Source organism: Cydia amplana, chromosome 10 (genome assembly GCF_948474715.1).
Source record: "Cydia amplana chromosome 10, ilCydAmpl1.1, whole genome shotgun sequence".
NCBI classification, from domain to species: Eukaryota; Metazoa; Arthropoda; class Insecta; order Lepidoptera; family Tortricidae; genus Cydia; species Cydia amplana.
In genome coordinates, this window is record NC_086078.1 from 1,970,883 (window position 1) to 2,223,574 (window position 252,692).

The 252,692-nt window shown below is 41.5% G+C and overlaps 10 protein-coding genes, 1 long non-coding RNA gene and 2 other non-coding genes across 15 annotated transcripts; 7 read left to right on the forward strand and 6 right to left on the reverse strand.

The window, feature by feature from the left end:
• Positions 1 to 1,556: 1,556 nt before the first annotated feature.
• Positions 1,557 to 10,088, reverse strand: LOC134651433 (zinc finger C4H2 domain-containing protein). Of its 2 annotated transcripts, none has more exons than XM_063506540.1 (5): positions 9,921 to 10,088; positions 8,687 to 8,858; positions 6,329 to 6,507; positions 3,866 to 3,961; positions 1,557 to 1,726 (listed from the first exon to the last, which is right to left on the reverse strand). In XM_063506540.1, the coding sequence occupies exons 1-5, from the start codon at positions 9,977 to 9,979 to the stop codon at positions 1,600 to 1,602; spliced, it is 633 nt and encodes a 210-aa protein (XP_063362610.1). In that variant the 5' UTR covers positions 9,980 to 10,088; the 3' UTR covers positions 1,557 to 1,599. The 2 variants fall into 2 exon arrangements, with proteins under 2 accessions (XP_063362610.1, XP_063362609.1); XM_063506539.1 differs by having other exon boundaries at positions 3,827 to 3,961.
• Positions 10,089 to 11,371: 1,283 nt separating this feature from the next.
• Positions 11,372 to 32,267, forward strand: LOC134651662 (PHD and RING finger domain-containing protein 1-like). Its single transcript, XM_063506762.1, has 19 exons — positions 11,372 to 11,790; positions 11,866 to 12,306; positions 12,376 to 12,471; positions 12,927 to 13,105; positions 14,389 to 14,608; positions 16,087 to 16,374; positions 17,430 to 17,604; positions 17,648 to 17,761; positions 17,820 to 17,933; positions 17,992 to 18,105; positions 18,164 to 18,277; positions 18,336 to 18,469; positions 20,630 to 20,742; positions 21,707 to 21,940; positions 22,486 to 25,600; positions 26,405 to 26,825; positions 27,598 to 27,695; positions 28,535 to 28,663; positions 31,625 to 32,267. Exons 1-19 carry the CDS (start codon positions 11,647 to 11,649, stop codon positions 31,727 to 31,729), a joined length of 6,348 nt encoding a protein of 2,115 aa, XP_063362832.1. The 5' UTR covers positions 11,372 to 11,646; the 3' UTR covers positions 31,730 to 32,267.
• On the forward strand, positions 18,168 to 21,839 carry LOC134651503 (uncharacterized). The gene is made up of 3 exons (XR_010097109.1): positions 18,168 to 18,297; positions 20,630 to 20,742; positions 21,737 to 21,839. It is a non-coding gene; the product is annotated as an uncharacterized LOC134651503 (long non-coding RNA).
• A 678-nt stretch (positions 32,268 to 32,945) lies between the features above and the next one.
• LOC134651496 (lysosomal aspartic protease) lies at positions 32,946 to 48,255 on the reverse strand. Its single transcript, XM_063506612.1, has 11 exons — positions 48,130 to 48,255; positions 47,959 to 48,040; positions 44,794 to 44,917; positions 43,184 to 43,307; positions 40,536 to 40,654; positions 39,505 to 39,614; positions 38,272 to 38,358; positions 37,581 to 37,737; positions 35,494 to 35,600; positions 33,722 to 33,821; positions 32,946 to 33,134 (listed from the first exon to the last, which is right to left on the reverse strand). The coding sequence occupies exons 2-11, from the start codon at positions 48,018 to 48,020 to the stop codon at positions 32,973 to 32,975; spliced, it is 1,152 nt and encodes a 383-aa protein (XP_063362682.1). The 5' UTR covers positions 48,021 to 48,040; positions 48,130 to 48,255; the 3' UTR covers positions 32,946 to 32,972.
• A 25,589-nt stretch (positions 48,256 to 73,844) lies between these two features.
• LOC134651663 (uncharacterized) lies at positions 73,845 to 87,569 on the forward strand. Its single transcript, XM_063506763.1, has 10 exons — positions 73,845 to 74,057; positions 75,625 to 75,856; positions 77,067 to 77,212; positions 78,286 to 78,478; positions 78,646 to 78,785; positions 78,823 to 78,951; positions 80,454 to 80,582; positions 84,581 to 84,703; positions 86,863 to 87,020; positions 87,425 to 87,569. Exons 1-10 carry the CDS (start codon positions 73,992 to 73,994, stop codon positions 87,564 to 87,566), a joined length of 1,458 nt encoding a protein of 485 aa, XP_063362833.1. The 5' UTR covers positions 73,845 to 73,991; the 3' UTR covers positions 87,567 to 87,569.
• Positions 87,570 to 110,649: 23,080 nt separating this feature from the next.
• On the forward strand, positions 110,650 to 166,799 carry LOC134651425 (uncharacterized). The gene is made up of 5 exons (XM_063506530.1): positions 110,650 to 110,821; positions 162,616 to 162,831; positions 164,750 to 164,953; positions 165,972 to 166,208; positions 166,573 to 166,799. The coding sequence occupies exons 1-4, from the start codon at positions 110,756 to 110,758 to the stop codon at positions 166,203 to 166,205; spliced, it is 720 nt and encodes a 239-aa protein (XP_063362600.1). The 5' UTR covers positions 110,650 to 110,755; the 3' UTR covers positions 166,206 to 166,208; positions 166,573 to 166,799.
• A 4,536-nt stretch (positions 166,800 to 171,335) lies between these two features.
• Positions 171,336 to 175,080, forward strand: LOC134651524 (uncharacterized). 2 transcript variants are annotated; one of them, XM_063506626.1, is made up of 5 exons: positions 171,336 to 171,659; positions 172,524 to 172,724; positions 173,154 to 173,354; positions 173,916 to 174,112; positions 174,927 to 175,080. In XM_063506626.1, the coding sequence occupies exons 1-5, from the start codon at positions 171,603 to 171,605 to the stop codon at positions 175,069 to 175,071; spliced, it is 801 nt and encodes a 266-aa protein (XP_063362696.1). In that variant the 5' UTR covers positions 171,336 to 171,602; the 3' UTR covers positions 175,072 to 175,080. The 2 variants fall into 2 exon arrangements, with proteins under 2 accessions (XP_063362696.1, XP_063362697.1); XM_063506627.1 differs by having other exon boundaries at positions 174,930 to 175,080.
• Positions 175,081 to 179,800: 4,720 nt separating this feature from the next.
• Positions 179,801 to 198,494, reverse strand: LOC134651484 (major facilitator superfamily domain-containing protein 6). The gene is made up of 10 exons (XM_063506598.1): positions 198,376 to 198,494; positions 192,167 to 192,880; positions 189,889 to 190,081; positions 189,396 to 189,563; positions 187,024 to 187,173; positions 184,702 to 184,815; positions 183,912 to 184,103; positions 181,875 to 182,024; positions 181,174 to 181,329; positions 179,801 to 179,962 (listed from the first exon to the last, which is right to left on the reverse strand). The coding sequence occupies exons 1-10, from the start codon at positions 198,456 to 198,458 to the stop codon at positions 179,855 to 179,857; spliced, it is 2,028 nt and encodes a 675-aa protein (XP_063362668.1). The 5' UTR covers positions 198,459 to 198,494; the 3' UTR covers positions 179,801 to 179,854.
• A 1,309-nt stretch (positions 198,495 to 199,803) lies between these two features.
• LOC134651874 (U1 spliceosomal RNA) lies at positions 199,804 to 199,965 on the reverse strand. Its single transcript, XR_010097140.1, has one exon. It is a non-coding gene; the product is annotated as a U1 spliceosomal RNA (small nuclear RNA).
• A 437-nt stretch (positions 199,966 to 200,402) lies between these two features.
• Positions 200,403 to 205,370, reverse strand: LOC134651763 (uncharacterized). The gene is made up of 8 exons (XM_063506866.1): positions 205,225 to 205,370; positions 205,040 to 205,081; positions 204,906 to 204,953; positions 204,682 to 204,750; positions 203,567 to 203,886; positions 202,483 to 202,570; positions 201,668 to 202,018; positions 200,403 to 200,897 (listed from the first exon to the last, which is right to left on the reverse strand). Exons 1-8 carry the CDS (start codon positions 205,301 to 205,303, stop codon positions 200,413 to 200,415), a joined length of 1,482 nt encoding a protein of 493 aa, XP_063362936.1. The 5' UTR covers positions 205,304 to 205,370; the 3' UTR covers positions 200,403 to 200,412.
• LOC134651873 (U1 spliceosomal RNA) lies at positions 201,200 to 201,361 on the reverse strand. The gene has a single exon (XR_010097139.1). It is a non-coding gene; the product is annotated as a U1 spliceosomal RNA (small nuclear RNA).
• Positions 205,371 to 205,530: 160 nt separating the features above from the next.
• On the forward strand, positions 205,531 to 220,397 carry LOC134651764 (kinesin-like protein KIF20B). The gene is made up of 14 exons (XM_063506867.1): positions 205,531 to 205,989; positions 206,236 to 206,490; positions 207,122 to 207,250; positions 207,689 to 207,809; positions 208,842 to 208,988; positions 211,030 to 211,219; positions 212,591 to 212,739; positions 213,618 to 213,756; positions 214,739 to 214,895; positions 215,589 to 215,687; positions 216,025 to 216,060; positions 216,300 to 216,384; positions 216,949 to 219,421; positions 220,218 to 220,397. The coding sequence occupies exons 1-14, from the start codon at positions 205,612 to 205,614 to the stop codon at positions 220,357 to 220,359; spliced, it is 4,500 nt and encodes a 1,499-aa protein (XP_063362937.1). The 5' UTR covers positions 205,531 to 205,611; the 3' UTR covers positions 220,360 to 220,397.
• A 1,686-nt stretch (positions 220,398 to 222,083) lies between these two features.
• LOC134651664 (pre-mRNA-splicing factor Slu7-like) lies at positions 222,084 to 231,812 on the forward strand. Its single transcript, XM_063506764.1, has 6 exons — positions 222,084 to 222,357; positions 222,541 to 222,695; positions 223,143 to 223,235; positions 223,642 to 223,849; positions 225,468 to 225,535; positions 231,663 to 231,812. The coding sequence occupies exons 1-6, from the start codon at positions 222,189 to 222,191 to the stop codon at positions 231,810 to 231,812; spliced, it is 843 nt and encodes a 280-aa protein (XP_063362834.1). The 5' UTR covers positions 222,084 to 222,188.
• Positions 231,813 to 252,692: the final 20,880 nt, after the last annotated feature.

Here is a 252,692-nt window from a genome sequence, read left to right on the forward strand (position 1 = left end):
ATAAAATTAAGTTAAACGGGAGAATTGATGTCAGGGCCACATCCTTGCTTATTGGTTTATATGTAGAGACTACTTGAACTCCACAATTTAATACTAGCCTAACCTATACCTAAACTAACACTATTTACAAAATCTACATGCGTTATTGAAAACAAGGATGTTTACAATGTCTACTCAATATGATTGGCACAATTTAAATGTTTTTTGATTGGACAACGCTACTTTTGACTTTCAATGCCCTATAATATTGCAAGTAGGCAGTAAAATCAATACCTATAAATACATTTAGAACTTCAAATACTTTCATGTTTACAAATTTAACGTAATTAATTAAATACAGAATTTATCAAACAATGTCTTCCAATGGGGTTGGCAACTGTCAAAGGTTATAAATTATCATATCTTGCCCCTTTTTCTAAGAGATTTCGCTTAAAGAGCTGGCATCCAGGGCATCAAAAAAATTTACACAATTCTAGGGATTGACAGGGCAAGCTATGATGGCGCCATCTGCTAAATACTTCGACCGGCCAACCCCATTGACAAGCAGAGCTCTCTACAAATTTGTAACGAAATATATAATTATAAGTACATATATATATATATATATATATATATATATTGTTACTTTTTTTTTCTATTATTTGGCACCCATTAAAATATGTACCTAGTTGAAAAATACTATAATTTATCATAACGTTGTCTATGTATGCGTATTTATATATATTTTTTAATCTTCGTGTTTCCTTGGTATGCATATTTTTAATATAATATGAATGCATGTTTTTTTAAGGAAAGAGGTCGGATAAGAATAATACAAAAAGTAGGCCATCGCAATTAAAATTCTAATATACCGTAAGTTCAATAGTGCGTGCATGTTTTATACGAATCTAATAATTTTCCTTCAAAACTAAACAAAAAAATACCATAGTGCATTCGACTCTAAAACACACAGTAAAGTGTAATATTGGGGGATTATTTACTATCACAACAAATAGTAGCAATTTATTTAAAAATCTGACACGATGTAATAATGTGGTATATATATACTGACATGTTACATATAGTATGATTCGATAAATAAACATCAAATAGACTTCTTCCTAATGTTGTCGGATTGCATAAGATTCTTATACCTACTTCCAAAACAATAAAAGCACTTATTTACTCTCAAGTCGACTATATAAACTTGCATTTATAGACGGGTCTATCGCGAAATTTATTTACCGACGTTTTGACACAGGTGTCACTGGTCATAAAGGTAATGAATTTCGCCATAGACCCGTCTATAAATGTGAGTTAATATGTGTTCAAAACGCGAAAGTTTTAAATACGATATATTATATATAAACTTGACCGCACATGTGGCTCACTCCAGTACGGCTACCATCAGTTTGGCACTGACATAAACGCCGTCGAGAACGTAATTTACTTTCTATACATCTCGCTCGTACTCGCACATAAGTGCAAACGAGATGTATAGAAAGTAAATTACGTTCTCGATAGCGTAAATGTCAGTTTTGACACTGTCAGTGACTCATGGTACGGGCTCTGGACTATAATAAACAAAATCCGTCAATACTAACGACATGTATAGTTAGACTATTTCTTCTTAGGTTTCTTGGGGTTACGCGAGCGGGATTTGGCCTTGCAGAGCGGGCAGATGGGCGCGTTGCGGTGGATCTGCTGGTGGCAAGACAGGCAGGACTTCATCGGCGGGGGCTGTTGCCTGAATAATGGAATAAGTGGGTAATTATGGTATAGGTATGTTGTCGGTAGTTGGGATTTGTACCACCTACCCTCAGCATAGACAAGAGTGCTCACTCCATACATCAGTTCAGACTATTAATTTCAGTGTCTACATCTAGCATCGAGTAGCGGAACTATCAGTACTGCTACTTGACAATAGATGTTACACCGACCGGAAAGTCTTATCTCAACAGCACAAGACTTTCCGGTCGGTGCTACATCTATTGTCAAGTAGCAGTACTGATAGTTCCGCTACTCGATGCTAATAGTCTTTTTGGTACTAAAACTGATGTATGGAGTGAGCACTCTATGTATTTTTTTCTCTATGCCCTCAGGCAGTCTGTAATTATAGATTAAACTGTTAACGTGACCTCCGTGTTTCTATATCGATTCTCAGCCTAAATACTACAGTAATATTGTGAAATATTGGACGAAGTATGGTATTCACTGGGAAAAGGGTCAGAGATTACCAAGGCTTGGAAAAACGCTCGTCTTTTTGAAAATATAACCCTGTAGTGTCCGACCGAAACATGTTTTCTTGCCGAAACCGAAAATTCGGTTTTGGCTCTATTTTCGGCCGAACACGAAACTATTGTAAACTTCTTAAAATCGTTAAAAAAATGTCATTAAACCGCTTTTATACACATATTAAGTCGACCGTCCAGTGGCGAGCTCATTAGGGGAATTGTGTTTTCTAATAAACCATAAGTTGTTCGCAGAAATCGCGAAGCGTCTGGTTGACATAACTGGTGACCGAAGAGCTGGCGGCTACCTCGCACAACGTATCAGCATTGCGATACAGCGAGGAAATGTCGCCAGCATCCTTGGTACAATGCCTCAAGGGCCTATTTTAGATTTAAGCTAGTTTTTAATTTCTTTTAGTAATACACTGTATATATCTTGTTTGTAAATAAACCAATTAATTTCTGTATACATAAATATTGTTGTCCTACTTGCTCCCCAACTTTTGGCCTTTATCACATAGTTTAGTTTCATAGTATGAAGTACCATTTCGTAAGTTTCGGCCCGGCCGAAAGGTTCGGCCGTGTTTTGGCCGAAACCGAAACTACGGCCGATACATGATTTTATGGCCGAAAATGGCCAAAACCGAATCTTCGGTCGGACACTATAACACTATTGCGTACAACAGATTTCCTTATACCAATGTCAACGATTAAATATGCCCCAATAACGTCCGTAGACTGAACGAACATTTTCGTCTCATAAATGGGTCCTAAATTATGGTTATGTTTTCAAATTGACAGGCGTTTTTCCGACCCTTGGAAATTACGCAAATTAAATCCTATCACTTTGAAATAAAGTTCAAAATCATTGAGCACGATGGACGAAAACTGTGTTGTGGCAATTTTGGTCAAGACATGATTATGCAGGATTACATTAATTATTTTAATTAATTAATGTATGCAGGGTTATTCGTTTAGAGTGTAAGTTTAAAATTGCCTAGAATTCGAGTTTTCTATCTTGCGTGTTGCGCTTTGTTTGTGGTTTAACACAGTTAAATCAAAGATTGGATCTTTTGACAAGGCGGATAGCAATCATTGTAAAATCTGAAATGTTGGAAATGTTGAAGCAACCAAATCGAATAACTAAATGAAAACTATTTAAAAATATAATTATAATAAACAAAATTATTTAACACTTGAACAATGATTTGTATTCTGAACAGCCTCTTTTTAATTTTAATCTAAAATAATGCAATTTTGGACTACTACCCAAGTCCAAAATTGCATTATAAGTAGAGAAATGCCACTGAATGTAAATTGGAGCTTTATTTTTAAATTATTATATTATTATATGGTAAAGCAAATATACTTGGTCAACCAGATCTTGACAGTAGAAAAAGGCGGCAAATTTTAAAAATGTAGGCGCGAAGGGATATCTTCCCATAGAAAATTTGAATTTTGCGCCTTTTTTTACTGACAAGATTTGGTTGATCAGCTATATTTTACTTTTAAAATGTATCTTAAAAGAAAAAAATCAGGCTACCGTTCAGTATACAAAGAACAGGAAATCCGGGTGAAGGGAGAGAAAAAAAAAAAGAAAAAAACGCAAATCGAACCTCAGCGAGACGGTAAGGAAATCTTGGTCGAGAGCAGACCTGAACGCGGGCGGCGGCGGCGGCGGCTTGCGCACCGGCGCCGGCGCCAGGAACGGCACCGGCCGCGGCGCGGACGCGGACAGCGCGGGGAAGCGGCTGAAACAACACAATACCACAGAATAACTAATAGTACTACCGTACAGAAAATTCACTCCCTCACAAAAGTCAGATTTAGGTATAAAATTATACCTATATCGCCGCCTGCAAGCAAAATTTAAACTTAAAACCGCGCACGAACCGTGAATCTCCTTTGCGCGCCGCAGTTTTATGACCGAGCTGTGAGTGTCGGCACGGGGTTATCACTTGACAAGTTTTTATACCTAGTCTATATTCGGTAGACTAAAATTACATTTCATAGTATGAACATCATGTGTCATTTCATGATTTCATACTATGAAATGTCATTTTAGTCTACCGAATAAAAAAATAGACTTTATACCCACTGATTCATTATTTTTAAGATAAATATGTAGGAATTACAAACGTTGATTATGTAAACATACATTTTTTATCCGGAGATAGTATGTCTGATTCTCACGGAAGTAAGTTTCGAAGCCATTGTGTATTTTCAATTTTGCGCGAGCGCCACGTGACACGACTATCGTGCACGCCGAGCGGCAGCCCACTGCCATACGCCTGTCCGATGGGCGCGCCGGCCAAATGTACCTAAACTGCGGAGTGACACCCCCCTGACAATACCCTTTCAAATACCTTTTCTCAAAAATGGACGGCAAAGTCGACGTTGCCGTTTAAAAAATTGGTCGCGAAGTGCGTAGTTTATGGTCAGTCAAAAAATTAAAAAGTTAAAAACATTGCAGTCTCGATTTCGGGACTGCAATGTTGCATACAAATTCCATTATTTAACGAGTTCCAAACTTTTTAAAAGTTTAAATGGCCATATCAAATGAAGGCATAGGTCCATTAAACAGCCAAACAGATAATCAGCACTTATTATAATGTTGGTACCGCGACTATTTAGGTGTTTCAAATACGTTGGCGTATTTTTTTTTAAAGGCGGCAAGCAAATCTTTTTAATGGTTTTACCTTTTTTTGTGAAAATTAGAACGTTGCTTCTGTAAAATATTTATATTTCTTGCACCATTTTTGAGAAAAGCACTATATATGACTCGGCTAGAAGGCTACTTGCTGGCTTCGGATTCAATTAGACGGACTCCCAAGGTCGTCCGTTTAAAACGACTCCTCAGCCTGCAAGTAGCTACTTCCGAGCCTCGACAATAATGTACTATTACCTCAATGCCTTTCTTTAGTGGCCTACTATACGAGAAAAATGACGGTAGAATTTGTATCAATAGTTTTAAAAATTCAGTTTAACTATCTAATAGTTAAACTGAATTTTTAAATACATATAACATACGCCACAAACCTAGATTAAGTAGTAATTATTATTAATTAAATTAAATGAATTGCCATGTAATTAGTTTTAGAATTATAGGTATGGTTTGTTTTTATAGTAAGCACATAATCATTATTTAGCCATAATTCTAGAATGTAAACATATCAAACTGATACCTACCTAAATGAACACAAATTTAACTCATAAGTTTGCCGTTATGTAATTTATTTAAGTATTTTTAGTTTTTATTTTTTTCAACCTGAGATACAGGATTTTCCTAGTTCAGGTAGAAGTCAATAAAAAGCCTTACTTTATAAGATATTATTAACCTAATGTTAAATTTATGACTATGTTTTTTGAATAAAGTTTTTATTTTATTATTATTATTTACATAGAACGCAACAAGTGCAACTTTGTTTCAATTAAAAATATATTTTCATTTCATTGAAGTTACTTATGAACGTGCGAGGCCATCTAGAGAATAGTGAATTATATTATAACAGACTTAGACGCTTATTTTGTTACAAACTTGATATGTCAGTTATCAAGTTGGTAATAAAATAAGTCATTTAATCTTCTTAAGAAGGTCTTCGAGCTAAGAAACCATTCAAATCCTGTCCACAGAAAGAAAACTAAGAACGGTTCACAGTCCTAAAAAATAAGACAACGGCTGAGTCTTCAGCTAATGCCCGGTTCACATTACTCCAGTCCAGTAATCCAGCGGGCTAATTCAGTCCAGTGCTGGACTGGATCATATTGTTTACATTATTCCAGCACTGGACTGGATTAGCCCGCTGGATTACTGGACTGGAGTAATGTGAACCGGGCATATTCCAGTCTTTTCACCGTTCAACGTTCAATCCAATACTGGAATGCAACTGGAATGGCTGTTCACACTATTCCAGTGGTGCTGGATTGGGTGAGCTGGAATGAAAAGTTGACGGTCTCTCCAGTCACTGGACTGGAATGCTCACTGGAATGGGTACATTCCAGTGCATTCCAGTGTCGGTTCACATTATTCCAGTAGCATTCCAGCACTGGATTGGATTGCTGGACTGGAATGCTACTGGAATAATGTGAACCGGGCATAAAGTGAGACAGATACTGACTCTGGTGTGACGGGGCTACCCTCCTCTTCATGTAACTCCGGAAGTCGCTCCAGGCCTAGGCACTGCCGCCGTAGGAGATCCACTTCCGCTTTCAACGGCCGATAGTCCTCGTGGAGTCGGGACGCCGCTGACAACTTCCGGGACATTGACTCTTCTGTCTGTTTTATTACTGTTTCCATCTGGAACCAAAATGATAAAATAAATAAATGTTATATGACATTCTTACACACGCTCTTACGCTGGTGGCCTAGCGGTAAGAGCGTGCGACTTGCAATACGGAGGTCGCGGGTTCAAACCCCGGCTCGTACCAATGAGTTTTTCGGAACTTATGTACGAAGTACTTACTAAACGTCAGACGCATCTAGAGTTAGACCAAGAAAAGTCTGCAACGATTTTGATAGCACGCGCAGTGCAAGTGTTATATTAAACGTCAAACTTCTATGAAATGATGACGTACAAATAACACTTGCACTGCGTACTGTGTATGCTATCAAAATCGTTGCAGACTTTACTTGGTCTAACTCTAACTGGTCTCTAGCCCGCATTTTATTATTGAAACAAGATGGTTGCCTAATGCGTCAGATAAATATTTGGTAGTTGGTGGTGGATGAATCCTGAAGTTATGTGAGTGATGAATATGATGATAGTGACGTTAACATTAACATAATTAGTTCTTATAATTTTATCAAAAAATAAAACGAAAGAGCAAGGATAACTGTAATAATGGCAAACCAATATTGACGGAAATTTGAAAAAATGTTGTCTGGTTGGTTAAGTTGGACTACAAATGTGACTGGTGAGGTGAAGTCAACAAATTGGATAAAATTATTGCCAACCTGGAGTGTGAAATATAATTATTGCAGATGGCGGCATTGATTGTTTATTGTTGTAATAGCTTTTAGGACATATCTGGTATTCCAGTGAGCCTTTCTAATTCCCCTTTTTAATAAAACGATATATTTGTAAGCGATTCATATCCAATACCGGATCCCGGTATTGATGAAGACAGTTTCGGTATTAATACCGGTATTGTGAGAAGTCCGGTATTTGGAAGCCCTAGTCAGGCAACCTGTAGCCAAAATGTTGACGGTTCGACCTTGAAATTTGAAATGTACACTTATGAAACGTGGTATAGGTACACTAAGAAAGAAATTTACTAAATTCAACCCCTAAGGGGATGAAAATGAGGTTGAACAACCTCTACGCTTGCCAAGTCGCCGACGCAGACTGGTATACAAATAATCGAGATCATATTTGAGGGTATACGGTTTGTGTGGTAGTCCACTATTCTACACATGAAACAAAGAGTACTCAAGACTAGACAGTTGGATTAAAATAGCTCTAGTTCTCCACAATCTAAACAAACACTTTGTAACGGCACATTTCCGAACTAGACATACAAATAAACATGCCATTGTATCAATCTAAAAATATCCATGTGATTTTGATCCTTATGCTGCAAGCTTAAGGTTACAAATTGGGTTCTTTAGACCAATGGACAGGTGGTCTAGTCACAAGATAAATGATTTTTAAACAAATTATTGGTAATGCATTTACAATTATATTTCTTTTTACGAGAATGTTTACTAAAACTATAGGAAAGAAGTCGAGTCTGCCTAAGATATTTAGGACCTTGAAGGAACAGACTCAAATAGGGTGCTCTCAATACTGAATTTCCATACAAAAACAGTACAGAAACTGTGAATTAGAAAATGACTACCATTCCCTAGTCTCTTCCCTACTATTTCGAGTATTTGATACACCAAACACTGATGATTTTTACAACAGTTTGCAAACATAAGCAGTATAGATATACTCAAACTGGCAGCTTGTCACTTATTTTCAACAAATATTCCAAAACAAATGAAAAAGCTGGTGTCGTGTCGTATCAAGAGGTCAAGGATATGGAATACGAGAGGCAGAAATGGAAAATACTCCACCGACAAGAGGATACCTCTTAAATTGAAAAAAAAAACCCGGCCAAGTTCGAGTCGGACTCGCGCACGGAGGGTTCCGCACCATCAACAAAAAATAGAGCAAAATAAGCAAAAAAACGGTCACCCATCCAAGTACTGACCCCGCCCGACGTTGCTTAACTTCGGTCAAAAATCGCGTTTGTTGTATGGGAGCCCCACTTAAATTTTTATTTTATTCTGTCTTTAGTATTTGTTGTTATAATGGCAACAGAAATACATTATCTGTGAAAATTTCAACTGTCTAGCTATCACGGTTCGTGAGATACAGCCTGGTGACAGACAGACGGACGGACGAACGGACAGCGGAGTCTTAGTAATAGGGTCCCGTTTTTACCCTTTGGGTACGGAACCCTAAAAAAGATTCCAAGACTTAATATCTCACGGCATTAATGTCGGCATGGATCTGTCGTAGCTCCTCCACGTGGCTCATCTTTTCCTGCTGTAGCAGCTCCATCTCGCGCTTGTACTGCGCCAGGCAGCGGCCCTCGGCGTCCCCTGACCGCACCTCGGTGAGGATGCTCCGCTTTATGCGCTCCAGGGTGATCGTCTTATTCCTAGACAAAAGGATAAATGATACCAAAGGGTAGGCAAAATCCCATGGGTCCTTGGTCCGAAGCAGGCCCCAATTTACAAAGAGCATAGGTCCCCATTGCCTCAGTGGTATAGTTTTTTTTTTTTTTTTAATTTTTTGAATAATACAAGTTACATGCATGTTAATATTACAGGACCCATCGTGGGCAAAACCTTGAGGAGGTTTGTGTGCCGATGGGGAGTTCAAGAAAAAGAAGTCATGATACATATATCTATCTTATAATAACTAAAATTATTATTATATGTAACTAAGGTCGTTAGATTGCAACAAGTGCATTTTAATAACTTTTTTATATTTACACCATTAGATGATACATGGGACATAGATGTGAGTTTCTATAAGTGGAATATGGGGGGGTTAGCCAGTGTTTGTAAAGGGTTTGCCATAAAACCCAGCATTTATAGTTAAAGGTGACTGCAGACTTGCTTGTGTGTTAAGGAATGAATTTTGATAAAAAATGCTTGAGAAAGATTAAGAAACCCTGCATTAGAGCAGTTACTAAGTCAGCAAAAAGATTAAACAACAAGCTAATTAAGCAGGTGCTGAGCGCACTACATCTAATGGACATCAGAATCTCAGGCTCAGGAGTCAGAGAAATCTAATGGATGCCACCGGAAAGAGGGGACACTATGGCCTAGAAATGCTTAGGACTTTTGAATTTTTTGAATAAACAACGAAGGTCTCATTGTGTAGCGAGCGGAATTAGTTACTACTAATATCTCAAACTTGTAACAAAATACATCTATATTATTGTCAGAAGTAATAACTACTAACAGAAATTATGCAATTCAAAAGCAAGCCGAAGTCGATAACATAAACAATAATAACATTAGCATGATATCAGTGGAATCGGTAGCTTTTCAGGGTTGTAGGACAGGGAGTACTTGATACAGGCTACGCCGCAATGATCACAGCGATAAATTGAGGATTTAAGGATTTACGGAACTATAATCGGTGTCAAGTGTTTATTGATCGAGTCCACAGGTGCGAACTTATCTCATAAAATTGACAATAATATTCATACCTAATCTCCTTCATGGCTTCTAACTTGTGATATATTTCGCGTTCGTTTTCAGCGGTCATTTCTTATTCAAGTCGTAGTAAAAAAAACTAGCCGCAGGCTAAAATATTGTAAAAATTATAACGCACAAAGCGAAAAAGATTCGACCTCGCGCACATGAGATTAACTAGTGATGTAACTAAGCACTCATTCGCTGATATCGCATTTAATATTCGATTGATACCAATTTATGTGCGATTATCGATACTACTATTTGAACAGGCCAATAGTTTTTGGTGAATTAAATTCTTAATAATATTGCTTTCTTGATTTATTAATATTTTATCGACGCCAAAAATTTTCAAATAAAAATATAGGTGTAGAAGAATTTATTTCATCAATTCTTAAAAATTGCGGTAAAAACCGTAAAAACTTGATGTCTCAAACACACCTATAATGATACCAGCAAAGAATATCAATTTATCTGCAATATACGTAAAGACTCCATAATGCTGGCTACACACGTAATGATAAATCGTAGCGATTAAACTGTGCAGTCCGATTTGCGCAGTTTTATCTGCCGTGTGTATGACAAATCGTTGTCGATTATCGTTGATCGGTGGCAGTTGCAAATTATATTAGAAAAATCGTTGTCGATGCGTTTGCACAGTTTTATCGTTGCGTGTGTCCACACCGCCGTCCGGCGATCGGTCATTTCGGCAGTACTTCACGTAGCTTGCTTGTGTGCGCACGTTCGTTCCTCAAGTAAATAATGAAAAATATAAAAATGAATCCATATTTCTCTTGGTCACGGCATCACGCGTGAACGGCTGGACCAATTTCGCTAATTCTTTTTGTCTTAAAATTGGTCAAGCAGATCTTGTCAGTAGAAAAAGGCGGCAAATCTGAAAAATGTAGGCGCGAAGGGACTTCGTCTCATAGAAAATTTGAATTTCGCGCCTTTTTCTACTGACAAGATTTGCTTGACTGTCTATATGTTAGTTATTGTCAGGAGAAGTTTCTTATGACAGAAAAAAAAATAAGAAAGTTGCGCGGAACATTAGAAAATTTAAGAAAACTTAACTACCATAATAACTTTGATGACATTGATAACATGTTTCTTGCGTGAGCTTCTGCGGAGAACTGACGATCGACGCCGATATCGGAGGCGTGTGGAGGCACTAGGAACGTTCGATTTATCTGCACAGTCGGACTGCACAGTTTAATCGCTACGATTTATAGTTACGTGTGTAGCCGGCATAACATCTCCATAAGACTCTCTTTGCACTAATCATTTAGAAAGAAAAACTAGTCACAACCATGAACAAAATTATAAAAATAGTGAGTTATCGTTTTTATTATTTCTCTACTGTAAAATGACGAAGTGATTAGTCTGAGACTGAAATGATTCATATAGTGAAAGTATGTTTGGAATCTCAATAATCTGTCGGAAATACAAACATGGCAATTCCGTCTTTACACAAAATGAAATGAAAATGGCCGACTGAGTATAGAAGCGGCTTGCTGTCAAAATATTAAAAATAAATTATAACGCATTAGAGCAACTTTTATGTAATTAGACGATCCTAATGCCACTTTTAATCGTATTGACCGGATGAATTCAGTCATCTTCACTTCGAATGCTCCAAAATTGGACTCGCAAAGGTCATTTACACCTTTGCCAACTCGCTTCGTGTCTGCGTTCTGAGGCACCAGCGGACGGTCGGGAAGCGCTCAAGAAACCGCCGGGATGAGTGAGGACGGCAGCGAGGGCTCGGCGACACCGCCGAGGCCGCAACGGCGCATCAAGAAAGTGATGGTGCTATCATCCGCCTCAGAGTCCGACAGTGACGAGAGCGATGGCCCGACGCGGACCCGCAAGAGGCGCCTACGGGTGAGCGCTACTCCAGACCTGGATTTTGCTAGTGTGTGGAGACAGTGCAGTGTTGTGACCGTGTGTGTGTTTCAGGTGGTGAGTGAGGATGAGGGCGCCAGCAGCAGCGGGAGCTCTGTAGGCGCGCGCCGGCGCCGCGCGCTGCCTCAACTCCGCGACTCGGACGCCGACAGCGATGGCTCAGTCGGCCCGGCCCCCTCCGCCCCTCCCAAGCCCGCCTCAGGCTTCGCCTCCGACAGCTCTGAGGGCAACTCAGACAAATGCTCCATCTGTCTCATGAGATTTACAGAACAAGAAGTGGGCACACCTGCGAACTGCGAGCACATATTCTGTTTAGACTGCATCACAGAATGGTCCAAGAATGTAAACACTTGTCCAGTGGATCGTATCACGTTTGATTCTATAGTAGTGAGGACATGTGCAGGTGGACGGGTGTTGCGTTCGGACCCTGTCCAGGTCACGGACCGCCGCCCCTCGGTGGAGATGCTTGTCATTGAGGACCCAACCGTTTGTGAGGTGAGTAACCTTCTTTGAGTTCTATTTTAGTTCTTGACCAGATAGTAATTCAAGTTGTTATTTTTTTAGATCTGTGGCAGTATGGAGAATGAAGACTCAATGCTGCTGTGTGATGGCTGTGACCTGGGTTTCCACATGCACTGTCTCACACCTCCACTACTTGAAGTAAGTTTGATTTTGTTAACTAATTCAACAATTAGCAATTGCATGTGCCAATATAGCCTGTTAGTAAAATGTATTTACCCAAAATGTTTGTCAACAATCTAGAGATAGACATGCTTCTAAGTATCTTAAACTTTTTGCTTAATATAACCATAATATACTATTGAAATGGCATGTATTTATTTGACCAGAATGCTCAATAAAAACATATTTAAAGTGGATAGTAAAAATATTGTATTAGCATCTCTATTTCATTGACTAGGCATTGTTGCTTAGATGCCTGAAATTATTTAAGAGGGTCAAATAAGTATGTACCTTTGTTTAAAGCTGCAGGGCTAGAGAATAAGAATTGTAGTAGGGGTCAATCACAATTGTTTAGTAATGAGACATAGCTCCTGACAAAGAAGAATTATATACCTTTTCATTACCATATTTATATACAATATTCCTTATTTCAGATCCCTATAGACCAATGGCACTGTGCAAGCTGCATCAGCCGCGGTCTGCACAATATTGGAAGCTTGGAAGACATTATATATCTCTCGGAGGTGGATGATCTCTTCACTGGCATTGCTGATATGGAGCTCCCGCAGGGCCCGCGCGCTGTGCCTCTCAGACAGCCTAGGGAAGTTAGAAGGTCTATACAGTTTTTTTATTAATTTCAATTCAGTATTTAAGCACAATGCAATAGACCAATAGTATAAGTCATTTTAATTTTCTAAACATTACAAATTGCTAAATTATGTTTAAGCTAAGACCAACACCCAGATCCTCTATTATTTAGCTGCAATATAAATGCTTAATTAATTTATTTAATAATAATATAAACTGTGATGTAATTTAGACAAAACTTTAATTATCTTAGCTAACTTTTTATGTATGTTAATTTGTTGGCATGTATTATATTATCAAATTGTACTTTTCTTAAAATAAAAAAGTTTAAATTTAGTTTTCTTCAAACAAAGAAGCTGAAATTGTATAAACTAAGAGTAATCTGAGTGTAGTTTATACAATTGCAACTTAAACTGTAGAGTTATTTGACCATGTCATATGTAATGTAACTTAAAACAGAAATCAGTTTCATTACTGAATTTTTAAATAGTACAGCGAGTTCCCTGATATAATGTAAATCATCACTTTTCTAGTAAGTAGGTACTTAAGTTGAGATATTTACATGTTCATGTTACATGTTGATTCTTATTTAAAACTTTATACTAAGTTAGGGCTGCCATCCGTCCGGGTTTCCCAGGATTTGTCCTAGTTTGGAGGCCGTCGGGGGAGGTTTTTAAAAAACCCGGATACTTTTTAGAATGAAAAAAAAAAGCGATTGATTTTTTAAATAATCTTAACTTATAAATAACTTCGGACACGTACGCCTAATGTCCGGGTTTTTTAAGTCTATGTCCGTGTTTGGCGAATTTAGAGATGGCAGCCGTACACTATTTTATTATTATTATTGGGGTGGTATCGGGCCTTTGAGTGTCACGTCGACCACGTATTGATCTATGGTGACGGCCCTAAGTTCATTACTAATGCCCGTTGCATCCAGAAAATTACAGATGCTTTGGGCCGTAACGTTCTGTACCTCATAGGGTTGCAATACATGTCGCCCTAAGTAGGTACTTCTTTTTGACATTAGTGGTCCACAGGAACAGAGAATGTGCATAGCAGTCTCCTCTGACTCCTGGCAGAACCTGCATGTCGCATCTTGTTTCTTGCCAATTTGAGACACTAAGGGCTCATTAACCCGGGGTTAATGGATTAAACCTGGAGTTACCGTGGATACTAGTACAATTTGACACTGGGTTAACGGTTTAACCGGTGAACCCCGGGTTAGTGGGATGGTGCAAGTGGCGCTAAGCCGTACACTAAGCGGACTGCTATCATTATCGCCATTGATACATGTCTCATGTCCTGTAGGTCTTCAAGAAACCAATCGACGGACGAGCCGTCAACGTCCTCGGGGCGCCGCGGCGCGCCGTCGGACTCGGGCGGCGCGCGCCGCGCCCGCGCCCCGCCCCGGCGGCGCCGCAAGCCCGCCCGGAGAAGAACCAACACTGTCATCATCGAGTATGAGATTGAGGAGAACGGGAAATTCCCTATTACGAGACGGGTGAAGAGGACTGTTAGGAAACGAAAGGTTCGGAAATTTCCTTGCTCCAATTATTTTAAACCTCCTTGTGTTACTTAAATAGCATGAAATTTTAAAGGTCCGTTCGAATAAAAAGATCCATAATGGTATAAGAGTTTGCAAAGAGTATTGTATATACAGATTACATTTATATAAAAGTTATTAGTAGTTGTAAAAATTATGAATGTAGTGTACCTAATGCAAATGTGGGAAAACGCATTTACTGATTAATGATCAGTAATTTTGTAATGTGGTTTAGATACATAGTTACATACCTAGTAGAAGTAGTAGGTTACTAGTTTAATTACTAAACATATAATTGTCAGTTTATAACAACTGTTTCCTATTTTACTTACCTATTTCTGTTTATGCATATTTTTTCATTTCATATTAATTTATAACATAATATTATTAATATATTGAGCTTTCTTATATCATATTGTCATCAACATAATTATAATTATTGATTTTCTATTTTAATTCAAAATTTCAGTCCTTGAAATGTCAAAGACTTCGAGTTTCTTGACTCATACATTTTGTATGAAGTCGCATGTTTGTTATTGAGTCTGTAGAACTTAACACGTTCACTGTCCCGTGTCCTACATACATATGGGTCACGGCAAGCCTCTAATAAAAGGCCGTAAGGTTAACAGTTGGGACAGTAAACGTGTTAAAAGTAACTTTTCTGCCAAGGAAAACAGGGATTAAATCAAACTCTCGTTTAGATCTTTTAAGTTTCTTTTAGTTTTGAACGAAATAACTATCAAACAATATATAGGGGATTAACCTTTTGGACGCCAAGGACCGATATATCCGCACCGTAGGTTCAACGCCAAAGACCGATCGATCGGTCACAGAGCACAGAGCAACATAGACCTACGTGCATATGCATAAAGTTAAATTTCAGTTTTGACATTTCGGTGACGTGGCATCAGCGTGACAGCTTTTGTGTTTGACACGGCGTCGAAAAGGTTAAAGTTACCTAAGCACCCTAACAAATAATAGGCTACATGACTAATTTTTTTTTTATGGTATCAATCGATCGGGTTTGTTTTTAGGATCAAATGTATATATGGGACCCATTGCATTAAAGTAACACAAAAGTCAGAAATTGTAGTCAAAGGCCGACAGTCGCACTTCACTCGCGAAACGCCCTGTACAAAACGGCCAGAGGCCGTGACGTCATCGTCCATCTTGTAGTATGGACAAAACGAGAAAATTGCGTTTTTGTCGGTGAAATATTGCGTTTATGTATATAGTTGCTATGCAATATTTTTTTTGATGAAATGTAAGGAATCGAATGTTACCCTTACTTTTATCGTTTTTGGAAGTTAAAAAAAACTTTAATTTTGAAACTTTCAGGTCCTGTATTTTTGTAATTTTTTATTTTAATATCCACATTATTGTGATAAATTGCTCGGTTGCTATCTATTTTACTAGATTTTGTTATAAAATTCAACATGTGTCATCATCCCTATTCCTTGCAGATCCGCAAGCGGCGGCCGCGCACCGCCGCGCGCCGCACGCTGGTGCGACAGTCCGTGCGCGCGCAGCTGGCCGCCCTCGCCGCGCCACACCCCGCCCCCGTCACCGCCAGCGCCGGGGTCACCGACCTCCACGTCAGACGAGCCCGGGCTGGGATCCCAACCCTGAATCTGTTTGGATCCGAGAGGGATTTGGAGTATTTCTCGGATGAAGATGTCGCGTCGGAGGGTGCTTCGACAGTGGCGAGAGCTGTGCGGCCTAATGCGGCCGTCTTCAGTGCTTATAGACAGGTGAGACAAACAGAGCTCGGGCTGGGATAACGACCTGAATCTGTTTGGGTTGGAGAGGGATTTGGATTACTTTTTAGGGTTCCGTACCCAAAGGGTAAAAACGGGACCCTATTACTAAGACTCCGCTGTCCGTCCGTCCGTCCGTCCGTCTGTCACCAGGCTGTATCTCACGAACCGTGATAGCTAGACAGTTGAAATTTTCACAGATGATGTATTTCTGTTGCCGCTATAACAACAAATACTAAAAACAGAATAAAATAAAGATTTAAGTGGGGCTCCCATACAACAAACGTGATTTTTGACCGAAGTTAAGCAACGTCGGGCGAGGTCAGGACTTGGATGGGTGACCGTTTTTTTGCTTCTTTTTTTTTTTGCTTGTTTTGCTCTATTTTTTGTTGATGGTGCGGAACCCTCCGTGCGCGAGTCCGACTCGCACTTGGCCGGTTTTTTGAAAGTTCTCGTCTGCGTCTCTGACAAGTAGATGTATAGGTGTGCTTGTTTAGTTTATTTTTAAATTGGTTCACATTTTGTGCTGAAACCACATCTTCAGGGAGTTTGTTCCAAGCCCTCACTACTTGGTTGCTCAAAAAGTGTTTGTATGGGTTACTGTGGGACTTATGCCTTTCTAACTTTAAGTGACCACTAAAAGTAACTGAGTAACTGTATTTTCAACCACTTCCCATAAAATTTGGTGATCAGGTTGAATAAATTCTATAGAATTTTTTTGTCAACTTAGTTTTAGGAAATCTTGTAAAATGCCATGCGGAGCCATGGGGGTATACAGGCCACAGAGCCAGAGCCCACTGCCCACTAACCGTTTTCAACCAAAAAGGTATACTTATTGTAGATTGTGACGCTATTGCCATAAAGCTTCAATTTTAAATTAACCTTATCGACAACCGACAATGTGTTACCTTTTAGTTGAAAACGTAAAATTTTATTTATAAATTATGTTAAAAAAACGGGCCAAAATCGTTTCAAAATTATTTATGTTCTAGATGTGGTATGATTTTGATTGGCTTATATGTAATAATAAACGTCTGTATTGTCAACAGGCCCGTCGTAAGATGGTGTCGGTCCCATCCCCCCCTCACGCCGCAGCGGCACCCGACCTATTGTCCGACATATTGGAAAGCCAGACTCTACTGCACTCCAAGCGTTCTGTAGTATCCGTCACGGTGGATGGCCAGTTCAGCGTCAAACTGCGCGGCGAAGGCAGAGTGGATGTTAGCAAGGTAATTATAGTGTATATCTGTCTTTATCACTTCTATAGCGGCACCCGACCTGCTGTCCGACATATTGGAAAGCCAGACTCTACTGCACTCCAAGCGTTCTGTAGTATCCGTCACGGTGGATGGCCAGTTCAGCGTCAAACTGCGCGGCGAAGGCAGAGTGGATGTTAGCAAGGTAATTATAGTGTATATCTGTCTTTATCACTTCTATAGCGGCACCCGACCTGCTGTCCGACATATTGGAAAGCCAGACTCTACTGCACTCCAAGCGTTCTGTAGTATCCGTCACGGTGGATGGCCAGTTCAGCGTCAAACTGCGCGGCGAAGGCAGAGTGGATGTTAGCAAGGTAATTATAGTGTATATCTGTCTTTATCACTTCTATAGCGGCACCCGACCTGCTGTCCGACATATTGGAAAGCCAGACTCTACTGCACTCCAAGCGTTCTGTGGTGTCCGTCACGGTGGATGGCCAGTTCAGCGTCAAACTGCGCGGCGAAGGCAGAGTGGATGTTAGCAAGGTAATTATAGTGTATATCTGTCTGTATCACTTCTATAGCGGCACCCGACCTGCTGTCCGACATATTGGAGAGCCAGACGCTACTGCACTCCAAGCGTTCTGTGGTGTCCGTCACGGTGGATGGCCAGTTCAGCGTCAAACTGCGCGGCGAAGGCAGAGTGGATGTTAGCAAGGTAATTATAGTGTATATCTGTCTGTATCACTTCTATAGCGGCACCCGACCTGCTGTCCGACATATTGGAGAGCCAGACGCTACTGCACTCCAAGCGTTCTGTGGTGTCCGTCACGGTGGATGGCCAGTTCAGCGTCAAACTGCGCGGCGAAGGCAGAGTGGATGTTACCAAGGTAATTATAGTGTATATCTGTCTTTATCACGCACTATAGTGGTATTTAAGGTTTTATGTTATCTTACACCTTTAAACGAGCAATTCTTGTATATATATTTATTTATATATATATTTCGGGGATCTCGGAAACGGCTCTAACGATTTCGATAAAATTTGCTAAATGGGGGTTTTCGGGGGCGAAAAATCTATAAAGCTTTGGATTCCTCCGAAAGCGGTGCCGTCATATAGCGGCCGTCTCCATACTAAATAATACGGCTAAATATGGATGTTGTAGTATTTGTATGGAGACGGCCGCTATATGACGGCACCGCTATCGGAGGAAACCAAAGCTTTAGCGCATTTTTGAGTTATATGTTTTCCGAGCAAAGCTCGGTCTCCCAGATATTCGTAATTAGACGTGTAGCGCGAGAGACTAAAAATACTTGAGCTAAACGATATATGTAATTAGCTTTTTTGTTACTTATTTATTTGTTAAATTATTAGCCTATGGTCTCCCACTGCTGGGCAAATACCCTATATTTTCCTTCCACGCTGCCTGTGGCAGTATTGGGCCAATCTTTCCGGAAGACGTGAAAGTGCCGCCATCTCCTTCGTGGCACTAAGTATGTTCACTTCTAAAGTGTCATTCTGTGGAACTTGCTAACTATGTAAACAAAAATCACTAGTAAATTGACATTCAGATACTTGAGACAGGTTTGTTTAGATAGTTAGCAAGTTCCATAGAATGACACTTTAAGTAAGAGTGTCCACTTGGTAGTTTTCATAGCCCACAAGACAATTGGATCACTTTAAGTTAACAGACTTTTAAATGTATTCGTCAGAGAATATTATGTATTTCACATATTCTTCGGCATTACAGATATAATCTAAGAATATGCTAATGCATGTAAATATTTGAAATAGTGAATAAATTGTCAGAAATATAAAACATTCGCGTTTTGAACACATATTAACTCGCACAACACATATTATAAGTTAGCCGTGACCACGACCAGTGAAACCTGTGTCGAAGCGTCGGTAATTAAAGGTAATAAAATAAATTTCGCGATAGACCCGTCTATAAATGTGAGTTTGTCTGAACTTGGTCATCAAACAGTTTGAGAGCAATCACTGATTTTTATCATAGCTATCATCTCACAGAAGGAAGTGGATTTATTATTTTAGCCCACCTCAAATTGGTTGGCTGACCAAACTATGAAATAATTATGGTAATTGGTTAGGTCATTGTTGTAAAACTAGCCATTTCTATTGACCTTGAATATATGTATGTGCCTATTATTTGTATATCGGTGTAGTGTAAGCAAAAGTCAATACGTCAGTTAGTTGAAGCGTTTTTTAGACGTATAGGCCAGTGCTGACGTGATATGTATATCGTAATGCAAAAGAATGGTTGTGAAAAACAAAGTATGGTTTTTTTTTTATGATAATAAGTTTTTTGTCAAAAATGAAATTATCTTTCTTACTTTTCTTTCAACAGGCAACTAATAGTCATCCAGACAATTATATCAAACCCACACGTTTGACACGTTAATTTTTATGACCACCTCTTGTGTCTATAATCATATCAGCTCGATGGTACCATAATGTTGCATTGTCACTCAACTTATATATGTGCGTGAAGTTTAAAGATTTGACCCGAACAAACTTACAAAGTTAAATAAAAGTTTGTAAAAATAGCCTAAGCCGTATAGTACCTCCTCCTCTTAAAATGGAATTTGGTTAAAAATAATATAAATTTTAAAAGTCCGTTGTCATTACACGACATGTCGCGTGCGTGACCTTAACTCAGTCGGGCTAGCACATGACTGGCTCGACAGTATCTCGCGGCGCGCTATTATAAACACAGTAGAAAAATACGGGTAGTCCATAATTCATAATTTATTGCATAATAATCATGTGGTACGAGTACAGGACAGATATTACATCAGGGTAAGTTCACACATGAACCCTGTTAGGGCACAGCAAATGTTTCTTAAAACTAAACTATAACTAGTAGGTGCAGTGCAGGCACATGTGTAGGTACATAATTTAAAATAAACGCATTTCGCCGCGAGATACTGTCGCGCCAATCATGTGCTAGGCCCACTGGTGCCGATACAATAGTGTCAAAGGTAGATGGCGTCTAAAATGTATGATATTGTAAAGAACTATTTGACAGGCGTCCGACCCGCCGGTGCGTTCTGCGCCCGCGCACGGGCAGCGCGGCGGTTGGGGCGGCGGCTACAGCGGCAACTACCATCGCGAGCAGAGCGCTAATAACTTTGGTCGGGGGTATGTATTCCACGGGTGCAATGTGATCTTAACCCCTTTTTGTCCAGGCATCCGGCAACCCAAAGCGCTCATCTCAATAGTTTTATTTGTCCAGGAAGAAATATGAATAATGCGATTTGTATCCAGCCGGGGTTTAAGAAATATTAGTCGGACCGAATGAGCTAACCAACTTGCTGAGTGAATGGAGTTACTAATGTGTTGCAGAAAGTTTTTTGACATAAATTTGTATTGCATAATGTTACTTGGCAGAAATGTCGTTTGGCAGAATTACCTTTCGCATAGTATCATTTACCATACAATCACTTCGCAGAGTTTAATAATCCAGAACCATATTTTGGCATACTGTTGATAATTATAATAGTATTTTAATCGAATATTGATTTCGCCGATAAATGTATTGCACACTATTTTGGTGGCATAAAGCTATCAAGTTTAATTAAAGGTGATGTTTATGGCAGTTGATTTTACTTTTCTGGTAGCCGTTCGTTTTTGTAGGAGGTCGCAGCTCTAACCTAACCTAACCTATTTTTCTGACAGCCATTCGTTTTTGTAGGAGGTCGCAGCTCTAACATAACCTAACCTTCTTTTCTGGCACACGTCCAATTTTGTTGGGATCGCAGTTCTTACTTAACCCGCTTTTCTGCTAGCAGAAAAAATCATTATGCCATTATAAGAGTATGCTGCAGGATGGTTATAGTACATAAAATTATGCTAAATGAAAGTCGGCAACAGTAATCTTCTGCTTAATGATATGCTGCAAAATGTATTGTATGCGTAGTAAATAATAATGCCAAGTAATAGTTATGCAAAATTATCATTCGACTAAAAGTGTTTCTGTGATACATGTTATGCGAAATGTATTTCTGACAAACAATATTATGCCAGATGAGGGGAACCCGAGTGAATGTGCCTCAGATTTCAATGAAGATTTCTACAGTGGAATTTAAATGAAACTCCATCGCAGAATAAGCTTCGACGGGCGGTCTGTCGACAGGTACTCGTACGGCCCCAACGGCGGCGAGAGCAATTATCCAAACCGCGGGAACTACGGCGGCGCGCGGCGGGAGGAGGAGTGGGGCGGGGCCCCGCGCCGCGGCCACGCCCCCTGCCCGCCCGGCCCCGCCCCCGGCCCGCCCGGCCCCGCCCCCTGCGCCAGGCCCCGCCGCCTCGAGCCCCGCCACCACGCGCCGCCACACAGGTCACCCTCTCTTGTTTCACTTTCCAACTTAGAAATCGGTTAACTTTTAAGGCCCACTTGCACCATCCCACTAAGCGGTTAAACCCTTAACCTAATGTCAAATTGTACTGGTAACCATGGTAACTCCTGATTTAACCGGTTAACCCCGGATTGGTGAAATGGTGCAAGTGGCGCTAAGTCTTTCGGGACATACTGGCCACACTTAACACTAATTTTAGTGAAAGTCCTATTTTGGAAATCGAAAGTTTCAATCTTCATACAAAAATTAAAATAAATCCCAAAGTTTATATTTTGCAATTTTGGAAACTTTCCAGCGACACATCAATTCAGGCACCTTGGGATTTCTAACAGAGTCGAACGTTTCTTTGTTAAAATTTTTCTTTTTTCAAAATTGACTGAACTTCGTTTTTAACGTACCTATTCACCGTTTTAGGAGCTACATCAGATTAGATTCAATTTGATTCGTGGGGTGACGTTCCTGATTGACGGCACAGAATGTATTAACCCACACAAATATACTAATAAATACATATTTCCAATTGTAGATTAGACAACCGACACAGCCTCGGGCCCGCCTGGCCGCGGGCGCGGCCCGAAGCCCCGGGGCCCCATCGGCACTCGTTCGGGGGCTTCGACAACCCCCTCGACATGCGCGTGGCCCCACACCCTAACCCCGGACCCGCACAGGATCGCCCCTTCAGACCCCTGCCCGAACCCCCCGTTTTCGCCTTCGACAAACTACCTGAAGAAAAATCAGAGGACGGAAGCGACTCGAGCCTAGTAATCGACACAGAGAAATATGATCCGACCGAACCGACCCATGACGATGATGAGGAGGAGGAACCGCCTCAGACATCAGCACCAGTCTTCGGTCCCTTACCGGCCCCGCCGGTACCCCCAAAAATCGATTCACCCCCCAAATCCCCAGAAATCACACCCCCGCCTACCCCTATCACTTCAGTACCACCCCTTCCCCCCGCTCCGCCCCTCCCGGCCGGTTTACTAGATACAGCCGTCAGACAAGTCTTACAGGAGCACAGAGCGCTCATGGAACCGCCGCAGAACAACTCCGATGACGATTCCGATGGAGATTGCCCCAACTTCTCTATTTATTCCGCCACGAGCGTACATATAGCGAGTGCGGGCTCTCTGGCGCCCCCTACGATGCGAACTAAACCCGATCTCGACATGACTGATTTAGTGCAAGAAGATGACGAACCTCTTAAATCTCCTGAAGAAGAAATCAAAACTCCCGAACCGACTCCGACTAAAAAAGACGAGTACAAGGAAAAGGTTTCCAAACGCTGCCCCATAACGCCCAACACTCGGGACCCGATCAAAATTAAACTGAACACTCCCTCGCTTATAAAACGTGTTAGTCTTTATGATGATGAGGTAGCGGAACAAACTGAGGAACCCAGTACGGAGGACCCCGAAGCTCCTGAACCGACAAGTGATGAAGTTAAGACTTCAGAAGAGCCCCCGGAAGATGACAAAGATAGTGATAAAACGCCGATGGTAACTGATGAAAACAAAGAAGATGATAACGAGGAAAAAGATGATAAAGAGGACAAAGGAGAAGACAACGAGGACAAACAAGAAGAGGAAGAAAACGCCGATGAAGCTAAAGTCAGAAGTCCATCGCCAAGAGAAGATAGGACGCCAGAAAGGCCAGCGGAAGACCTAGAAGAAGGGGAAAGACAAAACGGAACCGCCACTCCTACTACGGAGCGTTCACCTACTCCACATTCTCCGCGCTCTGATGATGGAACGGAGAAGGAGTTGGCCGCTATAGCTGACGGCGAAAACACGGAAGCTCCAGAAAAAATGACCGAGTCTATTAGTGAAACGGAAGACGAACGCTCATACACGCCATGTTTAGACGAGAATCAGAGCAAGGATGACTTGAGACTAGAGGGCGAGGCGCTCGGCACAGAAATGATCTCCGAAGACGAAGCTAACGGCGTGTTCAGTGACGCCGCCGGCTCCCCGACCCCCGAGCCGGACGGCAAGAAAAAGAAACGCAAAGAAGGCAAGAAAGATGGAAAGACTAAGAGTAAAGGGAAGAAAGATATAGCGTTCAGAAAGTTGAGCAAAGCGGGCCGCGAGCGCAGCTATAGGGATAAAGACAGGCGCCGGCGCTCGGCGTCCGCGTCCCCGCGGCGGGCGGCCTCCGAGCGACGCAGGCGCGAGAAACGCAAGGATTTAGAGAGATACGATGTTCGGTCAGTCGTCACGGAGAAGAGGAAGAAACAGAAGGATCCGTTCGGAAGGGACGTGTCCCCGGCGCGTTCCGCGTCGCATTCCCCGCAGCCGGAACGCAGGTCCTTATCGCGCCCGCGGAGGTCGCTGTCGCGGCCGCGCAGGTCTTTATCGCGCGTCCGCCGATCGCTGTCACGCGTGAGGCGATCGTTATCCCGGCCGCGCCGGTCGCTGTCGCGCGCCAAACGCTCCATATCGCGGCGGTTAACACCTAGTCCGCGAATTCGCCGGGCGAGTTTACGCTCTCTCACCCCGTTGTCGCCGCGCGGGTCACCTCCGCGACGCTCTGTATCGCCACGCCGAGTTCGCAAGCGCCGCAAGTCGCCGTCACCGCGGCGAAGGGTGTCTCCTCGTAGACGGGAACCGTCGCCCGTTCGCGCTCGCAAGCGAAGACGCTCCGCCAGTCCTAAGAAGGCCGGTAAAAAGAAAAAGCGCGCCCGTTCGCCCCCGGCGGCTGCGCCCCGTCGCCGCGAAGAACTGCGACGCAAATCGCCCAAGCGTAAAAAGAAGAGACGCAGCCGTAGTCGCTCGCCGGAGCTATCGCCCGGCCCGCCGGCCGGCTGGTCGCCTCTGTCGGTCGATTCGCGACTACTGTCGCCGCGCACGCCCCCGCCGGACGCGTCGCCGGCGAAACGGCTCGGCAAACGCAAGCGCAAAGAACCGCGCCGCCGCGAACGCATCAAACACAAGCGCGGCAAAGACCAGCCCGCGCCCAGCAAGGAAGTGTTCACATCCGGGGACAATATCCTCGTCAGCGTTAGTTTCGCCGAGCAGCAGAAGACGGCCGGGCCGGCGGAGAGACGGAAGCATCGCGAGGCGCGGCGCGAGAAACGCAAGCGTCGGCGAATAGCGCCAGCCGAGGATACCGCCAAACCTGTGGCTATCATCGATTTAGAACGCTCGCCGTTCCGCGAGCTCACTCCCTCCCCTAAAAACGTGATCGTACTCAGCGATAGCGACCACGGCGAGAAGGAACCGGCGGTTCAAAAAGAGCCGGAGCCCGCTCCCGCGGCGCCTGCTTTCGTTTTAGGCGCCGTCGGGCCTAAGACGCCGCCCGAGCCGGCCGCGCAACCGGCCCCCGCCCCCGTTAAGTTCAGCCTCGCGGCTAAGCCCGGGGCGGCGCCTCGAGCAGCTAACCCGCTTCGAGAAGACGAGGAGCCGGCGCCAGCTGAAGTCGAAAACGGTCCAAACACACCTCCCGAACCCCCCGACTCGCCGGACGCCTACGATCCGTTCGAGCCGACCCGGTCGGCGTCGGCGTCGCCGGCGCGAGCGGCGTCGCCCGCGGCGGCCGAGCCGTCGCCGGAGCGGCCCAGCATGACGCTGGAGGCGGCGCAGCGGACCAACCTGTCGGCGGACGAGGTCATCGCGAGAAGGCCGCTGTCGCCTATCGAGAAGGTACGTAGTCTATCGGTGACGGCAAAACAGCTTATTTACTAAACTCGCCGTCATTAGAACTTGCGAACTATGTAAACAAACCGCCATATTGAAATTGTCTCCGAATGATGAATTTACTAGTGGGCAAGACTCTTATTTACTACTTTACTAATGTCAAACCATATCGAGTAATAAAATACCAAAATTAAAAAACAAGTAGTTACTTATTTTTAATTTGTTTAATCACGATTAGAAGACAAATTGGTACTTAAGAATGATGTATTGATGTATTTTACGACCGCGGCGGTAGGTACAGAGCGTGAGTTGGGTAGTGTGTAACGGATTTATATTACAAAGTTTAGTCACAACACTATCCATCATAGACAATTGTAGAATTTAAAAGAAACAAAAACGTCATTCCATCAGGTCCTAATAACCTAACTTATGAAACTATTTTAAACTAAATAACTACTTAAAATTAACTTTGAAAATAAATTAAATATCCAAGATACAGTTATATATTTATGTATTTTACGGAACGGACCGTTTCAATAGTGTATATGTGTATAGTTTGAATTGTGTTTGATGGGGTATGTGAAAATTCAAGGAGAAACAGTCACAAAACAAAGTTACATTGTTTGTTTACATAGTTCGCAAGTTCTAATGACGGCAACTTTAGATAGGAAACGTGTAATAAGATGCATATCTCGACCTTAAAGGGATAACGTATTGAGCTCCGAACTTTGTGAAACGATTTTTAATACCCAGGGCAGAATTATGTTAGCCGCAGTCGGAAGATGCGTTACAGTATTTATTTCATTGTAGGTGATGGCGCTCCTCCAATCGACGCGCGACGAGTCCCCGGAGCCAGTTCCAGCTTCCGGCCCCCACCTCCCCGCGCCCGCCACGCCCGCGCCCACCCCCGCGCCCGCCCCGCCCGCGCCCCGCATCCTCCTCCCCGAGCCCACGCGCGCGCAACCCAAACTCTTCCTCGCCAAACCCTCCCCCATCAAGTCCAACCCGATCAAGCCCATGCAGGCCACGAAGATATCCATGCTGCCCCTGCCGAGGCGCGACGGCGACTCGCCCTACTCGCCGGGCTCGAGCGACTTCGGGGACCTGTTCTCGCCGCCGCCGGCGGGGAGGCGCGACGCGTTCGACACGCTGTTCGGAGCGAGGCCGATTAAACGCAAGGACAAGTCGCACGCCAAGGTGCCGGTGAAATTTAACAGGAAAAAGGGGAAAGGTGATTATCGATTTTTTTTTTTATACCGCATAAGTGGCAAACAAGCATACGGGCCGCCTGATGGTAAGCGGTCACCGTAACCTATAGCAACTCCAGAGGTGTTACATGCGCGTTGCCGACCTTTTTTTTTAAAACCTGTACACTCCTTTTTTGAAGATGTGTTATTAGTTAAATCTTATTTATAATAAATAAACTTATTGCAAAGTTTGCAATCAAATTTAACTTTTCGTATTTATAGACGTCAAACCTTGGAAGCAAAGTTCAAATTTAAACTACTTTGAGGTTTGGGACCGACAGTTACCATAGGAATTGCGTGATAAAACAACGCAACCTATTCTATACTGTTTTGAATCGTTCTAAATCTTGGAGGATACAACTAAACGGAGTAGCCATTAACAGGCTTTCCCCTCTGTCGAAAATAGGCGGCCAACGGTCATACACAATGTATGGACTGACGTTTATCTGACATGGCTATTTTTACGTTACGCATACATTTGACGTTCCCCTCCCCTGCAAAAATCGGCAGACTGTTTTGTACAGAAAATTACAGACATGGCGTCTCCGTTTGATTATATCCTCCAAGTTCTAAATATTAGAATCATGATTGTTGAAACAAAAGTACTATCAGCTTGTATCAAATATATGTAAAAAAAACTTATTAATTCAATTTCAATTTATTTATTAATGTCAGTATTTTACTCCTAATAAAAAATGCTAAATACTATTTGTTCAGAGGTTAGGACTCTATTATATAACAGTGATCTGGTTTCAGGCAACAAGACGCAAGTGGGTGTCAAGATAGACGATGACAACCTGAAGATACTGGACGAGCTGCCCAGCTCGGCTGTCGAGATGCAGGTTAAGAGCAAGGTTGGTACACCATACAACTTATTTATTTATTTATTTATTTACATAAGGAGATCCAACAGCTAACTAAATGACAATGGAATCTTAAATAGATATATAGAGCCAATTACAGGAACTCACAAATAGATATGTAATACTTATGATAAATAGATATGTAACTTGCAGCATATCTTTCCGAACAGAGAAAATATCGCACATTATGGGGACTGTGGGTGTTGGAGGGTTTGCCACCTTGAGGCCTAAAACGGACACTTGACCTTGACACATGACAACAAATATCTGGGAGACCGAGCTTTGCTCGGAAAACATATAAAATCTCAAAAATTAGCGTTTTCTCAGAGATAAGACTTAGCTAGATCGATTTTTCGCCCCCGAAAACCCCCATATACCAAATTTCATCGAAATCGTTAGAGCCGTTTCCGAGATCGCCGAAATAAATATATATATGAATAAATAAATAAATATGCAAGAATTGCTCGTTTAAAGGTATTAGATAATAAAAGTGCTGCCCACCTTTCGTCAATAATATGTCACTCACAATAGGGAGTATTACTGCAATGTTCGGCCACCAGAGTGCAGCACTAGTAAACACCGTAAACCATAGACTCACACCGTATACATACTCTGCCATAAACAGTTTATTGATAAGTTTTTACAAATTATTATGACATGAATCAATATGATATTGATGCGTAAAGCCGGTGTGTTTACTGTTTATGCTAGTAGCGCCCCCTACGCAGAGTTTTACGCAATATTCCCTATTCATATCAAAATTGGTCTGTCCAAAAGTCTGGCTTAAGTTTGGTGTCCATTTTTTAATTCTCGTTATTTTAAATTTACAGTTCTTGAAGAAACTCAATCGACAAGAACGCGTAGTGGAGGAAGTTAAACTCGTGCTGAAGCCACACTACACACGCAAGCGCGTGTCCAAGGAGGAGTACAAGGACATTCTGCGCCGCGCCGTACCCAAGGTAAATGCAACCTTGTCTTACAGGAATAAGGTTCAAAACGTGTATCCAACGAGTGCAAATAATACTGCGTAGTGCTGTGCCCGAGGTAAATACAACCTTGTTGTACATCTGATAAGGTTCAATTTGGTAAAGCCACACTACACACGCAAGCGCGTGTCCAAGGAGGAGTACAAGGACATTCTGCGCCGCGCCGTTCCCAAGGTAAATGCAACCTTGTCTTACAGTAATAAGGTTCAAAACGTGTCCATGGAGTGCTAATAATACTGCGCAGCGCTGTGCCTAGGTAAATACAACCTTGTTGTACATCTGATAAGGTTCAATTTGGTAAAGTCGCACTACACACGCAAGCGCGTGTCCAAGGAGTAGTACAAGGACATTCTGCGCCGCGCCGTACCCAAGGTAAGTGCAACCTTGTCTTACAGGAATAAGGTTCAAAACGCGTATCCAAGGAGTGCAAATATTACTGCGCAGTGCTGTGCTCGAGGTAAATACAACCTTGTTGTACATCTGATAAGGTTCAATTTGGTAAAGTCGCACTACACACGCAAGCGCGTGTCCAAGGAGGAGTACAAGGACATTCTGCGCCGCGCCGTTCCCAAGGTAAATGCAACCTTGTCTTACAGTAATAAGGTTCAAAACGTGTATCCAACGAGTGCAAATAATACTGCGTAGTGCTGTGCCCAAGGTAAATGGAACCTTGTTGTACAAATGATAAGGTTCAATTTGGTGTAACCCCACTACACGCGCAAGCGCGTGTCCGAGGAGGCAAAAAAGGATATATGCTCCGCGCCGTTCCCAAGGTAAATAGAACCTTGTTGTACATCTGATAAGGTTCATTTATATGAAGCTGTTCTATAGTTCCTTTTTAGGGTTCCGTAGCCAAATGGCAAAAAACGGAACCCTTATAGATTCGTCATGTCTGTCTGTCTGTCCGTCTGTCTGTCCGTCCGTATGTCACAGCCACTTTTCTCCGAAACTATAAGAACTATACTGTTGAAACTTGGTAAGTAGATGTATTATGTGAACCGCATTAAGATTTTCACACAAAAATAGAAAAAAAACAATTAATTTTTGGGGTTCCCCATACTTCGAACTGAAACTCAAAATTTTTTTTTCATCAAACCCATATGTGTGGGGTATCTATGGATAGGTCTTCAAAAATGATATTGAGGTTCCTAATATCATTTTTTTCTAAACTGGATAGTTTGCGCGAGAGACACTTCCAAAGTGGTAAAATGTGTCCCCCCCCCCCCCCCCCCCCCCCAACTTCTAAAATAAGAGAATGATAAAACTAAAAAAAATATATGATGTACATTACCATGTAAACTTCCACCGAAAATTGATTTGAACGAGATCTAGCAAGTAGTTTTTTTTTAATACGTCATAAATCGCCTAAATACGGAACCCTTCATGGGCGAGTCCGACTCGCACTTGGCCGCTTTTTTAGCATTAGAAATAAGGTAAACAATCTGATGTGTCTTTTAATTGAAAAACACGTTTTAAAAATAAGTCACGGCAAATATGTAACAATTATGAATGCAATACGAACATTTATATTCTTTTGCTTTCATAAGTAATAGTTGCTGATTTTTAAAAAGCGTTTTTTTTCAATTAAAAGACATGTCAAGATCGCTTACCTTCTTTCTAATGCTAAAAAAACGAACTATAAAGAAGGAATACAAGGATCGTCGCGCCGTGCTTGTGTGTATTTACCCTAAATACACCTTACTGTACAGCTAATAAGGCTCATTGTACTGAAATCGTACTTCACGCGTGTCCAAGGAAATATTATCCTTCAGAGGGCATCCTGCTAGCCATGGCAGAAAAGACAACCTTGTTGTTCAACTAATAAATTTTCAAACGTAATCAATCCATCATTGTACAGGCTTTTTGGACAATTTATTTATTTAATCGTATGGCATGCATGATTAGGCAATCAGAGTACAGCTTTGAGGTTGTTAAGCCAGGCAACTACGTCGGGTGTCAGGGCATGCAGATCCTCAGCTGGGCCAGGATAGGAGTGAAGAGGGCAGCGCCGTAATATGTGCTCAGTGGCAATGGTTTGTTCTTCTTCGCCGCACTCGCAAAGGGGAGATTCCTTCCAACCCCACTTATGTTGGAAATAATTACAGCGGCCGTGACCTGTTCTCATCCTATTTAGACGGCACGCCCCTATTTCACCATGGCGACAGGTGCGACAATTCGACAACTGTCACTGTTGCTGACGTCACAGGCATCCATGAGCTACGGTTACCGCTTACCATTGGGCGGGCCGTATTCCTGTTTGCCACCATCATTGTATTATTTAAAAAAGCTTTATTACATCGGCAAAAAACAGGTATTTCTCTTTCGAAGTTTATGATGATGATGATGACAATTGTCACACGATTTAATATAACTTTCGGTAATTCTTGACAGAAAATGGGTTCTGTGTCGGAATTTCGTGACAATTGTCGTGTTTCTTGTGACAATTGTCATTAGCTTCGTAAAATAAGTACTTATTTATTGGCGATATAATGGAGTTTTTTTTAATGAATATGTTGGTGGCAAACAAGCACACCGCCCGTCCGATGGTAAGCGGTTACCGTAGTCTATGGAGGCCTGTGACGTCAGTAACAGTGATGTCGACAATTTTCGCACCTGTCACCGTGGTGAAATAGGGGCCAGATCTTACGAGGTAGGTGAAACCCTTTTGGTTTTCTCGTCGGGTCTGAAAGATAGGGTGTGTCTTTTCCAGCCGTAGCAGTAGACCAGTCAGCTTTCCACCTATCCGAGATGTTGAAGTTGCTTAGGCCTGGCGCTATAGCACAGGGTGGGTTTCGAGAAACCAAACGTTGTGGAGGAGGGTGGCAGAACTCTTGATGTACTGGTAGCCTTGGGTTGTTCAAAATCTTCTCCACTTCTCTCTTCTCTCTCTTTTGGACAATTATGCAAAGGTATAAAATTGTACGTTTGTTACAGATCTGCCACAACAAGACGGGCGAGATCAACCCCGCGAAGATCCAAGCCCTAGTTGAGGCGTACGTGAAGAAGGCGCGCAAAAAGCACAAGCTCGGCCTGGCGTAACCTCCCCCTTATAGTTAAGCTATTTATACTTAAATGAAGTATGAGTGAAGTGATCATGTACTAGATGAATTCCTTATTTAACATAGTTTGCGATAGATATATTTCTTCACCTGTCGGATAATATTGAATGATCGTTAATTTAATAATAAAATATATTTTAGTTGGATGGAGTATTACTATTTGATAGTGCGAGCTCCGTTGGCAGCGCGCGCCATATACATAATGTAAATAATATGTACATATTTAATTGGAGTGAAATGACTATTTTATTTACCGACCCGATATCGCACGCTGTAGATACCTCGTAGACATTACTAGTGTAAGCTTAGCTGTGAATGCGATGTGAGCGCCGTGGCCTGGCTCGAGTCTGGCCTGAGTTGGCCCGAGTCTGGCTCGAGTTGGCCCGAGTCTGGCTCGAGCTGGCCTGACTCGGCTCGAGCCAGCCACGGCCTCGGCGTAGCTAAATTCATGATCATGGTTTTGTGGTGTAGTTTATAATGATTTGAATAAATAAAAGATCGATTTAAAATAACCAAAATTATTTATTTCGTAGATAAAGTAAAAACACTTGAAACTGACCTAATGTATTGTCATGGTTCGTTTATATTTGGTTGGAGTAAGTCAGTCCGTAGTAATGGGCTACATATTAGAGATATTAAAAACAAACAAAATATCTTAAGAACCTATGTGGCAGGAATGCCTCAAAAACAGCTCCAACACGCTAACTTCTTGGCTAAGCATAAAAATTAGATCAGTGTACCTACCCTACCTACTCTAACTTAACGTTATTGTAGTTTTATATTAAATTCCTAAGCTGTTAATTAAGCACTGGTAGTAATTTCGCTGATGACTATCACAAGTAATTAATATATTATGATTCAATTTAAAAAATGACTTACAAATATGTACATATAGATTATTAACCACAATTTTATTATAAGTCAATATGTATAAACGTAAGTTAAACAGATTCACAAAAGGCCGAAAAAATATCAAATTTAGTACTGTTTCTATTCTCAATTTAACGAAATTCAAAATCTCATTACTGAGTAAAATCTACTGAGGCGAACATATTGTAAAACGCGAGTTATAATTGTGGTCTACATACATATATATATATATATATATATATATATATATATGATTGTAAGGCAACAATGGTGAGCAAATTTGTCATAAAAATGTCATGTTATTAGGATGCTCTTTTAAAATTTCGTTCACCAATGTCACCTCAAGACACCGTTTAGACAGCTGGTGCAAACCCGATACGGCGGTTAGCGACGTCGAACTCTGTGTAGTAGCGGCCGATAAACACGTCGCCCAAGATCCAGATGGGGCCGGCCGGTGGCGGCACGTCGAGGCCCATGAAGCCGGACAGGCAGACGGTTTTGCCGAACTGGGATACCTGTAGAGCGAGTGAATATTGAGCATCGTATGCTGTTGAGATTAACTCATACATTGAAAAAGTGATAGATACTAATAATTAATCAGTAAATTGTTTACAATCTCATTTTCCGTCCACACGCACAAAAGAGTATCACCAATCGGGTAAATACTAAAAAAAAAGATTTTGCACACTACAAGGCAGATCAAGTTTTGCACATAGCCAGTGGGGAGACACTCCTCCTTTCGGGCAAACTCGGCTCCATTCGGCTCAGCATTGCTCCAAACAATTATTAGGGTTGGCACCACTTGACACCCTTTTGCGTGCACGACCACAGATAAGATAGACTTGAATTTTGACAACCCTAGCCGAAAGGGATAGCATAATTCGGCCCAGAATCGCTGTCAAACTTCGGTTTTGCAGGAACTGTGCTTTCTCTACGGTAGGACGGTAGTACCTACTATTAATTATTCTGTGACATGGCGTGGTAATTTATCAGGATTTGTCTCAACGAATCGGACTCCTAAAGTGTCGGGGCAAGTCCAAATTCAGTAGTAGAAAATCGGGATGTCCCGAAATTTTCGGGACATCTAGTGACCTATACTTACTCGTAGAACATAATCCTGTCCGTCAAGCGGGAACTCCACGCCGTTGATCGTGAAGGTGACGCGCGGCAACTTGGGGATCAGCGAGCAGTCGAACACGTACCTTACGAAAAAAAAACGATAAGTAAATTACCTATTGGTACGTTCACATGTATGATAACTATTCTATACACATTCCACCACTGCTGGATGCCGTTTATTTTAATATTAAGTAGTAATGTATTAATTTTCCAAATTGTAATGTATTAATTCTTATTTAGACATTGACGATGCAAAAGCGATCCAACGGATCCTACTTGAATAAAGCTATTTTTATCTTTTATCTTTATTGTAATTAATAATCACTCATCATCTTCCTCGCGTTGTCCCGGCATTTTGCCACGGCTCATGGGAGCCTGGGGTCCGCTTGGCAACTAATCCCAGTAATTGGCGTGGGCACTAGTTTTTACGAAAGCGACTGCCATCTGACCTTCCAACCCTCTGGGTTGATAAACTAGGCCCGTATTGGGATTAGTCCGGTTTCCTCACGATGTTTTCCTTCACCAAAAAGCAACTGGTAAATATCAAATGATATTTCGTACATAAGTTCCGAAAAACTCATTGGTACGAGCCGGGGTTCGAACCCGCGACCTCCGGATTGCAAGTCGCACGCTCTTACCGCTAGAACACCAGCGCTTCCAGCAATAATCTCTAATCAGTCAAAATATATTGCAATTTTCTTATGTTCTACGAAATATACACATCTAAATGTTTTCTTAGCCTAGTATTTTGTGTGTCGCTCTGCTGGGTAAACGCCCCTCCCCTGGTTCTCCATGACTTCCGATTTAGCGTTTCTTCCGGCCAGTTGTTAAGGAAGGTGTCAAAGTCGTCCCGCCATCTCTGCCTGGGCCTGCACTGCCCACGCTTCGTCGGCATCCACTTGGTGGCAATGTTAACACATTCATTGCCACCCAACCAAACAAGACATCCGCGCCAGGCCACAAAAATGTCGTCATATAAAGCTGACCACGATCCCGACTATCGGGTCGTCCGGCCTGGGAACGAAATCATGATAGTCGGGTTTTCCGTTTTCGGCACTGAATGTGTTGGGTTATTCCCACTAGTTACCACCAAGTTCTTACCAGTGGTAACTACTGGGAATTTTTTTCCCACCTTTTACCACTGGTAACTACTGGGAAAAATAATTCCCAGTAGTTACCACCAACTCGGTTTGGTGGTAACTAGTGGGAATTTTTATTCCCAGTAGTTACCACCAAAATGTTGTTAGGGTTAAATACTAATAAAAACAGTACAAAAAAATTAAAAATAAATTTAGAGTGATTTAATAAATCATTATTAAGTCGATTAGTGTTTTAGTAAACTGCCTTAAAAGTGACGAAAAAATATTGAAACAGTTTAACCGGTACTAGTACAAAAACTATAATATATGCAAGGATAAATTTAATAATCCATTTAGATTATTTTTAAGTGATTTTATTCGGTAATTCAAAATCACTCTATATTTATACTATACTATTTTATACTGTTTTTATTAGTATTTAACTCTAACAAAATTTTTAGTGGTAACTACTGGGAATAAAAATTCCCAGTAGTTACCACCAAACCGAGTTGGTGGTAACTACTGGGAATAATTTTTCCCAGTAGTTACCAGTGGTAAAAGGTGGGAAAAAAATTCCCAGTAGTTACCACTGGTAACAACTTGGTGGTAACTAGTGGGAATAACCCAATGTGTTAAATTAAATTCAAGAAATTACGCATGGTAAATATATACATACTGTCCAGATACGAGAGGAGTGGCGCCGAGCGCCTTGTTCAAGGTTTCTATCTCAGCGGTGGGGCCGCCGATGAGGGAGGTGCCAGTGTCGGCGATCGCTTCGCATCCCTGCAACGAAAATAGTTATTTAAGAGCCAACAGGAGTGGTCATTTCTCCATACAAACGTACTCGACTGTTTCCTCCGTGGGTTTCGAAGCTGGAGCAATGATTTTTTCAACACAGATTGATATTGTCAATATCTGTGTCGGGCCGTTTTGCTTTTTTTGATATTTTTGTTTTTTAAGGCGCTAGTGCCCTTCAAAAATGGCCAAAATGGCCTAATTACCTATGCCGCAATGAGAGGCGCGCTATTCAAAACTTATATCAATTAGCCAAAAAAGCAAAACGGTCCGACACAGATAATGTCATAATCATTTAGATTTCCAAATTTGGTTACGATTGGTTAAGATTTGGAGGAGGAAACAGTCGAGTACGACACCTCGATTTTTGAGATTTTTACGCAGGATTTTTCGCCTTGTCCTTATCGCACTAGTTTTAGCAGCCGCTTCCGTTAGCGAGACGGGTATATTTACCTAAAATATTTAAATCTCTGCTCCTGTTGGCTCTTAACAAAAAGTTCAGCTTCAAGCTCAGTGTGACCTGCATATTCAAATCGCAGTGTAAGTAATAAACATTGAGTTTGAATAATTAACCTTTTGACCGCCACAGGCGGCTGTGGCCGTTACCGGAAAGTCTTTCCAAGAAGGTCAACGACGGCCAGAGCCGTCAGCTTCGCCAATGCGCGACTTACGCGGGAATCCGTAAAGTTCAATTTCGCTTAAATACTCGCGATCGCCTGGTTTCCGGGGCACGGCATGCATATTCCTCTCTGGCATTCAAAAGGTTAACCTGTCGAATCCCACGATATGACGTCACCATAAGCGTTCTGGCTCATATATGAGCCGTGGGAGCTGACAGATTAATGTACTCACGTTCTCACAGAACTTGTGTCCGGCGATGGCGATGCCGCCGACATGGAACTGCCAGTAGGCGGCCTTGTCGACGGACACATAAGTCATGTTGCCGCGGCAGTGGTTCGTCTCTACGTGTACTCACGTTCTCACAGAACTTGTGTCCGGCGAGTGCGATGCCGCCCACATGGAACTGCCAGTAGGCGGCCTTGTCGACGGACACATAAGTCATGTTGCCGCGGCAGTGGTTCGTCTCTACGTGTACTCACGTTCTCACAGAACTTGTGTCCGGCGAGTGCGATGCCGCCCACATGGAACTGCCAGTAGGCGGCCTTGTCGACGGACACATAAGTCATGTTGCCGCGGCAGTGGTTCGTCTCTACGTGTACTCACGTTCTCACAGAACTTGTGTCCGGCGAGTGCGATGCCGCCCACACGGAACTGCCAGTAGGCGGCCTTGTCGACGGACACATAAGTCATGTTGCCGCGGCAGTGGTTCGTCTCTACGTGTACTCACGTTCTCACAGAACTTGTGTCCGGCGAGTGCGATGCCGCCCACACGGAACTGCCAGTAGGCGGCCTTGTCGACGGACACATAAGTCATGTTGCCGCGGCAGTGGTTCGTCTCTACGTGTACTCACGTTCTCACAGAACTTGTGTCCGGCGAGTGCGATGCCGCCCACACGGAACTGCCAGTAGGCGGCCTTGTCGACGGACACATAAGTCATGTTGCCGCGGCAGTGGTTCGTCTCTACGTGTACTCACGTTCTCACAGAACTTGTGTCCGGCGAGTGCGATGCCGCCCACACGGAACTGCCAGTAGGCGGCCTTGTCGACGGACACATAAGTCATGTTGCCGCGGCAGTGGTTCGTCTCTACGTGTACTCACGTTCTCACAGAACTTGTGTCCGGCGAGTGCGATGCCGCCCACACGGAACTGCCAGTAGGCGGCCTTGTCGACGGACACATAAGTCATGTTGCCGCGGCAGTGGTTCGTCTCTACGTGTACTCACGTTCTCACAGAACTTGTGTCCGGCGAGTGCGATGCCGCCCACATGGAACTGCCAGTAGGCGGCCTTGTCGACGGACACATAAGTCATGTTGCCGCGGCAGTGGTTCGTCTCTACGTGTACTCACGTTCTCACAGAACTTGTGTCCGGCGAGTGCGATGCCGCCCACATGGAACTGCCAGTAGGCGGCCTTGTCGACGGACACATAAGTCATGTTGCCGCGGTAGTGGTTCGGGTCGGAGCCGCCGAGGATCATCTCGCCGCCGACCTTGGCTGACGGATCTCTGTAGAAATAGACGACATTAATAAACTGACAAGTTTGACAACACATGAGGAAAGATGAAACTCTAATTGTTTTGATAAAATATGTACGATAATAAATATAAACTTTGGTTACTCTTAAGCCCAGTTTTTAGGGTTGCGTACTATATGACTCCGCGCTGTCCGTCTGTCTGTCACCAGGCTGTAGCTCATGAACCGTGATAGCTAGACAGTTGACATTTTCACAGACGATGTATTTCTGTTGCCGCTATAACAACAAATACTAAAAACAAAATAAAATAAATATTACTCCCATACAACAAACGTCATTTTTTTGCCGTTTTTGCGTAATGGTACGGAACCCTTCGTGCGCGACTCCGATTCGCCCTTGGCCGGTTTTTTTTTTCATGATAGTTGTTTGGAAATCTTATTGTTACTTTGGAAAATTCAGATGGAAAAATATTTTTGTTGTTTTTTGTTTCATGATAATGACATTCGATTTCTCGCCCCAAATTCAACGAGAAATTCGTACCATGTGAAGTAGCCATAGAACTTACCTGTTCAGATAGAAAGAGAAGACTGGAGCGACGAGCTTCTGGGCCACCATGTTGTCGAATACTGGCGGCACGTGGTCCACGGAGATGCTGCAAGTTACAACACAAACACCATGAGAAATACATGTAACGAAAAAATGTATGTGAGTCAATAATTTAGATACATTCTCAATAACTTCAAACCTCAACTTTTATTCAGCAAATAGCCTACCTGTCCGATCCCGCGACCCGAAAACTAATTTTGTCGTTGTCTCCCAGTATGGCTCACATTTGAGCCACTGGGAGTTGAAGTGGGAGGTTTTGAAAATCGTGGGAAATCTGGAAAATTTATTTACGGCTCATATTTGAGCCCTTGGGATATGACAGGATAGGCCACAAGGTCACTTTTACACATCAACATTGAATTTACATACAAGCAAAAAAAAATACATTTTGCAAATGGTCTAGAAATCTTCTAAAGTGTACGATCTGAGTGCGGTGTTCATATTAAACACATAAGGGGTCATCCATTAATTACATCACACGTTTAGGGGGAGGGAGGGGGTCAAGAAAATGTGACATATTGTGACATGGGGGAGGGGGGAGACACAAACTTTGTTACGTCACTTTAACTTCATCAGTAACCGAAAATTTATTTAAATTATTTTATTCGCTGTACATGTAAATAACAAGTTTTTAAAACGATAATCGGTTTTATTCGTTTAATTTTCTTTCCTAAGCAGTTTTGGGTTATAAAATTACTAATATTTATATCGTCAAAAATATTTTGATAAAATATTAATAATACTTAGGTACTTAATTCGATTTGGCGATTTCGTAGAAAAAATGTGACGTCACACTAGGGGGGAGGGGTTTGCCAAATGTGACCAAGTGTGACAAGGAGGGGGGGAGGGGTCAAAAAACCTAGAAATTCGTGTGACGTAATTAATGGATGACCCCTAATATGCAAACGTATACACATAACACTTCGCCGTATGCCCCACCGAACGCTACGATAGAATAATAGTTTTATACATAAAATACTGAGGGCCAGTTGCACCAACCACATTTAACAGACAGATCAACGCCATGCAGCAGAAACTTTCCATAAAATAAAATTTAGCGAAGGCTTTAACGGTGACAGACGGTTTGGTGCAACCGACCCTAATATGTTTAGATGAGACAGTTACATGGAGCCTTGCGAAAGTTTTAAGTCGTATGTCAATGTGTTAAGGTCTAATGTAGTGTGACACTTACGTGCTGAAGGCCATGCCAAGGATGCCATCGAACTTGGCGGCGACGAACGCGAGGCCGGGCTCGGACAGCGCTTCAGCGAACGTCTGAGATTTCACTGTCACGCCGCCAACCTACAAACATACATTTTTAGGGTTCCGTACCCAAAGGGTAAAAACGGGACCCTATTACTAAGACTCCGCTGTCCGTCCGTCCGTCCGTCTGTCACCGGGCTGTATCTCACGAACCGTGATAGCTAGACAGTTGAAATTTTCACAGACGATGTATTTCTGTTGCCGCTATGACAACAAATACTAAAAACAGAATAAAGTAAAGATTTAAGTGGGGCTCCCATACAACAAACGTGATTTTTGACCGAAGTTAAGCAACGTCGGGCGGGGTCAGTACTTGGATGGGTGACCGTTTTTTTGCTTGTTTTGCTCTATTTTTTGTTGATGGTGCGGAACCCTCTGTGCGCGAGTCCGACTCGCACTTGGCCGGTTTTTTATTTATATGAGCCTAGAGTGTCCCACTGCTGGGCAAAGGCCTCCCTCCTCCTCGTATCCCGGTCTTGACACAAACATAAATAGTTAATATAAAACGCTGGTGGCCTAGTGGTGCGACTTTCAATCCGGAGGTCTCGGGTTCAAACACTTTAAACCCCGGGTCGTACCAATGAGTTTTTCGGAACTTATGTACTAAATATTATTTGATATTTACCAGTCGGTTTTCGGTGAAGGAAAACATCGTGAAGAAACCCGACAAGGCCTAGTTTACCGCATTCCCCTCTGGGTTGGGAGGTCAGATGGCAGTTGCTTTCGTAAAAACTAGTGTTAACGCTAATTCTCGGGCAGAAGGGACAAAATGTTAGGTAACAGATTGGGCGCTCTCGAACGAAAGAAGCGCGATGTTAGCGCGATGGATGTACGACATTCGGAAGGTTGTGTGTCAATTCCCGATAAGATTAGCTTAGGACCGGTACAAATGACGTATTTGAAGCTGCCCATGCTCAGCAGTGGGCGACGAAATTATGAAAAGCTAATGTATGTACTAACCGAGACGGTGTCAGTGGAAAGGAACCCTGAGAGCGAGCCGGAGCCGTAGTGGATGGCGAACTCCTTGCCGTTAGCCACGTACGACGAGGACTTGGTGCTGTCATATTTGTTGTGGAGCACTGCAACAAATATGCAACATAAATCATGCACAGAAATTAGGTTCCGTCTCTCCTGTGGACATAAGCAAAGTTAAGGGCTATTGGTTTCGACGACGGTGCCGCCCTTCTACACATCGATTGAAACCCCTTTTCTACCCTACCTATGCGGTCGATATCACGACAGCAGACAACATGACCTGGATGTGCCGAGGCATCGGCTTGCAAAAGCGGCCAATAGTTTGCATGTTTTGGGTCCGCAGATATTTAATAAAATCCCTGCTACCATTAAAAGCACTAAGACACGCGTAGGTTTTGCCCTAAAACTAAAATCACTGCTGTTACAGAAGGCCTACTATTCCGTCTCTGAATTTCTATCCGAAGTAAGTTAAAATAACTTCTTTAGATACCTATGTATAATTGTATGTTGTGTCCCATAATGCAGATTTTTTATGATAGTTTAAATTATAATATTAGAATTTTCAATGTCTAAATACCTATATTGATTAAAATTTATTAATTTCACTATCTGTACATATTACTGTTAAGTTATCTGTTTGACAATGTATAATCAATACTGAATAAAGGAATATGAATATGAATATGAATATGAAATATGTATTATCTACCCCTTTGCCTATGTATTATTATTGTTATAATAGCGTAAGTTTCTGATTGATTTTCTTAATCCGCAAAAATTGGTTACACCATACCTACTAATATTATAAATGCGGAAGTAGTCTTCACGCTTATACCGCTGAACTGATTTAGATGAAATTTGTTATAAAGATAGTTTGAGGCCCGATGAAAGATAAAGCATACTTTTTTATAGATAGATAGATAAAATCTTTATTCAACCACAACTTACATGTTTTGTGACACAATAAATAATAACAAGAGACAAAAAGAAGAAAGCAACATACAATTTGACACTAATAGCAGTAATAGCAATTTACATATTTATTTTACATAAGTAGAGGGTCATGTGTTGTGGTAAAGAATAGGCGCTGACTCAGCATAGATACTGCGGAGACCGCAGCGCTGATCTTCCGTCAGAACCTTAAATAAACCTACAGTAATGATCATCAATCATCATCTCACGCAGACAAACTCGAGGGCAAACGCTAGTTTCTAATAAGGTATGTGATAAAATCATTATAAACTTATCATCATACAAGCTATTAAATGTGACGTCCCATGGATAAAGGTACCTTATGGCCGTTGGCGCTTACGCTATTATTAACGCCGCTCCGCCGCCGCGCGCTATTATTATTGCGGCGTTATGCGACGTAAGCGCCAAGTGCCATAAGGTACCTTTTGCCGTGGAACGTCACAAATGTCCAGGAGTGACAATTTTTGTTTTAATTTGTGTGTATTCCAAATATTTGTCACAACTTTTTGTAGTTATATTAAAAACAGAATAGTCAATTGACGAGTTTTAAAAATATTTATAAATATGTTTTATTACAGGGTTGTAGCCATAATTTATTTTTTATGACTGCACGTCATACATCACTACCTTACGACACATGTTGTCCGTAATTTCAAAAATATGCAAGTGCGTAATGTTATCTATTAGCGATAATAATGTGGTTTATAGTTAACTTGTGTACCTTATCTGTCGATATGAAATTACACGCGCGGCACATGTTCGTTGTATAAATTTTTATTGTGATCATTGTTATCATGGGTCGGGTGAATCAACTTTTTCTTGTCACTCTTTAAAATCTGATTTTTAGGCATTTAAATTCACCAAACACGCTTTTTTGTGATACTTATAAACCCTTTCCATTGAGGGTCGTCTACCAAGCGTGTCATGAAGAAGGTGGTGTACAAACAACTTATGCTAACAACTATGCTACTATTGTCTCTTGGCTGACCGGACAGAATAACAACAAGAAATAGTTGATCCATCCGGTCATTTCACACTAAATAGGCTTTTAGGTTACTTAGCTGCTTAATTCGTGCCTCGCCGATTCTTAAAGTATTTCCCTTACGTGCCGGGTTTAGGTATGTCCTACTCTATAGTTTTTTAAGCGGTTCATATTTAGTACTATTTCCCGTTCCACAACCCTTTCAACTATAGTATTAGACACGAACCAAACTGAGGCCCAGAGACGTAAAACTTTGTAGGTAGGATGAGAGATGATCCCAGCACCCCTAGCACATGATTGGTGCGACAGTATCTCGCCGCGAGATACTGTCGCACCAATCATGTGCTAGCCTGGCGTCGTCAGTTTGGTTTGCGTCGACTACAACAGAAATGATCCTATCATATATCCTATCCTATATGTATACAGTTTATGTTTCAGAAACCATAACCCTTTAAGCGGGCATTCACTATCTATTCGATGCTGGCTGTTCTCAACATCACGCGTTGTGCAGAGGTGTGTCGAGCGAGTTTAGACTGTATTGCTATACACATAAGGTTTACTCACGGCTGACTATTTTGGCATCTTAGGTTAGACGATCCGGTGCCGAATACCCCACCAAATATTTATGTGGAGTTAAGCGAATTATGATTGTAGGTCTATACAAATAAGGTCTACTTACGGCAAGCTATGTTGGTGTAGTGGCATTTCTTAGAAGGCACCCAAAGGTTGGAGGACCCGGTGTCGAAGACCACGCGGAAAGTCTGCGGCGGGGTGCCAATAGAGATCGGGCCGTAGTATTGCGCCTAGACAAACATACAAACAAGACAGTATGATTATAATTATGCAACATACTTCACTGACGATTGGTATAACCTTACGTGTTGTTTTTAGGCTTACGCATTGTAAGATAACTATGTCACAACGGAATATGAAAATTCTTTACTGGTCTAAAATCTGATTGATTTAACTTTGATTATTTTTAACATCGCATTTTAGACAGACACATCTCCGAATCACTGGCATTCAACGTTTTAACTAGTAAAGTACAAAACTAAGGACAATTCGTCCAGTGTTAAAGAAATAAGTCACAAAGAATCAAACAGAAAATTTCCTATTTAAGGTAAAATGACCGAGTATCACATCATATACCTACAAATATGTCAGGAATGTCAGGATCGTAGCAAATGGAAATCCGTGGTCTCTGCCTACCCCTCCGCGATATAGGCGTGATTATATGTATGTATGTATACCATAGAGTCACACAAGACTTGCTTGTAACCATATGTACACTTGTTGCAATTGTCTGGGGGCCTACCGCGAACCACGTTCGACGTGTTGCTTCCCTGTCATACTTACGTACGAATTTACAAGTGCGACAGAGAGGCAACACGTCAAACGTGGTTCGCGGTAGGCCTTCTGAAATCTGAATCGTTGACAGTCGGACCAAGGGCAAACAATTCGTCACCTCGGTTCAACGCCCAGCCGGGCTAGCACATGATTGGCGCGACAGTATCTCGCGGCGAGATAAGTCTATCTCGCACTAGTAGTCACCCGTCCCTCTTTTATTAACATAGTTAGAAAAAGACGGGTAGTCTATCTCGCCGCGAGATACTGTCGCGCCAATCATGTGCTAGGCCTACTGGCCCTCACGTATTGAAATAACTCAGACAAGTCCAGAAGCGAGAGGTTATCGACCAAGTCCGTATAGTTCAGTAATTTCAATGGTTACACGCAAATTCTCACCTTATTTCCTAGCCAATAAGATTCAAGAATAACGAAATAACCAAACTATTTAAACTAGAGAGGGTTATCACAATCGGTCGTACGATATCGGTGTAATTAGTTGTGTGTAAACAGCACGTTTGAGTTGATTGCAAACATTATGCTAAAAAACATGTTATTTAAAAATAACTTTTGGAACCTGTTTTACAACTGACCTACACCTACATCATATTGTCTTCGGTTACCGCGATAGTTACTCATGACATAAAACTATTAAAACGGATTACATATATCTCGTATATTGAATTGACACCCGTTGACCACGAACGCTGTAAAGGGTTCGAAACGTCGGGATGTAGTAGCAATTCAATATACGCGATATAATCCGTTTTAATAGTTTAATTCAATTCGACCTACATCAATTTCTAATCTAGTGCAACAGATATTCGTTTTCGGCCGAATAGTAGGCAATATTCAGCCGATTACCGAATATTCGGCAGAGTGGCCGAATACCGAATAGTTGCCGAATATTCGTGGCATAGTTCTGGTCCACATAGTTATACTTACATCGAGGTAGTTGGACAGGGGCTCGGGCGAGGGTCCGGCCGGGCGCCGGAGTCGGAGCATGTTGAGCTCCGTGCCCACTGCTGCTAGCTGACCGCGCGCAGATTCCACGCGGTGCAGCGGAACTCTGAAAACATGGATAATTATGCAACTGCATAGCAGAATATGAATAGCACCACTTGGTGACATACCTACAGACCCTACATTCAAACATGCAGTTGAATAATTTTACGGTTTAGACTCACTTGTTTTAAGTCACTCGCGCGACATGTTTCGGAGAGCCTAGGTCTCCTTTCTCAAGCACGCTGCTCGCACTGTTAGTGCTTGAGAAAGGAGACCTAGGCTCTCCGAAACATGTCGCGCGAGTGACTTAAAACAAGTGAGTCTAAACCGTAAAATTATTCAATGTTAGTATGTCTCACAACAGTTTAAATTCAAACATGCAGTCTTTTTGACATGTTCAGTCAAGGAATTTAATTAACAACCCACCTAAGATTCAATATCGTACAATTCGTACACGTACAGCAACGACGTTGCTTTGAAATGTCGCGATTTTCGACCTTAATGCATTGCGAATGTGTAACAACTTTTCAAAGAAATGGGTAGGGAATTAATCCAGGGAGGGGTCGGAACCGGTTGTTTTGCTTCGAAATAACCATATTTTTCGAACTATTTTATACTCGAAATGTAGGACTCAGTTGTGTTTTTAGGTAGTTGTGTTTATTAGATTGCCCAAATAGAAATGAAATAATTAGCAAAGAACGAAAATATACCGTTTTGTTCCCATACAAAAAATACTGGTATCCAATCCCTTAATTAAACTGTACATTGTTTGTCAAAAGTCCAATACCCTACTGGAACACAAGTTTTAACAATTGTGTTTTTAAAATTGTATTTTACAAGCAAATTACTTAATGGAAATATGTTCTATATACTGGGGACCAAATAAAAACCAAATTATAAATACTACAAAATATGTATACTAACAGAAAACAGACTTGCTTATTATAAGTAGATCATTGAACATGCATGTGTTTCTGCTATCACTGTGCTTACATAACTTGGTTTATTTATTAAACATTTTCAGATAAAACACTATCTTACTACCAACAACTTGCATATTGGCAATTTATATAGGTTCAAATGCGATAGTAATGGCATTAAAAGTATTAAAACTTTACAAATCTTGCTTGCAGCAATGTGTGATTGAGATGCACAATTGCACATATAAATAATTGATGATAAAATGAGTCATAGTCATAGTATATTCTTCTATGTTTATAATAAACTTCAATATATTTTTTATGCCTTTGCCACACCTTTGTCAACAATAGGGATTGCAGAACCGGTACTGTTTAAAAGAACCGGGATTTTCGGTACCGGGCAAAAATGGAACCGGGATTTCCCGGTATTTTCGGTACTTTCGGGACTGACTTCAAAAATCAGTTTTCACATCAATTTTCAGTAAAAAAAAGCATAAAACGACCACGAATCTTTCTTAAAACAATAAAAAAGTAGCACAGTGAAGGTACACACCTCTTTTGTACTATAATATGTGTCTTTAAGTCACACAATCATTAATATAATTTGTTTTTTTTTTTCCTAAACTACATGATATTTTTACTATCTTTGTTGATTGGCAAAATTGAATTGTGGCTCAGTAATATCATCATTTTTTTTTAAATATGTAAGACGTTTTGTAAAAAAGGATAAAAAAATTGATAATTCTCGCATGCGTTCAAAATGGGCTGTGGACCTTCGAACATATAATAACAGTACTATCAATACGACAAATCAAGAAATTATTCAGCCAGAATTATTAATTCATTTAAAATATCATTATCATATGTGAGTTTCTTATATCGTGTTTGAATTTGAATTAAAAGTAGTATTTTATTAATTACAAAATTGTCTCTATTTTTGCTTCTAGTTAGTATACAAATATGAAATAACTAATTGTTCGTATAAAATGATTTATCGTACAAACATTTTTGCCCTTCTTAAAGTATCAAATTACGCAATTTTATATTGTCGGCATTGTCATTATTGTCAAACCCATTGACTTTTTTTTAAATTTATTTTAATGTAGTGGTCAGCCGTAAAAGTATTACCATCAGCCTTAGATTGATAAAATATATTTATTTTCTTTATAAAACATGATATTTCATGCTAAGTAACAGAAAGCAGTCAAATATTGTACCGGAAATTTTAGTCCCGAAAATCCCGGGAGTACCGGAATTTTAATTTTGAAATCCCGGTTCTTTGCTTGGCTCTAAATCCCGGGAATTCCCGGTACTTTCGGTACCGGTATTTCCCGGGAGCAAACCCTAGTCAACAATAAGGCAAATATGATTCATACTAAACATAGTAAAACAAGAATGCTATTCTATTAGGTCATCAGAGCATTACATTATGGACTTTGTTTAACATATACAATTTCTACAAATTATATCTCTGGCTATTCCTATAGAAATATAATTTTTAGGAGTATGTTATGTCATGTATGTTTTTTTGGTATAGGAAAACACAAATATGAAATTCCTATCTGAAAATCAGAATATGAATTGAAGAAGAAAAAGACTGCACCTTTTTAGACACTTTTTGGTAGCAACATAAACAATATTTGTACTTTTGGTTACAAAAGATTAGGTTTATCTTAATAAAGTGGGTAAACTGTTTATGACTTACAGCAGTTAAATCAATTTTACAGTTTAATTCATGAGAACAAAAGTGTGAGTTAAACCGTTAAATTAATTTAAGGTACTAAGTAAGTAGTAAAGTAATTCTTAAATCTATACATTTTGTTTCATGAATTATCAAGAAATGAAGTGAAAAAGAGTTTTATTCAACATGGAACATTAATAAAATAATGTCAAGTATGGTAAAATAATAAATCTACCATATTTGAATTATAATCTAAACTGCTAGACTTGCTAGAGTATCGTGAAAGTTTAAATCAGTGTTTTGCTAGAGTATTGTAGTTAAATTAGTATAAATTTGTAAAATTAATATTACTTGATTTCATCAAAACAAAAGTATACCATACCTACCTACATTATTCCATCGTCTTGCTTACAAACAACGTAAATACAAAGCTTGCCAAAACCACGAATAATGCAAGTCATACATGGTTACAGGTATGTTGTTAGGAAAGAAAGCATCACTTACCTAATGAAGTCAGCTGCGCAGGTTGCGGCGAAAGCCAGGAAAATAATAGCTAATTTTCCCATTGTTAAAGAATCACTGGGCACTGCGAATAAAACAATTAATTAAAAATACGTAAATATTGTTAACGCACAAACGCGTAAATCTAGTATATGGTCTAGACAAAATACTTACCGACAATTCGATGATTTTCTTCCTTCGCAAATGTCCGCACGCGATGAAAATAATTAGTTAATTAAATCAAATCGCCGGTACTCGACGTATTTCTCGCTTTTTGTTCAATTGATTTGACACTGACATTGACATAACATGACTGACAGCTGACAGCGACATTTGTCAGTGTTGCAAGCCTGCATTCACGAGAGCCAATAATGATCAGCTAATACAATGCTCGGCTCATCCGGGAACAATTTTTGAAATGGTTGAATCAGGTTGTGTCTTGTGTGAACGAAAACGCCGATTATGAATGACCGATAAAATAAAATGGAGTTGCGGGGTGCGGACGCAAGAATACCAATTTGTGACCCTAGTATTCGCGTTTGGGGGTATTTTTAGGGTTCCGTAGCCAAATGGCAAAAAACGGAACCCTTATAGATTCGTCATGTCTGTCTGTCTGTCTGTCTGTCCGTCCGTATGTCACAGCCACTTTTCTCCGAAACTATAAGAACTATACTGTTGAAACTTGGTAAGTAGATGTATTCTGTGAACCGCATTAAGATTTTCACACAAAAATAGAAAAAAAACAATACATTTTTGGGGTTCCCCATACTTCGAACTGAAACTCAAAATGTTTTTTTTTCATCAAACCCATACGTGTGGGGTATCTATGGATAGGTCTTCAAAAATGATATTGAGGTTTCTAATATCATTTTTTTCTAAACTGAATAGTTTGAGCGAGAGACACTTCCAAAGTGGTAAAATGTGTGTCCCCCCCCTGTAACTTCTAAAATAAGAGAATGATAAAACTAAAAAAATATATATGATGTACATTACCATGTAAACTTCCACCGAAAATTGGTTTGAACGAGATCTAGTAAGTAGTTTTTTTTTATACGTCATAAATCGCCTAAATACGGAACCCTTCATGGGCGAGTCCGACTCGCACTTGGCCGCTTTTTTTTTAAATTTAGAGCGCCCAAATATCACCTTAAACTGACGCCAATTTCTTTTCCGATCAAATAATTGTACCGTCTGGACTGGCCTTAATGCTCGACATGCCCGTATGCAGTTGGTATGTAGACCGTATGGCATCCTCGAGCGTTCTCTTTTCTGTAAAGCCTGGTTTATATGCGCGTGGCAAGCCTCAGGGACGCAGGTATGCGTTAGAGGGAGCAAACGATATTGCTATCTCATTCAACCGCATAGTTGCGTCCCTTGAGGCTTACAAAGCTCGCATGTAAACAGGCATAATTCTCTGTTCCATTCATTCCCTTGGTCGATAAACAACGTGCGTTGGACTCCCCGCAAGCAGTATAAGTATAACGACTAGTGAATAAAGTAAAACTCATCGCGTTATGTTATGATTTTATTCTTTGCTCCCGCACCCCGTTAGCGGATCGTATCGATCAATGAAAACGGTTCGCCAAATGCGGGCCCTATCTATTAATAAAGCCTAAATCTGTAATGCAGCATTTCCAAGTAGTTCGGCCATTAATAGGTGGGTGAATAATGTAGATTGCTACATCATTCGATCTTGGGTCCTTCAGAACATCATGAGTTTTTGTTATGTGGGCAAAGGTGGAAGACCTTACCTTGAATTGAATATCAATCAGAAGATAAGGTTATTCAATGTACATTATGTTTAAAAATGAAACTACAGCAATAGTGTACTTATGTTTATATTAATTTAATAAGTAACAACTATACGGCCCGAGCACGCGCCGCAAGCGTCCGCCACCGCCACACACATACACATCTCTCTCACACACACAAACATGTCACATGATTAGCTACCTTCACCCACAGGCGGGCTCTCGCCGACGATCGCTATTGTAAAAGTAAGCCAATTAACACACCATTAAGGTTTTAATTACAACGCTCAGGTGTAATCAATTCTCAGTGACATCATTGTAAAATATGTAGCGTCATATCGCCCAAAATAGTTTTTTGTTCATACTAGATTTGATTCGTTTTGTTTTAATTGATATAATAAAAATCAATGTTCTGTGCTTGTTTTTCAAGAAAACGATAAATATTTTTATTTATTCCATAGCTTAACCTAAATAAAAATATTTAGGGAACCTATGAACAATTTGAACATTATTTCACGCAATTTTACATCTCGATTTAGTTTAAATAATGTCCAAAAATAATGATATTTAAATATAAATCATATGGAAACACATTGTAATTAGTTACATAGTGTTTTCAAACATTACTTAGAAGCTGTCCCCAGCAATTGTTCTTATCGACTTTAAAACTTCTGGGCGTTAGGAGGTTATTACATTTTCTTGTACAAGTATCTTGAAAGTAACAATGCTACATGATTTAATTTCATGGTACCGAGAGTTGATTCTACATACAGGGTGCCATTTGAGTCGTGATCAGTAATATGATTTTCTAACTCAATAAACAACGAGCAATTTCATGCCCCTACTCTTACTAAAATCAGACAAGCTTTTTTTATTTTTTGTTTATTTTTGTCATTTATTTTACTTTCATAAGTGGATTTAGGATATTACGACGGCTTATTAAGATAATTTACATTAGTAAATTGAATCGCCTCTTTGAATCGGAACTGTCATTGACGTCAATTTTGTCATTTGTCCCCGAGGGTATGGCATGAGTGGTGGGGATAACTGACAGAACGGGATAGTCTTATGTATCTTTCACTAGGAGTAGCAGAGAAAGCGCTATTATTGTTTGTCTTTGTCAGAGTCTCATATTTTTTTATTCCCCACCGTAGTTTATGGTGGGATACAAACAATGCGTAAACGTCAAATTGGTGTGAAACATATGAACAGTGCAAAGATTATCAGGAAAAATATTGAAATCAGTGTTTCGTGTGCATGTAGTAGTACTTAACAATTCAACAAATATGGTGAATTGCTCAGTTTTGCGCTGTACAAGTGACTGCCGGCAAAAACAGGACAACGTAACATTTCACAGGTAAATACAGTATTTTATACTTCGGTCACATTATCATGCTTAGTAACAGCATCCTACAATCTATATCAATTAAAATCTGAGTAGAAAAAGCATTTACAGTAAATAATAACTCGGGTAAAAAAATTAACCTATAAATATTTCCTGATAAATTAACCGACCAAATTACGTACGCATATTGACAGTAAGCCGTCACCCTTTTAATAACGTGTATTCAATTTAGTCGCATAGCTATTATTCGAGGGATACCAGCCCGCGATGCATATCATTACCCCAAAATTCGGGTATTTTGCATTTTAATAACATTTTTATAAATAATTTTGCTGTAGAACTGGACATATACGAACAATAAAATTGAACTGTGTTTAAATTAGAATGTAAATTATATTTATTTAACACTGACTTAATATAAAAGAAATAGACACACAAAGCAGAACAAAAACGTCAAGAAATGTGGATCCCAATGACGTTTCGCACCATTTGCATTGATGATAAAAACGCTTACGTAAATTTTGAGTCAAGATAAATGATTCGTACAGAAAAGAGCTTAATGTCGTAAGCATTAAGTGTCAAATTTGCAAACATAAGTACCAACACTGTTAAAAAATTTAGTCCGATGGCACTAAACGTAACGTATTTACGTCAAACAACGTCAAACGAGACTAATGAATGAATGGAGTCACTTTGGTAAACTTTAATATGTATTACTGTACAGGAAAACCAATTGAAGTAATAAATAAAACAAATTTAATTTAATCGGGAGCTCAAATAAAATTAATTCGTGGTTCAAATTCAAACAAATTAAATTTTTAATTCGTAAGTATACGTCTTTAAATACTAATTTCCTTGAAATAAATTCTACTTATTAAATAACTGTGTATTTAAGATCTACATTTACTCATAGCACGGGTGCACGGGGAAATTTAGATACTGATTGGATTTTTTTTATAAAGTCTACCTATACTTTATAAAAAAAATCCTGTGGTTGTCACTGTGTTCCGACAGGTTTAGCATTTACAGTTAGTCGATATAAGCCCTTATTGGTGGTGTATATGTCGGAAACAGGGAAATGGGCCGAACACACAAGTGCCGTTTTGCCTTGTTTAAAACTGCATCACCCCTATCTCTTGCTATAATTAAATAGCAGTCCACTTTGCACGTCGCATAGGTTTTCTTGGAAATCTTCAATTTAAACATAATATTGTTTCTTATGAATTCCATATAAAAATAAAAAAAAATATTGACCTCACATCGACTCATTAGAATTTTGTTCCTTGACATCCCTTCTTTGGTACTAACAAATTAATTTATTCAAAACCATAAAATTACCACCAGATTACATAAATTATGTAATGCTATCCAAAGAACTAACCGAAAGAAATACATTCCATCCTTTTTCCTTGCTTTATCATTGTTATTTTTACATATTTTAACGGCACATTTCGTAATTGTTGACAACTTCACATTTGAGCGTTTCAAACAAGACTAAACGAAAAAGTAATGCATGATCTGTTTTGACATCACTTTTGTGGGGCCATTTTTGGCGGCTGATTGGGTATCCAGTTCTTTATACTATATCAATGTTATTTAAGCATTACGGATTCTTTCTAACGTTATAGGGGGTTTTGCCACGACTCAGATAATCTAATTCTATGATATGCTGCAGGCACTAATTCTTAATTTTGCAATAAGAGTCATAGATTACAAAATTAATATTTCGTTTATTACCTCCAGATTTTCACAAGATGCAGGCACGCGTGCTAAATGGATTTTAGCAACCGGAAGGAGAAACTGGGCACCGACGCAAAACTGCCGGATATGCTCAAAGCATATTACGAAAACCTACCTTTTCTATTACTTGTAATATGTATAATTAATCGCTTAATGATATAGACATTTTTGTTCATAGTTTGTCCGTTTGCAAGAACAAAGTTCGGCATATTTTGTTTACTAGTAATTGAAAAATTGTTTCAAGTAAATATTTTGCATTGTTTTTTTACTTTATTTGCGTGTTGTACTCACAACTATACCTACGGGTAATTTATAATTAAGTAACCTATTTACTTTTCATTGTAATAGTCAACTTAGTAACGTATGAAACTTTAGGTCTATTTTTAGTCATTTTTGTAAGACTTATTTGTAAAAGGCTGTTTGTTTTCTAAATAAATTAAAAAAAAAAAGAAAATTGGCCCATTGATATTTTATTTATCGCTGCGTCTTACGTAGGCGAACAACTCGTGAACGTGATTAAAATTACTCCAATATTTGATAATATTGGGGTAATTTTTACCTATATGGTATCCCCGGGTTTGTGACGTCATCTATGTCTATCCCTTACGGGGGCACGCGGTAGGCCACATCTATAGAAATACTACCATCTATGTTTGTCCCAGTTAGAAATAAAATTTACTTAATTTTTCATTTGAAATATCTTACAAAGCTGTTTAAATACCACATTGCCACTTGTAAAAGTAAAATAAATGACAAAAAATAAACAAAGAAAAAATTGCTCGTTGTTTATGGAGTTAGAAAAACATATTACTGATCACGACTCAAATGGCACCCTGTATATGCATGCAAATCTTTCTCGTTATGATAAAAATATAATCTTCTTTTTCTTATTAAAATATATGTCATTTGGCTTTGGTTTTTAAAGATCATTTTAAATTCAATGTCAAGTAAAATCGAATACATTGCATGCATTTGTTAAATTAAAAGATAAGCACCTGATAATGTAGAGTAGAGGGTGTAAATATAACATTTGACATTATCACTACGAACCTTGTTACGATCAAGTAAAATAAAATCTAATGTTATTGTTGCCTAAAGGGAAGTGAAATATTTAATAATATTTCAAAATGTCATACAATAATCATACATTTCAAAGAACTGTTCGAGTATTATCAGTTCTTTTTAAATTAGCTTGCATAAATTTTAAAGAATTTAATACAAATAATAAATTATAATGTCCCTCTATAATACAAATTACCATCTTCCGGCGTCGATGGGTCAACTTAAACAGTACAGTCAGCATCAAATAGATAGCGACGACCAAAGTGGTCAAATATATCGCAACACACTTCGGTTACCATAGAAATAAGAATGTTTTAAGATATATTTGGCTACTTTGGCCACAAGAATAGGTACCACTACACTACATTACCAGATGCTTTTCAAATAACAGTTTGCAGGGCCCATGGCGACCATGGGTGGAGTAAGGCACAGAATTTGGAGGCGACGCGGCGGTCTCAATAAACTAACACTCATTCTTACACCTAACATTTACTGTGTGACATGTTTGTCTTTATATATTACCATAGACTCTATTTACATAGGACGGTTTTTGAGGCACACTCGACATCGGTTACTATTCAGAAATCTGTCTTTAGCCTCTTATATAATTAATCTTTTGAAAGTTTAACGCCGACGACTTATAAGTAGAGATGCCCCGAATAGTGGTTTTGGCCGAATACCGAATATTCGGCCACTCTCTCGGCCGAATGCCGAATATTCGGCATAAGATGCGAACATTGTGAGTCACAATTATTATGAAAACTGTTCGCCAACAAAGCACAACGTTAACAACGTTTGCTAAGATATTATATTTTTTGTAAAACATATAACTAATGAATGTACTTAGTTAGAGTCAATCAAATTAGACCCATGATAAAAATAAAATATTTCATAATCAACAAATGCTCAGAAAAGGGTCTTCCTATTTAACAACTTTCCAATAATACATTTTAAATATTAAATATACCTAATTTTTTGTGTAATTTTTTTTTTAGGTAGGGGCAAGATATTCGCTATTCGGCCGAATAGTAGGCAACATTCGGCCGAATACCGAATATTCAGCAAAGTGGCCAAATAGGCCGAATACCGAATAGTTGCCGAATATTCGTGGCATCTCTACTTATAAGTCTTTTATAAGACATAATACATTTTGTCCAAAACGCCGACTATTACAGTAGACGATATATACATTTTAAAATAACCCGACAAGAGCTGAGATCTTTATAGAACAAATAAATATTAATAAATTATAGCTAAGAACGCTCTTAATAAAGTTACATACTTTTTGAGCAAAACTAATCGAATAATAAGACAGCATTAGCTCGTCAAATTCACAACAAAAATCTCCCATGTTCTCAAACTGGGGTTTATAACCTTTAAATCATTACACTGAAAAAAAAAAAAATGGCGTTAAGTTATTTCGGTCAAAAGATTATTACGTTCTGTTTAGTGATGAATTCGAGTGCGCGATTTCCAAATTCAGATACAGTATTAAAAGAGATCGGCAAGAGAACCGCCGCGCGGCGCCGGGCCGTATCGGAACCCCGTCCCGGATTACAACTATTGTACTTCGAAAATATCATCTTCTCATAGAACTCTATATGTACAAATATACAATACTCTGTATATACAATATATCTTAAAATATATTTACAAATCGATAATCATTCATAAACAAACCATAATTCTAAATAAAAATACAAAAACGAGGTAAGCGGGATTAAAATAGACAAAACGCACACAAAATAATTGCCTCGTCCAATAGGGAGCTCGGTCGTCGATATAGAAACGGCCACATAATTATTGTCCAAGCCGTTTTAGTACTGTGAGCTCACTTTGGTCTGAGCACATTCACTTCACTTCACAAATGTATTTGGGAGGCGGTAATCTGTCTGTACATTTACCACAAACTAAAGGTATAATAGCGTTTGAAAAAACGTCCCGTGAAAAGAGGTAACTTTCTTACCCTATGTTTTCGTTGACACTATTATACCTCTGTATTCTCACATTCTGTCCATTTAAGTTAATCAAGCTATATGTTAAAACGGGATAGCAAAACATATACTCTGTATATCTCTCGTTCTAACACACAGCAATGTTTTCCATTCCGCACCAACCCACTAAGTCACTGGTATTTAAGTCGGCGTGTCCGATATTTTTGTCGGCGTCGGCGTTTACCGCGTGAGGAAGGCGGGATCGGAGTCGGCGGCGGCGCTGTAGAGGCGCTCGTCTCGCGAAACCAGCCGCAGTGAGAACGAGTTTAGAGTTAAAGGCGGTGGTTGTACGATCTCTACGTTGCCTGCGTTTGCCTGTAATAACAAATAAAAGCATTATTATGAGTAAAGTTTTAGACTTTTATTATTAGAACACTGATTCATGGAAAGAGTACCCTAAACTGAAGAGCACGTAGTAGAAAAGTAAAAGAGGTATGACAAGATTGTAGCAAGTAGAATTTATTACGATTTTTGCATGTTATCGGATAATTTGTATATGTAGTGCACGGTTCATAGAAATCATAGTATAGGTCTCATATCAACCGCGGCCGCGGCGTCCAACACCGATGTGAACACGGCCGGCGGGTTCCTTACTATGGGAGGGGTCCCACAAGTAATGAGTTACGTACGGCGGTGTCGAGGGTACACTTGCATACATTTTTAAATCTACAGCTCTGCTTACCGCAACAGAAATTAAAGTGTCAGAAATACTAACCAAGAATAGCGTAGCCAAGAAAAGCCTCGACACATCGGCGTCATCCTTCGCCTTGGCGTCGAGCACGGTGGCGAAGGCGGCCTCCCCCCCCTCCCCCTGCCCCCCGGGCCCGGGCAGCGCGCCCAGCACGGCGGCGCCGAGCGCGCGCACGTCCAGCCCGCGCGCCTCGCCGGCCGCCGCGCGCGCCACCACGTCCGCGCGCCACGACATCCACTCGGGCTGCGCCGAGTAGTCCACCGGCTGCAAATAGCAAAACATCACTTTATAGTAGTTTATGTGACTGCTACATAATGAGAGGCATTAAAATACGAGTGTGGGTTTAAGAAACGAACGTTAGTGAGTTTCTTAAAAGGATCACACGAGTGTTTTAATGCCTAATTATGTACAGTTACATACACTACTTTATCTAAACACATACTTAAAACTAACTAAAAGATAAACTGTACGTCAAATGGCGGCGAATGAAAACTTTTTTCACGCATGTCACATGCCGTAGCTTTTTTTAATTCCTAGACAAAAGAATGAAGTCCCTATTCTCATGTCACTCGAGATCAAATATCGTGCGGTTTTAATTAAAAAAACATACTAAATTGACGTTTCGTATCGATAACTGTTTTAATAAATAATAATAAATAATAATAATAAATATTAATGGACATTTTTTTTACACAAATTGACTAAGCCCCACGGTAAGCTCAAGAAGGCTTGTGTTGTGGGTACTCAGACAACGATAGATATAATATACAAATACTTAAATACATAGAAAACAACCATGACTCAGGAACAAATATCTGTGCTCATCACACAAATATTTGCCCTTACTGGGATTCGAACCCAGGACCGCGGCTTCACAGGCAGGGTCACTACCCACTAGGCCAGACCGGTCGTCCAAGTATCTATGGTGTTTTAATATCTATGGATACTAGAATAGACACCCACTTGAGTTTTGGCTGCTGTTCCAAATTTAAACTCATAACCTTACAAAAATCTATAACGTTACCTATGTACTCGTACATTAAAGTACAAATTTTCCTACTACCACAGATAAGAAAGTTCTCATAGTAAAATTGGTTGTAATAAAGCTTATCATTTCCTACGGTTTCTGAACGCATTATAGAGCACTAATGACATGTGTGTAGATAAAAAATATTTCGAGTCATTTGAGTGAGCGTGTGGTCGCCTTCTTAAATACCTACTTATGTATTATTTACATTTTTACCTTAGTCCTCATTATGTTATGTTATGTTACTTGTTAATTAAATAGTATCTTAGTTACTTCCAAATTATCCTTATTAGATAGAATTTGTATTGGCTTTGTTCACATATGTGGTTGCGATAGTGCGTAACCTTAGTAATAAGTAGTATCTGTTAGTTTAATATTATGTTACTACCTGTAAGTTCCTTTAATTGGCTTCCTATATCTACCAAAATTTCTACGTTAATGTCATAGCTGTTGGATCTCAAAAAAAAAAAATTATTCAATTACTTTTACTCCCTAAATGAGTTAACCGTACAATAATTTAACGACTTACGATAGTTTCAAATCAAACATTTTACTGCGTCTTTTTATTCTTTATTCTCTGTTAACGACATAAGCGTTCCCTGAAAATGTTAAAAAATAGGATATTCAGATTTAAATTTTAACGTGACAATAAACTTCGCTTCTTGGCGTTCCGAGGTTAATGAAACTAAAAATCTGAAGAACCAAAATTTTACACTCTGTAGTAAAGGAATTATTTGTCAATTTCGAGACATCCAAACGACACAAGTATAAATAAAATAATAAATAAATAAATAAATATTATAGGACATTCTTACACAGATTGACTAAGTCCCACAGTAAGTAAGTAGGTTTATGTTTTCTTCCCTAATTTTCATTACTTGCACAAATACAAAGTTTGATATGTATACAATGATTTATAACTCAAGATAGGTTATAGGCGTTCCAAAATTGAAGCGCTTAACTTGTGACAATTTGTCACAAGTTGCCTTTAGAGGCGGCTGGACAAACGAGAAATGTGCACGTGCTAACGAGCTCCCGCACACCGAAAGAGCAAGAAACGACCTTATGTTTAACAACGAATGTGACAAAGATGGATGGAATGAGAAAATTAATCAAAAATAACAGATTTATTCGTAGACACAGAAATAAATATGGAAGTATTTTTTGTGCTCCTCAAGTATGAGTATTTTATTTTATTAATTCATAAAATTTACACAGCATTACAGCGGACTAATACGCTATGAAATTTATAATAGACAGTATTATACAAACAAGGTACATGATACAGTCTAGAAAGGAAAAACAGAACAAAATGTCAGAAATCAAAACTAATAAAAGACAGAAGATTCACGCTTATCCATCGCCTCACAGAACTTCATACATTCTTTACACAGATCCATCCAACTACTTGCAAATACATCACATTCCGGTGCTGATGCGAGGAGCGCGTTAATATATTGTAGGGCGCGGACAAGTGGTGATTTGCCATGGGACGTAGTGCGTGTTTTAGGCACAGCTAATAGGTGACGACTACGTGGTCGAAAATTAAATTGGGCCTTAGCCATAGATGGAACGAACAGGCGTACGAGCCGTGCAACCAGTTCAGGGCAGTCCGAGTTCCCCCGTAAGACATTACAGGCAGTAGTCAAAAGCGAGTATAATCTATCTATGGTTATACTAATGGCTCTGTGAGCTGTAGACCTCGCGAGCATAGCTTATTGGGACCGTGCACGATGACACACAGCGGTTTGATCAATCAACAATACAAAGATTTTAATTTATTAAAAAAAAATACGAAGTTTAAGTGAAAAAAAAAATACAAAAAGTTGTCTTACTGGGGATCGAACCCAGACTTTCTGTGTGTAAACAAAAAAAGCGATTGTTTACAAAATGCGCCATGATAGTTCTTAGCTAAGCTGACGAAATTCGGCTAGTCATTCTCGAGTACAAACTAAATATCTAAATACCGCCTAAACCAGCAATACAATTTTTCTGCATTTTTTGCCATTTACTATGTAAATATGTCTCAAAAAGAAAATACTCTTATTATATCGATACGACTATTTGTTTAAACGCGAGGTATCACAACTCCTCCATTTTTGAAAATTTCCAAAAACGGGATCGACAAAAAAAAATTATTTACTCATAGAATCTGGTCATAAAATTTCACAAGAATCGGTTGAGAATTGTGACCTGTAGAGGAGAACATCCGGACATACAAAAGCAAAATGCCCGAGTCAAAACGTAGACCTTCGCTACGCTTCGGTCAATAATATCATTGTATATATAGTTGTTATTACCGGTGGTGGCGCAGGCAGCGGCGGCGTGTGCGGCGGCGGCGTGAGCTCGGGCCGCGCGCCCTCGGAGCCCGAGAAGGTGCTCTGCTCGAAGAACCCGTCGTCGTCAGACTCGGCCGCCGAGGCCAGCCGCGACAGGCACAGCGAGATGTCCGTCGCTTCCGACTCCGTCGTCGCCGTGAACCCGAGGAAACCTGGTCGTGTACATGTTTTAGTTATTTGTTTTACAAGGCAAAGTTGTTTAAAAGTGGTTTATTGATACCCGAGGCGCGAAAGAATCCAAAATTTGACACTCGATTTAGACTCTCGCGCGAGCCACGAGACGAGCCGCGAGCCGCGCCACGAGACGCGAGTCCACCGCTTACACTCGCGTTCGGCTTGTCATTCAGTTATAAACCTTATGCCGTGCCGTTAGTGTTTAAATTATATTAGCTCGACGAGCTCGCGAGCCACGAGACGAGCCGCGAGCCCACCGCTTACACTCGCGTCTCGTGGCGCGGCTCGCGGCTCGTCTCGTGGCTCGCGCGAGAGTCTAATCCGCCTATAACGAGCGTAGGGAGTGGTTTTAAAAATGGAATCTTGAGCGTTGCGAGGATTTCAAAGCATGAGGGTTAAACAAAATTTGCCCCCGAGTGAAACACAAAATTTTTCACCACACCAAAACGAAGAAAATATTAACTGTAAGATATCAAACAAAATCAAATATTTATCATGCGAAATCATCATTTAAAAGTCAATTCTACCAGCAAATATAAGAAAACAACTCAAAATTTGCATTTGATTACTTTGCCTCACATGTGAACAAAATGCAACTCTGCTATCAGTTTTTAGGGTTCCGTACCCAAAGGGTAAAAATGGGACCCTATTACTAAGACTCCGCTGTCCGTCCGTCCGCCTGTCACCAGGCTGTATCTCACGAACCGTGATAGCTAGACAGTTGAAATTTTCACAGATGATGTATTTCTGTTGCCGCTATAACAACAAACACTAAAAACAGAATAAAATAAAGATTTAAGTGGGGCTCCCATACAACAAACGTGATTTTTGACCGAAGTTAAGCAACGTCGGGCGGGGTCAGTACTTGGATGGGTGACCGTTTTTTTGCTTGTTTTGCTCTATTTTTTGTTGATGGTGCGGAACCCTCCGTGCGCGAGTCCGACTCGCACTTGGCCGGTTTTTGAACAATTAAGCGAGCCTTTACCAGTTGGTGTGGTGAAAAAGAAATTGTTTGTCATTGTAAGGCCGCGGTCTGAAAGCGGGCAACAGGGCCGTTTACACGTTTTTATGAATTCAATTTATGAACGCCCTTGAAATGCCTCCACCCTCCTGCCCGCTGGTGTTCAGAACGCAGCCGAATAATGAACGCATTATGAGGTGTCAAGTCTTTGACATCGATCGGTTCGTAAATTAATAGTACATTACTGCAGACGCCGGGAAAGAAGGGCTTGCCGGGTGAGTAGGTATAGCCGGCCGACCGTAGGGAGGCCGGATAGTGATACGAAGCCGGCAAGATCTTTTCACGGCTAGGCATGTATAGTGCTTTTCTCAAACATGCAATGAAATAAAAAAATACACCACTCAAAAAAACAAATTTATAATCTTTATAATAAAAATCCAACTTCACAACAAAAGTTTTTTAATTTTTCTTCCAATCACGCCATAATTGTTTTTTTTTTACGGAAGTCGTCCGTATTTCGCGTGTGTAGTGTTCGAATAGACCTTATTAGGGCCATTATACACAATCTGATAATAAGAATCTCAATTTCTATAAATAAAATAAATGCAGAGGATTTTAAATATTGTCTATGGTCTCTGGTGACTTACGTATAGACAAAATTTTAAATTTATTCATCTACACATTGAATCATACAGATTCGTATTCTTAATATCAGTACGTTCGTGTATAACAGGCGTTAACACGGATATTTTGGTCCGATAACCATTCATTCACCAAAAATATAAAAAAAAATATATAATTCGGCTGTTTAGTCTGTTCATGGACACAGACCCCATGTTTACATTAGAATTTAAAAAAAAATTACTTCCCGGCCTAGGCCTTCAATTTCGTATGAAATTCCTTTACAGTTCTCTGGAGTTGCTCCGCCCTAAACGTGATACTTCGAAGCCTGATATAACGCCCGGAGCGACGACATTTCATTGCATGTTTGAGAAAATAATATGAATCTGTCCAATTGATCAACTTTATCAAAGATAAATTTTAATTAGCACCTAAACAAAAACCTTTTTACTATTTTTACTATTTACAAATGTTAATGTTGTTTAACGCAACTGTCACATGTTTTCTTATACCTATTTTCCGTACTCTTTAAATGAGATTGTCCTTCGAAAAATGAAACGATGTATATGTGTGTATCTGTTGCACAGTAGCTCTTAATCGGGTGAACCGATTTATTTGCATTTTCTTTCATTTGAAAGTAATTTTCTAACGGTGGTCCTTAGATGTTTTATCAAAATCGCTTAATGATATAGACATTTTTGTTCATAGTTTGTCCGTTTTCAAGAACAAAGTTCGGCATATTTTGTTTACTAGTAATTGAAAAATTGTTTACTAGTAGTGTAAATATTTAGCATTGTTTTCTTACTTTATTGCGTGTTGTACTCACAACTATACCTGCGGGTAATTTATAATTAAGTAACCTATTTACTTTTCATTGTAATAGTCAACTTAGTAACGTATGAAACTTTAGGCCTATTTTTAGTCATTTTTGTAATACTTATTTGTAAAAGGCCGTTTGTTTTCTAAATAAAAATAAAAAATCTATTCATGGCTTTGGTTTTTTTTAAATTGTTTTTTCACCAGAGATTGCTACAAATTGCGTATGATATGTAATTCTCAGTAAAATATTGTTTTTTTTTTCTTGTATGACGGGCCTTGGGAGGTTAAGTTCCTACTACTCACCTCCAATGTCCATCAAGTCGGACTTGTCCACTTCGTCGAATCCACGGAATTCTGAACAAAATTAACGTGATCAAAACGTTTTCTAACTACATACAATGATCCCTATACTTAACTTTCACCATATGTGATAGCGCATACAGCATACACCTATGGCGGTCTTCACATTGCATGTGGATCCGTGCAAGCGGGACGTCGCTATATGCGTGCATAGCGTTGTCTCGCTCACACCGGAGCGGCATCAGTGTGATGACCGCGTAAGCAAGATTCGGACATGCGGCGGGTATAGGTATTACTGGTATTAGGTAGCAAGCCGTGTTCTACCGTGCTAGGCTGAAAGGGCGTTTAGTACGGATATCTGGAGAAGGGCTGCATCGTCTGATCTTTAGACAGGTGGTTTTTAATACTTATACAATCAGAAATTTTGGATAACTTATAAGGATATTCACACACCAATCATTCGATTCACGTTGTCACTTTAAATAGAAAAATATCGCGTTGGCTTAACTCGATCCGATTTGAATAATCTGCTGTTTAAGATCAAATTCACTCAATAACATGAAAATGTCTCACATTGTTACAACAGTTCGTTTTTTTTTTAGCATTAGAAATAAGGTAAACAATCTTGATGTGTCTTTTAATTGAAAAACACATTTTAAAAATAAGTTACGGTAAATATGTAACAATTATGAATCTAATACGATCTTTTATAGTCTTCTGCTTTCATAAGTAATAGTTATTGATTTTTAAAAAGTGTTTTTCAATTAAAAGACATGTCAAAATCGCTTACCTTCTTTCAAGTTCTTTCTAATGTTAAAAAAAACGAACTATAGCGGTAGCCGTGTTTAGTAATCTTACTTCCAAGATTTAACGTAGAAAATCCCACTAAAAGAGGGCAGGACCCGTCGTGCACCTAGCGAATAACGTTACCTAATAACATTTCAAGCGAAAAGTCAATTGTGAACATGGACTTAGAAAATTTCAAATTATGTAAAACAGGAGATAAATTATTTTCTCTTCAGCATGTTAAAACGCCATGATCCTTATCCAGATACTCGTACAAATAAACATTAACAGGGCACATGCTCATAACTCCCGGCTACATACCGGTAATGTCGGGCTGGTCCGTAAGTTGCGCTCGCACGGCGAGTATGCGCGCCGCGCGCATGGCGATGACGCGCGACACCATCTCGCCGGGCGGTGAGAACTCGCGTCGCTCGGTCAGGAATGCTCGGAGTTCTGCGAGTGAAGGAAAAAATATATTGATAACCGAGCCAGATCAATATTCCAAAATTTAACCACGAGCGTACCGAGTGGTTCGATAAATGGAATCTTGAGCACTTTGTGCTGTTTTGAAACCAAGGATCGTTACTGCCATCTCCTTTAATGATACACGACAAATTTTTATGTCTAAATGGAAAGTGTGAATAGGTTCGCGTCTAAACTGTGGGCATATCTATTGGTTAAAACAATTGTATGGCTGGCGGCCTTGGCATTGAGTATGCGTTTCGTAAGTAAATCATCATCATCAACCAAGAGACGTTTGCGTTGCTTGGTGGGCGTAGTGGGTTCTGTCTTTGTCATTGTTTCTTAGCTCGGGGTTCCGTAGAAAGTGTAGTTACCTGGTGTGAGGAAGAGCTTGCCAGCACCGGTCTGCAAGACCGTGGGCTCTTCTTGCTTGCGTTTGCGTTGCTTTGCGGGTGTTGCTGGTTCTGTCTTTGTCTCTGTTGTCTCCGCTGGGGCTTCCGTAGGCGCCGCGGGCTCTTCTAAACATAATAAAACAAACAAATGATATTTTGTGAAATAAAAAATAGAAAAATCACTAGGTAAGATTAGAACTTGCTCATGGCTGTCGCGGAAAAAAGCACTGTATTTTAAGTTTTTGGTGCTTCTTTTCTTACTAAATGTCTAAAGGACTTAAGTGCTAGTGGAAATAAACGAAAAAAAGCCTTAACGGCCTAGGCCTGTACTTGCACAAAACATAATTTTTAATAATTATTGGTCATATAGTTTGACCAAGTTAGACGACTTAGTGGCATAATTTTGTATCATAAAACAATAAATGTTTGAATACGCACATCTGGTTCCGCTATCTGACCCGAGCTCAAAGAGTTTGTTCTAATAATTGTTTTAAGTGTGTTAAGTCAACAAACTCAACAAACGCTGTTACAATTTAAGTCACAGGTGGGCATTTTTCAGTTTGTTATTAAGGGCCCTTTGTTACACATAAAGTTTTAAGTCATCATGTATTGTTTGTCATATTATCATTAGTTTTAAAACGGAAACCTTAACTTTTCAAGATTTTCGTAAGGTTATCCTATAGATAGGTTAGGTTTGTTTCATGGCAATCCTGAAAAGTTCCGCGTTTCTAAACCAAACCAATTATGACTAACGAAAATGCGATCAAACAATACATTAATATGACTTAAAACTTTTTGGGAAACAATAGAGACCCGTTATTAAGGTGATGACAATAGTTATTTGTACAACAAGAGATCAAAGTTTGATATTTCTTCGAGTGCTTATTTTGAGTCCCGTGCAAGCGAAAGATTCTATAATAGATTCACGAGCGTAGCGAGTGAATCTAATTTAGAATCTTGAGCGTAGTAAGGGACTTAAAAGCGCACGAGATGTAAATAACTTTGATCTCGTGTAGTACACAACATTTTTCACCTCAGCAGTGAGAACATATTAGAGAACCCGAAAAATGTATTACTTCTTCATCACTTACCTCTATTCACTCATGTTTTCTTAAGATATACCAACAATTAAATTATCACCTCAGCAGCTCGAACAAGGGTACCTTGCTACTTAAAAACAGTGAGCAAAATCACATTTTGCTCACTGAGTGAGCAAAATCGCATTTTGCTCACTGTTTTTAAGTAGCAAAGTACCCTTGTTCGAGCTGCTGAGGTGAAAAATAAAATGGTGGATATGGACCAACCTGTGGGTATAGGGGTGGAGCAGGGGGGGTGGTGGTGCGGCTCGGGCGAGGCGGGCGGCGGCGGCGGCGAGGGCGGCGCGGCGGCGGCGATGGCGGCCTGCAGCTCCGACAGCGGGATGGTGAACATGGACCAACCTGTGGGTATAGGGGTGGAGCAGGGGGGGTGGTGGTGCGGCTCGGGCGAGGCGGGCGGCGGCGGCGGCGAGGGCGGCGCGGCGGCGGCGATGGCGGCCTGCAGCTCCGACAGCGGGATGGTGAACATGGACCAACCTGTGGGTATAGGGGTGGAGCAGGGGGGGTGGTGGTGCGGCTCGGGCGAGGCGGGCGGCGGCGGCGGCGAGGGCGGCGCGGCGGCGGCGATGGCGGCCTGCAGCTCCGACAGCGGGATGGTGAACATGGACCAACCTGTGGGTATAGGGGTGGAGCAGGGGGGGGTGGTGGTGCGGCTCGGGCGAGGCGGGCGGCGGCGGCGGCGAGGGCGGCGCGGCGGCGGCGATGGCGGCCTGCAGCTCCGACAGCGGGATGGTGAACATGGACCAACCTGTGGGTATAGGGGTGGAGCAGGGGGGGGTGGTGGTGCGGCTCGGGCGAGGCGGGCGGCGGCGGCGGCGAGGGCGGCGCGGCGGCGGCGATGGCGGCCTGCAGCTCCGACAGCGGGATGGTGAACATGGACCAACCTGTGGGTATAGGGGTGGAGCAGGGGGGGTGGTGGTGCGGCTCGGGCGAGGCGGGCGGCGGCGGCGGCGAGGGCGGCGCGGCGGCGGCGATGGCGGCCTGCAGCTCCGACAGCGGGATGGTGAACATGGACCAACCTGTGGGTATAGGGGTGGAGCAGGGGGGGGTGGTGGTGCGGCTCGGGCGAGGCGGGCGGCGGCGGCGGCGAGGGCGGCGCGGCGGCGGCGATGGCGGCCTGCAGCTCCGACAGCGGGATGGTGAACATGGACCAACCTGTGGGTATAGGGGTGGAGCAGGGGGGGGTGGTGGTGCGGCTCGGGCGAGGCGGGCGGCGGCGGCGGCGAGGGCGGCGCGGCGGCGGCGATGGCGGCCTGCAGCTCCGACAGCGGGATGGTGAACATGGACCAACCTGTGGGTATAGGGGTGGAGCAGGGGGGGTGGTGGTGCGGCTCGGGCGAGGCGGGCGGCGGCGGCGGCGAGGGCGGCGCGGCGGCGGCGATGGCGGCCTGCAGCTCCGACAGCGGGATGGTGAACATGGACCAACCTGTGGGTATAGGGGTGGAGCAGGGGGGGTGGTGGTGCGGCTCGGGCGAGGCGGGCGGCGGCGGCGGCGAGGGCGGCGCGGCGGCGGCGATGGCGGCCTGCAGCTCCGACAGCGGGATGGTGAACATGGACCAACCTGTGGGTATAGGGGTGGAGCAGGGGGGGTGGTGGTGCGGCTCGGGCGAGGCGGGCGGCGGCGGCGGCGAGGGCGGCGCGGCGGCGGCGATGGCGGCCTGCAGCTCCGACAGCGGGATGGTGAACATGGACCAACCTGTGGGTATAGGGGTGGAGCAGGGGGGGGTGGTGGTGCGGCTCGGGCGAGGCGGGCGGCGGCGGCGGCGAGGGCGGCGCGGCGGCGGCGATGGCGGCCTGCAGCTCCGACAGCGGGATGGTGAACATGGACCAACCTGTGGGTATAGGGGTGGAGCAGGGGGGGTGGTGGTGCGGCTCGGGCGAGGCGGGCGGCGGCGGCGGCGAGGGCGGCGCGGCGGCGGCGATGGCGGCCTGCAGCTCCGACAGCGGGATGGCGCGCAGCGCTAGCGACGCCGTGTCCTCTTCGCCAAATTCCAGCTCGTCCACTAGTAGACCACCCTGTTAATAGACCTATATGTCACAAATGCTATTTCTTATTGGTACGTTCTTGAGGAAATCGGCTTGTGTTGTGTATTACCACCACGTAAGACCTATAATATAGCTAAAGCTTTGGATTCCTCCGAAAACGGTGCCGTCATATAGCGGCCGCAAAAGACGGCCGTCTTTACGGTGGCGACATGTGGAAAGTACCACGGCTTCATAACACACTGTCAGCCACCAAGGTCAAAGCGGCAAATTTGAAAAATGTAGTCGCGATGGGATGACGTCCCATAGAAAATTTGAATTTCGCGCCTTTTCCTACTGACAAGATTTGCTTGATCATCTATAATTTACTTGGAGGATGAAATATCATCAGAAGAGGAAAATAATCGTAGTACGGAATCATTTATTCAAATCTCGTGTCATTTATTCAAAATGGCATCACCGCTATCTAATAAAACGTTCACGAAACTATCGACACCGTCATGACGGCCGTCATCTTACGTTACGTAAACAATCAACGTAACGTAACGCCGTCTAGGAAACCGCGCCATCTTGTTCACATAGACAACGTTCTAGTGACGTCAGTCAACGCTATATAGCGGCCGTAATATGACGGCACCGTTTCCGGAGGAATCCAAAGCTTAACGATGCTTAGTAAATATGTAGGATGTAATCTCCATGTGACATAGGCAGCAACCCCACAGATTCTTCAGCATAGTCCAAAAGTGGCACATCACATGGCGCTAAAACTTTTGGTTTCAACTCAGTACACATTCTTACTAAAGTCAGTGGGCCTTTAAATCACCCTCTGAGAGTGTAGAACTTGCAGCTAAACAAGTGGGAGTCAGGTCACAATGCCATCTCTTTCACTTTTGGTTGGTCTTAACAAGGGTAAAGGAGAAAACATTATGATCTCAGTCGCCAGTTGGTACTGCGGCAAGTTTAGTAGAGGGCCTGTATGCTGGTATATAGTACTTACATGTAATCTCCAAGTGACATTGAAGTCCTGTAGCAACCCAACGGGCTCTCCAGCATAGTCCAACAAGGGAACATCGCAAGGCGCCAAAACTCTCGGCTCCAACTCGATGTACATTCTTGGTAAAGTTGGCGGGGCCTTTAAATCGGCCTCCCGCCGAGATAGCTCGCAGGCCTCGAGGTTGATGCGGGCCCAGCCGGCGACGGAGGCGCGCCGCTTGCGGCGGCTCGTGGTCGCGGCTGAGGGGGACTCCGCTTCGGCCTCGGGGTCGGCCTCGGCGTGCGATGTGTCGTGAGTTTCACTGGTGGGAATGACAGACTTACTATATCGGTAGGCTTAGTTAATAAATCTGTTACAACAAGTTATAAGGTATCGATCCTGAATCTTAAATAGCCGATAGAAAAAAGCTTTATGTCTACGCAAAAGAGCGAAAAAGACGACTTTTTCAGTTAAAGAATTTGTAATCCATAAAATGTAGCGTATTGAGGACTGATTAATCAAAATAATTGTGCAATGTTCCATTGCAGGATCTAGACTGATAAGATCACATCATTCATAATCACCGCTTTGCAATTGTGCTGGAGTCAGATAACCGATTATATGATCCTGCCAAATCGAAAGTTTGATAAAAGGTGCGTTAAATACAACCTCACAATATTGGGAGAACATAATATTTAAAAGTTTTTCACATTCTGACACATCACAGGATCCAGGGGACACATCGCCAATCTATTAATATCAACTAAAACTAAACTGTCTACCTGTAATACCTGTATCATGCTGTAAAATTGTAAGTAAAATACCTATCTCTCTACCTTGGGTGTCTAAAAAAAGCATGTTGCCGTAAAAGGCGTGAATGAATAACTAAATCGCTTTCTGAATATCTAACACAAGACTTCAAAACTGAGTCATGAACCTCCCGGTGCATACATTAAAATGTAATATTGTCGCCATTTTCGCTAGACGCTACTGTATAGGCTGAGTGATTTTTTATCTATATGACATAAAGGCGAATAATTTTAGTTTTTTTTTTCACAAAATTATTTCATTCTATCTCAAATTTTATTACGTATTTGTGATTTTAAGCCATTGTTTGCCGAATATTTTACCAGCGGATCGAAACGCAGAATTTTTATACAATTGTCGATAAATACTAATAACTAAAAACTATGTATTTTTATGTTGTATTTCCTGTTAGAAACATAATTCATCTTTTTTTTTTCGATAATTTGCATTGTCTTCAATTTGCATATTAGTTATCTGTGTATCTTCTGATATCTTCTGGTTTTGCATTTAGAAAAAAGATAGCAAAGTTTATCCAAGATGTATGATAAAGCCGGTACAATCTATATTGATACTTATGCTAATTGTTATAAGGTAGATAATTCATGATTAAAATCGTAGATTATTATTGCATGAAACCTAGTCGAAGCGTAAGGTATTCTGTAAAATGCATGAGACTGAATGCCCAGGACAATGGTCAATGAATTCAAAATTAATGTCTACGAAAAATTATGTAAGCATGCAAATTTAATTTATAGTCCTCCTCATCGATTTCGATGATGGCGACCCCAGCAACTATGGATTACGACTGTTATTAATTTATTATGGGCTCTAATGTGGTTGGCCAGGCCCAGCTTGGTCCGACGATTTTGCAGGTGTAACAATAAAGTTGGGGGGCATGTGTCAAGATACACGGACAAAAGGTGGACTAAAATTGTGACTGGATGGACAGGACCACCAGGAAAAAGATATAAGGGTAGACCACAAAAGCGCTGGTCAGACGATATAGTTCAAATATGTAGTTGAAAAAACAGGAAAAAATTGGATGAAACTAGCTACAGACAGAAAACAATGGAAGGGACTCGAGGAGGCTTTTACCCAATAGGGATCAGTGAAATGAAATAATAAAACAACGTATAAAATAAACTAAAATTATATTAAGCTTAGAATAAATTGAAAAGTGGAAAAATTACTGCCTTGGGTGAGACTTGAACTCACGGCCTCTGGATCGATACTCCAGCGCTCTGCTATCTGAGCCACCAAGACCTCATCCATAGCCAGCAGCATAGAGGCCGTGAGTTCAAGTCTCACCCAAGACAGTAATTTTTCCACTTTTAAATTTATTCTAAGCTAATAATAGCATCGTTCGCAGACGTTTCTGCTTATTAAAAATTAAAATTATATTTTACCAAAAAAACTGGTATATTGTAAACTGTACAAATTTCGCTGAAATAAATAAAGCTGTAAAAAAAAAAACAATAAAGTTGACCAGACTGTATTAAGAGGGCTTCGGTCTCTCTTTACGTTGTTGGCGTTTGGCATCTAGATATTGAGGCGGTTCCATCTAAAGCCGCGTCTCCATTACGCGCGGCGGCCGCGCGAGCATTGTTCGACCGCGACAATCCTGTATTTTGGCTCGCGAGCCAACTTTGGCACCATCTTGAACTATAGCGCAGCGGCCGCGCGCGGCAGGCGATCCGACGATCGATCACATTATATCACAAAAATATATTATTCGGAACGAAGTATAGCCAAATAGAAAAATGATCTGTTGCGAAAATCACTACATTTATTGTTCCATAGAAACTGTTCAGTGCCGTATAATTTAATTAAAGTATGACACTTTTCATTATCCATGTATGCGGCCGCGCGAGCCAACTGAAATATATACACATCCGTCCCAACTGCGCGCGAACATTCCTTTGCCGCGCGTCGAAACACCGACAATGAATGGTTCGTCGCGCGTCGGGTTCGAGCGCGCCAATGATCGAGTTGGCTCGCGAGCCAGCCCGGTATCCATTGCGCGCAGCTGCCGCGCAAGCCAATGTTCGATAGTTTGCCGCGCGATATGGAGACGGAGCTTTAGGTATGGAAGAGTGTGATGTTTGCTTCCAAGAGTTGTGTTTGTTTGGTGGTAGCTTTTTTGTATGAGAAAACTATTAAATAGTTAACAATGTTAAGGCAAAATTGTATAAGCCAATGCAAAATGGTACCACTAGTGTTCAAGTTCAATCTTAGGTATGTGACTTACGTGTTTGTGTGTAATGACTCGCTGCACTCCAGCACATGTTGGTACAGCAGGTCCACCTTCCGTCCGTAGATGTTGGCGCTCTGTTGCAGCAGCAGCGCCAGCTCTGCAAAGTTGGGTGCCACCACTTGTGAGCCGGGTAGTTCCGCTTCGAGCGCGTGAAGACCTGCCTCGGTCAGGTATTCTTCCAACAACTGTGGAATAGATTGATTAGTTATGTTATAATTTGAGGTGTTAACCCCTCCTTAGGACTGTCATATTAAATTGCAGTATAAAAAGTGTCCTTGGTGCTATCCAGGACTTACCTATACCGCGAAAAGATATGCACTGCCTTTTGCCCTTTGTCTCGTCTTGGCGGGGACACGACCATGCCCCCCAATTTTAATTTTGAGGTTCAAAATGTATCTAAATTTGTTAAGTTTGTATTTGTGTGATGGAGGAATAAACATCTTAACATACAAATTTTCACAATACTGAAGTCAAACGCCTATCTATACATGATTTGAATTATGGAAAGGATAAATAGGTAAATGACATTATTTCAAAACTATAAAAATATCTTATGGGGAAAAAACTCCTATGTAGCAAAATAATAATAAAAATTATGGATTTATATTGCAGTATTATAATAATGCAGTTTTAGTTACCAAAGCATACATGATGACTGAATGTTTACACATGGTTTTAATATAGGAATGGCTTTGGATAGATCTCTGTATTAAGTATAACTCAGCATATTTCCCCAACAACATTCTAACCTAAAACAGATTGATATATTATTATTAGAAGCAATTGGAGATATGCACCATTTCAACTCTCAAGTTACACTTGATGCGTCATTGTTAGTATCCAAATTTGTGTATAGTCTGCAGCAAGCTCCGTTCCCCATACAAAACGACTAGCTAGATTGCTCTGAAACTTTGTACTTACAACAGAATAAGTTATATCTATGCCTGTAATTAGTTTATGTAGCTTCAGATACCATTGTTAAGATATACAGCGAATTTAAGTTTTTCATACAAAACTTGTTTTTGCTCCATTTTGTTTGTTTTATAAGCTTGAGCTGTGTGCAATGTTTCATTACAATCTAACACATAGTTTTAAAATGAGAACGAAACTCTGTTTGTACGGGAAGGTGAAATTCGGCCTAGCTTGCTGCGGACTCTTAAACATAACAATGTAAGTACCTACTTTCAAATTTGTTTCAATAAACTTGAAACAACTGGTAGGAAGATAATATATTATGTATGTCACATATGTAATGGATTATTGATTTAGAATGGCTGTCAACTTTTATGTATTACCAAAAGTAACATGTTATTGTTTTGATAGGCATAGTTTTTAGTAACAATGTTGACCTATATGAGATTTCGAAATATACACTAGATTGATGCAATATGAAAGTTTAGTATGTTACATTATTAGCATTTGTTATCAATGCAACTAGTACACATTGCATAGGTGCATGGTGCCGCTTCAGCCCGGGCGGGGCGGGCGGGACACGGTGGGCGAAAAATTCACAAAGGCTCTTTAGAAAAGCTCCTGGCGGGAGCGGGAAAACTAAAGCGGGGGGGCTCAGGCCCGGCTCGAGGGTACTCACTCACCGCGCATAGGTCCGTGTCGAAGCTGCGGCGGAGGTCGCCAATGGGGCGCATCAGCTCCGCCACGATCTGCTCTAGCCTCTGGGAATTCATACTCCACCGTTTCTCCCGCCGAGATATTAGGTCCCTGCAAAAAGCGTGCGCTCATGGATAACATATCTGACAAGCGTCGCGATCGCGGGCACAACACGACACAACTGAATGTGAATACAATACACTAAATATAACACCACACGATGGCGCGAAAGTGACAAACACTCGTTCGCGCACTAACAAATTGCACTTTTACACCTCGGGGCTTTTTTGTTTGCCGTAAATAATTACCTCTGCCGATCCTCGTTATCGGCGTCCATTTTAGAAACATGAAATCTTATGGTTATAAGGAGTCTAATAACAACGGTGGCCATTTATTTATGTTTTCGCGTGAGACAGTCCATGTTCGCTGTCAACTCGTTGCTCGGTGTTCGCTGTTCGCGATTGTGCAACCTTGGTTAGGCTTGTCTATGGATGTTCTACATTTTGCTTGTTTATTGTTCAAATAGTAATCAAATAATTATTTCACAATAATAGTATCCTAATAATTAATGATATTTATTTGAATTCTGATATTTAAAAGATAAATAATAAAATAAACGTAGTAAAATTGTTTGGTGCTGCCATACTCAAATAATTTAAGGAAGCCATATGAAAAAAACAAATGTCAAACGTCAATCAATTATAACAGCAACGACATATTTGCATCGTTATCGTTAAACAATTGCTCTAAATAAACACATTTATATCGTAATTAGTAAATGGTACGCAGTTCGCGAATTTAATCAATAAAAGAAGTGATCCGGTCGCGTTTAAAATTTCATCGAGCCAACATGGGGATGTCACGCTGCTATTCACTTATGAAATGTTTGCTGATACTGTTTAACATCGTATTCCTGGTAAGATCTCAATAAATCTTAACTTATCAATGAAAACGGTGTCAAAAGTCAAGTGTGTCGTTAGATATACTGATGTTGTAATAGTAACTATAGTTATATAGGATTAATTAGTGGATGTTATGGTCGTAGCGCGTATCGCGGAGGGCGCGTTGAAAGAATCCAGATGCATTGAGTGCCGGCGGCATGCATCGCCGACCCGCACCTCATTAAGTCTATATTAGGAAAGCTTCCTGGGCACTTCCTCCCCATTATGTAGTCCACTGCCGTCATTGTTTATTATCTATAAAAACAAACATAGCAGGTGCTACATATCTACTTTTATAGGGAAAGTTTTTATATTTCACTTCAGTATATTTATTAATCAGTTACTTTGGAATATAAGGATGTTAATTTATTACTTAGTAGATAATGAGTTTCAGTTAGATATAGTATAGTATAGTATAGTGTAATGGTATAGTATTTGGAATTTATATATATCATAAAATATTTTTCTAAGAAATCTGGCTCACAAAGTTTTTTTAATAGAGCTATTTATTGCATAAAATGCATAGCTGCAGTTGATTGATATGCCACTTTCGCCTGCTATAAATAGGTGTTGCAACCGGGGCCATTACCAAACCAGTTGTGCATGTTTGTGTGGGAGGCACCATGCTCCAACAATGCACTTTGCTGTGACAACACTGGATTACTCAAATAACTAGTTTTAGATTTATGTAAATCCTGTATGAATAAAAAAAACTATTATTTGTTTTTATTTGTAATTATTTTGAATGCAGTTTATTAAACTGTTATTTACAATTGCATGGTCCTTTTTGAGACTATCTATTTTATGTGGTTAGTTTAACATGATAGTTAGGAATAATAGTTACGAAATTAGGAAAAGAAAGTTTATTAACAAAGAAGAGATAAACAAAGTAAGCATAAATTATCAAACTTTTAAAACACTTCAGACATTTACACATTATTCTGGTTTGTTTTTTTTTCCTTTAAAAACAATTGAGTTAGATGACTTGCCTTTAAAAATAAATGAGTAGAATAATATAGCTACTATTTGGCTTTGCATTAGCTTTTTCACAAGCATTGTCTTAAAAAAAATATCGATGTATTTCAATGTAACAAAAATATGTGCTACCTATGTTTTTTTAACATACAGGTTGCACCTCTTTTAAAATATCAGCAGCTTCTTTAAAAAATATCTCTTAAATCGATATTAATTCAGAATTAGGAAGAGCAATTAGTTGTTTGTGATCAAATACTTGTTACGAATTTAAGTTATTTTTATTTATCTTCATGATTTTACCCCTTTTTAATATTTTCACAATATCAACCTTCGTGCATTCCGACAAGGTTCACGATGGCGCGCCGCACACGATAGGCGTGGCGTTCAAAGGGTACTAGAGGGACTATTGCGAAAACCGTTTTTCGCAAATTGCGGGGATCTTTCTCTTTTACTCCAATCGTAATCAATCCAAGGCGTAATTAGAGTGACAGAGTGAGAACTTCGATTTTCGCGGTTATAGCCCTGAACTCGATGTTCTCGTGTTTTGACTATGTCAATATCTTGCAGGTGATAGGCCTAGCAGCCTGCGGGCTGAGCGTCTGGGCCCTATGGGAGGGCGGAGCCTCCGCCGGCGTGGGCGGGACCGGCGCTGGCGATGCCGCCGCGGCTCGAGCCGGGCTCTGCGCCGTGGCGGCCTGGGGCGGGGCGCTGGCGCTGGGCGCTATCGCTGCGTTGTGGGGAGCGGCCCGTGATGCCCCGTCGCTGTTGGCTGCATCTTTTGCGCTGTTAGCGCTGTGTGGTGTGTATTCACTCATTGTAGGTTTAGCCCGAGCGTGTAGTCTAGCAGTGTTGGCCGAACGTTAATTGCAATTGACCATTAACCAGTACAAATTGAACCGTAAACCGTAACGGACGATCACAGTTTACGGTTCAGTTTACGGTTAATGGGCAAAAATAGTCAATTGCAATAACGTTTCGGCCAACACTGTAGTCTAGGCTCTATGGATGGTGCGGGGCTCTTTGGGACTATTGTCGCTATTTGGGATGGAGTTAGAGAATTCCCGGTTCCGGTACTGTATTTGTATAAAAAACCAGTACCGGCTGCTGCTAAAGCTGTAGTACCACGATCCCGACTATCGGGTCGTCCGGCCTGGGAACGAAATCATAAAATACCCGATAGTCGTGTTCTTGGCACTGAATGTGTTCGCGAATTTCAGTGACTGAAATACGCGAGTTAAACTATAAAATTAGCTTAATCATGTCATCATCGTTCAATTTAAGAGCTGGGCTCTTGTCGGTGCAGCGTGATGAAGTTGTCTCCACCTTGGTCGATCCGAAGCCAGCCCCTTAGTGTCCTGGTACGACACGGCCCCTATATGCTCCTTCACTTGGCTCATATAACTTTTTCATAATCATGTAAATATATTAAAATCTAATACCTTTTTAGGGTTCCGTAGCCAAATGGCAAAAAACGGAACCCTTATAGATTCGTCATGTCTGTCTGTCTGTCTGTCCGTCCGTATGTCACAGCCACTTTTCTCGGAAACTATAAGAACTATACTGTTGAAACTTGGTAAGTAGATGTATTCTGTAAACCGCATTAAGATTTTCACACAAAAATAGAAAAAAAACAATTAATTTTTGGGGTTCCCCATACTTCGAACTGAAACTCAAAAATATTTTTTTCATCAAACCCATACGTGTGGGGTATCTATGGATAGATCTTCAAAAATGATATTGAGGTTTCTAATACCATTTTTTTCTAAACTGAATAGTTTGCGCGAGAGACACTTCCAAAGTGGTAAAATGTGTGTCCCCCCCCCTGTAACTTCTAAAATAAGAGAATGATAAAACTAAAAAAAATATATGATGTACATTACCATGTAAACTTCCACCGAAAATTGGTTTGAACGAGATCTAGTAAGTAGTTTTTTTTTATACGTCATAAATCGCCTAAATACGGAACCCTTCATGGGCGAGTCCGACTTGCACTTGGCCGCTTTTTTCAGGAGTGGCGGAGGCAGCGGCGGCGTGTTGGGGCGCGGCGCACCTGCCGCAGCTCCGGCGCGCGCTGGCGCAGCGCCTGCACCACGCCGTGCGCAGCGAGTACGGCCGCGGCGCCGCCACGCAGCTGCTCGACACCATCCAGGCCGAGGTATACTTGTAAAATTGCACAATAGATGGCGCTGTCCTATCGGCTACTCCGCGGTATTAAGCCACGCCCAATTCTACGAACCAGATTTTTGTGAAATTATCGACTGACTAGCGACCCGCCCCGGTTTCGCACGGATTAACAAATTATACATAAGCCTTCCTCTTGAATCACTCTATCTATTAAAAAAAAACCGCATCAAAATCCGTTGCGTAGTTTTTTAGATTTAAGCATACATACAGACAGACAGACAGACAGTGGGAAGCGATTTTGTTTTATACTATGTAGTGATCATGTACGCATTCCACGACTCTTCTCTTTCCGAACAGGCTCTATCGTCTATATCAGCGGTCGGCAACCTTTTAGCAGTCAAGGGCCACATAGTAGTTAACGAAGTATTTATTTATTTATTTTATTTTATTCTAAACATTATACATTGTGTCGAATAGTAATACATGCATATAATTAGTACATACATTAAAAACTAGGGTCAAATATACCAAGTACATATTCAAAAACGAGGCCTTAAAATAGTTACATACAATTCCCATTAAAATATGTCATACACAATTTCATTGATACGAGTATAATAATAAAATTTAATACTTCTACAATAATAATAATAATGTCAACAATAGATCAATAGGTAGGTATGACATTTACATTTAAAAAAACCATTAAAATAAATAATAAAATTTAAGTTAACACGTTAAGTAAGTTGACACTGGCCGCACTTTGTTAATATTTATGACTTTATCAGACATTGTCATTTGTCAATATTACATACAAAATAGCCAGGGACGCTCGCGGGCCGCAAGTGACAGGTTCACGGGCCGCGGGTTGCCGACCGCTGGTCTATATAAGCTGCTTTTATGTCCCAACTGCTCAGATTCCATAAAATAATACATCGTTTGGACATTTTTGGGGCAATCAAACTGTCATTTTAGTGATCGTCATTTGCTTGCCCTTATCCGTACCTAGAATATGCAAACAAGGTTTCTAAACTATCATTTATTGTTTACCTTTTGTTATGTTATTTCTCATTAACAACTACTTATATTACACTTGTTCCCTAGCTAAAATGTTGCGGCGCAGAAAGCGTCCGCGACTGGCAGAGCTCGATGTGGTCCCGCGCCGAGGCCGGAGCCTCCGACGCGGCGCCTCCGCAGCTCGACGACGTAGCCTTAGACCTGTCTGTGACCGCCCCTAACTCTTACTACTACGTACCACCTTCGTGCTGCTTGGTGAGTTATATACTCTGTATCTTTAGTAACTAAGCAGAGCTCGGTGCGGTCTCGCGCCGAGGCCGGAGCCTCCGACGCGGCGCCTCCGCAGCTCGACGACGTAGCCTTAGACCTGTCTGTGACCGCCCCTAACTCTTACTACTACGTACCACCTTCGTGCTGCTTGGTGAGTTATATACTCTGTATCTTTAGTAACTAAGCAGAGCTCGGTGCGGTCTCGCGCCGAGGCCGGAGCCTCCGACGGGGCGCCTCCGCAGCGCGACGACGTAGCCTTAGACCTGTCTGTGACCGCCCCTAACTCTTACTACTACGTACCACCTTCGTGCTGCTTGGTGAGTTATATACTCTGTATCTTTAGTAACTAAGCAGAGCTCGGTGCGGTCTCGCGCCGAGGCCGGAGCCTCCGACGGGGCGCCTCCGCAGCGCGACGACGTAGCCTTAGACCTGTCTGTGACCGCCCCTAACTCTTACTACTACGTACCACCTTCGTGCTGCTTGGTGAGTTATATACTCTGTATCTTTAGTAACTAAGCAGAGCTCGGTGCGGTCTCGCGCCGAGGCCGGAGCCTCCGACGGGGCGCCTCCGCAGCGCGACGACGTAGCCTTAGACCTGTCTGTGACCGCCCCTAACTCTTACTACTACGAGGGGCGTTCAAAATATTCTCGGTATTGATATCTTACGACCTCTTCTAAAATTTCTTTCGTTACTGGCCGCTAAGGTTTATTCATTGACATTAAAAAAAAGTATAATTCGAACCGAGATAGTCTTTTGTTTTTCTGCAATTGCTGAACAAACATGAACATCCTGTGCGAATTGACAATGTTAACTAAATTAGAACATCGATGCGTGATAAAATTCTTGACAAAACAGGGTAAAAATCAAAAAACCATAAAAGAGGAAATGGATTGTGTTTACCGTGAGTCTGCTCCTTCTTTATCTACCATTCAAAAGTGGTCCAGCGAGTTTAAACGCGGAAGGGAGAGTATTGAAGATGACCCTAGACCTGGCCGGCCTGTAGTAGCTACTTCACAAGAAAATATTGATAAAGTGGAAAAACTTATATTGGAAGATGGTCGAGTGAAGGTAAAATCTATAGCACAAGTAACCAATCTCTCTATTGGTACCGTACATGATATTATACATGACCATCTTAATATGTCAAAAGTAAGTGCAAGATGGGTTCCGCGAATGCTGACTCGGCTTCAAAAAGACATGCGTGTAGCTTGTTGTTCCGATTTTATTGACCTGTGCGGTGAAAATCCTGATGAGGTGCTGCAAAGAATAGTTACTGGAGATGAAACCTGGGTTCATCATTATGACCCAGAGAGTAAACAAGAGTCCATGCAGTGGCACATTAAGGGTTCAGCTCATCCCAAGAAGTTCAAGGTCATCCCTTCAGCTGGCAAGGTCATGGCCACGATATTTTGGGATTGTGAAGGAGTATTACTAATCGATTATAAAGAAAAAGGTGTAAATATCACAGGACAGTACTACGCTAACATTCTACGTCAATTAAAGGATGTAATTAAAGAAAAGAGGCGAGGAAAGTTAACCAAAGGTATTCTGCTTCTGCATGACAACGCCCCCGTCCATACTGCTCATATTGCCAAGGCAGCTATTGTTGAACGTGGGTTTAAAACTGTTACTCACCCACCGTATAGTCCGGACTTAGCCCCCAGTGACTTCTTTTTGCTCCCCAATCTTAAAAAGGATCTGCGTGGAAATAAATTTTCTGACGATGAAGCATTGAAGGCGGCAGTGGAGGAGCATTTTTACACGAAAGATAAAAAATATTTTTACGAGGGATTAAAAAAAATAATTGATCGATCTTTTAAGTGTATGAACATAGGGGGGGAGTATATTGAAAAATAAAAATATCAAACTTTTCGTACTTGTTTGTTTTCATTCTCATACCGAGAATATTTTGAATACCCCTCGTACGTACCACCTTCGTGCTGCTTGGTGAGTTATATACTCTGTATCTTTAGTAACTAAGCAGAGCTCGGTGCGGTCTCGCGCCGAGGCCGGAGCCTCCGACGGGGCGCCTCCGCAGCGCGACGACGTAGCCTTAGACCTGTCTGTGACCGCCCCTAACTCTTACTACTACGTACCACCTTCGTGCTGCTTGGTGAGTTATATACTCTGTATCTTTAGTAACTAAGCAGAGCTCGGTGCGGTCTCGCGCCGAGGCCGGAGCCTCCGACGGGGCGCCTCCGCAGCGCGACGACGTAGCCTTAGACCTGTCTGTGACCGCCCCTAACTCTTACTACTACGAGGGGTGTTCAAAATATTCTCGGTATGAGAATGAAAACAAACAAGTACGAAAAGTTTGATATTTTTATTTTTCAATATACTCCTCCCCTATGTTCATACACTTAAAAGATCGATCAATTTTTTTTTTTAATCCTGCATAAAAATATTTTTTATCTTTGGTGTAAAAATGCTCCTCCACTGCCGCCTTCAATGCTTCATCATCGGAAAATTTATTTCCACGCAGATCCTTTTTAAGATTGGGGAACAAAAAGAAGTCGCTGGGGGCTAAGTCCGGACTATACGGTGGGTGAGTAACAGTTTCAAACCCACATTCAACAATAGCTGCCTTGGCAATATGAGCAGTATGGACGGGGGCGTTGTCATGCAGAAGCATAACACCTTTGGTTAACTTTCCTCGCCTCTTTTCTTTGATTGCATCCTTTAATTGACGTAGAATGTTAGCGTAGTACTGTCCTGTGATATTTACACCTTTTTCTTTATAATCGATCAGTAATACTCCTTCACAATCCCAAAATATCGTGGCCATGACCTTGCCAGCTGAAGGGATGACCTTGAACTTCTTGGGATGAGCTGAACCCTTAATGTGCCACTGCATGGACTCTTGTTTACTCTCTGGGTCATAATGATGAACCCAGGTTTCATCTCCAGTAACTATTCTTTGCAGCACCTCATCAGGATTTTCACCGCACAGGTCAATAAAATCGGAACAACAAGCTACACGCATGTCTTTTTGAAGCCGAGTCAGCATTCGCGGAACCCATCTTGCACTTACTTTTGACATATTAAGATGGTCATGGATAATATCATGTACGGTACCAATAGAGAGATTGGTTACTTGTGCTATAGATTTTACCTTCACTCGACCATCTTCCAATATAAGTTTTTCCACTTTATCAATATTTTCTTGTGAAGTAGCTACTACAGGCCGGCCAGGTCTAGGGTCGTCTTCAACACTCTCCCTTCCACGTTTAAACTCGCTTGACCACTTTTGAATGGTAGATAAAGAAGGAGCAGACTCACGGTAAACACAATCCATTTCCTCTTTTATGGTTTTTTGATTTTTACCCTGTTTTGTCAAGAATTTTATCACGCATCGATGTTCTAATTTAGTTAACATTGTCAATTCCCACATGATGTTCATGTTTGTTCAGCAATTGCAGAAAAACAAAAGAACATCTCGGTTCGAATTATACTTTTTTGTAATGTCAATGAATAAACCTTAGCGGCCAGTAACGAAAGAAATTTTAGAAGAGGTTGTAAGATATCAATACCGAGAATATTTTGAACGCCCCTCGTACGTACCACCTTCGTGCTGCTTGGTGAGTTATATATTAGATCGGCCGAAGTGGAGGCATATAGTGAGTACAAAAGTGCGAGCCTTTGAAGAACAGAGGCGAGTGGAACTCGACGCGGAGCGTGACGAGTTAAAGGCCCGACCACCTGCGGTCATAAACTACAATTTTGTCGGAGGGGTGCTGACCTGCGGTGAGTGTGGACGTACATTCGCCGCAAAAATAGGCTACGTCAGCCACCTGAGAGCTCACGATCGTCGCTCTCAATAGCCAGTGAATATCCAGTCGCCGAGGCCGGAATCGGCTAGGACAGGATGATGATGATGATGATTAGAAAAAGATTATGCGATCTTGAAGTGTCTTTTAATTGAAAAACGCCTTTTTTTATTCAGTAACTATTACTTATGGAAGCAAAAAAATGTAAAAAAATCTTATATGATTCATAATTGTTACATATTTGCCGTGACTTAAAAGTGTTTTTCAATAAAAAGACGCTTCAAGATTGTTAAACGAACTAGTACTTGTTTAAATCTTAGTGTTAAGACTCTTAAGGAGCCTCAATGCGCCTCCCCAGCTTGCAAATGTAGCCTTAGACCTGTTTGTGACTGCGCCTAACTCTTATACTACTCCATCGTGCTGTTTTTTGAACTATACGTATACTCTGCTTCTGTGGTAGTAACAGCGACAGTCGGTTTTTTACAGGAGAGGCTTGCACGGCGTCAGTGCAGTGCCATGTCGGTTACCACTAACCTAAGTAATTATACTATATGACTTCTTTGGGTTATATACTAAGGAAAAAGTACCGCAGTACAGTCATCAAGGATTCAGGTTAATCATAAATAAAGATGGCGCTATATGGATATATTATTAATTATTATATTATATGTGAATGCACAGGCAGCTTAAAGCTGATACGTGCATAATGTCACTTGTGTCATCTGGGGTTGCTACTACTCTGCGTCCGTGTCAGTTTCAGAGAGTCCTTTCAGTCTGTCATTTATGTGATTTATGTTGCTGAATAGGGATGATGACACATATTGAATTTTATAACAAAATCTAGTAAAATAGATAGCAAACAAGCAATTCATTACAAAAATCTGGATCTTAAAATAAAATTTGGAAATGTTACAAAAATACAGGACCTGAAAGTTACAAAATTAAAGTTTTTTTTTAACTTCTAAAAACGATAAAAGTAAGGCTACCATTCGATTCCTTACATTTTATCCAAAAAAATATTGTATAGCAACTATACAGGGTGGATTTTCTTTTTGGGTCAGTGAGGGCAGCTACCAGATCCCGTGCTGCTACGAGAAAACGGTCTAAGAAGACCTTCCCTCGATTTCAAATTAATGAAGATTGGCTTTTACAGATTTTGGAAAAAACATACAGGGTGCGAGAAAAAGGTCATTTTTGACAAACTTTTTTTTTGATGCCAATCGATCTCATTCCTATTAAGGATCAAAAGCTTGTATGGAACCAAAAAAAAAAATTCCGGCTAGAAAAGCCACAAATCGAGGAAAACTTTTCCCATACAATTTGTATGAAAATGAAAACTTTTATTTTTCACATGCTATTTTTGTATGCCAATCGATTCCATTCCTATCCAGTATCAATAGTTTCTTTGGGGTCAACTTACGGTAATGTACTAAAAAGCCACAAATTAAAGAAAACTTTTTCCATACATTTACTATGGAGAACATGTGAAATTTAATTCACATTTTTCTATCTGGGCAATCAGTCCTGTTACATTTAAGGACCATAATACTGTATGAAGACATTGCTGTAGGACTGATGGGCGAGATAGAAAATTGAGAATAACATTTCACATTTTCCCCATAGTAAATGTATGGAAAAAGTTTTTATTAATTTGTGGCTTTTTAGTACATTACCGTAAGTTGACCCCTAGGAAACTATTGATACTGGATAGGAATGGAATCGATTGGCATACAAAAACAGCATGTGAAAAATAAAAGTTTTCATTTTCATACAAATTGTATGGGAAAAGTTTTCCTCGATTTGTGGCTTTTCTAGCCGGAAATTTTTTTTTGGTTCCATACAAGCTTTTGATCCTTAATAGGAATGGGATCGATTGGCATCAAAAAAAAAGTTTGTCAAAAATGACCTTTTTCTCGCACCCTGTATGTTTTTTCCAAAATCTGTAAAAGCCAATCTTCATTAATTTGAAATCGAGGGAAGGTCTTCTTAGACCGTTTTCTCGTAGCAGCACGGGATCTGGTAGCTGCCCTCACTGACCCAAAAAGAAAATCCACCCTGTACATATACGCAATATTTCACCGACAAAATCGCATTTTTCTTGTTTTGTCCATACTACAAGATGGGCTCTCAGAGACCTTGACGTCACCGTTCATTTATCGTTTTGTTAAGGGCGTTTCGCGAGTGAAGTGCGACTGTCGGCCTTTGACTACAATTTCTGACTTTTGTTTTACTTTAATCCCATATAGACATTTGTTCCTAAAAACAAACCCGATCGATTGATACCATAAATGAAAATTAGTCATGTAGCCTATTGTTAACAATAACACGGAACTTTGTTGTTCAGTCGACGGAGGAGGGAGGCGACGCGGCGTCGTGTGCGGAGGCGCGGCGCGTGCCGGCCGCGTCGAGCGGCGCCGCGGGGCTGCACCAGGCCGCCTGCGCGACTAGAGTCATACACGCGCTAGAGGTCTGTTTGTTTACTGTTCAGTCGACCCTTCATGTTATCTGTAATTAAAATAGTTGAAATTTAGCATACCTTCACCACACTCCGTGACAATCTTATAGGGAATATTACCCGGAACTGCGTAGGAGTAGCTACTACCACAATTACTCACAATCTGAGGGTCTACCGCAAACGAGAGAGTCGAAAATTTGTTATCTCACCTCTCTATCACTCTTACATATTCGAGCGATAAAGAGGCAGATAGCCGAGTTTCGATTTTCGCGTTTCCCGGGAGGCCCTTTATAAACAAACCGCCTTGATGTATCAATGTTATACTTTAGTTCTGCGTTTGGAATCCACTTTACAAAATTCACAGTGATAAAATAGAGAAGGTACAGAGAAAGTTTGTCAAGGCAATTGAGTATCGCACTGGACATAAATACATAGACTATACCACCTCCATGAAAAGACAAAATACTACTTTATTGAGTTCTCGTCGCGAACGTATTGATGTCTTGATCCTCTACAAAATTATTAATAACATCATCGATGCCCCTTCGTTAATACACTCTCTTTCTTTTAGAGTACCCCGGCGTTGTGAGCGAGCTTGTAGAAAAAAACCCCTCTTTCATATCCCCCGTAGTCGTACTTCATATGCAAAACACGGTTTCATTAGGAGAGCGTGCAGGCTTTATGATGAAAAGTTTCAAAATGTAGATATTTTTCTTGAAACACTATCTAATTTCAAACGATTATCTTTACAATGTATTCAACAGGCATTATAATTGTTAACTTTCAAGTTTTCTGGCACTGTTCATTAATACACCGTTTAAGTATGTTTGATTTATATAGATAATTCATAATTCTTATGTATTTTCATATTTTAATGTTCAGGTTTATATAATCCAATTAAGGAAACTGTAAGTCTACTACATTACTAAATGCTATTGTATCCAATGTAGCAATACGAGACTGTTTGTTTCTAAATAAAAAAAAAAAAAAAAAAAAAACTTGTCAAAAAACAGGTTAAGGTACAGTACATACGTATAAGTTAGGCTAGGTTCACACGGCAACGTCCTGCACGTTTTTTCACGTGTTCGATTTTAAACGTACAAACAGTCGGGTTCGGGTTCACACGGTAGATTTTCATGCGTTCGAACCGTTTTCACGCCGAATAGCGACAGTTTTCACGCAGTTGTCGCAGTGGGCAGACGTCTGAGATGGATCCACGCTTCATCGTACTTTTATATTGGTATCGATGCCGACAAAGGTTTCGCCGCCGGCAAAACGGAAGGTTTTGGGTACATTCCATAAATAAAGAATAAAAGGTTGGATCAAATACTTTCATAATTTCCTTCCAAGCCGCTTAAATTGCGACACGATTTTTATAAATATCCCGCAAAACGGGATTTTGTTCGACTAAATTAATTAATAATTCATTAACTATCGAAGATTCGTCAATCATTTTTAAATAATCTTGAAATCGCAAACAAAATACGTGCGTTCCCGCCAAAAGTTGCTCTAGTACTATAGACGCTTGTTCGGTTGCTTTTAGATAAAAAACGTATAACGTCGTGCCGTGTGAATGAAACAGAACTATACTACTCGCCACTGCAAACCGAATACGTTAAAGTTCATTCGATTTGCTTGACAAGTCCGGTGAGTATCCGTTTAAACGTAAAAAGAATGTACGTTTTGTTGTAGTACAAACGCCGTGTGAATGGTTCTATGTCTATGCACAATGTATGTACCACTATTTATCCGTTAAGACGTATACTGCAACAAAACGTGCAGGACAATGCCGTGTGAACGAAGCCTCACTCTATGGTTTACGATGGGTGCTAGTGCTGCACTCTGGCGGCAGAACATTGCAGTAATAGGTACCCCCTATTATATTGTATCGATTGACGGCGGCCATAAGAACTCGGTCATATAACGTTGCGTTGCTACGTTTATATTAATAATAAGAAAATATATTACAATGTGTTATATATTTTCTTATTATATATAACAATGAAAATATAGAAGACCTTAGCAACGCAAGCCTCGAGGTTGGACTGAAGATGAATATGTCAAAGACCAAAGTCATGACTAACGGCATAAAACGTAGGATTGAGGTAAACGGAGAACACATTGCATATGTCCATGAATACCTTTATTTGGGCCAAATAGTCTCTTTCCAGGCGCGACAAGGAAAAGAGGTCGACAGACGGACCGAGAACGCCTGGAAGAGCTATTGGTCCATGAAACACCTCATGAAGGGAGACCTACCTCTGTCTCTCAAACGTAGACTCATGGACATGTGCATACTTCCAGTCCTCACCTATGGTGCTCAGACTTGGTCTTTGACGGAAGCTCAGAAGTCCAAACTCGGGGTTTGTCAGAGAGCTATGGAGCGCAGCATATTAGGTGTGAAACTAAGGGATCGCATCCGGAACACCACGCTGCGCTCTAAAACTCAAATAATAGATGTAGCTCGAAAAGCGGCCAAGTTAAAGTGGGACTGGGCTGGTCATGTCTGCCGCATGCCGAATGACTTATGGGCCAAGATAACCACAGAGTGGGTGCCCCGTGAGTCGAACCGGAGATCCGGCAGACCTCGTCGGCGATGGCGGGATAACTTAGACTCCTTTTTGAGCGACTGGCCAGATGTAGCTCAAAATCGGGAGGAGTGGAAGAAGAGGGGGGAGGCCTTTGCCCAGCAGTGGGACACAATAGGCTCGCAATAATAATAAATAATAATAGTAACAATGTGTTATGTTTCCAGTCGGGTGCGCGGCTGCCGCTAGCGGTGGGGGCGGCGCTGCTGGCGCTGCACGCGCTGGCGCTGCTGCTCGCGCTCGCGCTCTGTCTGCGCGCGCGCCCCGCCCCGCGCTATAAGGCCTAGGACCACCACCAGTGTAAGTATAGTTTGTAGCTTTCTAATACACCCCGAAGGCTAATCCTATTGTCTATTGTCATAGAGAAATATAATAAGACAAGAGTGCTCACTCCATACATCAGTTCAGACTATTAATTTCAGTGTCGACATCTAGCATCAAGTAGCGGAACTATCAGTAATGCTACTTGACAATAGATGTAGCACTGACCGGAAAGTCTTATGCTGTTGAGATAAGACTTTCCTGTCGGTGCTACATCTATTGTCAAGTAGCAGTACTGATAGTTCTGCTACTCGATGCTAGATGCTAATAGTCTTTTTGGTACTAAAACTGATGTATGGAGTGAGCACTGTATGTATTTTTTTCTCTATGCTATTGTTAAGAAAAACCGCTCGTGCCACGTGCCACAACCACCTGCATTAAAAATCGGTACTTCGGTTACTGAGTGCCGGCGAGTCGAACGCTACAGAACCAGTCTAAAATGTGTCATCGAGATGCGTAACAAAGGCGCGTTATCGGAGAGCGCACCTACACTGGTTTTTTGAGCGTTGGACTAGCCCGCGCTCAGGTGCCAAATAGAATAATTAGGACCCTTTTTTGTAGGTAAGTAGCACGTGCGGTTTTACTGAACAATAGACAATAGGATTAGCCTTCGGGGTCTATTAGAAAGCTACAAGCTATAAACAGTCGGCTATCCTCGTAAGACCCAGGGCAATTTTGGCGCTTTTGAATTTGGAATTCTTTAATTTCTATATGAGTTCAAAACTCGAATTTAATTTGTACTTATACAAGTACACGGGGACTTACGAGGATTGCGTACGACCATAGAGAAAAAAATACATAGAGTGCTCACTCCATACATCAGTTTTAATACCAAAAAGACTATTAGCATCTAGCATCGAGTAGCGGAACTATCAGTACTGCTACTTGACAATAGATGTAGCACCGACAGGAAAGTCTTATGCTGTTGAGATAAGACTTTCCGGTCGGTGCTACATCTATTGTCAAGTAGCATTACTGATAGTTCCGCTACTCGATGCTAGATGTAGACACTGAAATTAATAGTCTGAACTGATGTATGGAGTGAGCACTCTTGTCTTACTATATTTCTCTATGGTACGACTAAGCTGTAGTTCAACATCTTGGGCAATTTTGAACCGTACGGCGGTAACAGTAAGATCACTATTTCTACTGACGTTCCTGCTCGCGCTCTGCCTATGCGCCCGCCCCGAGATCTGCTCCAATCCGAGGCCTATAGTTGTGTCGAGTACGCGAATACGTGGTGCCATAGAGAAAAAAATACATAGAGTGCTCACTCCATACATCAGTTCAGACTATTAATTTCAGTGTCTACATCTAGCATCGAGTAGCGGAACTATCAGTACTGCTACTTGACAATAGATGTAGCACCGACCGGAAAGTCTTATCTCAACAGCATAAGACTTTCCGGTCGGTGGCTACATCTATTGTCAAGTAGCAGTACTGATAGTTCCGCTACTCGATGCTAGATGCTAATAGTCTTTTTGGTACTAAAACTGATGTATGGAGTGAGCACTCTATGTATTTTTTTTTCTCTATGGTGGTGCGCTCTCTGTCACACCCACCTGCGGGCGTCCTGTCTATTTTTTTAATTGCATCGCGTACAGCGAGTGTTTACGACAACTATTGGACCCCTACAGCTACAATAGGGTATTTGACTACTAGTCAAATCGGTTTCTTTTTACGAACTGTCAATACGATTTTGCTACTATGGAAGTTCTATGAAACACTAGCATGTGACGTCACAATCAAATAACCTACTGTTTGTAGTTTGATACGGGTTTTAAAATATAAATTGTGTCTAAAAATAACTGATGTCTACGTTTCTCTATTTAATCTTCTGGTGCCTTATTTCTTGCATTGTGTAAAATAATTCATTTTAAATACTGTCAAATACCCTATTGCAGCTAAAGGTAAACAAGTCACTACTTTGAACCTTGCTGCGATAACAATATAAATAAAATTCCAACTTGCATATAGGTTGTGATTCTGACGAGCGTGGGGTTTTAACTGGAGTCGTTTTTTAAAGGCTTAGAGCATTTAATAACTGGAGACGCCTTGTCTGTCATTTTCTGTACAAAACAGTCTGCCGATTTTTGCGGGGAAGGGGAACGTCAAATGCCGAACAGATAAACGTCAGTCCATACAAAAGTTTGCACAAATGTGCATGGTTTTCGGCAGAAGGGTACGCTCTTAAAGACGACTCCGGTTATTAAATGCTCTAAGTTTAAAGGTCTTTGGTGACATTATTCAAAGTTGTCGAATATTCTATTCATTAGACTGTATGATACATTACCAGTTGACATTTCGAGTCTGAGGGAAGAAATGTAATTGTATGAACGAAAAAATGGAGTGAAATATTCCCATAATACCCGTTGAAGTATGCTTACAAAAAACCTCGACATCGACTTTATGACATGTTAATAGGTTTGACCACGAATTACGATAATTATTCAGTAATTTCTACTTTTAATTATACACATATCTGTCATATTTTATAAAATTGAAAAAATACTCTTTTCGTAAGATTTGAATGTTACTTACTTGTTTATAATATAAATATAACTTCAATACCGCCTGAATTAAAATGGAGGCTAACAATCTCACATATTTTAAACATAACAGCTAACCCATGACACTGTTTTATTGTTTATATTTTCGTTAGGTTATTTGTTATACTTGTAAGAATATTATTTAAATTCTTACGCTACGTCATAATAATGTATAGTGCCATAACGTGTTCTTATTCACTGCCTGAATATAACATACATAATAATATATGCTGTCCACTGAATTAACATTTCAAACATAATACTCGTAATTACATTTTTGACAATTTGTTCTTACTAAAATTGTTATACTGGTTTTCATAACACGTCTTGAAGGGTCAAATACGTTCGGAAAAAAGTTTATGATTTGGATAAAATTTTCTAAGACTTTAGTTATGCAACTTTACAAAAGTAGAAGGTTTTAACATGCCTATAAAGATAAAGTAAGAAAATAAGGCTTTAAAATCCGTTATTTCATGATGTCCACAGGAGAGACGCATACACAACTCATAGTAAAAAGTTTTTGACCCAGAATAATCCTTAATGTAAAGTTGCAAAACATTCTAAAGTGGTGTTCACATGGTAAGCGAATCCGAACGCCGCTTCCGTGTGCGAGAGAGATATGTCAATACAGTACACTGTCCCGTTCACACGCGGCGTGCGAATCCGCGTCAATGGATTTCTGTGTAAAAGAAGTGTTTTATTAAACAATAAATATTGTAAATTAATATAATTGTGACGTGTGACTAACGAACCTAGCCATCTAAGTCATCGGGCCTCTAGTCATGTCACTTCACAAGCATCATTCATGTCTCGCAACTGGGGTCTGATTAACCTTTTATTAAATACATAAAGTACTGACTGTTATTTTGTTTGTGTGTGCTTTGTAGGAGCGCGCACTTTAATTAACACATTAATTGCCACCCAGCCAAACAAGACATCCTCCCCAGGCCACAGAAATTTCGTCATATAAAGCTGTAATACCACGACCCCGACTATCGGGTCGTCCGGCCTGGGAACACAATAATAAAATACCCGATAGTCGGGTTTTCGGCACTGAATGTGTTAATAGTTTATCTTTTTACAAGAATGTCATATCTTTCAGTCCGTGTACGATGTTGTGTTGCTTTCGCTCGACTTTTGGCTGCTATTTATAATAAATAAGAGGATTTCTTTGAGTTATAATATTTTTATACATATCATTAAAAACAGTTATATTAAATGGACTACAAGACGTTTTTGGTATTGTAAAAGGTAAATCAGAGCCCCGCCAAGTAAATTCACATCGCTATCATTAAAACACTGAGTACAAATGATTGGTTAGTTTAAATCGTGCCATATTAGAAGATTGATTTGCATTTACTGTTCCTGCTGTAAGACTGAGTAAAAAGACAAGCTTAGGACACCTTTTTGGTGCTACCCCAATCAACGAGGGCTTTTGGTATGAATTTTCAAAGAATAACTGACTTCGAACTACCCATATATTTGTTTTTTATTGCGTCTTGGAATGAAGTATAATATCAATAAATACGTCATCTCAATTGCGATGGAATACATACCAATGCATGTAATTAACTAAGTAGTTCAATAATTTGGAAAAACTTTGTTCAGAGAACCACTTACGGTATGTTATTGAAAGTTGTAACTGGTACGATATCAACTATCTCAATGTTATTCAGCAATATAAGGATGGTGTAATTATTGATAGGTTAGGCGGCCTCGTTGATTGGATTTTTATGTAATTGAGTTTCGTGTTATTTTTTTTGTAAATTCTTGTGTTCTATAATTTACACATTAGAATTAGCTTTCTTTAGTCTTTAGTACCTAGATGGTACATCTTGTACAGCGCGCTTATGGTTTAACTAAAGTGGTACTCAGACTGAGCATTTTATTAAAAAGATTAGTTATTATGCTGTAATTCAAACACTTTTTATGATTTAAAATTTTCTGAATAGCATTTTTTTAACTGTTGTCATTTTACGTTTATCATGTTACTTTGAATACCACTTTAAAGAAAGTTGAATCCAATTAGGTCCGAGGCAAAACAATGCATCATATGCATACCTGTTTGAAAGATTTGAAATAATTCTATTTCAACCTAATGGAATCAACTTTCGTAATCCAAACTGTAATAATGATAGCTCTATTTTTCGAAAAGAAACAAGTCAAGATAGAAGAGCTAAGCGCAAACATATTTTATATAGATTCCTATATATTACAAATTATATGAATATTTCACTAACGTAGCGTAAGATCGTAACCAAATGAGTGTTAGTTGTAAGTATGTGTTGTTAACTCTACATAGATTTATATGTAGGTACTTACTTATTGTCATGTTAGTATGTTTGTGTGTTTTCGGAATTTAATTGCGGCGCCGTATGTACTGGGGTACCCGTATTTGTACAGTCAGGGTACTTCGATGGGTGCATTTAATACATAATCTTAGTATTTACAATGAGACATGCTTGCAAACTCAATATAGAAGACCGTTTTTTGTGTCCTTTGAAGATAAGCGCCGATGTTGGCCGAAACGTTAATGCAAATTTACTATTTTTGACCATTAACCATTATAAATTGAACCGTAAACTGTCAGCGTCCGTTACATCAACATCATCAACATCAACATCAACATTTATTCAGCAAATAGGCCACAAGGGCACTTTTACACGTCAACATGGAATTTACATACAGCAAAAAAAAAAAACACATCTACAATTATAAAGTACAACTTTCTAAGCCGCAAATATAAAATCAAACTAAAGTATTACATAGAGATGTATAAAGTCTCTAAATGTCGAATTACAAAAAAAAAAACGCTATAACAATAGTATTGAAAAAAAAAGAACACAAAGATACAAAACTATAATCTAAAATTATTTAGAGATGTAAATGTCTCTAAGTGTCATCATAACTAAAAGATTACAAATATATAGTAGTTAATCAAATTATCCTTAGAGATGTATAGGGTCTCCAAGAGTCAAAATCCTGTATACCTAATTAAAACATTCATTAAGTAAGAAAATGACAATAAAAATAAAATAGCATACGAGAACCGAATGATGTGTGTCTGTGTCCATGTAATTATCCTCAAAAATAGAGTAACTAAATATAATAGCTCGTGTTAGCTTAAATAGACCAGTCTCCACAAACAGCACCCGTTCACGAATATGACGCGTATCTCAGCCATCGCCTCTCTCAACCTTCATTCGGGAAAGTGGCGACCCGATCAACAACGCCACCGTAAGCAAAGACTTTTAAGCGAGCATGACATATTCAAGCTGCCGGGCCATATTAATATTTAAATTGTAATAACGTATAACTGTGAGACACAACATTTTGTTCTTGTATGTTACATAAAAAAACGGTAAATCTTCACATAATTACCAAGCTAAATGCCCTATATTGACTTAGAGATGTATAGGTCTCTAAGTGTCGGAATCATTAAAAATATAAGTATGTACAAATAAAATAAAAATAAAATTAAAACTAAAACTTAGAGATGTATAAGGTCTCCAAGTGTCAAAAATTAAAATTAAATTAAGCAATATAAACAATATAATTAATCGAGAACATGATGGTCTCATGTGTCAATTCTACTGGACACTAGCATGATTAATTTACAATGAAAAGAAAAAAAAAAGAAAAACAATACATATTTATTTAACTCTTATTATACTATCGAAATCAAGCTGCCGGCTTAAAGGCATCTCTATCATCTATAAAATCATTTACAGTGTAGTACGCCTTACTCAACAAGGAGCGCTTAATGTGTGACTTAAATTTGTTAAGTGGTAAATTCGCTATATCAGTGGGAACTTTGTTATAAAAACGTGTACAGTTCCCGACGAAAGACGTACTAACCTTACGGAGGCGGTGGGCGGGCACAGCAAGTTTATGTTTGTTTCTAGTGTTATAGTTATGGATATCACTGTTAAGCTTGAATTCATGGACGTTTTTCCGAACATACATAATATTCTCAAGTATGTATTGAGATGCAAGGGTAAGAATGTTCACTTCTTTGAATTTCTCTCTCAGGGATGCTCGAGCGCCCAGTCCATAGATAGAACGTACAGCTCGTTTTTGCAGCACAAATATTGTCTGAATGTCTGCCGCTTTTCCCCACAACAGAATTCCATACGACATAACACTGTGGAAGTAGCTAAAGTATACCAGCCTGGCCGTCTCTACGTTTGTCAGCTGTCTGATTCGCCTCACTGCATAGGCAGCAGAACTAAGTTTGCCGGCTAGAGTGGCTATATGTGCATGCCACTGCAGTTTTGCGTCTAAAGTGACTCCAAGGAAAACCGTTCGATCTTCGAATTCCAGCGTATCACCTTTTATTTTAATATTGCTGTTGTTTACCTGCTTGACGTTCGGCAGCGTAAATTTGATGCACTTGGTTTTCTTGGCATTCAAAAGTAAGTTATTTGCCGTAAACCAGTCTACTATGGTGGATAGTGCATCGTTAATGTTATCGAAGCTGTTTTCCTTCCTGTCTACTTTAAATATAAGAGAAGTGTCATCTGCAAATAACACTATATCATGTCTATCTTGCACTACTTTTGGTAGATCATTAATGTATACCAAAAACAGAAAGGGACCAAGAATTGAACCTTGAGGCACTCCAAGAGCTACTGGGGACCCCGCCGATTGAGCTCCATTGATAACTACTCGCTGAGTTCTATCCGAAAGGTACGAAGAAACAAGATCAAGGGCAGTAGCTTTTATCCCATAGCGGCATAATTTTCTTTTTAAATTCTCGTGATCAACGTTTTACAGTTACAGTTTATGGTTCAATTTGTACTGGTTAGTGTTCAATTGCAATTAACGTTCGACCAACACTGCGCCGTTCAGACCATAATGTACCTTTTCCCGTGGAATATGACCCCCTTAAGTATGGTAGTTTTGAGTAAATACATGTAAAGTTTACGAAATATAAGGTGAGCCGATCTTGTTCAAACTTGATCGAGAGATCGGCTCAGGCTCACTTTATATTTCGTCAACCTTACCCATGCCATAGATAGAGAAAAAAATACATAGATTGCTCACTCCATACATTAGTTTTGGTACCAAAAAGACTATTCATTTCAGTGTCTACATCTAGCATCGAGTAGCGGAACTATCAGTACTGCTACTTGACAATAGATGTAGCACCGACCGGAAAGTCTTATGTTGTTGAGCATACTCTTGTCTTACTATATTTCTCTATGCCCATGCGTACCCCTAGTAGCCCTAGTACCATACAGCGTCGCGCCTAATACTCGCGGCACCGCCGCCAGCTTTACTTGAGACTGATTTTCATTTCTATTTGTTAATTAACCATTTAAGTTGCCATTCAGTACAAATTTAGGATTTATTTCGTGTTCTCTCGACTGATTCTCTCTAGGTTAGGGCCGCCCTGCCAAATGTCTTAATACTCTAATGTTTCATACGTATTTGTATTGCACACTGTACTGTAGATATTGTAGAAGTATTTTTACGGACATAGAACTCATAATTCTCAAAAAGAAGCTGGGCAAAATTATTTTTGTAGTTGATTTTTTGGATAATTTGGATTTTTCGCTCGATTATACACAAGTTCTGAATACATATTTTAACAGTTTATCCTTGAGACTGCTGGATTAACTTAATATATATCCTACAAATATTGCATTTAAGAACATTTAAACATTTTAAACCATTATAGTCAATGAGAAGTGCATAAATATACGTACAGTCACCAGCAATAATATGTTACACAACGAAGGCTGCAGAAACATCTGACACAATCTTATTTGTAGAGCCATAAGAGCGTGTCACATATTTTTGCGGGCTTCGAAGAATAACATATTATTGCAGGTGACTGTACTACTAGCGCCATCAAGTGGTACGTAGCGATACTAAACATAAACAGAATTATCATAATAGTACAAAAAGAAATACAGTCTTGATATCAATGTATAATAATTATTTTTCTACTCCAGCACTTAAATGTGTCAATTAAATGACTGACAGTGATATCTAAAGCAATGTCATTTGAATGCTTTGTCTATAGGCTCATAAGATGACTGCTAGCAGTCATCTTATGAGTATAATACAACTGCTTTATTTTTTTTAAAGATACAAGTTCCGATCATCTTGATTGAAAGAGGTATGTTTTCATTTACAATAATAACTCTTTTTTTTTTTTTAATAATAACTCAAATTTTAAATAATAACTCTTTTTTTTTAATAACTCTTTTTTTTTAATAATAACTTTTTTTTTTTTTTTTTTTTTTTGCTGCAGCTGTCATAGAAAAAGTAATGTATGCAACAGCTCATAATTGGTTCTTAAAATTCTCGGGTCTTTTTTTACAAAACTCGACTACGTCTCGTTTTGTAACTTCGACCCTTGAATTTTAAGAACCCTTATTATATCACTGTTGCATAAACTACTATTATATATCTGTGTTCGTTTTTATATTTTTATTGCAGACTGTAGATTGATAAAAAATTAGTCAGGGCGTTGTAGTCGTAAGTGAATGTGCTTTTTATTGAACCGACTAACGATCCAAACCGCGGCCCACTCGAACTGCATGTCGTCCTCTTCTAAACTATTAATATTATAATAAATTAGATAAGGACAGCATGTATGTCGAGAGATGAAAAGCCGTTGTGGTTAAGGATTTTTGTATTTGAGAGACTAATAAAATGTATGTGAAATAACCGTGTGTTTCATTCCAAACTGTTTCTTTTTGTTACATTTATCAGATACTGAACTTGCATTTATTGCAGAGATTTTTTCGTAATGGAAACCAAACCATAGTGATAAAGAGCTAGCTATAAATATCGTATTTTTACAATAAACAGCTAATTAGAAAAGTGTAGTTACTAGCGTCATCTTGGAGCTGGTTTTGCATTATTTTCGTTTTGCTACTCGCCTATAGAGGGCGTTAGCTGTACGACTTGTTGAACTTTTAGTTTTAACACAGAAACACTAGATGGCAGTACTAGTCCTTAGATTTTTGCGTTCCATTTTATTTTGTTGAAAAAATGAAAAATGCTTTATTTGGATAAAATATGGTAATAACAAGGTGTATTAGAAAGATATTCCCGGACAGAGACATATTTTGCTGGCGAGGCATGGCAAGGTGCGCAGTCGGTGGAGGGGGAAGTGGCGCTGATCGTCACAAACAGATGTAATCTTATGGAATGTCTGACATTAGTACTAGCAGCAGCCGCTTGAACTAATTTTACTCCATAGAGAAAAAAATACATAGAGTGCTCACTCCATACATCAGTTTTAGTACCAAAAAGACTATTAGCATCTAGCATCGAGTAGCGGAACTATCAGTACTGCTACTTGACAATAGATGTCGCCACCGACCGGAAAGTTTTATGCTGTTGAGATAAGACTTTCCGGTCGGTGCTACATCTATTGTCAAGTAGCAGTACTGATAGTTCCGCTACTCGATGCTAGATGTAGATACTGAAATTAATAGTCTGAACTGATGTATGGAGTGAGCACTCTATGTATTTTTTTCTCTATGTTTTACTCCATAAGATTTAACGTAAGTCTGCCAAAATGAGGGCAGCACCAGTTGTGCACCTAGCGACTCAGTCTTAATCTAACTAATATTTCTAATTAATACTATTACATTTCGAACAACTCACTTTTAAAAATAATATGTTTAAAATATAATACGTTGAAAAATAATATGCGTTTTATATAAGTACCTACTTACATGGTAAAAACAGTTTGAGATCACTGATTGTATTCATATTTGTTATATTATAATACTAAACTAAATGAAGATATGCATTGGGTCTTATCCCTGTGGAATTTGAATCTTTCTGTAATGTGACCACTGTAGTTTTGTGTAGTTTTTTCAATGCCAAGAAGTTATGTATTTTTAAGGCCTTTTACAACTTCATGGCTATGGCCATGAGATATGTCTCAGAAGGTATAAAAAGGCAATATTACATTTTTAGGTGTTTTATCCAATGCCGAATTCATTTATGATATCATAATGACACCATTCCGAAGTAAAAACACATAAAATATGAAAAAAAAAACTTTTTTTTATTCCTCTTCACGCTTAAACTGCTGAACCAATTTAGTTGAAATTTGGTATAGAGATGGTTTGAGTCTCAGGGAAGAACATAGGATACTTTTAATCTCAAAAATAATCTCTTAAGGGTGTGAAAAGGGAGGTGGAAATTTATATGGGGATTCAATAACCGCTGAACTGATGTTGATAAAATTTGGTATAAAGATTTTGATAAAGTTTGAGTCCCGGGGGAGAACATAGGATAGTTTTTATTCCAAAAAAAATCCCCTAAAAATGAAAGGTGAGGTGTTGGTTTGTATGGGGAACCTTAAACGCTGAACCAATTTGGATGAAATCTATGTCTACATCTTTGATTTAGTTGAAAATGATACTAAATTTGACTTAGAACCTAAACTTAAAGAATTATTAACCTCAGTCGTCGCAGACGCTTAAAAATCCCCCCACCCCCCACCTGCATCAAAAATCTGGGTGGCTCCACTTCTTAAATCCATCCTTGGGTCCTAAGGACCAATCCTGCCAAAGGAAATCCCTTGTTCATGCAACACCATCGTTGACTTTTTTGGTCTTTGAGCACACTCGACTAGTAGGAAATGAAGTGAACTACAAAAATTATAGAAATAACATTTATTTAAGATATAGAAAACAAAAGATATGTTTTCAACATGTTTGGCTCCTTGTAGGATACCTTAACCAAAATACAGTAATCCAGATCTAAGAATATTGTCATTACTCGGTTTTTCCTTTAATAAATTATATTTCTTCGTGGGTTCATCACCAAAGTACCAAATGTCATTCCCGAAGTCCAAACCTAACTGCCTTAACAAAGGTCTTCCCAGAAGATTTTCTGTTTCACGTGCTTTAGGGAATACAACAAACTCCATGGGGATAGTGCGGTCACCAAACTTGACATTGCAGATTACTTTTAAAAAATCCTTCTCTTCTCGGGAACACAATGTATTCACAAAGTCACGACACTTTATGAATTGGTATCCTCGTGCTTTTAGCTTAGTGTATAGTGCATGTGAGGCAACGCAGGCAGCAGCAGCAGTGCCAACGATCCCTTCGTCAAAAATGTCATCGATTTGGAATGGAATGGTCCATCTCCTCACTTTGTTCACACATGAATCAGGGGCAGCTTTCTTGCGGCACACGTCGGCTGTGTGGCCAGTGTGGCGGCAAAAGTTGCATCGTTTGCGTTTTTTCGGTTTCATCGATTCCTCGACGCGTTTCGCTGCCTCCAGGAGCTCGTCAAACGTCCGCACCGTGTCCCGTGGGACCTTCTCTAGTATTTTATCGTGAAGGCTCGAGTACATAATGTCTAATTTTTGGGATTCTAAGAGGCTCGGTGGTGGTAGGTGCGCAAATAAATCCTTTTTCTTTGCTATGAAAGTTTCAGTGAGCTCGTTGTCTTTTTGTTTAATAAGCAAATCTTGATAAATCTCGTGCGCTGGTTTTTTGCCTTTATTGGGCGGCTTATGATTCTCGGATTTGTTCACTTTAGCCATGGCTTCACTTACTCGGAACTTGTTTCCGCTAATCACACAAGTTAATTAGTTTCTTGGAATAAAATAAAGATAGTTATTGTAACTTAACCCCCGCTAACCATAGACGCTAACGCTAACTTGTTTCAGTTTCACGAAATTTGACACTGACAACTGACAGATAAATTTTCAATTTCGTTTCACGCTAGGGTTTTTGAAATCATTCAGCTTAGCTTTCAAGTTACTTTCTAAAACATGCATATAATAAGTAATACCTATTAAACTACATACATACAAACGTTCTGTTCCGATTTTCAGAAATAAACATGGAATTATTTATTTTAAATTAAAATAAATACAGACTAATCGAAGCACATCACTCTTTAAGTGAAATGGATCGCCCCAGTTTTTGACAACTAAATCGATGCGCCGTTTTGTGAAATCGATCGATTTCACATATTAAATTATCTCGTGTTGACTCGTGTATGTTGGCGCGTAATGCTTCAGTGCTTGAATAATGTCCTCTCAATATTTTGTCTCTCAAGGCGAGGTAATTAAAAATCCATTGGATTTAATATTATTTAATACAACTTTTATATGACAGATAATCTTTTTAGTTTCACTACTCCCCGCTAGAGAACGCTAGCTGTACGGTTTGTATGGTAATTATATTGGATTTGTTAATTTTATGGAGCGTAGCGTATTAGGTGTGAAATTAATGGATCGTAACCGGAACACCACGCTGCACTCCAGAACAAGAGTAGTCGACGTAGCGCGGATAGCGACACATAAATTTAAAAAAACATTGACACACAATATTGGTCGCCAAGTAGCGTGCCCAGATAGCTGGGCCGCATTTTCAAATACCTACACATATGCATGTCCATAGGGAGCACCGGACCAACCTCTAGCTAGACCTGAGCTAGACCTACCTGCTTTATTTTTTTAAATAACCTTGTAAATTACTGATTACTGATAAGTGATAACACTAGATGGCAGTAGCAGTACTAGTTCATAGAATTCTATACATATGAGTTATGACCCGTAGAATTATGGTCATAGGCATTGTAGACCGTTTATATCCCGCCTTTTTATTTGCATCGTTAAAAAACAACTTTTCTAAGCTACGCACATGCAATGTTCGTACCCACTATTAGATAATACCATAGAGAAATATAGTAAGACAAGAGTGCTCACTCCATACATCAGTTCAGACTATTAATTTCAGTATCTACATCTAGCATCGAGTAGCGGAACTATCAGTACTGCTACTTGACAATAGATGTAGCAGCGACCGGAAAGTCTTATGCTGTTGAGATAAGGCTTTCCGGTCGGTGCTACATCTATTGTCAAGTAGCAGTACTGATAGTTCCGCTACTCGATGCTAGATGCTAATAGTCTTTTTGGTACTAAAACTGATGTATGGAGTGAGCACTCTATGTATTTTTTTCTCTATGATAATACCTACCTACAGTGCAGGGCCACGCAACACAATAATAAGAAAGCCATCAGATTCACATTTGCATCGCAATCGTGATGCGACTGACCAAATGAATCCCTAGGTTTTGTAATTCACAAAACTTTCGACTGTAAGCTCTTTTCTCTGAACCCAGTATTTTGTAGCAAATTTTCGTAATCGCGGATCAATTTATGCTAGTTCATCTTTTCGGCGGTGTAATGGTCGGTAAGTATTAAGCGTTGAGAATCGGCACTACCATGAAGAAATGAAGATGCTACGATTACAGTTAAGTATGCAACTGTGATGTGATGGCTCTTTGTGTAACATGACCGATACGATTTGTAGTTCCGCTGTTTTTGTAATGCAAGCTAGTCATTTTGCGACTTGATATGTTTATTACATAGCCTATACGTATGTAACAATTGTAACATCTGCTCTTAGCTATATTCTCAATTTAAATGTAATAGTTTTATTATCTTTTTAGTTTGTAGACAAAATTAAGACTGGTATTCAAACATAATTAATTATCCTAGTGCGGTTAGTAGGTGGTAGGTTTGCGATTATTTTCGACTACTCGCTTTCGATTTGGAGCGCTCGAATTTCAAAAATTATCCCGTTACCCTTTAGATAGTTCCGCGTCTTACTTGTATCTTGGGTTGGCACAGGCCCTATGAGGGCACATGTTCCGTTAGACGTTAAAGATACTTAAGCTATGAATTGGCGATCAATTGATAAACATGTTGTCCTTGTGGCAGGATTTACAGGCACCCTAGCCTAATGAACGCATGTACTGTTGTTGAAGAAGCCTCAAGGGAAACCGCTGATTGCCGCCGAACGGCTCCTAATTGAGGTCGGGACTCTAATCGACATAATTAAAGACTCCTTGCGTCATGCAAATTGCTCGATTGGAACTGCACCTGCGTGTTTTTCATTAATCCCGAGCCTTCAGGCCGTGGGTATAATAGAGGTACCTTGCTTCATTGATACTTACTAACTCTAACTCTTGGTACTCGAATAGTGGCTCTGTGAGCTGTAAATCTCGCAAACCCCCATGACACCGCCATTTTAACCCAACCAACGCCAACCTGCTTATTGTGGTCTGAACTATTACACGTGGTGTTTCCGAACCGATACGCCCTCCCAACCTTCAAGAAAAGAGCGTACTCCCATCTTAAAGGCTGGCAACGCACTTGCAACCCCCCTTGCCTTGCAGGCGACCGTAATAGGGATGTTGACAATTTTTTGGAACTGGTTTCATTTTGTAGATAGACACGTAATAATTACAGAAAAAAATATTAAAAAAATATATTCATTAATTTTGAATAAAAAAAATATATAATAAATTTCGTGTTTAAATTTCGCGCCTAAACGCTCCAAACTGTCACGTGACCTTGATGACGTAACGGCGTTTTAAACAAACTGCTGTCAGTCATTTTTTTAAATTCTTTATATGGCAACTGACAATTTTTTTTAAAGCCTTAACACACTACCGCATCGGACAGCGACCTTCTTTCTCGCTCTAACTTATAGCTGCGTCCTTAACGCACCACCTTACACACTATCGATTCGTGCGCCGCACCGCACCAAGATCGCGTTTCGGTACGATAATCTGTAGACACTTAGGCAGGTTTTATAACTTGTCTTTGGTGATTCCACTGTGATTACGTCACGCGCTCCGATTGGCGTTTGCAGTCACGTGATACTGGGCATTATTTTTAAATACTTTTGATTATTTTTAATTAATTTATTACGCATATTTACACTTGCAAAATATGATTTTCCGCGTTCTAATATTCCCTGCTATGGTAAAAACATAACATGTTATATATTCGCGATTCATGTCAACATCCCTATTATGATTATAATTGCTTAATTCCCATCAGGAAATTCGTCTGCTCGTTTGCCACCCATTACAAAAAACGTTCCATTCGCATTGTAAACTTCACAACGTAAAGATTCCTCCTACGATCCCGTAAATATCCTGTCTGCATTCTGGACAACAATAGCGATTGAATGGGGCCAGTTACGAAACTCTGACTTCAATCGATCGCATCGATCATTGCCGGTTATTGGCCGTAATTGATCGACGTGCCGGCTGACATTAGGATCAAGTTTGGGACGTGGCAATTAGGTCAATACAAACAATAAATGTAGGTACCTACATATTACATGTTCGTTCTCTGAAACGTGCATTTGAAGTTTGTAGAAAAAGAAATTACCATCATTAGACATTCTGTAAGTTTACTTTGTAACCGTAAGTAGGTACCTATATAGCTGGTCAACCAAATCTTGTCAGTAAAAAAAGGCGCGATATTCAAATTTTCTATGGGACGATATCCCTTCGCGCCTACATTTTTCAAATTTGCCGCCTTTTTCTACTGTCAAGATCTGGTTGACCAAGTATAGTATAAATATTTTATATATTTGTTACCATGGGAAATAAAAATTGTTACCAATCAGATCCTATTATATCCCAAATTAAATTTAATGGAAATTGTATTAATTTTAATGTTTTATTGTGCTGTGACTGCTGTGAGAAATAGGAAACAAAGAAAATAGCAAACATTTTTAACATTTTTTTTATTTCACATGATTAAGTATTAGAAAACAAAATAAATGTGCCGGGCACAATATAGGGAAGTCTAGCGGGAGATCTTATCCAAATGTCAGTAAGCTAGCCCTGACAATATTATCATTCTTTGGTTTTTCCTTTGTCAAGGGATAGGTCTTAGTTGGACTGTCATTAAAGAACCAATAATCTCTACTAAAGCCTATTTTCCCCAGGAAAGGTATTCCAAGATATGTGTCATCTTCATATTTTGCTTCAGGGAAGATAACAAATTGAGTTGGGATAATGCGGCCACGCAATTTTATATTGCAAGTAACACTTAAAAAGTCCATCTCTTGGGAAAAAAACAATCTATTCACAGTATCATGACACTGTGTGAATCTGTAGCCGCGCGCTTTTAGATTAGTATACAGTTTGTACGAAGCTATGCTACAAGCGGCGGCAGAGCCGAGGACGCCTTCGTCCCAAAAGTCATCGATTTGGAATTTTATAGTACTCCTTAATGCGAATTTATGAGAGGAACCTCCAGACTCTGGAGGTTCAGAGGCACTGGCGCCATTGTTACCGTTGGCTTTCTTGCGGCATTGGTCGGTCGTGTGGCCAACGATACGACAAAAGTTGCATCGAACGCGCTTTTTCGGTTTCATCGATTCCTCGGCGAGCTTCGCTGCTTCCAAAAGCTCGTCAAAGGTCTGCACCGTGTCCCGGGGAACCTTCTCCCTTATCTTCTCGCGAAGGCTCGAGTATATCATGTCTAGTTTTTGAGATTCTAGGTGGTTCGGAGGAGGTAGTTCCGCAAACAAAGCCCTTTTCTTTGCAATAAAAGTTTCGGTGAGTTCGTTGTCGTCCTGCATTATAAACAAATCTTGGTAAATTTTGTCCACAGGTCTATTGCCTATCATGGGCGGCTTTTGATCTTCGGATATGTTCACATTTGCCATGGCTTCACTTGGTATATACCGACACAAGTAATATTTCTTCGAATTAACTCTTGTAACTAGAAACTTTGTTGTCTAGATAGGTAATAGGTAATATGTCAGATAGTAATTTTCCATTTCACGCTGACGTTGTTTCAAATACTCAGTAGTCAAGTCAGTTTCGAAAATACGTGTCTGTATTGGATTAGTCATAAATAATAAATAAAACATATTTTTGCACATTTTTATTTTGAAAATATATGCGTATGGTACAAAAATGTAATAAGAACAAAATAATAAACCTACTTTACTATGAGTAAAGTGAAACGGACCGACACGAGGCCTTTATAATGTGGTTGTTTATGTTGGTAAACATAATGGCGTCTCTAAACGTCACCGATAACGTGGTTTGAGGGGCTACCGCGAAAACCGATTTTCGCAAATGCGGGGATCTTTCTCTTTTACTCCAATGAAGGCGTAATTAGTGACAGAGAAAAATACCCGCAAATTACGAAATTCGATTTTTGCGGTGATAACCAATGTCCCAATTCAAGGTTTGGTCAGGTTATGTCATTGGTATGTTTTGATTTTGGCAACTGTCAAAGGTTTTCATAGATGTCGCCACCATGGTGACTCTATTTTCTTTAAAATTGCTTAAAAATTTATGTAATTAGGCAGGGCATCCATAAAAAACAAAAAAAAAAACAACGGGTTGCACTCAGGGAGTGCCGGCAGAAGTGAAAACTCAATGACTAATGCAAAATGCACTATGTATAATTGAGGTTAACGCCATCTAGCGTTAGCGTTAATTACTTGAAACCCCTAAGCACATCACTGTTAGTACTCTAGTTATATTAATACCAGTTAGAGCGAAACTCACTAGATGGCATTTAAATCAATAAAGAAAAACTCAATGACATTACATGTAACAGTTTTTCGATCAGGTCACGTGTCCATCTTACGCTGGCTGTCTCGAGTTTAAAATTTTTTCCCCACCTCAAAAAGTGCACAGCGCCGCTAAAGAAGTTTTCACTTTTAAAAAAAACACGTTTGTTTATTCGTGACAACTATAAACCTAGGGAAAATAAACGGTTAGAGACACCACAGGAGGTACTTAAAGATTTCAGAATGAAATTAAAGCTGGTCAACCAAATCTTGTCAGTAAAAAAAGGCGCGAAATTCAAATTTTATATGGAAAATTTCTCTTTCTTCTTTTGAAAAATTTGCCGCCTTTTTCTACTGTCAAGATCTGGTTAACCAAGTAGTGACCAAGTATAATATAAACGAATGCATAATAGTTAAAGTATGTGTTTTACAAAGGGGCAAAGTTGTTGTTTAACCGCTCGTGCTAATATTGATACCCGAGCAAGCGAAAGACACCAAAATTAAACCACGAGCGTAGCGATGGTTCGAGAAGTGAAATCTTGAGCGTTGTGAGGGTTTCAAGGGACGAGGGTTAAACAAACTTTGTCCCCGAGTGAAACAATATTTTTCACCACACTAATTGAGGCGACGAATAATATTAACGAAATACCAAAAAAATCCAAATGAACGTAACGTAATAAAAACAAGTGCGAGTCGGACTCGCGCACGGAGGGTTTCGCACCATCAACAAAAAATAGAGCAAAAAAATCGTGTTTGTTGTATGGGAGCCCCCCTTAAATATTTATTTTATTTTATCTTATTTTTAGTATTTGTTGTTATAGCGGCAACAGAGATACATCATTTGTGAAAATTTCAACTGTCTAGCTATCGCGGTTCATGAGATACAGCCTGGTGACGGACGGACGGACGGACGGACGGACAGCGAAGTCTTAGTAATAGGGTCCCGTTTTTTACCCTTTGGGTACGGAACGCTAAAAATTTTCATTAAATAATGATTTAACTTATGAACAATTGACTATGAAAAATGAAAATAAACAAACAACAACAAGACTGTTTGTTTCTGAATAAATCAAATATCAAATATCAACATTTATTCAGCAAATAGGCCACAAGAGCACTTTTACACGCGCGTCAATATGGAATTTACATACAGCAAAAAAAAACACATCAATAATTATAAAATACAACTAAGCCGTGAATATCAAATCAAACTAACATAGAGATGTATATAGCCTCTAAATGTCGAATTACAAAAAACGAATTAAAAAATAAATCTGAAATAAAATAAAGAAAGTACCTACTCTTTGTTTACTACTTAATCCGTGTAACTGAGTTTAGTTTAGTAAAATGCACATGAGTGAGTCAACATCCCTATTTGCGGCAATGCTCACGTTTCCATGTAACAATTACGTCAGCCGAAGAATCTCACTTAATATATTATTTTACTATTTTATCTACTTATGCCAGGGGGAGCCATATTATTCAATGATTGAATTTATACCTAAGCAATATAAGCATTGTTCGAATAAGGTACTTCCTACAGTTCCTACTAGTCAAATCAGTTACTCAAGAGTGCTCACTCCATACATCAGTTTTAGTACCAAAAAGACTATTAGCATAGTAGCGGAACTATCAGTACTGCTTCTTGACAATAGATGTAGCACTGACCGGAAAGTCTTATGCTGTTGAGATAAGACTTTCCGGTCGGTGCTACATCTATTGTCAAGTAGCAGTACTGATAGTTCCGCTACTCGATGCTAGATGTAGACACTGAAATTAATAGTCTGAACTGATGTATGGAGTGAGCACTCTTGTCTTACTATATTTCTCTATGCTCATACCTAGTGATTTCATTTGCAGTTACTTATTTAGAACTGTCAAAATTGTATGGGAAAAGTTATCCTCGATTTGTGGCTTTTCTAACCTAACCTAACCTGTATAATTTTAATTTGAGAACGACCCAAATAATGCAAGCTCAAAACGGCTTCATGTAACTTCTCCCCTAATAACCCCTATACTTGATTGACAGTAGCAGACCGGTCGCGGGTTTGAGTCCGACTTGAGATCAAGACCTAGGTCGTTGCCCGGCGAACCGGTTCGTCGCGTGTCCGGTCTCATCAGGATATCATTTGATTGGACCATTTCGTAACATAAAGAGGCAAGGACACTAGGAATACAAAAATGTTATCGGAGATTCTATGGAAAGAAAGGTCGATATTCGCTGAATTTTTAATAACTCGATACATTTGATTCACAATCTCGTACTCCACATACTTCAAAAGATTCATCTGAGACTGAGAGCTTTTTACAAATTTCGAGTTGATCACATTTTCTATTTACATATGTATACCTAATCAAGTTATACTATATCATAGTATATATCTTGTATTTATGGTATGTTTATGATATGATAGAAATAACTGCATCGCTAATATCGAGCTTAAACTTTACTAACCCTCATTAGCTCTTTATCTCGAGATGCATAAAGTGGGGGACTATAAATAGGGTCAAGAGGTCAGCGCGACTGGACCAATTGAATTAAATAAAATGCTTCGGCGCCAGAGAACAGTATGACATTATAAGAAAGGAATGCTTTTTGGTGAACCATTTAGTTTTCATTGGTCTTATTGGGCTTGAAAAGTAGCTACCTATAGTAGGTACATCAATCACTACATATAGTATAAAACAAAGTCGCTTTCCGCTGTCTGTCTGTCCCTATGTATGCATAGATCTTTAAGACTATACGCAACGGATTTTGATGCGATTTTTTTATTAGATAGTGATTCAAGAGGAAGGTTTATGTCATGTTTATGTATAATTAGTTAACCCGTACGAAGCCGAGGCGGGTCCCTAGTAATACAATACATTGAATATAGGAACTACAATAGAGCAATTGAATTAAGGTTCTTGTGTCGGCGGCAATAAACAGCAGTTATAGGACTCATAGGAGAGGAAAGTTCTTTGATGAACTGTATCATTGTCTGTACATAAAAGTATAAAACTTTGCCCTTTAACATAACTTTGCCCACCGCGTTACAGTTCAGTAAAAGCGAAATAACTTAAAAGTGCATTATAGCATAGAGAAATATAGTAAGACAAGAGTGCTCACTCCATACATCAGTTCAGACTATTAATTTCAGTATCTACATCTAGCATCGAGTAGCGGAACTATCAGTACTGCTACTTGACAATAGATGTAGCAGCGACCGGAAAGTCTTATGCTGTTGAGATAAGGCTTTCCGGTCGGTGCTACATCTATTGTCAAGTAGCAGTACTGATAGTTCCGCTACTCGATGCTAGATGCTAATAGTCTTTTTGGTACTAAAACTGATGTATGGAGTGAGCACTCTATGTATTTTTTTCTCTATGATTATAGTTACATAGACACTTTACGTAAGAAAGTATGTAACTGTAGTTTTACCGGCGATCTCAACTGTTTCAACTGAATGTTTTCCAGTTTAGATATACTTTTAGTCAGTTTAATTTACTCTGTTTCTTCTTTAATAAGGGTCAAGAGGTCGGCGAGAACGACCAATTGAATTAAATAAAGATGTTTGTGTCGGCACTGGCGAACAGTGCGCTGTCGTTGTCACAGATGAGGAATGCATTTTGATGACTCATTGCGTAGGTACCTACCTATGTGGGCATATTTGCTCAAATATCTTTCAGTAGGTATTGTATCAACCAATATATATTTTATGCCGACTTTACAAACGCTGTAACACATCACGTCAAAAAAAAACACTATTTTATCCACAGAGTTAACGTCCAATAAAAATGTTATATGTATAGGTATCACGAATATTTACTATTTATTTATTGCACTTTACTAAATCTATTTATTTAATATTTTATTTTTATTTTGTGTAGTTTATATTTAGTCACTCCCTCAGGCCTTGGCAGAATAAACAGCGTTGCAATTTTGCCTTATTTGCAAATTGTGACAATATGCTGAGTCAAAGCCTTTTCCTTACTGCACACATTGCTGGACTCAAGGGTAATTTATTTTTCACCTCAGCAGCTCGAACAAGGGTACTTTGCTACTTAAAAACAGTGAGCAAAATCGCATTTTGCTCACTGAGTGAGACAAAATGAGCAAAATGCGATTTTGCTCACTCAGTGAGCAAAATACGATTTTGCTCACTGTTTTTAAGTAGCAAAGTACCCTTGTTCGAGCTGCTAAGGTGAAAATTTAATTGTTGGTATATCTTAAGAAAACATGAGTGAATAGAGGTAAGTGATGAAGAAGGAATACATTTTTCGGGTTCTCTAATATGTTCTCACTGCTGAGGTGAAAAATGTTGTGTACTACACGAGATCAAAGTTATTTACATCTCGTGCGCTTTTGAGTCCCTTACTACGCTCAAGATTCTAAATTAGATTCACTCGCTACGCTCGTGAATCTATTATAGAATCTTTCGCTTGCACGGGACTCAAAATAAGCACTCGAAGAAATATCAAACTTTGATCTCTTGTTGTACAAATAACTATTTCTGTCTGTGTATATATAATTTCTCTCTGCTGTCTTTGCATTGTTATTGTTATCCTTTTCTTTTTATTTGTTTTTCATCTTTTTGTCCTGTGTATGTGTGCTTTATCGAATAAATGACTTTTTATTCTATTCTATTCTATATCGTCGGTGGTCAAAATATTTGGTAAATGGTAAATTGATGTAGGAACTAACCAGAAGCTGGAGAGTTTTTGCAGGAAGCAGAACTTTTTTTATTGTTGCTGCTGCAGATGTGTTTGGTGTTCTTCAAGAAGGGTTCATCAGGGTGTTCATAAGTGGCTCTATTAATGTTGCTTTTCCATGGGCGAAAATTGCTTCCCATCAGATCTACTAGCATGAGTTGCGTTCACGCGCGCGACTCCATACATCTTGAGCGACTTCAAGTATGCACTCACGCGCAAGAACGCAACTCATGCTAGAGAGTCAGTGCGGAAAGAGAAGAGTCGTGAAATGTATGGGATCCAATACATTCTACGATTCTTCTCTTTCCGCACAGACTCTAAACGGTCAGGAGGCTCGTCTCTGCTGTCTGCTACTATCACATCAAACAGTACAGTTTAGTTAAACAGTGGAAGCTTGATGACTTGCCGAGGCATACCTCGAGCTTTATCGGCAGGGGTGCCGGGCGGGGCGGCGCGCGTCGCTCGAACTCCGGGCGCTCCGCTCAGTGCCTTACCTGCCGCGAGGGGCTCCGCGCGCGTCCGTTGCGCCTGTGTTTACATCGCGTGTGATGGTTCGGTGACACACAGGGTACAACCATGGCGTGTGCCCGAGGGATCTGCACCGCGGACAAGGTCTTCATATTCATCAACATCGCGTTCGCGGTACGCATCCCAGAATGATCATTACCATAGATATTAAGGGTTTATTACGGGGTTGATTAATCGTATTTGCATACTTCAGGTTAAAGTGTCTCCGATGATAAATGAGTCAATTATGAGGCTGTGATGTTCAATTTATGATTTTTTTTTAATTTCTGGGGCAAGGGTTTAAGGGCTGTTAAAATTCTAAAAATACGATCTGTTTTATAAATTACTGAAGGTTCAAACATACCAACAATTCCATTTAGGAAATAGAGTATTTATGTTATCTGGCACTTTAGTTTACAAACATACGTAAATGAGTGAGAGATGCTCACGTACTTAGAGTCGATTCAGATATGCATTCAACACATCGGTTAGGAATGTTATTAGGATAGAGTTCCGTATGATTAAAAGCTGGCTTCTTTTTTTTATTTTGATGTTTTGGGAAGGACTCATACGTCTTAACGACGCGGTTAATTCTAAGTAGGTATCTATATACCCGAGGTAGATTTCTGCCGATGTTGCTGCTCAATGTAGAGTCAATATTGGTAAAAAGGCCTTCAGGCCTGTCCTGTTTGCATAAAGTAAATATTTAGATACGTTGAATATATTCCTACCTGTTTGAGCCTCTGCCTAATAAGGCATTATTTATCAGTTATTTACAAGTGCAAAATTAAATCATTAACAGAACTCCCAATAGAGTCAAAATCAGAAGACCACCCAAACATGAAAACCACATTTTATTCAATTTGGGCCTGACTTTCCTGGTTATTTATTAAACTTTATACCCCTGGGAATGACCCGACGTTAATTTTGATTAATGTCCCAACTCCACAAAGTTAAACATACGAGTATACCTACTCCCTTTTACATACAATACAACTTAAAAAAAACATTACACTGCTTTTTCGAGCAGTAGTGTAAAACAGAGGACGCTAAGGTAGGTAGGTAAGGTACGCTCCGAATTGCAACCGTTACAACATTACCTTTTGAACTATTTCGTCTGTTACATTGCCCCATTTCGTTGGGATGCGGAAAAACTTACATGCACTGGTTCTGCGTTTTCCTCCTTATAGAGTCTCCAGTCTCCACTGATTCGGCGGCACTTTATTTTGTTGTATTTATACTTAATTATAGGGATCCCTTTGGTTTCAATTTTCTTCAACACACAATATATCGAATCGAGTTTTATTTTACATGTATTGATGTGACATGTGACATTTTTTCTCTTTTTATTATCGCCTTGCCGTCTATATTGAAAACCCGACAAGGAGGTCAGAATTCATAGGTTAAGTATTTAATACGTGGCGCAAACATTCCCCCGGCCTTGAAAGGAATAGCTTTCAAAAAGTTATTTAAAATAAATCATTTACTACATAATAGCATCCTTATTGCTCAGAGAAAACTAAATTGACATAAACATATGAAGCCTCCATAACTTGAGAGAGATAACTAAATACTAATAGAAATATGAAATTATATTATTGAGAAGGCAAAGGACATAATTTGACCAAAGGTCTTTTAAGTGTGCCTGATTTTGTTTTAACCAAAGCAACTCTGGCAATACCGTCCTTGCCTGGAAAGAGTTGAGTTATAAGACCTAACGGCCAATGTAGAGGCATAACATTATCTTGAAGGATGACTACAACAGTTCCTTCCTTAATAGGCTGAGAAGGAGTATTCCATTTTTGTCTGGTTTGCAACGTGTGCAAATACTCATCGCGCCACCTCTTCCAAAATGATTGCGTTAAGCGATCTAATAATTGATATCTTTGCAAAAGATGATCAGATGTTACCTCCGCAACAGACGCAGCTGGAAGATATTTCAATGGAGTAACATTAAGAAAATGAGCTGGCGTCAATGCGGAAGGTTCAGCTGGATCAGAGCTTAACACGGATAGCGGTCTAGAATTTAATAAAGCCTCAATTTCACATAGAATTGTCATTAATTCCTGAAATGACAAGATTTGTTTACCTATCGTACGAAACAAATGTGATTTGACGCATTTAACGTTACTTTCCCAACATCCTCCAAAATGTGGAGCACTGGGGGGAATAAATCGCCAAATTATTTTATTGGCTGATAGTTCAGTTTCCCAAGCGTCTCGATACTCATTCGCAAGGAAATTATGAAGTTCTTGCAAATATGTATTGGCTCCCTGGAAGTTGGTTCCGTTATCGCTGTACATATATTTTACAGGACCACGTCTGGATAAAAACCGCTTAAATGCTGACATAAAGCTTGCTGTACTTAAGTCAGTTGCAAGTTCTAAATGAATTGCTCGCGTTGTGAGACATGTGAATAAGCACAAATAAACCTTTTGACTCTTCACGCCTCTTCGTCGAACAGGTGTACAATACAACGGACCAGCGTAATCACAGCCAGTATGTATAAAGGCTTTCTCAACTTGATTTACCCTGCATGCTGGTAAATCTGCCATCATTGGGGAGTTAGCCTTTGGCTTGGTCCGGAAGCAGTAATTGCATAAATGAATGCGATGACGAATAATACATCGAGCTGCTATGATCCAGAATCGATGTCGCATAATAGATATAAGAGTTTCAGGTCCTGCATGTAAATGGTGTCGATGATAATAATCGACCAGTAGGTTAATGATGTGATCACGACGTGGCAATAACAAAGGATGTTTATAATCGTAATCTTCATCAGAATTACTGAGACGTCCTCCGACGCGAAGGATTCCATCTTGAATAAATGGCTTCAGGCTTGCTAAAGCCTTTGTAAACCCTTTTTTCAGGGTCATATCTAAAATATGTTGACTGAAATAAACTCTTTGTAGAGCTCGTACGATTTCTAATTCGGCTGCTGTTAAGTCATCAGCACTAATAGGGCCTTTAGGTAATCGTTTTATAAATTTTAAGATATAGGCAACTGTGCGTACATATTTAACCCATGACGAGAACCGTTTAGACAAATCATAAATTAAGTTGTCGTTCGAATTGTCACAAGTCACTAAAGAAACCGTTTTTTCTTCAGGAACGTTGACTTCGTCTGGTATAAACGCCTGAATCGGCCATTCGTTTTTCGGGAGTTTCATCCATGGAGGGCCTGATAGCCATAGAGGATGGATCACCAGTTGAGCTGGAGTTAAGCCTCTAGACAGGCAGTCGCTTGGATTTTCTGTTCCCTTAATATGATAAAAATGATCGCTTGATAAGTTATCTTGGATCTTGGTAATTCGATTGGCCACAAAAGTTTGCCATCGATGAGGCGACGAATGAATCCAACAAAGTGTCACTGTTGAATCGGAGAAGGCCAACACAGAGTCGATTGGGTATCTGGTTGAGTAGGTATCAACCACCCTTTTTATAAGTTGTGACAATAGCAATGCTGCGCATAATTCCAGTCTTGCTAGGCTGACAACCTTCACGGGCGCTATCTTAGATTTAGCGCAAATTAAATTAATGACACCTCGGTCATCATTAGGAAAAGTGACGTAGGCATAAACCACTCCACCATAAGCTCTTTCACTAGCATCTGAAAAGCCGACTATAGTTAATGAACAGTTTTCAATGACACCAATATGTCTGGGAATGCTAATGTTAGATAGTAGCGGTAGTTCACCTTGGAACTGTTGCCATTGGCGTACAATATGATCAGGCGGCAATTCGTCCCAATCAATTTTCAAAAGCCATAACTCCTTTATTAGAAGCTTAGCGAACACAATTACAGGGGCAACTAGGCCCAGAACATCGAATAGTCGAGCTACCGATGAAAGAATGTTTCTTTTACTACACGGTCGATCGTCGGGACTAACCTGGAACTTGAATACATCTTCACCAGGATACCAACGCAGACCTAAAATCTTCAACGTTGTATCATCGTCGAAGGTGACACTTTGGGATAAATGTAGTCCTTTCGGTATTTCTTTCAGAACAGCTGCAGAATTTGACGACCACTTTGCCAGTTGGAATCCACCTTTCAAGAACAAATCCAGCAGTTGTTTAGTCGCTTGCACAGCTTGGTCTTCATCAATAACGGAACTGGCTACATCATCCATATAAATATCACGAGATGCAATTTCCTTTGCGAGTGGGTATTTATCACCTTCATCAGCTACTAACTGTTTAACAGTTCGCAGTGCCAGAAAAGGACTGCTACGTAGACCGAAGGCTACCCTATTATACTGAAATACCTTTATAGTTTCTTCAGGATTAAACCTATAAAGTATACGCTGATAAGGACGATCCTCCCCCCGTACGTCAATACACAGATACATTTGACGTACATCAGACGTGATAGCAATACCAAAAAATCGTAAGTTTAGGAGAATGCAGAACAAGTCAGCTTGAAGACTTGGTCCTGCGTGAAGTATGTCATTTAACGATAAACCGCTTGTGGTCTGTCCACTAGCGTCCAGCACAATTCTAACCTTTGTGGTTATTCTGTCAATTTTGACAATTGCGTGGTGGGGTATGTGATAAGCATCATTTGACTTATCATTTGGAACCTCAGATAAATATTTTTTATCAATATGTTCACGGATAACTTCATCATAAGCTGGTTTTAATTCAGGTTGCTTGACGAATTTTCTTTCAAGCGCTAAAAATCTGCGTTCAGCAGTCTTGTAAGAATCGCCTAAATTGCTTGGGTCCAATTTAAACGGAAGTGCTACTTCATAACGTCCGTCTTCCAAACGATTGATTGTATTCTTGAAAATATCTTCAGCTTTTTTCTCGTCTGGACTATGAATCACTCCTCCATCCAAATCTTCAATTTCCCAGAATTTTTGCATTAAATTTCCGACATCAACCGAAGTAAAATACCCAGCTGCTGAGTAGGAAGCGTTAACTGCGGGAGCATCGCCTAGTATGATGTACCCCAGTGTAGTTTCTAAAGCGTCAGGCAAACCAGGCTCGTTTTCAATTTTATCTGACATTAACAATTTGGTGAATAACTTAACATCAAGAAGTACGTCAATTTCACCTGGAATCGCCCAAGAGTCATCTGCTAGATGTAAATTATCAAACAGATCAGTTGCAGATTGATCAATATGACAGGTCGGTAAATCAGGCGTGATCTCATCTAAAACAAGCGCTTCGATAGTATATTGATGTTTAGGATCATATCTTGACCTAAATGTTAAGTTGACATTTCCTCGGATGGGTTGTGTTATCGTTGTTCCACCTAATCCATTTATTGACGTCACTGGGCTGCTGTGTACAGGAAGACCTAAATTCTTGCAGCACTTCAATGTAACGTAATGTTTCTGTGATCCTGGATCCAGCAGACATCTCAAAACCTTGTCCTTGCCGTTACGCCCACTAGCGAGTACCTGAGCAGTGGCGAGAATTTCCGTCAAGGGTGATGTAGTCTGTCCCGATGCCGAATGAGTACATACAGAGGCACCGTTGTCCTTTACGGATGAACTTGTGCTAGCTTCACTATCATCCTTAGATGAAGACTTGGACTCGTTGTTATTCATTGCAGGTTTTGAGTTTTCGAAGTGTAACGTTGTATGATGTTTGCCTTTACATTTACGACAAGTTTTCTTCGAGGAACATTTCGATGCAGTATGATGCGTGTTCAGACAATTAGTGCACGCGTGAGTTTCCTTAACGAAATTAAATTTTTCGTTAGGCGTGAGTTTCATGAAATTATTGCAATTATAAAGTTGCGAGTGATCATTACTCTTGCACATAGCACATGAACTTCCGTTGTCATGCCCTTGCGTGCTAACATACGCTTGGGGCGTGCGAGGGAGGGGAGCTCGCACGCTGCTAGTGTTGGCAGCGGAGCCGCTTTCAGCCTTAGTTGGCGTTCGTTGCGATGTCCGATATAAAATCTTCACTTGTTCCCTAACGAAACAAATGAATTCGTCATATGTAGGCATTGTAGAAGAATTCCGAATAGACATCTCGAAATTCTTTGTGGTATCTGAATCTAATAACTTAAGACCCAGGTGAATGAAAATAAAGTCACTTAAGTTTTCGAGCTTGAGTTGTCTTATTGCTGAAATAGTAGCAGCAAACGAATCAATTATTTTTTCTAAATTAGATGCCGAAGGACCGTTGATGTTGACAGGTTTCATCGAAAACAGCTGGTTTAAATATGACGTAGCTAATGCGCGTTTATCATCATATTTCGCGATCAATGCTTCCCAAACTGTGTTGTAATTTTCTGCGGCAGGTATAACTCCCGCACAGATCGACTTTGCCTTTCCTGTCAAATGACTAAACAAATAATGAACACGCTCAGAATCCGTAAGTTTTTTATTCTCATGTATGACACGCTTAAATGTTTCATAGAAGAATGGGAAGTATTGAATATCTCCATCGAAAGAAGGAAGTTCAATCCGAGGAATTTTAATGGAGTCGTCCTTACATGAATGGCTCGAATCCCTGGATGCCGAGAGGCTCGGAACAGGTGCATCAATTTTCGAAATTTGACATTTGATTACGCAGTAGAGATCTTCAAACGCATTCATTGCGCTGTAGTTGACGATGTACTCCGGGTCCAGCTCCAAGTTCAGAAGATTGACTTCATCCATCAACTCTATAAATTCTTTTCTCAGTTGATCGACCAATCGAGCTTGCGCGATGAACTGCGAGAAAGCCTTCTTGTCACTGCTTAACTTTGGAATCATGTCATAAATATTTTGTAAACGCATGAAACATTGAGCACGTTTTGCTTCCGCGAGCTTAAGTCGCGTTGCCATGGTTACCTAGTTATTACTATGACAGCACGAAAAAATATGAACAATTTGTGCTAAGATGCACAAATAATTATAAATTATATTCAACTTGTATAATACCTTAATGCAAGTCGAAGGAAAATGAAGTAAATACGAACGTTACGCTTGTATAATACCTTAATACAAGTGTAACCTTCGCAATAGGTTAATTACAGTTTATGAAAAACTGAGGCTTTTAGGAATAATTTACCCGTAGCTTTCAGTTTAGTAGAGTGTATTTAGTAACTTAAAATACACTGAAATTATATACTTAACGAATATGGTGTGCAAAAATGTTCCGTGAAAATTATGTCACAATATGACAGTTACAAAATACGAAATTTATTTGTAACGCATTTATAAGGTAGCGTGATGAATAATCCCACACGCTACGCGTAAATGAAATATGAAATAAAAATAACAGACAATAAGAATAAATTAATTTACTGACCGTACTTTGAAATAGAATTATGACGGGAACATTTTTTTGAAAATTAAGAAACCGAAAGGAAATCCGAAATTATATTTTGTACCTACGCGATTCAGTGAGCAACAAGGTTATTATGTAATATTTTTAAAGGTAAATTTGGAAACCGGTTCAAAGGCCAAAAAATGGGGATGCGGAAAAACTTACATGCACTGGTTCTGCGTTTTCCTCCTTATAGAGTCTCCAGTCTCCACTGATTCGGCGGCACTTTATTTTGTTGTATTTATACTTAATTATAGGGATCCCTTTGGTTTCAATTTTCTTCAACACACAATATATCGAATCGAGTTTTATTTTACATGTATTGATGTGACATGTGACATTTTTTCTCTTTTTATTATCGCCTTGCCGTCTATATTGAAAACCCGACAAGGAGGTCAGAATTCATAGGTTAAGTATTTAATACGTGGCGCAAACAGGCATACGTCAGCAAAGTTACGATCCACCGCTATTATATACAGTCAAACCATGCAGACCTTGTAAATACGCCTGAAAATAAACTTGAAGCGCAATGCGGAAAATTTAGTTCTTTAATGCTACAGTAGGTAACTCCTTTGAATTATTACTAGACGCCTAAAATACCCACGACCATTGTGTGTGTACGGCCGTAAAGTTGACAAAAAGGTTGGAATTGCTAACCGACCAAACCGCATCGTCACACAAATGTATAGGATTTTTCGTAAAGTTAGCCTCGTTAAATTTGGTAGGTTAGCCCCATCCCGGCTTCCCGGGCTACCTGCTCCCCCTCCCCCTACCCGGGCAACAGGCAGCTGGCGTGCCATTGTCGAAGATCTGTCCCTATTCCCTATTCAGCCACGGTTCCTCTCTAGTCTAAGCAAGTAAGCAGTTATTGGTCTATAGACGCTAAATGGGCAATATCGATGTTTATTGATGTATATTGGCAGCAACTGTCTTATTTTATGATTGAAATTGAGCATGTCGGAGTCATATATAACTATAAAAAGCTCAATTTTAATCATAAAATTCAATAGTTGAAATGTGTTAATTGTGTTCTTTGCTTGAGATAATGGTCTTCTTTCGCTGTTATAATTAAATCCTAATCGAACTCCGTAATTACCTAAACCAAAACAATTCCAATATTAACAATTTAATTCAATTTAATTTAATTCCAACCCCCATTTAAATATGCTTTTTAAAATATTTAGGAAACTATACATATATTAGCAAGCAAATTCTCCAGACGCTACATTTAAAGTTTTAGCGCTACATAAACTTCAATTGTAGTGACCAAATTGTTTCTATACTTATGGAATGTTATGTTGGAAATCGAATTGTTAACTTTGAGTACCTAAACTACCTAAACAAAGAGTTTGTCACAGTAATAAAACAAAACTGCGACGTGACTGTGTCAGTCTGAAGTTCGAATGTGTATAATTAGGATGAATGGTTTGCCAAAGTAGTATAGCGAAGTTTTGCAGTAAAAGCTTTTCAATAGTTGGGAAACTTTAAAATATACCTATAATTTGATAGTACTGGTGGTGTCATCACATCACTAGATATCATCAATGTTATCATGTTATCCTGTCACACGATTGACACGATGTTCTCTCTCTCTCTCTCTCTCTCTATACCCAACAGACAGTGTGGACTACCCTAAGAACAAACAAACTTACATTATACTTACCAGTAGGTACACTGAAAAACCGCTTTAGTTTGATTATCTTTAGAATACCTATACTTTTTGAGGATTTACTGGATCGAATGGTCGCATTTTTGAGGATTTACTGGATTGAATGGTCGCATTTTTGAGGATTTACTGGATTGAATGGTCGCATTTCTGAGGATTTACTGGATCGAATGGTTGCATTTTTGTGCTAGATTAGATGATTCATCATGGGCCCCAATGATGAAACGAGGAAACTCGCTAAATCGCTCACTGTAGCAATTTGGGTTTTTGTAGAGTCACCGCCATGGATTTGCTTTCATTTTGAACGAATCATTAAATGTACCTACTTAATCACCACAACTGAACTGAATTGGATAGGATCTAATGGTAGTCGATAGTAAACGGTACACGTCATTGTTTAGTTTGATGACACTGCTGGGGGGTCAAACAGATTACTGTGTTATCGTCTTTCCTGTAGACATACACAAGACTTAAGGGCTATAAAGGTTAATTTTCTTATTTAACCCTTATCCACGTGAAAAGGTCCTCCTTTTATTTAGAGAACTATGATAAAATCATTACTTACATGCCCACAAGCTGTTAACTATTGCCCACAGGAGAGAAAAATGTACAGTTCGCGCGAACACACTAGTTTTCTCTCCTGTGGGCAATAGTTAACAGCTTGTGGGCATGTAAGTAATGATTTTATCATAGTTCTCTAAATAAAAGGAGGATCTTTTCACGTGGATAAGGGTTAAATAAGAAAATCTTGTGTATGTCTACAGGAAAGACGATAACACAGTAATCTGTTTGACCCTGGGGTTTAATTTTAGCCTTTATGTCCGATTAGGTATCTAAACTAAAACTACAGAGCGCTATTTAGTATCTACATCTACATAGCTACTACATTATACTACATACTTAGTTTAGTACCACACTGTTATTAGTTAATATTACCAAAATTGACACTAGGTACTGTAATGATTTAAAATTCAGTACAAAATTCATTACCTCTTCGGGCCCTATCACACTAGCGATTTGCGAGCGAGTTGAAAGCGAGGCGAACGCGCAACGATTTCGCCGCGAGTGCGCAACGATATCGCCGCGACGCGTAACGATTTCGCCGCGAGCGCGCAACGTTATTTCAAAGAATCCCAGTGGGTCCATAGAAAACACATGAACCTAATTGGTTATGCTCCTATGGCAACAGTCGAAAGGCAATTAAATTAGAACGTACGAGTATTATTAAGGTAGGTATGGCTCAAAGACATTTAATAAAGATCCTAGTCATTCCTCGTATCGTATCGAATGCAATTATGTTCAAACGCGTCAATGTAGTTGGCACTTCGCACCGTAACTCAGTTTTTGTAAACAGCGAAGGTCAAAGGTCTTTGAGTCACGGGCGTGATAAGCGAGTTATTCCTAGTTACCAATATCAAACCAGTAGTCGGACAATCACAGTAACCAGTATACATATGTACATCTGTTACGTATGTTTGTTTAGGATATAAAGGTCACGGTTACACTGGTTTATTGTCGTTCGACCCGGCAAGTAAAAAGAACCCACGGGCGGAGTATTACGAAGGCAACCACAGTCCACAGCACGTATCGTACCATGTTATGCGGTATACAATTTTGAAATCTTATTCTATAGACATAGGTTTTAATATTGATGCGTCCTTTTGGAGACGCAGTTACTGCGTTTGGTTCCGAGTTTACAGGCTATTGTGTACTTGATACCCGAAACTAAAGTTAGCTTCTAACTTGGTAAACAGTTAAATTGACTCCGTTCCGTGTCAGAGGGTGTTATATACTTTAATGAACGAAACGAAATAAATGTTTGGGTACGTAAGCGATTATTTTGTAATGTAATGCGTTTTGCTCGAAAGTAGGTTACTGGGTATAGATATCGTCAAACATTTGACCAGTTGCTGTTATTGACATGACATCAGTAGGACTGACCTACACAAATCCTATCGTACATCAATTAAATTGTAGGAAATAATGGAATAACGTGCTACAAACCCTTTAACTATTAAATTATACCAATTTACTGTTATTCTCACAAACACTCTTCATATATTAACATTACCTAGCAGGTACGTACGAATTATGTTAGTAAGTAGAGTTCTTATCTAAAATCTTAGAGGGAACCCGCAGCGGAATCGTTTTCTGAGCTATGGCTATGAGTCTAAGCAATGTTTTTTTTTTTAATATTTTTTTTTTTTACAAACTAGATAAATTACTTTTACTTTACTTTACTTTACTTTTTAAATTACTTTTTTATAAGTGAATTAATCAACAATTTACCTTAAAAACTTTTTATAAACTTCTTCACTAAAAACTACGCTCGTGACCTTAGTCCACTGACTATGTCACGATATGACGTAACATAATACCTACCTCTGAGATAAACGGTGGTACAACACAAATGGTACACCATGCCCTATTTCCTCAGTGTTTGCGAAGATTAGAACGGATTACAAGAGCTGTGACGAATGTGTAGACTTGAGGCCTTAGCACGCCTTATAGTTAGGGAGGCGAGGTAGCTAAATGGCGTAATTCAACGGCGCCGTCGAGACCTATCAAAATCGAAAGATAAAATAATTTCGAAAAGAAAAGCTCGTATGGCAAAATTGGCAAAAACCATTTTAGCGGTGGGTTTGGCGTGTACGGTTTTTCAAAAATGTTAAAAAAAACAGTTACTTTAGTCAGTTTGTAGTGTGCAATAAAGCATTTTATTATTATTATTATTATTCATTTATTTATCTTTCCTCTTACGTTAGGTTATTTATAATATGAATATAAAAGTAAAATATAAAAACACTTACAAAACAATAAAAAATACATATAAACACATTATAAAAAACCTAACCTAGAATGCCGCCGGCAGCGGGGCAGGGCCCAAGCTACCGGTGGTCAGGGCCGCAGAGAGAGGAACCGGCGGACTATCCGCGCCGTGTCCAAGATCACCGCCTTCTGCATCTGGCCCTTGATCCAACCACCTAGCGAGAGTCTCTCAAGATGTTGGTCGAGACTCTTCGCTATTAGACCGTTCGCTGAAACAACTATCGGGACAATGATCGTCGAATCAACATCCCACATGGCGGTTATCTCGTGAGCCAAGTCTAGGTACTTACTGGACTTGTCCTTCTCGGCTTTCACGAGATTCTCATCATGGGGGATGGTGATGTCAACGAGCACGGCCCGGCGTTGCGCTCGATCTATTATCACAATATCAGGCTTATTGGCTACAATAGTCCTGTCAGTGATAATAGATCGATCCCAATAGAGCGTGGCACGACCATTCTCAAGAACTGGCACAGGTGAATACTTGTAGTACGGTACTTCGCGGTCCACAAGACCGTATAGAAGAGCAAGCTGTTGGTGAATAATCCTGGCTACGAGATTATGTCTGTGCAAGTACTCGCCGTTAGCAAGATGAGAACAACCGGAAATGATATGCCTGAGTGACTCTCCGGGACGGCGGCATGCCCGACAAATGTCGACCGTACCGTCCTTCAGGATGTATTTCCGATAGTTGTTCGTCATCATTACTTCGTCCGCAATTGCACAGGCAAAACCCTCGGTTTCTCCGAAGAGGTCCCCGAATCGTAGCCAGTTCACCGACGCGAGCAGGTCCACATCGGGTCCCGTGAGGGCCTTGTAGAACCGCCCGTGTAGCACCTTACTCTCCCATGCCGCCTTGCGATCCGCAGTACTTAGTACCACAGGTTTGCGCCAGTTCTCGTTTGCCAAGGAGAGCGGCGTGAGGTTCCTGTCTACTGCCACCACATCACGATGCATCCCACACTCGTTGTTAAGGAAATAATTCCTGAGATTGTACACCTCGCGGTTGTGGAGATCCTTGGCGTTTAGGAAGCCTCGGCCTCCACATTTCCGTGGGATGTACAATCTCATAACTGACGAGCGTGGGTGTAGCATGCGATGTGCGGTAAGCAGTGATCGGACCCTCCGATCCAGGGCGTCCAGCTCGGTCTGAGTCCACCTTAGTATGCCAAAGGAGTATGTGAGTAGGGGCATTACCCAGGCGTTGAAGGCGCGCACTTTGTTGCCTCCTGACAAAAGACTGTTAAGGACTTTTGTGAGTCGACTGAAAAAGCGCTCCTTCACCGACCGTCTAATACCTTCGTCCTCAATACCCAACGACTGTGACATACCAAGGTATTTATAGGTTTCTGATTCAGAGATAGATCTGAAAGCCATTGTCTCAGAGAGTTGTAAATTTGTTGAATTTACAACCCTCCCCCGCTCTACATGTATAACCGCACATTTATCGACACCAAACTCCATGTTGATGGCACTACTGAAGACTTCGGTAGTTTTCAGTAGGTCCAACAAGTCTTGGTTATTTGGTGCAAATAATTTGAGGTCATCCATGTACAGAAGGTGAGAAATGACTTCACCCTCTCTCCGAAGCCGGCAACCTAGTCCCAAATCTTTCAGCAGGGTGCTGAGGGGATTCAGAGCTAGGCAGAACCACAGGGGACTCAGACTGTCACCCTGAAAGATTCCTCGCTCAATCCTTATAAAATCCTGCGGACCAGAGCGGTCATTCCCGCCTCCTGGTTGACGAAGGACGGTGGTCCACCGCCCCATACACGCGCTTAGGAAGGCTCTCAAAGTTGCATCAACTTTATACAGCTCTAAGACCCTCCCCAGCCATGAATGAGGCACCGAATCATAGGCCTTCTTGTAGTCAATCCAAGCGGCTGAGAGGGCCCCCTTGTTCCGCCGGATTTGTTGGCATATGGTCATGTCTATGAGGAGGAGCTCTTTAGTACCACGGGACCCAACCCTACATCCATTTTGAGCGGAAGCCAAAATATTATTTGCGACAATGTGCGCGTTGATTTTTGCTCTCAAAATGGATGTAAGGAGCTTGTAGAGTGTAGGCAAGCATGTGATGGGTCTGTAGTTTTTTGCTTCCGTGGTACTACCGGACTTGAAGAGCAGGAAGGTGACACCAGTTGTTAAGGAAGGTGGGAGAGAACCAAGCTCGAGGGCTTGTTGAAATTGTGCTGCTAAGCAGGAGTGCGAGCATCGGAACCATTTTAGCCAGAAGTTGTGCAATCCATCCGGCCCAGGACTTTTCCAGTTCTGGGTCGTGCGGATGGCACAACTTACGTCATCGGGGGTGATAGTGACTACCCCCATAGGTTCGATGGACTCGCACTCACGCTCGACAACATTCATCCAACTCCCCTCGGTGTGTCCGACAGGCACCGACCAGATGCTACGCCAGAAGTCAGTCATGACAGTAGGATCCGGCGGCTGCGTGTCGGACTCACGAAGGTTGGTTTCCTCCCACCTTCGGTACACCTTCCTTTGGTCACTCTGGAAAAGACGATTCTGCTGGAATCGATCCACACGCTCTCTGTAGCGGCGAATACGGTTTGCCCATGCATAGACTTTCTGCTTTAGAAAGTCAATGCGCTCCGTAACGTTGGCCATGTAGTCGCGGGGCCTGATATCCGTCCCCGCGAACGCCTGGTTTACAAAGCGCATTACTCGGGGGCGGTTATTGCCCCCCCTAAAGCAGATCAGCTTTGCAATAAGAGTCCTAAAAGAGCTGATACGTCGCTCGATCCGTATTTGCCATGCGGGGGCACCTCCGTCGGTCCTAGGTGCACGTTCAGAGTCCGGAAGCTTGACTCGTGCAACACGGCACGCCGCGATGGCTCCGCAATACATGATCGCGTGCGTATCATCTAAATCTTTACTAGTCCGTAGATATGGCTCTAGTAAAGCGTTTAGGGCTCCCATTAGCGCTAGATTGCGTCTATTCATAGGCAAACGTGGTAATCGTGGCCTAGTGTTGGGAGTGGAGCGATACTGCGTAATCGCCTCATCCAGAGTCCTCCTCAATTGCTCATTGGCTGTACTACTCACACACTGCGCGATCTCCTCCTCGTCGGCGTTGAGATCCACCCGCGGTGCCCCCGGTGCCTGGTCGGGTGTCGGCACCGGATCCGGCGACGTCGCGGGCGGGTCCCGCGCCGAGGTGGAGGCCGCGCAAGCAGAGAGAGCCTCCAGGCGAAGCCGATCAAGTGTCGAGTCATCCAACCGCTTTAGCCGCTGAATGACGCGCACCTGATCCGATAATCGCTGCTCCGACACGGTGATGGTGGGTTCAAGAGCCTGAAACAGAGGCAGTATTCTTGAACGATATGCGGATAGTTGTGTTCCCCCCTCTGTAGCCCCATAATAGGCGCGCATGACATTCTCGTTCATTTGTTGAGTCCATCTCATGCGTCGCACTATACCACCGGTAGCGGGAGCCGTGGGCGGGGCAGGATGTCCCGCAGGCCCCAAGCGTGCCGGCAGCGGTGGCCGCCCTCGTCGCGCAGGTGGTCGTGGCGGCGGCGGCGGCGGCCCGCTCTCGTCACTGGACCCGTCTGTGTCAGGCGCCGTTGCGAACTCGTCGCCTGACGACGATGCGGACGAGGAAGTGGACGAGGCGGGCGGGGGTGGTGGGCGTGCGTTGTTGGTCGACTCCGCTGCACGTTTTTGACTCCTCGTAATCATCGTTTCATACTTTTTTACCGTTTTGCCGTAATATTGTGTTGACCGTTTTGTCAAACAAATGTCATGTCCGTGGCGTGTGTATAGAGTTTGAGTCACACGTATTATAGTCGATATTTTATGTTTTCACATATTTAGCCAGGTCAAAGGTTCATTTGATGGCAAAATACACAATAGTTTTAACAATAAAAACGTATAAAAATATAATTATAGCAAATAAGATTTACGAGACGTCTGTCATTGTCAGAGCGGTTTTTTTTATTATTACTTGGGCATTCTCGAGCGCGTCAGATATTCATACTACGTATGCCCCGAGTGCCTCTGATAACAACGGTATACTAATCTGCCGGTTTGCGTGGTGGGGGTAGGCATATAAAGTAGTCAAAAATGCAAAAAAAAAAAATTTACTCGAGCGCGTCAGATTTTCGGAAGGGGTGTTAAGTAGGCCCCAAGGAAGCTTCCTTTAAAAAAACTGACGATTTCGGCGTGACGATAAGTTACGATGAATTTTTGAAAATGCAAAAAAAAAAAGTTTATTTTAAATACTCGAGCGCGTCAGATTTTCATAGGGGAGGTTTATCTCGGTATCCTGAAAGCATATTTTTTTAATCTGACAAAAATGTTGGTGGGTTCTCTTAATCTGACCGGGAGTTTGAGTTTTTATGATGCTTCAAGTCAAAAAGTTTTAACTTTGGACAAAAATGTAAAGAGACCTTTTTTGTGTAAAATAAAATTACCTTTTTTGTTTATTTAAACTTTTTTTTTGTAAAATGTATCGTTCGCGACTTATATGCCGCAACGCGTTCTTAGGAAGACGAAATGGCTCCTCCACACTTCCGGTCATGCGGAAACCGGCAGATTTTGTATTTTTAGTAAGTTTTAGATTATATTCTTCAAAATAAAAAAATAATAAATCGCGCTCGAGAATGCCGAATTAACGTTTTTTTTTTACAAGTTCGCGACCCTATAACTCGGCGGCGTCAAGGACTTATCGTCAGATTAGTTAAATTTAGTCTTTAAACACTAAAATCAACCCCCAATATCTTAATCTGACGCGCTCGAGTATTTCAGACTATCCATTTTTTTTTACTAATCTGATCGTCTATCCTAGGCGCGCGTCACTACATATAGAGCTAAATACTTTACAAGGTTGTTCTATTAGGTCTAAGGTATCTCTCATATCTTAAACTGCCACGCTCGAGTATTGCCGAAAATTCCCCTATTCGCCTCCCTAACTATTAGCTGTTTAGATAAACCAGTGTACGGTGGTCTCCAATTATTGAAAGGTTGGTACGAAACTTGAGTCCAGCGTACCTCAGTGGAGCCATTTTGTGAATAGAACTTGGTTTGTTAGCGTGTTAGCGCCGTCGTCATGGCTGTCGACACCCGACATCATGGCGTACCTCACGGTAAATTTGAAGTTCTTATTTTTTCTAGGTCTTCTTTAATTTAATTTGGCAGTACTCTGGTTACGCTTCCACAGTAGGTACTTGAATCTGTATAGATGCGTTAAGTTTGCATCCACTTGGTACCTAATATGGCCGCGCCATACCATACTTGACATAGGGGCTAATATTCATAAATTACGTCATTTCAAATTAGGGGGGAGGGGGTCTAGACATCGGATTCGAAGCATGATTATTGGATGATTTTAGGAGGGGGGGGGGGTCAAAAATCGTCAAAAATAGATGACGTAATTTATGGACAGCCCCATAGCACTAGCAAGCACTAGCGCTGTGCAGATTTAGCAAAGACGTTCTCTATCGGATAGCTGGTGCGCTAAATAAACCACAACCAGAGCCTTCAAGAAACAAAAATATAAAAACTAGTTATATACCTACTTAAAAAACCAAAAAGAGTCAGGTCAGAGGGAATCATTTAGTACTAGTAGAGTAATCGCCTTATTCTCTCTGTTACTTTCAAAAAAGAATACCAGGCTGGTGCATCAGAAACACCATGGTGTTCCGATCTAGTTACGACTTTGGTATTCATCTGTGAGGGCAAAATAAGAAATTTACCTAGAATGCATAAAGCCACACTATACGCTTGGCTTTTAAGGCGTGTACGCTTGAGAATTCACGACCCTTATCACCCTCCGCATATTGCTTGCTGAATTGTAAACGGCTAGAGCTTACGGAGCTTAAGAGCCTACATATTGAATTCGCGCCATATACCGCGGCGGCGGCGGCGGCTAGGAACGCAATGAATTCCGATCCCCTAAATTCTCCAACGTATTTATCGGGGTCGCGGATTATTTAGCATTTACGTACAAATACACAAAACACACACAGTAAATACGCTCAACTACTTACCTGTTACGTTATTGATATACTCATATGGAACAGTTGTCACAGGTGATTTTAACATTGGCGCCCCTGTTTGTTTAGGGTTAGGGTACTATTGTTTAGGGTAAATACGCAAAACGAATAGCCAATGCTTGTACCCCCCCTCCTGTGGCTATCGGCGCGATTCAGGAAATGAATTAGTTATTAGACATTCATTAGATATGAAATAGTAACGATATGTGACGTTCCACGGCAAAAGGTACCTTATGGCCGCAATAATATTTGGAGCGGCGTTAATAATAGCGTACCTAAGCGCCAACCGCCATAGGGTACCTTTTGCCGTGGAACGTCACATATCGTTACTATTTCATATCTAGTGAATGTTTAATTCATTTCCCGAATCGCGCCGTATTGCTATTTGATAACTGACGCATGACAAATATAAATAATAAATTCAGTTTGCTTTAAGTCCCTACCATCAAGCATGCAAGCAAAATACCTAGCCAATGCAATGGAACCGCGACTGAAAAAAATAATACGAGACATGTATTTTGCCGCCTTAGGACTCGTAGGAGCATCTGTAGGTACCTAATACTCATGTAATTTGTCCTTACATCACATTAGGCTTCCTTTTTATCAGAGCCGGTGTAATAAATCTGACAAAGTATAAACACTTATTAGAACAGTAATTTGCTCGGTGACGAGCCCTACTTAGGGACCGCCCGTTACGGGCCCGTGATTCTTATTTTATGTTCCCAACACGGAAGATGCTGCTTCTAGGAATATAACTAAGAAAGTAATCTTGGAAACAATTCTATGAACGAAATGTGATGTTTCCTCGAGATTCCACTTTGCAACTACACACATCTATACAATATATTGCATTTTCTATCTATACGATCTCAAATGTCAGTACAAGAATGGGGGCACTGGGACTGGGACGCTAGTGCTTTCTATTCAGTTCGACATCTATAGAAAAATGTTTACAAGATAATCTAATTTAACACTAACGTCAATAACGCGTGTAAGATTTAGCTTTATAGACGAACTCGACCTATATCGATTGATCATCGTACCAAGGATATACTTAATATCGATTTAGGTGAGAATTTTCAGTACTCGTAGGTACGAGAAATATTGATCTTCCAGAACTCGAGAATTACTGAAGTCTACTTGCTCATAACACTACTTGTATTTAACATAAATTGATACGAGAGGGAGTGATATTGGATATAACTAGGTACTTAACTGCGAAGATCTTGCATTTGCATCGACCCCGAACCAGCTACAACAATGCATCTGCCAAGTTTTCAATAACGGCCATTGTCCCAAGACAGGAAAGATTAAATGGACCAAGGAACTTCGAGCACGGAATTTAAAACTAAATTACAGCACTCTTTCAATTACTCGTCGCAGTGGCGCGATCTCTGTGAGATTGAAAGTGAGATTAAAACCTTTTAAGTTAGATTAAGGTCTCGCGACACGAATTGAGGCATATTTTGGCATCGAATCAGCTGAGGCTTGCCAAGACTAAAGACGAGCGACGAAGTTAGTCTAAATAGATAGTACCTAATGTATATAGATGTGGCTTGGCGTCAAATATGTTCCAAAGACAGTCAGAATTAACTTTTCACTTTATCAGCAATCAGCAAATACGAGTAAGAATATTAGGTTTGCTCCTAGAAGATAGTGAGCACGTTGCTCATAGTTCCAAAACTTACTAGTTTTCCGAACTATCACCTACATAAGCTTAGCATTTCTGTAATCAAGTACTTAGCTAGTGCGGGGTCTAATACAAATTCAAAATCTAGGTACTTTATTGGATGTCAATCTCTCGTCTCATTTTATTAATCATCTTTCCTGGCTGCCGCGGTAAACATAAGTGTACCTATCTATATATGTGCCAAACGACACTAAAGCTTTTGCACTTGCGTTTAGATTGTATCGAAGCGTGCTGGTGATGCTTATATTTTTATTACTGAATTTGGTACTCATAGTCAGCACTCGCAGCAAAACCAACTCTCTTTATAGACTCGTAGAACAAAAATAAAACTATAATTGCCGAGTTATACGGACACCTCACCATACCATATTGATGAGTGTGTACTTTGTCGATTGACGTATGTTGCACCAAGGACTGAAATAGATGAAAAACTTGTTGTCTTAGCAAACCTGTTGATACTCTGACGTCATATACAATAAACTAGTCAAACGACTGGCTCCAATCTGGCTGGCTGGTCACAATCAGTATTAGCGCACAAGGCGAATTGTGGGCATTGTACCGACGATCTTGACCTCTAAAGGATTAAATTATATATACCAGAACCAGATTATACTCAACTCGGTTACTTAACGGTACGGGTATGCCGTTGAGCTTCGAGTTCAAGGCCCTAGTGAGCCCTTCGGTTGGATGTTGATCAACGTCATATTGAATCTGGTCTGGTTAGCGACGATCTTACGAAAGTGGTATAACTGTTCTATAAATTTGTTTCATGACATGATAATTAATGTCACGGATCTATCGCGTTTAAATTTCATTGTTTTACGTTTTTTCCATGACATGAGTCTTTGAAGAGTTTGAAGTAGGTAAACGTGTTTGTAATTAAAATTGATTTTCCTGTGCACTTAGTTAAGTATTATATCTGGGTGTAAGTAGGTATTTGTCAATATTAGTGCCTGCGAGTTAGGTTGCCATCGGATCCTAGGCACAGAATAAGTAATAGTATTATTCCTAGGCTCCCTTAGTCCACTGTGGCAAAAATGTTTTTCTCAATTCCATGGAAATAATTTCTCGGCTGGAGCCACAGAATAAATAATAGTACTAGGTACAGAAGACTCACTCTCTAACAAAGCGCGTCTGTTACGATCAGGACAGATATGGCCGCTAGGTGGCGACAGCGCCACGCGCGGCTTATGGCTAGCCACCAAAATTGGTGTGAAACGGATGTACTTTTAGCTACCTGTAGCAAAGCGACGAAATCGCGGAGTGAGCCACGACTGATGGAGGCTAAAATAATTATAAACGCTTCGGTGAAAAGCGTTAAAAATTACCACTGGATGCACTGCATTCCATCACATGTGGTTCCAAATTGAATTGGATGCCATTTCACGGGGCACTACACAGATTGCGCTGACGAATCCTTTTACGTTAGACTCGTTAGAGTTAGAGCATTAAAAGCCTGAACTGACTTGCAACTTGCAACATGCATTTGGGGTCATACACATATTTGGAGTTTTAATTTGTTATTTTTCCACAATCACATAACTACAAGCATAAAAATACACCCTTAATTGCCTCGGATATATAATTTGATTACCCCTGGAAAAAGGCAGCTGCTAGAGAGGCCTTTCATTTTTGTACTAACACTTTCTTTTGATTACTTACACTTACTTTCTTATGATAAAACATTTATTAAATGGATAACTATGTATATTGATGTACCTATATAAATTATAAGGTAATTATTCCTTTAGGTTATTCACAACTTTGACCTTTGAGCTCTTGATAACTTTATTTATCAAATAATTATGCTACAAATACTGGAGCATACCTCGCCCAACGCATTGGCGTTGCCGTTCAGCGCGGCAACGCCGCCAGCCTTCTGGGCACCCTACCGGTCGGCACAGACTTGGGGCCAATTTTTTATTTGTAGGTTTTTACTTTTTAGGTAGTTTTAGTTTAGTATATGTTTAGTTATTAGTTTATTTTATAAATTATTGTATATTGATAATAAGTATTTAACTCCATAGATAGTGACTTTTATCTCTCTGTACGTACTGATTTTCTTTTCCCCACTAATTGTAAGTTTCTGTTTGGCCCAATGGTTGACTGGTAGAGAATTCCTTATGGCATTTAGTCTGCCATTTTTACTTTCTTGTATTGTGCAATAAAGGTTAAATAAATAAAATATACGAGTATACAAGGGTATGCATGTACCTGCATATTACTTTTTTGGAATATATCCGATATATGGAATTGCGGGAAAGCATGAACTTCTAACTTCGTTCAGTCGATAAGAAATAATTTTACATGTCTATAAACGACTCCAGTCAATTACTCCGACAAGCCAGCTCCTCAGGGACTCGAAGAGGGCAATCAGGAGGATGGGATCCATAACGACGCGCCAATCTGTGACGCCTCCATTAGCTCATTTCCATGTGCGTGACCACATACATTTCTAGCTTTACGTGCTTCTAATTTCGTGAAATATGCACTACTAGCTTCTGCTTGCCAGTTTGCCTGCGTCGTTTAGAATATTTCCTTATCCCACAATACGTAATAAACTCAACCCCTCTTCGGGATTTTTTCCGCGATAAAAACTATCCTATACCCTCAGACCCGGGAATCAAATTTAATCTAAATTAATTGGTTCAGAGGTTTAAGCGCGAAGAGATAGTTCAGATAGTAATACAGACAGGTTATACTTTCGCATTTATAATGTAGTGATTAACAAACTGGCCAATTACTCCGACAAGCCAGCTCCTCAGGGAGACGAGGGCAATCAGGAGGAATGGGATCCTTAACGACGGAGCCACTGAACTGTGACGACCGCTTTGGTCCATTAGATCATTTCATATGCGTGACCTACATACATTTCAAGCTTTACGTTAAACGTTTAACGTCGATATAAGTGAAATATATATTACTAGATTCTGCCCGTGACTTCGCCTACGAGGGATAATTTCCGTGAGACCGCGGACTCACCGGTTAAAGGATGACTCACGTTAGACCGGGCTGTGTCCGGGCCGGAGCTTCCGGAGCTTCGTTTTCTATGGAAAGCATCACGTGATCACCGGTCATCTGTCATAGAAAAGTAAGCGCCGGGAGCTCCGGCCCGGACACGGTCCGGTCGGCCCGGTCTAACGTGAGTCATCCTTAACACGATTTCCCGCTTGATACACCATTCAGCATTGGTCCCTGCAACTTGTTTTCTTTTTTTTTCACATTCACTCCCTTTAGGTACAGTGGTGGTACATTAGACTCTAGAAAACGATAATAAATTTAATAAAGGACATTTGACATGGGTAAAGGCGTCAATACAGTCCGTTTGCCTGATTTATAACGGCAGCCAACAAATCCCTAGAATTACTTTGTTTTTTCTCTGGTAAATAGCATCGGTTTGTTGCCAGCAATTCACTTCTCAATTTTGTAACCCGTCGCATTTATCACTTTCGTTTGCAATATTAAGAAAAGAGATGTAACACAAATTATTTGGGAAAATACGAAAATGAGTGATGCTGACATGTGATGTAACAGCAAATATAATAGGCAGACGTCTAACTTATAAATAGAGCCATCAAAAGCTCCCCATTCCGAATGAGTGGCCTCCAAACCTCCAAGGGCCCCGACGATGGAATCCCTGAATGCCTTATTAAGGTTAGATGAATAACGGTGATTGCTTATTTATATCCACAACTTCCACAAGTTAAAGTTCTTGGAAAATAGTAGGACAGAAAAAAAAACATATCTTCGTTTTTTTTAGATATTTAATGCCATGTAGACAAGTTTCAAATTGCGGTAGGTATTATTATATCCATAACATTTAGATAAACGCGTAAGATGCGACATAAATCCCGTTTAGTTTTTTCTTTTTCGTCCATTTACGAACCCCGAATAGAAAAGGCCCTGAGAATTTAGACGTAAATTGCTTTCGTTGTTTATAGCTGAAATTGGAAGGCTGAGGAAATAAAACAATAGTTCTTTTCTTGTCTTGCTATCTAGTATTTACTAGACAGTTGTTTCGATTCTGCGATATCACAGAGAATGCAATAACCACAGAAGCCTGACATATTTACAAAGGCATCAAATTAAGGGGCCCTATTCTAACAGATTGCGAGAACAAGGAGGGAATTCCTGTGGTGCATGTAGACCGTATTAAGGCTGAGTAATTGCCATTGTTTATTTTAATGATACAAGTTGAAAGGCAGGAGGGAATAAAAGAAGTCTTATTAGGTGGTGTGAGCTAGAACTTTGACCTAATTCGGGATGTTTATATTTAAGGACAAACAAAGCAACATTCCATTACACTTCATAATAAAAAAAAACGATTTAAGGACAAAATAATAAGGTTCTCTGATGTCTGAAGATTTAGGCAATAATACTATGAAAGTTTACTACTTTTCACTACTACTTGTTGTTTATATGTGATAGACAGAAAAGATAGGTGTTAAAATTATCTACAATGTCTGCGACAGAGAGTAGGTAAAGGGTTAGTTGTTAGGTAAAGACTTCGTCGTTTACGTTATAAGCTGAATATCAGTTTCTCTTGGTATACTTAAACTAGAATTTTATAAAATAGGTGTCATACGTAAAAAATTCAACTCGACTCTCATCTCACACAGATACTTGACATACAAACATTCTTAATCCACAATCAGAAAAGGAAGAGGAAAAACTTTCAATTCCAATCCCAATTTGATCGCGGAAATCTTTCCGCAAACATCGAAAGCACGTAAATATTGTAAACAAACGTATTTCCTTTTTCCACATATGCTAATATCAACGAATACTGTGTGCCGGGCGACCCTCGTGACTCGTAATGTAATGTAAATGGGCAGTTAAGTATTCACGAGACAAATGAAATACTTAAAGCTCCATCAATTTCACTTCGTAAATTCATTTCCTAATAAAAAATAACAGTTTTAGACACTACATTGGACCCATTCTGTTTAATCAAGTTATACTCGAGAATCTGGATAAGTAATCGGAAAATAACATGGGAGTTGCCTTTCTGTATTAAACTTTTCTGCAACTATATACTTAGATTTCCATATTAAAATGAATTGTTGAACCGGGTTATCATCGGAAATCTAGAAAATGTAAACCAACATCGAGATGTTGGTTTACATTTTCTAGATTTCCACAACACATAGATATTCTAGTCTATAGATATTCATACTTCGAGAAGTATGAATATCTATAGACTATACCATTATATTGTAGGTAGTTGATAAGTTAATGGGAGTCTAGTGTCTGTATTACAATTTTCTCACTGCAGAATAATCCGTCGCTGAATAAATAGATTTCCGCCCTTCACTACTTGGATCCCTCTGATTTGTTGAACCGGGTCATGATCGGAAGTTGGGTGATCAAAACAAATACATATATCAGAACAAATTTGGCTAAGGTTTTCTCATAATATATCAGATAGTGTCAGAAGGGTGTGGGATAAGCAATAAGTAAAGGGCGTCAGAGGGAGAATTTAATTTTATAACTAGTGGTGGCAAATAAGTAAATAACAAGTAAAAAACATAATATGACACCGACTGTTAGTCAAGACAAAGAACAGCTATTATTGATTCATACTTGCTCTGTCACCATCGTTACCGATAACTTTAATTAATACCTACGTAATAAATACTAGCTAGAATAAATCACGTACGTCGCTAAATAAGGCAAAATCGTCAACGTGGGCCGAGAATGCCCACAAAGCGAAATTCCTTGCCCTTAGTTAGCTTTGTGAATGCGAGTGCTTTTGCTGAGCCATTCTACCTCCCGTAGATACCGCATTATGAAACGTTTGTGGCGAATCCTGCATTTTTGCTTGAGAAACACTTTTGCATTTCACGCATCCATCCATATTACAATGAAGACATAACAGAAGCCCATGCTTATATATTATCCGTGGAAGTCTTATTTTCGCGACGTAAAGTGGACGCAACTGTCATGTTTTCCTTTTCATCATAATGCTATGATATATATGTGGTTGCACTCTAAAGGAACCCGGAGTCCGTTTTGGTAACCATCGGGTATTCGAGGCACTGAGTAGTTTCAACAAAACTTGCACCGGAATATGCCCTGTAACCGCAAGTCGTACTTGGGCCGGTACAGACGTACTGCCACCCGACTGCAACTTGTATGAGCTGCAGTTGGGTTGGCGTGCAGTTCCCATACAAATTGCAGTCTGTCTGTATCGGCCCTTACATGAACCATCTAGTGAGTGCGACCAGTGAGTGGTTTCTGCTTAGCAATGCCTTTGCTTTGTGCGGTCGGAATGCGTGGAGTTGAGAGCACGTGAGAATGTGTGGGAGCACGCGGAAATCTCCTCGATATTGATTCTGGGATTTGAATTTGCAGTTGCCGGGTTCGTTGTCTTAGGGCTTACCGAGAACACAGAACAGAACATTTAGAAATTTCATTATCTGCCTCTCTCGTGCTTATTCGAGTAAAACGAACGATGTGAAACGTCGTAGGCATAATAACATCTGATCTGAAATAAAGGATCCTTTTTAGGATTTCGTGGTCAACCCGTGTCCCATGGCCCGAATCTTGCAAACGAGCATGAGACAAAATGGTAAAATTATGGTTTTTCTGTTTCGTGCCCAATCCCAAGTGTCTGTCTACTTAATAAACAAATCAGATTTATCAGATAGAGCCCTAATCCTATGTATGCCGAAACCTTGCAAGGGGGTTTCATGATCTATCAAGGCTTTGGCTTGGATCATAATAGTAGGTACAATCGCGGTCTGTTTTTATGACGACACAAATAGAGCAGCAGGTATAAGTTTAACTTAATTTCTTATTTATATTATATTGTCCTATCCGATATCGGATAACTAATTAAGTATTGGAGAAAGACAGCTGCTAAAGAGTGCCCCATATTTCTATGCGCTCGCGGACTCGACACCTGATATCGGAAAGAACAATGTGAAAACGCTCTAAGTAGGTACCTACTCAATAGGTACATATAGTTATAAATATATGAATAGAGAGCTATGTTAGTTTGTCGTATTTATTTATTTATGATCAATACAATCGACGCAGTTGAAGATATTTTAAGCTTTGCATTAGCTTTGATAAAAGTTATCGTTATGAATCTTCTTCTTCTAAAAAATACTCAGAGAAATAAAATGTCGTTGCCATTTGATCAACGTGTAGGAGGAAACTCAATAATTATTTATTGCAGCGGAGTTCTTAAGTTAATTTACTATTTATACTTCGAGCAAGTCATAACAATAATGTATTAGGTATTATAGGTATTTGAAATACCTATAACCTGTGAAATACCGTATTTCACAAGAAGGTGCGCAAACAAGCAAATATGAGCTCATGACCAATTGTCAATAAGAATAGGTATGTTTAACTGTAACGTAGGGCCTTCGAATTATGTATATTAACAAGTGTTTGTTTATTAGATATGTAAAAACTTGTATATAATACATTGAATTGTAGATGAAGTAACCTAGTCACTTAGCCCAACTTTGAACTTACTAAAGACTCAATCCATGGGTATTTTTAACCTTAACCGATTTAAAAGTTTCGTAATTTGGAAGGAGGTTTCCAGTTTGTCGTGATCTTTGTTTTTATTTATTTACCTACCTATACCGAATACCGATTTCTAAAATTTCTCAAATCTAAAAGGACTTCTATATCGATTGAAGGAAAACCTCCTAAGCCAACGTGACACTATCTTCATTTCTTCAGTAAGTACACCGATGAATTAGGTATGATTTACAACATACACACACACACAACTCACACACACATAACACACACAACACACACACATAACACACACACAACACACACATGGTAACATTCTTATTTTTGTTTTGTTTTTGTCCGTTTTATGTAAACCTGTTTATGTGCAATAAAGTGACATACATACATACATTTACACCTCATTAATGTTAGTTAAAGAAGAGCGAATTTAAATAAAAACTTTCCTTAAAACATTGTAAGATCTTTGATTGCCTAATTATTAATGCTGTAGGTAGTCACTAAACAACACAAATGCATTAGTTCGATTGTCAAGGCACTCAGATGCATTGCGTTTAGTGGTCAGTTTGGTGTCAAGGTGCAGAAATGACACAAATTGTTACATTTGTTGTAACGCTTCTACTTTGTCAACACTTATGTAAATTGTAATTAGCTTTAGCATACCATTTACACAGAACACCCATGTACGGGCACTATCTACGTCACTGGGAGCGTATTCTGACAGGTTAAGAATTTGATCTGGATTTGTTATAGATATGATCGTTCTGTTTTCAACCAGAAATACGAGTAAGTATCACTTTTGACACTGACAGATCATATCCATTATCCATAACAAACCCAGACCAGCCAGCCTATTATGGATAGCTTTATCCATCTTTATCCACGTGATAAAATAACTGTCACTGTTTAACACCGTGGGAAAGAAAGTGACGGACACCGTTTTATCACGCTGTCACGTAGACAAGAACGACCATCATATCCGTACAGCTATCACGGTCACATTTTTATCACCTGTCATGCCATGCGTCACTTTCGTACTTACATATTTGTTAGAACGTGACAGCCATGGTGACAAATGATAAAGAACCGGCCATCTTAGCCCTACAGATCAATTTCATAACTTGTTATATTATATATGTCACAATTCGCTTTAGGGCATCGGAGATCTGGACAAACTTGAGTAAATTTAGATACACATCTCATAAAACTAGCAACGTACTCGTACCTCTCGAGTCTCTCGACCAGTCTTTAATGTCACATCACATATACGGTCGTGTACTTACACCGTTTTAGTTGTACCTCTATTACACTACATATTTTATATTACTGCTATAGTACAAGGGGATCTAGTGTAATCAAATATGAAATTCTGATTTAAACTAACACGATTCTCACTCATACTTAAACGGGACTTAATTGCGTAAGACTTATGTTTATTTACGGCCTGACGTTTCGAACGTGACATTACGTTCGTGGTCACATGGCTGACTGGCGAGGAATTGTATCAACATCTTGCTGCGCGGGTTTTGCGAACTACCCGCACTTGATCTCAACGATCTTGAACATCGTCTTACGCGATTAAGTTATAATTGTTATAAAAGTATGAAATTCTGAATTAGAAAAAGTTCAATTTGCTCATTAATTCTCGTACGCTTTAGGTTTTACGACAAAAAGCCAAATCAAATAATAGTTATTTGTACAACAAGAGATCAAAGTTTGATATTTCTTCGAGTGCTTATTTTGAGTCCCGTGCAAGCGAAAGATTCTATAATAGATTCACGAGCGTAGCGAGTGAATCTAATTTAGAATCTTGAGCGTAGTAAGGGACTCAAAAGCGCACGAGATGTAAATAACTTTGATCTCGTGTAGTACACAACATTTTTCACCTCGGCAGTGAGAACATATTAGAGAACCCGAAAAATGTATTCCTTCTTCATCACTTACCTCTATTCACTCATGTTTTCTTAAGATATACCAACAATTAAATTTTCACCTTAGCAGCTCGAACAAGGGTACTTTGCTACTTAAAAACAGTGAGCAAAATCGTATTTTGCTCACTGAGTGAGCAAAATCGCATTTTGCTCATTTTGTCTCACTCAGTGAGCAAAATGCGATTTTGCTCACTGTTTTTAAGTAGCAAAGTACCCTTGTTCGAGCTGCTGAGGTGAAAAAAATATTATCAACACCAGTCGGTCTTTATAATAATAATAACACACTGCATTATCATATCGGTGTTGAAATGGAACGCGTTTATTATTTTCCCAAACAAATATCGAATGACATTGTACCAATTTGGGATAATTGTATCCTCGTTTGTTATGTATGTTTGCATATATGTAGTTAAAACGGCCTCGATTACCAAATGTTTGTACAGTTGAGTAAATACACACAAAGGCAGAGGACATCTGGGCGCTAACTGCTTAGGCTCACTTACACCATTCCGCTAACCCGGGGTTTACCGGTTAAACCTGGAGTTAACATGGTTACCAGTACAATTTGACACTGGGTTAACGGTTTAACCGGTTAACCCCGGGTTAATGGGTTGGAGCAAGTGACGCTTAGGCTTTGACCGTATTGTCAGCAATATTGAAGTACCTATATAGGTAAATACTCGAGTGCCTGTCTGGCAACGGAGATAAAGTGCTAGAGTGCAGTTGTGAGAGTGCCAACATCTAGTGACCTTTACAGTTTTGCGAAGCCCGGTGTCAAGATTCTGTGTCTATCTGACACCGACAAGTTGCATTTTAACTGTGGCCAGCCATTAGTTCATTTTATTTAGGTAGAGGTATTAAACTTTTGTTATAACACTTTACCGGGCAATTTACCGGTCGATATAAGTCTAGTAAACTTTTTTTGCCAATAAAACAGTACCTATTTAATACCTTTAAACGAGAACGAGACAAAAACTCGCCAATATAATATGTATTTAGTACTAACACAGAGGTAAAAGATCTCATCCGGGACATTATTTCTACGGTCCAATAAATTAATTGTTTCATTGCAACGTTTCAGTCCTCCACCATCCACGAATAAACAATTCCTGTCATGAAAATAGGTACTGAAAATTCGGCGTATTTGAATGACACATTAACATTAATATAATTTCTTCTCTGAGGTTTATTATTAACTTCTGACGGGTCTGATACCCACCCGAGCTTATACTTATCACTTTTCTTGAACAATCACGTATACTGGTATAGCTTAAGCATGGTACAGCATTTTATATCACCGTATTCCCTCTACAGCCTTAAATCCAACACCAGCCCTAATTGCCGCACGTGTGGAGCCAGCTTATCAACACGTCAGTCGCGTCGCTACGTCCAGTCACGGTAATAACGGAGCCAGGGGGTTGCTACACGTCAGTATTTTACTGGCGTGTTAGGAAATTGGAATCATTTGTTAGCAACATGTGGGACAGTAGCTTACATGTCACATATGTTATACTTTCAGTCGCTAAGCGAATACTATGAGCAGCTCAGTTATCAGACCGGTATAGGGTTGCCAGTACAGCCAGCCAGGAGTGCTAAGACTGTGAATATCTAACACTTTAAACTCTCGCGTTTTGTACACATATTTAATTACACAAACGGGTCTAACGCGATAGACGATAATTTGTACCCGTCCTCTCGATTGAAATTGAAAACACCCTAAAAATTTCAATCGAGAGGACGGGTACAAATTATCGTCTACTTGGGGACCAGTGATTCAAATGTTGAAACCACAGCGGATATATCTTCGGACCAGTGTGCGGATAGGTACTGTGAGTGTTGTGTGTCGTGCCGTGAACAATAAACATTAAACTTTGACGGGTAGCTGCAATTTCTTTGTCTACCCCGAACATTTTTATTAACTAATTTCGGGTAGTTTAGTGGTGTTTTATTAATATCTCCGTTGACATTTGTTGAGACGTCAGTCTTTCCGTGACCACAGCTGGTGCAACTCAGCTGAAACGTAGGAATTAAAGGTAAAAACAATGAAATTATATCGCGTTAGACCCGTTTGTGTAATTAAATATGTGAATATCTGATAAATTCATGATAATGATTCATGTCAGTCAGCTTCATCTTTTTCTAACCACGAGCAACGTGTTAAACGTGTATCAGCTTACTTGACTTATTCTATCTCGTAGGCAATAGGCAGCGTGATATTTCCTACAGGAAATGACATGGATTGGAATTTGAGGACATTTGCTCGAAAAAAGTTTACTAATCGTCACAAAAAATCATAAGTTGAGTCTTTTTAATACTAGCTAATTAAAAAAGATGACGTGTAGATACTGCATATTTTTACAGATGACATTAGATCAGGGATTATATCCCGAATTTATGGTAGCCCTATGTTTAATCAATTAGCTCGTTCATTTTGCGTGCATTCAAGCTCGGTCACCCGGACATGTCGAACTTTAGCTACTAAAGTTGCGGACACATTGGCAAACTATATGTATGCAATATATTATGTAAAGTTGGCTCCACATCGACGCTGTATGTAAATTGATTATCGGAGCCATTCAACGCGAAAACTACGACTCTCACAAGGTTTATTATTATACTTGAACACATTGAACTTACTAGTCTATCAACATAAGTATTTGATTTTGAGTTTAAATATTATTCCATACAATTGACGAAATACATTAATTTAATTTGATGATCGAATGAGGCACGCGATGCGTATTAGTAGGTAATAGGTATGTAATGTAGTTATTTTAAAATGCTGTTAGGCATTGAAGTTAAAATACCAAATTCAAAGTCTTACAGCCCTAGAGCACGGTCGCATTATTATCGTTTCTCACCATGCCTGTCACGTTCTAACAAGTATGTAAGTGCGAAAGTGACGGGCATAGTGATAGTCGATAAAAATGGAACCGTGCTGAGCCCGCAGATTTCGCATAATTTTGGGATATCCTCTGTACACTTGTACTATATCTACGTAAAAACGTACGTACGTGGTCATGTTTCTCTTCTCATAAATATTATAATACAAGGTACAGTATTTCTGCTTAATAAAGACGTAGGTACGCATGGAGGATACAACTAAACGGAGTAGCCATTAACAGGCTTTCCCCTCTGTCGAAAATAGGCGGCCAACGGTCATACACAATGTATGGACTGACGTTTATCTGACATGGCTATTTTTACGTTACGCATACATTTGACGTTCCCCTCCCCCGCAAAAATCGGCAGACTGTTTTGTACAGAAAATTACAGACATGGCGTCTCCGTTTGATTATATCCTCCAAGTAGGTACGGTATGAAGTCCACCTGACATTTCTCGGAAGGTTGCACAGAGAGCGTTGAAACTTTCCATGTGACCGGAAAAACTGGTGCGGTTTTCCAAACGTCATCGCTTCTGTGAAAAGCGGCTGCAGGCGACGGACCAGTTTTTAATAATAGTTTAAATAAGGACAAGCTTGCATGTTATTCATAAAGTCTGTTTATTTTTTTTGGAACCACTCAAACTCAAATTGTTGATTGCACTCTTATACCACTCTACATGACTGTACATCTATTCATCGGTTGTATACCTACACCTACCTAAGAAACCTCATTGTCGTGTGGCTAAAAAACCGGCCAAGTGCGAGTCGGACTCGCGCACGGAGGGTTCCGCACCATCAACAAAAAACAAGCAAAAAAACGGTCACCCATCCAAGTACTGACCCCGCCCGACATTGCTTAACTTCGGTCAAAAATCACGTTTGTTGTATGGGAGCCCCACTTAAATCTTTATTTTATTCTGATTTTAGTATTTGTTATTATAGCGGCAACAGAAATACATCATCTGTGAATATTTCAACGGTCTAGCTATCACGGTTTGTGAGATACAGCCTGGTGACAGACGGACGGACGGACGGACGGAGAGCGGAGTCTTAGTAATAGGGTCCCGTTTTTACCCTTTGGGTACGGAACCCTAAAAAATGAATGAATTAATGAATGAACGTTTATTCACAAGAACATATATTATGTACAGGGTACAGTGAATGTTATAAAACAATGTTGGCCCTTAATATGTTCTGCCATAAGGCATGTGAAAATTGTTTTTCCATGACATGAAAAAGCCATGTATGTGAACATTAATTGCGTGCATGCAATATCTTAAGTACTTAAGCATATTATGCTAAGCTTAAGTTTTTGTTTACTACTTATATAATTTTTGCTTTCTTTGTTTGGTCATAAATTTTACTTACCACATTCAGTCTTAGTATTTTTAACACACAGCTTCACACGAACACGTAAATAGATTGTGTAAGCAGGTTAGAAGGTCTCAACGAAAAATAATGCGTTATGGTATCCGATATCACCAATGCTGTTCTATGTTGAATTTCACAACATATTTCTCAATGGCCTGTTGTTGGACCTGGTGGGTTAGTGTACGTAGGAAGCGCAGCGCCCGTAAAACTCGATTCCTACCGGCTTCCCTATTTTCCAGTTAGTCGAGTGCTTTTATTACGGCTCAGAAAGAAACGATGTTAACAGACTAGAAATTACCTAAATGGAAAAGGATCGGATGAAAGTAAATATATCTTAGATCGATAAAGAAGTAGAAGTAAAGTAGAGTAATAACTAATAAGTATCCTCATGTAGATAACAAAGGCTCTAATATTGACGTAAGGATGTTTTTAATAGCGCAATGATAACAACTGTGGCGTAAGATGCAGGTGCAATAGTAGGTCTTAATCTTAACACAAAGCAACGTGTTTAATGGTTAAGCTATGTTGTATACGGCCTTTTGTAACGTGAGTGAGTGAGTCACTCCGATATGGATCTCGCATGTGCTTATGCTTACACAGGATTTCTTACGGCTCGTACACACTGCGAGTATGAGTGCATCATCATTCCGCTTACTTAATTAATTCTTACGTGTCCATACAAATAAGACTAGAATACAAAGCAGAGTTTGACTTCAAATTTAAAGTCTGCGTGTTTCTGTACAATTATAATTAATCTCGCAAAAACTACCGCAATACGTCAACAAACCAATCATATTCATGACATCTAATAATTTTCTTGTTATACTTCGTTAAGAAAAACAATCGCTACAATGGTTTCGTTTTCCTTTGTTTTTATAATGAAAAACAAACGTGTAATCTTGAAAATTATTGATGGTACATACATACATAATGGTTTCTATGTATAATAGCTTATCGTCGGGGTCAATCAGAATAAAATTGAAGTATTCATACCTATATCATATGTTTATAAATTTCAATGCTGAAATTGGAGTTGAACGTTTTTGACGATAAGCTATATAGGTATATATAGATAAGATGACGATGATACTATACTTAAATGAAAGAAATTCGGCAACCCTAATGAATAATTATTATCAGACGATGCCAAGCCCTCACAAAGCTGCCTATAGTTATAAAGTGATCGGGAGTGTTCCAATTCGAGCTAAACATTATTAACTGCCGAGGGTGCAGCTTTTTAATTGCAGTTTCGCACGAATATTCGAGGTCGAAAAAAACTGCACAGCATATATTTTGTTACTAAGCTTAAATTTGTTTTATTAAGAAAGAATTTGACCCTGAAAACTGATTAAAACAGAAGTCACTGGTACTAGAAGAAGGGAATCGTAGTAGGTACTAATAGCTTTGTGATTTGAACCCCCCGAATCCCCATGGCACACGCACACGCCATTTTGAAAAAAAAAATGAATCGATCAAAATATTGGTTATTATAGAATCAGGGAGCAGAATTACGAACGCTTGATTCTCAAAAATGGGCCCCAGGGGCTCACAAGATTTCACTAGTATCAGTCGAAAATTGTGACCTGAAGAGGAGAGCAGGGACATAAGTACCAAAGTATTTTCGCCCAAGCTAAAACGGAGATATACGCTCGCATTCTCACGTGTCATATTTTTGCTTCTGAGGCTCGTTATGTAGTCAGCATAGTCTATAGCACTAATGTAATCAATGAGGAAACATTATAGGCCTATATACAGGGTGCTTCCTGTAACAGGAGCAATAAATTAAACTGTAGGCTGTACTCCTCAAACTGACCAACATTTGTTCAGCAACTTTTGAAAATAACTCATGTATTGATTTTTATTACACTTTAAAGTTTATTCTAAGATGCAAAATGTACAGCAGTACGGATATGATGGTCGTTCTTGTCTACGTGACAGCGTGATAAAACGGTGTCCGTCACTTTCTTTCCCACGGTGTTAAACAGTGACAGTTATTTTATCACGTGGATAAAGATGGATAAAGCTATCCATAATAGGCTGGCAGGTTATGTTTAAACCGTGACAAGCAACGTCAAACACACTGATGTCAGCGTACATTGAAGGCAATATTTATTTTGTATGAAAAAGAGGAAGTCTAAAGGATTCATAATTTTTTAAAGTTGCTGAACAATTGTTGGTCAGTTTGAGGAGTACAGCCTTTAGTTTAATTTATTGCTCCTGTTACAGGAAGCACCCTGTATAATATCGTTACTAGTTAGTGAGAGACAGCCAGCGTGGAGCCGGCGCCCACGTGGATGTGCGCACGCGACTATTAATTGATTATATTATAACGTTTGTAACGGATCTTAGAGAATTGTGACTCTGTCACTAAATAGTCTAAATACATATATGTAAATACTAAAGCTAGAAGTCTTTTCACTTATTTGGGTTCGAGCATTCGGTGTCAATTTTTTTTTAAAGCCCCATATTGGTAGGTAATGGTTTCCACGCCCCTCTTTCCAACCGTCAACGCCGTCCTAGGAGGCTGGTGGCTGATTGAGAATACCGGCGAGTGGAACTCGCGTCGAGAATTTGGCTTAACTTAAGCACTTAAGATAATGTCATAATAGATACATACTTAAACTTCATGAAGTAAAAACCGCAACCTGTTTAATCCAAATGCAAAATTCTTCGTTTAATGTTAAGTATTATGCAATTTCAAATTTTTCCAAGATTTTTAAAATTTGGCGTTGCCCCTTGTTATTGCATTACGATAATTTTCTGTGATCGAACAGGGTTCCACGGCAACATGGTGAAATATGAGGAAATTACAATTTCCGATCAAATGAGAGCAATAATGAAACACGATCCACAGAAATTAGATTTGGAAAGATTCCTGGCCGCGATGATCCGGCGAAGCGATGCGGGTTGCGGGTAACGGCTCACCCTATAATTGGGTTCAAATAGCCGGATTTAAATATGATCCGTCAAGCAAACTTCGAATTTAAGTTCTTATTCTAATAATATCTGGCCGGAGAATAACTCTAGAGATACACTGTAATGTATTCGTTTAGTACCTACTCTTATATCTAAAAAGACAGCTAAATGAAGAGCTTTTGTGACATTTGAAGAGGAAATACAGAAGCTCCCAACACTGGACACTTTTATTGCTCTACAAATGAGATTGTCAGATATTTATGCGCGCTTTATTATGCAAATTTCAAGTGACTAAACCCATACCTACAAAATGTATTCATTAAAAAATACTCAAATTCATTGTACGAGGGGCGTTCAAAATATTCTCGGTATTGATATCTTACAACCTTTTCTAAAATTTCTTTCGTTACTGGCCGCTAAGGTTTATTCATTGACATTAAAAAAAAGTATAATTCGAACCGAGATGTTCTTTTGTTTTTCTGCAATTGCTGAACAAACATGAACATCATGTGGGAATTGACAATGTTAACTAAATTAGAACATCGATGCGTGATAAAATTCTTGACAAAACAGGGTAAAAATCAAAAAACCATAAAAGAGGAAATGGATTGTGTTTACCGTGAGTCTGCTTCTTCTTTATCTACCATTCAAAAGTGGTCAAGCGAGTTTAAACGTGGAAGGGAGAGTGTTGAAGACGACCCTAGACCTGGCCGGCCTGTAGTAGCTACTTCACAAGAAAATATTGATAAAGTGGAAAAACTTATATTGGAAGATGGTCGAGTGAAGGTAAAATCTATAGCACAAGTAACAAATCTCTCTATTGGTACCGTACATGATATTATCCATGACCATCTTAATATGTCAAAAGTAAGTGCAAGATGGGTTCCGCGAATGCTGACTCGGCTTCAAAAAGGCATGCGTGTAGCTTGTTGTTCCGATTTTATTGACCTGTGCGGTGAAAATCCTGATTAGGTGCTGCAAAGAATAGTTACTGGAGATGAAACCTGGGTTCATCATTATGACCCAGAGAGTAAACAAGAGTCCATGCAGTGGCACATTAAGGGTTCAGCTCATCCCAAGAAGTTCAAGGTCATCCCTTCAGCTGGCAAGGTCATGGCCACGATATTTTGGGATTGTGAAGGAGTATTACTGATCGATTATAAAGAAAAAGGTGTAAATATCACAGGACAGTACTACGCTAACATTCTACGTCAATTAAAGGATGCAATCAAAGAAAAGAGGCGAGGAAAGTTAACCAAAGGTGTTATGCTTCTGCATGACAACGCCCCCGTCCATACTGCTCATATTGCCAAGGCAGCTATTGTTGAATGTGGGTTTGAAACTGTTACTCACCCACCGTATAGTCCGGACTTAGCCCCCAGCGACTTCTTTTTGTTCCCCAATGTTAAAAAGGATCTGCGTGGAAATAAATTTTCCGATGATGAAGCATTGAAGGCGGCAGTGGAGGAGCATTTTTACACCAAAGATAAAAAATATTTTTATGCAGGATTAAAAAAAATAATTGATCGATCTTTTAAGTGTATGAACATAGGGGGGGAGTATATTGAAAAATAAAAATATCAAACTTTTCGTACTTGTTTGTTTTCATTCTCATACCGAGAATATTTTGAATACCCCTCGTATGTTTTCTAATGCTTAATTCTAAACTAGAACAAACCTGATGTCAAGAACAAATTGGTAATGCTCATAAATATGGAAAATTTACCTAACTTGTTACTCGTTTGTTCTTCACCTCTCTCTAATTGTATTTAGCTAAATATACAAGTACCGAGTAGGTACCGTCATTTTCAACGCAGAATGAGGACTAACGAAATCCCGATCCATTTTATTTTTCCGGATAATTCGGCCTTCTACGGCCCATTGGACGAAAACTCCTTGTTTTACGTGCTCCTGATGTACTTTTGACGAGTCCGAGCTATAAAGCCCGCTAGATTAATTTGGAGCATCTGTCATCTTTTATTGCCAAGACAATACGCAGACAATGCACTGAGGTCAGGTCAACGACCCGCGTTATCGCTGAGATTACGTGTACCGTGTACCCACGTGTGTACGGTCGATGTCAAAGATATGTTCAACCTTTTGGACCCTAATCCTTTGTAATAAGGCTAAAAATAAACAGATATCTGTGAAGACGAGCCTACAGTACACGCCTGACTCTATTATGTTTTGTGAGACTTGAGTCTGAGGGATAAGTATCAAATTTGCTTAAATTAAGGAACACCACGTTTACATGTGTTAATTTGGACGAGTCTCATTAACATCTCGTGTTTGATCTACTTCTTAGAGAATCAGGAAGCATGCGTATCCTTCAAGATATCAGCTTGCAGTAAGATCATCGATTTATCATGACATAGGATATGAGAAGCATTTAGTGTCCGTTTATTTTGTAATTCGAACGCCCGCCCACCACAGAAGTGGGAGTTGGTGGGAGCAAGTACCGAACAAAACACTTAACGACTTGAATTCGGTAAATTATGCAAAGTATACTGTTGGGATGTTTGTAAGTAGATATGTTGTTGTATAAAATCTCGTCCATGCTTCCTTGCTAAAATGTAATGTTCCAGAATGGAGGTAGAGACATGTGTCTATTTCCCTTAAACTTTTCTTTTATCAAGATATGGTTGCGCTACCTCACCTGTGACCATATTTTAATATGTAAACGAGTGAATACTTACTTCATATACTTACTTATGAAGGGTTTTTAAGTTTGTTTAATTGTGGTGTGTTAATTGTGTGTACGTACTACGTACCTACTCAAGTATACATATACTCACCAGTGGTGAAGTCATCGCTGCATATTTTGATAACGTTGTATTGAATTCCTCACATAATGTAAGTATGAAGCTTTTGACCGGACCGGTTTGCAGACGTTTCTTGATGCGCGTGCAACCGGTTCCGTGCACGTGGACCATTATTCAATTTTGTCGCTGCGACGCATACACCTATTGGGATGTTTACTATCGACGATGCCTATTATAAAACCGTTGCATTACGTCTTCTTGGTCACTAAAAAACCCAGGCTTAATACAGTTGGTCTAACCAATTTGTCAGTCAGTAAGAACCAGGAAAACTATAAGTACTCATCCTTTTCTTTTGGGTGCTAGTACTAGGTGTGTCATATATAGCAGGTGCCATCTATTGGGCATTAGAATGTCGAGCACTAGGACGTTTACGTTATATATAAGCTTATAATAACTTAGTATTCATTGACCTCATTGAAACACGTGTAGGTATTCTGAATAAGCTACAGGTAACAGGCATGTGACGTGCCCGGCTGTAGCGTGTGTACACTTGGACAGCTCTTATTATAACATCAAATAATTACGGCGTGCAAAATAATGGGGTAGGTGACATTATAATAGTTCATTATGTTCCATTATCTAATGTATGCGGCAAACACATTGGCACTTAAGTTGAAACATATCAATCGTAGTATTTTCCTGACAAACTTTTGCTGAATAAACTATCGAGGTTTTGTAGCTGGAAGCCAGTACTAATCGCTAATATTTTATTTATTTATTTAATCTGATGACTGCCTTCCTTCTTTTCGCCTTCCACTTTTCCCGTCAGACTCGTGTCAGTTTCAGAAACAAAACAGCACTCTTTTATAATTGAATACACCCTTCCACCCACACCGCTATTCTCTTTCCCCTTCTTCTGGTTTTAGGCAAGTTTTCTAATGTTTATTAAATAATAAATCTATTTCCACTAACTGTTGAAAAGCACTGAAGTGCTTGAAAGCCATCCATAACAATTTATCCTAAAAGGACCTATGTTTTTTACGTAATGTTTTGGAAATTCCGCCGCAAACATTACAATATCAGATAGAGATATATTTCTGTGTATTTTTAATTGTATGGTGCACAATAAAGAATATTTATTATTATTATTTCCTTTATTCATTTAATTTCTCAGATTAGGTTATTTATAATATGGATATAAAAATAAAATACAAAAACACTTACAAAAACAATACAAAATACTTATAAACATATTATAAAAAACCTAACCTAGGGTGCCGCCAGCAGCGGGGCAAGGCCCAAGCTGCCGGTGGTCAGGGCCGCAGAGAGATGAACCGGCGGACTATCCGCGCCGTGTCCAAGATCACCGCCTTCTGCATCTGGCTCTTGATCCAACCACCTAGCGAGAGTCTCTCAAGATGTTGGTCGAGACTCTTCGCTATTAGACCGTTCGCTGAAACAACTATTGGGACAATGATCGTCGAATCAACATCCCACATGGCGGTTATCTCGTGAGCCAAGTCTAGGTACTTACCGGACTTGTCCTTCTCGGCTTTCACGAGATTCTCATCATGGGGGATGGTGATGTCAACGAGCACGGCCCGGCGTTGCGATCGATCTATTATCACAATGTCAGGCTTATTGGCTACAATAGTCCTGTCAGTGATGATAGATTATTATTATTCCCTTTATTTATTTTTGGTCTTAAGTTAGGTTATTTTATAATATGGATATAAAAATAAAATACAAAAACACTTACAAAAACAATACAAAATACTTATAAACATATTATAAAAAACCTAACCTAGGGTGCCGCCAGCAGCGGGGCAAGGCCCAAGCTGCCGGTGGTCAGGGCTGCAGAGAGAGGAACCGGCGGACTATCCGCGCCGTGTCCAAGATCACCGCCTTCTGCATCTGACTCTTGATCCAACCACCTAGCGAGAGTCTCTCAAGATGTTGGTCGAGACTCTTCGCTATTATTATTATTATTATTATTATCACTGAAACTCCAAATAGAATTTGAATAAATTGTCCAGTAGAAATTCCAGTTACGTCCGCGGTGTTTGCATTTTCCCCGGCGGGGCAAGTTCGCAATTTCCTGCCAAAGAGCAGGATACATTCCCGGGAATGCGGACATTTCTGTTCTTTTATTAAATTTTCATTTTTTTATTTCGCGGTATCAACGAGATGAAAGAAATGGAAACTTTAATTAAAATGTACTTATTGCAGATATCATCCTACCCTACCGACTGCGCCAATTAACGTTATTATTAAAATTAAGAAACAACCATTACTTTTCTTTTCAATTTGTTCTTGCGTTCGCAAATATTAAACAAAATATAGAATCCAAAATAAAATAAAAGCGATTGAGCTTGCTCATCCACTGAAAGATGCCTGTTAGCAGACGGTTGCAGCAACTGCTTGTGGTTGTTCCATTCATCCAAAGCCTTGCCCTAGTAGCACGGTAGCATTTTTATCGTTTATCACCATGCCTGTCACGTTCTAACAAGTATGTAAGTGCGAAAGTGACGGGCATAGTGATAGTCGATAAAAATGGAACCGTGCTGCGCCCGTTGGTGTTCTTGATTAGATAGAGATATTCGTCTTAGGAAATAGGCATATTCTAATTTCTTCCAGACATTTTTAGTTTTAGTCACATCCATCTACTTTGACCCTGCTCTTGTCATCTCATTAACCCAACTCATACAATAGAACCTTTGTTTTAAGTACCGTAAAATGGGGTGAGTAGGCTCAAAACTGAAATTCAAACCTCGATAACATTTTATTTTTACATATGAGAACTGAATGGTGTATATAATAAGTGTTCCGGACATTTGTATTTTAGTTTTTATTTTATTTTGGGTAGTTCCATTTCATAACTTTGATGATAAAGAGGAAAACCCACCTCACCCCGTAGTAGATATGAGCGCCGCGCCGGCGCGCCGCCGCCGCCGACAAAATTGTCGCGCCGCCGCCGCCGACGCCGCGCTATCGGCGTGGCATCGGCGTGACCTTGGTAGTTACTACTACTTTCAGAATCAGATAATATATTTTTAATCGAGTTTAGATTATTAACGGCGCCACTTCGAATAGTTTATAGGCATTCAAAAGGTATTTTAGGCCCATATAATTCAAAAATATCGAAGGCAAATGTAAACTTATCTGTCTAGTAACCGCGCTACTAGTCTTGGGGAAACGAAATTATTTAATATCAATTTTATCATCAATATACTTGTAATAAACATACTGATTTCCTTCCATTTTTATTGTGGAACGTTCCACATTACAATTTATAGATTGTATATATACACTAGACATATGTCAATCACAATGAAAAAAATAACTGTGATGTCTGTGATCAACTCTGGGTAACGTGAGACTCGAACCCACATCTTTGGATTACCGATCCAATGCATAACTAATTTTGCCAGCTAACCATCCGTCATTTACCGCGAATTTAACCATTGCAAGCATGGTTAAACGTCTTTAAAAGGTATAAAATGTGGTTAATTTTGAGATATTAAGCGTTTCCACGTCCAAATGTCCGGCCGTGGGCGTCGCACGGAATGGCGTCGGAATCGGGTCTCGATTAAACTTGGCCACTGTTCAAATTTCAAGCTTTGCTCTCTCGCAGATGAATCTTTGGCCTTGCATCGCTCGCATGGAATTAAGCCGCTATCTGAACCTGCAAGTATGGCCCCGTTTGGAGCTCAACTTTCGGCCTGTTTTAAAACGCTTGAGCATTGGTCCTTATCCGATCTTAGCTCCATTGCAGCTCGGCCTTTGGCGTCGCACAAATGCGCCCGCAGGAAAGCTCCAGATCTTTAACACTATGGCTTCAGTCTTTATCGGCCTGCCCCCTCGCTCTGCTCTCTTGCAGCTCGGCCTCACACAGAAGCGCGCCGCAATTGGCGCTCCAGGCGTTCGGCCGTCAGCCAAGCTTACACTTGGCGTTCGATTCTTAGCTGTATGCTTACCTGCAGCTCATCCTCTGGCCTCGCATTGGGAGGCGTCGAAATCAAGTCTTCGGTGTTACATGGAGATCGGCGTTGGGCCTCACTTTTTGACATAAATCGGTTTTCTTGAATCGATATTGGTTAATGACGGAGCTCGGTTTCTTTGGACTGTCGACAAGACGTTTCCCTGATACATTCAATCCGCAATTTTTAACTTAGCACAAAAGATAAGGGCCTCGCTAAGATCTTCCGGCCAGAGCCTCGCCAAGATTAAGACCGCCTCTGATGCCGCGCGATACCGCTTATTCACAGTTTATACGATATCAATTTTTTTCGTACCATTAATCAATAAATTATCCTTGAAACTAAAAAATGCATTTATTTCATAACTTTCTTACAGCAAAAACATGTTTTTTCGGTAAAATTTTGGTTTGAATTCTTTTTTCATTAATCGAAGGTGTTTCAAGGCCACGCCGCCGATTCGCCGCCGCCGCCGACCAATTTTGACCGGCGCGCCGCCGCCGGCTATATGCCTATCGGCGCTCATATCTACCCCGTAGTGCCTCGTATTTGGGGTGAGAGGGGTTTTCATACAAAGGTGATTTTGGAAGATTGTTGGATCGATTTTTTTTTATTATGCGTATTACTATAGTTCCATTTTAAATTGGAATACATTATTTTTGTAGCAGTAGCCTTAAAATCCCTTCTCACCCCCCTCTCAAACCTTCTCACCCCATTCATAACCCACCTCTCCCCGCGAAACCTACTCACCCCGTTTTACGGTACTCTACCGTGAACCCTATTCAGGTGTTCTACTCGTAATAATTATCTGAACAAAAGCGCACGTCATCTAATACGCTCATTGGAATTTAAAGGACCATCTACTTATGATAATGGTGAAGAATTAAAACAAAAAAGTATTTAGGGAAGTATTTATTAGGTATTTCATTGTCGTCTGTCAGAATAGGTTTTATTTTAATTTATAAATTACCTAGGTACTAGGAACTTATTAGGGTAAGCTCTTTAATATGTTAAAAGTACTGGGATTTGCGTGACAAGAACGCGGGTCACGCAAGGTGTACAAGTACACGTACTAACAACAGCAACACTCCTGACCATTGGTGAACCTTACGTCTTTGCAATAAGGTATACAAATTGTCAGTTAACAGAGTGTACGGTGACATACCCATCGATCGAGCTGCAAATAGCATTTTGGCAAATTCGAGTGGTAGACAAAAGAGCATCGCCGGAGCGCTCTCAGCCTCTATACTTCAGCGTGCTTCGCTGTCGAGTGCATCCGTTTACTATTCAATGAAAAAGTAAAGCAATTCCTGTAAACGGCATTTGCCCAGGATTTTATTTATTAAATAGAAGTAGGCAGGTAACCAGAAAAAAGGATGACGTATTTTGACAAATTGTACCTCCTAGAGGTACGTATTCTATAACTACGTCAGGTTATACTTAATATGTTTTATTTTATGAGCGTATTAAAATGATATCATTATCAACACGAACATTTTGTACCTAATGTTTTTTCATCAGAAAGATTAATAAAGTATATTTTAACAAGTTGGACAGCCACTTTTAATGCAGCGAAAAGTGGTTCCGCCACAGAAAGAGGCTTTAAATATACATAGGCTGACTTAACCCTCATTCCAGGCTGTTCTAAAAGTATAATTTATACCCGGAGGAAATCAAAGGAAAGACCTACGATGTCCTTGTTAAGTACCTAAGTCTCTCTGAAACAATAATACTTTGTTAAAATTTCACAATTCGTCCACCACAGCTGAGATTCTCGGTCGTCCTGGTAATAAAATTAGATCGTATCTATTAGAAATAAAACCACTGTGGCATAAATTATAGGGAATCAAATCGTCTTTACAATCTGTGTTTTTAGGTAGGTTCTTTGTTAAAATAGTTTAAAAAATTATTAACCAGAGATGTAGGTAACTAGGTATCATTTTGGTCAAAATATTCGTAGGTACCTATCCATGGTACCTACACTAGATATGACCCACCTGATGATTTAATTATAAAGTAGTGGAGCTAAATAAATCCTTTCGCGCCTCGCATTTAAATGTATTCACTTTTTCAACCCGACCCATGAATATATTTGGTTTTATCTCTTTTCGAAGCATAAAATTGACGAGAATTGTTTTTTCCTTCGAAGTCTACAGACTTTAATAGCTTAGGGACTGTAGTTATAAAGAAGTTAGAGTCTAAATGGAGCTCAGGGAATTAGGTAAGTAGGCCCCGCCCGCCGCTCCAGTCATTTCCCAACATTCCCAACACTGCTCTTAATTACTACACCTATTTACTACTAGCTAGTCCATCACCAACTAAAGTGTCATTTAATGCTAACGATGCTGAACTTGCTAACTATGTAAACAAAAGTTACTAGTAAATTGACATTCAGTGTCAATTTTAGTATGGCGGTTTGTTTACATAGTTAGCAAGTTCTATTGAATGACACTTTACGAAAATCGGAAGTTTTGTAGTCCGATAGACGCGCCTAGAGAGAGTAGATTAAGCTAACTCTTCACCTATTTGGCAAGCGACAGAGTGTAGTGTGTTTATAATGACATAACACAACACCATATTCCTATGAAAATTTGACGTTTGTAGAGGCGATGTCACACTCTGTCTCTGGCAAAATCACTGCAGAATAAACTTAGACGGACTCTATCTGCATATTGCTAGAGTGATATGGATTTTGCTCTTCTGATATACTATATCGTATCATTCGTATCTACGATTGTCTAAGATTTTCGCATATAAACTGATACCTAACAGGACTAGTGATGTGCCGTTACCGTAAATTACGAGAACAGAGAGAATCGTCGGGTAACTTTCGCGGTAACGTTCTCCGTACGGGTAATTATCGAGAAAGTGGTCTAAGTTTAAATTTTTTTAAACTTTTTTTTACAGAATTGATTCTTATTTAGGTAATACAATCTGTATAGAAATTTTCAAAATAATCTGGCAAGAGGAACTAGTTTATTACCAAAATTACCGTAAATTACCGCCGTAAATTACGGGCAATCTTCCCCGCGAATGTTCTCGGGTAATTTTTCTAAGAGAAATTTTAACTTTTATCAATGAATTCAATGATGTAAGTAATTAGATGGTAGAGATTAAATACACAATAATATTACATTATTTTACTAATGTTTAATAAGTTTCATTTGATGTGCGAATTAAGTGTTTTTAATGAAAGTAGGTTGAATCAAACTTGCATAACGAAAAATAAAGTGAGTTCTTTATTATTTTAGCTTAAATGTATAAAATTCATCTCATAGTTATGACAGTGATTTTAAATACCTAATTCAAAATGTTGTGTAATCTAAAAAAACATATCTTATACCTTTAAACGAGCAATTCTTATATATTTATTTATATATATTTCTGGGATCTCGGAAACGGTTCTAACGATTTCGATGAAATTTGCTATATGGGGGTTTTTAGGGGCGAAAAATCGATCTAGCTAGGTCTTATTTCTGGGAAAACGCTGATTTTTGAGCTTTTATATGTTTTCCGAGCAAAGCTGCTCGGTCTCCCAGATATTATATTTCAATATCATATGTAAGCAAGCATTGATGTGTAAAGTAAAGTTTGATTTGTAATGACTTCCATTACAACAGGTGTGTTTTAAGATACAATTTTATTACGTCGCGTGTTTATTTCAAGTTAAGTAGGCTGTTATATTGTAAACAGGTAAACGCTTATCAGCTGGGTTTGCAATGTAAGTACCCAGTTACCGCAGTAAAAATAAAACACGTGGAAAGTGCATTTTTGTACTGTGTGGGTACTAACGGATCAAAATAGTTCCTGATGGCCCTCAAGATCCTGCATTTATAGCGCTCGACTTTTCTATGTCCTGTTACTTGTATCGATAGCGCAATGAGCACGTAAGAGGATCTTTCAGAGTGGTCCTTTATTTATGACAAACTAAAAGAAGGCTTAGGATGGTCCGGTCCGGCCACATGAAACGTTTGATAGTTTGCCAGTTAAATCTCTTAAACATCCCTACAAAACACGAAGTCCTCACAGTCTGCAGCCATTCATGCCCTTCAGGGCATGCTAAACCTTCCATAGCTTCACCTACACATACAGCAAGAGGCCATCCCCAAACAGTGAGTCGGACTCTGGAACCTTCTCAGAAGACCTGAACGTGTCCATTACCAATCCGCTAGGAGCCCATAACTCATATTCCAAGCTGAGTGCATGGGCATCATCAATGCGGCGGCTGCCATCACTGCAAGGAGGGTAGTAGGATCCTCCATCCACATGCTATCCGACAGTAGAGCACTCTTAATCGCCCTGAGCCATATAATTACATCAAACCGCATTAGGTGCGGAGGCGATTGGCCCGGAAACGATTCTCCCGACCACTTTAGCAAGGTACGCTCACTGCTGCTAGAACGTACAAAGAAACAGCACACTGGCTAAACCAGGCTGGAGACCGAAAGGCCATGCCTGGTATCAATGAAAGACTCACGAAGTCGCTCTTTCAGGATCCAGCAGGAGGAAGGGTGACCATTCCTCTTGAGGGGTTGGGTTGGCTGGACTAGCCCCCACCCCCCGTCATGAAAAAAAGGCGCCCGTCGTCGAGTTACGGAAATCTGCCCGTGCTACAATACAATACAATATCCTCACAACATTCCTGGGAAGACGAAGACCTCCCGGCACATGGTAGTTCAATATCAAGAGGAAGATGAAAGCCCAGAACCTAAACCCTATGGTAACATTGGTAACCCAGAATAAAGCGGTTTGTCTCCGCCGCCGTACATATAAACCCAGATAGAGGTGGGACTAATATAAGGAGAAATAAGACTAGAAATTATTATACCAATCAACCACATGTCAGATAACATAAAAATAATAATAACACAGAATAGTAATAATGTAAAAAACATTTAAATACTTTTAAACCACAAAACTTGTAAGCAAAATTCAATCCTAATTTAATATAAATCATGGGTAAGTTACCGTAAATTCTCGGTAATTTACGGTAATTTCCACTAATGAGAATTACGGTAAGTGCGTAATTTCTCGGCGGCACATCACTAAACAGGACGTTACGTAAATATGTTGAGCTATTTCAAAATTAAAACGTGACGGAGTTCTAACACCAACTCTAACTATCAGGACAGGATCACCATGCACACACGAATAGACAGGTAAGAAAAAAATATGAATCACGTTGCACCGGTTATAAAAAAACTCGCTCTCGCCAACCAATGGGATGAACTTTTTGTGAACCGAGAATTTTTTGCAGCCGGAAGGGACGCTTAATAACTCAACGTTTGACATGATTAAAACAATGACTAACTAAGTTTTGGATTTTTCCGGACTCAAAAGCTTAAACAAAAAATTTACTGTTTTATACCAGCACATGTTTACTGCGATATGGATTTTAGGGATAGAAGAGAAGAGGAAAAGTTATAAAAAGGCCTAGACTTGAAAGGAAAGAAGCTCAGTATTAAGTATACGCAAAGTTACGCGACTTTGATTTTTATTTTCAATTTTAGTTTTCAACCATCAATCATACCGAGTTGAAAAACTTTTTGGTTTATCATATGGAGAGTGGATATTGGATGTTCAGATATATTTTGCTACAAATTCTAACTTCTAAATAAGTGATATAGAACTATACATAATAATACATATCTACACAATGATATATCTTATGATTTACCAGACATTGTACATGGGCAGAGATGCGGAGACATACCTCAATTACCATTAATAGAGCTTAATATGATTGCAATAACTCTTACAAGTGGACTCTTTAAACGTCTTCATCCTACCACGCCGTGGGCGGCGCAATTACTGGGCTCCAATTGCTAGCTCTTATCAATTCTTATAAACCGACAGAGAATCGTTGTACCGTCGTCTTATTAACATACAATTATGAATACGACCGCGCATATTACATTCTACTGATACAAGAAACTATTCTGTTGCGGATGTGGTATCTTATCAATGAATTTATCTTCACTTTAACTACTATTGAGCATTGACCACTTATTAGTCGATTAGTCATTGAAAAGTATTTGCGCTATTTGCGGACAAAGGTCTTTTATGGTTTCGACAAATAGTGTGCTAACCTGAATATCTTATCTCTTATAAATAAATAGTGTAATATCTTCAAGCCACATTGCATGGCATAAACATACTTACCTACTTTAATAATCAATATGAAACTGAAAGTTAGAAGCTTTATCTACGACCTAACGTCATTCCATGTTTGGAAGAAGTTACCACATTTTGTTTGTAAAGTAGGTACGTAGAGGCACTACGACATTTATAAGTAATAGGTAGTAGGTAGTCTATACGTACGTACGTCTTCATTTGTAAGAAATCCCTTGAGCTCTTGAGATTATAATACCTACAACTTTTTCACGGATCAATTATGGGCTTTTTAACTTGTCTTTTCTCACTAACCTATTACCTATACAAGACTTCGGTAATAATCTAAGACAAATATGTAAGTTTATATGTATGTAATAGGTATAGGTACTTACAAAACTCTACAAAACAATCATAATGATAGTTTCAATGCACTAAATACCTTAGTGTAACACTATTCCATATAAGTAATGTAAAAACTAAATATGGCTCAGCGACCCAAAGAGGATCTTGGCCTCCGAGACGAGAGCACACCATGCACTTTTCCTGGTCCTGCGCTGTCGCAAAAATCTCTAAGTAGTAGGTAGGTACCTAATATATTTATCCTGTTATTGGAAATTCGTTAGCAAGTCATTCAACCTAATGCAGAGAATGTATCAGGCCTCGGTCCGAGCGTGCATCACTTAGCAACGAGGAAAAAGTAACTGATATGTTTATTTAAGTGGTATGACAATATGTACGTGATACATACTAAATGCTACGTCTTCTAGATTGTTAATGCAAACACAATACTCGTAAGTATTCTAAGAAATGCACCAAACGAAGTCTCGCCACCATATTGGTGTGGGGTACCTAATATGTACGTATGTACATCGTTATTTTTTGCTAATACATATTTTATTATAGTTTTGTTGAAATTTGGTACCTCTGACTGACTCTGGCAAGGGCCCTAAGTAGAGCTGGATTTTTTCATGTTCGTACTATTTCAATTGTTTTTGATGAGCAATAAAAATATTTGTATTGTATTGTAACAATGCACTATTATTTTTATCGAATGGCTTTATTAGAAAAGAAAATTGAATTTACAGAAGTAACATTAACAATGAGCAAACATTATTGTGTATTTTCGTTTGTAGGCATATACTTAAGTCTCCTAAACTAGGTCTAGTTGATATGGCGCTGAAAATTTATCTGTGCGTATAGTACGGCTCTTCTGAGGTGAACTTTTCGCTTCGAACCTTAATCTTTCAAACAAAGGCCATTGTCTCTATTATCGCAAAACCGCTAGCTCCAGCGTTAGCACGTGCCAGTACAACATTCTTATTGAAAAACAACCGGTATCGTCATAGTATTAAGGTTCAAATTTAATGTCACTGATATTCTAGATATTACGTTTTGGTAGTGTAGGACGATAAACCGCCCCGAAGCGATACGGCGCTCATATTATTTTGATACTTAGTGTGGTGTTAAAAATGAAACGTGGTTATTTATTATATTGTTTTATTTAAATTATTAGCTTGCGGTGGTAAATGTAATAATTTACAAAGGTGCAGCTGCAAGCATTGTTATTTTTTCTTATCTTTAAAATAACGATACTGTGAAATTAGCACCTCTGATGTGATGCCGACGCATAGTGACAATAAAAACACTGATAAGGCAAACATGGAGCTTTGAAGCGTACAGCTTTTCTAACAAAACGTCACGTGTCAACGGTCAGAAGAAAGGTCGGTTATAAGAAAGAAATTGATTATATCTGATTTTTTATGATACGATTTTATCTAGTAGTACGTATAACTGTTTATATACCTACACGGAAAAATGTTGATTATACCTATGTTAAACTTATTAATCTTAAATTTACATTGTTACCTTAGATTTTGTTATATAACAAATATACAACGCTTTATCATAAATAACCGTGTTTCATTTTTAACACCACACTAAGTATCAAAATAATATGAGTGCCGTATCGCTTCGGGGCGGTCTATCGTCCTACACTACCAAAACGTAATATCTAGAATATCAGTGACATTAAATTTGAACCTTAATACTATGACGATACCGGTTGTTTTTCAATATGAATGTTGTACTGGCACGTGCTAACGCTCGAGCTAGCGGGTTTGCGATAATAGAGACAATGGCCTTTGTTTGAAAGATTATGGTTCGAAGCGAAAAGTTCACCTCAGAAGAGCCATACTATAATCAACAAAAAATATAACATACAAATTAAATACATTTCTGCCATAACAAATAGTCGAGAACTCAAGATCACTGGGGGTAAATTAAGTCACGTACCTAATTCATTAGTTAGCTATATACTTATTAAATGAGTAATAAGGACACATTGAGTAGGTACTTATGAAAACATAGACCCTGATAAGTCATACATGCATCGGGTTGGGTTTTATCAGAATAATACTATTATTACACCTAAACATCGTACCTAATACCTATATTGCAAGTGACTCTAAGTTAAATAAAAATAAAGCTATAGGAATAGGTATAGGTATACTTAATTAGGTATTAGGTACATTCTGCAATTAATAAAATACTAAATCAGACAAGAGAAGTCGATCAAACGCGCTAATTTTATTAACGGACAGACGATTTAATTAATTAGGATTAATTAACATAAAGTTATGAATCATACAATTGAAGGTATTTTTCCTGAATAAGAAATTAGGGAATCGAAAGTAGATTAAGAGAGATGAAAGGAGGCTCTATTTTTAAATAAAATACAGCAGTAAAATTTCCCAATTCTAAACCTTAGTACCTAGAGGTACGTGCCTCTGCCTCTACCTAATACTTACCTACTGTTTACGACTTTATGGAAAAGCGGACCATTGCAAGTAAAAAGAATACTAAAAACCACTAGAATCCATCTCGTCTACGCTAAGGCTTTGAGTCGTTTCAAACTAAGCTTAGACAGACTATTTTAGAACCTACAGTTATACAGCCGACAATTTTACGTATTTATTAAATTACTGTTTTGATTGTTGCAGATGTACAGCGGCGCGCTCCTAGCGACGGCAGCCCGTCTAGCCTGGGACCCCAGCACATACACATGGTTCCGCTTCCTCTGCGCGGCGCAGTACCGTGCCTCGGCCGCCTACGTGCTCGCGGCTGGCTTGTGGCTCGCAGCTCTGGTCTACCTGGCCGCGGCCGCTGCCGCCCATCATCCACATCAACCCTCGCCGAAGCCGCGCTGCTTACATCTGGTAAGATAACTATGAAGAAACGAAAAAGCCTGGGACCCCGAGCACGTACATGGTTCCGCTTTCTCTGCGCTTCGATACGATTCCTACCTGAGGGGCTACCGCGAACACCGAAATTCGCAAATTGCGGGGATCTTTCTCTTTTACTCCAATGAAGGTGTAATTAGAGTGACAGAGAAAAATGCCTGCAATTAGCGAACTTCGATTTTCGCGGTTATAGCTCTGTTTTGAGACTGTGGAGAACGTGTAAAACTTTAACCTACCAGGCTTGCCCATGCCCAATGAATCGGATTGGACGCCCCGATAGTCGTACCGTAATTAATTACCTTTAAATACAAGTTTCTATATCAACAAACATTTCTAAACGATTAGAAACGGGACACAAACGTCCAATCCTTTTAGGAAAAGGCCGTGTCTAATTATGTTAGTCTTCGTCTTGGGCTTAAGTACCAAATTATCCGAATTGCTACAATGAGCAGCAAGGTCATTCCATTCTGTCGAAGTATATCAAATAAAATTGCTAGCGTTAATTAAGTGGTCGCGTGATATATTTCTAATGATTCTTAAAGTCAAGTTTCCTTTCCTGAAATGTAAGTTAGAAAGATAGAGGCAGTTGACCCAACGTAACACCCTTCTCAGTTCCTCACTCAAGTTCTGACTATGTGGAAACGGGGATAAGGCTGAAGTGTTTTAAGAATTTCACATGCAGTAGGTACCTAATTAGCTAAATCTGTTTCTAGTTTATCGCAATTTAGTACATAGGTACCAATAGGTACATACCTACCAGGTTAATTTGGCGGGCTAATAAATAACAAAATATCAAATTAATTCGTTAGACAAAAGTAATAAATATTACCTATTACTTACAGTATATTTTGAATCATCACAGCAAGGAATGTACCCATACCGTAAAATGGGGTGAGTAGGGTCAAAACTGAAATTCAAACCTCGATAACATTTTATTTTTACATATGAAAACTGAATGGTGTATATAATAAGTGTTCCGGACGTTTGTATTTTAGTTTTTATTTTATTTTGGGTAGTTCCATTTCATAACTTTGACGATAAAGAGGAAAACCCACCTCACCCCGTAGTGCCTCGTATTTAGGGTGAGAGGAGTTTTCATACAAAGGTGATTTTGGAAGATTGTTGGATCGATTTTTTTTTATTATGCGTATTACTATAGCTCCATTTTAAATTGGAATACATTATTTTTGTAGCAGTAGCCTTAAAATCCCTTCTCACCCCCCTCTCAAACCCTCTCTCCCCATTCATAACCCACCTCTCCCCGCGAAACCTACTCACCCCGTTTTACGGTACTTTCTGTTCCTGACATTTCTCGCAACTACCTACTGGATTAAACCTAACACGAATAGTTAGTTTCGGGTGTAGGTATGTGTTGAGTCCATGACGGGCGTATTTGTTTTTTGCTCTCTTGAGCCGTTGACCGCCGGGCGTTCACAAAAACTACGTAGTTAGGTTAGGAGCTTAGGTCTATTATTTCCTATTACTTACCCGTTGCTGTGCCTGTCGTGCTGATAATTTAGTAAATAAGAGTCGTAAGTCCATTTTGTTCTACACGCGATTGTAATGCTAGAAGAAATAAGATTAGGGTTAAAAAGTTTAATGTACATTTTTATTAAATATTTCGATCAGTGTCTCCGGTTTTAATAGAACTGAAGTGAAGCGTACCTAAAAGCTCATTACGTGACCGTAGAATGTGATGAATCATCCTATCTCAAGTAAATATAACGACATTGCTATTAGCATTCTAAAAGAGAATTAGTACTTACCTAGTCATTAGGCCTTGTAGTTTACTTTATAAAAATCCACGAGATGCTTATGACAGAGTGTTTTATAATATAATTATCTCTTCACCAAGGCTTTATATTAACGCATTCTTGTTTTACTTCAATTCCAGTACGCAGCAGGCGTGGTCTGCCTCGCCGTGAGTGAAGTCGGCTACGGGGCGTGGATGGCGGCGTCGCTGGCCGCGTGGTGGCGCGAGGCGCCAGAAGCCGAGCTGGCCAGGAAGGGCATGGACCTGATGCACGACCTGAAGCCCATGCTGCTGGCTGTGGAGCGGTACAGGGACGTGGCGCGGCCGGTGCTCGACATGCTTGATGTGAGTATGAACTTTAATCACATGTCTTTGCTTTCACTGTTTGTGCGTTGGGAGGAAACGTTTGCTGAAGGAATGATAAGGAAGGGACGAGGAAGCTACAATAAGGTACTTAATAGTAAACAATGGGCGAAGTTGGCTGTTGTGCTGGGCTGACATCGTCTTTGCTCAAGTTTGCTCGAGTGGTGATAGTTTTGTTATAAGTATGAATAGATAACAAAAGAACAGGCTAGAATTTTATCTACAACTATATTCTAAGCCTTTTGTTTTGCAGGAGCTGTAAATGACCAGAAATCGCAACCTTTCTTCGGGTCGGTCTTGATAAATATTCTTCATCTCCTCTGCTCACGTAAATGCTTCATAAAGATAACGCCAGCTGGCACAAAGATCTCTTAGAATTTAGAATCAATCCAATTATTTACTATTATTCAGAAGTGTGAGTGATGAAATATCTGTATAAATAGGTATAATAAAGTCCGTAAGTGACGGAGGCTTTATCTACGGTGATAAACGCGAACATAAACCATGATATTACGCCTTCTGCTATAACAGGACCTTTTACGCCCAACATAAAATGTTCGTCGTTCTCGTAATTAGATATTAGGCTATATTAGGCACACGTTATGTCCGCGTTAACGTGTTACTGTCAGCCCTACAAGGTTCCTTATTGGCAATATTGGCTTATACAAGAGAAACACTTACGAAAGCTAATACTCTCTTTATCTTTTCTGAAAGTAATCTGAAATCTTAATATCGTTTGGGGACCAAACCTAAACTTACCTACTGCTGCGTCCCATAGATTGACCATCATGTGGATCGGGCCTCAGAAAAATCAAAGTAAATTCACTCTGATAGAATCCGTGACAACATTGTACTGATGGAATTAATGGAATGGAATTAATTAACTTCTTCTTCCTTGTCGTAACCTCATGGCTGAGGGACGTGACGATTGTGGGCACTCTTCACCAGTTAATTAACTTAATGAATAATGAATTACAACGATTACCTTTATATTTTGCAGGAGGTCGAGCACAAAGCGCCCAACAACGTATACGTCATCATGGTGTTCGGACTAGTAGGCATGGTGTTACAAGTGGCCGCGTTCGTGATGGCGCGGCGCCTGGCGCGGCGGGCGCCTCCTCAGGAGGACAAGGAGGACAAGGAGGCCAGCGCGTGCGTCGAGGAGGGCGAGGAGCCGGGCTGGAGGAAGAAGGCGAATCTACGGATGTATACTATACTCGACAAGATTTTCTAGCAGGTATGTTTCCTTATCTAAGGTGCTATTACAGCTCTTACACATGGAGCCACGTGCTACATTATCATCAGGAATGTTAATAGTTACAACAGCGCTTTGGAAAATGCTTATTTTTATTGGATAGGTTCTCCCAACCGAGTCTGCTGTCTGCTATCTATCTTCATTAACATCACACATATATTCCTCGCTAACCTAACCTAACCTCGAAAGTATTTGTGACCTTCTTATAGTCGAACGTGACGTTTTTCGATTAAAATTCCTGCGATTCTAGTATGACGTTAGTAATAGAGCAATTCTCCTACCTCTACATAAGTTTAAATCCAAGATATGAGGTGTTCAAAGTTCAAATTATCGTTATAATTTCCAGGACGCTTCGGCCCCCGGGCCGCCACCGCCGCCCTTACCCAGCGCGCCCCGCGCGTCCCTCTCCCCGCCGCGCTCCAGAAAACGTTCCAAAAAACGACGCGGCCGTCTCCCAAGCGCCCCGAAGTACAACGCCAAGGACGCGGCATGGGATAAAGCGAGCGAGGGGAGGTACATGACCAGGGAATGGGAGCCCGGTGCAGTGCGAGAGTGTAAAGCGATGGAGGGGAGGTTCACGAGGGAACTCGGTGCGTTGCGGGAGGGTAACGCGAGGGAGGGTTATACGGTTCGGGAAACTTGGGAACCTAGTCCAGCGCGGGATGCGGCGTGGGACGCGGTGCAAGCGCAGTTCCGGGCTACGAGGAGATTGCGATCGCCCTCGGCGCCGTCTACGCCTAATACCGCTGCTGCGCTTCTTATATTGCATACTGAGCTGTAGTTCTACCATTGAAGGGTTCTGAGTGATTGTCGTCACTTAATACGTCTTTTACCAGATTCGTAGAAAAATGCGAAGTATTTTAAAAGGCACCATGCATTATGAAAGACAGAATCCGTCTATGCTAACTTTTAGCTGACTTTGGCGTGGAAAAGTGTGGGAGTGACATTATAAACGCCTTATTTCATAGTAATTTGACGTTTATGTCGACACTCTTATATTGTCACCGCTAGCAAATCTGTGCAATAAGAAGTGAGTTTGGTTTTCCTCTACCACTGCTGCATTATTCTGTTTATGAAATTTGAGAATGCCGCATTTAGCTAGGTATATTAACGAAAACGCCAGACCTTGCGTAATCCTTCGTAATCAATGGGGTCTATAAAGAGAGTTTTAACTTTAGAAAAACCTGAACACTGTGCTTGGTATGAATGCCAATATGCAAGCTCAGCAAGCTGTTTGAGCGCGTCTTTTTTTAATTGACTGAAAAGTGGTTTCTAACATTGAGACGTTTTCTGTTAATTAGATATTATTCATAGTTCAAAAATATTTTATAGAAAAAAGGGAGATTAACTATATAAGAAAACACGTATTATATTATAATGAAATGAAATTAATTGTTATTGTTAGCCCGACTAAAGTCGGATAAATGATCGACACTGCCAAATGAAATAAAGTTCAACTAAAGCGCACCACATTATTCGATAATAGGTATATAAAAGTGTATAAACATTGTTACTGATATAATGTATAACATTTTCGCTAATTGTATATAACGAGCGAGTCTTCTAATACTATATAAATTGTAAATTATAAATGATAAAAGCTGCGATCACACGGGTGGCATAAGAAAAATTTAACCAGTGTTCTAGATTTTCTAGAATAATAGATGTATGATAACCCATTTCGCTGACTGTGTGACTGCAGCTTTAGGTTCCACCAGTTTTATTAGGCTATATTCACATTTGGGTCATTTTATTGAATATAATCTGCTTCCTGTAATTAATTTGGTTGGACACAATCTACCGGCTGGGTGACTAAGCGGATGTTTGGATTCATCTCAAAAATTACACAAATGTGGACATGGCCTCACGTTACCAGTTTGACAATATCTACCTTCTAGTAATGACAGACTGCCATATTGATTTCTAGTTAAGTAAATGTAACTTAGTTAAGTAATGCCATATCACCGGGCAAGCGCCGACTCCTATACTCCTGTAGTTAGTTGTTTTAAGGAATATTATGGTATGTAGAGTATTTTTTTATCGTACGAATGTGTTGAGTCTTCGAATACTATCTATAGATACTGGCAGACAATCGTGGCAGTAAAAATATGGCTTAGGATAGTGAGGATATAACTTATTCTCAATACAAAGCTTTTTCACATTTTCCGATATCCGATGTCGGATAATGTGATAACTTTCTTATTCCTTGAACCCTTTCATTTTTATTTGGTATGTCTTTATAAGGCAGAGAGAATATATTTCCCACAATGATTTTGAACTTTATATCAAAGTCATGTCATACGGCTCAATTTAGCGTAATTTGTGACACCTTTATGCCCTTTAAAGTTAGACACGCTTATCGCAAGCTTTTTGAAAACTATGCAAATTCTAGTTTCGCATATGGTTCATGCTGGTTCACGTCTTTTTCATTAAACATAAATACAATACATATAATCACGATCAAGTGCAAAAGTTGCTTGCCTTCCGTGATATCTTGTCAAATTACTGAAAGGTCTTTTCTTTTTTTTTTACAGTTCCTATCGTAAGTATCGTAACAGAATATAGTTATTTGTACAACAAGAGATCAAAGTTCGCTCACCTCGTCCCCCCGCACCCCCGTATTTTTGGCAGCATCGGTTTCATGAAATAATTGCTCTAAACTCAGTCTAGAGGATTCCTAGTCTATGCTTACCTCTATTCACTCATGTTTTCTTAAGATATGCTAACAATTAAATTTTCACCTCAGCAGCTCGAACAAGGGTACTTTGCTACTTAAAAACAGTGAGCAAAATCGCATTTTGCTCATTTTGTTTTTAGTAGCAAAGTACCCTTGTTCGAGCTGCTGAGGTGAAAAAGATATTGCACCTTATGCTGTGAATATCTCTAGCTCTTTATACTGCCCTGATTGTATGCCCAGACTGTATCTAGCCTTGCCGTTGATTGTACTGTTGTTGAGGAGACTGGTGCTATCTGCTCCCGTGCTTCCGCGTCGCCCCATCTTATTATTTACATATTTGTTTGATAAATGAGAAGTTTTATTAAAATATGAGCGTGACTACGAATCAATTAATTACGTTCCTAGGAAAAGAACAAACGTTTGTAAATAAGCGTTTATGTGTAGCCATAATTATTATCTAAGCTAAGTCTCGTCGACTTGGCAAGCGACAGAGTGTGGCGCCGCTATACACGTAAACTTTCTATGAAAATATAACGTCTATAATAGCGCTGCCAGACTCGTCTGCTGCTGCCAATTTGGCGCAGACTTAGCTTAAACGAACTCAAGCAGTTCTGTGCACATATTGTAGTGAATTGTTATTGCCTTAATTCGATTTCAATATTAATTTGTTCATAAAAGTTCTGTGATATGATATTATATTAAACGGTCTGGGGCGCCGCGGGCCGACGCTCGGCGAAACTCCATTTAGCTGTGATTTGCTTTTAAAGTTCGAAACGACTCTTCTACGTAGATAGTTGAAATTGTTAGTATAAAAATATGACGCGGGGTGAAAATGACTCAGAACTATATCGACAAGCTTATCAAATTCTGTAAAATATACTCAATCGATTCCCAGTATATACAAGATTAGGTAAAGTGTAAACGATAAAAACTTAATATACCATGTCTTTGGACACTGCGTGTACCTACGCATAAAATCAGTCAAAAAGGCAGGGGGAAATACCTTATAATCAGGGGGAATGGTCAAGTTATTTTCTCGCATATAAAACATTGAACCGCCATGACTAGGGTTGCCAACCGTACTATACATATTAAATAGTATTATACTATATTTTGGCTCTGTAGGTACTATATAATTTTGGAAAAATATATAGTACGCTAAAATACTATATTTCCGATTAAACGTATTTTACGCTTACGTTTAGTATTTTATCTAAAAGCACTATATTTTTTTGAAATTACTATATTTTTGATGCCTTATTCTGGAAAATACTATATTCCATCAAAAAATAGTTGGCAACCCTAGCCATGACCCCCCGGCCCCCTGTATCCGCTCTTGCATAAAGGGGTTTTAAATCTATCATTTCTGCTCAGAGGGACAGAGAAAGGTATATGAATTAAGTGATATTTTCCTGTCCCTCTTAGCAGCATGATATCAGAAAGTGTCCGGCGAAAGAATAATACCTAATAAAATAACCTATTCATGATGCTATCGAATATGAATATTTAGAGATAATTCATTCAACCGCACAATCCTCGAGTCCAGGTTTTCTAGTGTAATGAATATTATCTTTGGAATCCAAGTACAAATGAATAATTTCACCCCGCGCGAGTATATACGCGGCCGTTGGGCCGCGCCCCGATGCCAAATAGCTTTAAGAAAAGCCGGTGTTTTCTGCCTTTCCCTGACCAACCTACTGACCTAGCAAATAAATTACAACTAAAGTCAAGATATATACTTACAGTGTGGAAAAAAATTATGGGCCCTGGAGGGAAAGTAGGTGATGAGCTAACTTAAGGTTTTAAGGCATTTTCCCTCCGGGGCCCATTATTTTTTCCACACTGCTGTATAGTCAGCACAATAAGTACCTACGCCGTATTTGTTACTAGTTCTTAGTGAGCGCCGATTCCTTAGTAGGTACAGTCAGGAAAGGCCGAATTTTATGTCAAAGCTGATTAGGGAAGGGCAGTGGCACGGTCAGGTAGCAAGTGTAGCCGACTATACTATGACTATGTTTAGATTTTAAGGAAAACGAAGCAATAAAGTGATATTTTTGTAAACTGTTGTATCATTGCTATCGTCAATGACATGTTTTGAGCTTTGAACAGGGATATCCAGCTCAATTTTTAGGAATTTTCGCTCCCTTTTCCACTGTATGACAATGTGAGTCTTAAGTATGTAGTTTAGATAAGTTAAACACGTAATGGACGTAATAGAGAAATTCAACAATAAATAAACAGAATATTATTAGTAATTGAAAACTTACACAAAAAATAAGGTGTCATGTAATATAGATGTGAAAAGTTACTTAAAGTTACTTAAAGTCTCAAACACGACGCAAAATCGAACATCGTCAAATGCAACATAACACCTTCATCTTTTCACACCTATATTTTATATCTAGCTCACTGACATTGCGGCTAGCTGCGCCCGTGGGACTCTGAGAGATTACGATAACTTGATAAAACTGATAAGATAGGTACTCATATTTTTAACATCATATCTAGAACACGCGGTCTAAGCGTCAGTGCTACGAGGATACTCGTATGAAGAGTCTCATAACTTCTAGTCAATCGCCGTACAGTCTTTTGTTTTCACGGCGATCTTGAACGTATCAAACTTTTTTTGAGATTTTGTGGTGGTGTTGTGAGGTGAGAGGGCAAGCTGCTGGATGGAATAGGAGTGAAAGGGAGGCGAGATGTGTATCGGCGCGCGAGCGGCGCACGCGCTGCAGCATGTAAACCTGCTGCTCGTGGTAAGGGTCTATGAACTTACCTACGCCAGTCACTGTATCTAGTAGTTTAGCTAATCTATAATGCTACCACGAAAATCGAAATAAAAGTATGTGTACAAATGAATTTGTTATTCTATTGTTTTTATTTACTTACGACATGGAAGTCTCATAGTCAAGGCCCTGAAATTAAGGCGTTCGTCGAAGTCATCGAAGACCGTGTAATAGTTATTTGAATCTTACTAATATTCTTATCGACATATTAGTAAGATTTATCAAAATGCAGTTCAATGCCGCTGAATATCTTGTAGTATCTTGACACAGATAACCATATTTTCTGCATTAAGATATAGTTTTTAGGACATCGCGAAACATGATAAAACAGCCAATGGGGCTCAAGGTTGACTAGGAAATATCTCAGAAAGCAAAGTGCGTCGCGTGAGTCGCGTCGCCTTAGGTATTTTGTTTGTTTGCTCCAAGTTCTTTTCTCACTTTAGTGATACTAAGTCATTCAAAGGCACAGGATTAATTATGATAAACATATGTTTTATTGTCACGTTTATCTGATAAATTCCTATGATTATATTTTGTATTTTAACGCATATTTGTCATCAATTTTCGCCTGAAAACGTACCGGATATACCAACAATTGATAAAACCCCACCGCTGTGCGCATACCTCTTTTCACTAAGATTGAATTGAAGATTAACACTATGGAATTCTTCCTTGCGGACTTTTCCTTTCCGAATAGGGGGCATTTAAAAATCCATAAGGGCTCCCAACATCTAGAAGTGTAGCTGCTAACCGCTTCGCATTCTTGTAACTTAATCAGTAAAATAGTGGTGCCCAGATCAACATCAGATCGAATCACGTCTCAATACTTTCCAGTTGTTCGCCGGCGCCGCTCTATCCACAGGCGCTCGCCTCCGCTGGGACCCGACCCTCTACATTGCGATCCGAGAGCTGCTTCCGTTCGAGTACCGACTGCTGGCGGGGGCGTTACCGTCTGCAGGGGTCGCGTTACTGGCCGCGGCACATCTTGCCATCGTGGCCTCCCAACACAGGCCCAAGCGGATCCTGCTTTACACGGTAACAACTGATGAATGCTGCAGATTTGTCTGATAGGGCCAACAGGGTTTCCCGAGGGTCTACGGTATGGGGTTCTTCAAAAAAGGAGTGTACAGGTTTTTAAAAAAAGGTCGGCAACGCGCATGTAACACCTCTGGAGTTGCAGGCGTCCATAGGCTACGGTGACTGCTTACCATCAGGCGGCCCGTATGCTTGTTTGCCACCTATGTGGTATTAAAAAAAAACAGGACCTAGGACACAACTTCTTCCCATAGCGCTACATACCTATTTGGTAGAAGCGTGACGACAAGAGGTGTCGAGTCTACTCAACTGCCCAAAAATTCTGTTGCTTCACCATCTTTGCCTTTAACACTGCTGCTATTCATTCAATTACCATGTATTGCCATACGTAACTTCATACTGACTTCATATATTAAACATTCTTTACAGTATGCAGGCCTAATGACCCTCGGGATAGCACTGGAGATAGCACTCGGGGTCTGGGTGTATTGCCGCATAGTGACCTTCTTGAATTCCCCTGAGGCCGAGGAGATGGCGCACATCCTGGCCACGAAGGAGCACCTGGATCCCCTGCTGCAGCATTTGTCGCGATGGTACAAGATACCGGAGCATCTTAGTGCGCTTGTCAAGGTTTGTTTATCACCATATCCGTCGCTATATCCATACGGAGTATATTTAATCACCTGTCGTAGATATACTAAGTAACTTACATGAATTCAAAAAATAAAAAATAATTACCTCTCGTAGATACGAACTCCATCACGCAGTTCTCTACTTTTCATTTAACTTAGGTATTTTCATTTAATCAGGCTATCGACCAGTAGTTGGATTGGAACTTTGAAATGTCTTTGAACTTTGAAGCTGTTAAACTTCTTAGTTACATAAAAATTACCCCACAGAAAGAAATGCAATATATAGGTACTATTAGTTTGAAGTCAGTAACTTCAAACTAGACTTAAGGGGCCCACTGACTACCAGTCCGCCGGACGATATCGGCCTGTCAGTTGTTTGGAACTGTCAAAATTTTGTTCTAACTGACAGGCCGATACCGTCCGGCGGACTGTTAATCAGTGGGCCCCGTTAGTTTGATGTAAGTTACCTACGTAATTCAAAGTCTATGTTTCGCCCTCCAAAATTTAAATTATTGCTTACAATTGTTTTCCCGTCTCAATATACCTTGGACATTCGCAGGAGGCAGAAGCCGACGCCCCTTGGAACGGCTACGTGTCCGCCGCAGCGCTGGCAGCACTCTTCCTGCTCCAGATCCTCGCCGTGGTTTTCTCAACAATGGCGGCGCGCGCGCCGGTTAACGACAAACATCACGCGCATACAAAGTACACAAACGGGGGGCTGTCTGCCAGTCGGGTGTCGCTTGTGGATTCTATTAGGTGAGTTTGGAGATTGGATCGGTCAATGTGAAAACGCTCTTACTGCTACACCATAGAGGAATATCAGTAAAGAAAGAGTGGTAACTCCATACATGAGTTTTCTTACCAACACGCGAGTAATTTCGTAGTCGACGTCTAGCGTCAAGTAGCAGATATTATCAGTACTGCTAGTTGATAATAGATGTCGCGGCGAAGAAAAACTCTAATGCTCGACGATTTTTAGCTAATATTATAACCGGTTTAACAGGAATTGTATTTTCAACTCCTTCTGCTCATAATATTACTTGTAAATTGTTTTAGCAGTACATTTTTCATCAGTAGCGAAACTTGTGACATCTGGTATCAAGTAGCGGTACTGATAGTTCCAATACTTGACGTTCGATGTCGACTACGAAATAACTCGCGTTTTGTTAAGAAAACTGATGTATGAAGTTACCACTCTTTCTTTACTTATATTTGTCTATAGGTACATTACATAAAACGCTTTAGGGTCATGCTTCCGCTTAACCTTTTGACCGCCAGACGGCGAAGGAATATGCCGTGCTCCCGACGCCAGGCGATCGCAATTACCTATTTAAGCGAAATTGAACTTTACGGAGTCCCGCGTAAATCCCTATTACATTGGCGAAGTTGTCGGCTGTAGCCGTCGTTGGCGTCCGTGGCAAGACTTTTCGATGACGGCCCCAGCCGACTGTGGCGGTCAATGGGTTAACACAGACAACAGAACTGACGACACAGTTGTCTGTGTGTTCAGGTACGGCGGTCGGCTCGCTCAGCATTGCAAGCTCGTAATAGTTTGGGTCTCTGTGGACAGAAGCAGCGTGAGCGGCCGCAGCAGGAGCAACGTGAACGTGGTCCCGCAGACTCCGGGCAGCGTGAGGAGTTATCGCAGCGGCCGGAGCGGCGAGTACGCGCCGCTCAAGGCTAAATACAAGAACGGGGTTCTTGTGCCGATATGAAAGAAAGTATGCCCAGAAGACTTTTACGCTTATAGCATAGAGAAATATAGTAAGACAAGAGTGCTCACTCCATACATCAGTTCAGACTATTAATTTCAGTATCTACATCTAGCATCGAGTAGCGGAACTATCAGTACTGCTACTTGACAATAGATGTAGCAGCGACCGGAAAGTCTTATGCTGTTGAGATAAGACTTTCCGGTCGGTGCTAGATCTATTGTCAAGTAGCAGTACTGATAGTTCCGCTACTCGATGCTAGATGCTAATAGTCTTTTTGGTACTAAAACTGATGTATGGAGTGAGCACTCTATGTATTTTTTTCTCTATGCTTATAGTCTGTTCGGAAAGAGAAAAGTCTTGGAATCTATTGGGCCCCATACATTCCACGACTCTTCTCTTTGCGCACAGACTCTAACAAGACATAGGTACAGTCACCTGCAATATGTCACACAACGAAGGCTGCAACATATCGGTCACGATCTCATTTGTAGAACCATATATAAGAGCGTGTCACATATCGTTGGGTGACAATTAAAAGTCACTAACACCATTGAAATTATTGGACAATAAACCGTGTTACAAGCGTAATAAAGTGCATTGTTACTTAAATTTTTTGATAGTACTTAGTGACTTTTGCTTGTCACCCGACGATATTTATGTGGCCTTCGTTGTAAAACGTATTATTGCAGGTGACTGTACTTGAGAATTACTCACGATATCGAGGCATATCGTATTTGAGAGCACTATTTTAGTGTTAATAAGATTGATTTAGTGATTAAAAGAGTGAGCGCACTAAAGTTAACTAAGAGTGACTGTACTAATGATAAGAATATTGTGTTACCTAACCTACCTTAATGTGTATTAAAAAGATGTTTCTATAAATATAATAATTTCATTTCGTAAGTTTAAGAACATATATCGCTATAGGTAGAGTCGACCTAATATCACCTTTTTACCTGATATTCATTAGTTCTCATATAACACTAAAATGTAATTATTATATGGGAGCGGGCTGACGATCCTTGGCAAGGCAAGTATTCTAGAAATTTCGAGGTAAAACGGATTGGATAAAGGGGAAATCAGATCAAAAAAGCCAAGTCAATAGTTCAACATTTAATCGTTACACGTTTTGAAATTGAAAGTCGTTCGCCATCGCCTCGTAGCCACCGTCCGTACCGGATCCGTATTGTACCTGACCTGAACAGGTCGGACGGGTCGGATCCGTACCGGACGGCGCTAGGCGCGGCGCGGCAGACGGAGAGAAAGTGCAAAAATATAACTCGTGCCCTCCTCAATAAGCAAATATCGTTATCGTTGGGCCAGAAAGCAGGCCATAGTAAAGGGGTAACAATAAAAATATTTGAACACGTGCAATATATTAACGCGTAAAATAAAATTTTACTCACAAACTCCATTTCTCACGTTTACGTAAATATACATTTATAACAGTAGTTTTTTACCATGTAGTGTCCTTCTACGGCTAAGTTTGCAGCAACTTTGCAGTGACAATATATGGGAGCGCCATACATTACGTAGCACTTAGCGTGGTCGGACTCGACTCAATAATGTACTCGCTTTCTGGTACTCCGATAGCGATATTTGTCAATAAGAATATCTTTACAACAAATCTACATTGTATACATATAGCTATAATATAGTCATATAATATGAATATCTGCTACATTATCAACAAAATACGGATCACGGAACGGGTTTCCCGCTCCGCTAACCGGTCTACATCACACCATGATATGACACCGTGACAGTACAGGTATAGCGTAAATCAGGGGTCTCCAAACTTCGGCCCTAGGAAGCCATTCCGGCCTGCGAATAAAGCCAAATCGGTGGTCGGATCAAAAAGGTTGGAGACCCCTGGCGTAAATACAAGTTCACAATACACCGGTACAAAAGAAACGAGACGTAGCAACAGCGAACACCGCGAACACAATGTAACGTTTGTGGGGTACTTGCCATTATGTTCCGCAAAGATGCTTATAAACCAAGGCTAGGATCAACACTGTTCATTGACCATTGGTGAACCTTATGTCTTTGTAATAAGGTTTACAAATTGTCAGTTAAAAGAGTGGACGCTGGACGATGGTTCATAGGGCCACTCCACACTAGCGTCTCCCGAGCGTGTATATAGTCGACTATGGCTGCTGCGCGACGCAACGTTGGCGCAACTGCGCATTAATGCCATTTTCCATAGGCTGACTAGACGCCGAGGCTCAAGAGATGCTAGTGGGCTATCCCACTTCCCTTACTTGACTTCTTCTGAAGAAAAGTTTGATAGGACAAAAATGGAAAGTACCCTTGTAATGGCCGGCCACCGGCCGCGGGCGATACGCTGCTACAGCGATAATCGTCGACCCTTAACTTACTTAATTTACATTAAAGGCCCCTCCACATTTAGTGCGCGAATCACGACGCGAAACGTTTGACACGCGAATTTGGAATCGACCCGCACATTGTTCCTTGTTCCCTAGTTTTCATCGGTATTTTTTTAAATGTGATAGTCAGCAAACGAGCAGACGAGCCGCCTGATAGGAAGCGGTTATCGTCGCCCATGGACATAAGCAACATCACAGGGCTCCTGTGACTACTAACGAGTAGTGGCTACTAACGAACGTTACCGACCCTTGAGAACCCTAAATACCCGCTTCTTGAGGAATCCCATGTCGTAGCGTAGTGCAAAGGAAATACCTAAGGAGGCAACTCATTCTACATTCTGCACGTTCTGGGAAGAAACGAGCGAGATGCCCGCTTATTCTTGGTGTGCCATGTATCTAAGAAGTGAGGAGGAACTTTGCTCCTTTGGCGGGAGGTGCGGTGATAAAAACCAGACAATAGCACCAGATCAATTTGAGAGAGCATGAACTCTACTGTCATCGCCTCCTCATTGCTTTACGGTTTGTTTAAAGTGCGTAACTTTCGCGCGTGATGCATACACTAAGTGTGGAGCGGGCTTAATAATAAGGGCGGCTGACTATTAATAAAAAGTAAGTATATAAAAACACTGGAAGCAAGGAAATTTACCTTGAATCACGGCACTTGTTGTCTTCTCGTTCTTCGCGGGAATTCTCATGAAAGTAACTGTTCTCGAAAGTAGGAAGTAGCTTTTAAGCTACTAGCACAGAATAAGTAATAGTACCTACTCCTACTACCGTACAGAAAGGACACTTCCTACAAAACCGAAGTTTGATAGCGATTCAGGGTCGAATCATGATATCCCTGTCTAACTTATGGCTCATCCCTTTCGGCTATTTAGGGTTGTCAAAATTCAAGTCATTGTCTTATCTGTGGTCGTGCACGCAAAGGGACGTCAAGTTGAGTCAACCCTAATAATTTCTCGGAGCAATGCTGCCGAGCCGAACGGAGCCGAGTTTGCCCGAAGTCATGAGTGTCTCCCCACTGCTACTAGCTAAATCACGAATCACCAAAAAAAGAGACGGTAAAGTATATGGCCGTCATTCAAGGTCACATCATTTATTTTTTATTTTAATGCTTCAAGCCGATAATTGGCAGGAAACGGCGCAGGATCGGGAAAAATGGTGTGCTCTCGTTTCGGAGGCCAAGATCCTCTTTGGGTCGCTGAGCCGTAATAGTTAGTTAGTTAGTTTTAAATGTTAGTTCTTTGTGTAACTTCCAGAGTTTTTATAAGCTTCTTGGATACGAATCTTAGCTGTCAGCCGCATATTAATAATACTTAGTACCGAAGCTACGAAGAACCTGGGTTCTCGAAGGATTTGTGTAGTGTTGGTAAAGACTCGAGTCTTTGGAGTAGCTTAAGATTGACTAGAAAATACGCCAAATTATTATACAAAAAAAATCGCGAAGTCTTTCAAAAGCGATAATTCCCATGTATCTAACACATATTTACATCAAAACATCAATAACGAGGTTTTTATAAGTCGAAATCCATAAATACACGACTTCAAGGTTTAAGAAATAATTAAAGCTTAGAATGTCCTTCCGCTAACGCTCTGGTTTTCTTAAGGAACTACAATATTTCGTACACAAATAAATAAAAGTAAGTATAGGTTCAACATCAGGCGGGCTGTACACTTATTTGGTACCAACGCGCAACGTGGCATAAACAATCTAGTAACCTCTTCATCATATAACCCTTTAACAGATTAGATTTTAAATTTTTATTCAAGCCCTCAAAATTCTGCATAAGAATACAAAAAGATGACAGTAATGTTTGCCTTCGGTACAATATAGATTGTATCCTATTAAGGCTCAGTTTCATCGGTCGATAGGCCCGTATAAGGGGTACGGGAGATATCCAAAACGCATGCCACTATGACGTTCACTAGTTGTTATACCGCCTTACCAAGTTACCACCTACGAGGAGTCACCCATCGCAAGTTGTACGCGTATATCGACATAGAGAAAAAAATACATAGAGTGCTCACTCCATACATCAGTTTTAGTACCAAAAAGACTATTAGCATCTAGCATCGAGTAGCGGAACTATCAGTACTGCTACTTGACAATAGATGTAGCACCGACAGGAAAGTCTTATGCTGTTGAGATAAGACTTTCCGGTCGGTGCTACATCTATTGTCAAGTAGCATTACTGATAGTTCCGCTACTCGATGCTAGATGTAGACACTGAAATTAATAGTCTGAAGTGGTGGAGTGAGCACTCTTGTCTTATTATATTTCTCTATGATATCGACCAATTGAAACTGAGCCTTAATGGTGTAAGACTCGATTCCATACAAACAGTTTGAGCTACGGAATAGTTCAGCGGCCGTGTAGTCGCCTTGGGTGGTGTTTACCTGTAGCCGCCGGTCGCGTCCTGCAGGAAGGGGTTGGCCGGGCCGCGCGCCGCTACAGCCTGCCCCTGCCCCGGCACGCCGAGGCTCGCCTCGCCGGCGTAGTTCTGCCAATAGGGATGATGACACATGTTGAATTTTATAACAAAATCTAGTAAAATAGACAGCAAACGAGCAATTTATCACAATAATGTGGATATTAAAATAAAAAATTACAAAAATACAGGACCTGAAAGTTTCAAAATTTAAGTTTTCTTTTAACTTCCAAAAACGATAAAAGTAAGGGTACCATTCGATTCCTTACATTTCGTCCAAAAAAATATTGTATAGCAACTATATACATAAACGCAATATTTCACCGACAAAAACGCAATTTTCTCGTTTTGTCCATACTACAAGATGGGCGATGATGTCACGGCCTCTGGCCGTTTTGTATAGGGCGTTTCGCGAGTGAAGTGCGACTGTCGGCCTTTGACTACAATTTCTGACTTTTGTGTTACTTTAATGCAATGGGTCCCATATAGACATTTGATCCTAAAAACAAACCCGATCGATTGATACCATAAAAAAAAATAGTCATGTAGCCTATTACATTTGTAGATAAGTGCGGGATTCTACCTTCGAATATTGTTGTTGTATATCGTATATCGCCGTTGTCGTAATATTATAGTAGGAACAATAAGGGTCAGAAAAACTTCCCTGAGGTACACCATATATGTTGGTTATACTTGTATCTAGTTCTAAATGTACTTGTACTTATATGTTGCATTGTTTTTTGTTCAATGCGTGTAGATTGCTTTCAATCCAGGATTAAGTTCCGGGAGTAAGTACTTGTGAAGATTTTCTAAAGGGTGGCGTAATGTGTCAAACGCCTTTGACATACCTATCAGAGTCAGGTATGTCGTGATCAATACATTTGGTGATTCTATCATAAAGCTGAAAGAAGGGTCATGTTGTGAATTTCCTTTTCCTAAAACCGCTTTGCTCTGGTTTTAATAAACTATAATTTTCTATAAAGCTTTCTAAACTTTCTATTCGTACTTATTTACATAACTTTTTCATATTTTGTATAGTAGGGATTAATGTCTTAAGGGGCCCCTGATTAACAGTCCGCCGGACGATATCGGCCTGTCAGTTAGAACAAAAAGTTGACAGCTCCGAACAACTGACAGGATCGTCCGGCGGACTGGTAATCAGTGGGCCCCTTTAGGCCTGTAGGTGCAAAGCTTAGACCTAAGAGTGTTAAAAAGGGTGACAGTTCACATTGGATTTTTAAAAGTTTGCTTTTTTTATAAACTTCAAATGGTGATGCACTTACTTGTGTGGCTCCGTATGAATCATGATGGCTGAGGTCGGACAGACGAGTAGACGAGAGCGCGCGAGGGATGGGGTTGGAGGGGACTCCGTGCGGCGCCAGCACGCCCGCCTCGGCCACGGCGCGGGCTTCTTCATCCATATCCCCTTCTACATTGGCCTGGAAATCATACAATTTAGTTGTAGTAGTACCAAAATGTTGCAAGTAAACAATCTGTGAAGTGTGAAGTATATCGTTGTATTAAGATCAATTTCCTCAACTTATAAAATAACACATCGTTCATGACTATATTGGTCTGGTGGTTCTTTAAGCTCAAATGCACAAGATGCCCTCCACAGATTCAACTAAAATATCTACACTAGAGCTGGACTGGACCAGTTTAATAAGACGCTATCACAGAATGATCTACAACCATCTGATTAGGATTATTGGGAACCTTTGAATAAGGGCAGCAGCGCATGAAGGTGCTGTGAAGATGCTATATGACAATATATAAAGAAGAGGACCATTATGACCGCTGTTGGATAATAGTATTAAGGTTGACTCACGCTATACTGAGCCGGAGCTTCCGGCGCTTCGTTATCTATGGAAAGCACCACGTGACAAATGATCACATGTCGAACGCCTCGGCCCGGGCACGGCCCGGTCTAGCGTGAGTCATCCTTAATACTGGTCATCTTTCGGTTCATATGATGATGACTCACCTCTTCCCGGAAGTTAAGGAAAGCGAATCCAGCGAGTGCGAACCCGCACAGAATGCCGTAGCCGGCGAAGGTCCGGGTGGTGCCCCACTTGGCGACCGCCACGCCGCCGAGGACAGCGCCGCAGCCACGCCCGAGACCGTGGTGGAGACCCTGGGCATTTCATTAAAATAAGTTTTTCTACTCCCGTACTTTTATTTGTCATTTAAAAGGTCGTACACACACCTTTAAACAAATGTTATAGTTGTCAAGACAAGTCTTTAGTCTATTCCCCAAAAAAGTATTTGTGCATACACGCAGTATGTTTTTGGTACTTTTACGATACTTCGTGTAATCACGACTTAAAAAATATTGTATGAAATACATTGTTGCCAACCTAATTTTAATTGTCATCTCTGACAGATGAGTACTAACTAGTAGAAACAATAAAATTGCTTCAGAAATCAGAAACGCGCATGTGACACCCGTAATATAGCAAGATCCATAGACTACGAACACCGCTTAGTGTTGCTTGTTAGTCTCCATAGGCTACTGTGGCCAAAATCGAGAAAAATCTGTCCAAAATTGTAATTTAACTAAGAGCAAGTACCAGGGCCTCATGAGTTACAAGAAGGTGTCGCTGACCAACCGGCCGCGGGGCGTGGGGCGCGGTGGCCGGGTCGCGTATCTTAGCTGTCCTATATGATTCCACTTGTTTAAAGTATTATTTTTGTTGAATGAAAAATATTTGTTAAATTTACAATTTTTTTTCAAAGTAAGTGCTTGGTCGTAGAAAAAGTATTGTATGCAACGTTGTTTAACTGAGTCAAAAAATACTCGCCTTTTTTGACCCCTCTTAAACAACGGTTGCATAAAATACTATTAATATACATGTATTATAATTTAAAAAGTATCATAACAATGGGTCACTCCTTGTGTGAAATACCACCATGGGTCCTAAACACACATATTACCTGAAGAACGCCCTGAGCAGACGAGCGTAAGCCAGGTGGTGCGTGATGAGCGATGTAGGAGCAGCAAGCAGCCCACACAGCGGCGTGGGTCACTCCCTGTACGAACTCGAAGGGCAGCACCCACCACGGGTCCCAAACACACTTCACACAAGTTACCTGAAGAACGCCCTGAGCAGACGAGCGTAAGCCAGGCGGTGCGTGATGAGCGATGTAGGAGCAGCAAGCAGCCCACACAGCGGCGTGGGTCACTCCTTGTACGAACTCGAAGGGCAGCACTACGGGTCCTAAACACACTTCACACAAGTTACCTGAAGAACGCCCTGAGCAGACGAGCGTAAGCCAGGCGGTGCGTGATGAGCGATGTAGGAGCAGCAAGCAGCCCACACAGCGGCGTGGGTCACTCCTTGTACGAACTCGAAGGGCAGCACCCACCACGGGTCCTAAACACACTTCACACAAGTTACCTGAAGAACGCCCTGAGCAGAAGAGCGTAAGCCAGGTGGTGCGTGATGAGCGATGTAGGAGCAGCAAGCAGCCCACACAGCGGCGTGGGTCACTCCTTGTACGAACTCGAAGGGCAGCACCCACCACGGGTCCTAAACACACTTCACACAAGTTACCTGAAGGACGCCCTGAGCAGACGAGCGTAAGCCAGGTGGTGCGTGATGAGCGATGTAGGAGCAGCAAGCAGCCCACACAGCGGCGTGGGTCACTCCTTGTACGAACTCGAAGGGCAGCACCCACCACGGGTCCTAAACACACTTCACACAAGTTACCTGAAGGACGCCCTGAGCAGACGAGCGTAAGCCAGGTGGTGCGTGATGAGCGATGTAGGAGCAGCAAGCAGCCCACACAGCGGCGTGGGTCACTCCTTGTACGAACTCGAAGGGCAGCACCCACCACGGGTCCTAAACACACTTTACACAAGTTACCTGAAGAACGCCCTGAGCAGACGAGCGTAAGCCAGGTGGTGCGTGATGAGCGATGTAGGAGCAGCAAGCAGCCCACACAGCGGCGTGGGTCACTCCTTGTACGAACTCGAAGGGCAGTACCCACCACGGGTCCTAACACACTTCACACAAGTTACCTGAAGGACGCCCTGAGCAGACGAGCGTAAGCCAGGTGGTGCGTGATGAGCGATGTAGGAGCAGCAAGCAGCCCACACAGCGGCGTGGGTCACTCCCTGTACGAACTCGAAGGGCAGCACCCACCAGGGGTCGGTCAGCCACGAGATGTAGAGGAAGCGCAGCACGTTGCCGGCTAGGCCCAGGCACAGCACCTGGAGGTACACCGATATTAGATCTTTTACATGTCCAAAAGTTTTTTGTATATCCCAATACGGGCCTAGTTTACCCTCTTGGTTGGAAGGTCAGATGGCAGTCGCTTTCGTAAAAACTAGTGCCCACGCCAATTACTGGGATTAGTTGCCAAGCGGACCCCAGGCTCCCATGAGCCGTGGCAAAATGCCGGGACAACGCGAGGAAGATGATGGACATGTCCAAAAGTGCATTATTGAAATGTGTGGAAATAACATATTAAACAGCGCGAAGACAGATTGTAGAAAATGGCTGCGATGGAAATCTAAAAAATGTACAATCAATAATTGAAGCGTTACATGGGAAACGCGAGAGACTTAGAAATATAATTAAGATAATTTATTCAGGAATTTATTGCTTTCATATGTACAATAAGGTCTTACATTAGAATGATGAACAAGCTATGAACCCTGTAAAGGCACTGCAAATTAATTCTGTATAATTACACCATTGTAAAAATCCTTGTGAAAATATATACCCAGTAGCAAAAATCCTTGTGAAAAACGACGAGACTTTGGATGCAAAAGTGATTAAAACCAAACGCCAAGAAAACGGACTGACCTTGAAATGCCCCATTTGTGTAATCAGCTTGAAGCTGAAGAAATAAGCGAAGATCTCCGAGATGTGGTTGATGACGGACGCCACGCCGAACAGTGTCGGCGACCCTCCAATATCCTGTAATATAAATCAGAAGTATAGTACGGCTCTTCTGAGGTGAACTTTTCGCTTCAAACCGTAATCTTTCAAACAAAGGCCATTGTCTCTATTATCGCAAAAGCGCTTGCTCCCGACTTGGCACGTGCCAGTACAACATTCATATTGAAAAACAATCGGTATCGTCATAGTATTAAGGTTCAAATTTAATGTCACTGATATTCTATATATTACGTTTTGGTAGTGTAGGACGATAGACCGCCCCGAAGCGATACGGCACTCATATTATTTTGATACTTAGTGTGGTGTTAAAAATGAAACACGGTTATTTATGATAAAGCGTTGTATATTTGTTATATAACAAAATCTAAGGTAACAATGTAAATTTAAGATTAATAAGTTTAACATAGGTATAATCAAAATTTTTCCGTGTAGGTATATAAACAGTTATACGTACTACTAGATAAAATCGTGTCATAAAAAAATCAGATATAATCAATTTCTTTCTTATATTATAACCGACCTTTCTTCTGACCGTTGACACGTGACGTTTTGTTAGAAAAGCTGTACGCTTCAAAGCTCCACGTTTGCCTTATCAGTGTTTTTATTGTTACTATGCGTCGGCATCACATCAGAGGTGCTAATTTCACAGTATCGTTATTTTAAAGATAAGAAAAAATAACAATGCTTGCAGCTGCACCTTTGTAAATTATTACATTTACCACCGCAAGCTAATAATTTAAATAAAACAATATAATAAATAACCGCGTTTCATTTTTAACACCACACTAAGTATCAAAATAATATGAGCGCCGTATCGCTTCGGGGCGGTTTATCATCCTACACTACCAAAACGTAATATCTAGAATATCAGTGACATTAAATTTGAACCTTAATACTATGACGATACCGGTTGTTTTTCAATATGAATGTTATACTGGCACGTGCCAAGTCGGGAGCAAGCGCTTTTGCGATAATAGAGACAATGGCCTTTGTTTGAAAGATTACGGTTTGAAGCGAAAAGTTCACCTCAGAAGAGCCGTACTATAAATAGACCCCGTGGCAAGCTATCTGCAGTCCCCCATAAGTAACATAGGGGCACAGATCAACTATACAAGACACAACATGGAGCTGGACAACTTGCGGTCACCACGACCTGTCATGTTTCCCATGCATTAAACTTTGTCCATGTCAACTGTACCCGCTGACTTATAATATGTACGAAGTCGGTGTCAAAGATTCTGTCATGTCCTTATTATCACTTGAACACCTTCGCTTCGGCAATTAGTGTAATAAAACTTGTAATATAACTAAGCATAGGTACTTTAATGGATTGGGGTTTGGAGTCTTTTGACCCCATCCCGCAGTGAACGTGTGAATGTGACTAACATTTATTGATTTCTGTTACTTCACTGAAATCAATAAATGTCATAGATTTCTGTTACCACGCCACGAAGAGGAACGAGGCCGCGCGGACGTTTTGGAACTGCTTCAGCACCGTCACCCATTCTAAACCTTACTACAATCAGTGTTGGCCGAAAGTTAATGCGAATTGAAAATGTTGGCCATTAACCATTATAAATTGAACCTTAAACCGTATCGGACGATTATAGTTTACGATTCAATTTATAATGGTTAATGGCCAGCATTTTCAATTTGCATTAACTTTCGGCCAACACTGACTACAATGCTATAAGGTGTAGGTTAGAATGTTGCCGTTACCTGCAGATGCCAGAAGAGGAAGGTGAAGATGAGGCCGATGCCGAAGCCCATGAACCAGGCCACGAAGAGGAACGACGCCGCGCGGACGTTTTGGAACTGCTTCAGCACCGTCACCCATTCTAAACCTTATTACAATGCTATAAGGTGTAGGTTATAATGTTGCTGTTACCTGCAGATGCCAGAAGAGGAAGGTGAATATGAGGCCGATGCCGAAGCCCATGAACCAGGCCACGAACAGGAACGAGGCCGCGCGGACGTTTTGGAACTGCTTCAGCACGGTCACCCATTCTAAACCTTATTACAATGCTATAAGGTGTAGGTTAGAATGTCGCTGTTACCTGCAGATGCCAGAAGAGGAAGGTGAATATGAGGCCGATGCCGAAGCCCATGAACCAGGCCACGAACAGGAACGAGGCCGCGCGGACGTTTTGGAACTGCTTCAGCACCGTCACCCATTCTAAACCTTATTACAATGCTATAAGGTGTAGGTTATAATGTTGCTGTTACCTGCAGATGCCAGAAGAGGAAGGTGAAGATGAGGCCGATGCCGAAGCCCATGAACCAGGCCACGAAGAGGAACGACGCCGCGCGGACGTTTTGGAACTGCTTCAGCACCGTCACCCATTCGGGCATCTCGCGCGTGGTTTGGGCGAACACCTGTCATATAAATAAATAAATATTATAGGACGTTCTTACACTGATTGACTAATATTTAATTACACAAACGGGTCTACCGCGATATAATTTCATTGTTTTTACCTTTAATTCCGACGTTTCAGCTGAGTTGCACCGTTTGTGTAATTAAATATGTGTACAAAACGTGAGAGTTTAAAGTGTCAGATTGACTATGTCCCACAGTAAGCTCAAGAAGGCTTGTGTTGTGGGTACTCAGACAACGAAAGCACTAAATACATAGAAAACACCCAAGACTCGGGAACAAATATCTGTGTTAATCACACAAATAAATGCCCTTACCAGGATTCGAACCCAGGACCGCGGTTTAACAGGCAGGGTCACTACCAGACCAGTCGTCAAACAGTATCATTCATTTTCTATTTCTTAGGGCTCATTTAGACGGCGCGCGATCTCGCATGCGATTTTAGTTACATTGCGGACTATTGAGGTTACTTCCAATTCAGCCTACCGATCAAATAGGTACCGCAATGTAATGAAACTCGCATGCGAGTTTTCGCACCGTCTAAATGAGCTTTAATGTTATCTTTTCCTTTAATTCTGCAACTCCTGGGATCTAAATTTGCCAAACAAATAACAACTTGGAGTTTTAAAAATAGAATTGAATTTTGCCTCTTAGCTGACCCGTTAGTCGGTGGGCGGCGAGGGATTAATATGGTAATTGGTAAGCTGTACGTATGTGCTCATGATAGTCATGATCAAATCAAGACCACGATGATGCCTGCTCGGCTAGTTATTGTTAAAGTTTGTCAGAGCTATGAAGTCACTCAGTCAAGTCGGATACGTCATTACCGAACTTAATGGAGCTGTGCGGGACATGTTGCCAGGCAGTGATGGCAGGTGGGTCAAAATGTTAACGGAGTGGTGGCCGCTGTCATACGAAAGGAGTGCCTGGCGTCAGTTGGCTCGTTGGGTGGACGATGACACTTCTGGATGAGATTGGCTCAGGACCGGGATGTGGCGTACTCGAAGAGAGGCCTATGACCAGCAGTGGGCGATAAAAGACTGATATGATGATCATGATGAAGTCACTTCAAGCTATCAGCCTTACCGTTTCACTCTCTCTCTCTCTCTCTCTCTCTCTCTCTGTGTTTCTCTTACCTTGGCCTGTTCCAGCGGTGGCTAATCGCGGAGCGAGGCGCGCTAGCGTCCAGACCTGGCAGCTGGAGCTGTTCAGCTAACTGCTGTTGGAGTTTATCCTCTTGCGTAGGTGTGGTCGGGGCTACGGGCGCTATCACTTCGAGCTATAAGCCTATCTCTCTCTCTCTCTGTTCCTCTTACCTTGGCCTGTTCCAGCGGTGGCTGTGGCGCGGAGCGAGGCGCGCTGGTGTCCAGACCTGGCAGCTGGAGCTGTTCAGCTAACTGCTGTTGGAGTTTATCCTCTTGCGTAGGTGTGGTCGGGGCTACGGGCGCTATCACTTCGAGCTATAAGCCTATCTCTCTCTCTCTCTGTTCCTCTTACCTTGGCCTGTTCCAGCGGTGGCTGTGGCGCGGAGCGAGGCGCGCTGGTGTCCAGACCTGGCAGCTGGAGCTGTTCAGCTAACTGCTGTTGGAGTTTATCCTCCTGCGTAGGTGTGGTCGGGGCTACGGGCGCTATCACTTCGAGCTATAAGCCTATCTCTCTCTCTCTCTGTTCCTCTTACCTTGGCCTGTTCCAGCGGTGGCTGTGGCGCGGAGCGAGGCGCGCTGGTGTCCAGACCTGGCAGTTGGAGTTGTTCAGCTAACTGCTGTTGGAGTTTATCCTCCTGCGTAGGTGTGGTCGGGGCTACGGGCGCTATCACTTCGAGCTATAAGCCTATCTCTCTTTCTCTCTGTTCCTCTTACCTTGGCCTGTTCCAGCGGTGGCTGTGGCGCGGAGCGAGGCGCGCTGGTGTCCAGACCTGGCAGCTGGAGCTGTTCAGCTAACTGCTGTTGGAGTTTATCCTCCTGCGTAGGTGTGGTCGGGGCTACGGGCGCTATCACTTCGAGCTATAAGCCTATCTCTCTCTCTCTCTGTTCCTCTTACCTTGGCCTGTTCCAGCGATGGCTGTGGCGCGGAGCGAGGCGCGCTGGTGTCCAGACCTGGCAGTTGGAGCTGTTCAGCTAACTGCTGTTGGTGTTTATCCTCCTGTGTAGGTGTGGTCGGGGCTACGGGCGCTATCACTTCGAGCTATCAGCCTTTCTCTCTCTCTCTCTGTTCCTCTTACCTTGGCCTGTTCCAGCGGTGGCTGTGGCGCGGAGCGAGGCGCGCTGGTGTCCAGACCTGGCAGCTGGAGCTGTTCAGCTAACTGCTGTTGGAGTTTATCCTCCTGCGTAGGTGTGGTCGGGGCTACGGGCGCTATCACTTCGGGCGCGAACTCGTACTTGAATCTGATCTGCACATATTAAATTATATATAAGACCAATGCTCATTTCCATGGATAAAGTAGGTAGGAAATAATAAACCGGTGTCTTGACTCCTTTTGACATACCTACACGAGGTTATCGTAGCAGCATTACAATTAGTGAGCTGATCGATTTTCATCCCGTTTTGTGAGGTTTACGAATGCCAGTTAACTCGGTCGAGGATAGGTTCTAGTTCTTGTCTTGAGTGATCACTGATTGGGCATTGGGACAATATAAAAATAATGTAAAAAAAAAAACAATTAAGTGGGAATTTCCAGAGGTATCAATCTCCAAATGTATCTATATAACACAAACCTGTCCAGCCGTAAGAAGAGCAGCGCCCATCAGCACCGAGAACGTAGCAAAGCAGATGGTATAGTTCTTCTCATAGCGCTGCGGGCCGCCGCACGGGTGCGAGCTGAAGGCCGTGCTGTGGTCTAACGCGATGCCCACGAAGAACATGGCCAGCCCCCAGCCCAGGGAGCCGAACATGCGTTGATGACCGTACCTATAATAGGAGGCATTTGGTCAGGGTGGGGTAGGGTAGGCGACAGTATTGCGGCTAGCACGAGCAAAAAGTTACCGTTCTGTGTTCACGGTTCTGGGACATCGTCTTTTATTTTAAGCAAGGCCCAAAGCTTTTTTTTTTTAAATCTTTATTAAAGAAAAAAGGGTTTTTTCACAATTGAAAATGTCACCCTTATTGTGATATAGCAAAACAAATCAACTCTTATTATAGGTAAACCAGAACTTTGGGAGTATTGTCAAGAGGGCGCTCGTTTTGAATTTTATATAGCAACAATTTGTATAGTGGGGACAATGGAAATTGGCAGATGATTTTTGTTTTATTCCGACCACTTTAATAAGTGCGAAGTTTGATGTTTTGGATATTTCTTCGGTTTTTACGCTTAAATGGCTGACTCGATTTAGATAAAATGAATAGCGTAAAGTCAATTTTCTTTTTTTTGTTTTCTTTTTTTTAGGTTAGGTTATAGTGACATTTGTCCATAAGTTTGAAACTTACCCGTCAATTCAGATGCTAATTTCGTTATGTTTTCTAATGGAAGAAATTTCTCTCCCGCACGTTTTTTTTCCAATAAATAACTATATACACTATTTACAACTTTATTCTCTGTAAAATCTAAAACTTTCGGCATGATTATTGCAGTCTAATAATAATTCACACGAAACTAGACAAAGCAATGTTTACATTGTCAATATTGACAACTATCATAGAGGGTAGATGTTGTCTATTAGAGACAAACCAAAGAAAGTCTGCAGCGCAATAATTTGACATCGAATTAAAAAACTACATATGGCAATGTTTTTTAAGCAGTCAGTAAACGTCATGCACTATGGTATGTGTTTGTCAAAATCGTTTAAATATTCATTGTGTTTTGTGATGAACGGAATAAACATGGCGAAACCTTACAAAACCGGCGTGCGGGAGTTACTTTTCCGCATGACGAATAATTTTACACTTGTAAAAAGTCAGCACGAGGCGATTCAAGCTGAAAAACGACAATGTTTACAAAATTTGGAGTTGATGACGGGTAAGTGGAATGAAACATCTTAATACTTCACCATATGTACCTACTTAGATAATATAATATTGGTTTAGACTAAGGTTTCACAGCAAATTGAACACACCTAATAGGTATAGGCATACTTATGAACTTCCTCTAACATTTCGAGAAACTCATTGGTACTAGCCGGGTTTTGCGCTCGAACCCACAACCTCCATGCTTATGCTCACGGCATGGGTACCTACTAGTTAAAGCTAAAATTAATTTTTAATATATGTTTATTGTTTTAATGGTTTATTTCGTTTTTCCGAAAACTTTAGTTCGCAAATTGCGGGCAATTTCTCTGTCAATCTAATTACGCCTTAATGGGAGTAAAAGAGAAAGATGCTCGCATATTGAGAACTTCGGTGTTCGCGGTAGGCCCTCTGTACCTATTTACCGCCGTCGCGGATATTACAAAAGCTTATTAATTTTGATGAAGCCAAATGTCACATTCTCCCAATATTATTTATCAATATTAGTATATGTCTACATATTAATAGTGACATCTATTGTTGGAATAAAATTTATTTTACCATAAAAATTAAGCTGTGCATACAGCTTAATTTTTTCATAGACGGTAAATATGGTAGAAATTTCACAAGTATCAAGACTATTTAATCCATTTTCTGTGGTGTTGTCGCATACTGATTTTTAAAAACTACTTTTAATCTAGCGCTGCAGACTTTCTTTGGTTTGTCTCTATTAAAATTGTTGCCATTGCTAGAAATTAGTACCAACAAATTTCCGTAACATGGCGCACCCTCAATAGATCCTGGTTCACCTATATCTATGCTTAATGCCTTTTTTGATTGTGGGATGGTTAAAATTATGTTAGCTTCACCTATGTCATATAAATTACAATTGTATTTTTGCATGAAATTTACCCTCTCAGCCTCGTTTCGAACACACTCAACCAAGATATGGAACACAACTTCTGGATCTGGATCTTCTTCAGGATTCTGGGACATCATCTTTTATTTTAAGCAAGGCCCAAAGCTTAATAGTGGCTCACGATGTATGCTTACCTGTCAGCATCTTCTCCGAGCAGAGTAATAACGGCAGAATCAGCAAGCGTAATGGCCGGCGCGCTGAAGAACTCGCCCACCATAACCAGCAGCAGAAGTAAGAAAAATGTCTTCTGGATGTCAGCCGTGCGGTACACAATGGACGAGTGGAGCGGTGTCACCCAGTCAGCGTTCTGCGCCGGGTTGTAATTGTAAGCGTCAGACACGGGGAGCGGACTCCCGGCCGAGCCAGCGGCGGCAGAGGTAGTCGGCCCGTGGAAAGATCTCGCAACCGCACTAGACGGCGCCATCGTATCATCGTAACGCGGCGGCAACAGATCGTAGCTAGTCGCGTTCCGAGGCACCACACACGCCACCGCTCCGGGCTGCACCCAGCTTAACGGCAGCGTGAAGACAATCCATGCAGCCAGCGACGCTAAAAGTAGAGTCCTTCCTTTACGCCAGCGGTCAGCTAAACCACCCCAGAAGGGAGCTGATAGGAACTCCACAAACGGCCTCGTGCCTATAAGCAGTCCGCATTGGCCAGCGTTCATCCCCATCTGTTTGAAGTAGACGCCCATGAGGGGGAAAAGCGAGCCGAACGCGGAGTAGAAGAAAAAGTAGAAGGTCTTCACGGTAAGGAGCTCGGGATCCACGGCGCCGGCGCCGCAGAGCATTTCCAACACATCGCTGCGGCCGCGGACCTTGTGCGTGGCTTCCTTCGGCTCCGGATACCTGTAACATATTATTTGTTATAAGGTCTGGTGTCAAAATCTGGGGAATCCGCAGTGCCCGCGCCACATACGCACAGTTTGCGAAAGACTGACTAACTTCCGATGTGTAAATAGTAGTAATAGTACCTACCTACGATTTGAACCTGGCGTTAAAAGCGTACACTACGCTTGAACGCCAGCTGCACATCGTACCTATAGGTACTATATGTACCTATAGGTACTTTTTATAAACTATTCGCCAATGGCGCGCTAGTAAGACGTGTAATAAATCTGGTTGATGCTCCTTTAGGACTTCAACAGGAGGTTTAAGTGATTTTCTTAGTTTTAAAGAATATCGATAAGTTACTCAGGAAATAAAGGTGGTCCTCAGTCACGCATTGACCACGAACGCTGTAAAGTGTTCGAAACGTCGGGATGTATAGTTCGTTTTTTTTAGCATTAGAAAGAAGGTAAGCGATCTTAACATGTCTTTTAATTGAAAAAAGCTTTTTAAAAATCAATAACTATTACTTATGAAAGCAAAAGAATATAAATGATCGTATTAGATTCATAATTGTTACATACTTACCGTGACTTATTCTTAAAAAGTGTTTTTCAATTAAAAGACACGTCAAGATTGTTTACCTTTTTTCTAATGCTAAAAAAACGAACTATAGTATAAATTCAATATACGCGAATTAATCCGTTTTAATAGTGTTATGTATGTATAAACTCTGTATTGTACAAAACACAAAACACAAATTTATGGCACAGGATAGGCAGTACAAAGGCGAACTTATCCCTTTAAGGGATTTCTTCCAGTTAACCTTTGAGTAGATTTCACGAATATCGATAAGACTAAAGAAAATTAAACGTCGTTATCCTAACCTAATGAGAATCTTCTGCCTTCAACCAAGATCAAGATGAACCATAAACTAACATCGTCAAACTCACTTTACAGCCTAACGAGTGTTCCGCCGTGATTCCGTTTCCGTTCCGTTACCACTCGGGTTCGGTTCGGAGACGCATGCGCCCTGTGCAGTGGCGTCACGAGCTCGCGAGTTATTTCGGGGTGAAGTGCCTAACAACCTTAATTGGGGGTCAACCGAGGTTTATGATTAAGTAATAGAGCGAATCAAAGTACGCGCCGTACCTAAGGGAGTTTCATTCGGCTCCGATTGTGTATAACTGACCGTCGCGCTGTATGAAATGTTTATTTAGCAGAAAAGCACGTAACGGTGCAGAATAAGTAAATAAGGAGTTGTATACAAGTTATTAGGTACAGATCCCAGACAGTATAGAAATAAACTGTTATTAGTAACTTTTTGATATAATAAATAGCTACCTCATTTGCTACGTTACATAAGAGAGAATTTATACTCGCATACAGGGGCGTATTTACCCTAGGGCCATCCGGGCCACGGCCCGAGGCGCCAACCCTCAGGGGCGGCATGGGGCGGCATATGCCGCCCCTAGCGGATTGCATTTTGTTTTTCTTCCTTGACTTCTGGGGCGGCGAAACGTATTGACCCGGGGCGCCAAATTTCAAAATACGCCCCTGCTCGCATACGAAACATCCTAAAAGATTATGTTAAGTACGCTATTAATTACTTAAATAAAAGCATTAAGTAAAGCGTAATACTGTTGTCCCGAATCGTAGCTAATAAAAAATAAAACGGGACGCTACGCATCTCCGTCCTTGAGCCGATTTACATAGCACCCCGGCTACAGATAGTGTTTCTAGCTGTGTACCATATTAAAGAAAGAGATGAGACGGGTAGTACTTAGGGAATCGCAAAAGGACTCTTTACTGGTATAATCAAAAGTAATTGTGTATTATTCTAACGATTGCGTCTCTCCATAGAAAGAGGGGCGAAATCGGTAGAACGATACACAAATACTTTTGATTATATTCTACTTTGGTTTCAGCCTATTTGAGTGTCCCACTACTGGACAAAGGCCACTCGCCTGGTTTTCCATAACTCCCGATTTCGTTCTCCGCCTAGGCCTACCCCGCCCTCGTCAAAAGCTTCTCTACCGGCATCCACTTCCCATGATAGCCCACCTATCCGGATGCCAGCAGTTATAGTCCCATTTGAGCCTGGCGGTTTATGCGCCAATGTCAGAATGAGTTTAATTGAATTTTAGAGAGCGCAGCCCGGTATTCCGGATGAAATCTATAAACTACTAATGAACTAAAAACTCATCGAATTTTGTATTGTAAGACCGAATTTTGTTTCCTACCTCTGCTTGAATTGCTTCATTGCATTGTATCCTATTGTATAAAATACGGCATATAATTGTACGCGTTTTCAAATGTCGCGCGTTATGAGTAGGGTTGCCATAATTAGTCGGAACTGATAAGGGACAGTGGTATTCTAGGGCCATATTGCGCCTCAAAACTTAGAAACTTTCGCGCGGGCCACCGAGGGTTGTACCTGGTTTCTGCTGTTTGGAGCTGGGGTTTGGAGAGACCTGTTCTAGAGCGCTATTAATAAATAAATAAATATTATAGGACGTTTTTACACAAATTGACTAAGCCCCACGGTAAGCTCAAGAAGGCTTGTGTTATGGGTACTCGGACAACGATATATATAATATATAAATAAATACTTAAATAAGTACATAGAAAACAACCATGACGCAGGAACAAATATCTGCATCTCCATACAAATAAATGCCCTTACCAGGATTCGAACCCGGGACCATCGGTTTCATACTCTTCATAGGCAGGGTCACTACCCACTAGGCCAGACCGGTCGACAAAATACGGGACAAAAACGGTACCAGTAAAAATACGGGACGTGATACTTAAATACGGTGACAGTCCCGTATATACGGGACGTATGGCAACCCTAGTTATGAGCTCTGTTATGCAAGTCGTGACGTCATTCGCGTAACATGCGAAAGCCCATTTCATTGCCAAGTAACATCATTCTTGGAAGGCGCCGGACGGGGCGCCGCCGGCTTTTCCCAGAGTTCCCTCTCTAAGCGCCACTTGCACCATTCTACTAACCCGGAGTTACTCGGTTAAATCCAGAGTTACCATGGTAACTAGTACAATTTGACACTTTCCCAGTGTTCCCTCTCTAGCGCCACTTGCACCATTCTACTAACCCGGAGTTACTCGGTTAAATCCAGAGTTACCATGGTTACCAGTACAATTTGACACTTGGTTAACGCTTTAACCGCTTAACCCCGGGTTAGTGGTATGGTGCAAGTGGCCCTAAGGGTGGTATTCGACTTATCCTAGATATTTGACCAATTTGCGTCTAACATTTTGCTTAAAAATGTGAGATGCACTTGACTGCACATTGAACAAAGACCTGGGACATTTATATTATTATTATAATAACGTGGAAATCAAGCATCTATAGCCGTAGATTCTCACAGGGGCCAATGACGGATTGTTTCCGTGATCTAAACCATATGTTTTTAAGCAATTACTTACTCATATTATAGCTGGTCAACCAAATCTTGTCAGTAAAAAAAGGCGTGAAATCAAATTTTCTATGGGACGATATCCCTTCGCGCCTACATTTTTCAAATTTGCCGCCTTTTTCTACTGTCTAGATCTGGTTGACCAGTATAACTACTAAACACAAAACTAATGCGCCGATAATCTTAATCTGAGTATAAATTAATTTGAATTGCCTGTAATTTTTTTGTAGGTATGGAGTAGGTAACTTCAGGCTTTTGGGGTTGTGCACAAATCACGCGAGGTGTTTTGGGCTACTTTTTGACTCCCCCCTCCCCCCTTGGTGATATTTAGTGAGGTTTTGGAACCCCCCTTCCCCCTACATAACCTCACGTGTATTTTGTAGTTTTTTTATTCATTCGACTCCAAAATTTCGTAAAGTAGACTAGCTATTGGCTATTATGAAGTGCGGAGTGAATTGCGTGTGCGGATTTATGTTTAACGAAACCGAGAAAAAGTATCTACTCATGTGGTAGGTATTTTTTCTTAGTTCGTTCACTGTAAAAAAATGCACGTGAGGTCTCCTTATACCCCCCACCCCAACGTAATCTGTCGTGATTTTTTCGTGACCCCCCCTCCCCTATCAAACCCCGCGTGATTTGTGCACACGCCCTTTACAGTTTGAGGGTCAAATGGGAAGCACTTACTGCGCAACCACTAAGCCTCATTCTAATCCCAGTCACGTATAAATAGACAGCTTAACACGCTCAGTACCTACTTAACTATCTACATTCGATTTTATTTTATACTTGAGTGCGCCAGGTCTCTCGAGTGGAGTGTTTACTAATATGCATGGGACTACTACGGCCGTTTACTAACACTGGCGTAAAAATAAATGACGTTTATATATTCAGTTTTGCTCATTTTTAGGGTTCCGTACCCAAAGGGTAAAAATCGGGACCCTATTACTAAGACTTCGCTGTCCGTCCGTCCGTCCTACTGTCACCAGGCTGTACCTATCTCATGAACCGCGATAGCTAGACAGTTGAAATTTTCACAAATGATGTATCTCTGTTGCCGCTATAACAACAAATACTAAAAATAGTAAAAATAAAATAAATATTTAAGGGGGGCTCCCATACAACAAACACGATTTTTTTGCTCTATTTTTTGTTGATGGTGCGGAACCCTCCGTGCGCGAGTCCGACTCGCACTTGGCCGGTTTTTAGAGTTCCGTAGCCAAAATGGCTAAACAATCTTACGTTACATGTGTGTAAGTATTAAACATAATATTGTGATTATCTATTGTAAGGTTTTAGGTACGGCTAGAACTCTCGGCGTGGAAGTTTTTTTTAAATTAAGTTATCTACCTATTTTGTATCCCCGGTCAAATGTTGGGATTTTGGATATCGAATTTAGGCACTCCGTAGGCGTCTCTATAACATTTTATTGGGTATCTTGAACGTATTTGCGATTTTTACCAATTTAAAGGTTCACTATACTAGGACAACTTCAGATAGAGTAGGTAATAAGTTACAGAACTTATTAATCAAAATTTTGGTTGCGCTGAGGTCTCGCCCGAGGTTTAATGTGGAGCCATTATATAAGTTCGGTCCCTGATATCTGAATTTTTGTCGACAGGTACTTTAGAATTGCATATTTGAATGAGAAGAGAAGAGATAATGAGAAGATTAACGTAATGTTTATTTAATTGTTTACATAACGAATGTGTCTAGGTATTCTGACTAATACCTAAAGCTCTGGTTAATCTGGCTTCGTGTGTCTTAGTCGAACTATCCGTCTCTTTTTATTTAATACTTATTGGACGAGAGAGATAATCGGTATCGCTCGAAACGAAGGTTTACTGCGACAAGTGCTTCTAGTGAAGGCATGTCTCATGTCAATTGTTTTCTATTTCAGAATAAACATTACTGGTTTTTGTAAATTATTTTTTAAGTTTTTTTAGGAAGCGCTCTGCGCATGTTTACGTAGCTCCAAAATCGAAACCGTTGAAGAGATAGTATTTTACGAGCTTAATATCTTAGGTTACGATCTTCATATAGAACTAAAAAGTGAAGTCTCAGTGGTAAAGTGTGTACCTGGAGGTGTCGACCTCGCCATACTCGTCAGGGTTGACGAGCGGCCGCGCCGCGGGACCCTGGGTTTGAGGCGGCACGTCCATGCTGCGGCTGGCGGCACACTAACCAGCCCCGGACTCGTCGATAACTGCGCGCAGGCGCGTAGCTTGCACATGCGCTTAGGACTTAGTCTACTCGTCTATTAGTCTACTTTTTCCAATTCGAGTTGATTCGACCGCCGATTAGAGTTGACTCGATCACAGAATAAGTAATAGTATTATCATACAGAACGGCCACGCACCGCCCCGCCCCGACTCGCAATACCTCGCCTCGTGCTCGCCCCGCGACATGAATCTGGCGGACTTCTGGCGTGCTCTCAGTAAAGCGACTTACCCACACATACACAATGACGCGTGTACAGACGTGCCGTGCACACATATTATAAACGCAAATGATTTTTGATGTATGGCGTGTCCGCCCTGTGACTCGGATCAAAATGTTTGGTTGGCAGCCGTACATTTGTTATTTGACCAGATACCTACCCACTGCTGGAAAATGTTGTCAAAATGGACTGATTCGACCCTTTATCTGTGCAATTGTACCTAATTCGCAGCGATTTGCGTTTGCACGTTTCGCCAAGGTCGCGTTTCGGGGAAACTTGATTCGAGTTGACTCGTCTGTTCGAGTTATTCGAATCAAACAATTCGACTCGTCGATATTCATTAGCAGGCCTCCTCCTGTGGCGAACGCACATGGGAGGAGTGTTAAACTCGGGCGGAGACTGAACCAAGGCAAAATATTACAACCGGCATTGGTGAGGCTACTCCTGAGCGACCCGATTTTTTAGGTTACAAAAAAAAACTGATTTAATGTCATCCTAAAAAGAAACCAACTCTAGCTGGTATATATTAATCTTAGCATGTCACGCATCTTAAGAAGTTATTTGCGACTTTAATTTAAGGCAGAGGGAATATCCCACCTAATTTTGAACTTTGTTTCAATAGGGTTCAATTTTGCATAATTCCTGACACGCTTATGCCTTATACAAAATTTCACCTCCGACTGGTGGCATTAGCCACGCCCTCACACTTCAGATTGTTTTTTTTTTTATATTTACGAAGAGTTCAGTTACACAATCGGAAGGGAATTCTAATAAATCTTGAGACGCAACCAGCTACCGAGGTGCCGACGACACAGTTGGTTTTGCAACAACAATATGGTTGACTATGGATTTGATTTCACATTATACTTTGAGGTTAACCAATAACCAAACCATGAATCTCACATAATCGCATCCCAGACTGCTTAACCCAGTAATTAAAAAGATTTTCGGATATAAAGGGGGGGACAGCGCTAGATTAGATTTTATGAAGAGAGTCGACCCTTAAATAAAATTTAATACAGTCTACTCTAAATCATCTTAATTTCTACATTTCCAAATTTAGAGCGGGGGGACGGCGCGTACGCAGTCCCCACTACCAAAAATAACGCGTCCGAGTTATCCACATTAGGGATAATCGCAAGGGTCAACCCAACCGCAGTGCAATGGGAGAGTCTCGCCCTGGGGGAACCGCCTTCTTGATCACGGTGTCCCCTACGCCAGGTAAGTATGAGATCATAAAGTTAAGGCGCGAGGGTCGTTATAGGGAGAAAAATCTTAACACCGCGATGTACGATTTCCACCGCGCCTGCGCAGCGCCATCTAACGCCAAATGTTGGTACTAAGTTTCAGTGCATGACATCATGACTAATTACTAAAAACGTTAGTTCCTGATTAAATGAATCAACTTTAATCATACCGAGTGATACGTACTATTATTAACTATATGCCAAATAAAAGTTACGTTGTGGATGACAAATTGGCACAGAAATAAAAACAAATTAAACGATTGCATGTTGCCTGCCAGTTTTGGCGAGTATCATGAGGTTTTAACCGTGAAACTAATACATTTGACAAAAACATAGTGACGTAGGTGTTTACTGATAGTTGTACAATAATAAAAATAGAAGTACCTTCAAAAAATGTATATTCCACTCCATCTAAAGCGTTTTAGTCAGTCAACTCAGCCTTTCTAACAATTGTCCCATTAAATCTATCAACTGTTGTCTCTGTTCCATATTCTCAATATGTCGCCTTTCCCTGTTCTCTTCGCAAATAATCAGCTGTTCTAATACATTATCCGGCCTCCGAGGCGTCTCAGGCAGTCTTTTAGGAGGTTCTCTTTGCAAAATTTTAGGTTTCTCTACTAGAGAGTCTATAAGCTTGGAATACCATCCACCGCGTGTGTTCCACGCTCTACCGCCCGCTCCAGACTTATTTTTCCTATACAATTTCAACATCCCTGATATCTTACTTCTACATTGAACGATGGAAACATTGTAGCCTCCTTTGCGAAGTTTCTGGACGACGATTTGCCAAACTTTCTGCCGAGTGGCCTTGGTGTCGTGTAAAGGCGGTCGGTACTCCCGGTATGCGTTGACTAGTATCTCTATGGATCTCCGACTCCATTTGAAGATATGGGAAAACGTAGCTTCTTCGGATTCTGAAAGTAATATAGTATGACTTAATAGGTGGAATAGTATAGTAATATTTTCTTTTAAGAGTTATGTACGAAACGCAGCATTAGACGGAAATAAATCATAACTTTAAGTGTGGTCACAGTGAGTCGACCATCATCTTCCTCGCGTTGTCCCGGCGGCTCATGGGAGCCTGGGGTCCGCTTGGCAACTAATCTCAAGAATTGGCATAGGCATTAAGCACTAGTTTTTACGAAGTGACTCGACCCTAACCTTCAAAATTTAAATACTGTCGATTCATTTTAATTTCTACATTTTCAAATTTAGGGGGGGACGGCGCGTACGCAGTCCCCACTACCAAAAATAACGCGTCCGAGTTATCCACATTAGGGATAATCGCAAGGGTCAACCCAACCGCAGTGCAATGGGAGAGTCTCGCCCTGGGGGAACCGCCTTCTTGATCACGGTGTCCCCTACGCCAGGTAAGTATGAGTTAACAACGTTAGGGCGCGAGGGTCATTACGGCGAGAAAAATCTTAACACCGCGATGTACGATTTCCACTGGACCAGCACAGCGACATCTAGCGACAAATGTTGGTACTAATTTTGCTTCTAAACTGCGTGCCGTTCAAGCAATGTAAGGATTTATTTGCTAAAAATTAGTTTATCTTGGTTTATCGAACTACAGTTGCTCAAACCAATTTGTCAGTCGATAAGAATGTTTGAAATGAGACAGTCCTTTGACAAACTATATAACGGTATAACAAAATATTGGACAGTAAATAAATAAACTCACTAATTTCCGCCAACGTTTCTGACACCTCCAAAGGATCATAGTTAGAATTGTCCGGCGTCCCATGTATTATCGAATCTATCAAATCGTAGTACCTCCATCTCCTCGGTATCAACTTATTCACCTGATTATACTCTTTTATACTCTTATAGGTTTTCTTCAGAGAATGAAACTTAACCATGCATTGTGTGGCGGTAACATTGAAACCTTTTTTCTGCATGTCTTTCTCAACAAGTCTGAAGAGTACTTTTTGTGATATGGATCCAGAGTCGAGCGCGCCTTGGTATTTGCGGTACAGGTCTATTAGGGAGAGGACGTCTGGGTTGTCCCATTTGTATATGTTTTGTGCGGTCTCTGAAAAGTAACAAAGTATTTATTTATAGCGAGACATAGCATGTTTTGTGGTTTAATGGAACTTTCTTAATTAGACTTATATACGACCGGGATATGAACCGTGATTACCTTTTGTAATCCCAAAACAAATCATCAAAAATGATTTGTTTTGGTATGAACTTTGAAACTATTTATTTACATAAAATATATATACAGTGGTACTACTAAACTAGATTGTTTTTGTTCATATCCCGGTCTATATAAGTCTAGTTAAACTAACCGTGAATCATTCAAAACTTTTTTAATTTCAAGATATTGAAACTGATGGCTACTTACAGTAACTAACACTCAGTATATGATATATATATTAAATTTTATTTTATTTGGTGTTGAGTCACTGAATTTGTATCAAGTTTTTTGCAGAATTTGTATTCTACAATAATCCAAAGCGTCTATTTCATATGCATAAAGGGTATTTTACTTACGTTTACCATCTGCCTTTTTTTGCTCTCGATTGTCAGTATTAATATTAAGTTGATTAATATCCTTGCATTTCGGTGAGTCCCATGCATCCTGGAACATTATATGTAGTACGAAAGTTATTAGTTAATATAAAAAAAAAACAGAAAACTAAAGATAACTGTGAAGATGTGATTAGCCACTGTCGCTATGTAACCTATAAAATCTTTTCCCGTTAACTATCTTTATTTTCAGCTAAATGTTTTGACCCCATGAGGTACTACATACATTATATAGTATGTAAAACAATTTATCACTCACCCAAAACAGTTTTTTTAGGTGTGTGATATATTCATTGCCTCAACCCGTGGTACTTTCCGTTATTTTGTCCGAAAAATAATTATGTAAATCAGACTAAGCTAGATACCAGAAGTTCAACACTAGATGGCGTTAGTAGGAGTCTATAAATGATTTAATGGGGTTTCAAATACCATTATCAAGTATATCCGTATGTTTAGTTTATCGACAACTGAATACAGACAAAGTCACAGGCAGAGACTAGTATTTGATAACAAAATGATGCTATTACAATAGCATAAAAAGTACTCATATTATTATTAACCTGAGATAGTTTACTGCCGCTCACCAACAGAGGGCACTAGTAGTGCCCCTATTTTACTTCAATTTCAATCTTTCTATAATGATTACTATTAGCTTTTGTGTTTAAATATTTTATTTTTTGTATTATTACTAAAACTATTTCAAACACGTTAAACACGTTAAAAGCTAAGATGAACTTGGTATTGCAAGAATGTTGTTTAGCTACTGTAGTTTACGAAACATTATCAACAGATGGCGATAGTAGTACTCGTTTATGACTACTGTATTGTTCTTCGCAAATAAACATAACTCTTTTATAGCTCTTAATTTTTGTACTGGCCGTACTGGGTAGTTCATTGTTGATTAACTTTCAAGAATGAAGGGCCAAGCCAACTAAATAAACCTTAAAAGGTTTTCAGAATCTTTCAAAATCCTATAAAATTGTTGAACCACTGTGTAAAAAATGTCTTCTGAAATTCTTTTGTTAATAAAAAGTTGCTAAAAACTTACGTTTGAGTATGACCTATATTTCTCCATCTCCATCATAATCGGCTCCATCAGATCCATGTAAATCCATCTCTTCACCGACACACCGGAGTTAATTTCCTGCTCTTTATTCTTCTCATAAATCTGTTTCAGACTTCCAAACTTGTTTTTACACTGCTGCGGTGTGGTTGCATGACCCTGGGTGTGTAGGGTCTTGGCAACTTGGTCCCAGACTTGGCTTATACTCAACTCGCCACTTACTAAGGAGATTTCGAAGGATTGGTAAGCTTCAATGAGGCAGAGGGTTGCTTGGTGAGTCCATCGGAATGTGGTTAGTTGTAAAGCTGTAATGTGAACAGGGTTAGATTGTAGAGTGTGTTAGAGTCATAATAGGGTAGGTGCGTTAGTTTTCGTCCAGCTCTAGTTTTGCAGTAGTGACGAAATATCAATGTAAATCTACATTGCTGCATAAATTTGGACTTACTGCAATCCTTAATATGGAAACAATATTTCTATCTACGTAAAAATTGTGTTTCGCAAGTAGCAAATTAAATATCAAAAATATTATTTGCTAATATGTCAAGTGGACGAAAACTAGAGCATGGACGGAAACTAGCGCAATTACCCTACTTGGGTAAAAAAATCTGCCAAAGAAAGACCAAGTTGAATTTAGATTTTCTTTGATTTCAGCTGAACTCTTTCAACATCATTTTTCTTTTAAGTAAACTGGTAAATCCATTCATTTTACAGTTAAAATTGAATTTTAATTTTCTTTGCTGACCTGTATGCAATGATTTTAAAAATAAGTGCTCACAATAAGGCCTAGTTTCTGGGTTGGAAGGTCAGATGGCAGTCGCTTTCGTAAAAACTAGTGCCTACGCCAATTCCTGGGATTAGTTGCGAAGCGGACCCCAGGCTCTCATGAGCCGTGGCAAAAAATGCCGGGACAAACGCGAGGAAGATGATGACAAGTTATAAGTTAAATCTATAAAGTGAAGTGAAGCCAACGCCATCTGATCGAGTTGGCTCGCGAGCAAACCCGGTATCCATTGCGCGCGGCTGCCTCGCGAGTCAATGTTCGATAGTTTGCCGCGCAATATGGAGACGGGCCTTCATATGAATGGGAATCTAATTCTTACTTGAGATCACACCATCTTCTTGCTTGATTGAAATTGAGGGTCCGGGATCATCCAACATATCCACATCATCTGAAAAGTTTGAATTTACTTTACATTCGTCATAAGGAATTTATTTAGTAAAACGGTTGCAAAGTTAGGTTTCTTGTAGTCAATCTTTGAGAAGTTTCAGACCTAAGCAATTCAAGGTAGATTTTTTAACATTAAATTTTTAAACCTTTACTTACTGAGTAATTCTGCTGGATCATCAGAATCATTTCCATCTTCTTCTTGTGCTAAAATACAATATGTTCCAAGAATTAATCAGCAACTGGTCACTAAAATAACACAAAAAGGCACTGTGAAACCAAGTGAAACTTACATAAGTCAAGATATTCTTCGTCGGCGTATACTTCTGCATCATCTAAAACAAACTAAATATATTTAAAATTACCACTACAAAGAGTACAAAGTAATGATAAAACAAACTTCTCCTTTACTTTCTTATTGCAAGAATACGACCGCTGATAAAAGAATTTCCAAACCAATGTAAACAAAACAACTTACTCGCAATATCGTGCTCTAAAGCACTATCATTAGCTTCTGATTTAGCGACATATACGATGTATGGCGCATCTTCAGCCATATTTTCATGTGAAATGTGACTTTTTCGGCAAAAATGGCGCTTGCAATCGGATAAAAAGGCTCCAAAAGCGCTACAAATCCCCGAACCTTCAAACGCGAAGTCAATGCCTCTGGTCTGGACGTGTACGTCTGGTAGTATAAAGGCGTTTTAAATGAAACAGCTAAAACAATGTAGCCAACATAGAAGACAGCAAAGTTCAAAATTTCAGCCGTTTGATTTGACATTTGACAAAAGCAGAACGAAGTGAACGAACATCGAAGCGAAAATAAATTTGTTAATTTTACTCGCGATGTTATTCTGAAATAAAAATGGAATACCGTAGTACAATTGATCAGAGATATTCTAGTGATGTGAGTAACCGTGAGCGCGATATACCGTCGTTTATTGAGCCTCAGCCTCCTTTAATTTTGAATCCTTTTATGCGTCCTCGTCCTCAGAAAGGTACGAATTTGTTGGAGTTGTTTGAAGAGGATGATTCGGTAGAGGAGGAGATTCCGGAATTGGTGCAAGTGTACTTGAGGCTGAAGCCGTCGAATGTGCCTAGCAGTTTGTATGAAGTCCGGTCAGACCAGTGCCTCATCACCTCAGTGGATACGGCGACCGCGGGTCATGGCCGCCGCACGCAGCACAATGTGTGCAAAATGTACAGTTTCTCACATATATTTGGACCGGATGCCAATCAGGAAGTCAGCATTTTTCTGTTTTTTTTTGTTATGATCACACTTTTTTTTGTTATCCTTTAAACAGTTTAGACTATCTATTTAGGCTTTAAAACATAAACGTTCACATGTAAACTTGAGTAATATATTCATATAAATATTTAAAAAAAATCTAATTAGGACATGGTATGTGCCCAACAAGAGAATACATACTTTTAGATTTTTTTTTTATTTGATGAAATTGATAATTTTATTACATTATTGTTTTCACAGGAAATTTTCGAGCATGTAGTAAAAGGCAATCTCCGCAAGCTCCCAGATGGGCACAGTTTCACCCTCCTCACATATGGAGCATCAGGTTCCGGGAAGACGTACACACTCATGGGTACCGTGAAGGCCCCAGGGCTGGTGCCACGGTCACTAGAGTATGTGTTCAAGGTTGTGGAGGCTGCGCAGATGCCGCTGTATCGGCCGGGGGAGAGCCGGGCTAACAAGCTTACTTTAGCAGAGCAGGGGTATGAACTACAGGTAAAGTTTCAGAACTTCTTTTCCATACAAGTATATAACAATAACCAATAACCTACTAATATATAACATTATGGTCTTCTATCATAGTAGTACCCTCTGATTTAACTTACGCCAACTGTACACACTCGTTGAGAGACCTAGCGAGAGTCCGAGAAGGAGTTTCTGTTTCATACTGCTTTCTTCTCTTCTCGCTCTTCCTCATCTCGTCTCGCCGTTCTCCGAGTGGGTTGGTACGTTGCCGAGACTCTGCGAGAGACCCGACGAGTGTGTACAGCCGAGTAATATCTTTAATAAAATTATTGAAGTTTACAATTTACATGTTGGTAAACAAATAATTGGGTTTCTAAAAGCCGTTGAATATGAAGACGTTGCGACATCGTGTAAGCCCCGTCTCCATATCGCGCGGCAAACTATCGAACATTGGCTCGCGCGGCAGCCGCGCGCAATGGTTACCGGGCTGCCGCGCGAGCCAACTCGATGCGCCCGGTATCCATTGCGGTTTGCCGCGCGATATGGAGGGCTTTACGTTGCGACGGCGTGACACGTTATGACGTCGTGTCGTGGAAAATGACGACGTAACCAGTAGGGATGTTAATATTCTTGATAAATTTACTGTTTTTTTTGGTTACAGTGGGTTCGTAACCTAAGGCATTTGTCAGCGCCACTGCGCGAGAAATATCGGCGAATGAGTACGAGACTCGTCAGTGATATGAGTAGGAGCACTGTTGACCTCAGCAAGAGAACTAAGCATTATGTTTGGGTGAGTTTTTAATGCAATTCATTTACGAATAAGTTTTTGTTAAAAAAAATATTTTTGGTACAAGTTTTTATCGCTTTTTCGCAAGGTTAAATAGCCGGGTCCACACAGCGAACTTACGCGCGAGGCAATTTTCAAGACGTGCCTCGGCCGAGGCGGCGCGCGCGAGGCACGTCTACACTGGCCGTTTTGTGCGCGAGGATTTTGCCTCGCGCGTATGCTCGCTCTGTGTGGACCCGGCTAATCACCACCCTACACCGAAACATGCGGCACAACAGATAACCACCGTGTCGCCGAAATAATTTTTAGCTTGTAAGATTTTTATTAGTGTATGTATGTTAGTTTGTAAGGTATGTATCTATGGGCCTTAGTTGCCTGACAATAAATGATATTTAATTTAATTTAATTTTAATCAGTATTTTATTAGTTGCTGTTTTTCAGGTTTCATTTGTAGAGATCTACAACGAGGCCATATACGACTTGCTGGTGACTACCGATCGTACTGCGGCCTCTAAACTGCGCATTCGGGAAGATCCCTCGGGAAATGTTTATGTTAAGGCGAGTTTAAAAAAATAACCGGACAAGAGCGAGTCGGACTCGAGGGTTCCGTACAAATTTAATTTTTTGTATTTTTTTGTTACATCACAAATATGTACATCATCTGTGAACATTTCAACTATCACGGTTCATGAGATACAGCCTGGTTACAGACAGACAGACGGGCAGAGGAGTCTTAGTAATAGATACTTAGGTTTCGGCCTGTAATGAATCACTTAAAAAAAATCGTGTCATTCCCACCAAGTTTTTTTTTTTTGAGATTTTATAACACAAAGCCTGTCAATTTACCATGCTCTATTTGCAAAAAAACAGTCTTAAAATTTTGTTTGATTTGCAGAATGTTCCTTTCACAGACGACTTTTTTTAAAAAATACCCGGATTTTCGACTTAGATCCAGAAAATGTCTGCTCTTATTTTCATGGCTGTATCAATTGTGCTTAGACATAAAAAAGTGGAATCATTCTCGGTCGAGACTCGAACTCGCGACTCGAATCGCTCTGCCAACTGAGCTACCGAGATGTACCGACAGTGAATATACAGGGTGGCGCATTCAGATCGGTCAGTATGGGAAAATCTGAAACTATAAGACATACGACGATCTCTTCTTAGGAACCATGTCATCGATTTTAGTAACAAGACAAAATGCATTCATACATTTAAAAAAAATGTGTACTCAGCTCGGGAATCGAACCCGGACGTTTTGAAAAAAAAAAATCTAAAATTATTTCTATTTAGATATCGATTGTGTAGGTCTTAAGCAGTAAATGTTACTATGAAACATGATGTCTGAAATGAATAAAATGCATTGTTTTCATATCCTTTAATTTATTTTAGTATGTTTTCGAAATGGCCACCATTTTTTTCAATACATTTTACATAAAAAAAATGTAAATGTATGAATGCAGTTTTTCTTGTTACTAAAATCGATGACATGGTTCCTAAGAAGACATCGTCGTATGTCTTATAGTTTCAGATTTTCCCATACTGACCGATCTAAATGCGCCACCCTGTATAAAATTTTGTTGTATGCAGGGAGCAACTCAGGCCTTCGTCCGCACAGGCCAAGAGGCCTACGACGTGATGGTCGCTGGGAAACACAACCTGCAGGTCCACGCCACGGGCGTCCACGCGCAGAGCTCCCGGTCACACTGCATATTCACCATTACCATGCTCACCGAGACAGGTATTAAGAGCCAACAGGAGTGGTCATTTCTCCATACAAACGTACTCGACTGTTTCCTCCGTGGGTTTTGAAGCTATAGCAATAATTTTTTTAACACATTAATATTGTCAATATCTGTGTCGGACCGTTTATCTTTTTTTGATATTTTTGTTTTTTAAGGCGCTAGAGCCCTTCAAAAATGGCCAAAATGGCCTAATTGACTATGCCGCAATGAGAGGCGTGGTATTCAAAACTGATATCAATTAGCCAAAAAAGCAAAACGGTCCGACACAGAATTTCATAATCATTTAGATTTCCAAATTTGGTTACGATTGGTTAAGTTTTGGAGGAGGAAACAGTCGAGTACGAAACCTCGATATTTGAGATTTTTACGCAGGATTTTTCGCCTTGTCCTTATCGCACTAGTTTTAGGAGCCGCTTCCGTTAGCGAGACGGGTATATTTACCTAAAGTATTTAAATCTCAGCTCCTGTTGGCTCTTAACTTCGATCAACACGGGCTTCCGACACGTCGGAAGGGATAGGCCCAAGCGATATCTTGACATTCAAATCATTCTGCCATTTTTCGCGGGGGGGGAACGTGCACACAGTCGCACTTCTCACACACTTACGTACAAAATCCAATCTGTAATCACGACACAAATACATAGAAAATGACACCCTACACAGACAAATCTTGCACACCTCGATCTGTTTTTGTGTACGGACGAGTCACAAGTGTTACAACACGCACACTAACACATTTTCGTCAAGAGATGAGAAGTCGGATTTGTCACTCGACCGATCCGCAATTTGTACTGGGCGAGAAAAATCGATAAATCCAGCAATTGACAAGACAAGAGACTAAAATATAATAATTGTGTTTAAATGTAATTAAACTTATGAGTCTTATGACATGTAAAAAAAATATTACATGTGAAATGTAACACCTTCTTTTTGTAAATTTGATGTCCCCGACCTCTTTTTACAACAAAAAACCGAGCAATTAGGATTTTTTTCTGCTGCTGTGTTCACTCGCGCGACTGGACTCGGTCTAGTTAAAAATCCGAGCGCAACTAGTTTTATTACCCGCGCTAGATCAGTTGATCTTGTACCTAGGCAGAGGGGAAATAGTGCGAATGCCGCATCCCTTCCGTGTTGATCGAAGGGTATTAATGACTATAATGTTTTTCAAATGGGAAGGGTAGAGTAGGGTGACATTAGTTTTTTATTTTTTTAAATTTTGTTATCTGTCTCTCTCTATCACTTTTGTGCATTCAAGTCATGATAGATAGCGAAATTTCGTGGAAGGCTCGCTGTAAAAAAACCGCTTTTGAAGCATAAATGTCAAGTTTATTCGTAACAAACGATCAGTGAAGACTGGTCTAAAAACTGTTTATGGCCTTGTATGGATAAGTTACTCTATGGTTTACAATATGTGTGTACCACAGCAAATGCTGAGACATAGACATTTATACATTTATTTATAATATTATAAATATTACATGTCAAGCATTATTCAGTTCATACAAAAGTACATTAAAATATACATATTAACACATTCAGTCGGGCGAAAACCCGACTATCGGGTATTTTATGATTTCGTTCCCGGGCCGGACGACCCGATAGTCGGGATCGTGGTACTTTGAAGCCCTTGAAACCTTTATGTGAAGAAATTTTTGTGGCCTGGCGCGGATGTCTCGTGTGGCTGGGTGGCAATGAATGTGTTAAAATATTAGGTATTTTCCCCGAGATCATCCCTTTTGTCCATAGACTAGGAATCCTCTAGACTGAGCATAGTAACGCTACCCCCTCTGCCACTTATACGGTAGCGTTACTCCATCTTCGAGTCAATCCCGTGCCGTGATTGGTCCGTGTCTTTGAACGGACCAATCACGGCACGGGACTCGCTCACCTCGTCCCCCCGCACCCCCGTATTTTTGTCAGCATTGGTTTCATGAAATGATTGCTCTAAACTCAGTCTAGAGGATTCCTAGTCTATGCTTTTGTCACTCTGCTTGTTTTTTTTTAAATCTTGATGTTAATAGTATTTTTCGCCTCCAGAATCGGGCGTCCGCTCGTCGCACGTGCGGCTGTGCGACCTGGCGGGCTCGGAGCGCGCGCGGCGCACGCGCAACACGGGCGCGCGCATGCAGGAGTCGCGCGCCATCAACTCCTCGCTGCACGTGCTCGAGAGGTGTCTGCACACACTCCGGAGGAAGCAGACCACCAAACAGGACTTGGTTCCTTACAGGTAACTCATACTATACTACATAACACTGTGTTCGAATAATTCCAAAATCGCGTGTCATCTGTGTGTTATCTGTGGAATGTGGATCGTGAATGACAGCCATCATCTTATTGTTTACATTCTGAATCGTTTCTATTTCAAGAGAAATTTCTGCTGTCACCATTAAATACCAAGATTATGCATGACCTCAAGCAAAGCTAAGGTGCCTACAATGTACAATCATGCTCGTTGACGGTAAAGATTACTAAAATTTGAGGTTATGATAATTCACTCGAACTGACGTATGAAGGGCGGAAAAATAAACACGTTTTGGTACGATGTACATTGCTGCTTTTCTTAGCGCAATTCTGCTCTTTGAGTGTTACATGGTGTTACCCTACTTTAATTTGCAGTACATTGCTACTGACAAGATTTGCTTGACGCACTATAGTTCGTTAGCGCCCTTTGAAAATCCAAAAAGTGAATTGACATAATAGATTGTGTCACTAGGGAGCAAAATGACATATTTACGGCGAAGGCGCACATTGAATCATAGGATTCAATGTACGCCCTCGCCGTAAAGTTTAGACGAAGCGAAGGATTCTATAGTATTGTAATGTAGGATTCTGAGCGTAGTGAGGGATCAAGTGTGTTACGCCCGAGTTGGAGATAGTTTTGCTACGATGTGACACATACTGCTCTACACATAGCCTATGAGGTAATTATGATGTTTTAAAATATTATTTAAGCTAAAAAAATTGCGGAAAAAAAAAAGAAAAAATAGTGTCCTTAAACAAAAAAAAGTTACTTTGATCTCTCCTAGCAGGGAAGAAAAGCCCTTTTTTGGATTGGTGATGTGAAAAAAGAATTCTAACCTGCTAGTACTACTGCTACTCAAAGTTCTAACTGGTTCACAAAATTACACTAGAAGTTTTTGAAGAACGCGACCTGATCAAGACCATAAGATTAAATAGCATACTGTTTTATGTAGTTGTTTTTTAGGGTTCCGTACCCAAAGGGTAAAAACGGGACCCTATTACTAAGACTCCGCTGTCCGTCCGTCCGTCCGTCCGTCTATCACCAGGCTGTATCTCACGAACCGTGCTAGCTATACAGTTGAAATTTTCACAGATGATGTATTTCTGTTGCCGCTATAACAACAAATACTAAAAACAGAATAAAATAAAGATTTAAGTGGGGCTCTCATACAACAAACGTGATTTTTGACCGAAGTTAAGCAACGTCGGGCGGGGTCAGTACTTGGATGGGTGACCGTTTTTTTGCTTATTTTGCTCTATTTTTTGTTGATGGTGCGGAACCCTCCGTGCGCGAGTCCGACTCGCACTTGACCGGTTTTTTTTTGGTTGGTCACTTATTCCAATAAATCCTTTCCAGGGAATCGAAGCTGACTCGCCTCCTAGGCACGGGTCTCTCCGGGACCCGCGGCGAGGCGGTAAGCATGGTCGTGACACTAAACCCGGCGCCCGAGTACGCGCACGAAACCCGACACGTGTTGCAACTAGCTGCCGTCGCTAGGGACATACGTAAGTTGATAATTCTAAACTGTCTATAGACTATAGATGACTATAGTTCGTTTTTTAGGGTTCCGTACCCAAAGGGTAAAAACGGGACCCTATTACTAAGACTCCGCTGTCCGTCCGTCCGTCCGTCTGTCACCAGGCTGTATCTCACGAACCGTGATAGCTAGACAGTTGAAATTTTCACACATGATGTATTTCTGTTGCCGCTATAACAACAAATACTAAAATCAGAATAAAATAAAGATTTAAGTGGGGCTCCCATACAACAAACGTGATTTTTGACCGAAGTTAAGCAACGTCGGGCGGGGTCAGTACTTGGATGGGTGACCGTTTTTTTTTGCTTGTTTTGTTGCTATTTTTTGTTGATGGTGCGGAACCCTCCGTGCGCGAGTCCGACTCGCACTTGGCCGGTTTTTAACAGACTTTTATTTATCATTAGAAAGAAGGTAAGCTATCTTGACGTGTCTTTTTATTAAAACATATTGAAAAATGCTTTAATTAAAATTAGTTTATAAATTACTTATGAAAGCAAAATAATGTAAAAGATCGTATATGATTTATTATTCTAACATATTTGCTGTGACTTATTTTTAAATCATGATTTTTAATAAAAACATGTCAAGATCGCTTACCTTCTTTCTAATGCAAAAAAATTAGACCAATTCATTAAAGGATTTTGTCCAAACCACGTAAAATGGTTGGTTTTACATAATGGTAATAAAGCTTTGGTTTCCTCCGATAGCGGTGCCGTCATATGGCGGCCGTCTCCATACAAATACTACGACATCCATATTTAGCCGTATTATTTAGTATGGAGACGGCCGCTATATGACGGCACCGCTATCCTAGGAAAACCGATCTTAACTAAAACAATATTTCAGAGGTGAACAACACGATAGCGGAGTCTATATCGACATTGGAGAACAGTTGTTCTACGATACAAGACACCACGATCGCGAGCAGCGCCGAGGTGACCAGGCTCAGAGCAGAAAATGAGAGGCTACATTATGAACTAGTGCAGTAAGTAATCAGAAAAGCGATAGATGGCGTAATTCAGCCGTTCTACGACACGGCCAACCCTGACATATGTACGCGTCCCTGCGTACATTATCCTTCTTTGTGTTTTTAGGGTTCCGTACCCAAAGGGTAAAAACGGGACCCTATTACTAAGACTCCGCTGTCCGTCCGTCCGTCTGTCACCAGGCCGTATCTCACGAACCGTGATAGCTAGACAGTTGAAGTTTTCACAGATGATGTATTTCTGTTGCCGCTATAACAACAAATACTAAAAACAGAATAAAATAAAGATTTAAGTGGGGCTCCCATACAACAAACGTGATTTTTGACCGAAGTTAAGCAACGTCGGGCGGGGTCAGTACTTGGATGGGTGACCGTTTTTTTGCTTGTTTTGTTCTATTTTTTGTTGATGGTGCGGAACCCTCCGTGCGCGAGTCCGACTCGCACTTGGCCGGTTTTTTTTTTTTAAACTGTGGAGCCTTCCTAAATCAGTATATTAGGATGGTCTTCCATCTGTCAAATACCTTGGTCCAATGAGTATTTGTGTCTCATATTTTGCTTGATGAGAGAGTGATACGCAATGCAAATTGGACAAAGAAATTGGGCAGGTGGAATACCAGCCTTACAGACTACAGAAGTATGCTTCAAAAGTTGTACAAATTTAAATCAAAGCAAATAAAAAACAAAAGTGGGGTTAATATTTATTTGAACAAAATCTATATTTTCTGTCTCGGCTAGGGTGTGTTCCCCTGGTTTTCTGCACCATCGCCCACACTGTTAACTGACAGTTCGTAAACTTTATTACAAAAGGCATAACGTCTACCGATGTACAGTTAAGAGTGTTGTTGTTTGTACAAAAGCAGTCCCGGAACCGGAAATTCCCGGGACTGGCCATACAAGCTCAATCTCTGGGTCATTCTCCATTCCCCGGTCAGGCAAGTCGATTTATCATCAGACTTTTCTGATGTGAATCTGATTTTTCCAGAGCCGAGTCACTAAACCGGAAGTTGATGGAGGACATGGCGGAACAACAACAGGAAAACGCGGTCACGGTTAAAGAGCTGGTGGAAGAGGCTCGCGATATCACACAGCAGTACTACAAGTCGCAGCTTCGGAGTCTCGAGGAGCGACATGAGGCCGAGGTGGGAATTTAGTTAGCTTCTATTTATAAAGGGTCGGCGACGCGCATGTTACACCCCTGTAGTTACAGACGTCCATAGGTTATAGTGACTGCTTACCGTCAGGCGGGCCGTATGCTTGCTTGCCACCGGCATGGTATAAAAAATGATAGTAAGAACACAACTGTGCATAAAACGCTGTAATTTTTCGAGTTTTGGTAGGTCATTCAACGAAAAACAATCGAAAACATTGAACTACTATTACTACGTATAGAACCGGCACAGAATTTAGTTCTCTTCTAACTATAGAAAAAATGATAGAGTTAGACCAAGATAAGTCTGCAACGATTTTGATAGGACACGCAGTGCAAGTGTTATTTTAAACGTTAAACTTCTATGAAATAATGACATTATTTATTTATTACTCAAATAAGTGACACAGCATTACAGTAAAAACCAAGGCACTGTGAAACTACAAAACAATAATACAAGGAAACAAATAAAAACCAATGACAAATTAAACATTAGATTTGGGCGACGACATAACGGCGCGGCTCCATTTCGTCATCTGACTTATTATGACACCCTGAGGCACACCCGATAAAACGATGCTTTACTCCTGTCGTAGAGTTTAAGCAACGTTTTCCAAGACAATAATCATCGCAACGTCTTATTCTGAAACTATATTAATTATATTATGTATTTGTATATGAACAGATGGCTGAGTTGCGGGAGGAATATGAAGCCAGACTTAATCAGTCTGCTAAGCCTGTGGTCGCGGAAGAAGGGACGCCTTCGCGAGCTTTACAAAATAAGGTAACCACTTACTAATAAATAAGGTAAAATAAGGTAACTTACTTAAAATTGTTTATATTGCTGTCAAATTGATTTTGTATCAAGCAGAAACTGCGAACGATGCTATTAAGCTTAGAAATAATAGTGGACAATTCACTGTCTTGGATGGGACTTGAACCCACGACCACTGGATCACTAGTACAGTGCTCTGCCATCTGAGCTACCAATTCCACTGAGTGAACTTTTCGACTTAATTTATTTCTAAGCTTATATAGCTGTAATTTGTGTATTTAAGAATCTTTTAAGGTAGTAAATCTTAACAACATTCTCAAATAACATCAACAATTCTTAATTTCAGGTCATGCAGCTAATGAAGCAAATTGCAATATTGGAGGTAAATGTCTTCTTAATAAGTTTTGCGCCTAATCTTTTAGTATACTAATTTACTAAATCTATGGCCTAAAATAACCCTACACGTCTGCACCGAATTCCACAACAACAACAAAGATCTAAAAATTATAATAATTGATATGTATGGTGTTGGTGATACCGCCACAATCCCCTGTTGCGAAGTCTGTACTGTTAGCTCTGTCTGACTCTAGCAGGCTTACTTACTAGCCTGTCGTTCTGCAGGAGGAGTTAAACGCGGAGCGGCTAGCGCGGGCGCGGATGGTGGAAGAGATGCTACATCTGAGGACCTGCATCGAGGAGAGAGACGGTTTGTATTTATTTGATATTTATTGAAATAACATTTTACAGCTAACGCCGATGCGCTGTAAAAGTAATTAAGTAAATAAAGCTATAGGTAATAAATATGACAGTAATTATTAAGCTACCTATGTTGGATTATACTTATTTATACTTGAAACCGCAATAACATACAATCATGTAAATTATAGTGATAAATATTAGTGATTTTTGTAACAAAAACGTTACCAGCACAACATTTTAACTAGCATCATGATGCAGCGTTGTTCAACGTCTCAAATGCCACCGTCACGATATCGACTTCACATACGCGATTCCATAGAAAGTATTTGATAAACAAATATCCTACAGGTTTTTAATATTTTGATATGCTGGACCTCAACTGAGGTTGAGAGGTTAACACGTATTTAAAATCTTAAAGCGTTATTCATAAACGGCTGCTAACTTAATCAGTTGATGATCGTCGTTTGTCCCTATCTGTCGTTATGCCATAGAGAGGGACAAACGACGATCGAGGGATTAACTTAGCAGAAGTTTATGAATAACGCAGTTAATGTTTCTTTATTTATTACAGAGAAAGCTTCCGATGACCAAGACGACGCGATACAGCTGACAGACAGTGAAGACGACAGCGACCAAGAGGACGATCTGTGCAACGAAAGCCTCGAACCTACTTTCAAAAAAGAAGATATCAACCGCTCAAGACTCATACGTCAAAGCACACTCAACAACACCAGAAACACCACCTTTGATAACTTAGACAGAACACACGATACGCTCAAAGACGAAAGTGTCGCGGACGCTACGTATGACGTTAGTAAGAAAGATACTACTATAACTGAAGCTGATGAATATGATGCGTCTAATGATACGTATAACCAATCCATAGATTGTCCGGCTACAGTAAAAAAGGCTGGAGTGATTAAAGCTGAAGAGAACGATAATTTAAAAGTTGAAAAACACAGCGCTAGAGATACTTATTTTGTTAGAAATTCTAGTGTAAGCTTAAATGAGAAAGAAGATTCAGTTCATGACTCAGGACATATTGCTGATATAAGTGTTTCTTTACGAGATGACGATGATCTGAAAGATTTCAGTATTATTGGTGATGTAGTAAAACCAAGTAAGAGTATTGTAACTCAAATCGATCGTATTAAGAAGTTTGCAATTAGCACGGCGTCGACTAACAGCTCCCTTGCGCAGTTTGAAATGTTAGAAATGGAAATGAACGATAAATCTGTGTTCAAATATTCTGATGATGGAACTGCCAAGAAATCTATAAGCATGAGTCGAGGAAAGAAGGTTAAGAAGCCTTATTTTGACGACGAACAACCGACCCCAAATCAAATATCCAAGGTCAAAGATTTGATGAAAAAACAAGATGTTTTGAGGTCGCCATCCATAGTCCAGGATGAAATTCCAGAAAACTATAAACCAACTACTATCAACAAAATTATGCGCGAGAGTTTCACAGTAACCACCGAACTACCTCCTTTGTATAAAAACAAAATATTAAAGAAAATGCATGATTCCATAGATCCGTTTGAAGGTGCCGATTCGCCGTGCCCAATTAAAGACGTACTGAAGAATGTGGAGGACGCACGAAAATCAATTGCAGAAATTTCCCTAGATAGCAAAGAAAAAGTTTCAAAAGCAGAAACTGTGAAGGATTTGGTTGAAATAAAAATTAAAACAGAAATTATGGAAAATGATGATCAAAATGAAATCGAATCAGAAATTAATGAAGATGCTGTTGAAACAAAACTTGGCAATGAAAGTAAAATTAATGATGCTGCAGCTAATAAAGAAGATAAAAACACTATTGAAAAGGATTCAGATACCCAGTCGACTGCAGGTGAAATTAAATTTACTGAAAATACTACTGACATGGATGTAAAGCATGATCTTTTAACCGAAGTTAAACAAGAGGTAACTGACACAGAAAATGTTGAAAAAGAAACCGAAAATGAACCCACATCTGAAGAACTTCCAAACGAAATCAATTCACTAAACGACATTACCTCTTCAAATCAAACAATAGCAGCCGATAATAACACTATTGATGACTTTGAGAACATTTACAAAGACATAACGATGCCAAGAGCAACTGAATTCAATCTTCTTATTTCTGATAAATCTCTGGATACTACGAATGTAAATCAGACTAATAAAACCGAAGAAATCTCGGAAAAAGCGAATGAAAACAAGGAAGTGAGAACTGAGAAAAATGATAATAATAAGGGAACTGTTGAAGATGATTTGAATGACAACAATAATCAAGCAATTGAAAACCAGGAAACGAACACAGAAAATGTTGAAAAAGAAACCGATAATGAACCCAAATCTGAAGAACTACCACACGAAATCACTTCACTAAACAACATTACCACTACAAATCAAACAATAGCAGAGGATAATAACACTACTGATGCTTTTGAGAATATTTACAAAGATATAACAGTGCCAAGAGCAACTGAATTTGATCTTCTGATTTCTGATAAATCTTTAGATACTACGAATGTAAATCAGACTAACAAAATCGAAGAAATCTCGGAAAAAGCGATTGAAAATAAGAAAGTTACTGCTGAGAAAAATGATAATAATAAGGGAAGTGTTGAAGATGATGTTAATGACAACAACAATCAAGAAATTGACAAAGAAAATAAAGAAACAAATGTTGATGTTAACGACAACAATAATCATGAAATTAAACAAGAAAATCCTAATGAACCTGAAACCAAGATTAAGTACAATCTCCGCCACAAAACCCAAAACACCAGTAAAACAGACAACGATGAAACAACAGAGAAAGCCGCTCCAAGAACTGCTAAGAAGTCCCTAAGATTGAGAAGAAAGAATAAAGTAGATGAAACGGCAGAAGATGAAATTAAGTTAAAGGATATAGTGAACTTGCAGAAGGAGTTTTCTGATGTGACGATGGACGTGCCGGCGCCGGTGAAGGTGGTGGAAGAAATGCCTTCGCCGGAGAAAAGTGAGAGTGAAGATCTGCCACCGCTGATGGGAATTCAGAGCTGTCCGTCTAAGAGGTTGGTTGTTATAATTATATAATTCTATTCTATCTGTATTTAGTTTTTTAGAAATAGTATATTCGGAAAGAGAAGAGTCGTGGAATGTATTGGGCCCAATACATTCCTCGACTCTTCTATTTCCGCACAGACTCTAGAAAGATTTTTCATCATCGCTTGGCGTCATGCTTACATCCGTAGAGATCTTTCCAATTTTTATGTTATTTTCTGTGGAGCGTTATTGAATCGGTCTAAGAGTCTCTGCCATATTCGAACTTTAAGATACGTCAAATACTAGAGATTGAAATGATATGGAATGGATATGTCAGTGTCAAACAAGTGTCAAAAGTGACGTTTCTTCAAACAAACGCGTCACTTTTGACACTTGTTTGATACTGATATATCCATTCCATATCGTTTCAATCTCTAGTATTTGACGTATCTTAAAGTTCGAATATGGCCGTCTCTCTCAATATTTATTTATTTACGCTAAAATAAATTAACTGTAATTTGTGTATCCGTGTAGATATTTTCGTAGAGACAGGGCTGCATGCTACATACAGACAGGGGCTGGCGTATAGCCCGTGTGTCAAAATGTTGGGTCCGGGAGACCCCAGGGGCCCGTTTCTCAAAAGCTTGTAACTTGTAATACCAGTGGAAGTCCCTTTCTAAGAAAAGCTGTCAAAAAGTGACATCCGCTTGTATTACAAGTTACAAAGCTTTTGCTAACGGGCCCCAGATTGTCTCGGGAAGGGGCCAAAAATCTGATCTTCATCATGATGACTAAGTATTATTAATTGAGGTATTTATATTTCAGTGTGACCCGCAGCCGCCGCAAACTTTTTACCCCGCGAGCGGAGCCGTTAGACGAGTCCCCGCCCGCGGGCGACAGCACGGAGCGGGTCCGCGTGCCGCGGCCCAGCTACCACCGGCCTAGAACTCGTCGGCGACTTAACTGATGACTTTGCCTGTGCATAAAATGTAACATATTCTATTTAACGCGAAGTGTCTATCTTAGTTTTTTATTTAGGCCCCAATTTTGCAGAACCCTCTGTGTTGCCGAACGGAAATGTGAGGGGCGGCGGCGGCACTTATTAACGTGAAATATCAATACCAAATTTACCACCACCGAGTGCTAAACCTGACAGACCCTCGGGCGCTTAAATATTAATAGGGACCGTGCGCGTTGGAGGGTCTGCCACCTTGCGGCCTGAATCGGAAGCATATGTGCACATGTACATTGCCAAAGATAGTGCTACCATCTATCGTTCTCGTCGGTATGTTTCCTTGTGCATATTAGGTTCTGCCATCTTGTGGGCTACATCGGAAGCATAAACGACACATTTACGCCTCACGCCAAAAATCTGACAGCTCCTGTGCTGCCGCCTATAGTTTATGCACGGGGCCTATTGGCGGGTGTCATACTGAATCCCTAACAACATTTGTCCTAAAGTCACTTGCCCTAACTGGTTTGCCCTAATGGGCACATGCCCTAACGATCAATTGTCATAACGATTATTTTCCATAATGTAAAGTTCTGAAAAATGGTTAGGTTTTAGAACTTGCTGCCACAAAGGTGGGTTAGGTTAGGGTTAGAACTGCGACCTGCGATTAGGATAAGCAATCAATAATTAGGGAAACCAAAATTAGGGTTTTTAGTGTTAGGACAACTAATCATTATGACAAACAATATTAGGGAATGCAAAGATAGGAGAAAAGACTTTAGGAATTCAGATATAGATCCCTATTGGCAAGGTGCGCAGTCGGTGGAGGGGGAAGTGGCTCTGATCGTCACAAACAATGTCTGACCTTAGTACTAGCGGCAGCCGCTTAAACTAATTTTACTCCATAAGATTTAACGTAGAAAGTCTGCCAAAATGAGGGCAGCACCAGTCGTGCACCTAGCGAATAGTTATTTGTTTTACAATGAATTGATACCCGAGCAAACGAAAAATTCCATAATTGAAAAGTGGTTCGAAAAGTGGAATCTTGAGCGTTTCGAAGGTTTTAAGGTTAAACAAATTTTGCCACAAGGTGAAACACAACATTTTTCACCACATCAATGCGAAGAAAATATAAAATGTGGCTAAAGTTGACATCAACATCTTCTAGGCGTGCGAGTGAATAGTCGTGAGTGTCGTTGTGAATAATAATTATGTAGTAAAAATCGTGAAAGTTTAAATCAGAATTATACATATTGTTTAAAAATTAGGTAGACTTATGAAAAAAATCTGCAAATATAATTGTATTCTTCAAGCTATTAAAGTTTATTATATTTTATTTTGTTTTTGTTTCTCCTTTTTCACTTTCCGATATTTTAACACAGTGAAAGAATAAGTATCAAAGACAAATGTCCTAAAAGTTTTAATCGAATGTCGAAAGATGGCAGTAAATTTACTGTGGGTACAAAATGACAAAATTTACTTTGACAATCCACCTCTATACTTAATTCTCTTTAGTATCCCTAAAATTAAAACAAAAAGTAGGAGGTTTAGTGGCGCCATCTGTTGCGCAGTAGACCAAATTAATTCAAAAATCCGGTCGTGTATAGTGGCCATAAATATTGAATGGCTAAAAATATTAGAAGCTATTCATACTAGTGAAAAAAAAAATCTTCACTATCTATGGCATTTTGAAATGTCAAAATTGTCAATCAAACACATATCAAACACGATATACGTCTTGCATTGAAAACAAGACGAGTTCATCACATCAGATTTTTCTTTATTTAGAATACTAAGTTTCTACTTAGTGTTCAGTTAATACCAATGTATTAACGGAAGCTACAATGGCTGCAACGACAAGAGCGTCTGTGTCGCAGATATTGCGCAATAAAGACGACGCGGGCGAAGAAGACGATGAGCCTAAAAAGAAGTCCCGCGAGGACTGGCGGAAGGCCAAAGAGCTAGAGGAGGCTCGGAAAGCTGGCACTGCACCCGCTGCCGTCGACGAGACAGGTATAATTTTTATTCGTTATTGTTTTCTAACCTATAAAAGTGATCAATATTTCCTTATGTTTTGACGTGAAAAGTATGTAAACTCTTCTGAAATGAACACTCAATATAACATACTTAAATATTTAGAGTCGTTACTGGTTCTTTTAGTAGTATTAAGTAATATATTTTCCTTTTGTATTACAGGCAAAGACATAAACCCGCACATTCCACAGTACATATCTTCTGCACCATGGTATTATGGGACGGCCGGGCCAACACTCAAGCATCAGCGGCCTCAGGAGGATAGGGAGGCCCAGTTTACCAAACTTGACACATTTTACAATAAGGGTGTTGACACAGTGAGTATTGTTGTCGGGTTTCAGAAAATAAGCATTTTGCTATGCACTTCTAAAGTGAAATCTATTAAGTTTTTTTTTTATACCTTTGATACTAAAATGACAAATTGATTGGCCAATTACTACTTCTGAATTTGACTGTCATCATAATCTCTAGCAAAACACGGTCCTAATACTCAATTATATTTTCTAATACCATTGATTTATATTTGACAACCAATTTTTCTTATAAATTGGGCTGCTAAAAGAGATTAATTTAATACAAAACCAACAAGATTCAACTAGGCAACATTGCTTCTGAATTACATCAATAATGTATAACTATATTTTATACTGATATAACTACTGTCACTATATCATATTATCATGTACAATAAGACACCAACACTGTTTCTGAGAACAAAACATGATACAAATGTTTTGGTATATTTTACTTTGCATCTTTTTCAGAGCAAAGTAGCAACCAAATTCAGGAAAGGTGCCTGTGAGAACTGTGGCGCCATGACACATAAGAAAAAAGATTGTTTGGACAGACCTAGAAAGGTAAGTAACTACAGAGATGTAGTGCATAATTGATATTTGAGAGGTATTCTTTCTAGTTTAAATTTAGTTTTTTTTGCACCTCCTAATTATATCATTTTTCATTTCTCCACTACCTAAAGGTTGTCTGGAAGAGATCGCTCTTTAGCGATAAAACCGCCTGTGGTTTACCTCTGTCTTCATGTATTATTTGTGTTTCCATGTACATTTATTCTGAGGTTGTGCAATAAAGAGGATTTGTATTGTATTGATTTCCATCGAATTTTCTCAGAAATGTTCATATTAAGGAAAATAATTATAAGGATACTCATTTCAGAAGTATGTTCTGTTCAAAAATGTTCTATTTTTACTTTTTTGCAGAGTATTTAGAAATATAAAGTTCTTCACTTATTTTCATTTCCTATTTCAGATTGGTGCTAAATACACTAACGCAGGCATAGCACCCGATGAGTTCAACCAGCCCAATCTGAACCTCAGCTACGACGGCAAGAGGGACAGGTGGAATGGCTATGACCCGTTGGAACACAAGGCTATCATTGAAGAGTACCAGAAAATTGAGGAGGCTAAAAGGGAGCTGAGAGCAAAGAAGTTAGATGAAGGTACTTTGAAACAGGGATGTTTCGAATATGCGCATTCGCAACCGCGGAACTTCCGCATTATTTTAACATCCGCATCCGCATAAAATCGATGCGGAGTTTAATGCGGATGTGGATGTGGAACAGGTCGGTACAGGAACGTCTTAGCATCGGCGTAAGTGCTAGACTGCTAGGTAATTTAGTCATTAGCCAAAAAAACCTATTAGAAATGAGCAGTCAAGCGCGAGTGGGACTTAATGTACGGAATCCTTGGAACGCGAGTCCGACTCGCACTTGGCCGGTTTTTTAAAATAAAAATGACTAAAATGTAATATTTGACGTTTTTTATGTACCTATCTTGACATCCGCATCCGCGGATGTGAGCCTTTAGAAATCCGCATCCGCGGATGTCTAAAAATCGGCATCCGCAACATCCCTGCTTTGGAAAGTATCCCTCAACTACATAATAAATAATAGTACTAGGTGCAGAAGATTCACTCTCTAACAAAACGTGTCTATTACGACAGATATGACTGCTAGGTAACGCAAGCGCAAGCAGGGGTCCGTTCCGTAGCGGTGCGCGGCAACTACTATTGCTAGACACCAAAATTGGTGTGGACCGCATGTACTTGTAGGTACTTGTAGCGACGCGACGAAATCGCAGAGTGAGCCACGCGTGCCTAAACCATAAAGGCTTGCTTTCTTAAAAGACAAATACGATACTGTTTCTTAAAAGACTTCAACACATTTACTACCAGCTACCTGCTAGGCGGGTTCTCTGTTTCTAGGCGTTTTTCGCTACAAAGCGGAATAAACGCGCTATCTGTACTGGCAGTGAATGTGTTACGACAAAAGTGAATGTAATCACAATCAGGGATGTTACAGAGCTCCGTTTCCGTTTCCGTTAAGTCGGAACTTCCGTTTGGTATTACACATCCGTTTCTGTTCCGGTTCCGTTACTTTTGAAACGGAAGCTATATCGGATGTCAATGCTTAGCGCGGCAGCGGGACATGAGCGGGGTACATCAAAAACAAACAGGTTTATACCAGTCATTCGCTCATAGCCCCGCTTGTCACGTGCTGCAGTAATTAGATGTTCTGGTTTATCCGTGTTTTCGAATTTAAAGTACCTATTCGTATGTGGTGTGTTGTGTAATGTATACCTACTGATAGTACTGACTCAGGCTCCGGTTCTGGTTCTGGTTCCGGTTCCGTTTTCGGTTCCGATTCCGTTTCTGGTTCCGATAAACTAAATTTAAAACATCTGGTTCCGCTTTCGGTTCCGATAAAACCACATCCGTTACATCCCTGATCACAATACCCACACAGTTAAAAAATAGTAGGGTCAGGTGGGATAAACGGATAAAAATAAGACAATGTTTTTAGCACTCAAAAACTTATTCTATTTCATCACTATTTTATTTCAAAAGAAGTCTACACATGGCTTCTTTTTAAACGGAATAGGAATGAAATAAAATAAGTTTTTTAGTGTTAAAAACTTAAGTCTTTACCCGTGTCTTATATTTACCCCACCTAGAGATCCTAGATTTAAAATGACACTGTCAGTTTCTTGCCTGTTCTTTGTTTATACAGATGGTTCCGTTAAGTGAAATTGTTTCAGAAGTTAATAAAATGTTGTAATAAATAATTTTGATTCCAGATGACGACGATAACGCAGAGGAGGATGAAGACAAATATGTGGATGAAGTGGACATGCCCGGTACTAAGGTATGTAAATTGTTATAACAAGTAGAATGCTTCAAAACCCTGAAAGCCAATGGTAAAAACGAACCCTCATAACAGAATCGGCTTTCAATAATTAAATAATATTGCACGAAATTTCACATGAAACACGTTGTGTGTCCCATGCATCTGTAGAAAATAAATACTGCCAATGTTTTTTTCTTAGACGTTCATATTGCATCACACTCTTATCATAAACCAACATTTAAGCGAACACACAAATCAGTCTACATCTCGACATTAGCAGAATCCACCGATCTTAAAAGTAGGAGAAAAAGCCATTTATGAAAAAAACAAACAGTCAATATTGGCAAGGTGCGAAGGGGGGAAGTGACGCTGATCGTCACAAACAGGTAATCTTATGGAATGTCCGCCATTAGTACTAGCGGCAGCCGCTTGAACTAATTTTACTCCATAAGATTTAACGTGGAAAGTCTGCCAAAATGAGGGCAGCACCAGTCGTGCACCTAGCGAATACACGGTGGCTAAAAAATGTATCCCCCATAGAAAATGGACCAGGCAAAATGTATGAAACAGCGAAACTTTTTTCTCGCGATTTCGGGGTTGCACGGTTGGCCCCATGCATAGTAAAAGTTGCTCAGTATAATCCCAAAACCTCCCTTGCAACGCAGTTATTTTTTAGCCATCCTGTATATAGTGGAATCACTACATAGTATAAAACAAAGTCTCTTCCCGCTGTCTATCCCTATGTATGCTTAGATCATTAAAACTACGCAACGGATTTTGATGTGGTTTTTTTAATAGATAGAGTGATTCAAGAGGAAGGTTTATGTATAATTTGTTAACCCGTGCGAAGCCGGGGCGGGTCGCTAGTAGCATAGAGAAAAAAATACATAGAGTGCTCACTCCATACATCAGTTTTAGTACCAAAAAGACTATTAGCATCTAGCATCGAGTAGCGGAACTATCAGTACTGCTACTTGACAATAGATGTAGCACCGACCGGAAAGTCTTATGCTGTTGAGATAAGACTTTCCGGTCGGTGCTACATCTATTGTCAAGTAGCAGTACTGATAGTTCCGCTACTCGATGCTAGATGTAGACACTGAAATTAAGGCCGTGCATCGAAAAATAACAGGATCTTAGAAACGTGGCAGTGGCTAGCCCCGGAAACAAACAGTAGTGATTTTCGGATATATGTTTCTTGACTATATGATAAGTGATTTCGTAGTAGTCGAAACACGAATGCTTAAAATTTTCTCGATAGAAAATAAATCCAAACTTACGTGTTCATTTTTCGGTTTTAGCTTCGTGCAACTAGAAAACACATCCATATCCAGCACAATCCACCTTACAGCAAAGGTTTTCATCTCGTCTTAACTTTCAAAGAACTAAATATTAACTTATTATCCTTTACCGATGGATTTATTATCGATTTTTGATTTTATGAATTCAACAGCAAACGCCCATTTTACGCAGTTCGGTTTCTCTTTCCGTCATGCGTCAAAGTCATAAATGCATCCTTTATGCCAGTAATGTTAGATGGCCGTCGTGCCTCAAAGAGGTAAGACCTATGTCACTTCGCGCAGCGCTCCGAATTACGTAAAATTTTAATATCCAATAAACGTTGAGTCGTAACTCCATTGAGTAGTAACGGAATCGGAGGTAAACCTATGATGGTGCCTTCTTACAGGCCTATACGTTACGCATGTGTGCGTGTTTGCTTAGCTACGTCATGCTACGTCGAAATCTATACTCTTTGTCAGTTACAACGGGTTAGGAAATTTCGACAGATATGGAAATGTATCGGTAGCTGTTTGGTATTTAGCCATCAGAATCTAACCGTAACTTTTTGCTTTATTTTTGTTTGAAAATAAAATATCTATAAGAATATATTTTTTGCTTTTTTCTATTGTAATGATAAAAATTATTTAGTATTTTTCATGCTCAAATAATTTAAAATAATTGAATAAATATTAAAAACTAATTGATATTATTCGTTTTAATTATTATATTATTAAGTTTGAATAAAATATTTTATTTCAATAATACGAAAAGTTATTATATTTAAGTACCACTAAAAAAGGTCCCTACTTACAAAAACTCACTTGCACGGGCCGGGGTTCGAACCCGTGACCTCCGGTTTGAAAGTCGCACGCCACTACAATTTCACATAAGTAATTTACAATGACATGATACCGTGGAAAAAGTGAATATTACAATGTACTGTGTTACTATCATTTTATAGTTTATTTTGGCTTGACAAGGAGGAATGAGAAAAACGTGCAGAGCGAGAGGATTAAATCTCTCTGTCCCTTTCTTAAAGTAGCCAATCCTAATTATGACATCTGTTTTGATATTAATTCTTTGAACATAATTTGTCGATGTTCTTTTTTATATCATCGAGAAAGATTTTTATTAAAAAAAATTGTTGAATTTATATGTTTTATTTATGTTTTTTTGGCATAAATTTCATTACTTTTGACAAATTTTGATTGTGATGACAAACGATTTGATGTGATGTGTGAAACGAACCATGTGATCAACGATTTATCTAATAAAACTTCATTTAGTCGAAAAAAATAGTTGCCTACTACCGGGTGGAAAAAAATTATGGGCCCTGGAGGGAAAGTGCCTTAAACCTTAAGTTTGCTCATTTTACTTAAATGAAACATTATTGTTTTTTAAACAAACAACTGCATTCAAAGATTTTTGAAGTGAAAACTTCTTTAGCGGCGCTAGGCACTTTTTGAAGTGGGGAAAAAATGATAAACTCGAGACAGCGTAAGGCGATCATGTGACCGTAAGGTTTAGATGGCATTTAAATCAATAAAGAAAAACTCAATGACATTACATGAAAAAGGTTATAATCTTGTACGGGCTGAAATACGAGGATCTCACAGTATTATAACTTTATATCACTCAAATATAATTCAATAAAGCTACATCTTGATGAAATCGCTAATAAAAGTGAACTCTAGTACTGGTGAATAAAACTCAAAATATCATGACCAAATATATTTAGATGCGAGGTCTGCAAGGTAACTTTACAATTTCTATTCGAATTTTAAACAATTAACGCTATAAATTTGAATTTCGAATTTTAAACAAGCTCACTGACCAGCAATTTCGGAACCAAAAGTTTTCAATAGAAAGGAGGATGGGTCAATTATACATAGTACTGCAGACATTTTGGACTAGTCATTGAGTTTTCACTTCTGTCGGCACTCCCGGAATGCAACACGTTGTTTTTTTTTTAATTCGCTTAGTCGCGCCCGGGAATCGAACCTACTTTTTCCACACTGTATAAAAGAACACAAATGCTTTTCTTCTGGTAACTTAAATGTTCTATCTATCTTGGTGATATGTCAATGCAATCAAATAATCTGAAAAAATAATAATAACCCAATTTATGAATTCCGTTCCTTCAGAAAAATGCGAAATGTACGTACAATTTTTAGGGATATCGTACTTTTCCCAGAGACAAATTTAGTTGGCTAAGACACATTTTCACTGATTTGGGGTCTGTACTAAAAATCTAACATAATATGATAAGGACTTAATCGTTTTAAGCTCAAGAGTGAGTTTTCCTAAAGCTTTTTCTAAAAATTATGTCTTTATTAACGTTAGGAGTGCACTGCAGCATGTCAAATGTATGCCAAAATGTCAAGGGAGAGAACAATAAATTAAGTTTAAATTCCACTTCCACTCATCAGCAAAGTGATATAAGTATATCAGCAGTTTAAAGTTATTTTATATTACAAAATTAGCGCATCAAAAAAATCAAAGTGCATAGAAAAAAAGTCTCCTGAGTCATAATAAAATTGATGTCTCTTGGGTCACCAGAAAAGTCACCAGGGAGAACGATGACCCAAATCAGATTTAAAAGAAAATGTAAATTTTGTGTACTACCTACGAACATTTTTCAAAAAACTATGTTTTTATAACATATTAGACCCAGGATAGATCTAATACCTCTTTTCGTACCTCGGATAAAATGGTCGGCGACTAAAAAAGTAACTGAAACGTTACGTTATTAGGTTCATGATGCTGCGTTGTACCCTTGCCTTCGTTGCGATATGTTTGGTAAGTCAGGAGACTTAAAAAATGACCCATGATTTTGGGACATATTAACAAATATTTTTTGAATATATATGAATTTTAGCGGACTTTAATAATTTACCAGTTAAATTAGATGTAAATACCTTTTTAGTTAATCGTTAATATGATATATTAGTAGCAGTAAAACACTTTATTGTACAAAAAGACACATAAAACATGAAAAAACACACATCCTTCGTATATGGTAGAATATATTTTTCACACTTATAAGTAAAAACCAAAACCGATACGCGATTGGGAGACGCTCTTTTTGTATGGGATAAAAAAAAATTCTCCTGGGTCACCAAGAAAAATCGACATATTAAAATAATTCAGTTCGTTTTTAAGTTCTAGTCACATTGACTTTTTGGTTATTTGAGATAAACATGATTTGAAAAACATGATTTTCTATTTTGTTGCGATCGACCCGGGTAATAAAAATACGGCGAATTTGAACTTTTGTTTGTTGTCGTTGTAAAATGTATTAAAAAATAATGTAGGCACCCCTGACAATTGAAATTCAAAATTATCCAGAAAAAGCGGCCAAGTGCAAAACTCGCCCATGAAGGGTTCCGTATTTAGGGGATTTATGACGTATTAAAAAAAACTACTTACTAGATCTTGTTCAAACCAATTTTCGGTGGAAGTTTGCATGGTAATGTACATCATATATTTTTTTTAGTTTTATCATTCTCTTATTTTAGAAGTTACAGGGGGGGGGGGGAACCCATTTTACCACTTTGGAAGTGTCTCTCGCGCAAACTATTCAGTTTAGAAAAAAAATGATATTAGAAACCTCAATATCATTTTTGAAGACCTATCCATAGATACCCCACACGTATGGGTTTGATGAAAAAAAAAAATGTTTGAGTTTCAGTTGTTCTAAGTATGGGGAACCCCCAAAAAAAATTTTTTTTTTCTATTTTTGTGTGAAAATATAATGCGGTTCACAGAATACATCTACTTACCAAGTTTCAACAGTATAGTTCTTATAGTTTCGGAAAAAAGTGGCTGTGACATACGGACGGACAGACGGACAGACAGACAGACAGACATGACGAATCTATAAGGGTTCCGTTTTTTGCCGTTTGGCTACGGAACCCTAAAAATGAGTGTTTCAAAAAGGCACCCTGTATTCCTTACATACCTAAATAATCTCTTATTCAATAAAACATATAATTACTAAACACTGTGATTTATTTCAAATAAATTCAAATCGATCGGATAAAAGATATTAATACCTACCTATACAATGAATACGAGTACAGTCAGCTGCAATAATGTGTTACACACCGAAGGCCGTTTTGCGGTAGATCGTGTTAGATCTTATTTGTAGAGCCATAAGAGCGTGTCACATATTTTTGCGGCCGTCGAAGAGTAACATATTATTGCAGGTGACTGTACCTATGAAAAATTCGAGGGTTCAAAAGCATTTATAATAATAACGACTATGGACGCCTGCAACCCCAGGGGTATTGTAACCCCATAACAATAAGGTTGAAATTTGCATTTAGTGACCGAAAAGTCAGGTGAGCGTAATCAAGTTTTCATCATATTTTATGAAAAATAATCTCTTTTCTGTTCTTGTGCTATTTTCTTATTATCAATAGGTACTCTTAACTTATATGCTATCTACGCTGCTGCTTCTATGCTGTTAACATCTTCCAAAACAACAATAAATATGCAGGTTTATGAATTAATTATTTTATTGTTTGCTATTATGAACAAGTAACAACTCCATCTGTTTCAATTTTTTCCGAATTTAAGTTTCTGGCCGACCGCAGCGACCGCGTATAATGGTAGTTAACTTCTGTAACGTTAGATGGTGCTAAAAGGTAAAACAAACTTCACGTGCGGCGCGAAGCGTTTCCATGTGTGCGTGTTAGCGGGGAGGGAAGAACTAGCGGGCGTGGTTTACGAAGCGCCAGACGCGGCTGCAGTAGGCCCTTAATAGTCTGAACTGATGTATGGAGTGAGCACTCTTGTCTTACTATATTTCTCTGTGCTAGGCATGAACTAAGATCAAGATAAAACACGGTACTGTTTGCAGGTGGATTCAAAGCAGCGCATCACAGTGCGCAACCTCCGTATTAGGGAAGACACAGCCAAGTACTTGCGGAACCTGGACCCCAATTCAGCCTACTACGACCCCAAGACCCGGTCCATGAGGGACAACCCCAATCCGGAGACTGCCGAGTAAGTTGCTATTTTAATTTTTATGTCATTATTATGAATATTATGATAACTTAGGTGGACTTCGGATCCACGTTCCGATTTCTTTTTTTAGGGTTCCGTACCTCAAAAGGAAAAAACGGAACCCTTAGAGGATCACTCCCCTCCCTCTTTATCTCCGAAACTACTAGGTCTAAAATTTTGAACAAGATACACAAAATAGTTATTTACCTATAGATAACAGGAATACCTATTAGTCGAGCGTGAGTCGGACTTAATGTACACGGAACCCTTGGAACGCGAGTCCGACTCGCACTTGCCCGGTTTTTGTTTTAATTGTACAGATTGCTAAATAAGCATATAAATATAAGCTCATTTATCAAACTGTACAGGCGACCGGTCTGGCCTAGTGGGTAGTGACCCTGCCAGCGAAGCCGATTGTCCTGGGTTCGAATCCCGGTAAGGGCATTTATTTGTGTGATGAACACTAATCGTCGCCTAGTACCCATAGTACAAGCTTGGACTTGGTTTGGTGCTAGGTTGATCATTGTAAGATCCTTTATCTATCTATATATATAAATGCACGTGTCCTGACTGATTGACTGACTGACTGACTGACTGACTGACTCATCAACGCAGAGCCGAAACTACAAATGCTAGAAAGTTGAAATTTGGACACTAGGTTGCATTTATAAAATGTATAAGAGCTAAGGAGCGATTTTGAGAAATTCAACTCCTAAGGGGGTTAAAAAGGGGATGAAAGTTTGTATGGGGTTCAAGTTTTATTTTGAGCTAGGAAATTGAAATTTTGTAAAAATGTACTATATTAAAAAACAAGAAAATTAATTTCTGCGTTTTCGAAAATTCATCCCCCAAGGTGGTGAAAAAGGGGTTGAAAGTTTATATGGAGATCAAATATTTTTGTGAGTGTTGGACTTGAAACTTTGTATATGGGGATATTATTATAAGACGGGAAAAGTAATTTCAGCGTTTTTGAAAATTCATCCCCTAACAGGGTTAAAAAGGGGTTGAAAGTTTGAATCCATTACAAATGCTTTGAAACTTCTTAGAAAGGCATAATAGCCGATGACAAAAAAAAGTAATTGCGACGTTTTAGGTAATTCAACCTCTAAGGGGGTAAAAAAGGGGATGAAACTTTGTCCTGGGGTGCAAATTTTATTTTAAGCTAGGACCTTGAAACTTCGTAAAAAGGTATTAAATTAAAAAACAAGAAAACTAATTTCAGCATTTTTAAAAATTCATCCCCCAAGGTGGTAAAAAAGGGGTTGAAAATTTGTACGGAGATCAAATATTTTTGAGAGTGCGGGACTTGAATTTTTGTATTTGGGGATATTATTAAAATACAGGAAAAGCAATTTCAGCGTTTTGTAAAATTCATCCCCTAACAGGGTTAAACAGGGGTTGAAAGATTGAATCCATTACAAATGCTTTGAAACTTCTTAGAAAGGCATAATAGCCGATGACAAAAAAAAGTAATTGCGACGTTTTAGGTAATTCAACCTCTAAGGGGGTAAAAAAGGGGATGAAACTTTGTCCTGGGGTGCAAATTTTATTTTAAGCTAGGACCTTGAAACTTCGTAAAAAGGTATTAAATTAAAAAACAAGAAAATTAATTTCTGCGTTTTCGAAAATTCATCCCCCAAGGTGGTGAAAAAGGGGTTGAAAGTTTGTATGGAGATCAAATATTTTTGTGAGTGTTGGACTTGAAACTTTGTATATGGGGATATTATTATAAGACAGGAAAAGCAATTTCAGCTTTTTTGAAAATTCATCCCCTAACAGGGTTAAAAAGGGGTTGAAAGTTTGAATCCATTACAAATGCTTTGAAACTTCTTAGAAAGGCATAATAGCCGATGATAAAAAAAGTAATTGCGACGTTTTAGTTAATTCAACCTCTAAGGGGGTAAAAAAGGGGATGAAACTTTGTCCTGTGGTGCAAATTTTATTTTAAGCTAGGACCTTGAAACTTCGAAAAAAGGTATTAAATTAAAAAATAAGAAAACTAATTTCAGCGTTTTTAAAAATTCATCCCCCAAGGTAGTAAAAAAGGGGTTGAAAATTTGTACGGAGATCAAATATTTTTGAGAGTGCGGGACTTGAATCTTTGTATTTGGGGATATTATTAAAATACAGGAAAAGTAATTTCAGCGTTTTGTAAAATTCATCCCCTAACAGGGTTAAACAGGGGTTGAAAGTTTGAATCCATTACAAATGCTTTGAAACTTCTTAGAAAGGCATAATAGCCGATAACAAAAAAAAGTAATTGCAACGTTTTTGGAAATTCAACCCCTAAGGGGGTTAAAAAGGGGATTAAAGTTCGTCTTAGGGTGCAAATTTTATTTTAAGCTACGAACTTGAAACTTTGCAAAAAGGTATTGAATTAAGATACAAGGAAACAAATTTCAGCGTTTTTAAAAATTCATCCCCCAAGGTGGTAAAACATGGGGTTAAAAATTTGTACGGATATCAAATATTTTTGAGAGTGCGGGACTTGAATCTTTGTATTTGGGGATATTATTAGAAGACAGGAAAAGTTATTTCAGCGTTTGGTAAAATTCATCCCCTAACAGGTTTAAAAAAGGGTTGAAAGTTTGTATGGCGTTCAAATTTTATTTTAAGCTAGGAACTTGAAACGTCGTAAAAATATATGTTATTAAAATACAAGAAAACTAATTTCAGCGTTTTTGAATATTCATCCCCTAAAGTGGTGAAAAAGGGGTTGAAAGTTTGTATGGATATCAAACATTTTTTCGAACGCGGGACTTGAATCTTTGTATTTGGGGATATTATTAAAATGCAGGAAAAGTAATTTCAGCGTTTTGTAAAATTCATCCCCTAACAGGGTTAAACAGGGGTTGAAAGTTTGAATCCATTACAAATGCTTTGAAACTTCTTAGAAAGGCATAATAGCCGATAACAAAAAAAAGTAATTGCAACGTTTTTGGAAATTCAACCCCTAAGGGGGTTAAAAAGGGGATTAAAGTTCGTCTTAGGGTGCAAATTTTAGTTTTAGCTAGGAACTTGAAACTTTGCAAAAAGGTATTGAATTAAGATACAAGAAAACAAATTTCAGCGTTTTTAAAAATTCATCCCCCAAGGTGGTAAAACATGGGGTTGAAAATTTGTACGGATATCAAATATTTTTGAGAGTGCGGGACTTGAATCTTTGTATTTGGAGATATTATTAGAAGACAGGTTAAGTTATTTCAGCGTTTTGTAAAATTCATCCCCTAACAGGGTTAAAAAGGGGTTGAAGGTTTGTATGGAGTTCAAATTTTATTTTAAGCTAGGAACTTGATACTTTGTAAAAATATATGTTATTAAAATACAAGAAAACTAATTTCAGCGTTTTTGAATATTCATCCCCTAAAGTGGTGAAAAAGGGGTTGAAAGTTTGTACGGATATCAAACATTTTTTCGAACGCGGGACTTGAATCTTTGTATTTCGGGATATTATTAAAATACAGGAAAAGTAATTTCAGCGTTTTGTATAATTCATCCCCTAACAGGGTTAAACAGGGGTTGAAAGTTTGAATCCATTACAAATGCTTTGAAACTTCTTAGAAAGGCATAATAGCCGATTACAAAAAAAATAATTGCAACGTTTTTGGAAATTCAACCCCTAAGGGGGTTAAAAAGGGGATGAAAGTTCGTCTTAGGGTGCAAATTTTATTTTAAGCTAGGAACTTGAAACTTTGCAAAAAGGTATTGAATTAAGATACAAGAAAACAAATTTCAGCGTTTTTAAAAATTCATCCCCCAAGGTGGTAAAACATGGGGTTGAAAATTTTTACGGATATCAAATATTTTTGAGAGTGCGGGACTTGAATCTTTGTATTTGGAGATATTATTAGAAGACAGGAAAAGTTATTTCAGCGTTTTGTAAATCCCCTAACAGGGTTAAAAAGGGGTTGAAATTTTGTATGGAGTTAAAATTTTATTTTAAGCTAGGAACTTGAAACTTCGTAAATATATATGTTATTAAAATACAAGAAAACTAATTTCAGCGTTATTGAATATTCATCCCCTAAAGTGGTGAAAAAGGGGTTGAAAATTTGTATGGATATCAAACATTTTTTCGAACGCGGGACTTGAAACTTTGTATTTCGGGATATTATTAAAATACAGGGAAAGTAATTTCAGCGTTTTGTAAAATTCATCCCCTAACAGGGTTAAACAGGGGTTGAATGTTTGAATCCATTACAAATGCTTTAAAACTTCTTAGAAAAGCATAATAGCCGATTAAAAAAGTAATTGCAACGTTTTTGGAAATTCAACCTAAGGGGGTTAAAAAGGGGATGAAAGTTCGTCTTAGGGTGCAAATTTTATTTAAAGCTAGGAACTTGAAACTTCGTAAATAGGTAGTTAGGTAGTAGGTTTTATTAAATAGAGGACATGAAAATCTTCTAAGGGGGTTTAGAGGGATTACATCGAGGACAATTTTATTCAGTTAGGGGCTTGAAACTTCGTAGGTTGTGAAAGACAAGTCTCATGCGTCGTATAATATTAATAATTAAGAAATGATTAACCGTCCTACCGCAATCTCTTGCTGCATAATGTTCTAAGCTAATGTAGAATATATAACCACCAATATACAAATCCACGCGTACGAAGTCGCGGGCAACAGCTAGTACCTTATAATGTTACTTTTGTATGTAGGTACACTAAGTTTATCACGAAAAAATTAATGATTTCTGATTTAAGATGTCCCCCAATATTTATTTATTTATTTGCGCAGGTCTGACTACACGGGCGAGAACTTCGTCCGCTTCAGCGGCGACACTCGCGCGCACGCCGCCGCGCAGCTGTTCGCGTGGGAGGCTCACACGCGCGGCGTCGACGTGCACCTGCTGGCCGAGCCCACCAAGCTGCAAGTGCTGCAGCGAGAGTACCACGACAAGTTCCACAAGTTCAAGTCGCAGGTACCACTGTCAGTAACTATACATGAGCAGGTCGGACTACACGGGTGCACGCCGCCGCGCAGCTGTTCGCGTGGGAGGCTCACACGCGCGGCGTCGACGTGCACCTGCTGGCCGAGCCCACCAAGCTGCAAGTGCTGCAGCGAGAGTACCACGACAAGTTCCACAAGTTCAAGTCGCAGGTACCACTGTCAGTAACTATACATGAGCAGGTCGGACTACACGGGTGCACGCCGCCGCGCAGCTGCTCGCGTGGGAGGCTCACACGCGCGGCGTCGACGTGCACCTGCTGGCCGAGCCCACCAAGCTGCAAGTGCTGCAGCGAGAGTACCACGACAAGTTCCACAAGTTCAAGTCGCAGGTACCACTGTCAGTAACTATACATGAGCAGGTCGGACTACACGGGTGCACGCCGCCGCGCAGCTGCTCGCGTGGGAGGCTCACACGCGCGGCGTCGACGTGCACCTGCTGGCCGAGCCCACCAAGCTGCAAGTGCTGCAGCGAGAGTACCACGACAAGTTCCACAAGTTCAAGTCGCAGGTACCACTGTCAGTAACTATACATGAGCAGGTCGGACTACACGGGTGCACGCCGCCGCGCAGCTGCTCGCGTGGGAGGCTCACACGCGCGGCGTCGACGTGCACCTGCTGGCCGAGCCCACCAAGCTGCAAGTGCTGCAGCGAGAGTACCACGACAAGTTCCACAAGTTCAAGTCGCAGGTACCACTGTCAGTAACTATACATGAGCAGGTCGGACTACACGGGTGCACGCCGCCGCGCAGCTGCTCGCGTGGGAGGCTCACACGCGCGGCGTCGACGTGCACCTGCTGGCCGAGCCCACCAAGCTGCAAGTGCTGCAGCGAGAGTACCACGACAAGTTCCACAAGTTCAAGTCGCAGGTACCACTGTCAGTAACTATACATGAGCAGGTCGGACTACACGGGTGCACGCCGCCGCGCAGCTGCTCGCGTGGGAGGCTCACACGCGCGGCGTCGACGTGCACCTGCTGGCCGAGCCCACCAAGCTGCAAGTGCTGCAGCGAGAGTACCACGACAAGTTCCACAAGTTCAAGTCGCAGGTACCACTGTCAGTAACTATACATGAGCAGGTCGGACTACACGGGTGCACGCCGCCGCGCAGCTGTTCGCGTGGGAGGCTCACACGCGCGGCGTCGACGTGCACCTGCTGGCCGAGCCCACCAAGCTGCAAGTGCTGCAGCGAGAGTACCACGACAAGTTCCACAAGTTCAAGTCGCAGGTACCACTGTCAGTAACTATACATGAGCAGGTCGGACTACACGGGTGCACGCCGCCGCGCAGCTGCTCGCGTGGGAGGCTCACACGCGCGGCGTCGACGTGCACCTGCTGGCCGAGCCCACCAAGCTGCAAGTGCTGCAGCGAGAGTACCACGACAAGTTCCACAAGTTCAAGTCGCAGGTACCACTGTCAGTAACTATACATGAGCAGGTCGGACTACACGGGTGCACGCCGCCGCGCAGCTGCTCGCGTGGGAGGCTCACACGCGCGGCGTCGACGTGCACCTGCTGGCCGAGCCCACCAAGCTGCAAGTGCTGCAGCGAGAGTACCACGACAAGTTCCACAAGTTCAAGTCGCAGGTACCACTGTCAGTAACTATACATGAGCAGGTCGGACTACACGGGTGCACGCCGCCGCGCAGCTGCTCGCGTGGGAGGCTCACACGCGCGGCGTCGACGTGCACCTGCTGGCCGAGCCCACCAAGCTGCAAGTGCTGCAGCGAGAGTACCACGACAAGTTCCACAAGTTCAAGTCGCAGGTACCACTGTCAGTAACTATACATGAGCAGGTCGGACTACACGGGTGCACGCCGCCGCGCAGCTGCTCGCGTGGGAGGCTCACACGCGCGGCGTCGACGTGCACCTGCTGGCCGAGCCCACCAAGCTGCAAGTGCTGCAGCGAGAGTACCACGACAAGTTCCACAAGTTCAAGTCGCAGGTACCACTGTCAGTAACTATACATGAGCAGGTCGGACTACACGGGTGCACGCCGCCGCGCAGCTGCTCGCGTGGGAGGCTCACACGCGCGGCGTCGACGTGCACCTGCTGGCCGAGCCCACCAAGCTGCAAGTGCTGCAGCGAGAGTACCACGACAAGTTCCACAAGTTCAAGTCGCAGGTACCACTGTCAGTAACTATACATGAGCAGGTCGGACTACACGGGTGCACGCCGCCGCGCAGCTGCTCGCGTGGGAGGCTCACACGCGCGGCGTCGACGTGCACCTGCTGGCCGAGCCCACCAAGCTGCAAGTGCTGCAGCGAGAGTACCACGACAAGTTCCACAAGTTCAAGTCGCAGGTACCACTGTCAGTAACTATACATGAGCAGGTCGGACTACACGGGTGCACGCCGCCGCGCAGCTGCTCGCGTGGGAGGCTCACACGCGCGGCGTCGACGTGCACCTGCTGGCCGAGCCCACCAAGCTGCAAGTGCTGCAGCGAGAGTACCACGACAAGTTCCACAAGTTCAAGTCGCAGGTACCACTGTCAGTAACTATACATGAGCAGGTCGGACTACACGGGTGCACGCCGCCGCGCAGCTGCTCGCGTGGGAGGCTCACACGCGCGGCGTCGACGTGCACCTGCTGGCCGAGCCCACCAAGCTGCAAGTGCTGCAGCGAGAGTACCACGACAAGTTCCACAAGTTCAAGTCGCAGGTACCACTGTCAGTAACTATACATGAGCAGGTCGGACTACACGGGTGCACGCCGCCGCGCAGCTGCTCGCGTGGGAGGCTCACACGCGCGGCGTCGACGTGCACCTGCTGGCCGAGCCCACCAAGCTGCAAGTGCTGCAGCGAGAGTACCACGACAAGTTCCACAAGTTCAAGTCGCAGGTACCACTGTCAGTAACTATACATGAGCAGGTCGGACTACACGGGTGCACGCCGCCGCGCAGCTGCTCGCGTGGGAGGCTCACACGCGCGGCGTCGACGTGCACCTGCTGGCCGAGCCCACCAAGCTGCAAGTGCTGCAGCGAGAGTACCACGACAAGTTCCACAAGTTCAAGTCGCAGGTACCACTGTCAGTAACTATACATGAGCAGGTCGGACTACACGGGTGCACGCCGCCGCGCAGCTGCTCGCGTGGGAGGCTCACACGCGCGGCGTCGACGTGCACCTGCTGGCCGAGCCCACCAAGCTGCAAGTGCTGCAGCGAGAGTACCACGACAAGTTCCACAAGTTCAAGTCGCAGGTACCACTGTCAGTAACTATACATGAGCAGGTCGGACTACACGGGTGCACGCCGCCGCGCAGCTGTTCGCGTGGGAGGCTCACACGCGCGGCGTCGACGTGCACCTGCTGGCCGAGCCCACCAAGCTGCAAGTGCTGCAGCGAGAGTACCACGACAAGTTCCACAAGTTCAAGTCGCAGGTACCACTGTCAGTAACTATACATGAGCAGGTCGGACTACACGGGTGCACGCCGCCGCGCAGCTGCTCGCGTGGGAGGCTCACACGCGCGGCGTCGACGTGCACCTGCTGGCCGAGCCCACCAAGCTGCAAGTGCTGCAGCGAGAGTACCACGACAAGTTCCACAAGTTCAAGTCGCAGGTACCACTGTCAGTAACTATACATGAGCAGGTCGGACTACACGGGTGCACGCCGCCGCGCAGCTGCTCGCGTGGGAGGCTCACACGCGCGGCGTCGACGTGCACCTGCTGGCCGAGCCCACCAAGCTGCAAGTGCTGCAGCGAGAGTACCACGACAAGTTCCACAAGTTCAAGTCGCAGGTACCACTGTCAGTAACTATACATGAGCAGGTCGGACTACACGGGTGCACGCCGCCGCGCAGCTGCTCGCGTGGGAGGCTCACACGCGCGGCGTCGACGTGCACCTGCTGGCCGAGCCCACCAAGCTGCAAGTGCTGCAGCGAGAGTACCACGACAAGTTCCACAAGTTCAAGTCGCAGGTACCACTGTCAGTAACTATACATGAGCAGGTCGGACTACACGGGTGCACGCCGCCGCGCAGCTGCTCGCGTGGGAGGCTCACACGCGCGGCGTCGACGTGCACCTGCTGGCCGAGCCCACCAAGCTGCAAGTGCTGCAGCGAGAGTACCACGACAAGTTCCACAAGTTCAAGTCGCAGGTACCACTGTCAGTAACTATACATGAGCAGGTCGGACTACACGGGTGCACGCCGCCGCGCAGCTGCTCGCGTGGGAGGCTCACACGCGCGGCGTCGACGTGCACCTGCTGGCCGAGCCCACCAAGCTGCAAGTGCTGCAGCGAGAGTACCACGACAAGTTCCACAAGTTCAAGTCGCAGGTACCACTGTCAGTAACTATACATGAGCAGGTCGGACTACACGGGTGCACGCCGCCGCGCAGCTGCTCGCGTGGGAGGCTCACACGCGCGGCGTCGACGTGCACCTGCTGGCCGAGCCCACCAAGCTGCAAGTGCTGCAGCGAGAGTACCACGACAAGTTCCACAAGTTCAAGTCGCAGGTACCACTGTCAGTAACTATACATGAGCAGGTCGGACTACACGGGTGCACGCCGCCGCGCAGCTGCTCGCGTGGGAGGCTCACACGCGCGGCGTCGACGTGCACCTGCTGGCCGAGCCCACCAAGCTGCAAGTGCTGCAGCGAGAGTACCACGACAAGTTCCACAAGTTCAAGTCGCAGGTACCACTGTCAGTAACTATACATGAGCAGGTCGGACTACACGGGTGCACGCCGCCGCGCAGCTGCTCGCGTGGGAGGCTCACACGCGCGGCGTCGACGTGCACCTGCTGGCCGAGCCCACCAAGCTGCAAGTGCTGCAGCGAGAGTACCACGACAAGTTCCACAAGTTCAAGTCGCAGGTACCACTGTCAGTAACTATACATGAGCAGGTCGGACTACACGGGTGCACGCCGCCGCGCAGCTGCTCGCGTGGGAGGCTCACACGCGCGGCGTCGACGTGCACCTGCTGGCCGAGCCCACCAAGCTGCAAGTGCTGCAGCGAGAGTACCACGACAAGTTCCACAAGTTCAAGTCGCAGGTACCACTGTCAGTAACTATACATGAGCAGGTCGGACTACACGGGTGCACGCCGCCGCGCAGCTGCTCGCGTGGGAGGCTCACACGCGCGGCGTCGACGTGCACCTGCTGGCCGAGCCCACCAAGCTGCAAGTGCTGCAGCGAGAGTACCACGACAAGTTCCACAAGTTCAAGTCGCAGGTACCACTGTCAGTAACTATACATGAGCAGGTCGGACTACACGGGTGCACGCCGCCGCGCAGCTGCTCGCGTGGGAGGCTCACACGCGCGGCGTCGACGTGCACCTGCTGGCCGAGCCCACCAAGCTGCAAGTGCTGCAGCGAGAGTACCACGACAAGTTCCACAAGTTCAAGTCGCAGGTACCACTGTCAGTAACTATACATGAGCAGGTCGGACTACACGGGTGCACGCCGCCGCGCAGCTGCTCGCGTGGGAGGCTCACACGCGCGGCGTCGACGTGCACCTGCTGGCCGAGCCCACCAAGCTGCAAGTGCTGCAGCGAGAGTACCACGACAAGTTCCACAAGTTCAAGTCGCAGGTACCACTGTCAGTAACTATACATGAGCAGGTCGGACTACACGGGTGCACGCCGCCGCGCAGCTGCTCGCGTGGGAGGCTCACACGCGCGGCGTCGACGTGCACCTGCTGGCCGAGCCCACCAAGCTGCAAGTGCTGCAGCGAGAGTACCACGACAAGTTCCACAAGTTCAAGTCGCAGGTACCACTGTCAGTAACTATACATGAGCAGGTCGGACTACACGGGTGCACGCCGCCGCGCAGCTGCTCGCGTGGGAGGCTCACACGCGCGGCGTCGACGTGCACCTGCTGGCCGAGCCCACCAAGCTGCAAGTGCTGCAGCGAGAGTACCACGACAAGTTCCACAAGTTCAAGTCGCAGGTACCACTGTCAGTAACTATACATGAGCAGGTCGGACTACACGGGTGCACGCCGCCGCGCAGCTGCTCGCGTGGGAGGCTCACACGCGCGGCGTCGACGTGCACCTGCTGGCCGAGCCCACCAAGCTGCAAGTGCTGCAGCGAGAGTACCACGACAAGTTCCACAAGTTCAAGTCGCAGGTACCACTGTCAGTAACTATACATGAGCAGGTCGGACTACACGGGTGCACGCCGCCGCGCAGCTGCTCGCGTGGGAGGCTCACACGCGCGGCGTCGACGTGCACCTGCTGGCCGAGCCCACCAAGCTGCAAGTGCTGCAGCGAGAGTACCACGACAAGTTCCACAAGTTCAAGTCGCAGGTACCACTGTCAGTAACTATACATGAGCAGGTCGGACTACACGGGTGCACGCCGCCGCGCAGCTGCTCGCGTGGGAGGCTCACACGCGCGGCGTCGACGTGCACCTGCTGGCCGAGCCCACCAAGCTGCAAGTGCTGCAGCGAGAGTACCACGACAAGTTCCACAAGTTCAAGTCGCAGGTACCACTGTCAGTAACTATACATGAGCAGGTCGGACTACACGGGTGCACGCCGCCGCGCAGCTGCTCGCGTGGGAGGCTCACACGCGCGGCGTCGACGTGCACCTGCTGGCCGAGCCCACCAAGCTGCAAGTGCTGCAGCGAGAGTACCACGACAAGTTCCACAAGTTCAAGTCGCAGGTACCACTGTCAGTAACTATACATGAGCAGGTCGGACTACACGGGTGCACGCCGCCGCGCAGCTGCTCGCGTGGGAGGCTCACACGCGCGGCGTCGACGTGCACCTGCTGGCCGAGCCCACCAAGCTGCAAGTGCTGCAGCGAGAGTACCACGACAAGTTCCACAAGTTCAAGTCGCAGGTACCACTGTCAGTAACTATACATGAGCAGGTCGGACTACACGGGTGCACGCCGCCGCGCAGCTGCTCGCGTGGGAGGCTCACACGCGCGGCGTCGACGTGCACCTGCTGGCCGAGCCCACCAAGCTGCAAGTGCTGCAGCGAGAGTACCACGACAAGTTCCACAAGTTCAAGTCGCAGGTACCACTGTCAGTAACTATACATGAGCAGGTCGGACTACACGGGTGCACGCCGCCGCGCAGCTGCTCGCGTGGGAGGCTCACACGCGCGGCGTCGACGTGCACCTGCTGGCCGAGCCCACCAAGCTGCAAGTGCTGCAGCGAGAGTACCACGACAAGTTCCACAAGTTCAAGTCGCAGGTACCACTGTCAGTAACTATACATGAGCAGGTCGGACTACACGGGTGCACGCCGCCGCGCAGCTGCTCGCGTGGGAGGCTCACACGCGCGGCGTCGACGTGCACCTGCTGGCCGAGCCCACCAAGCTGCAAGTGCTGCAGCGAGAGTACCACGACAAGTTCCACAAGTTCAAGTCGCAGGTACCACTGTCAGTAACTATACATGAGCAGGTCGGACTACACGGGTGCACGCCGCCGCGCAGCTGCTCGCGTGGGAGGCTCACACGCGCGGCGTCGACGTGCACCTGCTGGCCGAGCCCACCAAGCTGCAAGTGCTGCAGCGAGAGTACCACGACAAGTTCCACAAGTTCAAGTCGCAGGTACCACTGTCAGTAACTATACATGAGCAGGTCGGACTACACGGGTGCACGCCGCCGCGCAGCTGCTCGCGTGGGAGGCTCACACGCGCGGCGTCGACGTGCACCTGCTGGCCGAGCCCACCAAGCTGCAAGTGCTGCAGCGAGAGTACCACGACAAGTTCCACAAGTTCAAGTCGCAGGTACCACTGTCAGTAACTATACATGAGCAGGTCGGACTACACGGGTGCACGCCGCCGCGCAGCTGCTCGCGTGGGAGGCTCACACGCGCGGCGTCGACGTGCACCTGCTGGCCGAGCCCACCAAGCTGCAAGTGCTGCAGCGAGAGTACCACGACAAGTTCCACAAGTTCAAGTCGCAGGTACCACTGTCAGTAACTATACATGAGCAGGTCGGACTACACGGGTGCACGCCGCCGCGCAGCTGCTCGCGTGGGAGGCTCACACGCGCGGCGTCGACGTGCACCTGCTGGCCGAGCCCACCAAGCTGCAAGTGCTGCAGCGAGAGTACCACGACAAGTTCCACAAGTTCAAGTCGCAGGTACCACTGTCAGTAACTATACATGAGCAGGTCGGACTACACGGGTGCACGCCGCCGCGCAGCTGCTCGCGTGGGAGGCTCACACGCGCGGCGTCGACGTGCACCTGCTGGCCGAGCCCACCAAGCTGCAAGTGCTGCAGCGAGAGTACCACGACAAGTTCCACAAGTTCAAGTCGCAGGTACCACTGTCAGTAACTATACATGAGCAGGTCGGACTACACGGGTGCACGCCGCCGCGCAGCTGCTCGCGTGGGAGGCTCACACGCGCGGCGTCGACGTGCACCTGCTGGCCGAGCCCACCAAGCTGCAAGTGCTGCAGCGAGAGTACCACGACAAGTTCCACAAGTTCAAGTCGCAGGTACCACTGTCAGTAACTATACATGAGCAGGTCGGACTACACGGGTGCACGCCGCCGCGCAGCTGCTCGCGTGGGAGGCTCACACGCGCGGCGTCGACGTGCACCTGCTGGCCGAGCCCACCAAGCTGCAAGTGCTGCAGCGAGAGTACCACGACAAGTTCCACAAGTTCAAGTCGCAGGTACCACTGTCAGTAACTATACATGAGCAGGTCGGACTACACGGGTGCACGCCGCCGCGCAGCTGCTCGCGTGGGAGGCTCACACGCGCGGCGTCGACGTGCACCTGCTGGCCGAGCCCACCAAGCTGCAAGTGCTGCAGCGAGAGTACCACGACAAGTTCCACAAGTTCAAGTCGCAGGTACCACTGTCAGTAACTATACATGAGCAGGTCGGACTACACGGGTGCACGCCGCCGCGCAGCTGCTCGCGTGGGAGGCTCACACGCGCGGCGTCGACGTGCACCTGCTGGCCGAGCCCACCAAGCTGCAAGTGCTGCAGCGAGAGTACCACGACAAGTTCCACAAGTTCAAGTCGCAGGTACCACTGTCAGTAACTATACATGAGCAGGTCGGACTACACGGGTGCACGCCGCCGCGCAGCTGCTCGCGTGGGAGGCTCACACGCGCGGCGTCGACGTGCACCTGCTGGCCGAGCCCACCAAGCTGCAAGTGCTGCAGCGAGAGTACCACGACAAGTTCCACAAGTTCAAGTCGCAGGTACCACTGTCAGTAACTATACATGAGCAGGTCGGACTACACGGGTGCACGCCGCCGCGCAGCTGCTCGCGTGGGAGGCTCACACGCGCGGCGTCGACGTGCACCTGCTGGCCGAGCCCACCAAGCTGCAAGTGCTGCAGCGAGAGTACCACGACAAGTTCCACAAGTTCAAGTCGCAGGTACCACTGTCAGTAACTATACATGAGCAGGTCGGACTACACGGGTGCACGCCGCCGCGCAGCTGCTCGCGTGGGAGGCTCACACGCGCGGCGTCGACGTGCACCTGCTGGCCGAGCCCACCAAGCTGCAAGTGCTGCAGCGAGAGTACCACGACAAGTTCCACAAGTTCAAGTCGCAGGTACCACTGTCAGTAACTATACATGAGCAGGTCGGACTACACGGGTGCACGCCGCCGCGCAGCTGCTCGCGTGGGAGGCTCACACGCGCGGCGTCGACGTGCACCTGCTGGCCGAGCCCACCAAGCTGCAAGTGCTGCAGCGAGAGTACCACGACAAGTTCCACAAGTTCAAGTCGCAGGTACCACTGTCAGTAACTATACATGAGCAGGTCGGACTACACGGGTGCACGCCGCCGCGCAGCTGCTCGCGTGGGAGGCTCACACGCGCGGCGTCGACGTGCACCTGCTGGCCGAGCCCACCAAGCTGCAAGTGCTGCAGCGAGAGTACCACGACAAGTTCCACAAGTTCAAGTCGCAGGTACCACTGTCAGTAACTATACATGAGCAGGTCGGACTACACGGGTGCACGCCGCCGCGCAGCTGCTCGCGTGGGAGGCTCACACGCGCGGCGTCGACGTGCACCTGCTGGCCGAGCCCACCAAGCTGCAAGTGCTGCAGCGAGAGTACCACGACAAGTTCCACAAGTTCAAGTCGCAGGTACCACTGTCAGTAACTATACATGAGCAGGTCGGACTACACGGGTGCACGCCGCCGCGCAGCTGCTCGCGTGGGAGGCTCACACGCGCGGCGTCGACGTGCACCTGCTGGCCGAGCCCACCAAGCTGCAAGTGCTGCAGCGAGAGTACCACGACAAGTTCCACAAGTTCAAGTCGCAGGTACCACTGTCAGTAACTATACATGAGCAGGTCGGACTACACGGGTGCACGCCGCCGCGCAGCTGCTCGCGTGGGAGGCTCACACGCGCGGCGTCGACGTGCACCTGCTGGCCGAGCCCACCAAGCTGCAAGTGCTGCAGCGAGAGTACCACGACAAGTTCCACAAGTTCAAGTCGCAGGTACCACTGTCAGTAACTATACATGAGCAGGTCGGACTACACGGGTGCACGCCGCCGCGCAGCTGCTCGCGTGGGAGGCTCACACGCGCGGCGTCGACGTGCACCTGCTGGCCGAGCCCACCAAGCTGCAAGTGCTGCAGCGAGAGTACCACGACAAGTTCCACAAGTTCAAGTCGCAGGTACCACTGTCAGTAACTATACATGAGCAGGTCGGACTACACGGGTGCACGCCGCCGCGCAGCTGCTCGCGTGGGAGGCTCACACGCGCGGCGTCGACGTGCACCTGCTGGCCGAGCCCACCAAGCTGCAAGTGCTGCAGCGAGAGTACCACGACAAGTTCCACAAGTTCAAGTCGCAGGTACCACTGTCAGTAACTATACATGAGCAGGTCGGACTACACGGGTGCACGCCGCCGCGCAGCTGCTCGCGTGGGAGGCTCACACGCGCGGCGTCGACGTGCACCTGCTGGCCGAGCCCACCAAGCTGCAAGTGCTGCAGCGAGAGTACCACGACAAGTTCCACAAGTTCAAGTCGCAGGTACCACTGTCAGTAACTATACATGAGCAGGTCGGACTACACGGGTGCACGCCGCCGCGCAGCTGCTCGCGTGGGAGGCTCACACGCGCGGCGTCGACGTGCACCTGCTGGCCGAGCCCACCAAGCTGCAAGTGCTGCAGCGAGAGTACCACGACAAGTTCCACAAGTTCAAGTCGCAGGTACCACTGTCAGTAACTATACATGAGCAGGTCGGACTACACGGGTGCACGCCGCCGCGCAGCTGCTCGCGTGGGAGGCTCACACGCGCGGCGTCGACGTGCACCTGCTGGCCGAGCCCACCAAGCTGCAAGTGCTGCAGCGAGAGTACCACGACAAGTTCCACAAGTTCAAGTCGCAGGTACCACTGTCAGTAACTATACATGAGCAGGTCGGACTACACGGGTGCACGCCGCCGCGCAGCTGCTCGCGTGGGAGGCTCACACGCGCGGCGTCGACGTGCACCTGCTGGCCGAGCCCACCAAGCTGCAAGTGCTGCAGCGAGAGTACCACGACAAGTTCCACAAGTTCAAGTCGCAGGTACCACTGTCAGTAACTATACATGAGCAGGTCGGACTACACGGGTGCACGCCGCCGCGCAGCTGCTCGCGTGGGAGGCTCACACGCGCGGCGTCGACGTGCACCTGCTGGCCGAGCCCACCAAGCTGCAAGTGCTGCAGCGAGAGTACCACGACAAGTTCCACAAGTTCAAGTCGCAGGTACCACTGTCAGTAACTATACATGAGCAGGTCGGACTACACGGGTGCACGCCGCCGCGCAGCTGCTCGCGTGGGAGGCTCACACGCGCGGCGTCGACGTGCACCTGCTGGCCGAGCCCACCAAGCTGCAAGTGCTGCAGCGAGAGTACCACGACAAGTTCCACAAGTTCAAGTCGCAGGTACCACTGTCAGTAACTATACATGAGCAGGTCGGACTACACGGGTGCACGCCGCCGCGCAGCTGCTCGCGTGGGAGGCTCACACGCGCGGCGTCGACGTGCACCTGCTGGCCGAGCCCACCAAGCTGCAAGTGCTGCAGCGAGAGTACCACGACAAGTTCCACAAGTTCAAGTCGCAGGTACCACTGTCAGTAACTATACATGAGCAGGTCGGACTACACGGGTGCACGCCGCCGCGCAGCTGCTCGCGTGGGAGGCTCACACGCGCGGCGTCGACGTGCACCTGCTGGCCGAGCCCACCAAGCTGCAAGTGCTGCAGCGAGAGTACCACGACAAGTTCCACAAGTTCAAGTCGCAGGTACCACTGTCAGTAACTATACATGAGCAGGTCGGACTACACGGGTGCACGCCGCCGCGCAGCTGCTCGCGTGGGAGGCTCACACGCGCGGCGTCGACGTGCACCTGCTGGCCGAGCCCACCAAGCTGCAAGTGCTGCAGCGAGAGTACCACGACAAGTTCCACAAGTTCAAGTCGCAGGTACCACTGTCAGTAACTATACATGAGCAGGTCGGACTACACGGGTGCACGCCGCCGCGCAGCTGCTCGCGTGGGAGGCTCACACGCGCGGCGTCGACGTGCACCTGCTGGCCGAGCCCACCAAGCTGCAAGTGCTGCAGCGAGAGTACCACGACAAGTTCCACAAGTTCAAGTCGCAGGTACCACTGTCAGTAACTATACATGAGCAGGTCGGACTACACGGGTGCACGCCGCCGCGCAGCTGCTCGCGTGGGAGGCTCACACGCGCGGCGTCGACGTGCACCTGCTGGCCGAGCCCACCAAGCTGCAAGTGCTGCAGCGAGAGTACCACGACAAGTTCCACAAGTTCAAGTCGCAGGTACCACTGTCAGTAACTATACATGAGCAGGTCGGACTACACGGGTGCACGCCGCCGCGCAGCTGCTCGCGTGGGAGGCTCACACGCGCGGCGTCGACGTGCACCTGCTGGCCGAGCCCACCAAGCTGCAAGTGCTGCAGCGAGAGTACCACGACAAGTTCCACAAGTTCAAGTCGCAGGTACCACTGTCAGTAACTATACATGAGCAGGTCGGACTACACGGGTGCACGCCGCCGCGCAGCTGCTCGCGTGGGAGGCTCACACGCGCGGCGTCGACGTGCACCTGCTGGCCGAGCCCACCAAGCTGCAAGTGCTGCAGCGAGAGTACCACGACAAGTTCCACAAGTTCAAGTCGCAGGTACCACTGTCAGTAACTATACATGAGCAGGTCGGACTACACGGGTGCACGCCGCCGCGCAGCTGCTCGCGTGGGAGGCTCACACGCGCGGCGTCGACGTGCACCTGCTGGCCGAGCCCACCAAGCTGCAAGTGCTGCAGCGAGAGTACCACGACAAGTTCCACAAGTTCAAGTCGCAGGTACCACTGTCAGTAACTATACATGAGCAGGTCGGACTACACGGGTGCACGCCGCCGCGCAGCTGCTCGCGTGGGAGGCTCACACGCGCGGCGTCGACGTGCACCTGCTGGCCGAGCCCACCAAGCTGCAAGTGCTGCAGCGAGAGTACCACGACAAGTTCCACAAGTTCAAGTCGCAGGTACCACTGTCAGTAACTATACATGAGCAGGTCGGACTACACGGGTGCACGCCGCCGCGCAGCTGCTCGCGTGGGAGGCTCACACGCGCGGCGTCGACGTGCACCTGCTGGCCGAGCCCACCAAGCTGCAAGTGCTGCAGCGAGAGTACCACGACAAGTTCCACAAGTTCAAGTCGCAGGTACCACTGTCAGTAACTATACATGAGCAGGTCGGACTACACGGGTGCACGCCGCCGCGCAGCTGCTCGCGTGGGAGGCTCACACGCGCGGCGTCGACGTGCACCTGCTGGCCGAGCCCACCAAGCTGCAAGTGCTGCAGCGAGAGTACCACGACAAGTTCCACAAGTTCAAGTCGCAGGTACCACTGTCAGTAACTATACATGAGCAGGTCGGACTACACGGGTGCACGCCGCCGCGCAGCTGCTCGCGTGGGAGGCTCACACGCGCGGCGTCGACGTGCACCTGCTGGCCGAGCCCACCAAGCTGCAAGTGCTGCAGCGAGAGTACCACGACAAGTTCCACAAGTTCAAGTCGCAGGTACCACTGTCAGTAACTATACATGAGCAGGTCGGACTACACGGGTGCACGCCGCCGCGCAGCTGCTCGCGTGGGAGGCTCACACGCGCGGCGTCGACGTGCACCTGCTGGCCGAGCCCACCAAGCTGCAAGTGCTGCAGCGAGAGTACCACGACAAGTTCCACAAGTTCAAGTCGCAGGTACCACTGTCAGTAACTATACATGAGCAGGTCGGACTACACGGGTGCACGCCGCCGCGCAGCTGCTCGCGTGGGAGGCTCACACGCGCGGCGTCGACGTGCACCTGCTGGCCGAGCCCACCAAGCTGCAAGTGCTGCAGCGAGAGTACCACGACAAGTTCCACAAGTTCAAGTCGCAGGTACCACTGTCAGTAACTATACATGAGCAGGTCGGACTACACGGGTGCACGCCGCCGCGCAGCTGCTCGCGTGGGAGGCTCACACGCGCGGCGTCGACGTGCACCTGCTGGCCGAGCCCACCAAGCTGCAAGTGCTGCAGCGAGAGTACCACGACAAGTTCCACAAGTTCAAGTCGCAGGTACCACTGTCAGTAACTATACATGAGCAGGTCGGACTACACGGGTGCACGCCGCCGCGCAGCTGCTCGCGTGGGAGGCTCACACGCGCGGCGTCGACGTGCACCTGCTGGCCGAGCCCACCAAGCTGCAAGTGCTGCAGCGAGAGTACCACGACAAGTTCCACAAGTTCAAGTCGCAGGTACCACTGTCAGTAACTATACATGAGCAGGTCGGACTACACGGGTGCACGCCGCCGCGCAGCTGCTCGCGTGGGAGGCTCACACGCGCGGCGTCGACGTGCACCTGCTGGCCGAGCCCACCAAGCTGCAAGTGCTGCAGCGAGAGTACCACGACAAGTTCCACAAGTTCAAGTCGCAGGTACCACTGTCAGTAACTATACATGAGCAGGTCGGACTACACGGGTGCACGCCGCCGCGCAGCTGCTCGCGTGGGAGGCTCACACGCGCGGCGTCGACGTGCACCTGCTGGCCGAGCCCACCAAGCTGCAAGTGCTGCAGCGAGAGTACCACGACAAGTTCCACAAGTTCAAGTCGCAGGTACCACTGTCAGTAACTATACATGAGCAGGTCGGACTACACGGGTGCACGCCGCCGCGCAGCTGCTCGCGTGGGAGGCTCACACGCGCGGCGTCGACGTGCACCTGCTGGCCGAGCCCACCAAGCTGCAAGTGCTGCAGCGAGAGTACCACGACAAGTTCCACAAGTTCAAGTCGCAGGTACCACTGTCAGTAACTATACATGAGCAGGTCGGACTACACGGGTGCACGCCGCCGCGCAGCTGCTCGCGTGGGAGGCTCACACGCGCGGCGTCGACGTGCACCTGCTGGCCGAGCCCACCAAGCTGCAAGTGCTGCAGCGAGAGTACCACGACAAGTTCCACAAGTTCAAGTCGCAGGTACCACTGTCAGTAACTATACATGAGCAGGTCGGACTACACGGGTGCACGCCGCCGCGCAGCTGCTCGCGTGGGAGGCTCACACGCGCGGCGTCGACGTGCACCTGCTGGCCGAGCCCACCAAGCTGCAAGTGCTGCAGCGAGAGTACCACGACAAGTTCCACAAGTTCAAGTCGCAGGTACCACTGTCAGTAACTATACATGAGCAGGTCGGACTACACGGGTGCACGCCGCCGCGCAGCTGCTCGCGTGGGAGGCTCACACGCGCGGCGTCGACGTGCACCTGCTGGCCGAGCCCACCAAGCTGCAAGTGCTGCAGCGAGAGTACCACGACAAGTTCCACAAGTTCAAGTCGCAGGTACCACTGTCAGTAACTATACATGAGCAGGTCGGACTACACGGGTGCACGCCGCCGCGCAGCTGCTCGCGTGGGAGGCTCACACGCGCGGCGTCGACGTGCACCTGCTGGCCGAGCCCACCAAGCTGCAAGTGCTGCAGCGAGAGTACCACGACAAGTTCCACAAGTTCAAGTCGCAGGTACCACTGTCAGTAACTATACATGAGCAGGTCG

Bases quoted from the DNA above. Each gene is read 5' to 3' on its own strand.
- LOC134651524 (XM_063506626.1), top strand. From the start codon at position 171,603: ATGTGTATCGGCGCGCGAGCGGCGCACGCGCTGCAGCATGTAAACCTG. The intron at 172,725-173,153 runs GTAACAACTGAT...CATTCTTTACAG, and splicing joins AGCGGATCCTGCTTTACACG to TATGCAGGCCTAATGACCCT. The intron at 173,355-173,915 runs GTTTGTTTATCA...GGACATTCGCAG, and splicing joins ATCTTAGTGCGCTTGTCAAG to GAGGCAGAAGCCGACGCCCC.
- LOC134651764 (XM_063506867.1), top strand. From the start codon at position 205,612: ATGGAATACCGTAGTACAATTGATCAGAGATATTCTAGTGATGTGAGT. The intron at 206,491-207,121 runs GTAAAGTTTCAG...TTTTGGTTACAG, and splicing joins AGCAGGGGTATGAACTACAG to TGGGTTCGTAACCTAAGGCA. The intron at 214,896-215,588 runs GTGGGAATTTAG...GTATATGAACAG, and splicing joins AGGAGCGACATGAGGCCGAG to ATGGCTGAGTTGCGGGAGGA.
- LOC134651662 (XM_063506762.1), top strand. From the start codon at position 11,647: ATGAGTGAGGACGGCAGCGAGGGCTCGGCGACACCGCCGAGGCCGCAA. The intron at 17,934-17,991 runs GCAGAGTGGATG...TCACTTCTATAG, and splicing joins CGTCAAACTGCGCGGCGAAG to CGGCACCCGACCTGCTGTCC. The intron at 18,106-18,163 runs GCAGAGTGGATG...TCACTTCTATAG, and splicing joins CGTCAAACTGCGCGGCGAAG to CGGCACCCGACCTGCTGTCC.
- LOC134651433 (XM_063506539.1), bottom strand. From the start codon at position 9,979: ATGACCGCTGAAAACGAACGCGAAATATATCACAAGTTAGAAGCCATG. The intron at 8,859-9,920 runs GTATGAATATTA...CCTTTTGTCTAG, and splicing joins GAAGCCATGAAGGAGATTAG to GAATAAGACGATCACCCTGG. The intron at 1,727-3,826 runs GTTCGATTTGCG...TCCATTATTCAG, and splicing joins TTCCTTACCGTCTCGCTGAG to GCAACAGCCCCCGCCGATGA.
- LOC134651425 (XM_063506530.1), top strand. From the start codon at position 110,756: ATGGCGTGTGCCCGAGGGATCTGCACCGCGGACAAGGTCTTCATATTC. The intron at 110,822-162,615 runs GTACGCATCCCA...TGATTGTTGCAG, and splicing joins TCATCAACATCGCGTTCGCG to ATGTACAGCGGCGCGCTCCT. The intron at 164,954-165,971 runs GTGAGTATGAAC...TATATTTTGCAG, and splicing joins CGGTGCTCGACATGCTTGAT to GAGGTCGAGCACAAAGCGCC.
- LOC134651664 (XM_063506764.1), top strand. From the start codon at position 222,189: ATGGCTGCAACGACAAGAGCGTCTGTGTCGCAGATATTGCGCAATAAA. The intron at 222,696-223,142 runs GTGAGTATTGTT...CATCTTTTTCAG, and splicing joins ACAATAAGGGTGTTGACACA to AGCAAAGTAGCAACCAAATT. The intron at 223,850-225,467 runs GTTTCGAATATG...TTTTGATTCCAG, and splicing joins AGGTACTTTGAAACAGGGAT to ATGACGACGATAACGCAGAG.
- LOC134651763 (XM_063506866.1), bottom strand. From the start codon at position 205,303: ATGGCTGAAGATGCGCCATACATCGTATATGTCGCTAAATCAGAAGCT. The intron at 204,751-204,905 runs GTAAGTAAAGGT...CAAACTTTTCAG, and splicing joins TGATCCAGCAGAATTACTCA to ATGATGTGGATATGTTGGAT. The intron at 202,019-202,482 runs GTAAGTAAAATA...GTTACTTTTCAG, and splicing joins AAAAAAGGCAGATGGTAAAC to AGACCGCACAAAACATATAC.
- LOC134651663 (XM_063506763.1), top strand. From the start codon at position 73,992: ATGGGGATGTCACGCTGCTATTCACTTATGAAATGTTTGCTGATACTG. The intron at 78,479-78,645 runs GTAACTAAGCAG...CTGTATCTTTAG, and splicing joins TTATATACTCTGTATCTTTA to TAACTAAGCAGAGCTCGGTG. The intron at 78,952-80,453 runs GTGAGTTATATA...GTAACTAAGCAG, and splicing joins TACCACCTTCGTGCTGCTTG to AGCTCGGTGCGGTCTCGCGC.
- LOC134651496 (XM_063506612.1), bottom strand. From the start codon at position 48,020: ATGGGAAAATTAGCTATTATTTTCCTGGCTTTCGCCGCAACCTGCGCA. The intron at 43,308-44,793 runs GTAAGTATAACT...ATGTTTGTCTAG, and splicing joins CCCTGTCCAACTACCTCGAT to GCGCAATACTACGGCCCGAT. The intron at 35,601-37,580 runs GTGAGTACACGT...TTTTCGTTGCAG, and splicing joins GACACAAGTTCTGTGAGAAC to GGATGCGAAGCGATCGCCGA.
- LOC134651484 (XM_063506598.1), bottom strand. From the start codon at position 198,458: ATGGACGTGCCGCCTCAAACCCAGGGTCCCGCGGCGCGGCCGCTCGTC. The intron at 187,174-189,395 runs GTAAGAGGAACA...TTTATATGACAG, and splicing joins CACCGCTGGAACAGGCCAAG to GTGTTCGCCCAAACCACGCG. The intron at 181,330-181,874 runs GTGAGTCATCAT...TATGATTTCCAG, and splicing joins TCCTTAACTTCCGGGAAGAG to GCCAATGTAGAAGGGGATAT.